The sequence below is a fragment of the Pelodiscus sinensis genome, chromosome 25 (genome assembly GCF_049634645.1).
Source record: "Pelodiscus sinensis isolate JC-2024 chromosome 25, ASM4963464v1, whole genome shotgun sequence".
NCBI lineage: Eukaryota > Metazoa > Chordata > Testudines > Trionychidae > Pelodiscus > Pelodiscus sinensis.
In genome coordinates this window covers 1,647,114-1,917,573 of record NC_134735.1, presented here as the reverse complement: position 1 = coordinate 1,917,573, position 270,460 = coordinate 1,647,114, and the positions used below count along the sequence as shown (strand labels likewise).

The 270,460-nt window shown below is 62.3% G+C and overlaps 13 protein-coding genes and 3 long non-coding RNA genes across 38 annotated transcripts in view; 8 read left to right on the top strand and 8 right to left on the bottom strand.

Annotated features, from left to right (window-relative positions):
• ZNF683 (zinc finger protein 683) overlaps positions 1–33,232 on the top strand; it is a 39,786-nt gene extending 6,554 nt beyond the window's left edge. Inside the window, 8 exon segments of the mRNA XM_075908790.1 lie at positions 4,453–4,541; positions 20,535–20,751; positions 25,827–26,052; positions 27,816–28,246; positions 28,248–28,478; positions 28,480–28,689; positions 31,321–31,449; positions 31,699–33,232. Coding sequence (XP_075764905.1) covers positions 20,581–20,751; positions 25,827–26,052; positions 27,816–28,246; positions 28,248–28,478; positions 28,480–28,689; positions 31,321–31,449; positions 31,699–32,181 — 1,881 coding nt within the window. The 5' untranslated portion in view covers positions 4,453–4,541; positions 20,535–20,580 and the 3' untranslated portion in view covers positions 32,182–33,232.
• A 2,914-nt stretch (positions 33,233–36,146) lies between these two features.
• CRYBG2 (crystallin beta-gamma domain containing 2) lies at positions 36,147–70,938 on the top strand. Of its 4 annotated transcripts, XM_075908534.1 has the most exons (23): positions 36,147–36,621; positions 38,064–39,208; positions 41,134–41,221; positions 45,415–46,463; positions 53,619–57,351; positions 58,527–58,574; positions 58,665–58,783; positions 59,983–60,139; positions 60,757–60,896; positions 61,026–61,152; positions 61,563–61,598; positions 62,478–62,602; positions 62,747–62,873; positions 63,222–63,364; positions 63,647–63,773; positions 64,222–64,254; positions 64,480–64,592; positions 64,894–65,023; positions 65,768–65,907; positions 66,937–67,060; positions 67,714–67,872; positions 68,353–68,512; positions 69,809–70,938. In XM_075908534.1, exons 2-23 carry the CDS (start codon positions 38,967–38,969, stop codon positions 69,895–69,897), a joined length of 7,209 nt encoding a protein of 2,402 aa, XP_075764649.1. In that variant the 5' UTR covers positions 36,147–36,621; positions 38,064–38,966; the 3' UTR covers positions 69,898–70,938. The 4 variants fall into 4 exon arrangements, with proteins under 4 accessions (XP_075764649.1, XP_075764650.1, XP_075764648.1 ...); XM_075908533.1 differs by lacking the exon at positions 36,147–36,621 and having other exon boundaries at positions 37,794–39,208; XM_075908536.1 differs by lacking the exons at positions 36,147–36,621; positions 45,415–46,463 and having other exon boundaries at positions 39,018–39,208.
• On the bottom strand, positions 68,365–69,541 carry LOC142819884 (uncharacterized). Its single transcript, XR_012897557.1, has 2 exons — positions 69,119–69,541; positions 68,365–68,699 (listed from the first exon to the last, which is right to left on the bottom strand). It is a non-coding gene; the product is annotated as an uncharacterized LOC142819884 (long non-coding RNA).
• Positions 70,939–74,494: 3,556 nt separating the features above from the next.
• Positions 74,495–78,700, bottom strand: LOC142819883 (uncharacterized). Its single transcript, XR_012897556.1, has 2 exons — positions 76,821–78,700; positions 74,495–75,460 (listed from the first exon to the last, which is right to left on the bottom strand). It is a non-coding gene; the product is annotated as an uncharacterized LOC142819883 (long non-coding RNA).
• A 2,684-nt stretch (positions 78,701–81,384) lies between these two features.
• Positions 81,385–104,910, top strand: UBXN11 (UBX domain protein 11). 6 transcript variants are annotated; one of them, XM_075909031.1, is made up of 15 exons: positions 81,388–81,454; positions 82,776–82,866; positions 83,578–83,615; positions 84,573–84,683; positions 85,087–85,187; positions 87,634–87,688; positions 88,875–88,951; positions 90,705–90,816; positions 95,022–95,239; positions 95,455–95,532; positions 96,721–96,841; positions 97,948–98,051; positions 99,206–99,276; positions 100,484–100,630; positions 102,361–104,910. In XM_075909031.1, the coding sequence occupies exons 2-15, from the start codon at positions 82,802–82,804 to the stop codon at positions 102,536–102,538; spliced, it is 1,476 nt and encodes a 491-aa protein (XP_075765146.1). In that variant the 5' UTR covers positions 81,388–81,454; positions 82,776–82,801; the 3' UTR covers positions 102,539–104,910. The 6 variants fall into 6 exon arrangements, with proteins under 6 accessions (XP_075765147.1, XP_075765146.1, XP_075765145.1 ...); XM_075909030.1 differs by having other exon boundaries at positions 90,702–90,816; XM_075909032.1 differs by lacking the exon at positions 82,776–82,866 and having other exon boundaries at positions 81,385–81,454; positions 90,702–90,816.
• Positions 104,191–107,251, bottom strand: SH3BGRL3 (SH3 domain binding glutamate rich protein like 3). The gene is made up of 3 exons (XM_075909036.1): positions 107,098–107,251; positions 105,888–106,055; positions 104,191–105,042 (listed from the first exon to the last, which is right to left on the bottom strand). Exons 1-3 carry the CDS (start codon positions 107,143–107,145, stop codon positions 104,977–104,979), a joined length of 282 nt encoding a protein of 93 aa, XP_075765151.1. The 5' UTR covers positions 107,146–107,251; the 3' UTR covers positions 104,191–104,976.
• A 4,719-nt stretch (positions 107,252–111,970) lies between these two features.
• CEP85 (centrosomal protein 85) lies at positions 111,971–126,147 on the bottom strand. 10 transcript variants are annotated; one of them, XM_075909021.1, is made up of 14 exons: positions 126,062–126,147; positions 124,908–124,980; positions 123,842–123,982; positions 121,576–122,303; positions 120,816–120,949; positions 119,904–120,018; positions 119,382–119,567; positions 118,073–118,225; positions 117,696–117,850; positions 117,082–117,217; positions 116,357–116,407; positions 116,167–116,274; positions 114,343–114,568; positions 111,971–114,251 (listed from the first exon to the last, which is right to left on the bottom strand). In XM_075909021.1, the coding sequence occupies exons 2-14, from the start codon at positions 124,960–124,962 to the stop codon at positions 114,088–114,090; spliced, it is 2,352 nt and encodes a 783-aa protein (XP_075765136.1). In that variant the 5' UTR covers positions 124,963–124,980; positions 126,062–126,147; the 3' UTR covers positions 111,971–114,087. The 10 variants fall into 10 exon arrangements, with proteins under 10 accessions (XP_075765136.1, XP_075765144.1, XP_075765134.1 ...); XM_075909029.1 differs by having other exon boundaries at positions 124,908–124,982; positions 126,072–126,104; XM_075909019.1 differs by lacking the exon at positions 126,062–126,147 and adding an exon at positions 125,354–125,703.
• Positions 126,148–126,630: 483 nt separating this feature from the next.
• On the top strand, positions 126,631–128,247 carry LOC142819910 (claudin-7-like). The gene is given in 2 exon segments (XM_075908784.1): positions 126,631–127,562; positions 127,564–128,247. Coding segments are annotated over 2 exon segments (867 nt in total). The 5' UTR covers positions 126,631–126,746; the 3' UTR covers positions 127,615–128,247.
• A 1,357-nt stretch (positions 128,248–129,604) lies between these two features.
• Positions 129,605–151,896, bottom strand: CNKSR1 (connector enhancer of kinase suppressor of Ras 1). Of its 3 annotated transcripts, none has more exons than XM_075908543.1 (21): positions 150,984–151,892; positions 150,001–150,158; positions 148,655–148,857; positions 147,949–148,033; positions 145,309–145,350; positions 144,786–144,905; positions 144,644–144,703; positions 143,704–143,772; positions 140,697–140,825; positions 139,794–139,876; positions 138,806–138,900; positions 137,776–137,954; positions 137,153–137,183; positions 136,352–136,524; positions 135,739–135,812; positions 135,185–135,256; positions 134,150–134,223; positions 132,283–132,347; positions 131,958–132,141; positions 131,544–131,725; positions 129,605–131,460 (listed from the first exon to the last, which is right to left on the bottom strand). In XM_075908543.1, exons 1-21 carry the CDS (start codon positions 151,033–151,035, stop codon positions 131,251–131,253), a joined length of 2,340 nt encoding a protein of 779 aa, XP_075764658.1. In that variant the 5' UTR covers positions 151,036–151,892; the 3' UTR covers positions 129,605–131,250. The 3 variants fall into 3 exon arrangements, with proteins under 3 accessions (XP_075764658.1, XP_075764659.1, XP_075764661.1); XM_075908544.1 differs by having other exon boundaries at positions 138,806–138,897; positions 150,984–151,885; XM_075908546.1 differs by lacking the exon at positions 143,704–143,772 and having other exon boundaries at positions 150,984–151,896.
• A 7,415-nt stretch (positions 151,897–159,311) lies between these two features.
• On the top strand, positions 159,312–161,522 carry LOC112545346 (uncharacterized). The gene is made up of 3 exons (XR_003088813.2): positions 159,312–159,387; positions 159,782–159,908; positions 161,151–161,522. It is a non-coding gene; the product is annotated as an uncharacterized LOC112545346 (long non-coding RNA).
• A 2,669-nt stretch (positions 161,523–164,191) lies between these two features.
• On the bottom strand, positions 164,192–166,454 carry LOC102454615 (zinc finger protein 593). The gene is made up of 3 exons (XM_075908665.1): positions 166,210–166,454; positions 165,455–165,517; positions 164,192–164,734 (listed from the first exon to the last, which is right to left on the bottom strand). The coding sequence occupies exons 1-3, from the start codon at positions 166,404–166,406 to the stop codon at positions 164,605–164,607; spliced, it is 390 nt and encodes a 129-aa protein (XP_075764780.1). The 5' UTR covers positions 166,407–166,454; the 3' UTR covers positions 164,192–164,604.
• A 3,917-nt stretch (positions 166,455–170,371) lies between these two features.
• Positions 170,372–185,491, top strand: C25H1orf232 (chromosome 25 C1orf232 homolog). The gene is made up of 4 exons (XM_075908787.1): positions 170,372–170,951; positions 180,724–180,810; positions 182,861–182,958; positions 183,430–185,491. Exons 1-4 carry the CDS (start codon positions 170,865–170,867, stop codon positions 183,701–183,703), a joined length of 546 nt encoding a protein of 181 aa, XP_075764902.1. The 5' UTR covers positions 170,372–170,864; the 3' UTR covers positions 183,704–185,491.
• A 4,406-nt stretch (positions 185,492–189,897) lies between these two features.
• On the bottom strand, positions 189,898–198,436 carry FAM110D (family with sequence similarity 110 member D). 2 transcript variants are annotated; one of them, XM_075908786.1, is made up of 3 exons: positions 198,322–198,436; positions 195,200–196,612; positions 189,898–191,760 (listed from the first exon to the last, which is right to left on the bottom strand). In XM_075908786.1, exon 3 carries the CDS (start codon positions 191,405–191,407, stop codon positions 190,475–190,477), a length of 933 nt encoding a protein of 310 aa, XP_075764901.1. In that variant the 5' UTR covers positions 191,408–191,760; positions 195,200–196,612; positions 198,322–198,436; the 3' UTR covers positions 189,898–190,474. The 2 variants fall into 2 exon arrangements, with proteins under 2 accessions (XP_075764901.1, XP_075764900.1); XM_075908785.1 differs by having other exon boundaries at positions 196,450–196,612.
• Positions 198,437–214,479: 16,043 nt separating this feature from the next.
• On the bottom strand, positions 214,480–224,028 carry PDIK1L (PDLIM1 interacting kinase 1 like). Of its 2 annotated transcripts, XM_075908617.1 has the most exons (4): positions 223,902–224,028; positions 222,770–222,843; positions 221,029–221,330; positions 214,480–218,211 (listed from the first exon to the last, which is right to left on the bottom strand). In XM_075908617.1, exons 3-4 carry the CDS (start codon positions 221,311–221,313, stop codon positions 217,471–217,473), a joined length of 1,026 nt encoding a protein of 341 aa, XP_075764732.1. In that variant the 5' UTR covers positions 221,314–221,330; positions 222,770–222,843; positions 223,902–224,028; the 3' UTR covers positions 214,480–217,470. The 2 variants fall into 2 exon arrangements, with proteins under 2 accessions (XP_075764732.1, XP_075764731.1); XM_075908616.1 differs by lacking the exon at positions 222,770–222,843 and having other exon boundaries at positions 223,902–224,025.
• Positions 224,029–250,022: 25,994 nt separating this feature from the next.
• TRIM63 (tripartite motif containing 63) lies at positions 250,023–261,181 on the top strand. 2 transcript variants are annotated; one of them, XM_025183240.2, is made up of 9 exons: positions 250,023–250,341; positions 252,221–252,387; positions 255,700–255,865; positions 256,946–257,041; positions 257,819–258,052; positions 258,359–258,381; positions 259,071–259,195; positions 259,894–259,968; positions 260,608–261,181. In XM_025183240.2, the coding sequence occupies exons 1-9, from the start codon at positions 250,183–250,185 to the stop codon at positions 260,616–260,618; spliced, it is 1,056 nt and encodes a 351-aa protein (XP_025039025.1). In that variant the 5' UTR covers positions 250,023–250,182; the 3' UTR covers positions 260,619–261,181. The 2 variants fall into 2 exon arrangements, with proteins under 2 accessions (XP_025039025.1, XP_006120443.1); XM_006120381.4 differs by having other exon boundaries at positions 255,697–255,865.
• Positions 261,182–263,335: 2,154 nt separating this feature from the next.
• The window catches only part of SLC30A2 (solute carrier family 30 member 2), an 8,776-nt gene continuing 1,651 nt past the window's right edge, over positions 263,336–270,460 (top strand). Inside the window, exons 1-6 of the mRNA XM_075908587.1 lie at positions 263,336–263,498; positions 264,168–264,376; positions 265,397–265,543; positions 268,454–268,607; positions 269,207–269,363; positions 270,413–270,460. The exon at positions 270,413–270,460 is cut by the window's right edge and continues 58 nt beyond it. Of these exons, the coding sequence (XP_075764702.1) occupies positions 263,440–263,498; positions 264,168–264,376; positions 265,397–265,543; positions 268,454–268,607; positions 269,207–269,363; positions 270,413–270,460 (774 nt within the window). The 5' untranslated portion in view covers positions 263,336–263,439. The remainder of the gene's footprint in view (positions 263,499–264,167; positions 264,377–265,396; positions 265,544–268,453; positions 268,608–269,206; positions 269,364–270,412) is intronic.

The following is a 270,460-nucleotide window of genomic DNA, read 5'->3' as shown; positions in this document are numbered from 1 at the left end:
ATTTCTGGGCAGAGTCGAGGGGCCATGTCCCCGCTGAGGGAGAATCGGACGTCGTGTGAAGTCGCTGACGACTCTGAGCGATGCACCTTGGGTAGCCACCCGACTGTGCCTGCGCCGCTGTGCAGTCTGGGTTATGCCCCGGTGCATGCTGGGACAAGACTGGGTTCGTGTCGGCAGCGTCCCGTAACGCGCTCGTCTGCTCCCGCCCCCGTTTCTAGGTCAACGGGCGACGGTCTTTTCATGCCCTTTTGGCCCCGGCCGCCCACACAGACGCCACGGCAGTGCCAGCATGGCCACCCCCGCGGCTCCCACTTGCATCAAACCCGTGGGCTGCCGATGGCCACTGGGGCGCACCTGGCGGGAGCGTGCGCACGTCGCTCCGCCGGGCCGAGGGCCGGGCTCGGGAACCCGCCGGCTGGCTGTTCAGGGGGCGCCGGTGCTGACGGACGCGCAGCCGGCGTGAGACTTTCTGGTGCGGGGGCGGCCGTGGGCCGGCGGGACCGCCGAGCGCTGCAGGGAAGGGACGCTCAGCTGGGCCTTAGGCCGTGCGTCTGAGGGGAAGGGGCCCGCCCTGGACTGGAACCCGCGGCTCAGAGGTGAAAGGTCCCAGGCCTGGGAACAGTCTGTGCCACAAGGCAAATGGGGAAGAACAAGCCCCACTGCCGGCCCGGCGGGGTCGAGGCGAGCAGGTTTCCACTGGGCTCCCGCCGGCCCCCTTCCTCTTTCGCGTGCTAGCAAACGTGGGAGAGTGTCTTCCACCGAGAGAGCCAGTGGGGGGGGCGGGGGCGGTCCATGAACATCATGGGGAGAGCTCTCCCCCGGGTTGAGAGCCGCACGCTGCCTGGTGCAGCCACGTTGGTGGGCAGCTGCTGTGAAGAAGCTTCATGCACTGGCCGAGTGGATTTTCTGGGCGGTGGGGGGGAGGAATGGTGTCAAAGGCTTTGTCCAAAGCGCTTCCCCCCACCCTGCGGGGCTGCCGGGAGCCGGGTGCCCCGTGGCTGCGTCGCCGTTCCCAGAGCCGTTACCCGCGGTCAGTGGTGCTGGGGGGATGCAGGTGGGGTCCGTGGGGTCTGTTGCGGGGCCGGTTCTGTTCAGTATCTTCAACCATTTACGTGATGGCCCGGAGAGTGTCCTTCGAACGGATCCCACGCGGGGGGGGCGGCAAGTGCCTTGGAGGGGAGGGGCAGAATTCAAACTGACCTGGAGAAATGGCCCGAGGCCAAGAGGAAGATCAGCAAGGACCGATGCAGAGTGCACCGCTCACGGGTGTCACACCACACAGTGGGAAGCGACTCCCTAGGAAGGGGTCCTGCAGGAGGGGAGCTGGGGGCAGAGTGGACCACGAGCTAAATACAAGTCACCCGTGCGACGCTGTGGCAAGAGAAGCAAACCTGCCTCTGGGCTGCACGAGCAGGAGCGCTGTGAGCAAGGCAGGAGGCGTCCTTCTCCCGCTCTGCTCTGCGCCGATCAGGCCTCAGCTGGAGTGCTGTGTCCAGTTCTGGGACCGGCACAGGGAGGGCTTGGCTCCCAGCGGCGCTGCCCACAGCCGGGGCCAGGGCCGGGGGCCGGAGCAGGAAGGGTGACGTGGAGGGGAGGCTCTCGGCTGTCTGTCGGCTCACTGAGACGGAACGGGGCCCTGGGGCCTGATCCGAAGCCCCGGGGGGTCCAACTGTCCCTGGCCAGGCCTGTGGGCGGCACTTCGGGACATTCTCTGCCCGCGCCCCAGCCGGGGGGCAGTACTGGCGATTGGGGGCCCTGCTGAGGCGATCCGGGTAAGGACACACGGAGCCCTGGGGGGTGGCCCGTGCCCAGCTCCTTGTGCCAAGCAGGGCCTGCCCCACCTGCCCTCTCTTCTCTCCCATAGCACCCCGCAGCCTGGCCTGGCAGAGCCGTTCCCCGCGGGGCAGGCCCCCCGCTTTGCGCTTCCCAGGCCCTGCGCGTGGCTGCCAGGGCGTCCAGGGCAGCCCTGCCTTGGGCGGCGGGCGGGTGGGATGGTTCTGGCACTAAAGTGGGTCATGAGACCTAGGTTCAGCTCTGGGCCTTTCCACTGGCTCCCTGTGACCGCAGGCCGCCCGCGTCCCCTCCTCCCGCCCCGGCCTGTGGCTAGCGATCCCGCCGTGGTGTGCGCGCGGAGGAGCGCCTGGAGCCAGGGAGCGGCTTTCGCTGGCCCGCGTGTCCCACGTGCCCACTTATAGCCCCGGGGGGCTTCCCTGGCTCCCGTGGGAGCGCTGGAGGCCCCGATTCGGGCCGTCACGTGTGTGCAGCTCCTAGCGCAGCAGGGCCTTTCCGCAGGAGGGGGGACTGGACGGTCGCTCGGGTCCCCAGGTGGCGTCTTTCCCCAAGGCAAGTTCGAGCCGGGGGCCGGGGGCCGGGCCGCGACGCTCGGGTGGGAGGACGGCGCGTGGCCCGTGCAGCCGCAGCCCCGCCCACGTTCAGGCAGGGGAGGAACCTTGTGGCCCCCTCACAAGGGGGGCGCTGTGACCCCAGCGTGCGACTGGCGCTCGGGAAGTTTGGATCCAGACGGGATTTCTGCTCTGGCTGCTGCTTGTGCGGTGGGCTGGAGCCCGTTGCCCGAGGATGGGGGGGGTCTGACGAGGGCCCGTTTCTAGTGCTTAAGCCCAAGGCGACGGTCCGCTCTGGCGTGTGCCCCTCCCCCGCGGAGGCTGCCCGGGCCGCGGCCTCGTCCTTTGGGGTATTTTGTTTTTCTCCTGTTTGCCTCTTACTGTAGGAGGCAGCAGGCGCTTTGCCGGCCTGGCTTTGCGGGGAGAGGAACCAGGGAGGGGCCCTGCCCTCCAGGGAGAGGCTGAGAGTGTCATGGGGAGGTTTTGTGGTAACCAGGCCCATGCCAGCCCGTCGAGCCCCTCCCCCTCGCTGCCTCCGCTCTGCGAGTTCAGCCCTCAGAGCGCCCGCCACAAGCCACGCCAGGCAGCGCTTGACTCCTGAAGGTGGAAATCAAGCGGCAGGTGGGGGCTTGGCCGGGTGGGGGGAGGCCAAGGCCTGGTCCAAGTGCCCCCCAGCACAAGCCCAGCAGTGCGGAGCCGGGGAGCCGTGTCTGAGCGGGCACAAGCAGCTGCGTGGAGATGGCCGGGAGGGAGGAGGTTGGAAAGTCGACCGCAGGGAGCATCTCTCCCGTGGGGGTCAGGGCCATGCGCTCCTGCTGGGAACAGACCCTGGTGCAGGCAGCCGGGCGTTCTGCCCACCCCCGCGGAAGGGACACCCACCCCCTGCCCTTTGGCATCTCTGGGCCGTCCCCGCCAGCGTGGCGCCGTCGCTGTACTTAAAAGTGCTGCGCAGGGTCTTTTCGGGGAAAAGGCAAAATGCCACATTTATTGGTAACACACACATAGCCGTCAACACGTGTCACATGCACATGGCACATCACACTCGCTCACACACACGCCCCATCTTGTTGCTACAAATATCGTTGCTCCCCCTAGTCCTGGTCCAAGCGCCCCCCAGCAAACTCCCAGGCCTTATTACCTTGGCTCCCAGGCCAGGTGAGTTAAGTGGGGGAGGGGTGGAGCTGGGCTTTTGCTGGTCTGGATCAGTCCTCCCATGATGAAAAGCTGGGGTCCTTCTGCAAGCTCCTTAGATGCATAGTGGCTCCCTCTCCTGCAGGTCTCCCCATGTTAGTTATGCATCATCCGGGAGAGTCGTCATATGCCTGTGCAGTCAGACATCTGTGGCTCCCTCTTCTGGGCCGCGTCTCAATGCTGCCACGTTCCCCTTCAAAGAGGGAGCTTCCCAAAGCAGGCCCTTGCTGCTGACTCCCAAGGCCTCCGAAGGTCCAGTCTTCTCTCAGTGAGCCCACTTCCCAGGTCCCATTGTTCTTCTCATTGTTCTTGGATCTGGCTTCCGCCCCTCTCCAACCATTGCCAGTGCCCAGAGGTGCTTGGCTTTCATTCCACGAGGAGTAACGGTAGTTCGAACTAGGAAGCCTAGTCCGAACTACCTAGTTCGTGCTGCGTGTAGCCGCGCTACACGGGGTTCGAACCAGCCGGGATTTAAAAATGGCGGCGCCGGCTTTATGCTAATGAAGCCCGGAAAATTCAAATCCCGGGCTTCATTTGCAAGTGCGGTATGCCTACATTACCCTCCTAGTTCCAACTAGCGGGGTAGTGTAGACAGACCCTGAGGTCTCTTCCAGCCCTGTGATTCTATGATACGATGCTAAAAGGACTTGATCCAAAGTTCAAATAAAAATGTCAATGAGAAAATGATTAATACAGAGACCGGTGAGCTGTTTCTACACCGTGACACCAAGCGGGTCTCCTGGGCACATGTCCTGGCCCCCGCTGCCCCCTTCTTTGGGAGAAGGGGGAAGGTGGGGGCAGGACGGGGGCGGGCAGGAGTTTGGGAGGTGGGGGCGGAGGGGATCGAGCCCCGCCCCCCCACGGCTGGAGGGGAAGTTGGCACCTATGACCCGGTGCCTCCCTATTTCCTTTTCCACAGCTGGGCCCCTGCGCACCGGGCAGATGGCTGCGCCGCCGTAGGCACTGGACCGGCCCGGGTCCGATAGCCGACCCCTCCAGGCGCTCCAGGTACTCGGGGCCCTGGCCTGGGTTCCCCCTGGCCGGCCTGTGGAATTCCCTGGGGCGCTGGGGCTGGGCCCCCCTCGCACTCTTCCCATGTGACATGCGGCCTCCTCTGGGGCGGCGCGAGCTCTGTCCAGCCGCCAATGCCGCTGTCGCACCCGGGCCAGACCCCCCCCGCCTTGGGACACTGGGGGAGCATCCTGTGCTCCTGGCTTGCGACCGGGCCGGCTCGTGAGCCCCGTGGCTGTTCCCCGGCGCTGGGCCGAGGGCGGGGGCAGGCTTGCGCGAGTTCCCGCCAGCCCCAGCCAGGTCACAGGCGAGGGGCCCCAGAGTGAAAGGGGCAGGGCGGGAGGGCTCCCTCCCAGCATCCTCGGGCCCCCAGCGCCTGCCCCAGAGAACCAGGGCAGCAGGCTGGCGGAGGGGGCTCTCCGGGGAGCCGGGGGGGGACGTTACTTGGCTCCCACAGGATCGAGCCGGCACACCCTGGCAGCCCCAGCCCCCCCAGAGGCTGTGTGTTCGGGGGAGCAGCTGTGCCTGCAGGGGTCTGGGGTCTTGCCTTTTAAGCCCCAGCCCCCTTTCCCGTGGCAAATACCTCACCCCCATGTGTGTACAGCCCCCAGGGCTGGGGGCCCAGCTGGAGGGGGGCTGTGACCATCAGCGACAGAGTAAAAGGTCACCTGGAGGAAGGGCTGAGCCTGCAGGAGCCCTGAGCACTGACGCGGCCCCTGCCTTTGTCCCTAAAGCCACCGGGCTTTCACCAGCCCCCTGCGGCTCTAGCCAAAGGGCCCCCCCGGGAAGGGCGGCCCCACGGATGCAGGGGCTGAAGGGAGGGTTCCACGGCCGTGCCGGGGGCCGTCCTGGGGCGTAGAAGAGGTGCCGGGGGAGGGCCTGATCCTTCCAGGCGCTGAGCACCTTCCGCACCCGTCCCAGTCAATGGGCGTTGTGGGGGAAACTGAGGCAAAGAGAGGCCGAATGGCTTGGCCACGCTGCCAGACAGGGAGTCAGCAGAGATGGGAATAGACCCCTGGAGACCACTCCCCTTCCCCCTCCCTCCTTCCGGCACACGGGCTCTGGGAGAAGTTGCTTGGGGGATGGAAAGGGAGCAGCGGGCTGCAGGGTGGGATAGGACAATCCGCTCTGCCCACTCCGTCCCCAGCCGCTTTCCCTGCCTCCTTGGCTCTTGCCTGGGTGTGGGCGCCCGGGGGCCTCTCCTCTGGGTCACCGCCAGGCCCTGGCACCGTCACGCGCTGGCTCAGGGGAGGATTGTGCTGGAGAAGCAGCCCAGCAGGGAGAGCGGCTCTGCAGGGTGCTCCAGGGGCTGGCTCTGGTCCGGCTGCCCGGGTCGAGTCTCTCCGGGGCCTGATGCGACGCGGCCAGTGGCTCTGCGTGTGGCGTGAGCGGAGATGCTGCATTCCCGGGAGCGGCCGCTGTGCTGAGCGCCAGAGCAGGGTCAGTGCCTGAGGGTGGCCGTGGAGGGTGATTACGGAGCCTCCGGGGTTAAGGTCAGTGGGGAGGTGAAAAGTCCAGGCTGCAGCTCCCCAGGAGCAGCAGGGGCAGAGGGGCCGGAGCAGAGCAGGGGGCAGGTGGGGAAAGGAGAAGGCTGGAGCGCAAGGCCAGCCCGGGGGTTGTCCCTTGCCCCAGAGTGGAGCCGTGGGCCCAGACGGAGCTAGGCAGGGCGGAGCCGGAAAGATCCCAGACTTCCTCCCCAAGGAAGACTAACTGGGGCTCCTCCACTCCTCCCAGGCCCCGCCGGCCACTGCCCTGCACCCAGGCCCGTGTGCTGTGGGGGTGCCATGTGCCTCCAGCTCTGTGATCCTGGCTCAGGCATGTCGGAGAATCCTAGAACTGGAAGGGACCTCAAGAGGGTGAGTCCCATCCCCGGCCCCCACGGCAGGACCCAGCACCATCTAGAGACCATCCCTGACAGCGTGTGGCCAACCTGCTCTTCAGTATCTCCGGGGACGGAGGTTCCACAACCCCCCGGCAATTTATTCACCACCCGGACAGGCCGGAAGTTTTTCCTAATGTCCAACCTAAACCTCCCCTGCTGCACTGCAAGCCCCTTGCTCCTGTCCTGTTGTCAGAGACCAAGGAGAACAATTTTCTCCCTCCTCCTTGTGACCCCCTTTTAGATACCTGAAAGCCGCTATCATGGCCCCCCTCAGTCTTCTCCTTTCCAAACGGAACAAGCCCAGTTCCTTCAGCCTCCCCTCCTAGCTCCTGTTCTCTCGACCTTTCCTCATTCTTGTTGCTCTTCTCTGGACCCTCTCCAATTTCTCCCCATCTTTCTTGCAATGTGGTGCCCAGAACTGGCCACAAGACTCCAGCTGAGGCCTGAGCAGCGCAGCGCCGAGCGGGAGAAGGGCTTCTGGTGTCTGACTCACCACACTCCTGTTCACGCGCCCAGAATCGTATTTGCTTGTTTTGCAACGTGTCCCCCTGCTGACTCGTATTCAGCTTGTGGCCGTCTCTGACCCCCGGCCCCCTCCCTAGACAGTCACTTCCCGTTCTGTGCGTGAAACGGATTGTTCCTCCGGGAGTTAAGGACTTTGCATTTGTCCTTGTTGAACTTCCTCTTCCTGACCTCTGCCCATTTCTCCCGTTTGCCCAGATCAGTTTGAATTCTGACCCTCTCCTCAAAGGCACTTGCCCCCCCCCCAGCCTGGTACCATCTGCAAACGTAACGAGCATGGTGTGACACACTCGCGGGCCGTGCCTCTCGCACGCCTGCGGCCCAGCCTGCCCGTCGCACAGCAGCTACGCTCCAAGCGAGCCGGAGACTTTGGGCTGCTGCTCCCTACTCCCCCGCCCCTGGGGCTCCTGGGAGCAGCAGCGAGGGGGGGTCAGTGCCCCAGCCGGGGGAGGGGGGAGGGAAGCAAGGCTGTTGTGGGGGGAGAGGGGACAGGAGCTATTGGAGAAGAAACATTTACAAATGGAAGTTGATGCTCTGGCACGTGGGGGCTCTCTCCGTCCCTGCAGACCTCGCCCAGTCCCAGGGCTCCAGGTGCTGGGGCCTAAGGCAAGCCCCAAACGTGGGAGACTGAGCAGCTCGTGAGGGTTGGCCGTGTGCTCTCTGGATCTGGCAGAGGGGCAGCCCCCGCTGCTGGCAGGGCACCTGTGGAGCTCCAGGGAGTTCTGCATGTTGCCAGGCTGGAAAGCAGAACCAGGCACTGATCCATGTGAGCAGCTGCCCAACTCTGCATTTCCCATCGGGACAGCTCCGGCACTGGAGGCCCGGAGACGGGAACACAGAAACCTCAGCTCCCTAGGCCAGGGCCCGGGGTGCAACAGCTCTGGAACAAATCAGAGTGTTTCTGTTCACTGCTGCGCACGAGGGGCGTGAGCATGTGCGTGCGAGGGGCGTGTGAGCACGTGCGGGTAAAGTGGGGGGGTGAGTGTGCGAGGGGGTGTGGACAAGCTGCGGCTTCACTCAGCTGGGAATTTCCTGCCAATCCCGGTGATCAGTGGTGACTCGTGGTACACCCGGGCGGTGCCCCGCCCCCCTGTGCCCCCTGCCAGCCCCATGGGTGGCCCTCCCTGCACCCCCTCCCCCGCAGGCACCCGCCGCCTGTGCTGGTGAGACTGGGCAGCGCAGGGCACAGCTGGGGCAGGGACTCCAGGGAGCACAGACCCCCCCACACTGCTCCCCTCCCCAGGGGCTCACATCCCTGCCCAGGCTGCTGGGCCCACCGCCCCCCCGCACGCTCGCCCTCCCCGCTCCCCGAGCCACCGGCGGGAAGGTCCCTCCACCGTCCTCCCGGGCCAGGGGGCTTGGTTCAGACAGGCCCTGGGAGCCGCCCTGGCCCCGGCTCCTCTCCTGCTTGGCTGGAGGCAGAGGGAGCAGCGCGAGGGAGTCGGGCGGGGAGGGAGAGGGGGACCGGCCGACAGCCTCACGGCCGGGGTCCAGGGCCAGTCTGCCCCCGGGCCTGGCCCTTTGTAACCCGGCCTAACCCCCCGCCTGGAAATACCCCCCCGGGCCTGGCCCTTTGTAACCCGGCCTAACCCCCCGCCTGGAAATACCCCCCCGGGCCTGGCCCTTTGTAACCCGGCCTAACCCCCCGCCTGGAAATACCCCCCCGGGCCTGGCCCTTTGTAACCCGGCCTAACCCCCCGCCTGGAAATACCACCCCGGGCCTGGCCCTTTGTAACCCGGCCTAACCCCCCGCCTGAAAATACCCCCCCCCCACGCCCTGGGGCTGTGGCATCAGAAGGCAGCCTGCCCTAGGAACACTGCCCCCAGCACTACCCACTGCAGAGCATCCACCCGCCGGGGCCGGGGCCAGCCCGTGGGGAGACGGGGGTGCCGGCCGGGTGCTGGGGGGTAACCCGGCCCACTCTCTGAAGTGCAGTCTCCTGAGTCCCATGGCTAAGAGCCCCACAGCGACCCATGGATGGGCAGGCACATTCTGAAGAGGGAAAGCGACTTTCCCAGACAGCCAACCAGCCCCATAAGTCCCTGCTGCCCAGAGCCGGCGGCACATCCTCCCTTCCCTGGAGGTCTCAGGACTTGTTTCCCTGAACCACACAGTATCCTCCCTTCCTGGGACCCAGCCCTCCGAGAATCAACCGCCCCCGCCCTGGTCCAGAGCCGCTGAGCTAGTCTCTGGTCACCGGGCCCGGGAACGGGGCCTCTTTCCCCCGCCCAGCGAGGGCTCCCCAGAGCGTGTGACTCCGGACAAGGCTGAGGCGTCTCCTGGGATAACAAAAGCCCAGGGCCAAGTTCTCCCTGTAAATCGGGCATTGCCCTCCGTGCTGACTTACACCAGCGTTTCTCAAGCAGCGGTCCGAGTTCCCTTGGGGCGCGCGAGAGACGTCCGGGGGGTCCGTCAACACAACGGAAATGCGGAGAAAACGGAATTTTTGTTGTAAGTTTCACAGCGCTTTATTATCTTTGTACTTTTTACACCCAAAAATGTCATCGCCCGCCCGGCTTCGATTAAGTTGCTTAAACAAATGTGTTGCAACAGGAGGGAAAAAATGGTGCGTCTGAAACCTGTAGAGACTGGGGGTACTTCTGATTTTTTTTTTTGAAAAAGGGGGTATTTTATAAAAAAAAGGTTGAGAAACAGTGATTTCCACCACTCGCGGCTCTGGTCCGTACTGCGGGGATGTAGAATCGTAGGCCTGGAAGGGACCGCGAGAGGTGAGTCTAGTCCGTGGGGCTCAAGGCAGGACTAAGAATTACACCATCCCTGACAGGAGCAGCCGTCTCTTATAAATCTTCCACGGCCTCCCTCCGCAATTCATCCCCCTGATGGGTCGGGCGTTTTTCCTAATGGCCAACCTAACCCACCCGCCAGGGGGCGACAGAATTGGCGGGGTCCATGCTCCTGGAAGGGGTGGGGCCTCAGGCAGAAGGGGCGGGGCTGGAGGTAGCCAGTCTCAGCCCTCCCTAGACTGCCCGGAGTGCACCACACTGCAGTAGTGGCGGTGGGGGCTGGGAGCCCCGGGCCCTTTGAATCCCCAGGCTCCGGGGCAGTCGCCCCCTTGGTCCCGCATTGGCAGCACTGCCTGCCCTCACCTCGGTCCGGCTGCGGGCTTCCAGTGAGGGAGGCCGGCGGGAGGAAGCAGCGTTAGGAATGGGATTGGACGTAGTTAGACCCTGGGGTCCCAGTCTCCCTTATGCTGTGACGGAGGGCTGGTGTCTCACGCCCTGTCACCTGCTTCTCCCGGTCCTTTGGCTTTACCCAGCCTGGCGCTCTGCCCTCTCCAGCGCTTCCCCGCCTGGGCTCTCACAGCGCCCGCCTCACTGGGCCCATTTTACAGACGGGGGTGTTGAAGCGCAGCCGGGGGAGGGGGGCCTGTGGTAGCTGGGTGTCAGTGAGAGATGCAGCCGGGATCCCGGGCACAAGGCCAGTGACAGAGGCAGGGCTGGCAGGTAGGAAGCAGACACCCAGCTATCACAGACTCCCCTCCCCAGGCAGTGGGGTGGGAGGGGTCCTCCGCAAGCCTCCCTGTCGTGCCTCGGTTTCTATCTATTTGAAACCCTAAAGCCAGGCCAGGCGAGGGGCCCCATGTGGAGCGGCCGAGGGAGGAGTAGATCCCGGCTGGCAGCCCTTCCCCCCGGGAGGAAGGGTCCCCACGGCCGTAGGAGAGCGACCCCTTTCCTGGGCTTCCTTTACCAGAGAACCCAGCCGCCGCCTCCTCTGCCCTTGCGGTGCAGCTCGCCTGGCTCTGACTCGCCTCTCCAAATTTAGCAAGAGCCCCTGAATGAGAAACGCTTCCTGTCAATGAACTGGCTTCAAGCCCGGCTGCTGAATCATTGCCTGCCAGAGGCCCCCGGAGGCTGGCGCGCGCCCCGCTCCGCCTCTGAAGCAGGGTTAAGGAGCAGCTGCCTGGGCCAGGTAGGCGATGCCATGTCCGGGGGCAGGGGCTCCGCTTGCTCTGTTCTCTGCCTCCTTTGCTTTCCTTCCGTCCCTCCCTGCCTGGCTCCTTTGCCAGACCCCTTCTTGTGGGGGCCGGGGGCTGCCCCCTGCCTGTGGGCCAAACTACGCCCCCCCCAGCAGCCTTTGGGCGCTCACCTGGTGCCTCAACGGCGCGGGGAGCAGAGCTCAGCCCCGGATCTGAGCGTCGGGAAGTTCGAGGGGGTTACCTGCCCTCTGCCTCTTCCTTCAGCCCCATCTCCAGGCAAAGCCCAAACACCCGGAAACCAGCCAAGGTTGCTAAGAGGCCTGGGTGCTGTCCTAGCACATCTTTTGAAAAAGGCTCCTCAAAGCAAGGAAACACACAGCTCAGGACCTGTCAGGCTTAGCCCTTGCCTCAGAGGAGCGGCAGCCAGGCTCACTGTTTCGTGGCTAGAGCCGTGTTTCCCTGCCAGTAGCGCCCGTGCCTCTGACCTGAGGATTGCTGGTGGGTGGTGGAAGCAGGGTTCTTGTTATGGAGAGCTCAGGAAATAAGGGTTTTCCTGTGAAAGCTACTGGTGCGTGGGAACTCTTGTCAGCTCCTAAGCTATCGGCTGAGAGGAGACCGGTTCGGCACATTCCATCTCACCGCTGCCGCCCGAGAGCAGGTCGCCAAGAGACGCTCTTAAAAACGTTCATTCCGGTTCTAGAGGCATTTCCCTTTCTGCCGTCAGGTGCCCCCCTGGCATGGGTGGACGGGAATAGGAACGCGCAGAACGTTACCCAGTCGTGGGCTTGCAGCTGGGGCTGCTCCACGTGTGTCATTAAAGCATCCCCGTCAGAATGTGTTTGAAAGGTGATAAAGTCATTGGGGAGAAGCTAAATGAATTCTTTGCTTCAGTCTTCATGGCTGAGGATACTGGGGAGATTCCCAAACCTGAGCTGTTCTTTGTAGGCGACAGATCTGAGGAATTGTCCCAGATTGAGGTGTCGTTAGAGGAGGTTTTGGAACAAATGTATAAACTTCACAGTAACGAGTCCCCGGGACCAACTGGCATTAACCCAAGAATTGTGAAAGAACTCAAATGGGAAATTGTGGAACTATTCCCTGTGGTTTGTAACCTACCCTTTAAATCAACTTCTGTACCTACTGACGGGAAGGTAGCTAACGTGACGCCAATATTTTAAAAGGGCTCTAGAGGCGATCCTGGCAATTACAGACCAGTGAGTCTAACGACAGTACCGAGCAAATTAGTTGAAACTATAGTAAAGAATAAAATTGTCAGACACATGAATGAGTATAATTTGTTGGGGGAAAGTCACCATGGTTTCTGTAAAGGGAAATCATGCCTCACTAATCTGCCAGAGTTCCTTGAGGGGGTCAACAAACATGCGGACAAGGGGGATCCAGTGGATGTGGGGTACTTAGATTTCCAGAAAGCCTTTGACAAGGTCCCTCATGAAAGGCTCTTAAGTAAAGTAAGTTGTCATGGGATAAGAGGGAAGGTCCTTTCATGGATCGATAACTGGTTAAAAAACAGGAAACAAAGGGTAGGAATAAATGGTCAGTTTTCAGAGTGGCGAGAGGTCACAAGTGGGGTCCCCCAAGGGTCTGTATTGGGACCAATCCTATTCAATTTACTTATAAGTGGCCTAGAGAAAGGGGTAAGCAGTGAGGTGGCAAAATTTGCAGATAACTATCTTGAGCAGTTTGGTAAGACCAAAGCAGACCATGAAGAGCTTCAAAAAGATCTCGCCAAACTAAGAGATTGGGTAACAAAATGGCAAATGAAATGTAATGTTGATAAATGGACAGTAATGCACATTGGGAAAAGAATCCCAACTATACGTACAATACGATGGGGACTAATTTAGCTACAAATACTCAAGAGAGAGATCTCGGAGTCACTGTGGATAGTTCTCTGAAAACATCCACTCAGTGTGCAGCGGCAGTCAAAAAAGCAAATAGAATATTAGGAACCATTAACAAAGGGATAGAGAATAAGACAGAGAATATCGTGTTGCCTCTGTGTAAAATCATGGTACGACCACATCTTCAATACTGCGTACAGATGTGGTTGCATCATCTCAAAAAAGATCTTTTGGCACTGGAAAAGGTTCAGAAAAGGGCAACAAAAATGATGAGGGTTTTGGAACGGGTCCCATAGAAGAGAGATTAAAAAGACTTGGACTTTTCAGCTTAGAAAAGGGAGACTAAGGGGGGATATGATAGAGCTCTATAAAATCATGACTGGTGTGGAAAAAGTGAATAAGGAAAAGTTATTTACTTGTTCCTACAATATAAGAACTAGGGGTCACCACATGAAATGAATAGGCAACAGGTTTAAAACAAACAAAAGGAAGTTTTTCTTCACTCAGTGCACAGTCAACGTGTGGAACTCCTCGCCAGAGGATACAGTGAAGGCCAGGACCTTAAAGCTATGTCTACACTGCAGAGTTTTTGCACGAAAACAGCCATTTTTGTGCAAAAACTCGCAGAGCGTCCATACCTCAAGCACGTTTTTGCGCAAGAAAATTTACAGTGAATGGACAGAGCAGAGGGGTTTTGCGGAATAGGTATTCCTTTCTACGAGGAACAACTCCTTTTTGAACAAGAATGATTTTGCAGAAAGGTGTGTGTGGATGGGCAGCAGGGGGTTTTGCACGAAAACAGTCTATCGAAAGAAGCACAGGTGCCCTGGTGGCCATTCTGTGAATGGACATTAGAGCTTTCTTGCAAGACAGCGTCCATGCAGCTGGACGCTCTCTTGAGCAAAAGTGCATCACTTTTCCGACGTGCTTTCACGGTGTGGACGCGCTCTTGGGCAAGAAGTTTTTGTGGAAGATCTCTTCTGCAAAAAGCTTCCTGCGCAAGAAGCTGGAGTGGAGACGTAGCCTAGCAGAGTTCAGAAAAGAGCCAGATCCCTGGAGGTTAGGTCCATCAATGGCTGTTTGCCAGGCTGGGCAGGGACGGTGTCTCTAGCCTCTGTTTGTCTGGGAATGGGTGACCGGGGAGGGGTCACGTGAGGATTCCCTGTTGTGTTCCCTCCCTCTGGGGCTCCGGGCACCGTCGGCCGACAGGACACCGGGCCGGATGGGCCTTTGCTCTCACCCAGCTGGGCCGTTCTGAGGTTCTTATGATGATGTTGCTGTTCTGCTTTGTTTCCAGAAATGTTTGGTGCCATGTGCTGCTCTTTGGGACGGCTTGTGAAAGAGCCGTTACGCTGGGCTGGCGCTGACACTTCGGGGGTGGTGGGGGCCTGGATTGCTTGCGAGTTCCTGGGGCTGTTTGTTACTTCGGGGGGGGGGGGGGGTTCTTATGGCCCTGCCTGTCCCGTTCCGTTCCCGGGCTGGGATTTTGCCTGTGGGCGCCGACATGAGCGGGGCGGTGACTTAGCCGCCTCCCCTGGATTTGGAAACAAAGGTTTTGCTTTGGGAATTTCTTAAGGTTTTTTTTTTTTAATTCCCCCCCAATTGTTTCCTGTCTGGTCGGGGGGGGAGGGGAGGGGAATGGAGCCGTGAGGTGAAACCTTTGCTCTTGATGCTTCGCCAGAGGGGAGTGGGGCCAAGAACGACCCTGCCTGGATCCCGCAGCACATCCCTGACATGAGCACGGGCCCCACCTCGCTGAGGCCCTAAGCCGGTGGGGAAAGCCAGGAAGGCAGGTCCCCGCCCCAGGCCCCACCCCAGGCTCCGGGGAACTTGCTGCAGGATCAGGCTCTAAATCGAGCCCGGGTACGCACTGAGCCCCACACTTGCCGGTGCAGCGGGAGCGGGGCGGGGGGGTTATGCTGGCAAAAGCCCCGGTGTCGACACCACTTCCCCCTCCGAGGGCTTGTGCCCGGACAAGCTGGTCTCCACTGGGAGGGGCAGAGCTGGGGCAGCAAACCCGTCCTCGTGCCGGCCAGGCCGCAGCGTGTGGTGTTCAGACCTGCAAATTCAGCTGCAACTTCCCCCGGGCTCCCCTGCCGGCTTCGCATGGAGGGGACGGTCAGCGGGGGCGCCCTGGCACGCAGCCAGCGCCAGCAGGGAGCCCGTGAAAGAACTGGCAGGGACCTGGCTGGGATGGGACAGGACCCGTGAGAAATTCAGGTTCCTTTCAGCGGCTTGGCAGCAGGGTGAGACGCGTGGCCGGGAAGGCTGCTTGCACGGCTCTGGTGCTTGCACGCTCTGTTGTGAGCAGCCAACGGGGCTCTGCGGCCTGGTCTGCCGCTCGCTCCATTTGTGACCCCCCACGGGAGCTGGGTGGCTAATCCGAGAGCAGGGATCATTTCCCCAGGCCCCAGCGTCTCCGTGCACTCGCGGGCAGGAGCCCTGTCCAGGCCGGACGCCCCTGCCTGACGCCTTCTCTGTCACAATGGCTCTGCCTCCTGCACCTTCTCGGCCTCAGCGTTGTGTCTAGGTTCCTGACAGCGACGTTCCTGGCCCTGCCCCCCAGCGCTGCTCGCCTGGCCCCTGCCGCCCGCCGCTCGAGTGTCGCAGGGCCCAGCGGCGGGCGGGCGGGCGGGGGAGGGACAAGGCTGCGCCTCGGCCACCGGCAATCCCGCCGCAAAGGGCCAGGCCGAGCCCCGCAGCCCTCAATCGACTAGTCCGATGAGTCAACCATTCCTGACCCCACGCACCTCGGCCCTCCCAAGTCTGGGAATTTCTGGGTCTGGGGAGCTACAGGGCTCCTGGCCTCTGTTCCTGGACCCCGCCTAGTCTGATCTGCAGACCAAGGAGGGCCTTTCTCTGCCCCTTCACCACAGTATCCCAAGGGTTCACCGTGCGGCCCTGGGTAGGTCACCTCACCGCTCCGTGCCTCAGTTTACTCCTCAGTCCAATGGCTCTCCTGACCCATTCCTAGCTTGCAGGGCTGGCATGGAGCCGAACCGACCCGTGTAGGTGATGTGCTCTGGGATGCTTAGAGGCAGCCCAGATCTCGTGGAGGGCCACTTTCCCGAGTGCATTTTCCACCTGCTCAGCGTCCGAGCGCCACGGCAGAGCTGCCACGTTCCTCTGCGTGGCCTGAACATCGGAGCACATGACCTCGCTCCTGGGCCTCCTCTGGGGCTGGTCCCTTTGCCCGTGGGATTGCCAGGGAGAGGCTTCCCGCCTGGCCCAGCAGGGACCGGGCCCACGCAGGTGTAACTGAAAACCAGCCCGCTCCACGGGCTCGGACCGAGGCCACGGCGCCTGCGGCCTCTTGCTCCAGCTGACAGCTCCGACAGCACTGCCCTGCCAAAGCAACACTGAACGGGAGCGGCCGCTTGCCCCGGGCCAAGGGAGTTTCCACAGCAGTGTCTGAGGGTGCAGGAGCGGGGTGGGGGTGCGAGGTCTGGGTGGGCGGGAGGGAGGGTGCAGGAGCGGGGTGGGGGTGCGAGGTCTGGGTGGGCGGGAGGGAGGGTGCAGGAGCGGGGTGGGGGTGCGAGGTCTGGGTGGGCGGGAGGGAGGGTGCAGGAGCGGGGTGGGGGTGTGAGGTCTGGGTGGGCGGGAGGGAGGGTGCAGGAGTGGGGTGGGGGTGCGAGGTCTGGGCGGGCGGGAGGGAGGGTGCAGGAGCGGGGTGGGGGTGCGAGGTCTGGGCGGGAGGGAGGGTGCAGGAGCGGGGTGGGGGTGCGAGGTCTGGGTGGGCGGGAGGGAGGGTGCAGGAGCGGGGTGGGGGTGCGAGGTCTGGGTGGGCGGGAGGGAGGGTGCAGGAGCGGGGTGGGGGTGCGAGGTCTGGGCGGGAGGGAGGGTGCAGGAGCGGGGTGGGGGTGCGAGGTCTGGGTGGGCGGGAGGGAGGGTGCAGGAGCGGGGTGGGGGTGCGAGGTCTGGGTGGGCGGGAGGGAGGGTGCAGGAGCGGGGTGGGGGTGCGAGGTCTGGGTGGGCGGGAGGGAGGGTGCAGGAGCGGGGTGGGGGTGCGAGGTCTGGGCGGGAGGGAGGGTGCAGGAGCGGGGTGGGGGTGCGAGGTCTGGGTGGGCGGGAGGGAGGGTGCAGGAGCGGGGTGGGGGTGCGAGGTCTGGGCGGGAGGGAGGGTGCAGGAGCGGGGTGGGGGTGCGAGGTCTGGGTGGGCGGGAGGGAGGGTGCAGGAGCGGGGTGGGGGTGCGAGGTCTGGGTGGGCGGGAGGGAGGGTGCAGGAGCGGGGTGGGGGTGCGAGGTCTGGGTGGGCGGGAGGGAGGGTGCAGGAGCGGGGTGGGGGTGCGAGGTCTGGGTGGGCGGGAGGGAGGGTGCAGGAGCGGGGTGGGGGTGTGAGGTCTGGGCGGGCGGGAGGGAGGGTGCAGGAGCGGGGTGGGGGTGCGAGGTCTGGGCGGGCGGGAGGGAGGGTGCAGGAGCGGGGTGGGGGTGTGAGGTCTGGGTGGGCGGGAGGGAGGGTGCAGGAGCGGGGTGGGGGTGCGAGGTCTGGGTGGGCGGGAGGGAGGGTGCAGGAGCGGGGTGGGGGTGCGAGGTCTGGGTGGGCGGGAGGGAGGGTGCAGGAGCGGGGTGGGGGTGCGAGGTCTGGGCGGGAGGGAGGGTGCAGGAGCGGGGTGGGGGTGCGAGGTCTGGGTGGGCGGGAGGGAGGGTGCAGGAGCGGGGTGGGGGTGCGAGGTCTGGGTGGGCGGGAGGGAGGGTGCAGGAGCGGGGTGGGGGTGCGAGGTCTGGGCGGGAGGGAGGGTGCAGGAGCGGGGTGGGGGTGTGAGGTCTGGGTGGGCGGGAGGGAGGGTGCAGGAGCGGGGTGGGGGTGCGAGGTCTGGGTGGGCGGGAGGGAGGGTGCAGGAGCGGGGTGGGGGTGCGAGGTCTGGGTGGGCGGGAGGGAGGGTGCAGGAGCGGGGTGGGGGTGCGAGGTCTGGGTGGGCGGGAGCGAGGGTGCAGGAGCGGGGTGGGGGTGCGAGGTCTGGGTGGGCGGGAGGGAGGGTGCAGGAGCGGGGTGGGGGTGCGAGGTCTGGGTGGGCGGGAGGGAGGGTGCAGGAGCGGGGTGGGGGTGCGAGGTCTGGGTGGGCGGGAGGGAGGGTGCAGGAGCGGGGAGGGGGTGCGAGGTCTGGGTGGGCGGGAGGGAGGGTGCAGGAGCGGGGTGGGGGTGCGAGGTCTGGGTGGGCGGGAGGGAGGGTGCAGGAGCGGGGTGGGGGTGCGAGGTCTGGGTGGGCGGGAGGGAGGGTGCAGGAGCGGGGTGGGGGTGCGAGGTCTGGGTGGGCGGGAGGGAGGGTGCAGGAGCGGGGTGGCAATTGGGGGTCTGGGCACGAGGAGGATGGCAGGGCGCTTACCTGGCTCCACGCCCCCCGTGCTCCCATTGGCTGGAATTCCGCAGTGGGAAGCCCAGGCTGGTGCTCCAGCCTTGCGAGGGGTCGGGGGGCGGAGCTGGAGCGCTGCGCTAAACCCCGCCAGCCCATCCCCTGCAGCGCCTCCTGCTGGCCTTGCGCCCTGGCAGCCCCCGCGGTGCAGAGCCGCGCACAGGTCGCTCTGCCCCCGCCCGGCCCGAGGTGTCGGTGTTTGTCACCGGCATGAAAACAAAGCGAGTCTCCCAGCAACAGGCGGCTCGGAATGACTCGGGCGCTGCGCGGCTGCTGGCCACATGAAGGGCGCGGGTTGCTGGCGGCTTGCGAGGCCCGGGGGGGAGGGGGGGCTCGCTCACCCACCCAGCGCTGCTGTTGTGTGTGTGGCCGGGAAGGCCCGGACGGGCCAGCTGCGGGAGTCGCCCGCCGGTTGCTCTGGAGGGGCACGGAGCCTTGTGGGCTCCAGCCTGCCCCAGGCGTGCCCCACTCCGGAGCTCTGCCACCGGGGAGGCGGGGTACCCTCGGTCTGCAGCCGACTAGCCGGCTCGCCGCTGGCCCCTGCCGCGGTCCCCGGCTGCACCCTGGAAGATGCTGCTGCGGAGCCAAGTCGAGGTCAAGGAGGGGCGGTTCCTGAATCCCCCAGGCACCCCACTGAGCCCGGCCCCGCGTGGAGCCTGGGTCCAAGTCCTGGAGCCGCTCTGGGGCTGGGCCTCCCGGGAGGCCCCTCTGCCTTCCTGCGGGATGTGGCGGCCCTGGGGCGCAGGGCGCGCTCGGAGGAAGGCCCTGCTAGGCAGGCCGCTTGGTCCCACAGAGGCGCTTTGCTGCTCCCCGCCCGGCTCATTGGGAGGGGCTGTTTGCGGCGGAGGGCGGGGGCCACGTTGTGCCGTGGGCCTGTTGTCCAGTGGGTTGGAGGCTGGCGACAGGCGCGTCCTCAAATGGGTGAAACCCGACTGCGGCCCGAGGGTTTCCCGGCGTCTCTGTCCATCCGCCTGTTTGCCCGCAGCCTGCTAGGGCCCACGCAGCCCAGCCCACGCCCCTCCACGAGGGCCCTGCCACGTGCCAGGCCTCACGGGCGTTCCCAGGCAGACGCGGGCGCTCGCTGGAAGTCAGAGCCACGCTCCGTGTGCGGCCACGATGGCCCCGGGAAACCCCCACGAGCCCCGTCCACGTGCCCTCGTGTCCCGAGTCAGCTACTTCAGAGCAACTTTCCGTGGGAATTCCCCCCAGTCCAGCCTCCCTTTTCCAGAACCTCCCCTTCGCCCCAGGCCCGGACACACTTCGCCTGGACTCGACGCGGCCCGAGGCGCCCTCCTTTGCAGTGACGTTGCCAGAACGGGGGTGAGACGCTTTTACCCGGCAGTGAGAGCGGCTGCTCCCAAACTCAGCCCCAAACCAGAACCCGCGTCCCCACCTGGGGTCGTTTCGAGGGCGGCGGCACCTGGCCGCTGGCACAAGGCAGGGCTCAGCCCCTCCCCCCCCGGTTAATTTCTGGTAATCTGTGAGCTCTGGGTGAGGACGTGGCCCCACTCCGGTGTTTCCCGTAAGCCGGGCGCTTGGGCGGCCGCTCACGAGAGATTCCGTGCTGCAGCAGCGCACCCACTGCTGGGGTTTGTGTTTCTACGGGTGGTGCACATCCCCACATGCCTGGGCGCACATGACAAAATGCATTCTGCACAGGGATGGCAAAGATTAGAGGGACTGTTGCTCCATGCCCCAGACTCCATGCAGAGCTGGGGGTGGGCCCTGGAGATGGCTGAGCCTGGCTCCTTGGAGCAGGCTGAGTCCCTGGCAGGTGAGGCTGGCTGATTGTAGGGCGGGGCAGGCTCAAAGGCATTAACACCAAGGCTATGTCTACACTCGCGGCTTCTTGCACAAGAACATCTTGCACAAGAAAACGTCCACACTGCCATGTGCGAGCTGTGCTTTTGTGCAAGAGCGCCCATGGGAGCGTGGACGCTCTCTTGCGCGAGAAAGTTCCGACGGCCATTTTAGCCATAGGGCTTTCTTGCACAAGAAATTCCTGCCGCGCGTCCACACTGCCTGCTTGCACAAGAGCTCCTGCACAAGAGGGCTTACACCAGTTAAAAAAGAGCGTAGCTCTTGTGCAAGAAGCCCTCACTTACCACACCCTACTGTAAATATCCTTGCACAAGAGCGGGCGGGCAGTGTGGACGCTCTGCGGATTCTTGCGCAAGAAGCCACGAGTGCAGACACAGCCCAAGTGCGTGATTCCCATGGAGAGTTTGACATATGCCGGATTGGCCCCAGTGTGACTCCATTGCTGCCGGGGGAGTTACGCCCGGAGATTCAGGCTCCTGGCATTCGGGTGCTGAGGAGGGCGTGAACCCATCACTTCTCAGTGAGTCTGGTCGCAGCCCTCGGGGACACTACCCCCTCTCCTGGGCAGGTCCCCGGAGCCTCAGTGAGCAGCTGGCTCTTGTCCCCTTGTGCAGACTCCCCCATGCTGGGCCGGACGGAGAAGGGGGCGAGCCAGCAGTGATGAGAGGGGAGCTTGGAGCCATGCTGCAGAGCCGGGAGGCGGATTTCCAGGAACAATGCGCCTACATCGTGCAGGACCAGCCGTGCGAAATGGCCCCGCGCCCCCAGTTCCCTCGTGCACAAGCCTCCCTCCCCCAAAACTTGGCCTTCCAGTGCAACAGCAGCAACCAGGTGAGTCGGGGGCGTGGCTCCTCGGGGACCTGTGGCCAAGGCAAGAGGCAGGAGGGCAAGAAGAGGGGCTTGAACGCACCTTTGGGCTCCCCCCCAGCCGGGGCGGAGGGGCTCAGATTTTTGCACTAGGCAGCTGAACTGCACATGGGCAAGACCCTCGTGCACATTCTCACACACACACCCCCTCCTGTCAATGTACACATGGACATGCTAGTGAACATGTTACCATGCACATGCTTGTGCTCATACATATGGATGTGAACATGCTACCATGTGCACTCCTCTGCACGTGCTAATGTGCAAACACTAGGGTGTGCACGCTCTCACACGCACATACCGGTACTCATGCATGTGCATTCCCGCACGGGCGTGCGCACACACACGCAGATACCCTCGCACAACCCTAGGAACTCACAGCCAAGTGTGTTCACCCCTGGGGCCCCCACCCAAATGCACGCGGCGTGTGCACGTCCCTGCCAGCCCACGCTGGTATCACACACAATCAGGCCTGCAGGCCCCACACATGCCATCTGGCACGCAGGCCTATCTCACCCCCGCGGGGGGGCACCCCGGCAGGCCTGCACAGACTGGCTGGTGCTTGTGCTCCTGCCTCGCTGCTTCCTGTGGGAGAGATAAAAGCAGCCGGGCTTGGCGGTGCGGTGAGAGCCAAGGCGCCCGCGCCTCCCGCTGTGACAGCAAGGGAGGAAGCTCGCCGGCGAGGCTGTATCTGCGCGTGGTGTTCACCAAGTGACAGCCTCTGGGCTCGGCTTCCTCCCATCAAAGCGAGAGAGCGAGACAGGCAGCAGCCACGAAAGCGTTAACTGGCCCTCCCTGCCTGCGGCCCGGCCTGCGTGGGGCAGGTGCCCAGCCGGTGGGGTGGGAGGGGAAGGCTCATTCCTCCTGATAGCGAGCCCTGGCCGTGGCCGGTGCTCAGAGCCCCAGGCCTGTAGCCGGTGGCCTGGCCGTGGCCGGTGCTCGGAGCCCCAGGCCTGTAGCCGGTGGCCTGGCCGTGGCCGGTGCTCGGAGCCCCAGGCCTGTAGCCGGTGGCCTGGCCGTGGCTGGTGCTCGGAGCCCCAGGCCTGTAGCCGGTGGCCTGGCCGTGGCCGGTGCTCGGAGCCTGAGGCCTGTAGCCGGTGGCCTGGCCGTGGCTGGTGCTCGGAGCCCGAGGCCTGTAGCCGGTGGCCTGGCCGTGGCCGGTGCTCGGAGCCCGAGGCCTGTAGCCGGTGGCCTGGCCGTGGCCGGTGCTCGGAGCCTGAGGCCTGTAGCCGGTGGCCTGGCCGTGGCCGGTGCTCGGAGCCTGAGGCCTGTAGCCGGTGGCCTGGCCGTGGCCGGTGCTCGGAGCCTGAGGCCTGTAGCCGGTGGCCTGGCCGTGGCCGGTGCTCGGAGCCTGAGGCCTGTAGCCGGTGGCCTGGCCGTGGCCGGTGCTCGGAGCCTGAGGCCTGTAGCCGGTGGCCTGGCCGTGGCTGGTGCTCGGAGCCTGAGGCCTGTGGCCGGTGGCCTGGCCGTGGCCGGTGCTCGGAGGGGGAAGAAGGGGCAACGGGCCATGGTGACTAGTGGGGCCGAGCTACTTGTCAGACCCTCGCTAGCCCCCACCCTGAGCCTGCCACAGCTCCTCTGCCCTCCCCCTGGCCGTGCTGCGGGCTCCTGCCCAGCCGTGGCCGGCAGCCAGGGGAGTGCCCGGTGAACACCCAGGCCTGCTCCTCTGCCCGGCCCCCGTGTTCTGGGGGGGCCGGAGTGGGCGAGACGGGGGCAGAAGCAGAGCAGACAAATGAGGGTACAGTCTCCCTCAAGCATGGAGGAACCCCCCCCCCCCCGCAGCCCAGGGGAGGGGCAGGGAGCCGGGCTGAGGGGGGTGCAGGAGAGAGCGAGGGAACGGCCCGGGGGGGGGGATCGGCTCCCCGGCGTATCGGGCGGGACGAGCTGCCTTTGCAGGATCAGCTGCCATGGGCACCGCGGGCGGCTGACGCCGAGGCCCCTCACCCAGCTATGAAACAGCCACGGGGGGCTGCCACCCCCTCGCCACGCGGGCCTGTCCGGAGCCGGGATTCCTCCTGCCTCCCTCGCCCTGAATGGAGGCTGGATCCGGCTTGTTCCTGCCCAGGCCCAGCTCGGGGCCCGCAGCCGTCTCCTCCCCTTCTGCCTGAGGGTGTCCCTGCACGGAGTGGGCTGGGAGGGCCGCGGGGTTCTTGGGGCTCCTCTGGCCCCCGAGGCTCCAGCCCCGGAAGGGGCAGCTGCAGCCCGTGGCTGAGCCTTGGATGGGCTTTTGTTTCCCGTCCAACCCGGCTCCTCCGTGCTGATCCCGCCTCGCCCCGCAAGGGAGCGTCTGCCGGTCCCGGTTGGGGGTCAGTGCAGCAGGGCCTGGGCTGATGAACGCTGCAGCAATCCTGTGCCGGACCGGGCCGGGTCTGGGCACCGCTCAGAGCGAATTGCTCAGAACCAGGGCTGCTTACAGCCCCAGACTGGAGACCTCCAAACAGGCCACACACCAGTCGCACCGAGCGCTTCAGCTGCCAGTCCGGCCGGCAGGAAGCCCCCGAGCAAAACCCCCAGCTCTCCCTGTGCCACAATCAGCCCCGGGCTGCACACAGGTGAGGGGCTATAGAACCCGATCTCACCCCCCGAACGGATCCTCCCGGTCCCAAAGAACCAGCCACCAACCCCGGTCAGTTTACACTCTGGATCTTCCCCACAAGAGCGTGCTGGGCCAGTCCTTTGCAATCTAAAATCTAAGGCTACGTCTACACTGGCGGGGTCTTGTGCCAGAAATATGCAAATGAGGCTAAGGGTGGAATATCGCTGCGCCTCATTTGCATAGCTAATGAGCCGCCATTTTTGCGGAAGAGGCTCCTGCACCAGAAGGAGCTGTCTACACGGCCCCCTCTTGCGCAAGAAAACCCTCTTGCGCAATGCTGCTACGCCGATTATTTTCAGGAATAGCGGCGTTGCGCAAGAGGGGTTTTCTTGCGCCAGAAGGGGCAGTGTAGCCGCTCCTTGCGCAAGAGCCTCTTCTGCAAAAATGGCGGCTAATTAGATATGCAAATGAGGCTCAGCGATATTCCACGCTTAGCCTCATTTGCATATTTGTGACGCAAGAACCGGCCACTGCAGACATAGCCTAAAGGTTTATTAACGAAAGGAAAAAGAGCCTGAGAGTGAGGTTGTTAAGGAGACTACGTCACATGCACCGAATCCCCGAGGTCTCGGTGCAGGCTCTCAGCAGAGGTGTTCTGGCTGCTGGCTTCCAAGTCTCTGGTGCCCATCCTATGTCAGGACGGGTCGGCGATCCTTCCCGGCTCGCTGTCCCTCGCAAGGCTGCACCTGGGACCAGGAGCAAGACTGGAGACAAGACGGAGTCCTCTGCTTGGCATCTCTGGTGTCTCCCAAACCGGAGCTGGTCTCCTGATGGCATGATTCACGTGCCCGCAGCCACGGAGACGGGCTGGTTTGCAGGTTCCAGAGGCATTTCTCAGGCGGGTCTTGGCCGCTCGGAGAGCCTTGTCCCTGCAGCCGTGCTAATTAGCATAGTCGCTGAGTGGACATTCCTTCGTTACAACAGGCAGCCCCGGCCCATCGCTCTGTCTCAGACAGAACGTTCCCAGTACAAGCCCGGAGTCCATATTCCTAACTCCACACACAGACATCACGCCGGTCCACGAGTAGCGCACGTAGACTCAGTAGGACATGAGCTTCCATTTGACACCTCACATGGCCCCCTTTGGACAGACTCCGGGGCACCCCCCGTGGGCGCAGCAGTGACCTGGCTGCTCCCCTTAAAATCTAATAACGTGACAGGTCCCTGGGGCCGCGCTGCCCACCAGGGCTCCAGCACCTGTTTGCTCATCGCACCAGCAGCTGGGGGGCTCGGCTGGGATGCACGGGAGGCAGCCCGGGGCGGGGGGGCAGGGCGGGGGGATAGGGCGTATCGCACGTGGGAAGGGCTGTTGGGGAGGTGTCGAGAGCGATCCCGGGAGGCTGCCGGGCTGTTCCCTGGAGCCCATTGCCAGGCCCCGGCGCCGACTCCGTGCTGCTGCCCCTGCCGGTGGTGGCAGTGCTGAGCCGAGAGCTCATCCCGCCAGGCCTGCGCCTCGGGCGGCTGCTCGGGGTGGTCTGCGCCAAGGAGAAGGTGCCCAGCCCAGCCGGCCGTGCTTGTGGTGCGTGTGTAGCGCCCTGTGGCTCGCTCGGCAGCCCCCCGGTGGTGCCTGCTCCGGGCGGGTTCCTGTGGGGGCAGGAGGCTGCGCTGGCAGCCGGCTGCCAAGGGTGCCCGGGGCGGAGACAGGCCGCACCTGCCCCAGAAGGCTCAGTCACCCTGCCCCGTGAGACTCCTGCTTCTGCCCTGGCGCCCCGCTCCTCCCGAGCCCCGCTCAGCCCCACTGGCCCCGCTCGCATCTTTTCAGAGCCAGGCAGAGCGTGGGGCCTCAGGGCACCTGCTGGCTCTCCCGGAGCACTCTGCCTCTGGCCCCAGTGCCGCGGCTGGGCCTCGCAGGGGCCTGGCTTCCCTTGTGTAGCCATGGAGTGGGGGTGGGATCTCCTGGCTGCCCGGGAAGAGCCCAGGGAATGGCCCGAGCAGCGTCTCTGAGGGCAGGGGCAGACGGCCCTAAGGGGAGAATGTGTCACATCTGGGGGCCGTGTGTCCTGCCCCGGCCCCCCAGGTGGCAGCTCCCCCCGGGCTGTTGTCACAGCCTGGGCCCCAGCTGCAACCTGCCCTTTCCTCACATCCCCCACAGAGCACTGGAGTCTCTCCATCCCCTCCGCAAGCCCCCGCCCCCTGCTCTGACCCGGGGGAAACCGAGGCACAGAGCAGGAAAGGGATGCCACTCCTCAGCGGCAGGCACAGCCCTGAGGAAAGCCCCTCCCCCTGCGCTGTCCTGTGTGCTCCCCGGGGAGCGGCACCGCAGTGGGGCCGGGACGCCGAGTGTGAAACCCAGGCCCCGCCGTGCGGGGTGATGGCACGGGGCTGGGATCGGACTCCTGTGCCGGGAGAGCCGGCCGCCACGGGCGGAGGCAGCGAGAGCTCGGGCAGGCGGCACCTGGGCGCTCGCTTACCCCGTGTGGTCTCTTCCCTTCTACCCCTCCAGCCTCACAGCCCGGGGAGCAAGCCCCACCCTTCCGGCGACGCCCGGGACCCGCGCCGCAGCCACCGGACGCGCTACCCTCGCCTGGCCTGGAGCCCGCCGGCCGGCCAGCGCAGCCGGGAGATTTACTTCTACACGCTGCAGCCCCTCGCGCCGGGCGCCGAGCTGCTGGTGTGCTGCGACTGGGACTGCGCCGAGCGCCGGCCGGGCCCGCGGCCAGGGGAGCCCGGTGAGGAGCGGCCGGGGGCGGGGTGTGGCGGGCTGCGCACAGACAGGGTGTGGCCCGCCGGGCAGTGTGCCCCGAAGGAGGGGCGGCGTGCGGGGTCGTGCCCCTGTGTGGCCTAGTCCCTGGGGCCCGGACATCTGCTCTCGGCGGGCAGCGGGAAACGAGGGGCCGGAGCCTCGGCTGAGGTTGGGAGCTGCTGTGGTGCCTGAAAGTGAATTTAGTGCATGGGGGGTCCCTGGCCCCACGAGCAGGGAAACCTCACCCGCAGCCCATGGGATCGCCATCCGGGACGGAGCTGTGTTCGGCAGGGCCCTGGGAGCTTGGCTCCATTTCAAGCAGGGGGCTCAAACAATGTTGCCTCTGATCTTTTCCATCCATGTGCGGAATAAATGTTTGTGCATGCACCAGGGCATGTGGGGATGTGCACCACCAGTAGGCGCACAACCCGAGCTGGGGGTGCCCTGCTAAGCAGCTGGGTGGCACTGGAATCTCTCCCAAGTGGCTGCCCAAGCGCCCCGCTGACAGGGACCCCTGGGGCCATTAGTGGCCAGAGCGCAACCCCAATGCAGGCGTGAAATATTTGGTGAAAGTTACTTACTCCGGCCTGTGTGGCTGCTGGCCTGGGGCGGGTGGGTGCCCCGCAGGGACTCACCCTCACACCAGCCTCCCAGCACCCCCAGCGCCCATGCAGGCCCAGCCACAAAGGGCGCCACTCGGTCCGGCAAGCCACTCTGGTTGCCTCTGCCGCGATGGCAGCTGCCCCAGCAGACGCGCTTCTGCAGCCAGAGGGGTGGGGCTGGTTGTGACGGCGCGTTGGGGTTTTCCCGTCTCCTGCACCCCCGAAATGGCACGAACAGACTCCCCCAGCTAGTAGAACAGAGGGGGTTTATTGGCTCCCCAGGGTACAGCCCAGCACAGATGTCACCAGGTTACAGGACAGGCCTAGGATGCCTCAGCCCCCCTTGATATGGGGGGGGTCTCGGCTTCTAACCCCCCCAGCCTGTTGCTGAGGCTGCTTCCTCCATGCTCCCAGACAGAAACTAACAAACTCTCCTCCAGCCCTGCCCCCCGGCCAGGGCAGCATCCCCCTTCCTTTGCTCCTCTCCTTGGGGGGTAGCTGGTCAGACAGGTTGAGACCCTCTTTGCATAGTGACTCATGGCCTGTCTTGCTGGGTGGTGCTACAGACAGTGGCCAGTGAGTTAGCAAGTCCCCCCCACTACCTCACACCAGTGGGCTTCGCTTTCTGTTACCCGGGCAGGGGGTCCCAGCGTGGGGAGGTGGGTGTGGGGGGGGCAGGCGGGATCCCAACGTGAGGACATGGATGTGGGGGCAGGCAGGGTCCCAGTGCGAGGACGTGGGTGTTAGTGGGGGGCATTGAAAACTCATGAATCAGCCCCAGATCCCCGATACGTTGACCCTTGGGGGGTTTTCTTGGGCATCGGGGGTGTGGGTCTTTGGCTGAGCTCGGCCCTTTCCTCGCTTCTCCCCACAACCCACGAGCCCAGAGCCTGCCGTGACACAGACAGGGAGGAAGCAAAGGCAGCGGCTGCTGGGGGAGTGTGCGGAGGCCTGCGGGAGGGGGGGTCCTTTGCGTCTGAGAGTCCAGGCTGGGATCTGAACCAGCCACGGCAGTAAATAGCCGCCCCTGCCCGCGGAGACGAGCCGGGGGGGCGAGGGGGGGAGCATCCTGCCAGCGACACTCCCTGGCGCGCGCCAGTGCTGGGAACACGCGGTAACACACGTGTGCTTGCTGCTTTCTCCCCAGAGCACGCCGGTGCCCGGAAATCCAGCGCAGAGCCCCGTGCCGCCCCGGGGCCTCAGCCCCACCAGCCCCTCCCCACCAGGCGCCCCCGGAGCGAGGAGGAGGACGGCGAAGGGCAGGGCCGGGCCGCGCCGCCGAGCCCAGCGGGAACCCGACGCGCGGCCTGGAGCACCCAGCCCCCCCGGGAAGTCCCGCCGTGGCTCGGGGGGCTTAGCCCTGCCCCCAACGCCCTGGGGAAGCCCAGCCCTCCCAGCCAAAGAGCCGCGAGCCCCCGGAACCAGCCAGGCCCCGGCGGCTGCCCGTCCGGCCCTGCCGCCTCGCTGTGCCAGGAGCTGCACCGCTGCCTCTGCAGCCTCTCCCCCTCCTGCCCTCTGTACCTGCCAGCCGGCCACCTGCCCCCGCCGTTCCTTTACGCCTGCGGCACCGGCCCTGCCCCCCCGCCCCCGGGGCAGGCTGCCCCCCCGCGCCTGGCCCTTCCTGCCCGCGCCAGCCCCGAGCAGCGGCGGGGAGGTGGCTTTCGCCTGCGCCCTGGGGGACGGGGCCCCTCCTTACTCCAGCCTCTGCGGGACGCTCTGGCCTCCAGCTCCGCCGCCTGCCAGCCCGGAAGCCCCCGGGCCCCGGAAGCCGCAGGACGTTCCGGTGCCCCTGCGCGGAGCCGCCTCGTTCCCCGGGGGGGGACCATGGACCCATGCAGCCTCCGGCCCCTGCCGGGCCCCGGGGCACCACCGCGCCGTCCTGGGATAGCGCCGCCCCGCCCCAGCCCCGCCGGCCGCCCGGCCCCGCGCCCCAGCCCTACGCGCTCAAGAGGCAGAACGGCAAGATCAAGTACGAGTGCCACGTCTGCGCCAAGAGCTTCGGGCAGCTCTCCAACCTCAAGGTACCACGGCCCCCCTCGGCCCGCAGCAGCCTGGCCCCTGCAGACCCCGCCGCGCGCTCTTGCCAGCCTCCTGGGCGGCAGCGTGGCCTAGGGGTGAGGGCGCTGGCCTGGCAGTCAGGGGAGCTGCAATATGTTCCTGCTGTCTGCTGAGTCATGGCCTTGCCCCATGCCTCAGTTTCCCCACCTGTCAGTGGGAGATAATGGCGCTGACTCACCCCGCTTTGCATTCTGTGGAGGGAAAGCGCCTCCTTGTTGGGGAAATACCCTCCCTGCCCCCCCCACCGGCCCGTAGCAACACGTCCCACCCACCTTCGAGGCCCCCGCTCCGGAATGGCTGCAGATGGTGCGGGAGCTGGGCTCCCTGGGACGGGCTGGGGGATCCCGGTGGCCGTGAGGGATCGGGGGGGGGGGTGTTCACCAGGACGTCACTGGAGCCCCCCAGGGACCTTTGCTCTTCCTCTGGGTTATCCCAGCAGCTCGGGGCTGGTCCCAGATCCAGCACCTGGATCTCATTGCAGAATTTTCTCAGGGCACCCCAGGCCAGCACAGCCCTGGGTGGAGCCAGGACCTCCCCATGGCGCCCCAAGGGCCCCTCCTGCTCAGCGAGGGAACTGCATGCTGCCCCACTGCCCTGTGCCCCCAGACAAGAGGAGCCCCGCCCCGCTCTGAGCTCCCCTAATGGAGATATCTCACGCCTCCCCTCCCACCCCCCTCTCCTCCACCCCGACCGCCTCCCCTCCCGCCCCCCTCTCCTCCACCCGGCCGCCTTCCCTCCCGCCCCCCTCTCCTCCACCTCGACCGCCTCCCCTCCCGCCCCCCTCTCCTCCACCCCGGCCGCCTCCCCTCCCGCCCCCTCTCCTCCACCCCGGCCGCCTTCCCTCCCGCCCCCCTCTCCTCCACCCCGGCCGCCTTCCCTCCCACCCCCTCTCCTCCACCCCCGGCCGCGCCTCCCCTCCCACCCCCTCTCCTCCACCCCGACCGCCTCCCCTCCCGCCCCCCCTCTCCTCCACCCCGGCCGCCTTCCCTCCCCGCCCCCCCTCTCCTCCACCTTGACCGCCTCCCCTCCCGCCCCCCTCTCCTCCACCTCGACCGCCTCCCCTCCCGCCCCCCCTCTCCTCCACCCCGGCCGCCTTCCCTCCCGCCCCCCTCTCCTCCACCTCGACCGCCTCCCCTCCCGCCCCCCCTCTCCTCCACCTCGACCGCCTCCCCTCCCGCCCCCCCTCTCCTCCACCCCGGCCGCCTTCCCTCCCGCCCCCCTCTCCTCCACCCCGGCCGCCTTCCTCCCGCCCCCCTCTCCTCCACCTCGACTGCCTCCCCTCCCGCCCCCCTCTCCTCCACCTCGACCGCCGCCCCTCCCGCCCCCCTCTCCTCCACCCCGGCCGCCTTCCCTCCCGCCCCCTCTCCTCCACCCCGGCCGCCTTCCCTCCCGCCCCCCTCTCCTCCACCCCCGGCCGCCTTCCCTCCCGCCCCCCCTCTCCTCCACCTCGACTGCCTCCCCTCCCGCCCCCCTCTCCTCCACCTCGACCGCCTCCCCTCCCGCCCCCTCTCCTCCACCCCGGCCGCCGCCCCTCCCGCCCCCCTCTCCTCCACCCCGGCCGCCTTCCCTCCCGCCCCCTCTCCTCCACCCCGGCCGCCTCCCCTCCCGCCCCCCTCTCCTCCACCTCGACCGCCTCCCCTCCCGCCCCCCTCTCCTCCACCCCGGCCGCCGCCCCTCCCGCCCCCCTCTCCTCCACCCCGGCCGCCTCCCCTCCCGCCCCCCTCTCCTCCACCTCGACCGCCTCCCCTCCCGCCCCCCTCTCCTCCACCCCGGCCGCCGCCCCTCCCGCCCCCCTCTCCTCCACCCCGGCCGCCTCCCCTCCCACCCCCTCTCCTCCACCCCGGCCGCCGCCCCTCCCGCCCCCCTCTACTCCACCCCGGCCGCCTTCCCTCCCGCCCCCCTCTCCTCCACCCCGGCTGCCTCCCCTCCCACCCCCCTCTCCTCCACCCCGGCCGCCGCCCCTCCCGCCCCCCTCTACTCCACCCCGGCCGCCTTCCCTCCCGCCCCCCTCTCCTCCACCCCGGCTGCCTCCCCTCCCGCCCCCCTCTCCTCCACCCCAACCGCCTCCCCTCCCGCCCCCCCTCTCCTCCACCCCAACCGCCTCCCCTCCCGCCCCCCTCTCCTCCACCCCGGCCGCCTTCCCTCCCGCTCCCTTCTCCTCCACCCCGGCCGCCTTCCCTCCCGCCCCCTTCTCCTCCACCCTGGCCGCCTTCCCTCCTGCCCCCTTCTCCTCCACCCTGGCCGCCTTCCCTCCCGCTCCCTTCTCCTCCCTCCCGCCCCCTTCTCCTCCACCCTGGCCGCCTTCCCTCCTGCCCCCTTCTCCTCCACCCCGGCCGCCTTCCCTCCCGCCCCCCCTCTCCTCCACCCCGGCCGCCTTCCCTCCCGCCCCCCTCTCCTCCACCCCGGCCGCCTTCCCTCCCGCCCCCCCTCTCCTCCACCCCGGCCGCCTTCCCTCCCGCCCCCTTCTCCTCCACCCCGGCCGCCTTCCCTCCCGCCCCCCCTCTCCTCCACCCCGGCCGCCTTCCCTCCCGCCCCCCTCTCCTCCACCCCGGCCGCCTTCCCTCACGTCCCCTCACCGCCGGCTGCTCCTGCAGGTCCACCTGAGGGTGCACAGCGGCGAGAGACCCTTCCAGTGCCACATCTGCCAGAAGCGCTTCACGCAGCTCGCCCACCTGCAGAAGCACCACCTGGTGCACACGGGCGAGAAGCCTCACCAGTGCCAGGTAGGTGACGCCCCCCCGGCGGCGGGAGGCCCTGTGCTGGGAAGGGCCCTGGGGTCTGGTGGGGCGATGGCCTGAGCGCGGGGACAGACAGGTGGCGGATGAGACTCTGCTGAGTGAGCCCAGCTCCACGGGCCTGCTGGAGTCACATCTCCCCACCCCCCCGGCTCATACTGGCAGCAGGTGGGGGGCTGTGCCGGGGCGGGGGCCAGGAAGGCTGCCAGCTGGGGTCTGACCCTCTTCCCCCCCCAGGTCTGCCTCAAGCGCTTCAGCAGCAGCAGCAACCTGAAGACCCACCTGCGGCTGCACTCAGGCGAGAGGCCCTACCAGTGCCGCCTCTGCCCCTGCCGCTTCACCCAGCTCGTCCACCTGCAGCTGCACCGCCGGCTGCACCAGCGCCTGCACCGCTGCCCCCGGGCCTGCCCCCGGGCCTGCCCCCGCCCCCTCAGCCTGGCCCTGCACCGGCGCGGCCTCCTCGGCGCCACGATCGACCCCGCCGGCTTCGGCCTGGACCTGGGGCGCCTGGTGGGGGAAGGGGCCGACCCCGCCTGGGCTGCCGGGCTCCTGGAGAGCCTCATCCTGCGGGAGCTGGAGTGTCTGGGGCCGGCACGGGCAGCTCCTCCGGGACAAGGGCAGCTCCTCCGGGACAAGGGCCCCCGCGCCCCCGGCCTCCTGCCCCTGCCCCGCCGCAGCGTCTCTGCCAAGCAGGAAGATTTCCCCCTGCAGCCGGCCTGACCCACCCCCTCCGCCAGGCCCGGCGCCCTCAGCTGCGGTCCCCTGTGGCTGCTGCCATGCCCCCAAGGGTGCCAGGAGCCGTGGGCTCGCCTCCCGCTCTGCCGGCAGTGCTGGGGCGGGGGGGCGGGTCTCAGCGCTGAGCAGGGGCTGACCCTGGGCCTCCAGCTGGGGGGCTCCTGCCCCATGGCTGGGGGTCGGCAGGGGGCCCGGTGGGGAGCCAGGGCCGCCCAGGCCGCGGGTACAGGGCAGCTGGAGCCTCGCCCGGACCCCCATCTCTGGGGCAAGCCCAGCCCCCTTTCCAGTGATGCCCCCGGCGCCCACCAGGAGGGGAGGCCAGGGCGGCCGGAACCACGGGCTGGCCACGAACCAGCCGCAACCTGCTCCGTGCGCCCGATGGGACCTGGCTCCCTTCGGCAGCTTCCCCGGCCCCCCGATCCCTGGGCTCCACCAGGCCCATCCCAGCCCCAGGGGGGCCCCGCCTGCCTGGCCTCCCGGGCCACAGCGAGGGGCGCCTTGGTGCTGTGCCAGCTCCTCCCGCCGGCCCAGGGAACGGGCTTTAACTCGCAGGTCCCCGCCCCACCGGGGGGAGGGACAAGGCTCTCCCCAGCCTGGAGAAAGAGCTTTAATCCCCCCAGTGCCCCCCGGGGGCAGGACGAGCCAGGGACCCCCTGGCCCGTGGAAAGAGCTTTACCTTCTCAGGTGCCCATCTCAGGCTGTGACTCGGGTCTCTCCCCTGGGGCTGCCGCCCTCCCCTTTGCTGCGGCCTGGTACCCACCGAGCTCCCGCCCCGCCCGCCAGCCAGCGCGAGCCGTGGGGTGCTCTGGGGCGGCACCCCCCTCCCCCCCCCCAGTGCTGCCGCAGGAACGTCTCAGCACTTACGGGCTTTGCTCTGCCCGCGGCAGGCGTCTGCGGGTCCTTCCTTTGGCCCTTTGGCCCGGCCGGGGCCAGGGGGCGAGTCAATAAAACCCTCTGCTTTTGTAGTTTGGCAAACTTCTCGGCGGGACAGACCTCTTTTCTGGGGCCTGTCAGCCTCCCTGCGTCCATGGAGAGGCGGCGGCTCTGGGGGCTGGATTTCAATGGGGCGCCTGAGCTCTCCCGGCCAGCGCCCCCCACCTCTGACGTCCCTGATCACTGACCCAGGGGTTCTTCCAAGGCCTGGCCACTGAGCAACCATGCAGCCCATCAGGCTGTGCGTGGTGCGTGGGCACCTGCTCCCCTCCAGTCCTGAGCCGTGGCCTGCTTGGATCCCCGCCAGCGTGGCAGGCTGGCAGCAAGCCCCGCCTGGGTGCCTGGTGCTGCAGGGGTCCAGGAGGAGCCCCGATAGCCAGGGGCGCTGCGGCTCGGGAGAAGGGGAGCGTGGCTGCGGCCGATGCTCTCACCTTTGCGGCAGGGGTGCCCGTGCTGGGGGTACAGGGAGTGGGGCCGGCTCCAGCTCGCAGGCTGAATGACCCTGAGCCAGTCGCGTTGCCTGGCGGGGCCTTGATTTCTCCACCCGTGAGCTGGGCAGAGGGCAATGGATTGGCTAGTGTCCCAGTGCACCGCTGCCCTCTGCTGGCTGGGATCATCTCTGCTCAACTGTGTGCCATGGACCCCATGCTGCTGACCACCCCTGGGGATTCTTCAGATCGAGTGCCGGGGGCCTGTGCGTACAGAGCGGGGGGCTCTGGGGGCTGACCTGGGGGCTGATGTGAGGCTCCTGATGGCCCAGGGACTGGTTATGCGGCTCACCTGTCTCAGAGGAGCGTGGGGGGGGGGATCTGTTTGTGAAGGGCTTTGGGGGGCTCAGAAGGGGAGCCCTGCGAGCAGCTCTCAGTGGTGGGCAAACCGAGTGGGGAGCGGAGCCTGGTGTGGGGTCACGTAACAGCTGCCGCTGAGGTCCAAGGGGCCATGCTCTGCTCACGTGGCCCCAGGACAGACGATCTTCCTGCCCCACTGGGACTAGACCGGCCCAGGAGCCAGCCCTGTGACTGGCTGCCCAGGGGTGCGCAGGGGGCAGGCTGGGAGCCCCAGCGATGGGCCTTGTGCCACCCCCAGGCGCTGCAACAAAGGTGCCACCGCGAAACGCGCTCCCACGAACTTGTCTAGTCCAGGGGCTCTGGAGGGAGCAGAGCAAAAGTTCCACTTGTGTGGGGGGGTCCCAGTTACTCCAGTTCCAGCCTCTCCCCGTAGGGGGCGTTGCAGGGAATGGGGCAGGAGCACTGGCGGGGGGGGGGACTCCCAGCTACTCCAGTCCCAGCCCCTCCCAGTAGGGGCGCTGCAGGAAACAGGGCAGGAACACTGGCGGGGGGGGACGGACTCCCAGCTACTATGGTCCCAGCCCCTCCCAGTAGGGGGTGCTGCAGGGAACGGGGCAGGAACACTGGCGGGGGGGGGGGACTCCCAGCTACTATGGTCCCACCCCTTCCCAGTAGGGGGCGCTGCAGGGAACGGAGCAGGAGCGCTGGCGGGGGGGGCTCTCAGTTACTACGGTCCCAGCCCCTCCCAGTAGGGGGCGCTGCAGGGAACGGGGCAGGAGCGCTGGCTGGCGGGGGGGGGGGGGCTCTCAGTTACTCCAGTCCCAGCCCCTCCCAGTAGGGGGCGCTGCAGGGAACGGGGCAGGAGCGCTGGCGGGGGGGGGGGGCTCTCAGTTACTCCAGTCCCAGCCCCTCCCAGTAGGGGGCGCTGCAGGGAACGGGGCAGGAGCGCTGGCTGGCGGGGGGGCCTCTCAGTTATTACGGTCCCAGCCCCTCCCAGTAGGGGGCGCTGCAGGGAACGGGGCAGGAGCGCTGGCTGGCGGGGGGGGGGGGCTCTCAGTTACTCCAGTCCCGGCCTCCCACCGAAGCAGGAGGTTCCTAGTGGGGGCTGAAACCTGTTTTCCGTGGCCCCCTGTGAGGTGGGGGCGCCTCTGGCTCAGGCTCCCTGTGCTGTACGCAGGCTGTGCCACCCCCCGCCCCCAGCACGCCCAAGGCGGCTCTCACCGTCTTGTGGGGCGTGACTCTGCCTCCCCGACCCGCGGCCGGGCCGAGGGGCAGACGCCGTGTGCGGGGCTGGGCGCTCGGCCCCTCTGCCTGTCTCTGCAACAGGAAGAGCCGCCCCGCGCTCCCTTCTCAGAAATCCCCGTGCTTACCAGCAGGCCTGCTGACGAATCCCCTCCCGAGCGGGGTGGGCGGGCGGCTCCGCTGCCCCAGGGCCCCAACGGGGCCTTCCTGGAACTCACCCCAGGCCGCTGGCTCGGGGGCGAATTAACCCTTCAGGCCCCAGCGACCCCACAGCCCTCGGGGGACAGAGTCACGATGGGCCGGATCCGGCTCTTCTGAAACCAGCAGGGACTTGGATAGGAGCAAGATCCGGGCCGGGGTCCCCTCCTGTGGGGGGCAGAGCCTCTCCCTGAAGGTGCTGAGGACCCCTCAGATTCCCTTGGGCGCTGAAGGTGCTCAGTGCTCAGGGGAAGGTGGTCTCGTGGGGAAGCTGGAAGCCTCCGAGCTAGGCCATCTGGACCCAGCTCCTGGCTCTGCCACTGGCTTCCAGTGCCACTTTGGGCAAGTCACGGTGCTGCTCTGTGCCTCAGTGTCCCCATCTCTAAAAGGGGGGATAAGGAGGGGCAGAGAAGCCATTTCTTTACCCTGGGTGTAGCCAGGGGCTGGTCTAGAGGGATTAGACCCATTTCACTGCCCAGCCTGAGAGCCCCACCCCAGGTCAGGGCAGGGCAGGGAGTGGGGGGTGCAGGAGTCAGGCAGGGAGTGGGGGGTGCAGGGTTGGAGCAGCCCTTTGACCACAATGGGCTGTCCTCGCTCTGGCCCTTTAAGGGCTAAACCCAGCCCTGGGGGAGGGCTGGGGCTGGGGCTGTGGAGTGGCAGGTCGCAGCCAGGGAGGGCCCAGCAGGGGCTGGATAAATAAAGGGCAGGAAGAACCCGGCTGCCAGGGGAGCAGGAGGCCTCTTGAGGCAGGGCAGGCAGGCAAGGCAGGCAGGCAAGGCAGGCGGGCTGGGCTGGGCTGGCTCGCTCGCTCGCTCGCTCGCTCCCAGGCTGAGGCAGGCTCTCAAGGCCTGAGCAGCAGGGCAGAAGGCAGCGGGTCCGCCCCCCTGGCCAATGCCGAGTGGCCATGGCAGGTTGCAGTTTGCCTGGGGCAGGGGCTAGCTGGCGTCTGGCCATGGGTCACTGAGGCAGGGCGGCATAGGGGGTGGGGTCTCCCTGAGGGGGAGGACCCCGGAGTGTGGGGCCCTGCGGCAGGGTGGTGCCCACCGAGGAGGGTGCCGCAGTCCGGGAGGGACGTGGGGCCTAAGGTGAGGTGGCAGAGCCACTCCCACACAAACAGGGAACAGGCGCAACACCAGCCAGAAGGGGGCGCTCTGGTGCTGGACTGAGCTAATTCCCAAGTGGCCAGCAGGAGGCGCTGCAGCGAGTTGTGCCCTGTTGCTGTGTAATGGTGACACTGTTCCCCAGTAGGGGTGATGCTCACCAGGTAACTGTTTAACTGGTTACCCATTGACATGACCAGAGGGCAGGAGGTGGGGGTGCAGGAGTCAGGGAAGGAGTTGGGGGGCTGGGAGGTTTGGGGGTGCAGGGTCTGGGAAGAGCAGGATTCAGGTCAGGGCTCAGGTCTGGGGGGGCTGACTGGCTTCAGTCCCAGCTGCATCTTGGCTGGAGTCCTTGAGAGGGTGAGGCCAGCCCCACAGCTCCTTGGTGAATGTGGGGGCAGGGCTGCGTGTGCTGGCCCTGGGTGCTCCATGGGGGGAGGCAGGGCTGTGCTGGTCAACCCCAGCAGGGCTCCTGAGGGAGGGGGCTGTGGCAGGGAGTTAGGGTGAGGGGCAGCAGTATGGAGACCCTGGCCCCAGCTGGCCGCTCTTCCCGGCGTGGCCTCTGATCACCCTGCAGCAGAACTGTCCCTGCTCCCAGCCCCCTCCCTTTCCCTGGGACGGGAACCAGTCCCATTCCCGGCACGGCCCCTTGTCCTGGCACAACCACACCCGCTAGGAGAGGAGGAAGCTGCCTAGCAAATGTGCTGGCCCCAGTTCTTCCGTCTGGGGGCAGCTCTTGACCAGACTCTCTGGAAGGGGCAGGCCGGCCGTGAGTCCAGCCCGCGAGGGGAGGGCAAAGGAGAACTCGGAGCTGAGACGCGTCTCACCGGTGGCTTCCCGGGGCTGCAGAGCGCCTGACCCAAGGGCTCCGAGGAGGCTGAGCTGCCCTGGTGCTACTACAGGACCCCCTGCTCCGGGCAGGGGGCTCTCGCTGCTGGCACCCCTGCAGGGTGCTGTTGGCAGGGCCCCGTATGCAGAGGCCTCTGCTCAGGTGGGCGACTGCCCTGCCCAGCAGCTGGGCCAATGGCTCCTGTGCAGGGTGTCCCCAGGGGCCCCCAGGCCAGGGCCCACGGTAACAGCCCTGTAGCTGGTCCCTCCGCCTGGGCTCCCAGCAGGGGCGGAGCTATGGCAAAGGGGCGGAGCTTAGGGTGCAGGGGTGGGGCCCCAGGGAGTCGGGTGGTCTTCACCTGGCCCTGTTTGCTTTCACTGGCTGGGGCTCCCGTGTGGCTGGTCCCCCCATTTCTGAGAGGCAGTGGTTGGATCCAGGGGGTGATCTGCACAGAGCAGCAGCCTGCAGGGAGCCGTGGGGGGGGGGGGGGGGCTCGCAGGTGCCATGTGCGAAGGAGGTTTGGGCTGGATGTTCAGCCTGGGTGGGAGACCCCCGGGCGGCAGAGGCTGGAGCAGAGTCTGTGCTGAGCCAGCGCCCCAGGCTCCAGCTGTCGGGGGAGCTGCAGAGCCCCGGGCGGGGCTGTCCGGTCAGGAAGGATCCTCGGGGCTCTTTGCCCACGGGGGGGGGACATGGGCTCTCCAGCCCAGGAAGCGCACTCTGCAGCCGAAATCCCCCTCGGGCGCAGCAGGGACACTGGGTTCCTCTCCCCCTCCTAAGCTCGTGCGCCGTGCTCCTGCGTTTTGCTGAGCAGCGGCTGTGCTCCACCCCAGAGGTGGCTGCATTCCGCCGTCCATGAAGAGATCCGTGGATAAGGGCTTGGGGCTCTCTCAGGTAAGGATAGAGATGTACGTTATTTTGATCATCAACAGCCCCCCAGGGCCCTTCCCCAGACTGTGTCCAGGGCACGGCCCCCGTCGGGTGGAGTGTGGCGAGGCCGCACGCTGAGGATTTGTTATAAAGCTCTGCCGCTTCTGAAGAGAGCCACTCGTGGGAAGACAGGCCTGTGGAAGGAGAGCGGGGCTGGAAGCCGGAGCTGGAGCCCGGTGACTCTACGGGCCAGGGCAGTCCCCCGGGCCCAGGCTCAGTCCCACGCGCTGGCCTGCCGCCTCCGGATGCCCCAGCCGTCTCTCCGCTTGTTGTCTGAGTCGCTGCCTGGGGGAGACCTTCCCCCGGGCCCAGGCGCTGAGATCCGGCTTGTTTGTTCTCTAAGCAAACAGGCAGCAGGTCGGATCCTTCCCCGGAGCCACCGCGTCTCCAATCCCGGCCCCACACCTGGCACCTCAGCCCGGCCTGGCCAGGCGCTCTCCCCTGGGCGGTGCCACCGCACACCTGTCGGGGCTGCGGTCACGCTCATGTGACAGGGCTCGAGTGCCAACGCCAGGTAACAGCCCCGGTAACCAGGCCTGGGCCCCACAGGCCTCCCAGGGCTCCCAGCCTGGCACCTGTCAGCGCGGGCTGCCCGCCCCCTTCCCCGTGCCCCCCGGATTCTCCCAGGCGGGGCAGCCCCCCCGCCAGCTCCCGGCTGCGGAAAGGGGGGGCGAGGGGAGCTTGTCTCCCTGCCGGCTGGGGGCGTGAGGAGCGGGGCTCTCGGCTCGCCTCGCCTCTGGCCTCCGGCTGCTCATGCCTCTCCGGGCCCGGGGCCAGGCTGGCTCCCCCCGGCAGGACCCCGCCCCTGCCAGGAAAGGGGGCCTCCGGGGGCGGCTCGCCCAGCTCTTCTCCAGGAGCGAGAGCAGCCTGACGGAGCTGCAGGCGGCGGGCGGCAGGGACGGCCCCAGCGTGCCAGGAGTGGCAGCCCGGCAGGATGGGCAAGCGCAGGGCAGGAGGAAAGAGAAGAGGAGCCGGGCGCAGGGGTCCTGGGAGAGGTGAGCGCCCGGAGGGGCAGCGGGCGACGGGGCTGCACGCTGGGGGGGTCTGCCTATCAGTGCGGGGGGGGCTGGGCTCGCAGGCGAGTGGGACAGGCAGGCGCGGGGGGGGGGGCTGTGTTCCCAGATGCATGGAGTGGGCACGTCAGTCCACGGGCATGCGGTGTGCACACGTGTGTGCGTGTGCGAGGCCACGTGTGCGCTCAGCTGGGACCGTTCATCCTCCTTGCACGTGTCCCGTCCGGGCTGGGCTGAGCTGTGGCCACACGGCCGCCTGCCCTGCGCTGTGTCCGAGAGCGCTCGGAACGGCCCCGTGGTGGGACCTGGATTTTGTGCCCCGCCCACCATGCAGCCGGGGCCAATGGGAGCTGCAGGACTGTGCTGGGGCGGGGCAGTGTACAAAGCCTCCCCCCACCCTGGGCTTGCGGCTCTGAGTGGCGGGAGGGGGCGGGGCAGCCAGGGGGCCTGTCTGAGGGGCTGCTGGGCTGCTGGCTGGGAACTGCTTAAGGTGCCCCAGCCTGCACTGGGCGCCCCAGTCCTTTCTCCCTCCAACACTATCCCCTCCCCCTCGGCCCCCACCCAGGTCCCAGCCCGAACCCCAGCCCCCCCCCGTCCCCGCCCCAGGTCCCAGCCTGAACCCCAGCCCCCCCTCCCGCCCCCGCCCCAGGTCCCAGCCCGAACCCCAGCCCCCCCTCCCGCCCCCGCCCCAGGTCCCACCCGAACCCCAGCCCCCCCTCCTGCCCCCGCCCCAGGTCCCACCCGAACCCCAGCCCCCCCCTCCTGCCCCCGCCCCAGGTTCCAGCCCGAACCCCAGCCCCCCCTCCTGCCCCCGCCCCAGGCCCCACCCGAACCCCAGCCCCCCCTCCCGCCCCCGCCCCAGGTCCCAGCCCGAACCCCAGCCCCCCCTCCTGCCCCCGCCCCAGGTCCCACCCGAACCCCAGCCCCCCCCTCCTGCCCCCGCCCCAGGTTCCAGCCCGAACCCCAGCCCCCCCTCCTGCCCCCACCCCAGGCCCCACCCGAACCCCAGCCCCCCCTCCCGCCCCAGGTCCCAGCCCGAACCCCAGCCCCCCCTCCTGCCCCCGCCCCAGGTCCCAGCCCGAACCCCAGCCCCCCCTCGTGCCCCCGCCCCAGGTCCCAGCCCGAACCCCAGCCCCCACTCCTGCCCCCGCCCCAGGTCCCAGCCCGAACCCCAGCCCCCCCTCCTGCCCCCGCCCCAGGCCCCACCCGAACCCCAGCCCCCCCTCCTGCCCCCGCCCCAGGCCCCACCCGAACCCCAGCCCCCCCTCCTCTCCCCGCCCCAGGCCCCACTCGAACCCCAGCCCCCCCTCCTGCCCCCGCCCCAGGCCCCACCCAAACCCCAGCCCCCCCCTCCTGCCCCCGCCTCAGGCCCCACCCGAACCCCAGCCCCCCCTCCTGCCCCCGCCTCAGGCCCCACCCGAACCCCAGCCCCCCCTCCTGCCCCCGCCTCAGGCCCCACCTGAACCCCAGCCCCCCCTCCTGCCCCCGCCCTAGGCCCCACCTGAACCCCAGCCCCCCCCTCCTGCCCCCGCCCCAGGTCCCGGCCTGAACCCCAGCCCCCCCTCCTGCCCCCGCCCTAGGCCCCACCTGAACCCCAGCCCCCCTCCTGCCCCCGCCCCAGGTCACAACCCAAACTCCGGCCCACCCTCCTGCCCCCCTGCCCCTGCGCGAGGCCCTGGAGCACTTACCAGATCCGTGGCGTGGCCCCCGTCAGATCTGAAGGCCGCCCCGTCCCTCGGCCGCGCCCTGGGGCTGAATTCTTGCCCCGGCTCCTTGTGTGAACACCCGGAAGACCCTTGTCCGGAGGGGGCTGAGCCAGGCCGTTTGGATTCCCGGTTTCTCCAGGGCCCGGCTCAGGGCCCGGCGCTCGCACCCACGTGTCCCCTGGGCTTTGTGCTTGGCTCCAGGATGGCCGAGGAGGACGAGGCCCCGGCCGGGGGAAGTCGCAGCGTGGAGCCCCCCCGCCCCAGCCGGCCCCAGAAGTCCTGGCGGAAGGTGAGGCCTCCCTGGCATGCTGGGGTGTCTGGCCGGGGCGGGGGGGAAGGGCCTAGCTCCGCTCCCGGGGCAGAAGGAACTGCGGAGGGGTCTGTGCGCTCCCCGTGCAGAGCAGGGGGTGGGCTGCGGCAGCACGGTCGTCCCTTTGCTCTCTGACACCGAGGCCTGCCTCGATTCTCCGCCTGGGGCTGCTCCACGCCTTGTGCTGCTGGCAGCAGGGAGCCCCCCAGGCCCGGGGCCTCTCAGAGCGCAAGGTCATGGCCAGTCTGCTCTACTGCCCCCGGCTGAGGCTGGCCCTGCTCTGGCGTACGTCAGGGTTAAGGAGACAGGCTCTCCTGCTGGACGGCAGTGTGGTCTAGTGGTTAAAGAGGGGATCTGGGTGTTCTTCCTGGTTCTCACCTGCTCGGTGATTACGAAGAAGTTGCCGAATCAATGTGTGCCTCAGTTTCCCCACCTGTCAATAATAAGTGACATCCCCATGGGACAGGACCCTGCTTTTAGAACTGCAGCCTCCCATGCCTCTCCCGTCACAGCCCCCCTCCGTCCAGGGGTTGGAGTATCCCAGAGGCTTAGGTGGCTGCTTTCCAGCAGGGCTGGGTGGGCGAGGGTCAGTGCCGGGCGCAGGGGTGCTTGTGGGTATGGGGCAACAGATGCTCCAGGCTCTCAGAGTGCATCACAAAGGTGAATGTGGGATGTCCCGGGCCTTACCCCAGGGAGGTGGGGCAGTCCTATTATCCCGGTTACCGGTGGGGAAACTGAGGCACGGGAGCAAACTGGTGACACCAGGCAGGGGAGAATCAGGGCCAGCGTCAGGAAAGAGCCCAGCAGCCAGGCTCCCCAGCCAGCCCTCACCCTAGTGACCAGGCCAGCCTGGGCATTTCCCTTGTGTTGCTCTCCTGCTTTCTTACACCCCCCCCTTGCTTCCGGCCTCCCCTCCCCCCGCTGATCTCAGAAGCTGCAGGCTCTGGGCCATTCCCACGGGGCGAGGGCGCCCTCTTCTGGGAGCTTGGCCACCCTGCATGACAATACCTGCAGCGCCTCGGGGTCTCACGGGTACATCCGTCTGCGCTCGACCCTGCCGGCATTTGAAAGCCGCAAACCGGGAGATCAGGGGAGAAATCCATGGGCCCCTCGCTACACCCCCTGGAAAGCCATAGGCTGCCCCAGCTTGGTGGAGGGACGAGCGCTGGTACCTGGAGAACGCTTAGGTGCATCTGTCTCCTCCTGCCCTCTGTGTGTCTCTCTCCCTCTGTCTCTCACCTGCCCTCTGTGTGTCTCTCTCCCTCTGTCTCTCACCTGCCCTCTGTGTGTCTCTCTCCCTCTGTCTCTTCCCCTGCCCTCTGTGTGTCTCTCTCCCTCTGTCTCTCACCTGCCCTCTGTGTGTCTCTCTCCCTCTGTCTCTCACCTGCCCTCTGTGTGTCTCTCTCCCTCTGTCTCTCACCTGCCCTCTGTGTGTCTCTCTCCCTCTGTCTCTCACCTGCCCTCTGTGTGTCTCTCTCCCTCTGTCTCTCACCTGCCCTCTGTGTGTCTCTCTCCCTCTGTCTCTCACCTGCCCTCGGTGTGTCTCTCTCCCTCTGTCTCTCACCTGCCTGCCTGCCGCCCATCATGGTGAGAGTATCGGCACCTCGCTTGGTGCTGTGGCAGGACCTGAGCATGTGTCCACAGTGTGGCATTGGTGCAAAAAGAGCAACCAGGAATCTGGGTGCATTAGCAGGAGCGTTGTGAGCGAGAAACAAGAAGCCCTTCTGCTCTACTCTGTGCTAATTAGGCCTCAGCTGGAGTCTTGTGTCCAGTTCTGGGCTCCACATTTCAGGAAAGATGTGGAGACACTGGGGAGGGTCCAGAGAAGAGCAGCAAGAATGAGGAAAGGTCGAGAGAACAGGAGCTAGGAGGGGAGGCTGAAGGAACTGGGCTTGTTCCGTTTGGAAAGGAGAAGACTGAGGGGGCATGAGAGCACTTTTCAAGTATCTAAAAGGGTGTCACAGGGAGGAAAACTTGTTCTCCTGGGCCTCTGAGGACAGGACAGGAGCAAGGGGCTTAAACTGCAGCCAGGGAGGTTTAGATTAGACATTAGGAAAAACTTCCTGCCTGGCCGGGTGGTGAGACACTGGAATGAGTTGCCTGGGGGGTTGTGGAGTCTCCATCCCTGGAGATAGTGAAGAGCAGGTTGGACAGACGCCTGCCAGGGATGGTCTAGATGGTGCTGGGTCCTGCCGTGAGGGCCGGGGCCGGGACTTGCTGGCCTCTGGCGGTCGCTCCTGGCTCTAGTGCTCTCTGCTTCTGTGCGCGAGCCGGGCTGTGCTCTGCCGGGACATGGATTTTTCACTGGCCCCCTCATTCTCCTCCACGGTCCTTCGGTGGGGTTGGCGAGGCCAGGGCAAGCCGCTGAGCAGGAGCGAGGGGGGGGCCTGAGCCGGTTTGGAGCGCCGTTAGAGCAGAGCCAATATTGGTAATTGCGCGTATCCACGAATCACGTCCCCTCCCCGCACTCATGAGCTGGCGCCAACCCTCCTGCGCGTCTCAGAGCCGCTGACCGGCGGGTTCTTTGCGTCCAAGCTCGCGGGCGTGTGTGGGGTCCCGCGGGCTGGGAACGCACTTCCGTCTGGATGGACGCCAGAGCCTGGTGTGAAAACCACCCACCAGCACCAGCTTTGGGGTCCAGGTGGTCCCCGGAGCCTGGCCTGGGGCCGAGGCCTCGGCTAGACACCGCCCCTCCCCCCGGGCGCCTGCCCGTCTCGCTCCTGCTCCCCGCAGCCCTCCCAGCAGGGCTCTGCGACTCCAGAGAGGAATTTGCTCCGGGGCGGGCGGGTTAGGAACAGAAGAGCGGCCGGGCTGGCTCAGCCCAAAGGCCCATCTCGCCCAGCGGCCTGGCTGCCCACAGCGGGAGGGAACCATCCAGTGAGCCCTCCCTGTCGCCCCTTCCCAGCCTCCGACAGACAAGAGGCCCGGGACAGCCTGGCGCAGCCACCGACGGACCCAGCCTCCGTCACCTCACCTAGCTCTTTCCGGAGCCCCTGAAAGGCCTGGGCTTCACAGCCTCCTCTGGCCTCCCACCTGGGTCCCCCGACCCCCGCAGGGGCTCCGCCGGGCCGGCTCCTTCCTCAGGCGTGGGCGCGGAGCTTGTGCGGAGCCTGGCTGGAGCCAATCAGCCCTGGGAGCTCCGAGGAATGTGCCAGGGCAGAGAGAAACCGGCCCCCGGCCCAGCTCCGGGCGGCGTGAGTCACTGCGGCGCTGGAGCCGCCCAGCGGGTGGGGCAGGGAGCCTGGGAAAGTGGCAGGGCTAATCTCCCCGGGCGGGCAGGGTGGGGACCTGTGCGCTCCGCTGGCCTGTGGCTGAGCGCCGGCGCCTTGCCCTGCGGGGAGCCGGAGCCAGGCTCTAGCCGGCTCAGCCGGTGCCAGGGGAGCCGCTGCTGCTCCAGGGCAGGGCCAGTGGGGCTCAGGCAGGGCTGCTGCCTGCACGTCCCCGCAGAGCGGCCCGATGCCAGGGGCAAGGGCCACCTCCCTCCCATCTGCCGCCAGGAGCCACAGGCCAGCTGGGATTCCTCGGCCAGCCACAGAGCCTGGGCCTGGCTGAGTCAGAGGTTGGGGCTTCCCGGGGGGGGGGGGGGGGGGCTCCTTCCACCACTAGGAGCTGGCACAGCCTGGAGGTGGGGGCAGGGCCAGGAGCCCCAGACTTAGCCCGGAGGTGGGGGCGGGGCCAGGAGCCCTAGGTCTGCCCTGGGGGGCAGCAGGGCCAGGAGCTCCGTACCTAGCGGGGGAGGGGAGCGGCAGGGCCAGGCCTTCGTGAGTGACAGAAGCGCGCGGGTCTCCCTGCGTGTGGGGTTCCCCCCCTCCCCAGCAACTGGGAGAGGGCGTTCCTCTCGTGCGGGGGTGGGGAACCTTTTCCAGGCCAGGGGCCACAGACCCCCCCGAAAAATCGCACACAAGTGAGAGGCAAAGGGAAACCCCCCCCCCCCCGCTTTCCCCTCCCACACCCGAGCCCGGGGCGCTGGATCCGGGCAAGCCGGGGGCCTGAGGTCCCCACCCCTGGAATCAGGCCCTCCCCCCGGCCAGCCGTGTGCAAGGACCCTGCCCCCTGAGCCATGGCGGGTCTGGCCGAGGTGCCGCTGTGTGGGGGGGCGCTCCCGCGGCCGCTTCCTCCCCTCCCCCCGCCTGCCCAGGCGCCCTCTCATGGCTCCCTCCTTCCCCCCACAGCCGCACGCCCTCAGCTACTCGGAGTCCGACCTGCGGCCCTTTGGGGCCCTGCCCTGGCGGAGGCGGCTGAGCAGCCCTCTGGGGGGCTCGGGCACCGGCGCTGGGGCCTCCCTGGGGCAGCTCGGGCCGTGCGGGCGGCTGCAGAGACCAGCGGTCGGCAGTGCTTTGGACATGGCAGGCCAGCTCGACCTGAGCTCCGCCGGGAACCTGGCCGGAGAGCAGGAGACGCCGGAGCCGTCGGTTCGGCCCCTGGCCATGGGGAGCTCGAGGCCAGCCGCCCCCAGCCAGGCAGAAATCGCCTCCTTTGGCTTGCGGCTGGACAGAGACGCTGGGCGCTCCGGGGGAGAGTCCGTCTCCATCAGCAGCCCCGCCAGGCCGGGGGAAGAGGGCACGTTTCCAGCTGCCCCAGAGGACCCCGGCAGAGCCCCGGAGGCTCTGGCAGAGTGGGCCGAAAGCCTGTTCCAAGAGTATTTCCCCGCAGGGCCCTTCCGCCCCAAGGCAGCAGGACAGCCAGGTGCCGGGAGCCACGGGGAATCCGCCGCTGACCTGGTGGGCAGTGGGAGCCGCGGGATGGAGGAGCCTAAGCCAGGCCGGGAGAGCCCTATTCCGGGACAACCTCTGGACACAGGCCGCCAGGTGGAATCGGCTCCTGCCAGGACGCCCGCGAAGATCCGCTGGGAGGTGGTGCTGACGCTGCGCCAGGAGGCGGGTGTGGCGAGCGGGCCCGGGCCGGGATCCCACGGAGCCGCCAAACCCGCCAGGGAGGCAGGCGTTTCTCTGGGGACTGCTGACTCGCAGGGAAGGGCTGAGCCGTGTCCCGGAGAACCGGCCCGACCGGCTCCCCAGCTGGCAGCGCACCAGGAATTCCAGCCCTGCACGCTGCAAGGGGGGGGCAGCACGGGGGTGAGCGGGCAGGTCCGCCCCGTCACGGGGCCCCAGGTGACAGCTCGGCACGGCCCTGGGCAGAGACGGGGCTGGCAGGAGCCGCGCCTGCCCCGCTCCAGGGAGCTCTCCGCAGCCGAGGGGCGAGCAGGAACGCCAGCCAGCAGGTACGCGCGGAAACGGGTTTCCGAAGGAACGCGCGGCAGGTGCGCTGGCCGGGCCAGCCCAGGCCGGTTGGCAAGGACCGGGGGGAGGTACGTCCCAGCACAGAGCGGGGCCAGAGCCCCTCTGATCCCCACCTGGGCCGTGGCAGAGCTGGCCTGTTCCTGGAGGGCCTGGGGCCCACAGGCGCCTGAGGAGGGTGGAGGGCTCAGCCCAGATCCAAGCCAGGGTCAGGGGCCCGGTCTTGCATAAATCCTGGCTGGGAGGCGGTGGCCGGATCTGGGGTCTCAGCCCCAAAAAGGCAGGGCCAGAGACCGCTCCCAGGGGGTCAATGTCCACCTGCCACGTGGGCCCCGGGGCCAACCCCTTCAGCTGGGTTCCCTCCTGTCCCAGGCTGCTCTGCTGGGGGCTTTGCCCAAGCTCGGAAGGCCCCCCCCCCCCGGGGTGCTGGAGGCGGTTGAGGTCCTGCCGCAGGAGGGGTCAGTCCAGAGGTCGGTTTGGGCCGTTTTACACATTGTGCCTGGGATGGGATCGAGCCGCGCTCCTGCCCGGCGGGGTGGGTGGGGGCATCAGAGCCAGCTATGGAGATGCTGAGCCCCGCCCCCAGGGCAGCAAGCCACACCCCCCAGGCAGGTGATGCCTCTCTAGAGAGGCTAGGGAAAAGCCCCCAGCTGCTGCAGACAGGGGTTCCATTGTGGGGAGCCAGGCCGCACCTGCGGGCGCTGCAGGAAACATGGCCCGGGGGTGCCAGCAGAGGCAAAGCCCAAGGGGGCGGAGGGCTCCTCTTCGCCGTCACTTCTGGAAGTGGTGGCTGGGACGTGTTTCTGGCGGCTGCCCGTCCACGGCCTGAGCCATTTGCCATTTTGTTTCCCATCACCTCGGGTGCGTCTGGCCTACACGGCTCTGTCGACGGAGCCATGGAAAGTAGTTTAGTCGATACAGTCAATGAAGCGGGGATTTACATAATCCCTGCTTCATTAAAATAAAAATGGCCACCGCGCTGTGCCGACAATCAGCTGATCCGGCCCAGCGCGGCACTCTAGACACGGCGCAGTCGACAAGGGAAGCCTTTGTCGACCGCTCCGGTATGAGGTTACCAGAGCGGTCGACAAAAGGCTTCCATTGTCGACCGTGCCACGTCTAGACTGCCACGCTGGGCCGGATCAGCTGATTGTCGGCACAGCGTGGTGGCCATTTTTATTTTAATGAAGCAGGGATTATGTAAATCCCCGCTTCATTGACTGTGTCGACTAAACTACTTTCCATGGCTCCGTCGACGGAGCCGTGTAGTCTAGACACACCCCTAGTTTTGTGAGATCCTCTTGAAGTTCTTCAGTCTATTTTGGTCTTAACTATCTTGAGCAGTTTGGAATCAGCTGCAAATGTTGCCACCTCCCTGTTTTTCCCTTTCTCCAGATCATTTATAAATAAATTGAATAGGATGGGTCCCAGGACGGACCTTTGGAGGACCCCACTAGTTACCTCTCCTTTCTGAGAACTGACCATTTATTCCTACCCTTTGTTTCCTGTCTTTTAACCAGTTACTGATCCATGAAAGGACCTTCCCTCTTATCCCATGATAACTTACTTTACTTAAGAGCCTTTGGTGAGGGACTTTGTTGAAGGCTTTCTGGAAATCTAAGTACCCCACATCCACTGGATCCCCCTTGTCTGCATGTTTGTTGACCCTCTCAAAGAATTCTAGCAGATTAGTGAGGCAGGATTTCCCTTTACAGAAACCATGGTGACTTTTCCCCACAAATTATGTTCATCCATGTGTTGTCAATTTGATTCTTTACTATAGTTTCAATTAATTTGCCTGGCACTGATGTTAGACTCACCGGTCTGTAATTGCCAGGATCACCTCTGAAGCCCTTTATAAATATTGGTGTCACGTTAGCCATCTTCTGGTCTTTAGGTATGGAAGCTTTTTTAAAGGCTAGGTTACAAATCACAGGTAAGAGTTCCCCAATTTCCCATTTGAGTTCTTTCAAGGCCATCTGGTCCGGGTGACTTGTTACTGGTAAGTGTATCAGTTTGTTTCAAAACCTCCTCAGTCTGGGACAATTCCTCAGATCTGTCACCCAAAAAGAATGTCTCGGGGTTGGGAATCAGCCATGAAGACCAAAGCAAAGAAGTCATTTCGTTTTCCCTCAATGGTCTTATCTTCGAATGCTGCTTTAGCATCTCAGTCGTCCAAGGGCCCCACTGGTTGTTTAGCAGCCTCCTGCTTCTGCTGTACTTAAAAAACAATTTGCTATTACTTTGAGTTTGGGGCTAGCTGCTCTTCAAGCTCCTTTCTGGCCTTCTTAGCTATATTCTTCCACTTCACTTGACCGAGTTCATGCCCCTTTCTGTTTCGCTCACTCGGATTTAACTGGCACATTTTAAACGATGCCTTTTTATCTCGCCCTGCTTCCTTCACTTGGTGACGTTTGGGGGTCTCTTTCTGTGGTTTTCATTTGTGTGTTTTACATTTCAGTTGGGCCTCTGTTCCAGTGTCTTTGAAAGTTTCCTTGCAGCTCGCAGGGATTTCACTTTTGGCCTGGAACCTATTCGTGTCTGTCACTAACCTCTTCTTTTTGTGCAGTTCCTCTTTCTGAAATTCAGTGCCCCGTGCTGGGCTGCAGGGCTGCTTTGCCCACCACGGGGATGTTACATTTTACTGTAGTATGGTCACTGTTCCCAAGCGGTTCAGCTCTATCCACCTCTTGGCCCAGAGCCCGCGCTCCACTTAGGACTAAATCAAGACTTGCCTCCCCCTCGTGGGTTCCAGAACCGGCTGCTCCGAGAAGCCGTTCTTGTGTTACGGGAACAAGTGAAGAACTTTTCCTTATTCACTTTCTCCACGGCCGCCATGGATTTGATTGGCCTCTAGCCTGGCCCTGAGGTGTCTCCTCTTTTCTAAGCGGACGCGTCCCAGCCTTTCAGCTTGGAGGGTGGTGCTGAGTCGCTGACCACGGATGTGCTGGAAACCCTTCCCACTGGGGGAGGGGGGCTGCCCCCGCTCCAGCCCCCATGTGTGTCTGTAGGGAGCATGGTCTCTGCCATGCAAAGGGCCCCACAGTGGGACCGGCGGGGGGGGGAGGGCTGCGTCCCAAAGGAGGGCAGGCCAGGCTTGACCGGCAGGCGGGGAGAGGGAACTGTCTGTGGCCGCTGCAGCTCCCTGGGTCTCCAGGAGCAGTGCAGAGGCTGGGAGCCACGTCCGCCCTAGCCTGGGAGCCGCCTGCAGTGCAGGGAGAGTCACCGGCTTAACCTGCCTCTCTGCTCGTCCTTTGCCAGCGCGCATCAGCTCCATTGGTGCGATTGCTTGGCCCCAGGGCAAACCAGGCAATCGGCGCCCCCCTCCAAACCCCGCAATGATATCGCGCCACCACTTGGTGCCCCATTTAACTTGGCACCCTAGGGAACCGCCTAGTTCGCCTAGATGGACGGGCCACCCCTCCCCCAGGCACCCACCCTGCCAGACACTGGGCGAGCAGAGCGCCCGCTCTGCCTGGGCCCGGGGAGATGGGCGCGCCAGCAGCACGGAGCTGGCTCTGGCCCATTCGGACTCGCGCTGGCCGCAAGCAGTTTCCTGGGGTCACGGTACAAAGACTGCAGGACTCCAGAGCCGGGGGTCCCCAGGAGCAGGGACGCTGTGGGACTTTTCACACGTCCAGTGCCTCCTCCGTGGGGGCTGGAAACGCCGACCCCCTGTACCCGTCTGTGCCAGCCAGCCCGTCCGCTTGCGTCTTTCAGAGCTCACTCGCCCTTGTGGGGGTGCCCTGCTTCGGGTCCCCGGTGCCCGGCGTGAGTGGGGGTATGTCTACACTACAAAGTTAGTTCGAACTAACGGACGTTAGTTCGAACTAACTTTAATAGGTGCTACACTAGCGCTCCGCTAGTTCGAATTTGAATCGAACTAGCGGAGCGCTTAGTTCGAACTAGGTAAACCTCATTTTACGAGGACTAACGCCTAGTTCGAACTAGCTAGTTCGAACTAAGGGCTGTGTAGCCCTTTAGTTCGAACTAGTGGGAGGCTAGCCCTCCCCAGGTTTCCCTGGTGGCCACTCTGGCCAACACCAGGGAAACTCTATGCCCCCCTCCCGGCCCCGGACGCCTTAAAGGGGCACGGGCTGGCTACGGTGCCCGTGCCAGGTGCAAGCCTGCCAGCACCCAGCTAGCAGACCCTGCACCTGGCACGGCACAGAGCCACCCACCCGATGCCCCCCAGCCCACCCCCTCTTGCCGGGACCAGGCTGGCGGCTCCCGGGAGTTTGCCCTGGACCGCAAGAGGCGGGCACCTTCCTGGGCTAGTGCGGACATCGTGGACCTCGTCCACGATCTCCGCACTAGGCACAGGAAAGTGGCCGTCTAGGGCAGGAGAGCTGCCAGCCTGGCCACCCAGGACCAGGTGTGCATGAAAATCAAGGGGGTCCACTGAGACCCCCGACACTGAGCCCTGAGCTTACAATGGCCGTCCTGGGTCAGACCAAAGGTCCATCTAGCCCAGTAGCCTGTCTGCCAACAGCGGCCAACCCTAGGGACCCTGGAGGGGATGGACCGAAGACAATGACCAAGCCATTTGTCTCGTGCCATCCCTCTCCAGCCTTCCACAAACTTTGGGCAGGGACACCACTCCTACCCTCTGGCTAATAGGACTCCATGGCCCCAACCTCCATGACTTTATCTCACTTCCCTTTAAACTCTGTTCTAGTTCTAGCCTTCACAGCCTCCTGCAGCAAGGAGTTCCACAGGTTAACTATTTGCTTTGTCAAGAAGAACAACTTTCTCTTACTAGTTTCAAGCCTGCTACCCATTCCTTTCCTTTGGTGTCCTCTAGTCCTTCTTTATGGGAACTCAGGAAGAACTTTTATGAATGCACCCTCTCCACCCAACCCCTTCTTTTAGAGACCTCTATCCTGTCCCCTCTCCGTCTCCTCTTTTCTAAGCTGAACAGTCCCAGTCTCTGTAGCCTTTCTTCATCTGGGACCTGTTCCCAACCCCTGATCATGTTAGTTGCCCTCCCCTCTCCCAGCCTTTCTCTTCCCCTCTCCCACCTCCTTTTCCCAGTCCCCCCCAGTTTTGTTCAATAAAGACAGAGTCAATGTTGGAAGAAACGTTATCTTTATTTTGTACATCAATAAGAAGGGGGGCTAGGGAAGGGTAAGTGGAGGGAGGAATGGGGTACGAGCCCCCGATGGGGAGGACTGGGCTGGCTCTGCGGGCTTCTGGGGGTGGAAGCTCTCCTGCAGCCCCCCAATTACTCCCTCTCCCCAGATGGCAGCCTGCGGCAAGTGCAGCCGGGCTGATGGCCGAGTGGTGTGATGTGCCCAGTGTGGGCACTCAGGGCACTCCAAGCCAGAACTTCTTTGCAAGCGGGGCACCCCTTAGAACTGTGTGTCCGGGGTGGGGGTCGGGACCCTTTAAGCGCAGCCCTCGGCTAGCCTGAGACAGCATCTCCATGCTCTAAGTCCTCCTTTTATGCCCTGCCGGCACTGCTTCCGGCCATCCTTAAGCCCTGTCCAGAGTCCACTCAATGTGGACTTACTAGTTCGAACTAGCAAAACGCTAGTTCGAACTAGTTTTTAGTTCTAGATGCGTTAGTTCGAACTAGCTTAGTTCGAATTAACTAATTCGAACTAAGTTAGTTCGAACTAGCGCTGTAGTGTAGACGTACCCTGGAACTGTCCGGGCCTTCCAGATCCCCAGAAGTGGAAGGCTGGTCTAGTGGTTAGGGCGGGGCTACTCAGCACGTGGTCTGAGGGCTGCGTTCGTTTGCGGCCCGCAGGCCGGTTTGGGTTTACACGGGGCTCAACACACGGCCCACGGGTGGGATCCTTTGGACGTGGCCTCCCCCGGGAACACGCCCCACAAGGGCGAGTGAGCTCTGAAAGACGCAAGCGGACGGGCTGGCTGGCACAGACGGGTACAGGGGGTCGGCGTTTCCAGCCCCCCAGGGAGGAGGCACCGGGAGCACCGGGCCACTGCGAGAATTGCTTTGTATTCGTGCCCATCAGTGTGAAAGAAGCAATTTGCATATATTTGCATATATATTTGCACGTATATGCAACCGCACTTAAGTTGCGGCCCTCGGCATGTGCTGTGAGTATCATTGTGGGCCCCGGGGCTTCCAAAGTTGAGTAGCCCTGGGTTAGGGCATTAGTGCAGTGCTTGGGAGAAGCAGTTCTCTGCCACACTCTTTCTGTATGGCCTTGGGCAAGTCACTTAGCCTCTGTGTGCCTCGGTTTCCCCCACTGTACAGGGGGGCCAGTAGTAGTGCCTGGCCTCACAGGGACGTGGGAGGATCAATACATTAAAGATGGTCAGTGGTTCAGACACTAGAGCAAGAGGGGCCATGCAGGTAACTTAGGCAGCATTAACAGCCCCTCAACGTGGCCAAAGGCCACGGCTCTACTGGCAGGAGCCAGGACACGGCATCTGCCCATTGCTCGAGGGGACCAGCCCCGGCCCCCTGCCTTAGTCTGGGCTGGAGCCGGATGGCCAGGGTCCAGAGCCGTTGCTGAGGGCAGGCTCAGCTGCCGGTGGTAGATGGAAACCTGTGCAGGGAACAGAGGTGTGTCTGGGGCCTGCTACCGGCAGCAGGGCCCAGGGGGTTGAAAAGCCTCCCCTCGCAGCTGGAGCTCTGCCTGGCGCCGACGAGGAGCCCCCTGAAGGCACCTGCCGACGGGGAGGCGCCGTGTCCTTGCGGGGCCACCAAACTGCACTGGGCCCCACGGGGACGCCCGACAGGCCTGTGACCCAGATCCCAGGGCGTGATCCATCCCTGCTAGGCACGGGGGGAGGAGCCACAGTCGCCTCTGGAAGGGCAGGCCCGTGCGCCCCCCGAGCTGGCTCTATGGGGCGCCCAGTCTGCCTGGCACCAGAGCCGCCTTCTCCCAGACGCCCAGGAAAGTAGCTGGGCCCCAAGTGGAGGCTGGGGCCGGAGACCGGGGTGTCTCAGACGGGCTCTGGCTGGAGCTGCCTGTAGCCCCGTGGGGCTGGGGGTGGGGGCTTGCGCCGAGAGGGGGCGCTCGCTCAGGCTGCGACCCAAGGGGCGGACTTGCCCGAGTGGAGGGGGACGGGCTGTCAGTGCCCGGGAGCCCAGGCAGAGCTCTCTTGGCCTTCCCCTCGCTGCCCACGCCCTGACGGCTTCTTGTGTCTCCTCCCCCCCGCAGTGCTGCTGGGCCGTGCCCAGGAGCCGCAGGCCAGGAGGCCGGATCGGAGAGAGCCCGTGAGGCCAGCACAGGGCCGGACCCCCGCCGGGGCGAGATGAAGAAGGCCGGCGATGCTTCCCATTGCTCTGCGCCAGGAGAGCCAGGCAGGCGCTCCTGGTTCAGCTGGAAGAAGGCGCCCGCGGAGCCCTCCCCCCCCCAGGCCTCCCTGCCCTCGCAGAGGTTAGACACCGATGCCAGCCTGCCGGGCGGCACCAACAACCCCTCCCGGGTGTCTGCGCTGCTGGAGGCCTGGGAGAAAGGGACCATCGGCAGGGACTCTGCAGACGCGCCCTGTCCGACAGCCGGCAGCTGCTCCCGGTCTGCCGGCCCACGGAAAGGGTTCTCGGCACATGCCCCCATCTTCTCCCAAATCTACGCCCCCGCTCCCAAGGAGACGAGGCCGCCGGGAAAGGGACAGCACGTGGCCGACAGCTCCCCCGTCACTGAACCCCCGAGCGAGATCCAGCCCCCCAGCACTGTCAGCATCGTGGCACCCACTGGCTCCCCAGGCGACAGCCACGTGCCCGGTCCCACTGGCATCACTGCACCCACCGGCTCCCCAGGAGACAGCCACGTGCCCGGTCCCACTGGCGTCACTGCGCCCACCGGCTCCCCAGGCGACAGCCACGTGCCCGGTCCCACTGGCGTCACTGCACCCACCGGCTCCCCAGGAGACAGCCACGTGCCCGGTCCCACTGGCGTCACTGCGCCCACCGGCTCCCCAGGCGACAGCCACGTGCCCGGTCCCACTGGCGTCACTGCACCCACCGACTCCCCAGGAGACAGCCACGTGCCCGGTCCCACTGGCATCACTGCACCCACTGGCTCCCCAGGCGACAGCCACGTGCCCGGTCCCACTAGCGTCACTGCGCCCACCGACTCCCCAGGAGACAGCCACGTGCCCGGTCCCACTGGCATCACTGCACCCACTGGCTCCCCAGGCGACAGCCACGTGCCCGGTCCCACTGGCATCACTGCACCCACCGGCTCCCCAGGCGACAGCCACGTGCCCGGTCCCACTGGCGTCACTGCACCCACCGGCTCCCCAGGCGACAGCCACGTGCCCGGTCCCACTGGCATCACTGCACCCACCGGCTCCCCAGGAGACAGCCACGTGCCCGGTCCCACTGGCATCACTGCACCCACCGACTCCCCAGGAGACAGCCATGTGCCCGGTCCAACTGGCATCACTGCGCCCACCGGCTCCCCAGGAGACAGCCACGTGCCCGGTCCCACTGGCGTCACTGCGCCCACCGGCTCCCCAGGCGACAGCCACGTGCCCGGTCCCACTGGCGTCACTGCACCCACCGACTCCCCAGGCGACAGCCACGTGCCCGGTCCCACTGGCGTCACTGCACCCACCGGCTCCCCAGGAGACAGCCACGTGCCCGGTCCCACTGGCGTCACTGCACCCACCGGCTCCCCAGGAGACAGCCACGTGCCCGGTCCCACTGGCATCACTGCGCCCACCGGCTCCCCAGGAGACAGCCACGTGCCCGGTCCCACTGGCGTCACTGCACCCACCGGCTCCCCAGGCGACAGCCACGTGCCCGGTCCCACTGGCGTCACTGCACCCACCAGCTCCCCAGGAGACAGCCACGTGCCCGGTCCCACTGGCGTCACTGCGCCCACCGACTCCCCAGGTGACAGCCACGTGCCCGGTCCCACTGGCGTCACTGCGCCCACCGGCTCCCCAGGCGACAGCCACGTGCCCGGTCCCACTGGCGTCACTGCGCCCACCGGCTCCCCAGGCGACAGCCACGTGCCCGGTCCCACTGGCGTCACTGCGCCCACCGACTCCCCAGGCGACAGCCACGTGCCCGGTCCCACTGGCGTCACTGCGCCCACTGACTTCCCAGGAGACAGCCACGTGCCCGGTCCCACTGGCGTCACTGCGCCCACTGACTTCCCAGGCGACAGCCACGTGCCCGGTGCTGTTGGCACCACCTCTGTGCCCAGTCCCCCAAGGCTGGGGCCCATTCCAGAGGCTGGCACCACTGTCCTGTGTCGATCGGACGGGGCGCTCCTCCTTCCCCAGGCCGGCAACGGGGCCCTGATTGGCTCTGCAGGAGAAGTCCTTGCACCTGAGGCCGAGGGCAGCCGGGGAAGCGAATGTGCCCGAGGGCAGCCCTGCCTGCCATGCCCGCTAAGCAGCACGTCCGCCGCTGGAGCCCTGAGCGAATGCTGCTGGCCCTGTGCTGGGGGGGCCCAGGTGGCGCCCGGTGAGCCCGCAGGCAGCTCGGCAGCTGCGTGGCAGGAGGAAAGCTGTGGGGCGCCAGGCGGCGGGGCTGCTGGCAGCAAATCCCTGGGGGACAGGGGCACGCCGGGTGCCTGGAGTAGCAGCTTCATTGCCTGCCCGTGGCAGACCAGTCCCTTGGCGGCGAGCAGCCCTGAAACCGGTGGCTGCCTGCCAGGGCCGGGCGGCGTGGCCCCCGCCAGCCCGGAAGTGGGAAGCTGCCTGCCGAGCACGGCCAGCATCCTTGGACCCGCTCCCAGGATACGGAGCACGTGGACTGGGAGCCTCTCGCACAGCGAAAGCAGCGAGGCCGGTCCTGCCGCGGGCGCACAGGCAGCGCCCACGGGCCTGGACACGGCCCCCCCGGCTGAGCTCGGGCAGGAACCAGCACAGAGCTCCACGGGAGCTGTCCACGAACCCGCCGTGTCCTCCGAAGAGCCCAAAGCCGCCCGTGCGGGGAGTCCCCAGGAGATGGCCGAGGAGGATCCCGAGCTGTGTGTGGACATGGAACTTCTGGTGGACACCCTCCGTAGCATGGACCCCTCCGAAATCCGAAACCCTCTCCTGCCCTTCCGGCCATCGCACGCCTCCTCCCGCGGGAAGTACGCCCCCCTGCCGCCCATCGACGAGCACCAGGTCGCTCCTGCTTCCCAGGTTGCCCTGCCGGAGTCCCTCGCCCAGCTCTTCGGCCTGGCGGGGTGGATGTGTCTGGAGGAGAACGGACCGAAAGGGCAGAACGTGGAGCCCGAGGAGGAGGAGGGGGAGGAAGAGGACGAGGAGGAGGAGGGGGGGGAGGAGGAGGAGGAGGAGATAGAAAACCCGTATCTCAGTAAGGATGAGATGCCACCAGCCAAAGAGGAGCCCAGGAAAGTTTACTCCTGGGAAAACAGGTCAGCTGGACTCGAGGAGAAGACGGTCTCCCTCCTGGGGATACTGAGGCAGCCTCCAGGGGACGAGAAGGCCGAGGGCTTTGCTGCTAGGAGCCCAAGTGGCCTTTTCAGTGCCAACCTCCTCCAAGGCACCGCTCTGGTGACGGATTTCCAGGAGCCCAAGGCAGGCCCCACGGAAGATCGGCCTTACTCCCGCTTGGACAGCAGCATCCTCTACGGAGGGTTCATCTCCTCCGTGCTGCCCCCGCTCAAAGCTCTGGAGAAGGACCGGGAAGGAAGGGGCTCGCCCACGCCGATTGACCTGGCTCTGCTGAATGCCAGCGGGCACTGGATGCCCCCCCTCGGACCCCAGTCGAAACCCTGCGCACCCCTGACCTCTGAGCCTGCCCCAGCTGGGGGCCCAGGGATGGGAGGAGCCATCTCTCTGGAGGATGGGAAGGCACCGGGCATAGACCAAAGCACAGGCCAGCGGCCCCTGCTCCTCGGGGAGGCAGAGCAGAAAACTCCATCTCTCCCGGCCTCCGTTCAGCCTGCAGCTGGGGAGAGGAAATCCGGGCCGCACTGTCGGGTGAGTCCGGGCCGCGCTGTCGGGTGAGTCCAATCCGGGCCGTGCTGTCGGGTGAGTCCAATCCGGGCCGTGCTGTCGGGTGAGTCTGGGCCGCGCTGTCGGGTGAGTCCAATCCGGGCCGCGCTGTCGGGTGAGTCTGGGCCGCGCTGTCGGGTGAGTCTGGGCCGCACTGTCGGGTGAGTCTGGGCCGCACTGTCGGGTGAGTCCGGGCCGCACTGTCGGGTGAGTCCGGGCCGCGCTGTCGGGTGAGTCCAGTCCGGGCCGCACTGTCGGGTGAGTCCGGGCCGCACTGTCGGGTGAGTCCGGGCCGCACTGTCGGGTGAGTCCAGTCCGGGCCGTGCTGTCAGGTGAGTCCAGTCCGGGCCACCAGGTGAGTCCAGTCCGGGCCGCGCTGTCGGGTGAGTCCAGTCCGGGCCGCGCTGTCGGGTGAGTCCAGTCCGGGCCGTGCTGTCAGGTGAGTCCAGTCCGGGCCACCAGGTGAGTCGAGTCTGGGCTGTGCTGTCGGGTGAGTCCAGTCCGGACCATCAGGTGAGTCCAGTCCGGGCCATCAGGTGAGTCCAGTTTGGGCCATGCTGTTGGGTGACTCCAGTCCGGACCATCAGGTGAGTCCAGTCCGGGCCGCGCCATCCGGCAACTCCGTGGGGTGGGGCTCGGAGGAGAAGCCGGCTCAGCTGGTCCTGGGGAGCTGAGCCAGCACAGCCTGGGTACGGGGGTCCTGCCCCAGAAACTCCTCCGCCCCACTGCGCTCCTCTGTCCCCGCTAGTGGGCTGGGCTGGGGTGTGCGGTCAGTCGGTCGGTCGGTGGGCGTCTGGGATTAGGGCGCTAGGTCAGGTCGCCGGCTGTGCCCAGGGAGCGGACAGGCGGGGGCTGGAGGGGTGAGTGGGGCTGTTGGGTAGGGGGCTGTAAGGGATAGGCAGCGTATGGGGCTGGCTGGCTAGAGGGCCGTGGCTGAGAGAGGCGCTAGCTAGTGGGGTGGATGTGGGTGAGGCTTGAGGCCACGTAGGACGGGCTGGTTGCTCGTGGAGGCAGGCGAGGTGATCGGAGCAGAGATGTTAGGATGCCGGGTGCGTGGCGGGGAGGCAGTTCAGGGCTGGCCACCTGGAGCGAGGGAGGCTCCTACACGGGCGGGGCCATTTCCTTCCACTTTCTACAGCTGTTTCCTCTTCTTTCTGCAGCCAGATGCACAAAGCCCCCCTGCGAAGCTGAACATGCGACCTGGGAAGGTACCGACATGGCGGGCTTGGCTGGGGGGCCTGGGCTGGGCGCGGGGACGGCAGACAGGGGAGGCTAACCACGCCGTCCTTCCTCGCCAGATCGTTCTGTTCGCCGAGCCGGGCTTTGCGGGCCAGGAGCGAGAGATCTGGGGCGACGTCGCCAACGCCACGGCCTGGGAGCTGTCCCACACCATCTCCGTGCGGGTGGTCCGAGGCGGGTAAGCGGCGCGGGCCCCGGGCTAAGGAGGGAGGCTGCAGGGGGAGGGAGGGCACCGAAAAGGGAGCAAAGCGCCGAAGGCGGCGTCACTGGAGTTTACAGAGGGGATGGGAGGACGAGGTTGCCTGTGATGGCACAGGGCCCATCGGTGACCAATACCTCTCATGGCCAGAGATGGGGCACTGGATGGGCGGCTCTGAGGGCCGCGGATGGGCGGGGGAGGGGGGCTCTGGAGTGTGGCGGGGCAGGCTCCAGCCAGCTCTCGGGGTTGCCGGCCTGGGGGGACTCTGAATGGTGGCACCGAGGGCTGGCTGCCCCCAGCCCCACCCCTTCTGGGCTGAGCCTGAGGAATTAGTGAGACTCCGTAACTTGGTCTGAGGACTCCAGTCGCCCCCGGAGGCCAGGGCCCCGCAGTAGGGCCGAGGGGGGGTCCCGTGACTGGCGAGGTGTAGGTCAGACAGAGGGTCCCGGCCTTGGCAGCGATGAGTCTGGGCCTCGCGGGAAGCTGCATGGCTCCGCTCACCCGCGAGCCCAGACGCCCACAAGCTGCTGCCTCTGAGCTGGAGAGGGAGGGGACGGCTCTCAGCTGGGGGGGCTCAGCTCCCTGCCCCGCCGCTGGCTCCCGGGGAGATCTCGGGCAGGGAATCCCTGTGCCTCACTGTCTCCTCCTTTCTCCTCCCGCTGGTGCCGGCGCCTCAGTGTAGATTGGAAGCTCCTTGGGGCAGGGAGCGCCCAGCGCCGGACACGACAGGGCCCTGATCCTGTGCAGGAGAACTCGTGCCCGGGCCCCTGGTGACGCGTCACAGCAGCCAGTCTGAATCCAGGGCTCTGAGGCCCCCCACTCCGCAGGACGGGCTGTAACAGGGGGCTCACTTGTGTCTCGCTGGCTGGGCTTGCTCACCTCCGAGTAGCCAGCTCTGCCGTTGCGCTGGGAATTAACCCAGGCACGTGGTTATCTGCCCCTGGCTTCCCGCTGGCTCTGTGCTGACCTCAGGTGACTGGCCCATGCCCCGATGCTGCAAAGCCATCCTCATGGGCAAGCCCCTTTATCCCGCCCAGCGTCCCGCCGACCCCCGGCAATGCCCCATGGGCATGAGGGTTCCCTGTGCCCAGTCGGGGTCCCCATGGGCAGACAAGCTGTGCTGGACTCCCCAGCTGGGCCCAGGGTCAGAGCCCCTCTCCTGTGCTTTGCTCCCCCAGCTGGGTGATGTACGAGAAGCCGCGGTACCATGGGCGGAAGTGCGTGCTGGCCGAGGGGGATGTGGAGATCAGCAATCCCTGGGCAGCCTATCAGAAAGACGGGGAGGCGCCCGAGAACACGCCCTTCCGCATCGGCTCCCTCAAGAGGGTGGTGAGGGTGAGTGCGGGACCCATTGAGGCTGGTGTCTGGGTGGGTTTGATCCTCTTAGAAAACTTGCTCTCCTCCAAAGCAACGGGAGCTTCAGCAAAGCTGAGTCCAAGCCAAAGTTCCTGCTCATCTTTTCCATCCATGTGCGGAATACATTTCTCATGTGCACCGAGGCATGTGGGAGCGCGCACCACTGCCTGGCCCTCCTCTGCCTTCCAGCAGCAGGGCAGGCGTGGCGGCTGGTGCAGGAGCAGAGTGGCGGACTCAAGGGAGGGGGGTGAGGAGAAGTTCACCCGCAGAAGTGCTGGTTGTAGCGGGAGAGGGAACAGCAAGGCCCAGGCTGAGTGTAAGGCCAGGGGCGCAGCAGGAGCTTTGTTTACAAGGCAGATTCTTGGGATCCCTCGGGCTTCTGGGTCCATTGGAAGAAGCGTCTAAAACTTCACGGACTCCTCCGCAACCTGGGCAAAAGCCCTGAGGGAAGTTGGGTTGAACTTGTCCTTGGGGATCTGAACCAGAGAGTGAAGCAGCTGGCACCTGCGTGGAAGCCGGGGCGGGTTTCCCTGGGTTGGTTCTGAGCACAGTGACGAAGGCGCCTCCTGGCTAGCAGCCGCTGTCCCCTCTTCCAGGATTACCGGCTCCCCGAGATCAGTTTGTTTAGCGCCGAGAATGGAGAAGGCACCAAAGTGCGGTTCACGGGCTCCTCGGAAGACACCCGGCTCTGTGCCAAGCCCTTGACGGCCTCGTCCATCATTGTCCACTCCGGCCTGTAAGCCTCGCGCAGCCTCAGGGCCCCTCCTTCTGCTTTGGCAGGGGAGCCGGCTCCAGTGCCCCCTGAGGTCGGTGGGAAGACTCGCCCGAGGCCTGCCCGTGTAACTGTCCGCTCCCTCTGCTCCAGGTGGCTGATTTACTCCAAGCCTTTCTTTGACGACGACCCCTACGTTTTGGAACCTGGCGGGTACCCCAGCTTAAAAGCCTGGGGTGCGAAGGACCCCGCAGTCTGCTCCCTGCATCCCATTACACTGGTGAGCGCCTGGCCCTGCCGTCTCCTGCCTCCCCACTGGGGGACGCTGCCTGCTGCTGTCCCTGCCCCGTGGAGGAGAGCAAGGGGCAGAAATAGCAACCGGCTTTTCCGCAAAGGACAGGCAGCCCTGGGCCAGGGCGAGGGCCCTGTGGACCGTTGGGGTTGGGCCCCTCCCTCGTGGAGATGCAGCTCCCAAGGGGGAGACCGGGAGCAGCAAAGCCAGGGCTGCACGGAGGCGTCTCCTCAGGCCAGCCGACCCTCACACACAGCCCCCTCCTGCCTGACAAGACCAAGCAGCCGCGTTTCCCTTCCACAGCGTTTGCGGCCCGAGCCCTCAGCCTCATGCGGGCCCTGCTTCACGCTCTCCCCGGCCGCTCTCTGAGCTCTCCTTTGGGTTTCCTCTCGTTTCAGGGCTGCCCGGTGGTAGAGAAACCTGGGGAGCCCAAGGTAAGAGAAGAAGGTGCTTGCCGAGCCTGGGCCCAAAAACTGGGGCCAGGGTCAGTCCCCAAAGGGTCAGTGTCCTGAATGCTCACAGCCGCTGCAGAGCTAGCCGCCCCGCCAGGAGGCGCTGTTGGGGGACACGCCAAGAGACGGGTGGGGGGCTGCTCCCAACCCACTCCCAGCTGTCGCTAGGAGGCATGACTATGGAAATGGCATCAGGACATTGGTGTGGCCGTGCTCCTGCTACTCCCACCTCTCCCAGCAGGGGGCGCTGTTGGGAACTGGGCAGGAGTGTGAGCTGTGGGGGTGCTCCTGCTACTCCCGCCTCTCCCAGCAGGGGGCGCTGTTGGAAATGGGGCAGGAGCGTGAGCTGTGGGGATGCTCCTGCTACTCCCGCCTCTCCCAGCAGGGGGCGCTGTTGGAAATGGGGCAGGAGCGTGAGCTGTGGGGATGCTCCTGCTACTCCCGCCTCTCCCAGCAGGGGGCGCTGTCAAGAACGGGGCAGGAGCAGGAGCTATGGGGATGCTCCTGCTACTCCCGCCTCTCCCAGCAGGGGGCGCTGTTGGAAATGGGGCAGGAGCGTGAGCTGTGGGGATGCTCCTGCTACTCCCGCCTCTCCCAGCAGGGGGCGCTATTGGAAATGGGTCAAGAGCGTGAGCTGTGGGGATGCTCCTGCTTCTCCTGCCTCTCCCAGCAGGGGGCGCTATTGGAAATGGGTCAAGAGCGTGAGCTGTGGGGATGCTCCTGCTTCTCCCGCCTCTCCCAGCAGGGGGCGCTGTTGGAAATGGGGCAGGAGCGCGAGCCGTAGGTCAGCTCCATCCCAGCCTCCATCCCTAGGTCTGCATCTGTGGGTCCTCAGTTGCCAGGTTCCCTGTCTCTCTCCAGGCCGTGATCTACGAGCTGGCGGGTTTCCAGGGCCACAGCTGTGAAGTGAACCAAGACATCTATGACCTGAACAGCCTGGGGCCTGGGATGCCCCCGGTGGGGTCTCTGCGCATCCTGGGGGGCTGGTGAGCGAGGGTCTCATTGCAAAGTGCCCTGAGCCCAGGAGATGGACTGGGGGAGGCGCCACGTGTGCCCAGAGGGGGAAGGTCCCCCCTCCCCCAGCAGTGGCCTGGGATGGCCTCACGCTTGTCTCTGTCTCCCTCCCCCAGCTGGGTCGGCTACGAGAAGGAGGGGTTCCGGGGCCACCAGTATCTGCTGGAGGAAGGCGAATACCCCGACTGGCAGCAGTGGGGAGGCTGCAGCGCCGCGCTGGGGTCCTTGCGGCTCATCCGGACGGTGAGACTCGCCAGCTGCGGGGCTTGGGACCGCGGGCAGCCGGGCTGCCGTCTCCCCCGAGTGGCGGGGGGGTGGGTGCCTTCCTCCAGCCGGCCCTCGTGCGCTCTAGTGGCGCTGCCCGGGAGGGTGCCGGGGCTCTGTGAGGGGGGCACTAGTCCCCCTGGGGCTCAGTCCACACGGTACACAGGGCTCTCCCTGGTAGCTGGGGGCTGGGTTCCAACCGGTGTCCTCGTGGCGGTCCCATTCCCTCCAGCAGCACGAGGGGCCCGGGGAGGGAGCCGCTGCCGAGCCAGGGCCCCCGGGGGAGGGAGCCAGCCGGTCTGAGGGAGGGTTCCCCTCTCCCCGCAGGACTTCTCAGACCCGGCCCTGGTGCTCTTCAAGGCCCTGGACTTCCAGGACGGGCCCAGCATGGAGCTGAGCGAAGCGCTGCCCGACGTGGAGCTGGCCGGCTATGGACCCACCACCCAGTCCATCCACGTGCTGCGTGGCGTGTGAGCGCCCGGGGGCGGGGACGGTGGGGAGGGGGCGGGGGCAGGGAGGGGGCCTCAGTCTAGGAGCAGAAAGGAGTTTAGGGGCTTGGCCGATCCTGTGCTGGGTAACTCAGGGACCCGGGGCTCCCTTGCGCTACGGCCCGGGGGGAGGAATCCTCAGGCTTCAGGGCTGCCGACCACAGGGGTCAGGAAGTAACGCTCCCCGTGTGCACGGCTGCCCGCTTGGCAGGGCGCTGGGAGCCGGACGGGAGCCTCAGTCACCCTGGTCCGTTTCTGTGGCAGGTGGGTGGCCTACGAGAACACACACTTCTCAGGCGAGCAGTATGTCCTGGAGAAAGGGATGTATCGCACCTGCGAGGACTGGGGAGCCAGTGACAGCCGGATCGCCTCGGTGCAGCCTGTCCTCCAGGTGAGAGCGCCTTGCCTCCCACACGCCCGCCCCCTAACGAGGGAGCCCGCAGTCACCCAGCCTGCCGCCCCTGGCCCTGCCCTGTGGCCCAGGAGCGTTCGAGGGAACCCGAAATCTGCATTCTCTGGGTGGGATTCTCGGCCGCATCCACCTTTGTGCCGCAGAGGGAGCAGCCAGCGCAGGAGACGCCCCAGTGCAGGGCGCACAAAGGCAGAGGGAGGCCCCCCTCGTCCCAGCCCCCGTCCCTGCGGGGGAGCGTGGGCTGGGAAGGGTCTTTGCGGGGCAAGGCCTGGTAGGCGGCCATGCCACTGAGGCAGAACAGTCGCCCTCCCGCGCGCAGTGCGGGGCCCGGGCTGCTCCGGATCGGGGCCCTTGGCCCTGGCGCATCCGAGGGAGGCCCTGGGACCCGGCGGGGAGACCGTAACGGCTGCGCCTTGTTTCCTTGCAGGTCGGGGGGCACAGTCTGCACTTTGTCAGCCGGGTAAGTGGGCTCCCGGGGGCAGGGGCTCGGTCCCTCTCCGCCTTGGCCTGCTGCTGGGCCCGCCCGCGGGGCTCCGGGAATGGGGGTCGGCGGGAGCTGGCTGGCAGGGGGGTGAGCGCACGGTGGCCTCTGCCAGCCGGGCGGACACACGGGCTGGACGGGTCCCCGGTCTCCCTCCCTGGGTCCCCGCCCGGGTCACTGAGCTTTGTGCCCTGGGCTCTCCAGATCCAGCTGTTCTCCGCTCCCGGCTACCTCGGGGATCACGTCTCCTTTGAGGAGGACCAGGGGTCCCTGCCGCCGGCCTTCGTCCCCCAGTCCTGCAGGGTCCACGGAGGCAGGTCAGGAGGTGCTCAGGGCTCTGGGGGGCGGGACGTGGGAGGTGCCTGCCAGGAGCCCCCGGGCGGCCAGGTCCGGATTTGGGGGCTGGAGGGATCGCGGGGGGCCGCCAGCCCCAAGGGGGGAAGCACCGGGGGCTGGGAGGCACAGGGCTGCTGGGGCCGGGAGGTGACAGGCGTGGCAGGGCGGTGTGCGGGGGGGCCTGTGTTTGGAGGGGCCACAGGGGCACATGAGGGTGGCACTGGAGGAAGAGCCCTGCCCCCCCCAGGGCAGAGTCGTCCCATGAGAGCATCTCCCCTCCAGCTGGATCCTCTGCGAGGAGCAGGACTTCCAGGGGGAGCAGCACGTTCTGCTGGACGGCGAGTACCCGACGCTCGGCGCCATGGGCTGCGCCCCCTCCGCTGCCGTCCGCTCGCTGCGCAGGGTCCCCATCGTAAGCGCGGCCGCTCCCCGGCCCCCCCCGGCACGGCCCAGGCCCCCGTGGCCACGGGCCTGAACAGGGACAGGGGCTGTTCCCCGCTCCAGCCGCTAACCACAGCGCCCCCTGCCCCACAGCGCCCCCCGCCCCACAGCGCCCCCCACCCCTCGCCCCACAGCGCCCCCCACCCCTCGCCCCACAGCGCCCCCCACCCCTCGCTCCACAGCGCCCCGCGCCCCACAGCGCCCCCTACCCCTCGCTCCACAGCGCCCCTACCCCTCGCTCCACAGCGCCCTCGCCCTGCTACCCACAGCGCCCCTCGCCCCACAGCGCCCCCTACCCCTCGCTCCACAGCGCCCCCGCCCCGCTACCCACAGCGCCCCTCGCCCCACAGTGCCCCCTACCCGTAGCTCCACAGCTCCCTCTGCCCCGTGCCCCTAAGCCCACAGCGCCCCCTGCCCTGCACCCCACACCCCACAGTGCCCCCTGCCCCACGCCCCTCGCCCCACAGCGCCTCCTACCCCTAGCTCCACAGCGCCCCCTACCCTGCGCCCCTCGCCCCATAGCGCCCCCTACTCTGCCCCTAGCTCCACAGCTCCCTCTGCCCCTCGCCCCACAGCACCCCCTGCCCCGCGCTCATAGCCCCACTGCGCCCCCTGCCCTGTGCCCCTGATCCCTCAGTGTCCCCTGCCCCGCACCCCTAGCCCCTCAGCTCCCCCTGCCCCTCGCCCCACAGCTCCCCCTGCCTCTCGCCCGCAGTTCTTCTCGGAGCCCTCGATCTCCCTGCACGGGCTGGAGTGCTTCGAGGGGAAGGAGGTGGAGCTGAGCGGCGCGGTGCGGAGCCTGGCGGCCGAGGGCTACAACACCCACGTGCTGTCGGTGCGCGTGAAAGGCGGGATGTAAGTGTGCGCACGGCCCCGGGCACGCCCCTCCCGGGGATAGTGAGCTGTGACCGCCCTCCCTGGGCCACGCCCGCCGCACGCTGCTCAGTCGTGACCCGCCCCGGAGCGCCCGCCTGTGGCAGTGCACGACAGAGATCCCCTTCGGGCCCGTGTCACACGGTGCACAGCCACCGAGGGAACCTCCCCGGTGCCCCCAACCTGCCCCAGTGTCCAGAGCCAGCCCCGTAGTGCCCAGGCCTGCCAGGCCCCTCCCGGCTCTCCCCTGCACCCTGGGCTGTGGGGACTGCGGGGCTCCTCCCCAGAGCCAGGCGCCGCCGGCACCTGGACAGACCCATTCTGTTCGCTTCTCCCCACCTGAGCCAGGGCCCCGCCCCACTGGGATGCCGGCCAATCAGACTGCCCGCTTCCCTGATGTGTTTGGCCCCGCCCCTGTGCTGGCAGGAAGCCAGGCTGTGCAGCTGAAAGACACGCGGCCAGAGAACCGGCCCTGCCCCAGTTGGGCAAGACCGTGAAACAGGCTCCTGGGAGCTCCCCCAACGACCCCCCTGGGGGCCAAACCAGAGCAGCCGGCCTCCAAGGCCGGGGGGAGGAAACTGTCTCGGAGACCCGGTTGCAGACAGGCCAGTGCCCGGGGCCGGGGGCAGATTTCACCGGCGTCCAGCCATGTATGGAATTAACCAAGAATAGGGAAGTTGAGCTCCTGATCCCGGCTCTCACGCTTGGTAACTGAACCGGGGGGGCTGGTTTCCAGTCCCCTCCTGTAGCCGCCAGGCCGCGCGCCGGAGAACGACCGGGAGCCCGCACGGGCCCGCAGGCGCTGTGTCTCCGTTGCCAGCCACGTAGCTGTTTCCCTCGAACCCCGGGGCGCCGGCGCAGCGAGCAGGCCTGCCCTCGCCCAGGAGCCTGGCGCGGTCCGACCACCTTGCGGCCAGCGAGACGCAGGAGGCCGCTCGCTAGCCTCTGCTGCTGAGGCCCAGCCAGGTCCCTGCCCGAGTGCAGACGGCTCTGCTCCCTCTCCCCTCCCAGCTGGGTGCTTTGTGAGCACAGCAACTTCCGTGGCCGGCAGTGGGTGCTGGACTGCATGGAGATCACCAACTGGCTGCTCTACAGCGGGCTGCAGCACGTGGGCAGCCTCTACCCCATCCGGCAGGTGAGCGCTGGGCGCACCGGCGGCAGAGATGGCCTGACGCACCATCCCTGGCTCCCTGGGGCAGTGACGGGAGGGAGGCCACCCGCCACCTGTCCCGGCACGACCTGCGCGGTGCCTCCAGCGCTGGCACTTGGACAGGGGCCACGCTGGGCCAGGCGCCAGGGCGGGAGGAACGTGCCGAGACTAGCAGGGCTGCCCTGGGATTTACGGGGACGCCGGAGCATTGGCTGTGGTGGGTGGAGCTGGTGCAGGAGGGCGGACAGAGGTGCACAAGTCTGGGGACGGAGGGTCCCTAGGCCACCTGGAGCTGCAAAAGGCCAGGACTGGGTAGCACGTGGCGGATGCCGTGGGCAGAATGTCAGCACCAGCAGGAAGAAAATTCAACTCCTGCTCCTGAGGCCCAGCACTGGGCCCCTTGAGCGAGAGGAGGCTCTCCAGCAGCTGCTCACAGTACAGAGTCTATGACCCCTCTCGGGGCGGTCCTGGTTCGGTTGCCGAAGAGCCGTGGTGCACTGGGGGCACTGGCAGCTTCTGGCTCTTTCGCCTCTTGTGAACAGGCCGGTGCCCGGTGGCGGCTGCTCCGTCGCTGGCAGCGGGGGCCGGCAAGGGCCCTGCCGCATGGGCCGCGGAGACCGACGTTTCTCTCTTTCCAGAGACGGATCCACTTCCGGATCGCAAACGTGGGGCTGCAGCTCCTGCTCTGCGTCCCGGAGGCCGTGGAGGACATGAGAGCCGGGCGCGTGGAGGTCTCGGCCCTGGCGCAGCAGAGCAGCCCGGTCTGGTACTACGAGGAGGGGCTCATCAAAAACCAGGTGAGGGCCGGCCCCTGCGCGGGGCGGGGGGCAGGCCTAGCAACTTGGAGGGGACGTGGGGGGGTGTCGCCAGCCCTCGATTGCCCGGTCGCAGGCTGCTTGAGATGGGCCCAAAGCAGAACCCAGCTCCCCACCCCTCGTCGTGGGTTCGGTCCCTGCTGACGGCCAGGAGGTATTTCCTTTCTCTCCCCCACCCCTGGGAGCAGGAGGGATGTCTGGGGGTGGGCCCCCTGGATCACTGCTCCCCAGGGGAGTGTGTTGGCTCTGGCCAGGCAGGGCTCAGTTTTGGGGGTTACTCCCTGGCCTGTGACACTGGGGGCAGAGAGCAGCTTGTGCCACCAGCCACAGGCTCCCCCAGCACCCATATCCCTCTGCATCCCCCCCCCCCGGCAGTTGGTACTGGCCATTGCCGGCCCCTGCCTGGGCCGGGGGCACGGGAGGCAGGACAGGGGCTGACGCTTTGGCGGTGGCTGGTTTCAGGCTGCCCCCACCATGAGCCTGCAGGTGATTGGGCAGGCCGGGAAAGGCGCCAAGGTGGTGCTGTGGGCAGAGAGCCGAGTTCCCCGCCAGGCCTGGAGAATCGATTCGTTCGGGCGGATCTGGAGCCAGATGTTCGAGGGCATGATCCTGGATGTGAAAGGTGAGCCCGGGGCCTGCCCACCCCTGATCTCACAGGTTCAGCGGCCCTGTCGTGATCATGAGGTTTAGCCAGCAGTCTGGGAACTAAGGGGTTAACCTTACCTAAGTCAGGTAGAGTCAGCCAATAGGAATGTAGGTAGGAATTTCAAACGGGGACAAAGGAATGTTGGGTTTCTCCCTCCTTTGTCCTGAGCGGGTTTTTTTTTTTTTTTTAAGGAAAAGAGAAAGAACCTTTATTATCACCACAATATTCCTGTTGCAAGCGCAATGGAAACGTCACAAAGGAATATACCATGGAGGGACACCCACCATGGGCCGGGAGCGTAGTTAGAGAGGAGAGCAGGGCGGCCCTAGACTAGCTGCCAGCAACTGGCGCCCGAGGCGACCCATGAAATCGGCGCCCCCGCCTCTGAACCCCTCAATGATACTGCGCCACCATTTGGCGCCACATTGAACTTGGTGCCCTAAGCGACCGTCTAGTTCGCCTGTATGGACGGGCCCCCCGATGCAGAGCAAACCCCTTTGAAATGCACAGACACCCGATCCCCTTTCCCAACCCAGAAAACAATAAAACCGAACGGATTGATCTCAACTTTGCCCTACTTACAGCTAGTGAAGAGTCTGTTCTTGGAGGGAGACATTGTGTCTGACTCCCTGAGTAGCTGGAGAGAAAAACCGCTGGGACAAAGGAGGAGAAACCCAACACCCCTTTGTCCCAGTTTGAAATTCCTATTGGCTGAATGTACCTGACTTAGGTAAGGTTAACCCCTTAGTTCCCAGGCTGCTGGCTAACCCTCTTGATCATGACAGGTCCCCTCAGACCAAACCCCAAAACCTCCGGGCTTTGGCCGTGCCTGCCGAGGCTGCAGCTGGGGGAAGGGAGGGGAGGGGAGGCAGGGCAGAGACCGCCCTGCCCAGACGGTACATGAGTCCCTCTCTTCTCCGGATCCCCTCCCACTGGGGAGAGATCATTTGACTGCTGTGAAAGCTTTTGTGAAATGGTTTCTCCAAAGGGGAGAGCAGGGGAGGGTGTGAACAGGGGAAAGCCCTGGGCTTTTAACCCCCCCCCCCCCGGAGACTGGTCAGAGAGGAGGCTGCACGGCCTAGCGGCAGAACCCAGGGGGCAAAACAAGGGTCCTGAGCTACGGGAGGGGCAGCCTCCCCGCTCTGTAAATAGGGACCAGATGCACGGAGGCGGAGCTGGGAGACTGGCAGGTCGGTGGGGGACAGGGGCAGGGGAGAGGGAGGGGAAAGACTGGAGGGATTTTCTCTATCAGACTGTCCCCTCTCTGTGCAGGGGGCCGATCGTACGACCGAGACCACGCCGTCCTCTGGGACGTGGCCGAGGAACGGCCCACGCAGATCTGGGACATACAAGTGCTCTAAGTGCCTGTGGGCACTGCCCCCAGCTCCCTCCGTGGCCTTCCTGGCCAGGGGCTCCTCAGGGCCCCCCGCCCGCCCGCCAAGGGGGCCAAGGGCCTTTCCGAGTCCCCCCGTGGGAACGAGAGCCAATCGCCCGGACGTGCCATGCGGTGCCCCGGGGCCCGTGGGCCGTGCAATAGGGCGCCCTCTGGTGTCCAGAGTGGCAATTTCAGGCTGGCTTCTGGGGCTGAGGCTCCCGAAGAACTCTATGAACATGAATGAATTCAGTGTCCCCCCCTCCCCCCCGCCGTATGGGGTTGGTATCTCCCGGGTTGCATTGGGGCAGCTGACTTGTGCTGCGGTGAAATGTCCCCCCCACCCCCGTCCGGGCTGTGCGTCCCGCCGCCTGCCTTCGCTCTCCCCCCAGCAGGGGTGTGCGCCCGGAGAGGAGCTCCCCCGTCAAAGGGGGCTGGGGGCCCAGGAAGCACCGTGCTGGCCCCGTTCAGTCGTCCCGGCCGCCCCTTGAATGGCTCTGCTGTGGGGAGGGACGAGGCTGCTGCCCTGCGCTTGCCTAGCTGCTGTCTCTGAGGGCGCCTCCCCTCGGGTGCGTCACGCCGCAGAACCCCGCAGCAAAGCTCCCTTCACCCCCCCCCCACGGAGAAGCAGCTTCCAGCAGCTGCTCTGCCATCGGCACCTAAACCTGCACCTTGCACCTGAGCGCCGGCCCCTCCCTGGCCACCGCCAGGCTCTCCGGCCGCTGTGACGCCCGTACGGACTGGGCCAGCCTGGCTGCGGCGCCGCTTGCGCCCTGCAAACGCCCCCTCTCGCCTCCACGCACCTTGTCCAGGCCACACAAAGGCCTAGGAGAGACCAGCGGGGTACAGCCCCGCAGGGACAGCAGAGAGCCGGGCTGCGGCGCGGCGGCGGGGGAGGGACTTTTCCACCTTCGATTCCGATGAGCATGTAAAGTTTCACTCGCTCTCTAACAGTGATGCCGGTACCTAGCCGTGTCGGGTGCTCTTCGTCAGTAGAACGCAAAGCACTTTATAAAGGAGGTAAAAGCGGCTTTATTCCCATTTTCCTTTCCGATCGGAAACAGAGCGAACACGGGGGAGGTGAAAACAGCCCCGCAGGCCCAGGGGGAAGTGGGCCCAGCCTCCGTGGAGAGGGGCCGGTTTCTTCCGAGCGCAGTGCATGCTTGTTGAGCTAATACACAAATGCTCCTCCTTGGATCAGAGCACTGAACGAAAGCAGCAGCTTTTAAGACAGTTTGGGGTAGACAAACCCTCGCCTGCCCTGTGTGATGGTACGAATGCAGGATTCTCTCCGGCCCCAGCCCACCCCACCGGAGAGCCAGACCCACTGTTGGCGCTGGCGCTCCGGGCTGCTCCGCCTTTGCACCCAGATCTGAATTTGGAGGCTGAGTTCTGCTCTGCCTAGCGCACTTTTCCTGAGCACCCCCCAGCTAAGCTCTTGCAGGGCAGGTCTGAGTTCCGCCTCGCGCCCGCCTAACTCAGCCGTGTGCGATTTTTAAACCGACTCCGTGCGAAGCCGGAGCGACACTCGTTTCATTTTAACCAGGCTTTTTCCGGCCGTTTCTAATCCCAGCTGGAGGTGAGGCACAGGGCTCGTGGCTGCTGCTCTCCCTCTGGGCCCCTAGAGGCCACTCTCGGCTCACTGCGCATCTTGTGCAGTGATAGAGATGGAGCCGTGTTAGTCTGGAGCAGCTGAAACAAAAACCAGGACTAGGCAGCACTTTGAAGACTAACAAGATGGTTTATTAGGTGATGAGCTTTCGAGGGCCAGACCCACTTGCCCACCAAAGCTCATCACCTAATAAACCATCTTGTTAGGGTTATGTAGCACTTTAAAGACTGGTTTTTGTTTCATCTTGTGCAGGGTTGCTGTGGGGCTGGAGGGGGCTGGTTCACAGCCCAGGGCGCCCCGTGGAGCCGGGAGTTTCCGTTCTTAGCGGTGACTTTGCCCCCGCTGGAGGCCATAGAGCCAAGCACCCAAAGGGGCTGGATAATTTGGTGGCCAGTGTTAGCACCTCAGCTGCGTGAGTTTGGCAAGATGCAAGCAAACCTCATGGTCCAGGGCAGGTGTTGGGGTCAGGAAGGAATCTCCCCCAGCCAGGGTACCTGGCTTGGCGCATTGTCCCTGTTCAGTCCCTGCATGGAGCCGGATCAAGAGGCCAATGACCTTGTCTGATGTGCAGCTGGCCCCTCCGCTGGTGTAAATCCACATCGCCCAGTGCCGTGGATTCACACCCGTGGAAGCCTGGCCCTAAGTCTGAGGCCCGTGACTGGCCATGAGCCCAGCGCCACGCTGAACCCCAGACGCCCTTCACATCCCTGGGATGAGGCGCTAAACGCCCACGTCCCTGCAGACGGGTGGCCCCATTTTGCAGGAGCTGAGACTCTCGGCTGCCTAATATGCTACACCGGGGGTGGGGGGGGCCACACACAAGTGAGAAGCAAAATGAGACGCCCCTGCCTGAGAAGGGGGGAGACCCTCCCCACCTTCCCCTCGCGCACCAGAGCCGGGGGGGGGGGGGGGCAGGCTGGTAGCTTGTGTGCTCCAGCCCTGTGGCTGGGGGGCTGCAGCGCCGACGCAGGCTCCCCAGTGCTGAGCCTCGGGGGCCGGATCCAGGCAGGCCGAGGCTGCATCCACCCCCAGGCCTGAGGTCCCCGCCCTGTGCTACCGGCTCGGCTCTAAGGAGCATGGGCCAAGGTTTCGCTGAGCCTGGTGGCTTAGCCCGGGGCTAACGCTGGAGCTGGAGCGAGCTGCGACTGAGTCTAGTGGGTGGGAACTCGGCAGCTGGTGTGAGGGGCCCGGCCCGTCCTCTGCACCCAGCTGCCGGGTGCGTGAGGGGGCCTCTAGTAACGACTCGCCGTCCGCAGACCCCGGAGGCCTCAGCCTGACAGGAGGACCCGGCAGCTCGAGAGCAGCTTGCGGGGCCTTAGGGGCGGGGATCCTGGCCTCCTTGCGCCCCCAGACTCTCTGCCGCGCCACGGGGCGGGGGGGTGACTTGACACGTCCGTGGTCGGGGTGAGATAAAGTTGCCTGTGGTGAAAGCATCGCCCCGCCCTGCCCCCGCCGCCCACCCTGGGACCAGAGCACCGTTGTCGCCCTTTGTCACAAGGAAACCCAGCCTAGGCTTGCGGCCTGCGGCCAGCGCCCCGTGCGGCATCTGTTCCCCCTGCCCCCGCGCGCACTCGCTGCATAGGAAGTGGCATGTTTAGGCGGGCCGGGGCTGCCTGCGCAAACGCACGAGGAGCCCCCTGCGCCCCACGGCTGCTGGAAAGCCAGCTCTGACCCGTCCTCCCAGGCGGGGGCTTGGAGCTGGGTTTGTTCCTGGCCCGCCCGGAGCAGGCAGTGCCCCAGTCCACGGCTCTGCAATCCAGGCCGGGATTTAGGGCTGGTTTACGCACGACCCTACTGCTTCACCTAAACCAGTGGGGCTCAACCTTTTTTGTAAAGTGCCCCTTTAAAAAAAAGCACAAGGACCCCTTTTTCAAACAAACAAAAAGTCCCCCCAGTACCTCCAGTTTTCAGACAGAAGATTTTTTTCTACCATTGCAACACATTTGTTTAAACAACTTACTCATAGGTGGGCGGGCGATGACATTTTTGGGTGTAAAAAGTACAAAAATAATAAAACGCTGTAAAATTCAAACAAAAATTCAGTTTTCTCCAAATTTCAGCTGTGTTGACGGACCCCCCAGACTCCTCAAGGAGTCGTACTGGTTGAGAAACACTGATCTAAACCCCTTGAAAAGCTCCCTTTTGGCTACAGGAGACGGGGCGGGGCGCTGGTTCCCAAAAGCTTTGTGTTTCACCTGGGTGGCTGAACTCGGACCGTGTGCACTCGGGGGGGGGGCCTCACTCTGGCTTAGCGCACACCGATTAGGCAGCCATTGGCCGTTAAACCGAAGCAAGCCACTCCTAAGCCGCTTTAACAGGTACACATGGCTGTGGATGGGAGCTGCTGGACTAACCATTAGGCAGGGTTGCCTCACAGATTAAAGCCCGGGCCTTGGACGTAAGCGCTGGGGAGCGTCCGTGGGGTGCAAGTTGTGCATAAACCCGCTTTGTGTGTTTCCTTAGCCCACTGGCCTAACGGCCCGTCCCCCTCCCAGCTGCGCTGCTCTCGAAAAGTTCCTTTTGCCATGTTCTCTTGCGAGGGGCGCCAGCGTGTGCGCCCAGGCCCGTTCACAGGCGCGATTCGTAGCCCTGTCTAGTGGAATGAGCACAGGCCCGGTGCAGATCATGGAGCCCTGGTGTGGATCAGCGAAGGGCCAGGTGTAAGGAACCTGCTGCGCTCAGCTCCATGCTGGTGTGTGGGGCCGTAGCAGGGCCGTCTGGGTTTAACTAGCTCGGGTTTTACACCGATTTGAATCGGACAGGCGCCAGGTTACGGGTGGATACGGCTTAGCCTGGCTGGCTCTGCACGGTCCAGAGGGGACTGATGTGAGGCCACACCTGTCCCTGCTGGAACGTCACTGAGCCCAGAGCGCGCTCGGGGGCATCTCTGGCCCCGGGGCCCTAGAGCGACGCTTTTCAGACTTACCCCGGCTACACACGCTCCTGTCGGGGGCAGGCGAGGCAAATGCTCCAATGCAGGCGAGATCGTTTATTTGGTAAGATCTGGCAATGGAAGCCCAGGAAGGCGACGACTCTCTGAGGGATGGGAGAGGCTACGCTATTTGGAAAGGGGAGCGAGACCCGCTGGCCTAGGGGAACTGGGCTCCGCTACACCCAAGGGAGGCGCACACGGGCAGTAAGGAAGCTTGGCTCCCGGTTTATTAGGTCGAGCCGGCTACCCGGGAGCAGGGAGCCGGAAGCCGCCAAAGCATCAGAAATGGTTTTACAGGCCAGGGCTCACTGCCCGCTGCAGATTAGCGCCACACACGCAAGCGCGGGCGAACCCCCCTCGCTGCGTCTCATCTCTGCTCCGCGGGCAGGTCCAGGCCACACAGAGCCGGTTAGTCATTCAGCGGCCAGACAGGGTCCAACCAGAGGTTCATCCAGCCCGGTGCCCCGGAGGGAGGGAACAGAGCAGGGAATCATCACGGGATCCGTCATCCCTTGTCGCCCACTCCCAGCTTGTGGCAAACGCAGCCTAGGACGTCCTGGCCCACCTGGCTAATAGCCCCTGATGGACGCGTCCTGCATGGATCCCGCTCTTCCGTGAGCCGGGCAGGCTGCTCCGCAGGAGGCTGTGCCTGCCGGGATCCCCTTGCTGCTGGAGGCGGAACGGCCCTGGTGGGAACCCAGGGGAGGAGCCGGGGGCTGAGGAGAGACGGGTGCAGTGGGTGTGTTGTGGGAACACTTCAGCTGGTGCAGGTTACAGTGGCTGGGCTCTGTGGATTGGCAGGCAGCGGCAGGGCTCCCGGGAGGAGAGGCTGAGATGGTGGCAGAATTGGCATCTCCCCGGGGAGCCGGGCGGGGGGGCTCATTTTGCTCGGAGGAAGTAAATTGCTGCCAGGGCCAGCGCCAGCAGGAGAGACGCGGGGACACAGCAAGGCGTGCCCAGGCTCACGGTTTGCTTGGTTATGGGCGTCGACTGCACAGTAGTTGTATCCTGGAAGAGCAACCGGAAAGGTTATTGGAAGGGGGTGGCGCTGCGCGATTCCCAGGCAGCCGCATCCTGAGGAGCTGCCAGGACCTTCCCCCTTCGCGCCAAGGTGGGAGCCGGCATTGGCCGCAATGGCCCCTGTGAGCCCGTATCTGCCCCTCCAGCGCCTGGCGCGTCACAGGAAGGGACAAAGGACCTGAATGAGCCTGAGCAGTAGCGCGATGCCGCCAGGGCTGGGGGAGCGCTCCTTCCTGACCCACCGGGCCAGCAGCTTCCGCCCTGAAGCATGAGGACTGTTTATCCTCAGCCGGCATCTCTTGTCCATGGTCAGAGCAGCATCCGTCCCATTTCAAACGCCAAACCCCACGGGAGGGCAAAGCATCTGGCCCCGCCGAGAGGGACGGGAGTTTTAAATGGCAGGTGTTAGGAGCAGGCGGTGCCCCTGGGGGTGGCAGGCGGCAAAATGGGGAGGGGGGGTAGGATGGCAAGTGACTCAGGCAACACTGGCCCAACCTGGGGACTCACAGGGCCCCTGGCCAAGCTCTGGCAGATGAAATTCAGCACAGACTGATGGGAGTCAGCGCGCTTTGAAAGGGACAGCTTCAGACGCGGGGCTCTCCCTAACCGTGCAGGACAAAACCCTGGAGCCTCGCTGGGCCAGCCCCAGAGACAGCTGCAAGTCCCACGAAGCCACCCAAAAACCCCAGACCGCCCCCAGAAGGGCAAAGAATGAAACAGCCGACAATAGTACGAGACCAGGCCTGACGGGGTCAGCGGAGCACCCGCGGCCGGAGCGTGCCAGGTGGCTCACCTGGGGACAGAGCAGGTCCCGAGTCCGGAGGCACAAGCCACTGAGACGGCCGGAGAGCCTCCCTTCCCGGGAGGGGAGGTGGAACTTGGGACTGTTTTGTTCACAGATGCAGGGCACCGGCAAAGGGGATCAATGTGGGGTAGCAGGGGTCCCCTCCCTCGCAGGGCGCTGTCAGATAACCCAGGTCCGAGGCCTCGCACAGACAAATGGTTATTTGCACCCGGCCTAGCGCAAGGGGCAGAGCATTTAGCAGGACAGGTAACAAATCCCATCGAAGTGTGAGGGCGGAGGGAGAGAAATTCGGCTGTAAATAAAACGTCTTTTTAAAACGCCTGGGGGGAGAGGGGCAGGGAGAGCCTGGTGTGAAAACCGGACTGAATTAGATGACAGCCAAAGCTAGATTAGAAAGAGGCAATAAAATGGGATGACAGAGGCAGAGAGAGCCAGGTCAGTTGCCCCAGAACCCAGTCCCATGTAGCTGATTTGGGCTCAGCTGCCCCAGCCGTGGGGCCAGTGGAATCTGGTCTCCACCCAGACCGTTAGGGCTGGTCCTACCTTTTTCTGTGCGGTGACAGCTGCCAGACTCATCAGGAGAAGAGCGGTGAAAAGCAGGACAGTCTTCATGGTAAAGCTCAGTGACTGAGATGCTACTTGTGCAAGGAAGCGTCGTCTTCTGCCTGCCCTAGCACACAAGCAGAAGCTCTAAGTGTGCCTGTAGCAGAGCATCTGCCAATCAAACCTTGCAAGCTCCCTGCCACGCCTAGACACTGCTAGCACTTGGGCGGCTGTTCAGCATGGCTTTGCTGACACTATGCTCATCATACCACTGATCACCCCCTCCCCCCCCATCCAGCCCCTACCCCAACACAACAGCAAACCAGACAGCTGCACTGGTAAAACCACAGCCTCTCTGTATGGGCAATTCTCCAACCCCGACCGAAACGAGCCAGGGGTTTTGATGCCAGGGGGCTGAGGCGGACAGATTGTAAACTGCACATCTGGACTGGCGGTTAATGGAGTTGGTTCCTGGGGAGGTGGTGATGCTGTGTATGGGGGGGAGGATTGTGAGGGGTTGTGGCATCACAACGGGCTTGGGTTGACTCTCTTGAAGCTGCCGGAAGGGGTTGCAGGAGAGTTTGGCAGCTGGGGTGGGAGTTCTGCAAGGACCCCCGATCACAGGCCAGCTTGTCAGTCTTCTCGTCTCCCTCCATTCCAGGAAGTGCTTGGTCCCCAAAGCACAGGGCCACCTGGGGCTCACACCCTGGAGAGGACGGGGTGGATCTGTACTTTGCCTTGGTTCCCCCGCTCCCGTGCTCAAGTTTTTCTAGAAACCTCCAAACAATCGTAATCGGAGTTTTCACCGAAAGCCATAAAGCAGCCTGGGCTCACTGGGATGTGTGCAAACTTGAGCCAAACTTTCTGCTCTCTTGGCCTGCATGCTGGGTTTGGTAACAAGCCCTCTTCTTCTGCAACAGAAAACTAGAAATAGATTCAACTGCAAAATTCCGATCTAGCTGGCAAGTCCACAACGCTCAGAGGTTCTTTGATCAGGGCCGAGGCCCCTCTCTCTTCAAAACTTTTACAGCTCTACTTTGAAGCCAGCTGATGGTGACAAGCATTTCCTAACTCCCGAATGTGGACAGTTGTACTGAGAAACGGATGCTAGCAAGATGCTAGATTAGATTAGATATCGCACAGTAACATTTCCTTGTAACCTTCAGCGGCAACTACGCAAATCCAGTGAGCTTCCCTGGAGTTTTCACCCGTTTTATACTCCCTTGACTTCAGTGAAGTTACTCCCGATTCACACCGGTGTCAGTAGAATTAGGCCAGCCTCTTCTGTGCCTTTTTAAGGCAGCTTGAAAAAAGCAATTGGCCAAAATATTCCAGACGCAGGGATAAAATAGGCCCATTTATGTGGGATTTCTTTGTGCGTATGAAACATATCAGTGTCTGGAAAGAGAAAGGAGTAAAAGGCAACATCTGAAAGAAACAGAAATGGGAGACTTTGCTGTAGCTATTTTAGATCTCCTTTTTTGGCTAATTTCAGTAAGCAGAAGTGTAGAGATGAAAGTCTGTTGGGGACAGTTCTCAGCCCATGAGAGGCGCGAGTGTGGTAATCTAAAGCTCTTAGCACAAAATCAGCAGGTCAAGTAGGTAAGATTCCTAGCTATTGTCAATCGGCATGGCACCATCGACAGAGCTTGGCCCAATAAAAGATGGGCGAGAAGGGTTCCCCAGAAACAGCATGATGACGACCCAACAGCCACCTTGGATATTTAAAAATCTTTTGTTGATAGAGTTTTTGTAAATGGTACAGCGGATCCGAGAAAACAGGAAGAAAGAAGTGGTCAGAAAAACAAAGTGAGAGAAGGGAAGGAACCATGAAATGACAACTAGAAAGTCTGTTTGCAGCTGAGCGTGGGAGTGCAAAAGTGTTGACAACACCCGGCATAATCAGTTCACAAAGCTGAACACAGCCGTGGGATTTTAAGTTCATCTGTTCTCCACAGGCACGAGTCTGGCGACGCTGCTTACTGGAATGCAGAGCGCCTCATGGAGCAATGTGACTCCAGGTGCTGAGGCTTTAAAATCCCAAAACCATGAGCCTCCCAAGTACACTGCAAGGGCGAGCCAGCCTGAACCCTGCGGTTCGAGTACAGGCCTAGCCCAGAGGGGAGCTGGGCTCTGCCGTGTGCCATTTCCTGGGGCAAGTCGCTTCCCCTCTCAGTGCCCGACTATAGAGGGGGGACTGTTGTTTCCCTGCCACTGTGTGTCGGGATGGGGACACACTGGCCCCATTAACAAGGGGGTTATGCCTCATCCATCCTCTTATATCCCATCGGGGGATCCCTCAGGGACTGCTCCTTTAATGGGAGGCGGGGTTAAGGCCTCCTAGCACTTGATCTGTCCCCAGAGGCCAGGGATTCCCTCAGGCTTCATCCCTTTAGGCAGATATAATAATATGTAGTGGGGGGAGGGGCAGTGGATGGGTAGGTGCAATGGGCTCTTTGGGGAAGGCAGCTAGTGGGACACATGCAGTGGGGGGGCAGTAATATGGGGGGGCAGTTGGAGGGAGAAGTGATCCCAGTGGAGGTGAATGTGGAGATCGGGGGGGCAGTGGTGGGAAGAAGGGGTGCCAGAGCTGGGGGCTGCACGCATGGGGTCCTTGCTTCAGGGACTGTCACCGTCTGTTCAGTAACTCACACCCCCTTTGCATTTTATACAGAGCCAGTAGCAAGGCAGGTGGATGGTTTTCCGCTGATGTGCAGCACTGGTTTTGCATGGGAAGTTGCGCCTAGTTGTAACCAGGGCAACCGCTGCAGACAAGATGGTGGAGCATAGAGCCCAAGAGACCCTTCCAAACGTGGGGATATGTCTGGGGCTGAGAGAGAGGAGGAATCGCTCTTTTGTTGGTCTGGAAGTATGTGCATTAGGGAAATGCACAACAGAGGGACTCCTCTCCTGGGGAACAAGGCAACACAAGCTGGAGCAGTGGAAGAACCTTCTCTCGTCTTGCATGCCTCCCCTCTGCGCAGGCTTGGCAGAATTTGATTTGTATTTTTTGTATAATTTGGACAAATATCAAATTTATTTGAAAGTATCTTTCCATATTAGCCTCATTAGCACCGGCACTACAATTGACAGGTACTCCCCCCTTTTTCTGTTATACATTTTGAGAGTCCTCCCTTTTCTCTCCACTCGGCAACCCCCGAGACTTTGACTCTATTTCAGTGTTCATGGTTGTGGAAAATGGTTGGGGGCTGTTCAGACCAAGAATTTAATTACTGTTGACATTGAGTAGAACAGTCATTAAAACTCACATTGTCCACATCATGCCAGACTATTCAAAGTCAACCTTCCGAAGGCAAAGAATAAGTTCTCGGGCAGTAGGGGGACAGAGTTATCCTTCTTGCCAGGCATGTCTGTGGAGCAGTTACTGATGTCTGTTACTGATGATGTTTACCAATGATGCTTACCGATGGCAGTTACCAATGGAGGTTACCGATGGCGGTTACTGATGATAGTTACCATTGTCGATTACCAATGGCAGTTACCAATGACGGTTACCAATGTCGGTTACCAATGGCAGTTACCAATGTCGGTTACCAATGGCAGTTACTGGTGGCAGTTACCAATGTCGGTTACCGATGACAATTACCGATGTCGGTTACTGATGTCGGTTACCAATGACAGTTACCGATGGCGGTTACCGATGACGGTTACCGATGTTGGTTACCGATGACAGTTACTGATGGCAGTTACCGATGTCGGTTACCGATGACAGTTACCGATGGTGGTTACCGATGACAGTTACCGATGACGGTTACCGATGACAGTTACCGATGGCGGTTACCGATGGCGGTTACCGATGGCGGTTACTGATGGCAGTTACCGATGTCTGTTACCAATGACAGTTACCGATGTCGGTTACCGATGGCAGTTACCAATGTTGGTTACTGATGACAGTTACGATGGCAGTTACCGATGTCGGTTACCGATGGCGGTTACCGATGGCAGTTACTGATGGCAGTTACCGATGTCTGTTACCGATGACAGTTACCGATGTCGGTTACCGATGGCGGTTACCGATGGCGGTTACCGATGACAGTTACCGATGGCAGTTACCGATGTCGGTTACCGATGGCGGTTACCGATGACGGTTACCGATGGCGGTTACCGATGGCGGTTACCGATGGCGGTTACCGATGTCGGTTACCGATGGCAGTTACCGATGTCGGTTACCGATGTCGGTTACCGATGGCAGTTACCGATGATTTGGGGCTCTGGGACGGCAGGAAGACCCCTGTGCAGAGCAGGCAGTGGCGCCTCGGGGCTATCGGCCGTGCCTGCCCTGCGAGTGCTGGGGGGGAGGGCTGAGCTGGGGGGGTTACCCCTCCCTCCCCCTTGGGGGTCCCCACAGCTACTGCCCGTTAGGGGGAGCCCCGAGCCCCGCCTTGTCCCACCAAGGGCCCGGGAAGGTCGGGGGGGCGGATGGGGAAAGGTCAGAGAGAGAGAGAGAGAGAGAGAGAGAGAAAACCGAGCGCGTTGCATGCTGGGACTGGTAGTCTTTTCAGAAGGGGTCGAGCCACGTGACCTTAAACGAGCCAATCAGCTCGCCCGGCCGTCACCGGGGCAACCGCGGCAAACAAAATGGCGTCGCCTGGGTCGAGCCCGCCGGGGGGAGGGTGAGTCCGTTACTAGCCCGAGGCGGGCTGCGGCGCGTCCCTCCCGCCCGTGGGGGCAGCGAGCCACAGACCCCCCCGGCCGGGCCCGTCGGCTTGCGCCGTGAGGCCTTGTGACGTCACTGCGGGGTGCCGGGGGGTCACCGCTGTGCCTGGGGAGTACCTGGGGGGGGTCACTGCCTTGCATGGGGGTGCCTGGGGGGGTCACCACTGTGCTGGGGAGTACCTGGGGGGGTCACTGCCTTGCATGGGGAGTACCTGGGGGGGTCACCACTGTGCTGGGGAGTACCTGGGGGGGGTCACTGCCTTGCATGGGGGTACCTGGGGGGGGGGTCACTGCCTTGCATGGGGGGTACCTGAGGGGGTCACTGCCTTGCATGGGGGTACCTGGGGGGTCACTGCCTTGCATGGGGGTACCTGGGGGGGTCACTGCCTTGCATGGGGGTGCCTGGGGGGTCACTGCCTTGCATGGGGGTACCTGGGGGGGTCACTGCCTTGCATGGGGGGTACCTGAGGGGGTCACTGCCTTGCATGGGGGGCATTGTGGGGGTCACTGCTGTGCCTGGGGTGCTTTTGGCTGTCGCTGTGTTTCCAGGCTGGGGCGGGGATGTCAGCGCAGGGCGGCGGGAGGCCTCCTGTCGCACTGTGGGCGTTTGCGATGTCATTGCGCTTGCGTGCCGGAGTGGGGTGATGTCGTAGGGTGATGGCAGAAGGTCGTGAGTTTGTCCCGCCAGAGCAGCCCGAGGGAAGCGGCAGACTTTGTCTGAGGGCCGTGGGACCCGTCCTCGTTTTCTGTATTTTCAGTGACAGACTAACCCCCTGAGACTTTCTGGCATGAAATGGTGCAGACTGTGGTCACCCTCCTTTTTCCCCTGGAGGCTGCCGCCTGTGTGGAGACCACAGGGCCCAGAATGAAATACCTGAGCGTTGTTTCTATGGGCCTGTCTACTCAGCAGAGACAAACCTGCTGCTAGCCCATGCCATCTGACTTGGGCTCCTGGGGCTCGGGCTGTGGGGCTGTTTCATGGCTGAGAAGATTTCTGGGCTTGGGCTGCAGGACCCTGCATGGTGGGAGGATCCCAGAGCTTTGGCTCCAGCCTCAGCTCCGAAGTCTACCCAGCCAAGCCTCATGAGCTCTGTATGACATGCTAAACTCCTTGGTCTGCTCAACCACCCTGCTCTGAAGGAAACCGCTAAGTGTGTGGTGATAAAATACACCCTGGAGCCGTCTGCTTTTCAACGTGCCCCTCAGTCTTCTCTCCCAAGGCACTTCACTCTGTGTCATCCCGCCGCCTGGCATTGTAACACTGTCTTTGTTCCCTAGGATCTAGAGCTGTCTAAGGTATAACCATGAGTTCTCCTCTTTCCTCCCTGGGAAAGCACCGCAGAGTCCCACTGCAGCTACAGAGTCCAGGGTAAATGAGACATGAGGGCTCTTTCTGCTTTAAGATTTGTGGCCACCCTTGCTTAGTTGTGCAGTTTTGATCCCAGCTGCTTTTGTCCTCACGCTATACGAGGGTTCTTCTTTGGTCTTGATCTTTCAATATTCTGGGTCCCATTGAAGTAAGTACAAGGTAACGACAGTCAGTACCACTCTGGAGTCACTCCGCACCTTGCAGAATTGAGCCCTAAAATCCAGAATTGTGCCATCCTGATTCCAGCTGTGAGCCCTGATTCCACGGTGAGGCCCTAAGTGATCCAGAGCAGTCTCTGCAGTTACGATAGCAAGAATTACCCGGGGCTCTTGGTTCTATGGCCTTGAGGCACAAGCTGGTCCCCAGTTGAGGCCAGAAAGACTATTGCACAATTCTGCGTAGCAACAGTTGGCCGAGTTTGTTGTTTGTCTTCTTTTCACTTTTTCCTTATATGAAGTAGCTTCCAGTGATCTTAATTACTGTTAAGCAACTCCAAATATGTTGTTTGTGTGTGAGCTCACTCATCACAGACAGCAAAGTGGGGGCTTGTTTGATTTATCTGTGTGGTGAACTGGGGAGAAAGTAGAGGTGGATGTATTTCAAGATTATTTTTTATGTAATTTACAAGTCTCTGATACCTAAAACCAATTATGCAGCAGCTAATTAATCGGTCTGCTGTTTGTTTTCTGTATTCCCTATTCTTACATGCAGGAAAAGGACTCTCTCGTTTAAACTGAGTGCCCACAATGGTAAGTAAGGCCTCTCTCTTTCCTTTATGTGTTTTGCATTTAAGTGTTATGTGCTTAGTTCTTTTCTTGTCCTTGATTTCTCTCTCCTTCCCGCATGTGTCAGAAATCAGCTTAGTAAGAGCTAGTTTTCCCAATCCCAGGATTTGTTAGAACATGCAGACTCTCTCAAATGCTTTACAATTCCAAAGCTAGCTGCTTCCCTCATTCTTCCCACACTTGGCACACCAATCCCTCTCATTAACGTTAACAAAATTACAAGTAACATAAATAAGATTTTTAAAATCAATATGATATGAGAGAGAACTAGAACAGTTTTGTCTTTGAAAAACATTAAGCTTTCTAGTTCTCTCTTTTTGCACCGCTGTCTTGTGGCTTTGCTACATGGACTCTGGATGGGTTTGCAAGGCCACAAACACTAATCCTGGCTGCCGTCTCTTTTTTTCTGAAACAAATTCAGTTCCACTGCTCTCCCCTCTCACCCCCAGCAAAAGCTGCTGGAACCTAGCGCCATGGTCTCTGTCTCCCAGTACAGTTTTGTGTTTGATCTTTGTCTGTTTAGAGTGGACCCTCCTCACAGCGTGGACTGTATTATCTTTTGAGTACTGTACTCTCTCTCTATGCTTCGTAATCATCGCTTTGGAAGTCTTTGGGTGGACGAATGGGACCATGTCACACTTCGTACCCCACCCTCTCCTTCCCTAAAGATACATCCCTGCCAATGTTCTCTCTAATCTTTTCCACCCCTGTGCGGGATACTTTTTATGTGAACCAAGGCCTAGGAGTGGGCACTCTGCTACTCAGCTGTGCAGCACTGGAATCGCCCTTGAGCAGCTGCACAAACACACTGCCCCGGGAACACTGACCCCAGCATGCTCTTCAGAAGAGCTTGGTGAGGCTTCATCTAGCAAGTGACCCCGGCCCTGCCTCTCATGCTTTCTTTGCCTCTTGGATTCACAGAGGATGAAGCTATGCTGCTGAATGACATCCTGTCTCCTCGAACACAGATTCCGGCGCAAGCCGTTTCCCCTTCCTGCTCAAAGGGAACGGCAACAAAAGCAAGTACCCAGGGTAACGTCTCTGACAGGCCGTTGGCCAGATACAGCGCTTGCCTCAGGGACACCCCTGCCTCTGCTAGCCATCTAGACTCAGCCCCCAGGCCTGGAACTTTCGTGGTCCACAGCGGGCGCTTCATTAGTGAATCCAGCCACAGAGTCTGGTGCTCGTCTTGCATCCCTGAACGCTTACACAGCGTGCCCGTTAGTAATCCAGGGATGCATCCGCAATCTCTGCAGCAAGGTCCCTGTCTGCCTAGCATCCAGTTATGCTGTGCGATGACCAGGCCAGGGTTCCTGCACCGTGCCTCAGCCCAGCTCATATTGTACTGGATGATCAAAAGGGTTCCCCTTGGTCAAATGAAGCCTGTAATTCTGTAAGTGCTTTTTTGGATGATGTGTTGCACTTGTGCTTGCAGGGGCAGCTCCGACTGACATGGAGCTCATGTCCTCCATGATGCAAAAAATTGCTTTGTTGGAACAAAAAGTAAAGAGCCAAGCACAAGAACTCCAGCTGAAGGTAAAAATGCCCGTCTCTGTGGAGCCTCATTTGAGAGCCATGAGAGCAGTTCCGGCTCTGCTAGCCAGAGCCATGATCACACTGAGTCTGGAATTAAACAAGTATCAGAGGGGTCGCCGTGTTAGTCTGGATCTGCAAAAGCAACAAGGAGTCCTGTAGCACCGTATAGACTAACCGATGTATTGGATTTGCATAAGCTTTTGTGGGCAAAGACCCACTTCATCAGATGCATGCAGTGGAAATTTCCAGAGGCAGGTATAAATATGCAGGCCAGAATCTGGCTAGAGATAATGAGACAAACCTTGGTGCCAGCTCTGCCCACATATCTACACCAGTGACACCATCACAGGACCTAACCAATCAGCCACACCATCACTGGCTCATTCACCTGCACATCTACCAATGTAATATACGCCATCATGTGCCAGCAATGCCCCTCTGCTATATACATCGGCCAAACTGGACAGTCCCTACGCAAAAGAATAAATGGACACAAATCAGGTATTAGGAATGGCAATATACAAAAACCTGTAGGAGAACACTTCAGTCTTCCTGGACACACAATAGCAAATTAAAAGGTAGCCATCCTGCAGCAAAAAAACTTCAGGACCAGACTTCAGAGAGAAACTGCTGATCTGCAAAAGCGACGAGGAGTCCTGTGGCACCTTATAGACTAACTGAAGTGTAGGAGCATAAGCTTTCATGGGCAAAGACCCACTTCGTCAGATGCATGTAGACTGCATGTAGAACTGCTGATCTGCAAATTTGACTCCATCAGCTCAGGATTAAACAAAGACTGTGAATGGCTAGCCAATTACAAAAGCACTTTCTCCTCTCTTGGTGTTCACACCTTCAGATCAGCTGCTAGAAGTGGGCCTCATCCTCTCTGATTGAATTAACCTCCTTATCTCTAGCCTGATTCTTGCCTGCATATTTATACCTGCCTCTGGATATTTCCACTACATGCATCTGACGAAGTGGGTCTTTGCCCACGAAAGCTTATGCTCCAATACATCAGTTAGTCTATAAGGTGCCACCGGACTCCTCGCCGCTTTTGGAATTAAACAGTGTCACTGGTCTGGAGACAAGGCTTGGATCTTACTAATGACAGAACCTGCTCACTAGACAGGCCCAGCTGCTGGCACCACATGGCTGTTAGGGGTGGTGTGGCTGGGGACAGTCCCTGCAGTGCTGAGGCTGCAATGAGACTAGTTACAAATGAGCCCCAACCAATGTTCCCCCTAATCTTTTCCATCCACGTGCAGAATAATTGTTGTCTGTGCACTGAGGCATGTGCAAATGTGCACCACCAACAGAAACAAAACCTAGCTGTGGGTGCTCTGCTAATCAGCTGGGCAGCATGTGAACCTCTCCTGAGCGGCTGCACAAGCACCCAGCTTCCAGGAAGCACTGGCCCTAACACCTAGGGTGTGTCTAGACTACATGCCTCCTTCGACGGAGGCATGTAAATTAGCCAGATCGGAAGAGGGAAATGAAGCCGCGATTAAAATAATCGCGGCTTCATTTAAATTTAAATGGCTGCCCCGATCTGCCGATCAGCTGTTTGTCGGCAGATCGGGGGAGTCTGGACGCGATGCCCCGACAAAGAAGCCTTTCTTCATCGACACAGGTAAACCTGGTTTCACGAGGCTTACCTGTGTCGATGAAGAAAGGCTTTGTCGGGGCATCGCGTCCAGACTCCCCCGATCTGCCGACAAACAGCTGATCGGCAGATCGGGGCAGCCATTTAAATTTAAATGAAGCCGCGATTATTTTAATCGCGGCTTCATTTCCCTCTTCCGATCTGGCTAATCTACATGCCTCCGTCGAAGGAGGCATGTAGTCTAGACACACCCCTAGTGTCATTGGGTCGTCTACTTTGGATCTTTTTCTTCCTTCCGTTTCACATGTTCGAGTTCAGAAGGCCAGAGTCTCCCTGATGCAGACACGTCTGATGGAAACGGGGACGGCTAGGACCCTCTAAATGTTTAGGGCAAGTCATGTTTCCAGTAGCTAGACAATCAGGGCTCTCTCCAGATTTGCCAGGCGCTCGTTACCGGCTTCGCTTTTAGCTGCTCCCGGGAGGGTGGGGACTGGCAAGAGAGCACGGGCACAAGCTGCATAACTGGACAGTGGGTGAAATGGGAGAGAGGAGCTATCCTGGATCGCTGCTCCCCAGCTCAAGCAGGTAGAGAGGTGACTTGGTCCCTAGCCTGCTCCTGGGACTGTGCAGGTTGGTGCTGTCCCCTTACTCAGGGCTTGTGGTAACTGCACAGTTCAGCCTGGTGTGAGTCTGGGCCAGGTCAAACCCTTTCTAGACTTTATCTGGGTATAGTTAATCGGCCTGGCTTCTGGAGCAGGGTGGCTACGTCAGTCGGGCTGTGAGATCCTCCGTGGAAAGGCACCAAGTGGATTCATGACTTTGCCTTTGTTCTTGGGCCTGCAGACTAGAAAGGCTGCTGAACTTGAGAAGCAGGTGAAGGCCCTTCAGAAAAGGAATGGTACGTTGTTCTGGCCACCTCGTCCTGGGTGTGGCTTCCGTGCCCTGATCCTGCTGCTGGGGACCTCAGCACAGCCCTTTCCTGTGGGAAGCCCAGTTCCAGGAGCTGTGAATGATGCAATCTCTCGCTGCTTCACTTGGCAGCAGGTTTCAGTTCATGCACACGTCTACCTGCTGCAGAGGTTGAGGCAGCTGCTCTCTTTCACTGTGGTAATGCTTTCCCACAAGTCAGAGCCCAAGCAGAAGTTGGTCACAGAACCGTGTGGTGTTCAGAAGAAATGAAACCAGGGTTCAGATTTGAAGTGACTGAAGAAAGGAACGGGCCTTTCCCTGGGTTAAAAAATCAAAAAGGGCCCCTCTTGGCGATGGTTTACTGAGGGTCTCCACGGGCTCCCACGGCCAAGTTTTTTCCTTGCCCCACATGTGATCTAATGCCAAATGTGATCCAGCCTGGAGTGAATCTCTTCCTAGAGTTGACTCCCCTCATGACGATCCCTGGGAATTCAGTGGTTCCCTCGCGCTGAGCCCAGACACGGTGGGTGGGGTAGGTGCCTAAACTCCAGCTGTGGGTACCTGCATTTGGGAGTTAGGCGCCCAGATCCCTGTTTTAGTTCCATTGTGATTCACAACAGCCCTGCTGAACCTGCAGGTACCTAAACTCACTAGGCACCTACATTTTTCTGAGTCAAATTTCCCGAAGCATCTGTGTTCCTGCCTCTGGGCATGTGCACTGCTGCCTCCGGGAGTAGGGAACATCCCCCTTGCCTCCCACAGGCAGGGTTTATCTCGCCCATCATGTGTTCAGTCTCTCCTGCACAGCAGAGTGGATCCAATTCACCGGCTGCTGTCTTCTGAGGAGGTTCCTAGCTCCACGCTGGGCCGGGCGAGTCACTCCTGCAGCATCTCTGCAAACAGCGCCATTTACATGTCAGCTCATTCTGTGCAGCGCATTGCCCAGAAATACCAGCCAAATGTTTTTCATCCGTCCCCGTCATTTGGGAGGTGATCCCGGCTGACCTGTCAGCGGGCAAAGAGTTCTGGCCCACTTCTGTGCCTGGCGACTCCTGGTGCAGTTCTTCTGCACAGGGTGCCGAGAGTCCCTGCGCTGCCTGACCCTGCCTAGCTCAGCTCTTGTCTGAAGCTTTTTATAGCAAAAATCAAACCCCTCCGGTCTCTTTCTTCTGCAGATTCCCCCGAGTCAAGCAGGACTGAGGAACTGGAAGCGATGTGTCGTCAGCTGCAGAGTCGGGTTTGGGAAATGGAGGTGAGCTCTTCTTTCTGTGCGTACCTGTTCAGTTCTTCCTAAGCTTCCAGAAGGGCCTAGTGTCCGTGTATCTTGTCAGCCATTCCATGGCACCCAGAGCAGGGGTTTTCAAACGACGGGGCGCGACCAGGACCGGGGGGTGGGATGTCGGGCGCTGGGGCTCGGTGCTGCAGGGGAATCAGGTGAGCAGTGGGGGGTTCTAAGGCAGCACCCTGCTGTCCTGACACCACAAACTGTGCTGTGCCCTAGAAGCAGCTGGCAACAGGCCCGGCTCCTAGGTGTGGGGAGGAGAGCACAGAGGGCTCCATGCACTGCCCCTGCCCTTAGCAGTGGCTCCACACTCCTGTGGGCTGGGAACCTGCTGCCAGCTGCTTCTGGGGGCAGCGTGGTCTGCAGTGCCAGGAGAGGCAAGAAGCTGCCTTAGCCTCCCCGTTGCACCATTGCCCGGGAGCCGCTCACTATAAGCCCCCCGCCTCAAAGCTGCAGCTTCCTCCTACCCCCCAAAGCTCTCATCCTCAGCCCTGCTCTAGAGCAGCCCACACTCTAGTCAAATCATGGTGGGTCGTGGGAATCAACTAATTTCTTCAACGGGGTCACGAGAAAAAAAAGTTTGAAAATTGCTGGGCTAGAGCATGTCTTCCAGAACGGCCTCTAGTCTGGCGCTGAGGACTTCAGGAAGCGGAGAATCCCTCGTGCTGGTGAGCTGTGCTCACGTGTGATAGGCCCTCGTCAGTAGCCTGTGACCAGGACTGCGGTGCGGGGAGTGAAGAGCTGGGTATCCAGATGGCAGCGCGGGGAACATGATTGACGCTGCTGCTGCTTTGCGTTTTACCCCAAGGCTGCTCTGCTGTTATCCCCATTTTAAAGAGTGGAAAGCTGGGTCCCGGAGAGGTTAAGCTGCTGCCCAAGCCCAGAGTCAGTGGCTCTTGATAATGTTCAGCTGTTTGATATGGAACCTCGACAATTGATCATTGTCTTCGGTCACCTGGTGCTGGCCACTGTGGGCAGACAGGCTACTGGGCTAGATGGACCTTTGGTCTGACCCAGTACGGCCGTTCTTATGTTCTTATGACACTTTCCACTATCGTGCAAAATTGGTATCTGACCGACCCGGCCTGGTGATTGGAGCAGGGAACTGGGAGTCAGGACTTCTGGGTTCTCCCCGCAGTGCTGCCACTGACTTCACTGGGTGGCCCAGAACAAGTTTCCTAACCTCTCTGTTGTTGTTTTCCAGGGTGTAAAATACGAGTAGCTGTCCTTAACTTAATTGATTTGGGGGCTTAATAAATGAATCTTTGCGATGTACTCTGAGGCCCTTGGGAGAAAGGGGCTAAGTAAATATAGCTCGTTGCTGACACCTGGCTAGATTGCTTGCGTTTTTAATAGCTCTTCTACACAGACACTTAGCTGCCCCCTTTTGATCTGAAGAGCTCTGTTTCTGTTTCAATTCCTCCTTTTGCTATTCCAAGTTAACTGGCTGACTCGGTAGAAGTGAAGTCTTTGCAGTGATCGGTATCGTGATAGACTGAGTACTGAACGATGGATCATTGTGAATCAATTCAGGCAATTTTTGGATTCCAGGAAATGCTGCTCTTCCTGCTCAGTGTGTTTTCTCCCCTCCCCCACCCCCCATCCTGTGACAGGGTCAAACCTGTTCAAGGCGACACACATTTTACAGCTCCCATTCCTAGCCTTTTAGAGTTCCATAGTCCCCCAGGCTAGTTCATCCTCTTCTCCCCTTCCCATGCAGCAGTTTCTGAATGATTATGGATTGATTTGGGTTGGAGAGAGGCATGAACAGCTGGAAGAGTTGAAATCATTGACGAAGCAGGAAAATCAATCATCAAGGAGCCTCTGGAAACCAGGTAAAGCAGAAATGCCCTTTGCTGAGGCACACAGCCTGCCCCTCATGGGGTGTTTAAAAGGCCTAATATTCTCCAGATTGGAAAATCAGTCGTTCATGGCATGATAGGCCTCGGTAGCTCCTCTTGAACTGCTCCATTGGGGCCAGCCTTGTGCCGAGATCTTAGCCTGAGGGGACTCATGCAGTTCATAGAATCCTAGGGCTGGAAGAGACCTCAGGAGTCATCAAGTCCAGTCCCCTGCCCAAGGCAGGACCAACAAAACTCAATCAAGCCAGCCAGGGCTTTGTCACGCCGAGACTTAAACACCTCGAGGGATGGAGATTCCACCCCTCCCTAGGAACCTGTCCCAGCGCTTCGCCACCCTCGCAGTTCTTGCTGTTGACATGGCATCGTAGATGGGGCTGACCCGGGAAGAGGCACCGTTCCACCTCAAGTGCCTGGTCCAAAAGCCGGTTTAAGTCACGTGTTTGACTTGTTAGTTTGTTTTTACAGGTACACGTACGTGACCTTTCCATTCCCTTTAGTCATGTCTCTGGACATAAGGGAGGAGACTGTTCAAAGGCCCGAATGGGAGATAAGCCCCCAAGCCCCTTTGGAAGCCTCCTCTCTGTTCTCTGTAGATCAGGCTTTCCCTGTATTGCCCTCCCAGTGTGCTTCAGCTCAGACCCGCAGAGCCCTCTTCTAGGCTCAGGGCTGAGGGGACCTTGGTGTCAGTGGTGTCCCCCGGGCTCTCTGTTGGGAAGGGGCCTGTTAGGAATGACAGCTTGTGAGCACTGAACCCCCAAATCAACCTCCTGGCCTTTAGGGAAAGACAAACAGCTGTAGGGTGGAATTTCCCAAAGCTCGTGAGTGCCGGGCAGGCACAGGTACCTTGCAAATTGGCAGGCCTGGAAAATCCTATCTGTAAATGACAAGCCATGGACCCTGGGGGAGGATTTTGTGTGGTCAGAGCCCAGGTTGGAAGCAGTTTATTGTAAGGGTAAAGATACCCAGTACAAATCCGAACAGCTTGGTGTGGGGATGAAAGGGCCGACAGCCCAGGGTGCAGGTTAGAACCCTGCACGTTTACATCCAGGGGTATCCGCATCTGTGAATATCTGCAGTTCTTTTTTGCGGATGTGGATACAAAATGTTGTATCTGTGCAGGATAAGTCCTGCAGATTGTCAGTTGCGAACATCCTTCCCTGTTATGATTTCCTCATGGTGATCCTGGGGCCCACACCCTGGAAACCAGGTAAAGCAGAAGTGCCCTTTGCTGAGGCACACAGCCTGCCCCTCATGGGGTGTTTAAAAGGCCTAACGTTCTCCAGATTGGAAAATCAGATCGTAGGGATTTATTAACCCGTCGAGTTCATGGCATGATAGGCCTCGGTAACTCCTCTTGAACTGCTCCATTGGGGCCAGCCTTGTGCCGAGGTCTTAGCCTGGAGGGGACTAACCCCAGCCCATTTCAGCAGAAAGGAGACTTGCAGCTCCAGGAACATGTTAGTAACTGCATATATTTCATAAATCCCATTTCTTCTGGGCCAGCTGTCGGGAGGGAAATCTGCAGAAGCAGCCTCCATACCTTGAGTGACTGGAGCCTAATTCCTGTCTCAGCTAACACAGGCATAAAAATCAGGCCCTCTCCGTATGTATTCATTGCATTGCATTGCTTTGCCCTAGTGCCCGACCTCATCAAAATGCAGGACAATGTAGCACTTTAAAGACTAACAAGATGGTCTATTAGGTGATGAGCTTTCGTGGGCCAGACCCACTTCCTCAGATCAAATAGTGGAAGAAAATAGTCACAACCATATATACCAAAGGATACAATTAAAAAATGGAACACATATGAAAAGGACAAATCACATTTCAGAATCCCCATCCTCCTCCTGTTCTGAAATGTGATTTGTCCTTTTCATATGTGTTCCATTTTTTAATTGTATCCTTTGGTATATATGGCTGTGACTATTTTCTTCCACTATTTGATCTGAGGAAGTGGGTCTGGCCCACGAAAGCTCATCACCTAATAAACCATCTTGTTAGTCTTTAAAGTGCTACATTGTCCTGGTTTTGTTTCAGCTGCACTAGACTAACACGGCTCCATTTCTATCACTATTCTGACCTCATCAAAACACACTCCTGTTCCATTCCTCCACCAGCCGCATGAGCAGGTTTGCTGAGAGCCCGTTACCCTGTGGTGAATGCTGTCGTGTTTAGGTGGCCTCCTGAGAAAGGGTTGGAGAGCATGAGAATATACTTGCGACTTGCAGCAGCCGTCACCTTCAAAGAGCTATGAAAAACACCAGCTAATTAATGTTTGCAACCCTTTGGAGGAGGCAAGGGTGCCGGGCTCTGCCTAGCCGTGGGTGTCCAGCACAAAGCATTGTGCTCAGCTGCGTGTCGGTTCCCTTGGCTGTTTCTGACTGATTCATTTACAAAGTTTGTTTCCTCTTGTTACTTTTTGATAGATCCTCTAAAGGGGGGGGGGAGGGAATAGCAGAACTGGAAGTATCAAAGGCCTCTCCTGGCCGATATCTCTGCACTGACTTCCTCTCGTGCTCGACTGTTGCTGCTCACCTCTCCCGCTCCGTCCCCTCAAGCACCCAAATGATCTCCTCGCCAGTAATTCGCCAGCAGGAGTCCTTGAGCAATACTGGTACTGCCTGGCGCCACCTTGCGCTTTCGATTGAGCAGGTCTTAACTGGGGAGGGAAGTGACTAGTTGACTATCCAGTAAGCAAAAGCTTATCAGATAGTTGACACACTAGTCGACTTGTTGCTCCCCCCCCCCCCTTGCTGCCTCTATCAGAAAGAGGCAGCAAGGGGGGGAGAAGGAGGGAGTGCTGGGCGGAACTGGCTTAAAAGCCAGTTCCCCCCAGCTCCAGGTCTGTGGAGGGGGCAGGGCGCAGCAGCGGGGCCAGGGGGCCAGGGCGCAGCAGCGGGGCCAGGGCGCAGCAGCGGGGCCAGGGGGCCAGGGCGCAGCAGCGGGGCCACGGGGCCAGGGCACAGCAGCGGGGCCAGGGCGCAGCAGCGGGGCCAGGGGGCCAGGGCGCAGCAGCGGGGCCAGGGGGCCAGGGCGCAGCAGTGGTGTTCCACATTTGAAAAGTACAGGAGTCCCTGCTGGGGCTCTTGAACGTTTCAAAGCGGAAAGGCAGCATGGAGCCTGGGGCCAGTTTCAATCTTTGAAATACACAAGAGCCCCTGCTGGAGCCCTGCGGGCCCTTGCTACATTTCAAAGGGGAAGCGCCCTTATCGATTAATCGAATAGTCGAGGGAAATTCCCTCGCCTATTCGATTAGTTGATTAATTTTAACACCCTGGCTACGTCTACACTGGCATGAATTTCCGAAAATGCTTTCATCAGAAAAGCGCGTCTAGATTGGCAGGATGCTTTTCCGCAAAAGCACATTTTGCGGAAAAGCGTCCATGGCCAATCTAGACGCAGTTTTCCACAAAAAAGCCCAGATCGCCTTTTTCCACGGTCGGGGCTTTTTTGCGGAAAACAGTACTGTGCTGTCTACACTGGCCATTTTGCGCAAAAGTCTTTCGGAAAAAGACTTTTGCCCAAATGGGAGCAGCATAGTTTTTCCGGAAAAGCACTGATGATTTTACATGAGATCGTCAGTGCTTTTTCGGAAATTCAAGCGGCCAGTGTAGACAGCTGGCACGTTTTTCCGGAAAAGCAGATGATTTTCTGGAAAAACTTGCCAGTCTAGACACAGCCCCTGGGTCTTAACTAGACCTGCTAAATCGAACGCCAGAAGATTGATCTCTGGCTTGGCAAGTGGAGAGGTGGCCATCAGCTGGTATCCCATCTGCTCACTCCTGGGGCCTATGCCGAAGTTACTTGCTAGCCTAACCTAGGTTGCAAGCTCTTTGGGCCAGGTGCCACTCCTCCCGGTTTGTATTGTACAGAGCCAAGCACACAATAACCATAAAAACGACCAGGGCCCCAAGGAGTGTGAGCTGTGGTGCTGGCAAGCTGAGGCAGCTGCCTAAGTTGGTAACAAGGGGCCTGAGTGTTGGCTCTGGCGCGCTGTGTGCCTGGCAGCGCGGATGCAAACACTGCCAGTCTGAGGTTCACTCCCCAAGACGGAACTGCAAAGTGGAGGCAGATGGGAGCCAGGCCCGAAGTGGTAGGGTGGAGCAGGGAAACACGTGGGTTCAAAACTCCTGTCTGCAGGCGCCTCCCTCTCAAGAACTCTGCTTTCCCGGCTGCAGGCAACGCAACCGTGCCCAAGTACCGGATCGATCTGGATTTAATTTTGGAAAACCTGAAGGAGTTAAATGTGCTGGCTGGGGAAGGCGTGTCTCGGATCGAGTATACTGCGGGGGGTGCCAGACTGAGGCAGCCAGAAGCGGTGTCCCTCACTTTTTATCAGAATGGGATAGTCATGTTCAATGGACCCTTCCGGGCGTATGAGGAGCCGTCCACGCAGGTATGGACCAATTCATGGAGGCTGTCGGGTGGCTGCCCTCCGATAGCTGCCTCTGCAAAGGCTGAGGCTTGTGGGGGCTCCCCTGTGGGTTGGTGAGGAACGAAGGCTGCAAGTCTCTTTGTAGGTCTCCTGGTCTGATGCAGGTGGAATGTATCGGCCGCGAGGGAACTATGGAGTCTGGGGCCTGGGTTTTAAGCGTTCGTGCTTTGTTTCAGCAATGCCTTCAGGATCTCATGGACGGCTATTTTCCCTCCGAGCTACAGGCACGCTACCCGGAGGGCGTTCCTTTTCAGGTACGCAATGCAAAGCCCCTGCTGTCTTCCTGTGAGGAGACTATGCAACTGCGGCGCTGTCACTGTTTGCAGTTTCTCAACAGGAAATGAAGTTGGGTGTGTATGTGCCTAGCCCACATGCAGCTAGACTTTGGAGGTGCAGCATGGGAATGCACCTGCTCTAGCCGTTGCCGGAAACGTGGGGGCTTCTGTGTAACAGCTGAGCAGGTTGTCTGCTTCAGTGAACCTTGCCTCAGAGACATCTAGGGCAAAACTGCAGAGCTGTAAAAAGCAGCCAAAGGGAGGCAGCTGTGGGGGACAGTAGACTCCAGATCTTCGACTAGATTAGGCACCCAAATCCCATGGAGCTACGTGTGCCTGGCCCCTCTTGAAAATCTGGCCACTTCCATGTAGGTGCCTAGCTTTAGGCATGCAAGTTTGACACTGTCAGGCTGTGGCTGCGGGGCTAGAGCCTCATGGAGGAATGGGAGACACCCAGGGAGGACGTAGGGTACATCTACACAGGACTCGAACACCTGCAGCTGCTCTGCATCCACTCCCTTGGCTGACAGCAGGGCTCTGGGCCATCCCCCTCGCAAGGTCTTAGAGCCTGGGCCCAGGCCAAGCCCAGCCGTCGGATAGCCTGCAGCTTGAGGCTCATGAGCCACAGGGGGCTCTTGCAGTGTGGGCGGTCTCAGAGTGGCCGTGTGCGTCTTGACAGCCGTGTTCGGCTGAACGGGCGGGGACATCTACTGTCCCCCACAGCTGCCTCCCTTTGGCTGCCTTTGCTTCATTGGGTCCAACGGTCCTGGCTGCGGGTACGTCCCTTCTGTTAGCACAGGGCAAGGCCACGCCTCGGAGCTATTGCAATTTCACATCACCCAGCATCTGAGGGCCAGTTTTCATAGCTGGGAAACCGAGTCAGGGTCCAAGCAGTGCGCTCGTGTGCACGGCTGGAGCGGTGTGATCACTGGATGTGTCATTGAGTGGCTGACTAGGAGGGTCTTAGGCTAGAAGGGACACGGGGGGAGGGGGGCTAAAGGATCCGTAGACAAGTTCCTTCATAGGGGTTTCCATGGTAAAACCGCCCTCGGGGAACTAGCTTATCTCTGTGTTGCTTGTTCTTGTTTTGCTCTTACTGCTTCCCTTCCGTGTGCGCGGTGCAGGGAGAGCTGGGCTCTCTAATGGCAGCTGGCATTCATTGAACAGGTCACTGACAGGAGAGACGTTTTCTTTCGGGAGAGGCAGCTATCTGAGAACTTTCCTGGCCAGGGGCAGGTAGTTGGTCATTCGAGGTCGAGTGAGGTAAAGGAAACCAGTGAGATCCCAGGTGAGTCCTTTGCCATTCCCGCGAATCCCCGGAGAGCCTCTGCTTACCCCACGGGAGAGGGTGACTAAAGCCCATCCGGCTCCTAGCGAGTTGGTCGAGATCTCTGAGTGCCTGGTGACGTGTCTGAGCGAGGGGTGTGTACGTGCGGCGTGCAGCAGCAGCACCATGCCCCTCAGTGTCACGGTGGCCACGGAAGCACGCGGGCCTGAGACTTCAGCCATTCGTCAATTACCATCCCCCAGGCAGTTTTCCCAGACTGTGCATGAAACCCGCCCACGTCCCGCACGAAACCCAGCGCTCACTGTGACAGAGCTCTTGCCAGCATCGCCCACGGGAGGCCTTGATGAGAGCGGTGGGGGCTTTCCAACACCCCTTGTTCCATTGCAGTGGACCTTCCCCGCCCCCCCAGATGCCAGCCTCCTCTTTTCCATCCCTGCTATGTAACAGCACCCCTCCAAGCGGGGGGGAGACACGTGATCTAGGACCAGCCCAGCTTCTGAATTCCAGAAATCTCATGCCAAAAATCCCTCTCGTAGACTGAGAATAACCCTGCTCTGGCTAGAGCTTGCAAGCTCTGGTCCCTCGTGGCGTTGTAGAGTGGCAGTAATACCTGACGATCCAGGCATGTGCATTTCCCATCAGCTGTTGAATCGTATCCTATTATTTATTAGCTCTGAAGAGCAGCCTCTCTGCTGTGGAATTTGGATCACATGCCTTAATGGTGATTTCTAACAGCCCTTTCCCAAAAGTAGGGGTGTGGCAGTGGACACGGTTAAACGTCACACACAAGGCCCCGCCCAGAAGCAGCAGCATGAGGGGGGAAAGCAGGCAGGAGCAGCAGGCTTTTAAGTCAGCTCCCCACATGCACCGGCTCCCATGGAGCCGCCCTCTCCCCCCTGTGTAAATGTGTAACTGTTGAAAATGTCAGCAGCGCCACGTGGACCAAGACCCAGAGTCCTGTACGTCCCGACCGGTCCATAGTATAATTCTGATGAGCCCCAAAAGTGGAAAATTCTAGTATTAGTACAAGTGCTTGGTTTGATGCGATACAGACGGGGACCCTCCCCCCCCCAACCCTGTAACTCTCCCCTCCTCTCTCGGGGCAGGTCCCAAGCTCTCACTGGAGCAGTTTCTGAACAAACTTCCTAAATGCTTGGTCCAGAAGGGACACGTGATTGACGTCCGAGGGCCAATCAAAGAAACGCTGCAGGTATGACAGAGCCTTGCACACGCTGAGCCATTGCTGGGTGAGACTCACATTTAGGTCAATCTAGCAACACCTCTAAGGGTATGAAAAGCACCTCTGAGCTCATGCAGATCTAACACCCACGACCGTGCTGAACTTCAACATTTACTCCCCATTTTGCTGCAAGGGGAGCAAGTACTTTCCTTTGAGAAGTTAAATGATGAGAATTAAACTCTTTGTGCCCATACTGAACATTAGAAGGATGTAGACCAATCTAGTTGTATTGGGCCTGTCTTCTTGGATTAAAATGGCTACTAATTGATTAGTTTATACTTTAAAGTGCTACCAGACTATTTGTTGTTTTTTAAAACCAACAAAACATGTAGATGGTATTCTGGGCTGTGCCCACGAAAGCTCATGATACCATCTACATGGTTTGTTATTCTCTAAAGTGTTACCAGACTGTTTTGTTGGTTTTTTAAGTTTATCCCAAGTAATTACAGACCGACTTGGCTACCCCCCAAAGCTTTTGATTAGTTTATGTAGGAGTTGTTAGATTAGAAGAAGCCCCAGTCCAGATCAGGACCAATCCAGGCAGATTTTTTAAAATAAAAATTGTGTAATTTGGTACAGAGTTTGAAAGCTGTGTTTGTTATCCACTGGAGAAACCTGCCTGCTGCGGTGCAAGGTTTTGTGATGCTAGTTGAGGCTGAAGAAGGGGGCTGATCCAATGGTTTGGGGGTAGCCTGCTACATGGAAGCCTGGCTTCAGGTTCCTGCATACAGACTTCCTGTGCGAGCTTGGACAACTCACTCAGGGCCCGATATTTAAAGGTGTTCAGACACCTGAGGATGTGGCGAAGGGCTGAGGCCCTCCTGGAAATCCTGATACATTCCCGCCTGCATCTTTAGGTGCCTAAATTCCTTTAAAATCATCCCATAGTCTCTCCGTGCCTCAGTTCTCCATCTGGACTAGCCCTGCCCTCCCTCACAGGGCTCGGAGGATACATGAGGGGCTCAGAGCCTACAGCAGTGGAGTCTTGGAGAGGATGAACAAGCCAGTGGCCTCTGGAGGACGGGCCGTTCTCCGCCTGTGGCCAGAAAACAGGGGGACCGTCCCCCAGGGATTAATCCAGGAAAGCTGGGCAGATTGTAGCCGATGGTTCCGTTTGGTTTCAGGGCTCTGCTGGGGCACGCAGCAATGAAGTGATCCTGGTGGAGACGCCCATCCTGGGAGCACTGAAGGAGAGGTAACGAGCAGTGGCCCCTTGGTCTCTCCTCTCGGGCCACCAGCCACAGTTCAAGGCAACCGATTGCCCATTTCTGCTGCTTTGTGATGGGCACGGGGCCTGCCAAGGGAAGGAGCGTGCGTGGGTGTAAAACCAAAGCCGCTTCCCTTTCACTGCTTGGTTTCTTGTTGGGAGCTAGCAGGGAGGCCCGGTTTGGTCTCTCCTAGTTTTGGGAGCCCGCTGAGATGTCCATGGTGAACCTGCCATCTTCCTTTGACTCTTTAGCAGGCTTCCCTTCTCCTAGCTAGCCTTGGTGTGAAAGGGGTGTCCACAAGCCAAGCCCCAGGAGTTCGACCCAGCCTGGCTATAAATCCCCCTTGGAATGGGGCAGTGTCCCCAGGGAAGAACTGAGCAGAGGGGGTCGCCATGTCCCCCGTTTTCCAGGCTAGACGAGACCCGAATGTCACCTGGAACCAAGCAGGATTGTGTATTTAGAAAAGCAAAGAGCCCCGCCAGGCAGCCTTGGTCCCTGGCGAAGGCCTGAGAAAGGGCCCCAGCTGGTCTCAGCAAGGGAAAGCAGCCGTGCTGGACCCGCTGGGCGCAGGGCTGTCTTTCCACGGGCAACCCTGGCAACGGTAAGTAGCCACTGTAGGATGTTTTGGCCCACAATCAGTCAGGGTTCAGGGCCCCGCTAAGGGCACGTCTCCACTACAGGGGCAGACCTGTACCGCTGAAGCTGTGCGGCTGTAAGAGTCCTGGGGAGCCACTCCCGTTGGTATAACTAAACCACCCCCGGGAGTGTCCCCAGCCAGGGCTGTTCACCCCAGTGCTTGGCTCTGTGAAGCGCAGGCTCGGCGGGGGTGTTTTTCACACCCCACCCACAATCGCTTTACCAGCAAAGTGCCCCCCTGCCTCTCTTCCCCCACCCTGCACAACAAGCAAGGGGCTCCCAGGGGGCAGCTCTGAGGCTCTGGGCAGGAGCAGCAGGGCAGTGGGGGGAGGAGAAGCTGTAGCGCTGGCACTTGACAACTTCCCAGCCAAACCAGTGAGGACCCCCTGCCCGAGGCTCCGAGATCGACCGGTAGATCCCGATCGACGGGTTGCTGACCACTGCCTTAACTTGTGAAGCTGCGCTCCTCTGCTAGCGCCCCTTTCCCAGGGTGTCTCCTGGTGCTCTGGCCAGCCCAGCCCACTTGGCCCGGCTGCTCAGTCCGTGTCTGTCCGGCAGGTTGAAGGCAGGCAAACAGGCTCCGCCTCCAGCCACCAACATTTCCACTCTCCGGATCAAATCTGAGAGCGGGGAGCAGACCTACATTGTGACAATGCTCTTCACAGAGACCATCGGGGACCTGCGCCAGCACCTCGCCCAGGCTCGGTGGGTACAGCGCTAGGCCGGCGCAGGAGGGAGGGCTGCTGCAAGCCAGCTGAACGCCTCCACCCCCTTGGGCAGGCCACAGTGAAAACTGGGCCAGTGGCGTTTCCAGATCCCTCCTGATCCCTGGACGCAGGGGGCTGGGAGAACTCTGCAGTGTAAGTCCAGCAGGCGCAGGCTCTAGGGATGGGAATAGTTAACGGTGCCTCGCCCTTACCATTCAGGCTTACTGATTGCGACAAGCCAGTGTGGGTTGGAGTATCCCCCCCACAGGGCCCTCTGAGGGCAGGCGCACTCCAGCCTGGCCAGAGCAGCCCTTGTCCTCAGCAAGCCCGGCCAGGTGTGGGCTCCCGCTCGCCCCCTTTAACCGGTGAAACAACATTTAACCAGTTAACTAGTTCAATGGGATGTCACATCCCTAGCAGGATCCCAGGGTCTACGCCTGCTGGGCCCCTCAGCAGCCATTGAGGCTGGTGGGGCTGACGGTGCTCGTCCCCTCCCTGGGGTGCTGAATGTAGCGGGCTCAGGCCAATGGTTTGGGAAATAGGAGATTTGACATGCCAACTCCCGCTGGCCTGCCCGCCCGCTCCCCGCTCCTCCCGCTGGCCTGCCCGCCCGCTCCCCGCTCCTCCCGCTGGCCTGCCCGCCCGCTCCCCGCTCCTCCTGCTGGCCTGCCCGCCCGCTCCCCGCTCCTCCCGCTGGCCTGCCCGCCCGCTCCCCGCTCCTCCCGCTGGCCTGCCCGCCCGCTCCCCGCTCCTCCCGCTGGCCTGCCCGCCCGCTCCCCGCTCCTCCCGCTGGCCTGCCCGCCCACTCCCCGCTCCTCCCGCTGGCCTGCCCGCCCGCTCCCCGCTCCTCCCGCTGGCCTGCCCGCCCGCTCCCCGCTCCTCCCCCTGGCCTGCCCGCCCGCTCCCCGCTCCTCCCGCTGGCCTGCCCGCCCGCTCCCCTCTCCGCCTGCTGGCCTGCCCGCCCGCTCCCCGCTCCTCCCGCTGGCCTGCCCGCCCGCTCCCCGCTCCTCCCGCTGGCCTGCCCGCCCGCTCCCCTCTCCGCCCGCTGGCCTGCCCGCCCGCTCCCCTCTCCGCCCGCTGGCCTGCCTGCCCGCTCCCCGCTCCTCCCGCTGGCCTGCCTGCCCGCTCCCCGCTCCTCCCGCTGGCCTGCCCGCCCGCTCCCTGCTCCCCGCTCCTCTCGCTGGCCTGCCCACCCGCTCCCCGCTCCCCCTGCTCTCCTGCCTGCCCGTTCCCCTCTCCAACCCCTCCCCCCATTGGCCTGCATGGCTGCTCCCCTCTCTCCCTGCTGGGCTGCCCAGCCTATTCCCCTCTTCTCCCGTTGGCCTGCCCACCTGCTCCTCTCTCCGCCTGCATCCAGCAGTAGTACCTGGCGTGTCATGGTTGCTCTGCTCCCCAGGCTCACTCTCCACCACCTTCCCTGGACTATTGTCATGCCCAGCTCCCACTCCCCTTCCCAACTGTCCTTGTTCTCAAGATCCTGGAACCAGGTCTGGCCTATCCAAGGCACCTTTCCCCTCATCCCGGCTCCCTGCCTGGCCTCTGCTCCCTGTGCCTGCTCCTCCCTGCGCTCTCCCCTCTGTAGCTGCTACTCTCTGGACCAGCCTTCTGCGGGCTGGGCTTCGTCTGCGCTGGCTCCAGCCCCAGCCCTCCCAAGTGCTCCATCCTGCTGCCGCTGGCTTATTTGCAGCCTCGCTGTGGAACCCGGCCCACATGTCCTTCTCTTCCTAGGGGTGGGGACGTCCGGCCGTACGAGATCCTCAGCACCTTTCCGCAGCGGGTGTATGCGGACAGCTCCAGGACCCTGCAGCAGTGTGGGCTGGTTCCCAATGCCTCCCTTCTGCTGCGCGAAAAGCTCCCGGCAGCCACCGAGGAAGCGGGCCACCAAGCCGCTCCCAGCCTCAGCTGAGCTCCTGGGCCCGACACACCAAGCAGTTTGCTTTCCTTTCATCAGGGGCGCTGTGCACAGGCCGGGGGGTGCAGCCTCGCCCTTACTGAGAGGGAAGGAGGGTGGGGGCTGTGTTACCTGGCCTGCCACCCCCTGCAGGCAGAGCCAAGGGAGAACCAGCTCCGGAGGGCTGACTCCTCCCTCCACTAGCACTGAGAGGACTCGCCAGGCCTGGATCCACTTGCCCCTGGGGGCCGCCTTGAGAGGCCTCCGCGGGGAGCAGCCAGCCTGTGTAAATGCCAGCCCAGGGCCTTACACCCGGCTGGGTTTCTCTCCGCTTGGGCCGCGGCTGCAGCGAGTTGGGCAGGGGAGTACCTGTGCCCTCCCTGCAAACCCTGGCACCAAGCTCCACGCCCACATCAGGGGGAGCAGAGCTGATCATGATCACGCTGGAGCCTGGGTCCTGAGACCCGCCCCCCTTTGTGGGCTTTCCAAGCAGACTCTAGCCCAGGAGCCTGCTGCAGGCCTGGTCCAGCCCTGGGGCTTTTATCGCAGCGCAGACAGAGCCTTAGAGGAGGGAGTTTACAGGCAAGGCCCAGCCCGGCTGGGTGCCGGTCCCGTTCCCACAGGCCTGGGCTCCCCGTGCTGGGGCTGGAGTCACATCTCGCACTGTGTGCAAACAGGCTCACTATTAAAGTCCATGGGGCTAAACCTGACTGCGTGGAACCCGCCTTGGAATCATTTGCAGCTGAGCCGCTGCAGCAGCCTGAGTGCCACGTTCTGGCTTCCCCACCCTCCTCCGCCCTGCTGCAAGGAAACAAGCGCCAGCTGCTTTCCCGCGGCACGCTCCCCCCCTGCGAGCCCGCGCCGGGGCCCTGTGCCTTGAGTCACTTCGCCGCCGGGCACAGCGGTTCCAGCGCCGAGCAGGGCTCCCGGGGACCACCTGGGACTGGTGTGCACAGGCCCCTGGGGGAAGGGCGGGCCCCAGCGTTAAAGGGCAGAGTCTCTGGGACCGGCTCACACGTAGACCTTTCCCGCCATAACCCGGCTCAATCTCCCACCCGTCCCTGAAAGCCGCCTGCACCGTTCACCGCTCTTTCTGCTGGGCCAGGACGAAGCAGCAGCTGGTTGTTGGCGGAAGGCGCCTTTCCCTCTGTGCACTGCAGCGAGCCTCTAGCAACTTCCCCTTTCCCCTGCTCCCTGTGCGGTTAGTTAGCTCTGCACGGCCTCCTCTAGCCACTTCCCATGGGGTGCTTAGTAAAGCGCCAGCCCTGGGCCAGGCAGGGAAAAGGCAGAAGGATGGCGTCAGCTCATCCCACAGCCAAACCCCCACTGCAGCTCGCCCGGTGCCATCTTGCATACTCCTGCCACCTTGCCCAGCTAGGAAGGGTCCCACGTAACTTTCGCAGCCCAGGCTCACCTAGTGAGGTAGGCGTTTTCCCCCCAGCCGTGCTCCCTGCCACGGGCGTTTGGAGGGGGACTGGGAAAGGCACTCATGGAAGTTTGTTACGCCAGTGCTGGCGTTCTGGATGCCAAGGTCTGTGCGTCAGGCTGCAGCGGGGAGCACAAGGAGCTAAGCTCTGAGCCGGGAAGTCACTGGGAATCGGTAAGTAGGATGCCCAGTCTACCCTCCCAAGGACTAAGCCCCTTAAAAACCCACTCGGGAGACAGCGTGGAAGGCCAGTCACATTTAATAGCATCGCAGAAGACAACAGTGGTCAGAAAGTTGCTTTTTGGCAAGAAAACAAAATGCACTTGGTCCAGGTTGCAAACAGCCGCGCGGAAAGGAAAGAGGAAGGTGGGAGCGTCAGACGTTTGGGAGCAGCCCTGAGAGCTCCGGGGGGAGCTTTCACATCATGTCAGTACAGGAATGTGCTAATGGAACCGGGGGAGCAGACATGCCCTCACCCCCCAGCCTCTCTCGCGGAGTGCTGTGTGCGGAAGGGGTTCAGTTGTGTTGCTCGCCCTACCTCACACTGGCCCATGAGGGTCTCTGTTCCCCATCTTTGTGCAGTGCTTCTGCATTGAGGGTAGACAACTAGCTGCCCGTAGCTGTTTGGTCGGCCTGAAAGAGGAAGTGCAGGCTGCTGTGTTTACAGGGCCCTGGAACTGGTGACCAAATGCAGGCGGGTGCACCCAGCGCCACACCCTTCCCTGCTACAGCCCCAGACGCTCAGGAGAGGGGCCTGTGCTTTCCAACAGCCTCATTTCAGGTGACTTCACGGAGGCATTGGGAGCAAGGCCCGGCCATGTTCCCAGGCCTGGGCAGAGGTATCGGCCGCTTTGGAGCCCTGGGGTGAGGCAGGAAGAATCGCAGGCAGCTGCAAAGAAGAGGGCTTGGTCAGGGGCTGCCCTGCGGCAGGAGCTAGCTCGGCATGGCAGGGACAGCCTAGGAGGAAGGTGATCAGAGGCAGTCGGTTGGGAATGCAGCCATGAAGTCCAGGGTGGGAAAGGAGCGGTCAGGCTAGCTTGAGGAACTCCTGCAGGGTGTTCTGTTCCACAGCCTCCACGAACAGCTCATAGTCCTGCCGGGAGAAAAGGCAACAAGCCGAGCTCAGAGCAGGGCGCAGCCTGGCCCACCCAGCTCAGCGGCACGAACACGAGCGCCGGGAGCAAGACAGTCCCAGCCCCGTTGCCTTTCCCTGCACTCGGGGCGGGTTCCACTCAGCGCGCAGCGGGATCGCTTTCACCCACAGGCCCCGCACACGGGGGCGCGCAGCAGCCAATGCGCTAGGGGCGCTAAACATCGGTCGACTGGACAGTCGAGTCACCTCAGGAATTCGTATCGGTGACTCGACTGTCCTATAGTCCTCGGGGGCAGGGCCGGCAGCCAGTGCGCTCCAGCCCCACTCCCAAGGAGCCCCTGCATCAGAGGCAGCAGCGGGGGGTGCCAGGCAGGAGCTGGTCCACCAGACGCGCCAGTTTAAAACCCAGCTGCCTGACTCCCTGTGCTGCTGCCACTGATACAGGGCGCGGTCTGAGCTCCTGGACCCAGCGTGAGCGGGAAGCGAGCCGGGCTGCCTGCCCACCTACCTCCTAACACCACTTTAAATGCGGAGCCGCAGCGGGGGTAGGTCCTGACTTGTGGCAAGCCAGGGCTGCTGGCCAGCCTGCTAAAACATTTCCTGGGGATGTGCATCGTGCGTAGCAGTACCCTATGCGCTGTGCTCCTCGGTTAATCGAGGGCCCTCTTACGGCCCTACAACGCCCTGGGCTTTGGGGGAGGCGCCAGGCCGGAGCGGCACGCAGAGGGCTCGGTGCTGTTCCCGTGCGCACCAAGCGTCACTGGCCAGGCACCTCGTCCCAGGGCCCCCGCGTGGGAGACGATTTCAGGGCGCTCAGTCAGCGGGTCCTAGCCCATCCCCCGTACCCCGCAGTAGTGGTCTCCGTTGAAGATCTGGGGAGGAATGGCTTTGGGGTTGCCGGAGCGGGTCCTCATCTCCTCCCGCAGCGCGTTGTCCTGGGAGATGTCCACCAGCTCGTACTTGATGTTCTTCCCATCCAGGACCCTGGTCACTTCACTCTGCTGAGACTTAATCTGAAACAGATGGAGAAGGCAGGTCCCTCTGCTCCCTGCGGGGAACTGGCCGCAGCCCGGCTACAGGGTGAGGCGTTTCCGTTGGCAGAGGCACGTTCACGAAGCAGGTGTGTGCAAAATGGCCCGAGGGGCAGGACGTGCCAGGCAGACTGAGTCACGGCCGGCCGGCTCCGACCGACGCCCCGCAGGGAGCAGGATGAGGGGAAGAAACCAGTCACCGCTGGCTAGGAACGCCTGACTCCCAGCCCCGCCCTTGGCAAATTAGTGCAGGGGCTTGGGAGAGGGAGACGCAGCTGAACTGGGGAGAAGTACCCAGCCCCGTGGGGAATCAGTGTGGATAATGGGGGGGAGATCACAGCTGGATGTAGTAGAAGGACCCAGCCCCACAGGGAATCACAGCAGAATATGGGAGAGAGACTCAGCCCCACAGCAAGCTAGAGCGAGCGTACTGTGGGGTGGGATGCATAGTGGGGGGGGAGTAGCGAATAGAGTGGGTTATAGGAAAAGGTTAGGGTATATCCCAGGAGGGTGGGGGGCAGGGTTAGGGGCTGCAGATCACAGGGGGATGTGGGGATTAGGGTAATTTGGGGGGCAGAGGTTGGGTGCAGGATGGAGGGGTCAGGGTAGATCCTGAAGGTGCAGATGGGGGAGGTCAGGGCAGGCCCTGAGGTTGCAGGATTGGGGGGGGGGGGCGGGCAGGCAGATGGGAGTGGGGGCAGGGCAGGTCGGTGCAGACCCTGAGGTTGCAGGATGGGGGGGGGGGAACGGTGCAGGCCCTGGGGGGTACACCTGGGTGTGGGGGTGGGGCAGGTCGGTGCAGGCCCTGGAGGGTGCAGCAGGAGGGTCGGTGCAGGTGCAGGCCCTGGGGGGTGCAGATGGGAGTGGGGGTGGGGCAGGTCGGTGCAGGCCCTGGGGGTCAGGATGGGGGGGCGGGGCAGGTCCTGGGGGTGCAGGATGGGGGGGCGGGGCAGGCCCTGGGGGTCAGGATGGGGGGCGGGGCAGGAGCGCGGGGCCGGCTGCGGGGCAGGGGGGGGGCGCTCACCTCCCGCGAGCCGGTGACCGAGGTGCTGTAGACCCGCAGGCCGGCCATGGTGCTGCGCTCGGGCCCCGCTCGCCGCGCCTGGGAGCGGCCGCCCCGCCCCGCATGTGACTGCGGGGACCAATGGGGCCTGCGGGGGAGGCGGCGGCTGGTTCCCTCCCCCCGCCCCTCCCGCTGCAGGGCTGAGACAAACCGGGGGGGGGGGCTCATCTACCCCCCCGGGCCGGACCCGCCTTGGGAGAGGCCGGGCTCGGACTTACCGGCCGCCCCGGGGGGAGCGGGGCTTGTGCGTCCAGGCTGAGCCCTCCCCGCAACAGCCCCGCGGCCTTAGAGGACCCAGCGCCGGGGGCAGGGCCTCGAACCCTGGGTCCCTTGTCTGGCTCACCCCCCCCCGCCCACGCACCCCGGAGCAGCCTTCGCCTTTTGTAACCCTGGCCCATTGGGTGACTCGACCAGTCACTGCTCTCACCCCCGGCCCGCCAGGCCCTCCCCTTGTCTAGCTGCACAGCCGGTTCTTCCCTTTACAACTCAAGGGCTTTGCACTGGTCCCGATTGGGGGCGTCTAGACTTGCCAGCTGCCTACACCGGCCGCGAGAATGTGCCAAGAACAGGGACGATCTCATGTAAGATCCTCAGGGTTCTCGCGCTAGAACGCTGATGCTCCCGCGCGGGGAAAGCCCTCTCGGGCCAGTGTAGACAGGGACAGGAATTTTTTGTGTAAGAAAACCCTGCTGGTGAAAATGGCCCCCGGAGCTTTCTTACGCAAAACCGCGTCTTGCCAGTCTAGACCCAGCCATTGAGTTTTATCTTCTGGGAGCCAGGCCAGGGCTCCAGTCTCGTTTTGGACCCTCCGCCCCCAGCGTGCTTGCAACCCCTCCATTTGGCATCAGCTGCCAATGCCCTGTGCTCTGCACAGCCTTCATGAAACAGACATGAGCTCCCCTAGGGCACTGCTGCTGCCACAAGGGCTGAGGTGACATGAGGCCAAGGTGGATCCATTACTAAAAGGGAGACAATTTTGCTTGTTTACACCCCCCGCGAGGGCGATACCAGACGCTGCATCTACTTCTGGGAGCCATGTTTTAAAAGGACGTTGAACCATTGGAGTCAAGGGCTGACAAACGCCTTCTACGTGGAACACTGAAGCTGTTTCGCTTCTCCAAACGAACCTTGTAATAAGACTTGATTGTGGGGTGCAGATACCTTCAAAGGGAGAAGACGGCAGGTACCAAAGGGCTTGTTAATTTAGCTGAGAAAGGCAGACCAAGAACCTGACACATTCAAATAAAAACGGTGCCTAACTTTTTGAACAAGTCGGTTAGCCATTGGCGCAAACCCACAGGTGGACTTCTCTTGCTCTTTTCAAATCACCAGGGGACACTATTCTAAAAGCTGGTTAGTACCGGGCTTGGTACTCAGGTAAGTGATGGAACATTTCCTCCAGCGTGTTTTAGACTGAGCTAGTGGTTCCCTCCAAGTCTCCGAAAGTCTTTGACCGGCCCTTCTAATCGACACACAAACCTCGAGCAGGGCTTCCTCCTTCACGTAGGAAACTGGCACAGTCGTTGTTTACAGCAAGATTACAGACATCAAAAGCTGCTCAGGGTGAGGCAGACATGCAGCAAATCCACAGAAATTCATGAAGAAACTTCCCTTCTGTGCAAAAACCACACAAGCCCGTGGGGCTGTTTCAATGTGGGGCTCACCAGCATTCAGCACTCTGCACAGCAGCAGGAAATGTGAGTTAGAATAGCAACTTATCTTACAGTTTCAGAGCCCAAGTGCAGTAGTGAAATGATTGCCTAATAAATATACATCACTGCATTCATGGTGACTTCTCACACTTGGGATTAAGTCTGAGCACAGAAAGATTAAAAAATAAGACCAGCAGCTATTTCTGTGCACAATGTGTAATTGTACAGAAACCGAGGCATTTTGGTGGATGCATATCAAAGTGGTGGCCTGCATCTCTTCAAATACAGAACAGCCAGGCAGGTCCATCTAGCCCAAAGTCCTGCTGACAGTAGCCTATGCCAGGTGCCCCCAGCAGGAATGAACAGAATCAACGGATCCATCCTCTGTCCCCCATTCCCAGACTCTGACAGAGGCTAAGGACAACCTTCCCACCCACCCTGGCTAACAGCCATTGATGGACCTAACCTCCATTGATTTATCTAGCTCTTTTTTAATCCTATTAAATTCCTGGCCTTCACCACGTCCTCTGGCAAGGAGTTCCACAGGTTGACTGCGTTGTGTGAAGTAGTACTTCCTTTTGTTTTAATCCTATCACTGACTACTCAGACAACCATGAAATTCCCCTACCTCAGAAAAATGTTTTCGCTGCCCTCTCTATAGCATTTTTCCATGTAACTTCAGTCTAGCATTAATATCGAAAGTGTTTCTCATATTGATGAGTTCAGTAGAAGTCATCAACATTATTTGCAAGACCCGAAGGCTACGTCTAGACTGGCATGATTGTCCGCAAATGCTTTTAACAGAAAAAAGTTTTCCGTTAAAGCATTTGCGGAAAAGAGCGTCTAGATTGGCACGGATGCTTTTTGCGGAAAAGCGTCCGTGCCAATCTAGACGCGCTTTTGCACAGAAAAGCCCCGATCGCCATTTTCGCAATCGGGGCTTTTTTGTGCAAAACAAATTTGAGCTGTCTACACTGGCGCTTTTGCGCAAAAGGGACTTTTGCCCGAACGGGAACAGCATAGTATTTCCACAAGAAGCACTGATTTCTTACATGAGATCGTCAGTGCTCTTGCAGAAATTCAAGCGGCCAGTGTAGACAGCTGGCAAGTGTTTCCACAAAAGCAGTTGCTTTTGCAGAAACACTTGCCAGTCTAGACACAGCCAAAGAGTTTATGAAAGCAAATGTGTTGTCAGTCTAGATACAAGGCTGTTGGGATAACACACAGCCCTGGGGCCCGTTTTATAGGTGTCTATAAACTTGGTCCCAGTCAGTGATGGATGGTTGGAATTAGACGACTAAGTTACTCCAACAGAGCCACCCTGCTGCTACAGGAACATCCCAGCAGCACTGCGGCCACTAGCTCGCTTAACCTCACTCTGCAAAGCAGACCAAGCCTCTGTCGGACATGGAGAGCGCTGTGCCAACCGACACGGGCAGTGCTATGCCAACGTGGGATGCATCCAGCTAACTCACTCAAAAGCGACGAGGAGTCCTGGAGCACCTTATAGACTAACAGATGTATTGGAGCAAACATTGGAATAAATTGCCCAGGGAGGTTGTGGAATCCCCATCTGTGGAGATATTGAAGAGCAGGTTGGATAAATGTCTCTCAGGGATGGTCTAGACAGTACTGGGTCCTGCGATGAGGGCAGAGGACTGGACTCGATGACTCTCGAGGTCCCTTCCAGTCCTAGTGTTCTATGATAAGATTTCATGGGCAAAGACCCACTTTGTCAGATCATACATCTGATGAAGTGGGTCTTTGCCCACGTAAGCTTACGCTCCAATAATACATCGGTTAGTCTATACGGTGCTACAGGACTCCTTGTCGCTTTTGCAGATCCAGACTACACGGCGACGCCTCTGATACCTAACTCACTCAGTTACTTCGGAGCCAGCTGTGCCCATGTGGGTTGTGTTGTGCAAGGAGTACAGGCCACATCTCCCATACCTGCTGATCGCTAATGAATCGGATCAGCTGCAGCTTCTCTCTTCCTGTTTTTAATTCATCGACAGTCCTAGCTTTGTGCCACTGTTTTACCTGCACTACGGGAACACTGCAGCTGGACTTGGCTGATTTTGACAGGCCTATTGTGTGTTTACTAGCCAGGAAAATAAAGTTAAAATTGGGGTACATGGTGTCAGCCCAGAAATACAGCCCCCACCCGTCTGGGAGTGACACCTTTTAATCTCAAAACAGTAGCAGGGATGTGTCATTTGGGGCAAACCAACATTTTGACACATGCAGTGAGCCACAACCCAGGTCTTTATCAGAGCTGACAGCACCGTGCACCGAAAGGAAGTGTTGGGGGAGGAAGGGGCAGGTCTTAGTACTTGCCAAACCATTGGGGCCTTGCAGAGATGGGGTACGCCGTGATCCAACCTTATTTGGCCAGAGCCAGGCACAGCCCAGCTTCTAGATTAACGACCAGATTCCATTTGCAATCACGTCAGAACAGGCCCCGGAAGCCCCCTCGGGCCTTGTGCTCAGATCACTAAGCTTAGTGGGCACCCCCTCCCCAGATCCCTGTACCCAGTCAAGGAGCAGCACGCGGCAGAGCAACGGGGCCCGGCCTAGTGGGAGGCAGAGGCCGCAAGGCTCAGCATCCTGCTGTAATCACGCGACCATGCTCCCTTCCGGCGGGCCAGCATTCTGGCCTCTTGCCTCACCCCACCTGCGAAGCTCCTGCACACGCGTCTGAGCGCTCAGCGCGCCGGGGGCGGGGCCTGCAGGACGTGAAGAAAACCGCCAGCAGCTGCAGTCAAACTCGGCCCGGCGGGAGGCGCCCTTCCCTGCCCACTTGGAGCTACTTCACGGGCAGCTGGCACGGCCCGACAGACAGTGGGACCCTCTGAATAGCTTTCTGCAACTCCAGCCACAGTGGACGCCTTGTATTAAGTTACCAAGGAGACTTGTTCTGCCCTCGTCTTCCTTCAGAGCCCCACAACCAAGCCTTCAGGGTGAGCCACAGCTTGGATTGGGAACCGCGGCGTGAAGAGTCCCAGGGCTGGCTCCCTCGCTGCACGGCAATGGAACACCCCTGGACTTCAGCAGGGCGCTCTCGCTGCAGGGGGAATGACCCAGGGGAAGCAGCGTACGGGGCCTGATCCCCAAGGCCCAGCGTGGGATGTGGGCTGTTTGCCAAATCCCCCCTCGGCGCCAGCCAGCCAGCCACGGAATTGCTCTGCCCAACAGGACCAAAGCAGCTTTATTTTATAATCAAAACACTCGGAACAAACAACCGCGCAAGACAAACAGTCGTACAAATAGGCCTGCGGGAACGGTACGAGCAGCCACCCGCCGGGGCCAGCTAGTCAAACGCGCCCTGCGCTCGCGGCGAGACTTGCGGGCTCTGGCTGCCCGTCTCTGGGGTGCGCTGTGCAGAGCCCCTGGAGCAGGTGACAACAAGGTGCGCAGAGAACTTCTAAAACAACCGCACGGCTCCCGCAGGCCGGCAACGTGCTACCCGAGCGCCCAGCCGCAGGAAGGAGCCGATGGCCGCTCTCCGCGAGGACAGCGCCCTGCCCGCAAGCCACCCAAATACCGAAGGGGCGGAGTTCAAGGCCGAGACAGTTTGGTACCCGGGACGCTGTGGGGGCAGCTGAGGAGGCGCCATCCCCTCTGCCTGCCTGGTCCCTGTGGGCATCAGTGGAAAGGGGGTCGCTCTGCTGTCAGTCGGGTGCTGAGTGCAGGCTCACAGCGTCTGTCAAACCACGTGGTCAAACAAGCTTTCCAGTCACCCAGCAACGTCCCCCCCAGGGCCTGTCGTGCCCATGGGGTTCCCCACTCGTCTAGGCGACTGGCTTCTCGGCCCCTGTAACGCAGCAAGGGAGCTGGCGGAGGCGGGAAGAGAGAAGCAACGGCCCTCGTCACCCCTCCAGCCATCGCCCCGGGTGCTCCGGGAAGGAGTCACTGCGGCAGGGAGCGCGGCGGCTAACAAGCCACCCGGCGGCAGCATGGGAGCCAGGTGCTTTCCAGAAGCACCACTGTCATGGCCAGATCCCAAAGCCCTGGTGTGGGTTATAGAATGTGAGGAAAGGGCTCCAGGACCAGCATCTCCCCCCCGGGGATCAGCCCCAAAAGGAGGATGCAAACGCTGCCGGTTCAGCAGCTTTTCCTGCTACCCCATGGACTTGGGAGCCTCTGCAGCAGAGTCAACGGGCAGCCAGCGGGGTCCCCATGTGCTCTCCCAGCCAGCTGAAAACACCCAAGTGGAAAAGCATTTCCATTGCGCACTGAGCTCAGAGGGAGCATGTGCCTTCGCTGTGCTCCCAGGGCAGCGGCTCACGCACAGGCCCAAGCAAGCTGGGCTCTAGGCAGCTCCGGAAGTGGAGCGGCGAAGCTGTAAAAGTGCATCGAGAATCCTGAGTAATTACGTGCAGCCCTAGCGCCCCCTGCTGCAGCCTCGCTGCTCCTGTACTGACTCCTGGCTCCCGCAGGCCTGTGCCCGAGCAGCAGCTGCTCCCTGGGGCCGCACTGCAGACCAAGGCGGCTGCAGGGCTGGTGCCTGGCCAGGAAGGGAGCGAAGAGAAAGGACCAGCTCCCCCATCCACCGGGTTGGCAGGAAATTCTCTAGAGGAGCAAGGCACTTCAGCAGCAAGCCCCGTGCTGCTCCGGGGTCTGAACCGCAGCCCACGATCAGATCACCCGGAAGGGGATAAAACCCTAAGGCCTCACCAACAGAAGGGTTTTTACAACCCAGTTAGCACCATCGGTTTCTGGGCTGCTGGCTAATGAGACTTCAGCTGCTCCACCTGCGCGAGGCAGACCTGGCTACCTGAGCGATCGCGCTATTCATCCAGGCCAGGACACACGCAGGCGTCGCGGATGAGCCTGGGATGCTCGGAGTCGGGGGCAATCAGACAAGCGCTACGCCAGTAGCACCGCGTAGGAGCCCACACACACAACTTGTGCGAGCAGGAAGGGCAGAGTAGTTGGCAGGAGCCGGTCTGGATTGCGCCTCACCAGAAAGGCCAGAGGTCATGGCACCCAGGCCAGCTGGAACCCGGGGGTTTCCGTGCTCAGAAGGTGACTGGTAACTCACCCAGCAGACACCTGCCGAAGGCGGCAAAAGCTGATGAACACCAAAGACTGAATAGTTCCAGTTAGCCAATCAGCACTGACTGGTCACGGCACAGGGGTCCCCGATTTCCTGCGGGGGCGGATAGCCTGCATCTCGGAGCCCCGCCGGCGGTGCTAAGGTGCAGGTTAGCTTGTCCCGTGCCGGAGGCGCTAGTTTCAGGGGGTCGGTGGTCGTTTCCAGCGGTTCCGACGCAGGCTGGGGAGCGCGGCTCCATCACTGTGCGATGCAGTTGTCCCCCATATCCTGCGCGTACCTGTCGGATATCGCAGTCCGCAAGTCCTCAACCTCTCGGCGAAGCTGCTTCACCTCCAGCAGTTTCCTCGCGAGCCCGTCTGGGGTCAGCGAGTCGGCCGGCTCCGTAGCGGAAAGCTGCACAGCTGGATGGGGAACGAGCGCACATCAGACACGCTCTGAACACGACACTCCCCCCGCCTCCCCGATGCCGTGACTCTTGCCCCGCGCACTTACAGTGAATGCCCAGGAGCAGGGAGAGGTTGGGATCCTTGCCCTGCGCTCGCTGAGTTACGATGCTGTAGACAGACTGCAAGTCCTGCAGGCAGCCGGCCAGCTCCCCGTGTAGCTCGTGGGCAAGATGGGCCGTCCCAGCGCGCGGCGGCTGGCTCAGCTCCACCTGCCGGAGGCGCTCCTGGAGCGTCAGGTTCTTCTCAATCAGATCCTGGTTCTGCACCGAGAGCTGCACACAGAGGAACACGAGCTACGGCCAGCGAAGTGGCCCGGCTCAGCCGAGAAGCGCCCTGCCTAGAGGCCCCTCGGCCCGGGGCAGGCCCGACGGCCTTTTGCTGCCTTTGCATCGGCGTCCTGGACAGCCGCTGCTCTCCGAGTGCGTGTTCCCAGCCCCGGCGGGAGGGTCCACGGCGCTGGCAGCGCAGATACTTGGCGGTGGCCACATGAACGGGCTCCGGACACCAGCCCAGCTAGACCAGTTTAAACGTCACCGGGCGGGGGGGGGGGGGGGGGGGGGCGTTCGATTTCGCTCAGTTCAATAACCACGTAACTGCACAAAATCTTAGTGTCTACACGATTATTCTACAGTCCCCAGGGCCGGGGCCAGCAGCCAGTGCGCTCCCGGACCCACCCCGTGGTGCTGCCTCTGCGGGGTCCCCTGCGGACGGGGACCGGCAGCAGCGCGGGGGACGTCGGTCTGCCAGAGGCGCCAGTTTAAGAACCAGCTCCCTGCCAGACCGACTCCCACCTGCCGCTGCTGTCTGGTACAGAGGGGCCCAAGTACCCCAGACAGGCGGTGCCGGCATCCCACGGAGCAGCCTCCGTCCACAGCAAGCCCAGACCTGCCATGGACAGAGGCTGCTCCACAGCGGCCGTCCCCGTCCACGGGGCAGCAACGTGGGGGGCGGGGAGGTGGCTCCGTGAAACTGGTGCTCATGGGGAGCTGGCTTTTAAGCCAACTCTCACCTGCCCCCCTCACCCACAGCCAGCAGTGCCGGGGTGGGACAGGCGGCTCCATGGGATCTGGTTCTCAGGGGGAGTTGGCTTAAAAGCCAGTTCCCCATGAACACCGGCTTCAGGGAGCCACCTCCCCGCCCCCCCATGTTGCTGCCTCTCTATCAGAGGCAGCCTCTGTCTGCAGGGAGCTCGGGTCCCCTGCGGACGGGGCCGGCCACTGCAGAGCAGCCTCTGTCCATGGCAGGTCTGGGCAGCCAGTTCCCGCTGCCTCTGACACGGGGGGAGGGGAGGGAGTGCACAGTCGATCGAATTAACCGATAAGGCAGGCCTCTCGGGTAATCGTTTAGACGACTGTGCCCTAACGTCTGTTTTGGGCCTGGCCAGGGTAACACCAGGGCTTTCAAAACAGGCGTCCGCTCCGCTCACAAGGGAAGAAACTAAAACCCAACAGGACAGGAAGCACCTTGTCCCGCTCTCCCTGGCGGCCTCACGCTTAATAGTGTGGAGGCTTCCTCGGGAGGCCTGGGATCCTCCCACAGCCGGACACACCGAGAACGGGGGTCACTGAAGACAGGTGGAAAGAGACAACCCTGTCCCTGGGCTTCCCGGCCGGACTAGGACCCTGCGCTGCGCCTGGGGGCCAAGTCAGTCGCTAGGCCCAGTTAGGGAGAGGAGGCGCCTGGGCAGCCCACAGCGCCAGGGAGCGGAGAGCTGGCCGAGAGGGCGACATTAGGGCTCTCGAATGGAGACAGGCGCCCGCCCAGGGCACGGCCGGGGCCGCTGCGGGCTGACACGGGGCAGCGACTGCACAGTCAGTCCCCACTACCAAGTGGCTCATGGCTCGTTCAGCCGTCGTGTTCACGCCCTGACCTCTTTCACGGCAGCACGCAGCTGCTGCAGGGCGCTCTCCCTTCGCACGGCCTCCTCCTTCAGAGCCTGGCTTGTCCCCTCCTCCTGAGACACCTGCTCTCCCAGGCTCTGGAACAGACAACAGGGGAGAGGTTTGTCCGACAGGCCCCATGAGCGACGCTCTAGAGTCCCCAGCGATCTCACTTCTCACCTTCACTTGTGACGACAACTGCTCCATCTTCTTCTGCTGCTTGTCCACAATCTGAAACCAAAAGCACAGGCCCCTGAGCGCACAGCCACCCCGCGTGGGAATCCTCCTTCGAGCCAGCAGCTGCAGATCTGGTTGTAAGCGCTTTAGATTACAGCCTGGCTTGCAAAGGGCTCAGACTGCCTGCCGGAAGGTGCCAGCAGGAAGCACAATTAGGCACTAGGGGGGTGTCTAAACGACATGGCTCCGTCGATGGAGACACATAGATGAGGCTGATCGGCAAAGGGAAATGAAGCTGCGATTTAAATAATCGCGGCTTCATTTACATTTAAATGGCTGCCGTGCTGAGCCAACAAACAGCTCAGCGCAGCAGCCATTATTTAAATCGCAGCTTCATTTCCCTTTGCCGAACAAACAAATCTACATGGCGCCATGCAGTCCCGACGTACCCTAGGAGTGGCGAGACAGCCGTTTGTGGCCTCCCCCTCCCTACCTGCTTTCACTTTCCTGTCACGTTGATGTTTACGTGAGCGCTACAGCAGTGTCTAGTTATCGCACCGAGAATGGCTACCAGCCCCTCCGGCGTGGCGCGCTCACACTGTGAGCGCAGGGCCCATGGGCCGGTACAGGATGCAGGGTAGGGGCTCAGTTCACATTTCATTTCAGTGCCTGGGAGGAGCAGCGGAGGGAAGGCGACAGGAACGGGCGTTAGCGAGGGGCAGGCTCACCCTGTGGAGAGTTACCTTCCGGAGGCGATCACAGTCTCTCTGCAGAGAAGCATTTTCTGGTTTCTGTTTCTCCACTTCCAGGACAGGGGACCCTCCGCCTGAGCGCTTCACACACTGCTTCAGCCTCTCCTGCAAGCTAAGATCCCCAGTGCATCAAACGGGCTGGCAAGGAGGAGCAATGTCCTGGAATCTGGGGGTCGGTCGGTCGGTCTGTCTCACTCACCCCCCCCTTTTCCCTCGGCCCTGTCAATATCCCCCATGCAGTGATTTAGGTCTAAGGAACAGAGGGGGCAAATCAGCCCACGACCAGGCAGCCACAGCGGGAAGCCCTACGGAAGCCCGGGTGATACAGACCCGTGTCCAATGGAGACGGCTCCGAGCCCAGAGCCAGTTTCACAGCGCCCTGCGTGGAGCAGAAAGCCACAAGCGACGGCAATTCCGTGTTCTCTAGACTTTCCATTCCCCGCACCCAGAGCCTCGCTTCAATCCCAGCTCGTACCAGCGCTGCCCTGCAGAGGCGCTCTAGCCTGGCCCACCGCTCAGTGCCGGACATCCCGGAGCTCTCAGCCCCCGCCGGGCAGAGCTCAGACTCCCTCCCCCTCCCCGAGCGTTACCTGTGCACAGTGGAGAGCAACTCCAGTTCTTTGCGGTTCTGGGTTTCTAGCTGCGCCTCCTGCTCTCTGCAGGCAGCACGCACATCTCCCAGCTCCCTGCGCAGGGCCGCCACCGCCTCCTGCAGCACCGAACTCGTCTGCTCCGACTCCTTTAACTGGGGCAGAGAACACTGCTCAGCGCTCAGACGTCTGAGCGCCGCTGCCACGGGCCACAGGAGGCCACACTAGTGCCCACGGGGATTTTTACCATCGGGGCACTTTACAGCCATCGCTGGGAAGGACAGACTGCAGCGCTGCCGGCAGGGGTGGATACACACTGGCAGCAGGAAACTGCCCAATGCCTCAGACTCAGCAGTACACGCAGGGCGCCCTTTTACCTGCTGACTCTGTTTCTGATGGTCTTCTAGTGTTGGCAAGTCAGCCAGGTAGCGCTCCAGCGTCTCAATTCTCTGCTGTCTCTCCTGGCTTTGCTCCGACTCCTTTTGGCATTTCTTTTTCAGGCTGTTAATGTGTCTGTCTCGTCCCTTTATCTGCACGAAGAGACAGTCAAAGGGTCGACTGGCTTAGAATCGCCGCGTGCGTGTCCCTCTCCAGCCTGCCTGGCTAAGCATTTAGGCAGCCCCCACGGCGGCAGCTCTTCCGTTCACTGCTACCTGAAAGCGAACCCCGTCCATCTGAAGGTGTGTGCCAGGTGTCTGCGCCGCACTGAGACCGACCCACCCTCCGAGCTCACGTGCGGAGCAGGCCCTGTACTCAAACACTGGCTGAGCGAATACTTCTGGAATTCGTTAGCAAGTGCTTCCCCTCTCCGCACCTTACGATGCTGCACTTAATTAAACAGTTAAAAATATGAAACATAAGAAGAACTGAAGCCAGGCGTAGTGTTGTCATTAAATACACACACACTGGTTAACACAGCACTAAGATTCTGCGGCGTGCCTACACATTGCAACGCTGGTTTCCACCTGCCTCTGGGCTCTCCTCAAATAACCAGCGAGCTTTGAGAAAATGCCACTTTACCGAACAAAGCCTCTAATGTGGCAACCTAAGCCACATCTCCACTTGCCGCACTGGAGATCTATCTTCTGGCATTCGATTTAATGGGTCTACTTAAGACCCACTAAATCAAACGCTGAGGGCAGCTCCAGTCGGGCCGATACTCCTCAGTCACAAGGAGTAAGGGAAGCTGCTCCAAGCTCGGCTAAAGGAAAGCCAACTCCAGCTACATCTTTTACACAGCTGGAGTCGTGTTCCTTCCCTGACCCTCCAGGTCTAGGGCAGACCTGGCCTTAGGAAAGCTTCCTCCTTTAGGCCAGCCCAAGAGTTTTCCAGAAGCCACTCACCACAAACTGCAGTCACAGGTCAGTACTGCAAAGACATTTACCGGGAACGAGGGCTGGGAGGACCAGGAGCAGCTCCCCCCCCCCCACACAGGCAGTTCAGCACTAAGACAAGTAGGTGACTGTTTAGCCTCAAGACCTTCCATTAAGCCAAGAATCACTGCTCTTGACTAAACCCTCTGGGCATGTGCCAGGAGTGAGCCGTGCGATCCCGCCGCACAACTACAGCCCCGGTGGCTCGCGGGCCGCAAGAGAAGAGCAGCCCCAAGCCAGTCCCACACAACAGATGGTGGCCCCAGGAACGACTCCCGGGGCCAAGGCCGAGGCCTGCGGCAGCCAGCCATACCCGCTCTTCCTGCTTCTTCAGCTCCTCCGCGTGCTTCTGCGCCGTCTCCTTCAGCGCCTCCCGAATCACCTTCGCATCCACCTCGGCCGCAGCCAGCTTCTTCTCCAGCTCCAGCTTCTCCCTGCCGAGGGATTCCGTCTTCTCCGTAAACTGCGCTCGCAAGAACGAGTTCTCCCGCTGCAGCTCCTGCCAACAGACCCCAGCAAGCAGCGTAAGGCTCCCATCGGCACGCAGCCCGCCTGCCACACAGGCCCGACGGGGCTGGTTCCAGCACAGAGGTGCCACCCACCTTGCACAGCTCCCAGGCGCTTCAGCACAGCTCTGACGCACCTGCAAGCGGCGCCGGCACTCCGCTCGGCCACTGCCGCTGGTTCAGGAAGCCAAGGCTCCAACCGTCCAGAGCCACAGCAAACCCAGATGTGCCAGAGGAACTGCACCAGCAGCCACACCAGGAAGGGACTTTCCCCTCGCCCCCCGCCGGCACAGAGAGCCTGCTAGACCAAGCGCCATCTCTCCACTTACCTGCACTCGCAACATGCAGATGTCTCCATAAGGGGCAGCGTAGCTAAGAGCACTGTGGACCTGCAGCTCGCTCTCCCGCGCCTTCTGCTCCAGCTGGGTGATGTGCTGCCTTTGCCTGCAAGGAGCCAGATGGGGCAGCTTACCCTTTGCAGACAAAGCCCATAGCCGCTGCGCTAGCCAAGCATCCGCCGCTATGGAAACTCAGCCCGGGGAAAACCCAGCCCCCCCGGGAAGGCCCAAACCACGCCAAGACCCACAACTACGCATCTTACAAACAGCCTGCAATGGAACAGCAAGTGGGCCTGGGCCTGCGTTTGCTTTTTAAAAGACCGGCCAGTGTGTCAAAAGCACACTTGGTTTTCGCACTAAACATTCAAGTCTTGGCTGCCCTAGAAGCCACGAGAGTCACTGGAGAATTTCCTGCTGAAGTTGCAGATGTCAGAGGAATCAAGCTGAGCAAATGACGGGAGAGATAAGGCCACCTTTACAACTTCAGTAACGTGAATGCCTGACAGCACCAGCCAACAAGCACCCTGGCGAAAGGAGAGATTTGATAAAGTCTTGCCGGCCCAAAATCCTCCAGCAAAACGAGGAGAAGCAGACCCGGCATTCCAAGAGGTTCTTGTGTAAGCAAACAGGCACACATTTTACACGCTTGTAGCTCTGCTTCCTCGCTCACAAAGCAGGAAAAAAGCACAACCCGTTTTGAAAAAGCCTTTTGGGTCCTCTGAAGTTAGAGGGATCCCGTCTCCCTGCCTGCTTCAATGGAAATCACTCTTAAATCTCAGGGGAGAAAAGGGCGTTTCTTCAAATACTTCCTTACAATCCCTGGGCCCTTCGCTGGAATAAAACCCCGCAGAGCAGAACATGCTCCCGTTGGGTTTGACTGCTCTCCCCTGAAGTGCCTCCTACCTGTCAATGAGGATCTCTTTTTCCTTGAGCAGAGACTCGCTGGCGCTGAGGACACCGACCCACTGGGCTGGGTCAGCCGAGAGCAGCGAGGCAGCACACATGGAAGGCTGGTGGCAAACGGCTCCGTTTTGTAACTGGAAAGGGAGGGGGAGAGGGAGAGGCTTGGCTTTCACGGAGGGTAAGTGCAACGTTGCCGGGGCTATTTTGTGCAGTGTGCGCTCATCTGGCATGCAAGCACGCGCAAGGTTAATCTAGTGCAGAACCATTGCAGCCTGTGGCTGGGCTCTGGGAACAAGTCATTTGGCTCAGCTTGGGCAATGAATTTGCTGAATAACTTTAGACGGCTGAGCTGTGTCACTGGGAGCCAGGAGTTTCTGATAGCGCTTCCCACTAAACAAATCGTTCCCTCCCATGGAAGATTGAGATTCCATTAAAACCCTCCCTGACACTGTTCCCCCTAAGCCTAGATCCAGAGCGAGGCTGGTCCGCTCGCCGAAACACCTGCACACACTCCCCTGCACTCTGTTGGACGGGGTCACCACCACCTGGCACACGTGTGTAGCATTGCTGGCTACAGTGCACGGCTGCTGCGTTTCAGCGATGAAAGGATTCGCCCGGCATACGTGGTGTAGGGAGAGCTTGGGGACCAGGTGCGACAGAGGCACACAACGTGAGCCAGGAATCGCAGTTCCGTTACACACAGCCCCAAGAGACAGGCCAAGGGAAGGAGAAAGTGGATTCTAATTGGTTCGCTTTCTACCTGCATCTGCTCCACTTGCAATCGCATGGAGTCCAGCTGCTGCCTCCACGCACTGAGCTCGCAGCCCCGCGGATGTGGATGCGAAGTGCAAGGCTCCTGCCTCCACCCCCGAGACGGAGGAGCCATCGGTTTAGAAAAAACGTTACTGGGCTGAAATCCTAATGGCACCGGTCTGCTCCCAGGGGGCCAAGTCCCGTTTCGTGGCTCGCAAGCGTCACTGGCCCCTGCTGCTGGCTTAGACTCGGGCAGCACTTTGTAAAGCTCCTTTCCTTTGGAACTGGGAACCCAGTCTGGATCCTGGAAGCGGCGGTGAGGCTCAGCGTAGAGAGTGTCCAGCAAAGCAGACTGATTGAGGGTCGGCTCGATGGCAGGAATGTCAAATTTTCGCGTGTCTTCTGCTCTCATGTGATCAGACACAGGGAACCAGGACTGCTCCAGGCCAGTCTCCCCACAAGTCCCGTAACGCTGCAAGAGATCTAGGGGCAGCACCTGAGAGGGTCTCTCAGCAGTTGGCTCTCCGCTCCTGGCCAGCCCAGCGCTTTCAGTGGGAGAGCCGGGTACAGCTGCTTTGGATGAAACTGGTGCATTCTGCAAAGAGCTTGGCTCACCTGTTGAGCGGCGCTTGGAGGGTGAAGTACCCGCTGTAGAGGGCATGACATGGGCTGTAGGGATGGTCTCTTGGGTTTTGATGGGGCGAAACGAGGAACTGCTACTGGAACTGCAGAATTCTAGGGAAAGAATTTCAAAGAGTTCGAATTAAAGCGACTCCGTCCAGTTACAAGACAATCACATTTCCACACACTACGAAGAACATTTCCCACGGGCAAGGAGCTGCAGAAGACCAGAGTACAAGTACGAGAGCACATTTGCTTTTTCCTCTATTAAAAGTTCCAGGAGTCCCCTGATATTTACCTGCCAGAGTAAACAGCAGAAGGGAAACAGCCACTGTCGGTCATCCCATATCATCAACTTTCAGTTTTGGAGCTAAAATTCTTTAATCAAAACTTACTGATAAACTTTTCTGTCTAGTCACTTACAGGTAAATCCTGAAACTTACGCATAAGCTTGACAACTCGGACCTGGATTACATGCTGCTCATCCCACCACACAGTGACTCTGCACTCTAACAAAAGCAACCAGAGCCTTAGCTAAGCCCACGATAAGCTGAAAGCACAGCTGAACACCCCACACGGCACCTGACCTTCCAACTCCCCTGGGACATGGCAAGAAACTAGATTTTCCTACAGCTGAAACAAACAGCTCTGTCCCGCAGTCACAGGAAACGAGTGCGCAGCTCTGTCCTGTCACACGGCTACCAAACCTACATGGAAGTCCCAAGTTATTCTTAGTAACTCTCCGGTTTCAACAGAGCAACACCACAATCTCAGCAGGGCAAACACCGAAGAGCCTTTTCCAATGTGTTGATTCTCCCTCTTCCCTGTCCTTTCAGGCTCCAATTTCACGGTTCCTCAGCCTAGCCTGTTTCCTCAACACACTGGCTTAGGGCTCATCCCTGGGCACTATTTCTTCAGCTCAGTTATGGGACAGTGCGTTTGCATTCCCAAATTGCTATGAGAAAGAATGAAGGTCACAATGTTAACGTAACTGGAGTGAGGAGCTCGCAGGGCCTGTCAAACATCCCAAGCGACACAGAAAGCTGTTACATCCCCTCGCAACTGAACAAATTGGGGGGAGGGGGGGGGATCTCTGCAGACCACAGCTCAGCCTAGGTCTCCCTCAAAGAGGAAACAGCCCTCCAAATAGACAAGACTGCCCTTTGCAAACAGACTGAGGGGAGTCCAGGCTGACGTCTTCTCTCGAGTCTCAACGTCACGATCGGGAGTTACCGAGTTCTATCCAGTAGCAACTAAATCCACTGGGAACGTATCAGTCCCTTAAAGCGTGAGAACAGCCAGCAGAGCCAGTGACATTTATAACAAGTTCACAGATTTTCGAAGTCAAATGTGGGACCACCACTGACCTTAGAAATTGTCACGTGCTTTGGCCAATCACCTTTGAAGCTTTAGATAAGACCATGCGTCTCTCAGCCACCGTGTATCGGTTTACATTTTAGGTTATAAACGAATGGCCAAGGGTGAAAGTGTTCACTAGTCCCATGATACGCTACAGACTCTGTCCTGTTCCCCACAGTTTCATGCGCTAGGGCTGTTTCTGTACAGGGGCAGGTCCCGACATTTGGTTTGTGTGACAGGAACTAGACAAACATTCTGCAATTCTACAGCAAGGATCCGACATTCAGACTCACCCTCTGTGCTGTCTGAGCAGGAGGTAACCCCGCTGCCCGCCACACTGGAACAGTCACCAAAGCGACTCTGGAACCTCACAGACAGCGTTGGGGTTTTCCAGTCGGTCTCCAAAGAACAACGCGTTTGGCCTGCACCGGAGTCTGGAAAAGAGCCACACATGGGTATGTCCGTCCTTCGGAGCAATGCCCATCAATGTTACAGAGAGCACTCCCCCAAAGATCAACCTGGAGAACCTACGCCAAGCAAACAACAGCCCAGCCTTTCCCACCTGCTCAGAGATATTAGCCAGCAAAGGAAGGAGACGGAAAGGCAAGAAAGGACTTCGCACTGTTTGCAGCTCATTTAAAAGAAATAACCTTTCAGATTTACCTATAGGAAACCATGAATGGTACAGACTTATTAACCCATCCTTGCCCTGCTGGGGTGAAAGGAAGGATTGGAAATGCATTTTATCTAGATCAACAGCCAATTTAATTTTTCAAGTGGGATTTGAAGTTCAGGTTACAAACACATTTTTCCAGTTTGATTCAAACTCATTTTAAAAACATGATTCTCTGCAGAATGATTAGCAAGCCAATTGTCGAGACTCAGCACTAAGCTGTAGTCACACATTCCCATACTATGTGGGTAGGAATTGTTTTGCTGGATTCCTCTGAGCTACTGCTGCTCGAGAGAGCTCTTTCCTCATGGGTCTGTTCTAGCAGCAGGCCAGGGCTATGGAAGATAAGAGTGCAATGCACATTTCTCTGCTATCGCTAAGCGAGAGGGACACTGAAGAAGTGACAGTGTTTGCACGCAGAAGTACAGAGATAACAATGAAGATAGTAAAGATGCATTGGAATGTTATCCTGGATTTCAAGTGAAGTTGGCATATGATCCACCCCGGACACTCATGCAATTGTTCTGCGGGCACAGGATATTAACAGCAAACATACAAACGTTTTAAGATTTTATTTTTCATTAAAACCTTTTGGTAAATAGGAAACCCAGGAAGTGGCTTAAGGACTCTCCTAGCAGGATAGAGCAGGAACAGGACTTTTACGGAAAACAATTCATAAGTCAAACCTGTTGGGCTGGTCTGCTGGAACCTCAAGTCTGGGCATTTCTCAAGAGTAGCCATCACAGCTGTTCCAGTCAACTATAAGAAACAGAACCATCATGGAAATCAGCACACACCAATCCACTTTCGCCAGCAGCCAAGCAAAAGGCACTGACAAATATTTTGCAACTCTTCATGAAAGGAAAGTTTACTCTTTAATCCACATTCCATTAGCATCTCTCATCCACACTTTTCCATTACAGAGCAGCAGTTAACACTTCAAGAAGTGCAGTAATTCTGGATTATCCTCACTTCTCACTCTGAAAGTGGGACGGCTTCTCCCACGCTTCAGGTGCCCATGATCAAACCTAGCTACAGGAGATGCCATCTCAGTTACTTATAGGCTAGCGTGGGGGCCGATGCCCAAGTGTTAGTGTTTATCTGTAACGATTCAAAAGTTTCTGTTACAAACCCGAGCGCTTGGCCGGTTCATTTTTGCCCTCTGAAGATTTATTCAGCCACACCCAAGCATCCAGCCAGTCATAAGTTATTTTACACCCCCAGCCAGGCCCGTGGGGCTACCCGGAGCTTTGGCTGACTTGACCGTATATAAAACCGCCTCCAGCACATGGATTTCCCACCCCCGAGCCTGTCTAGAATATCCAGCCCTGGAACTCCTCTGCGCTGGCCCATCCACGCTCCGCCGGCCACAGGCCTCCTGCAAAATATTTCTGTTTTGAAAACGAAAAGCTAATGACTTGGAGACGGTCCCCCCCCCCATGTCCGGGCCCCTCCCCAGCCGGGGGGGGGGGGGAGCAGCTGCTCACACCCGCCCGCACAGGCCAGGATCCCCCGGGCAGGGGAGGAGTCACCGCAGGGCCCCAGTGACCGGAGCGGGGGGTGGACCCGGGGGGGGCAGGAGCAGAGCGGGGGGGGGTGGACCCAGGGGGGGCAGGAGCAGAGTGGGGGGGCAGACCCGGGGGGGTATTGGAGCGGGGGGTGGACCGGGGGGGGCAGGAGCAGAGTGGGGGGGTGGACCCGGGGGGGGGGGCAGGAGCAGAGCGGGGGGGTGGACCCGGGGGGGCAGAGGGGCGGGGGGGGCAGAGCGGGGATGCCCCGTATGCGGGCTGGGACCCGAGCGCACGTGCGGGGGGGGGGGGGGGGGGGGAGCCGCACCCACCCCCTCTCCTGGCTCCAGTCCGGCTCGCGCCCCCCTCGCCGACCGTTACCGCCGCGCCGGAGGAGGGGCCAGCGAGCCACGCCCCCCACGCCGCGCCGCGCCTATCCGGAGCGCCGGCCCCGCCCCTGCCCCTCCGCCATTGGCCCGCTCGCCGCCCGGGCTCCGCCTTCCGCCTGGGGGAGCCTCTCGGCAGCGCAGCTAGAGCGTCTGCCGGCGCCACCCGTCCGCCGAGGAGGCGGGGCCTAAGGCTGCCACTCCATGGCCCCGCCCCCTCCGGCCGGCGCTTAGCCCCGCCCTAGAACGCCTGGGGCCGCTGCCTTGCACTTAGCCCCCCTCCCTTGCGCCCAAACCCCCTGGGTCGCTGCCCCATCGTCCCCCTCCTGCACTCCTGCAGCCAGCCCCCCCCCCCTCCCGTCCCATCCACCCCCCCTCGCTCATCCCACACTCCGCCCAGATACCCCCCCGCAAAGCACGAGTGCTGATCGCTCAGCCCCCCCCCCCCCACTCTGCCCTTCACCAAGCTCTTGGACCACGTCCCTGCCTGGTGCAACCAAGCAGAGCGAACCGTGTCCCCGCAGGGAGTCACTAGGCCATTGCTCACAGGGGCCCAGTCCTGCTGCATCGTAACAATCAGGGGCCTCGTTATGCCTGAGCGCGCGCTGAGCCCAGCACAGAGCCAGGGGCCATGTTAATGGGTAACCACGTGGGGGGAGGGGGCAGGAATCACGGAACATTTAATCGACAGGCTGGAAACGTGTTGGGGCCAGAGGATGCGGAACGTCCAGGTGCCGCAGACAGTACAACTGCAACGGCCAGCTCCAGCCGCCTCCAGCCCGGCCCACGAGCACCCGAGAGCGCCGCCGTCCCCCTTCCGCTCCAGGCTGGGCGCCTTCCAGAACTCGCCGCCTGCCTCCTTGCAGAAGCAGAGACCTGGCTCCCGTCTCAGCCCATGGCGACGGGCTCCATGGCGCGTGGGCTGCTGGTGGCCCCCATGGGATGGGTCTTGCTGCTGGCAGCCACGGTGACGCCGCAGTGGAGAGAGTTCCCCAGGCGGCCTGGCTTCCCCCCGGACGTTTCCTTCAGCGAGGGGCTGTGGGAAAGCTGCGTGGAGCTGGCCGGTGTGCTGGGCCAGGTGTGCTGGGCCCTCCCGCCAGGAACCGCCAGCTCCTGGCCCACGCAGATGCTGAGAGCACTCACGGTCATCTCAGTGCTGACCGGGGCCCTGGGCTACGCGCTAGCCCACCTGGGGGCGTGGTGGTGGACGGACCACCCCCGCCCCAAGCTTGCGGGCACCGCTGGACTGCTGCTGGTTGGCGCTGGAGCCGCCTATCTATGCGCCGCGTCCTACGTGGCTTACAGCGTCCTGGAGACCATGGCCAGCCCTCAGACCCCTGCCGGGGACAAGTTCCAGATGGGGACCTGCCTCTACCTGGGCTGGAGCGGTGGCGCCGCCGAGAGCGTGGCTGGGGTGGCTCTGGCCAGCAGCTGGCACCGGGAGGGGGGAGGCCGGCCGGCCGGGGGAGGCAGCTGCTCCTTACGAGGTGGATTATTGAGGCGAGCAGGCCAGTGCTGGCCAGGCTAAGGGAGTGGGGGGAGGCTGAGCTCTGGGGCAGGGCACCCTTCGATTTCCTTGGGCACCGAGTCCACGAGGGGGAGGGGGAGGGGGAGGGGGCGAATCCGCAGGAGCAGGGCTCCAGTGTCCTCACCCAGCTGGGCTGGGGCCGAGCGGCACAACCAGTTCCAGGCCTGGAAGGGCCTGCCCAGGGAAGGGAACTATTGGAGGGGAAATCGCCCCCCCCCCCCTCAAAGTAGGAATAAAAGATTCTCCGGAAAAGGGCTTTATTCCGGAGGATCGGGCCAGTCTAGGCGCTTTTTACTGGCTTTTCCCCAAGCCGGAAAAAAGCGGCGGCCATCTTTATTTAAATCCCGCGGGGGATATTTAAATCCGCCGCGGATTTCCCTATTCCGAAGTTTAAAATTAGCATGTCCCTTTCGGAAAAGGGGCCAGTGGAGACGTAGCCACAGAGAGAGTAAGGAAGGGCTGATCATCTCCCTACTGCCGTGTCATGGCCCCTGCCAGCTTGGGGGGGGGGGTTACCGGTATGGGGGCTTGTCTCCCTGATACTGCTTGAAGAAACCCCCATACAGGGTGCAGCAGCAGGAAGTGGCACAGCTGAAAGGGGCAGGCCGGGGCTAGTGATGGGGGGGGGGGGAGCAGCGACAGCTGAAAGGGGCAGGCCGGGGGTAGTGATGGGGGGGGGAGCAGTGACACAGCTGAAAGGGGCAGGCCGGGGGTAGTGATGGGGGGGGGGAGCTGTGACACAGCTGAAAGGGGCAGGCCGGGGGTAGTGATGGGGGGGAAGCAGTGACACAGCTGTAAGGGGCAGGCCGGGGGTAGTGATGGGGGGGGAGCAGTGACACAGCTGTAAGGGGCAGCCCGGGGGTAGTGATGGGGGGGGGAGCAGTGAGACAGCTGTAAGGGGCAGGCCGGGGGTAGTGATGGGGGGGGAGCAGCGACACAGCTGTAAGGGGCAGGCCGGGGGTAGTGATGGGGGGGGAGCAGCGGCACAGCTGAAAGGGGCAGGCCTGGGGAAGTGATGGGGGGGGAGCAGCGGCACAGCTTAAAGGGGCAGGCCGGGGGTAGTGATGGGGGGGGGAGCAGCGGCACAGCTGAAAGGGGCAGGCCGGGGGTAGTGATGAGGGGGGAGCAGCGACACAGCTGAAAGGGGCAGGCCGGGGGTAGTGATGGGGGGGGGAAGCAGTGGCACAGCTGAAAGGGGCAGGCCGGGGGTAGTGATGGGGGGGAGCAGCGACAGCTGAAAGGGGCAGGCCGCGGGTAGTGATGGGGGGGAGCAGTGGCACAGCTGTAAGGGGCAGGCCGGGGGTAGTGATGGGGGGGGAGCAGTGACACAGCTGTAAGGGGCAGGCCGGGGGTAGTGATGGGGGGGGGAGCAGTGACACAGCTGTAAGGGGCAGGCCGGGGGTAGTGATGGGGGGGGGAGCAGTGACACAGCTGAAAGGGGCAGGCCGGGGGTAGTGATGGGGGGGGGAGCAGTGACACAGCTGAAAGGGGCAGGCCGGGGGTAGTGATGGGGGGGGAGCAGTGACACAGCTGAAAGGGGCAGGCCGGGGGTAGTGATGGGGGGGGAGCAGTGACACAGCTGAAAGGGGCAGGCCGGGGGTAGTGATGGGGGGGGAGCAGTGACACAGCTGAAAGGAAGAAGCTCAGCTGGCCGCAGAGAAGGGCTCAAGCGCAGCTGTGATGGGGCAGGATGGTACCTGCTGCTTTTGGGGGAGGGGCCACACACCCCAGGGGCCCTCAGGCTGCTGGCCCTGGGCTCCGCCCCACTCAGGTAATGCTCACCTGGGCTCGCTCCCTCCTGGAGCAGATGCCTGATGCTCAGCAAGGAAAGAGGGACGGAGAAAGACAAGTGCCCAGAGGGGTTTGGCGAGACAAGGCCAGGAGGGGAGTCCTGCCTCATGGGAGACAGCAGGGCCCTGGATACTGCAGCCAGGCCCCCCTCCAAGCACAAGAGGCAAAGCTGGACTTGTCAGCAACGGTTTTATTCCTGGCCCAAGAACGTCAGCCGTGCCTGGCTCAGCTGCAGGCGCCAGAGGCAGCAGCTGGCCAGAGCAGGCTCGGGTCTGCGGAGCAGCGAACGCCCGGGGTTCACGAAACGCCCGGGGCGCGGCCAATAAACCAGCTTTGCCAACGGAAAGAGCAGGGAAGGCGAGTTGAGTGTCCAGGCCCCGCCCCCGCGGCCCGGGAAGGTCTGAATGAGTGGGGGCGGGGGGAGGGGAATTGCTGAGCCGGTCCGGCTCCTCCGTGGCTGCCGCAGAACAACACCGCAGGGCTGGTGCCGTCGGACATCGCAGGCCAGGTCCTGCGCCCGAGCCCCCTGCAAGCAAAGGGCAGGCTCCCACTCAGCTCCCAGCTCCCCGCCGGCTGCCCCAAGCAGCCCAGGAAAGGTCCTGCTGACCCCGGCAGCCCAGGGGACAGGGCCGGTGCACGGCCCTCGAGCGCCCCTTGGCGCCCGTAAGAGCTGAGGCCCGCTGGGACCAGCCCTGAACTGAAGGGGCCGGGCTCCAGACCCTGGTCTAAACAAAATATAAAAGAGCGAGTTAAAGGGCTAGGGAACAGCTGGACTTCACCCTTAGAATCACTGGGCGGGAGCAAGCTGCTGTGAGCCCGTTGCCACGGCCCTAAGAACAGCCGTGCAGACCCCGCAGCGCGGGCGGGGGCCTGGGCTCCGGCCCCTGGGGGCAAAGGGAGGAGATGGGGGCAGGCGGGCCCAGGGCAGAACCGTGGCGGACGCTGATTGCGCATGGTGAGAGCTGGGCCCTGCTAGTGCCCGGCTGGTGTCCCTGCCCCAGGGCCAGGCCCCGGCCGTTTAAATGGGGGGGGGGCTCACATGGCCGCGTGGGGGGGTGGGTCACAGCTTCTGTCCAGCAAAACCACCCACCAGCCTGCGGCGGTGCCAGGGCCACAGCCCAGGGTCCCAAAGAGCTTTGGCCAGGAGCCCGTGGGACCACGTAGCAGCTTTGGGAGGCAGCTCAGGCCTCTCCCCATTTACATACAGGTGAATTAAGGCAACTGCCCAAGGTGAGGCAGAGGCCCCAGGGCTACCTGTGCATCTCAACCCAGCCTCTGCCCTTCTCCACTGAGCGCTTAGGGCCCCCAGGCAGCAGCCGGGGGACCAGGCAGCTCCTCTCGACCCGTCTGTCCGTCAGCGTTTCCAGCCCGCCGGCTCCTGGTTCCAATGGGGCTGGCGCGGGGCGGCGAGAAACGCGCAGGCATCCACGGGCGGGAAAGCCCATCTCAGAGCAAGCCAGAGGGACGGTGCCGGTGCCGGTGCTGGTTCTGGTGCTGGCAGTGCTTGTGGGGGGGCTGAGGACACACACTGGGAACCAGGCAGCCGCTCTTAAAACCGGCGACAGGACGTACTCGGCCGAGCAGCCTGAGAACCCCCCGTCCTCGGGACGACAGGAGCCTCCGTCCTCGGGGACCCGCAACTGGGCCTTTGAAACACGTCCCACGTGCCCGCCAAATGGGCGCCCAGCGTGGCGCGAGTGGGCCACGCGTTTCCTCGGGGCTCAGACTGCAGCGAGCTCCAGCCAGAATGGGGGGAGGGGCGGGGGCAGCCTTCCCCGCGCCGAGGAATACGCAGGGCACGGCCGGGTCCCATGTGTCAGGGCGTGGCCGCGGCTGCTCCTGGTGAGCTGGACTCGGCCCCGTGTTCTGCAGCTGCCCCGGCCGCCTGGTCCGGCGCCTGCACCCACCACTGGTGGATTTCCTGGTGCAGCTCCTGGTGCTCTTCCTTCCAGCGCCGGAACTTCTCCGCTGTCAGCTCCGGGTCACCCAGGAGCTGGTCGAGGACCTGGAGCTCGGCCACCTTGGCCTGCCGAGAGAAAAGCACATGCCCCGCTGCTCAGTGCCGGGCCGGGGCCGTGCCGGGGCCGGGGGCTTGAGCGGGACACCTACTTTGAGCGTGCTCTGCAGGGCCCGCACCAGGTGGACCTGCGCGTTGATGCGGGGGTTCTTGTTGCGCTTGATGAAGGATTTGCGGTACTGCTCGTGCGTCTGGAGCTGGCACCGGCCGATGAGCGACACCCCCCCTTGCTTCAGGCACTTGATGAGGGACTCGAGCTCTTCGCCGGGGGAGTCTGCGGGGGAGTCAGAGGCTGGAGCCTTGTGGCACGAACGGCGTTGGGAGCGAGCGGACAGGAACCCCGGGGCAGGGGGTCCTAGGAGGAGCAGCCCCGACACGACCCCTCCTCCGCCCGCCGAGCACGCCCCGCGCCAGCGCCGGGTGGGTCCCTTCCCTGCTCCGCCGGGGGCACTAAGGGGGCACCCAGCGGCCCCGAATCCAGGGCTGACAGCGGTGCCGGCACTTACCTAGGGGCGAGCAGGGCCTGCCGCTGCCAGGGCTCCCCAGGGGGCTGCCATGGGGACCCCCCAGGGGGCTGCTCAGGGGGCTCCCCAGGGGGCTGCTCAGGGGGCCCACGGAGTCGGGGCTCCTCATGGCAGCACCGGGCGGGGCTCTCTCCAGGGCAGGTGGCGGCTCCCTTCTCGCTGGCGGCTGGGGAGGAAGATCAGCACTGAGATCCGAGCGCGGGAATCCGAGGGGGCCGGAGAGCCCCTCTCCGCCTGGGCGACAGCAGCGCCCCCCTGCATCCTCCAAGCCCCCCGCCCCGCCCGTCCCCTCCCCCACGACACCCACCAGGTCAGAGCTAGGCCGGGGAGCGTCTTCGTCGGGGTCCTCGGCTTCCGTCTCGCTGTAGCAATCTGGCAGGACAGGGAAGAGCCGTCAGGGGGAGAGCCCGGCCTGGCCCCTCGCGCCTGCAGAGAACACGCTGCCCTTCTCCGGCGCCTTCCAGCCAGGGGCTCCCAGCCTGCCAGAATGGGAGGTGGGGCAGGCCCCTGGGTTCCTGCGCTTGTCTCTAACCACTAGTCCTAACTGCTCCCACGGTGCTCCTGCTGCGGCCTGCTGACCGAGGGTTCACGGCTCAGCAACAGGATCCTCGTCTTCCCCCCTCCCCATCGCCCTGTCCGGCAGGCTGCTGCTGGAACCAGGCCTGGCTCCTGGGATTCTGGGCTGGGGGGGGAGGGGGAGGCCTCCTTCCTGCCCCCTCTGCCCCACGCTCCTGGTAAACCGACCTCCGGGGGTGCCCCCCTTGGTCCCCAAGGGCCCAGGCCACACACGAGTGGGGTGACGGACGTCACGCGGGTGACTGACTCGTCGTGTACTCGACAAGCTGCGCTCTGCGTTTAAGCGGGTATCCCAGCTCCTGCCTTTAAAGTGCAGCCCAGCGGGGTACGTCCGGGACCCGGCTCGCGCCAGGACTCCGCGATCCCGGCTCCTGCTGTTCCCGCACTGTGGCTCTGCCTCCCCCGCCCCACCCTGCCCACCGCGGAGACAGCGCTGGGGGGGAACTGGCTTTTAAGCCGGCTCCCCGCAGCCAGGGCCGGACGGAGGCATGGGCGAGCTGGGCAGCTGGCCAGGGCGCCAACCCATGGGGGGCAGCTGTAAGGGGTGCGCGGCGTCGCTTGCAGCTGCCATCAGGAGCCGCACGCCCGGCTCCCACAGCACCGGCCCCACGGTGCCGGCCAGCAGCGCCCTTCCCCCCACGGCTGCGGGGTCGTGCTTGGCCTGGCGCGTGCGCTAGCAGCGTTGGCCAGGCTGGGTTGGGCAGCGCATGCGCCGTGTGCCCCGGGGGCAGGCCTATGCACCCTGGGGGGGGGATGGGCCTGTGCACCTGGGGGGGGGGATGGGCCTGTGCACCCGGGGGGGGGGGGTGGGCCTACGCCCCACGGGTGGGCCTGCGCATGTGCCCTGCGCCCAGGGGTGGCGCCGCACGCCAGGGCCCAGGGCGGCAAAAGGACTCGGGCCAGCCCTGCCCCCAGCACTAGCTCCTGCTCCCCCCTCGCTGCCTCTGATACAGAAGCAGCGGGGGCTAGGGGGTGGGGGGGAGAGCGAGTAGTTGCAAGTCAGGGTCCCCTCGCTTGGGGGGGGGGACCAGAAGGCCCATGCACCACCACACCGGGGTCACACGAGTCCCAACACCGGCAGGACGGGGTCTGCCCCATTCCAGGTCTCCCGGGGCTCGCTGGCGGGTGCCCCTCCTTTCGGATCTCGCCCCGGGCATTCGGGCCACGCCAGGCCGAGCGCCGTTACTGCCGGGCCCTGGGGAAGAGACGCTCCGGGCCGCAGAGCCGCCCCTCGGCCCCCCAAGTCAGAGGCCGCGACTTTCCTCTCCCCCCTCCCACCGTGAGGCTGGTCTCCAGGATCCAGGTCTCTGCCACCAGCGCGTGGGGGAGAACCGGGGCTCACAGACCAGGCCTGTGCAGAGCAGCAGCCTGAGGGGGGTACGTTAATTAGGGTCTCCTCAAAGCGGCTGCTCCCAGATTAACCCCCCCACACACACACACACACACACACTCTGCAGCCCCCTAGCTCAGGGGAGGCGGGAGTCTGCTCTTCGCCCATTTCCACACGCTCTGGAGCAGCGGCCCCCCAGCTCCTGTGGCTACGGGGTGGAGCCGGCCGGGCTCGCGGGAGCGGGTTCAGGCAGGCGCCTGGCTCCTACCTTCCTCTCTGTGCGGGAGCGACTCCTGGGCCAGCCGGCACTTGGTTTTCGCCGTGATCAAACTGCTCACCCACCTGGGGAGACCAACCAGTGCAGGCGTCAGGCCCTCGGGGGCTTAGTGCAGGAGCCTCTACGGCTCGCCGAGGTCCCTCGCTTCTCGCGCGCTGGCCGTGGCCTACGTGGCCGTGTGGGTCAGCCACCCGCCCTAGGGGCTCGGTTCCACGTGCGCCTCCAGCAGCCCCAGCCGGGTCCCCCACAGCGTCCGTTCAGTGGCCTCCAACGAGCTCAGCTCTGGCGGCCAAGGAATCGTTGGGGGAGGGGAGGGACGGGGACCAGAACCCGGCTCCGCGGGGCCGAGCGAGGGGCTCAAGCTGCAGTGGAGGGTGGGGGGGTAGGAAGGGGGATTTCGCTGGGGAGGCGGGGGGGGTGCTGGGATGGGTCCGGGGGGAGGAGGGGCTCAAGGTGCAGTGGGGGGTGGGGGGGTAGGAAGGGGGATTTCGCTGGGGAGCCGTGGGGGGTGCAGGGATGGGTCCGGGGGGCAGGGGGGGCTCAAGGTGCAGTGGAGGGTGGGGGGGTAGGAAGGGGGATTTCGCTGGGGAGGCGTGGGGGGTGCTGGGATGGGTCCGGGGGGAGGGAGGGGCTCAAGGTGCAGTGGAGGGTGGGGGGGTAGGAAGGGGGATTTCGCTGGGGAGCCGTGGGGGGTGCTGGGATGGGTCCGGGGGGGGAGGGAGGGGCTCAAGCTGCAGTGGAGGGTGGGGGGGGTAGGAAGGGGGATTTCGCTGGGGAGGCGCAGGGGGTGCTGGGATGGGTCCGGGGGGAGGGAGGGCCTGGCATCTCCACCCCTGGCGGTGGCTAGGTCTGGCCGGACTCAGCCTGGCTAGATGCTGGCGCCGGGGGTCCCGCTGTGGGCCGGGCTGGACTCGACGCCCCGAGGGCTCCGCCCCGGGACGCTGTGGGGCTGCCGAGTCAGGCTGGGTCAACCCCCGCCCGGGTTCGACCCGGCTCGTTAGCGGGGGGGGGGGGGGGGGCGCTCACCTGCTCAGGTCGGCCAGCGTGTCGGCCGCGAAGACGAAGGGCTTGTACCGCTCGTGGCAGAGCTGGAAGACGCTGAGAGAAGAACGAGGCCGGGGCTGCGTTTCCCACCATCCCGCCGGCAATAGCGGGCAGCGGGCCCCGCCCCCGGCTCGGCGTGGGGCTGGGGCCCGTCCGTGGCCCATTTCCAGGCTGCCGTGGGGCAGGCGGGGTTCTGATCACCCCGGGGGGAGCGCGGCCCCGGAACGGAGCCTGTGGGTTGGGATTCGGACATGCGCTCCCCCTCCCCCGCCACTCACCAGGGCAGCCTGGCCTGCGAGGCATCTCCCCCCCCCCGCCGGACAGCTTCCCCCCCCCAGGGTCCCCCCTGCCCACCGCTCCAGCTGGAACCTCTCCCCACGCACAGGCCCGCTTGGTGGGGGTGCTCGGTGCCAAGGGCGCTGCCCCATGGAGGGGGCCCACAGCTGGCAGCTGCTGGCTACGGGGCGGGGGTGGGGCGGGGCCGGGGCTGGAGGCAGGGCTGGGGGCGCGCGCGCCCCCCCCCCCCCCCCACTCACTATTTCTTCTTGTGCTCCCGGGTGCTCTCCAGGCTGTAGGTCGCCACGTTGATCATGCCGGCGGCTTTCTCGTCCTGGGCGGGGACACGAGCGGCGCGTCACGCGGGGCGTCGAGAGGCTTTGGGGCAGGGCTCCGAGCCGCTGTCCCGGGAGGGGAGGGGAGGGGAGGGGAGGGGCAGCCGACTGGCCCAGGGTCCCCCGGGGCGGGGGCAGGGTGAGGCTGGGGAGAAAGCCCCACCATCGCTGCCAGCTCTGGCCGTGGGGCTGGACACCCGCCGCTCTCATCTCAGCCCGGCACAGGGGGGCCCCGTTGGGGGATGGGCACCGCTGGGCCACGGCTCCCGGGAGGGCGAGGCCGAGACCCCTCCCCCCGCCCCGGGCTTCTCCCGCCGACTCGGGCTCCGGGGCGCCCAGAGAGACGCCTCCCCCGGCAGCCGGCTCGGAGCAGGGCCAAGTAACTCGCCCCGGCCCACCCCCGCCCTGTGCCCCAGGATCTCTGGGGGCAGCAGCAACACCCCAGCACCTCTCCTTCCCCCCCGCCCGCCCCTTCTCTCTGCTCCCCCCCTCGTCCGCCCCTTCCCTCCGCTCTCCCCCAGCCGGGGGCCGCACTCACGCTGGGCTGGTGGTACCAGTAGAGGACGTGGCCTTTCAGCACAAACCAGCAGCGCTTCCACCGCTGCGCCATGAACCCCGCGTGGTCCTTCTTCTTCAGGAGCCAGCCATCGCAGTCCACCCTGCCCAGCTCCCGGCAGGAGACCCGCCGGCGGCTCAGCCTGGTAGCCACCCCTGCAGGAGGCGCGGTGAGGGGGGCGCAGCTCGTCTGCCAGGCTCCCCCACCCTCCGTGCCCACCGGCCGTGTAACCGCGCGTGGCCGGGGCACTAGCCAGTCGCCCGTCTGCCTCTGGCCACAAGATGGGGGGTCTCAGCCTCGGCCTGGGGGCTGGGTCCGGGCCCCCAAGCTGCTGCAGGCTGCCGCGAGGGAAGGGGGGCGGGACCAGCACGGCCTGGACTCGGTCCAGCCCGGAGCGGAGCCCCTCGCCGAGGCAGAAGAGGGAGGGAGGGTGGGCAGGGGACAGGGCCAGCGAGCTCCATCCCCCCCGCTGCTGCAGGCCTCAGCTGTTCCCCCCGCCCCCCACCATCCGCAGGCAAACCCGGCTCCTGCCATGCAGCCAAGAGACGCAGCCACGCGCTGCTCCCCGGCACGCGCACCCCACTCCTGCGGACACCCCCGCCCGGTCCGAGGGGGGACCCCTCCTCTGTCCTGCCCGCGTGGCCAAGCAATCAGGCAGCTACGGACGCGCCTGGGGCAGAGCTTCAAACCCGAACCTCCCCCTTCCGGAGAACTCGCCGATCCCCGGGCTCATCTGCAGCCCACGACTGTCAAGTGCACAGGGGCCGGGAGGCGGCCACTCACCTTTCTGCCCGGAGCGACTCTTGGTGCTGCTCTGAAAGGCAGGAGGGCAGAGACGCGGTTAGAAAGACCGTGGCCACGCAGGCCGCTCAAGGCTTTTGGGAGGCAGACGCCGGCCTCTCTGGCCCCGGCCTCTCAGCGGGGCACGGACAGCGCCCTGGCTGGCTGTGCAGGGAGTAGGGGGGCGATCCGAGCACCCCAGGACGACAGCTAGTCCAGCGGGCACCTGCCCACCTCGCCAGCTGAAGCTCACTGCAGGGTGGGCATACGCCCGATGATCCAGCACTGGGAGCAGTGGAAGAGCCCAGTCATTTCAGGATTAACGTGAGGGTCTTAAGTTATTTGCCTCGCATCCTGCAGCAGCGAGTCCCACTGATTAACGATGCCCCGTGTTAAGAGAGGTTTCCCTCATCTCTGTTCTGTATTGGCTGCCTTGCGCATTTCGAATCCAGCTCCTCCCGGCCTCACAGGGCAGGGGCCTGAAGAGCCCAGGTGGCCTCTGCACCCTTCCACGTTTCTCCGAGTTGTGTGCCACGCTGGCGCCGAGAGGCCTCGGGGGGGAGGGGCGGGGGGGCGTCAGGCTACAGACACAGGAAGAGACCAGCCGAGGCTCAGTCTCGTCTCACCTTCCTTGGCAACGCGGGAGATTGTCCCTGGCTCCGGCGCCCGGCCCCGCTCTCTGGGGAGCCCTCTGAGCCGAGCTGCAAGGTGCTGGGCCTGGCTGGAGCGGCAGCGGCGGGCGAGCTGACCCCTTCCAATCCTGCCCCAGGAGCTGGGCTCTCCAACGCAGGGGAGGCCAAAGCACCTGCAAAGATCAAACCCTCAGGGGGATCCGGCACCCGCCAGCCACGTCCCGACTGGGGCTCCCCTCGCAGCGGGGCCCGGGGCTCCCCTCGCAGCGGGGCCCGGGGCTCCCACGGAGCCTTTGCTCCGGAACTGGAGCGTCAGGCCTTGTCCACGTCCATGCAAACCCCACTAGCTCAGGGGAAGCTGGCCCTGCGTGGCCATGCTCTGCACGGGCCCGGCCTGGAGCGCTTGGCACATCTCGCGCCGTGGACACTCCCCCTGGGGACCCGCTGGCGCGTCGAGATGGGCTCCATCACCACCCGTTTACACAGGGGAAACTGAGGCACAGGGTTGCGAAGGGCCCAGTGAGTCAGCCGCCAAGCCAGGAAGATGCCAATACCCAGCCTCCGCTCTAAGCAGTAGGCAGCGCTCCCTCGACCCGCCCCGACTCCCTGCCGGCTTGGCCCCTTTCTCCACTCGCTTCTATTACAGCAGGACCAGACTGAGCTCCGGCGTGCACGGTGCTGTACGGGAGGCAAGGGCCACTGACAGTAGGAGTCCCAGGCTCCGGCATGGAGAGCTCTTCCTGATGGGAGCCCCAGCCCCTCCCCGCTTGGCTGGTACCCCTGCGGCCCTGCTGAAAGGGGGGGCTGGCAGGAGGGCTCAGCGCCGCCGGGTGGAGCCCAGCGCGACCACCTTGGTACCCGCCCTGCGGCCAGGCTTTGCGGAGCCTTGGGGCATCTGCAGGGCTCCCGGGCACAGGCTCTCCCCTGAGCCCCGGCCCCGGGGCAGTCCCACGAGCCGGCAACCAGCCGAGCTCGCCCCAGCCCGAGGCCTGGCCGCTTTCGGCAGGGCACCGGCGTCTCCTACCTGCCCCGGGGAGCTCCCGGGTCTCGTCTCCGGGCTGGCTGGAGTCACTCCCCTCCTCTTCGCCAGTGGCCCAGTCCAGCCCGGCGGGCACGCTGCTGGGGAGAAGCCTTGAACTAGCGGGGGTCAGCACCGCAGCCCTGGGGCACGTCTGCCGCTCCGCAGAGCCCGCAGCACGGAGCCGGCCGTGGGCGGGAGCCCCGGTCAGCCAAGCAGCGCCTGCCCGGGCTGGCCACGTGGGCCCCACCACCTTTGGCACCACACGTGCCCCCCGGGGCCGAGTCAGCAGCGCGCCCTCTCCCACCGCAGGGGTGACTCAGTGGAACCGTCAGCGGCTCAAAACAAGCGTGAGGCTCCAGATAAATAAATATCCTGCCAGGGTGGCTGTTCTGCTGCCTAGGTCCTCTCTGGTGCGAGTCAGCCACAGAGCTCAAAGCCTCAGAAGTGATCCCCATGTGCCAGCTGGGGAAACTGAGGCACACTGACTTTTGGGGGGGGGGGGGAAAGAGGAGATTTGTCTACAGTCGCCCTGCAGGCCAGTGGCCAAGCCAGGAATAGAAAACACTCGAGTCTGCAGAGGGGAAGCCCTGGGCTCTATTTAAGAGCCAAACCCTGCCTAGCAAGGCCACATCCTCACTTTTCCAGATGGAGAAACCGAGGCACGGAGGTGCTGAGACTTGCCCAGGGTCACACGGCACACGTATGGCAGAACTGGGAACGGGACCCAGCGCCCGAACTCCTGGGCTCTGACCAGTCTCCCGGCAGGCTGAAAACAAGCCCCTTGCTCTGGGACGCTGACGCGAGCAAAGTCCAGGCGCCAGGGTTGGACGCGCAGGGCCTGCGAGCCGGGCAGCACAGGGCCGGACCAGCTGACCTGCGTCCCTGCCCACCCCCGTCTGGCGCCCAGGCCCCGGCTGGCCAGCCCCACCCGGTGAGCTGCAGGCGGGCGCTGGAGGCCCAGGGAAGCAGCAGGCAGCCCCACGGCGCTTACCCACACGGCTGGGGCACTGAGCTCAGCGGAGAATCCTGGTTTTCCAGCCCAGATTCCGCAACATCCGACGAGCTTCCAGGCGCCTGCAACAGAGTCAGCGAGTTTCCAGCCGGGCTCGCCCAGCGCTCAGCCCCCCGGCCGAGTAGGGGGCCCCCCAGCGCTCAGCCCCCCCGGCCGAGTAGGGCCGCCCCGCCCCCCCCCAGCGCTCAGCCCCCCCGGCCGAGTAGGGCCGCCCCGCCCCCCCCAGCGCTCAGCCCCCCCGGCCGAGTAGGGGGCCCCGCCCCCCCAGCGCTCAGCCCCCCCGGCCGAGTAGGGGGCCCCGCCCCCCCAGCGCTCAGCCCCCCCCGGCCGAGTAGGGGGCCCCGCCCCCCCCAGCGCTCAGCCCCCCCCGGCCGAGTAGGGGGCCCCGCCCCCCCAGCGCTCAGCCCCCCCGGCCGAGTAGGGGCCCCCCCCCAGCACTCAGCCCCCCCCGGCCGAGTAGGGGCCCCCCCCAGCGCTCAGCCCCCCCGGCCGAGTAGGGGCCCCCCCCCAGCACTCAGCCCCCCCGGCCGAGTAGGGGCCCCCCCCAGCACTCAGCCCCCCCGGCCGAGTAGGGCCCGCCCCCCCCAGCGCTCTCCCGGGAGGCTCCGATGCTGCCTCAGCGGCAAGACCAACCAGGTGCGGACACGTCCCGGAAGCGCAGCCATGAAACATGGAAGCGGCGGAGCTGCTACGCCCCGGGGCGGCCTGCAGGCAGCACAAGGATTTGGGGGCCCACTGGGCGGGGAGGGGGCCGAGGCCTCCCCAGGAGACACCCACACGCCGAGTGAGCCCGGGCGCCGGGCGCTTGGAGCCGGCTCCTGGCCAGACCCTGCCTGCTCGGCACGGGAGGGGGCAGTTCTGCTGGGGCCAGGCCCCCCTTACCAGAGGGCCCGGAGAGCCGGGCCAGCCCAGGGGCCCCACAGACGTCAGTGGGATCTTCTTCAGCACCAGCGTCACCAGGGTCGGCTTCTCCAGGATTTTCTTCACCAGGTTCACTCGCGTCCAGCCCACCTGCGCACGGATCGGGGACCGCGCTCGTCACCCGCTCGGCCCGCGCCCGGAAACGGGCAGCCCCGTGGGTCAGTCTGCCTGGGCCGGGGGCTCTTTCAGGCCTTCGCCCCGGCCAGCCGCCTCGTGCCCCGTGACTACTCCTCCCGCCCGTGTGGCCGTGGGGAACGGGCTGGTACAGCCAACGGTCGCTCACAGCCCCATGGCGCTCAAGGGAGTCTACAGTCGCCAGAGCCACGTGAGTCAGCCGCCAGCCACAGGCCCGCCCCAGCCCGGAACCAGGGACTCCCCGCTCCACCGCAAGCCAGTTAAGACACCCGGCCGGCAAGCAGCTGTGTCAGCCAGTCCTCCATGGCCGGCTCCTTTCACAGCCACTTCTCCAGTGCCCCAGCTGGCCGGCCCTTCGGCTCGGCACCGGGCCCTCCCCGGCACAGGGCCGCAGGAGGCTGCCCGAAAAGTCTCCCTGAAAATGGTCTGAGGGGAACAACTCTTGCCCCACTTGGTAGCAGATTGCTGTGGAAATGGATTTTATTGGTGCAGCAAACCCGACGGCCCGCAAAGACGGCAGGTCTTCCCCACATACCGACGGAGGGTGGGGGTGCTGAGAGCCACTGAACCGAACTGTCACCCCTTCAAGCCAGGGGGTGCTGCAGCTCCCCCCCTCCCCCAATTCCAGCACCTATTGAAATACAGGCAGCCCCCGGGTTACGTACAAGATAGGGACTGTAGGTTTGTTCTTAAGTTGAATTTGTATGTAAGTCGGAACTGGCGTCCAGATTCAGCCGCTGTTGAAACTGATCAGCAGCGGCTGAATCGGACACGCCTGGGGCAGAGCAGCTGGGGGGCTGCTGGGTTGGTCCAGTCGTGCCGCACCTCGGCGCTGTGGGATCAACCCGGCAGCCCCCCAGCTGCTCTACCTCAGGCGTCAGCGAGAAAAGCCTGGTCTGCTGGGGGGGGGGGGGGGGGGAGCGCACTAGCTGCACCCCCCCCAGCAGACCAGGGAGACGCGGATCGGCTTTTCTCGCCACGGAGGACGCGGGCAGCAGGACCGCTGAGACACGCCGAGGTCCCGTCGCCCGTGTCCTCCACGGCGAGAAAAGCCGCTCCGCGTCTCCCTGGTCTGCTTGGGGGGGGGGGGGTGCTAGCTCCGCGTCTCCCTGGTCTGCTGGGGGGGGGGTGCTAGCTCCGCGTCTCCCTGGTCTGCTGGGGGGGGGGTGCTAGCTCCGCGTCTCCCTGGTCTGCTGGGGGGGGGGGGTGCTAGCTCCGCGTCTCCCTGGTCTGCTGGGGGGGGGGGGGTGCTAGCTCCGCGTCTCCCTGGTCTGCTGGGGGGGGGGGTGCTAGCTCCGCGTCTCCCTGGTCTGCTGGGGGGGGGGGTGCTAGCTCCGCGTCTCCCTGGTCTGCTGGGGGGGGGGGTGCTAGCTCCGCGTCTCCCTGGTCTGCTGGGGGGGGGGGTGCTAGCTCCGCGTCTCCCTGGTCTGCTGGGGGGGGGGGGTGCTAGCTCCGCGTCTCCCTGGTCTGCTGGGGGGGGGGGGGTGCTAGCTCCGCGTCTCCCTGGTCTGCTGGGGGGGGGGGGTGCTAGCTCCGCGTCTCCCTGGTCTGCTGGGGGGGGGGGGGGTGCTAGCTCCGCGTCTCCCTGGTCTGCTGGGGGGGGGGGGTGCTAGCTCCGCGTCTCCCTGGTCTGCTGGGGGAGAAGTGCCCCTCACGCCACTGGAGGCAGCGACAGTGAGGGAGGCACCCCGCACTAGCGCCCCCCCCCCGGTTCGTAACTAGGGGTCTGACTTAAGTCGGACCCACGTAACCCGGGGACTGCCTGTACTTCAGTTTGGCTGGACCTTTGCAATGGCTCATGGGAGCTGTAGTCCAGCTGCTTCATGGCCTCATTTTCCTCTAAGCCAGACTCCGTATCCCACGCTGCCTCACAGCCCGTCACGCGCAGCCGCCACCTGCTCCCGCCAAAGGCGAGACCGGTGCATCATGGGGAGACAGTCCGACCAGGGACCCCAGTTACCACGGAGAGGCGCACGGGCACCCAAACTACAGCGCCAGGCGCACGCCGGGGATCGCTCCCATTGGTTGCTGAAGAGCCCCCGTTGCAAGACCCTTTTCCTGCCCATCCCGCCAGGCGCTTCCCCGCAAACGGCGACAACGCCCCGACCTCGCTCCGGAGGGGGGGCGGGGGGGGTTGGAGGCTGAATTAAGTGCGGCACGTCAGTGCGTGGAGGCTCAGCCAAGTGCCAGGCTTGCGCCTCCCGAAGACCCTCCCTTCCGCCCCCCCTCGCGGGCTGCTGCCTGCTGAGCGCGTGGGGAGGCCGAGGCTCGGGGCGGGAACGCCCGGCCCCCTCCCAGCGGTTCTACCCGCCTCCCCGGGAGCCAGGCCCGGGCGGGTTCGCGTCTCTGCAGCAGGAGTCTCCAAGCAAAGCGGGGGCACAGCCCCCTGGCTCGCTAAGCAAGGACCGGCTGCCTAGCCCAGGCACCTGCTCACACTCCTCCAGCAAGAGGGTCCAGAGCCAATCAATGGGAACCAGCCGGGTTTTGGGGACCCTCCGTAGGGACCTGCTGCATCCAGCCAAACAACGCCGAGCCCTGTCGGGGGGGGCAGCGTTTCCCCAGCGAGGGCAGGGCTGTGAATGGAGCGAGTCTTCGCCTGATCCCCTGGGGGCTGGAACCCCGCGGCGAGTCCCCCGGCCCCGAGAGAAAGGAAGTGACACAGGACGAGAGCCGGCCACCCCCTCCGCCGCCGCCGCAACGCTTCACCACGTTTACAGGGACAAGGATCTGCCGGGGGACCCCTCACACCCGCCACGATGGCAGCTGCACTCGGCCCCTTCCCGTGGAACCGGGCCGTCCCAGGAGCCCGGCGCGCCGACGGGGCCGCACTTACCACCACCTGCCCGTTGACCTGCACGATCTCGTCCCCCGGCAGGACCTGGCTGCAGTGCTCAGCTGGAGACTGGCAGGAGGAGCAAGGAGAAGTCTGAGCCGTGGCCGCGGCAGGAACACGCTAGCGGGGCGGCCGAGAAAGGCTCTCGAGCCACTTGCCTGGCTGACACAGTGCGGGGCTCAGGCCGGGGATTAACCATTAACTCTCAGGCCTGATCTTTGGCTCCCTGCTCCGGCCCAGGAACCGACCGAAGCAAGACGCTGGCCAAGGCAGCGTGACGCCCGGCCACGAACCAGCAGAGCTGGAAGGACTCAGCCAAGTCCCGTGTGATGCAGCCCACGCAGAGCAGGCTGGCCCAGGAGGGGGGTTAGCGCACATGGGCCCCCTGCGACCCCCTGGGGCTCCACGCATGGCCCCGCGCGGGGCTGCCCGATTCCCCTGGTTCCAGCCCTGGAGGTTTTTCCCACCGGTGTCAGCAACGTGGCCCGCACAGAGCCAGGGCACGGGACGGGAGGTGGGTGCAGATTGGACCCAGCACTGACTGGGAGAGCCGCACGCTCCCGCCCGGCACCCCCGGGAACTCGAGGGATGTGGGCAGCAAAGCGACCTGTCCCGCGAGGCCGGCTGGGGTCCGACCGGCTCGCAGCCCCCGAGACGAAGGAGGCCGCTCCGGGGGCCCACTCCCTGGCCCCGGCCGCCGAGGGGAGCTGGGCTGGGGCGGCCCGTCCATACAGGAGAACTAGGCAGTCGCCTAGGGTGCCAGGTTAAATGGGGCGCCAAACGGTGGCGCAATATCGAGGGGTTCAGAGGTGGGGGCGCCGATCGCCTGGCAGCTCGTCTAGGGCCGCCCCGGGACGTTGCTCGTGACGGGCCCGCGTCGGGGCTCGGCTGGGGGCGGGCTCTGAGCCTGGAGAGCCTGAAGCCGCCTCCCCCGGCTCACCTCCGGGGCGGTTCCCGCGATGAAGTGCAGGCAGGAGCTGGTGGACTGGATCTCGATGCCCTGCGGAGAGGAGCGGACGGGGGTTGGCAGCGGCCGTGGAGCCGCAGCGCGAGCAGAGGCCGGGGCCGGGGGGCAGACTCACCAGCTGGTCGTCCGGCTCGGTGGGCACAAGGTCCACGGTCTCCAGGACGGCCGTCTGGGCCAGCAGGGCTGCCGGGCTGCAGCTCAGGACGTCCTCGCAGATCCCGGCCAGCTGCCTGCACTGAAGGGCAGCGGGAGAAGTTGTAGAGGAGCCCCGCCCGCATGGCCCCCCCAGCCAGCCCCCGCCCGCATGGCCCCCCTAGCTCCCGCCCACCCGGCCCCCCCAGCCAACCCCCGCCCGGGCCCCCCCCGGCCCCTGCCCAGGACCTGCCCCCTGCCCAGCACCCGCCCGCATGGCCCCCCTAGCCCCCGCCCGCCCAGGCCCCCCCCCAGCCAGCCCCCGCCCGGCCCCCCCAGCCCCCACCCGGCTCCCCCCAGCCCCCGCCCAGGACCTGCCCCCTGCCCAGCCCCCGCCCGCCCAGCCCCCCCCAACCCCTGCCCGCCCAGCCCCCCCATCCCCCGCCCGCCCGCCTGGCTCCCCCCAGCCCCCGCCCACGCTCCCGAGGCGGCACGGGGACACTTACGATCGGCAGGATGCGCTCCTCTCTCTCCAGCACTCCGCAGTCCTGGCGGAGCAAGAGACGCGGTGAGAGACGGATCCAACTTTGCGAGCCGGGACTCCCCAAAGGGCTTCCCAGACGGGCAGGGGAGAAATGGTGCTGGGGCTCCTCTCCCATCCCCCCCCCAGACTAGAGGGGGCCCTGCTGCCCTTCCCCCCACAGGTGAGACGACACCAAGGCCGGGTGGCCACAGCAGCCTGGCGGCAGCAGGAGGAACTGGCGACCTGGCCACGTTCCACCAGCTCCGGCGCGCCAGCTGTGTCCAGAGGCCACTGGCCCCTCACTCCCGCCAGGCAGTTGCCCGGGGCAGAGGAGCCCGTGTTTGGGGGAGGGGAGGGCCTGACCGAGAGATCCCGGGGGCTCCCGCTCCCAGACATGCGCTCTGCCGGGAGCTCACCAGAGCCGCACCCGAGGTGCTGCGCACGAGGGGGGGGGGCGCTGCGCACGAGGGGGGGGGCGCTGCGCACGAGGGGGGGGGCGCTGGTGAATCTTGACTCTACTTTTACGTTCCTGGTTGGGCCCGTTTCTTCCCCCCCCCCCCCACCATCTTGCCCCGCTTCCTCCAGACCCCGTCCCCTCACCCCCACCCTCCGTTTACAAGCCCCTACGGGTTCCCCGAGTCTCCTTTTCCATCACCCCACAGCACAACCCGCTGCCGTCCCCTGCTCCCGAGCCTATTCCCAAGCCGGAGAAGCCTCCCCCGAGCCCCTCCAGACCCGCGCTGCTGGCATCTGCCCCCCGCCCCCCACCCTGCGCACGCCGGGCTCCTCGGAGCCGGTCACACCCAGTACCTGCCGAGCCCAGAGCAGCCGGCTCTCCCCCCGCCAGCCGCCGAGCGCCTGCGACCCGAGCTCCCCAGCCCCGGCCCAGCCCGGAACCCGATCCCACGGGTGACTCACCAGGTTATATAAAGCCGAGGGTGTTTAGCACCTGGCCCCTTCCCCCCGGCTCCCCTCCCCTCCCCTCCCGACTGAGCCGCGCCAAGCCCAGGGTCCGATCGCAGCTACGCCCCCGGCTCCACCGCCCCCTGCAGCCACCGGCCCTGCCCAGGCGGCTCAGAGACATGGGCCCCGGCACCGGGCAAGGCAGGGCCCTTCTCCAGACAGGGCTCCGCTGCCAGCCCGTGTGCCAGCAAGCCCTCCAAGCTAGGCTGAGCCTGCCCGCCCCCACAGCCCTGCCCCTGAACCGGGCACTGGGAGCACATGGGAGGGACTGAATGGCGGCGCGGCTGCCCCTTGCTGGGGATCTTCTGCCCTGCAGGGGCCTGGGCGCCCTGGGGCTGCCCCCGGCCTTTTAAATCACCGCTGGAGCCCCGCCCCGCGAGCTCCGTGCGGCCCAGCCCCGCCCCGCCCCCCAATGCCCCGCCCCTTCCTGGAGCTCAGGACCGCCCCCCTGCCTATCCTGGGGGCCCATGAAGGTTGTCAGCTCCCCTGAAGCCACTGCACTGCCGTGCCTCAGTTTCCCCAATGTACACGTGGAAGATCCTAGCCTAGTTAATAGGGGTCTAATGAGGCTTCATTTGCGTTTGTAAAGCACTTTGTAGGAAAGCAGAGTTATTGAAACGCAGGGGAGCGATCCCGGCCCCTTGCTCCACATTCATCATCTGAAGAAGTGGCTTGCGCCCACGAGCGCTCAGGCGGCTCTCTCTAGAGTTTTGCTAATCTCTAAGGTGCTACAGGACCCCTGCTGTTCCCGTGTTCCCTCGTTGGTTAGAGGAAGGAACCTACCCCCACCCTTCCACCACTCCCCGCTGTTACCGCAGACCCGTCGCGGGGGACAGGGCCCCGCAGCCGAGAAAAGCACCGCGGCAGGACACACCGCTTGCTTTGCAGTGACCCGGACTGTCCTGCGCTCGGCGCACGGGTCGCGATGCAGGAGGATACAGCCGGGTTCCTCTAGAAGCGACACGGGGCTCGTCCATCCCTCCCTCTGCGTTATCCCACTAACCAGCGCAACAGGCTCCCCTCGGCTCCGGGGCGGCCCAGCGGCGAGCAGGACTCCCGGCTGGACTTAGATCGCCAGGGAAAGGCTCCTACACAAATGCCTGAAGCATTCGTAACCCAAACAGCTGACAGCCCAGAAGCGAAACTGACCTCAGCAGTTTTCACTCTCCGAGCCGAGAGGCACCAAGAGCCGGGAGGGGGGCGAATCCGAGCCTGGGAAAGGAAGGCCCGAAATCCGCAGGGCTAGCAGCACGGCACTGGCTGGCCACCAAGGGCTACCGAGCCAAGAGAAAACGGTCTCAGTTGAGACGAGAAGAAAAAAATAGATTCCCAGGCTCCGCTCTGCTGGGCCGGGGCCTCCCCGCCAGCCGAGGAGGAACGGCCCCAATGAAGTTTGAGAAACAGCTCGCTGGTCACTGGCCAGGGAGAAAAGCGAGTGTGTTGGGTGGGGGCGTCCGTCCTCGCATTGTGCCTGTCACCGTGGTATCGGGACTCCCTCCTCTCCTGTCCTAGGTCCCGGGAAACCCCAGCATGACGACAGCCCCGAAGGGACACGGGCTGCGCTTCTCCACGTGCCCCTGCGCATCCCGGCGGGAACACACACGCCAACCCCGCCCGCCTGCTCTTGGCTTATTGGGCTCTTTAAACCCTCCGTCCTGACCTCCTGCACGGCCTCGGCCAGCTGCCCGCAGAGCGCCACGATGTCCCGGCTGGCTGAGTCGTCGCTCGGGTGACAGACGAGATACCTGGGAGGGGCGACGGGCCGGTCAGGTCACAGGCAGGCAGGAAAGGAGGGGGCCCGACAGGCCTGCCGTTAGCAGAGGCGCTGCCCCTCGGGCCCGGGGCTGAGCACAAGCGGGGGACCTGCCGGGGTTTTACGGGGCTCCCTGAAGGGTCCTGAGCAGCTGGAGCCGCCGGCGACAGAGCTCAAGGCTCCTCGCCTGTCCGGGCAGCTGCTGGGTGCTCCGTGGCCCACGTGGAACAAGTTGGGCGTCTCAGTCCCATTTCTGCCACGGAAGTGTCCACCTCCCACCGAGCCACGTCCCTGGGGAGGCCCAGCAAAGCAGTGAGCAGGCCTCTGGCCTCAAGAGGGGCCCCTGGGCAGAGGACCCCAGCCCTCCACTGCCCAGGCTATGCCCGTCCTCTCCCCGGGCTGGCACCGTCACAAAGACGAACGTGGCCATGGCACCACCCTCCCTGGCCGCTGTCTGAAGCCTCCGCACTGGCTGCCGGGCACCCAGGTGGCAACGCAGCCCAGCAAACAGAGAGTGTGTACGCCAGCCCCACAGATGCCCTGCAGCGCAGGCCCGGTGCCCCACCCCCGCCCCGCGGGATCCCCCCGGCACACGGCCCTCGCCTCCCGTTACCTGTGGAGCCAGGTGAGAAGCCCCTTGGCCGCTGTGATCAGCTCGGCCACGCAGGCCAGCAGGTCTGGGGAGGGCGACGCGACAGCCTCTCCGTCCTGCGCCGGCACCTTCCTGCGGCTCAGGATGAGGCTCTGGGTGGTCTGAGCCACTCGCTGCAGCTTCTCCACCAGCGTCCCCAGGCTGGTGGTCTCCAGCGCGTAGCTCTGGGAACGAGCCCAAGGCGCTCAGCAGAGGGGAGAGGGGCCAGGCCTGGGGCAGCTCGGAGCAACGGCCGAGGAGGCGGCCACAACGCCGCACTGCCCCCCAAAGCGGCTGCAACCCCCCAGCCCCGCAGCGCTCAGCCTCGGGAGCGAGACTGCGGGAGGGACCCAGGGATGCAAAATCCCATTTAGTCCATTGAACCCGTTAGCCAATTCAGGGGGGTCCCACGGGGGAGGGGGCTGCTCCAGCCTGGCCACCGGTTACCCTCCCGTACCCCCGCAGGGAACCCAGCCCCTCACCCACGCTGGGCGGGGCCAGAGATGGGGAGGGGGCTGCCAGTTACCTGCTCCCACCCCCGCAGGGAACCCAGCCCCTCACCCACCCTGGGCGGGGCCAGAGATGGGGAGGGGGCTGCCAGTTACCTGCTCCCACCCCTGCAGGGAACCCAGCCCCTCACCAACGCTGGGCGGGGCCAGAGATGGGGAGGGGGCTGCCAGTTACCTGCTCCCACCCCCGCAGGGAACCCAGCCCCTCACCCACCCTGGGCGGGGCCAGAGATGGGGAGGGGGCTGCCAGTTACCTGCTCCCACCCCCGCAGGGAACCCAGCCCCTCACCCACCCTGGGCGGGGCCAGAGATGGGGAGGGGGCTGCCAGTTACCTGCTCCCACCCCCGCAGGGAACACAGCCCCTCACCAACGCTGGGCGGGGCCAGAGATGGGGAGGGGGCTGCCAGTTACCTGCTCCCACCCCCGCAGGGAACCCAGCCCCTCACCCACCCTGGGCGGGGCCAGAGATGGGGAGGGGGCTGCCAGTTCCCTGCTCCCACCCCTGCAGGGAACACAGCCCCTCACCCACGCTGGGCGGGGCCAGAGATGGGGAGGGGGCTGCCAGTTACCTGCTCCCACCCCCGCAGGGAACCCAGCCCCTCACCCACACTGGGCGGGGCCAGAGATGGGGAGGGGGCTGCCAGTTACCTGCTCCCACCCCTGCAGGGAACCCAGCCCCTCACCCACCCCGGGCGGGGCCAGAGATGGGGAGGGGGCTGCCAGTTACCTGCTCCCACCCCTGCAGGGAACACAGCCCCTCACCCACTCCGGGCGGGGCCAGAGACGGGCCTGGCTCCAGCCTGGCCAGAGCGACTCACCAGTGCACAGAGCTGCTCCACCGCTTCCAGGAGCAGCTCCTGGTGGCCGAGGCAGGGCAGGCCCAGCTCCTCCAGGCGCCCATAGGACAGCTGCAGCAAATCCTCCCCGCTCAGGGCCCAGGCCTCGAAGGGATACTGCTGCAGCGCCGGGTCCAGGCCTAAAGCGACAAGCACACTCAGCCCGGCTGCTCCCGGGAGGCCCCGCACTGGGCAGCTGCAGCTGGATCCGTTCTCTGAGCCCGGCTGGACGAGGCGGAGCAGCCCTTGGCATTAACTCTTCTCACGCTGGCCGGCCACTCGCTCCCTGGCTAGTGCAGCCAAGCCCCTGTGGCGGCGCGCGGCGCCTTCGCCCTCAGACCCGGCCAGTGGCAGGGAGTTCCACAGGCTACCTGCGCGCAGCGGGACAAAGTGCTGCCTCATCTCGGCTCTGAGTTTGTCCCTGTCCCGGGACACCGATCAGCCCCGAGGCGTCATGGCAGGAGACCGGGGAAGGGAAGCTCCCAGGGCTCCAGAACAATTTTTGGGGGTGGCAGGCTGAGTCCCCCCCCCCCGTTTAGGCCTGTTCATGCCCGGCTGATGGCCACCAGCCCCCCCAGACCCACCGGACCACATGCCCAGCAATGGTGCACTGTGCATACGACCCAGGAGAGCCGGCACCCCCAGGCTGGGCAACAGCGGAGCCCTGAGCCGTGGCTGGATCCCGGGGGCCACGGAGCCCCCAAGGCCGGTGGCCTAGAATCCAGGGCTGCAGAGGCCGAGGGCCAGGCCAGCAGGATGCTGGGGGCCGCCTGGTAGCTGGGAGCCGGCTCTCGGGCACGGGGAATCCGGGGGTGCCACGGAGCCCCCGCCCCATGGACGCCCCGGGCTGTTTTCTCCCGCATCCCCCCGCCTGTCTGACACCGGCCCTGCCCATTGGGCCGCACTGCCCCCCGGAGCGTGTCCCGCCGGCACAGACTGGGGGGCCGCGCCCCGGCCCCGCTCACCTCTCAGCCACTGCGCCACCCGCGCAGGGCTCCAGGCGCGCACGGGCTCCATGCGCTGCGCTCCCGGCTGGCCCCGCCGCCCCGTTCCGGGAAAGGCCCCTCGGGGGCGGGGCCGAGCTCACCTGCGCTGCGCCGCCCCGCCCCCCGCCCGCCAGGTAACTCGCAGGCGGCGCTGCGGTTGGGGCAGCCGCCCGTCGCTCAGCGGGCAGGGCCCGCCCCCTCTGGAGCCCCAGCCTGGGGCCCAGCATCGCCCCGCGCCCCTCCCCTCGGGGCATTGCAGACCCTGGGCACCCCGAGCTCTGCCCCCCCCACTGGTTCCAGCGTGACCCCCAGGGCTGTGAAAGGCCCCGAGCCCCGTGGGGCGCTCACCTCAGCCCTGGCTAGGAAGGGAGTGTGACCTAGTGGGTAGAGCGCAGGACTGGGTGGTGGGCAAGGCCCGTGTGCGACTCCCCCGCCCCCATCTCCGCTGAGCTGCCTGCAACCCAAGTGGGGACTTGGGGGGCTGAACGCGCGTCCGGGCCCCCAGCACCGTAACAGACAGCCCCGTGCCCCGTGCGCCCGATGAGTGCGACTGGCGCCCCCCAGGGGGACCCCGCCTGCCAACCGCCCTGCATGGAACAGGCCGTCCAAGGACAAAGGCCTGTTACTGCGAGCGCCCGGCTAAACAGCACCCTAACTCACAGAGGGTCCTACTTATGCAGCAATTGGCCTGCCACTGTCTCAATGCGTGACCGAGGCAAGTCACTTAGCCTCAACTTCCCCCTCTGGAAAATGGATTCACCTTGGTAACTGTGTTGAGCTCGCAGAATCTTAGATGTGTAGGCCAGGAAGGGGCCTCAATGGGTCATCTAGGCCAACCGCCCCCCGCCCTGACAGCTGCTGTCTCAGCCAATGATAGACTGACATTTGCATGTGTCTCCTGCCGCTCTGTGCAGCACGTGATATTAAAACACCCTGTGATTTAATTGTTAACCAATGAATTGATTAACCAATCAGGATGCTTTATTATGTTATTAACTAATTGTAGTGGATGAAGCAATAATATTTGGTCGATCATTTTGCTGTGAGAATGTTTATACTAGAGAGACAGAGTAAGTACGAAACAACGAATTCGTCATTATCCTAGAGCTTTTGGATAATGCTGAGCTCTAATTTGGCTCCTGAGGTCTGAAGTATCCCTGGTCTGACTTGTTCTTAGAAACCTCCAGCGAGGGAGACCGCAAAGCCTCCCTAGGTACTTTGTCCCCGTGCTTAACAACTGGCTTTTCCTAATGTCCTTGCTGTAATTTGAGCCCCTGGCATCTTGTCCAGCCCTCAGTGAATAAGGAGAAAAACGTAAGCACCCTGCTCTTTATAACAATCCTTTACATCCATGGCGGCTGCCCCTGCCCCACTCAGTCTTCTCATCTCCAATAGTGATAGAAATGGAGCCGGGTTAGTCTGGTGCAGCTGATGCAAAATGCAGGACAGTGTAGCACTTTAAAGACTAACAAGATGGTTTATTAGGTGATGAGCTTTCGTGGGCCAGACCCACTTCCTCAGATCAAATAGTGGAAGAAAATAGTCACAACCATATATACCAAAGGATACAATTAAAAAAAATGAACAAATATGAAAAGGACAAATCACATTTCAGAACAGAGACTGAACAAAGTTTTCAGGTTTTCATCGAGAACGGGCTTTTTAGACCTTGATTTTTTCCCCTCTTCTCTGGACTGTCTCCAATTTGTTCTCTCAGTGGAGTGCCCAGAACTGGGTGCTGCACCCTGGCTGAGGCGCTGAGCAGAGCGGAAGAACGACGTCTGCTATCTTGCCGATAACACTCCCGCTAATCCAGCCCAGGAGGTTTTCGTTCTTACGCTGCGGACTCCGATTTCGTTTGCGATTCACTGTACTCTCCGGACCCGCTTCTGGAGCCCTCCCCCCTTGACAGTCGGTTCCCATTTTGTGTCTGTGCCCTTGGCTATTCCTTCCCAAGCAGGGGACTTTGCATTTGTCCTGGTTGAATTTCCTTCCTGTTTATTTCAGCCCATTTCTCCAGTTAGTCAAGATCAGGAGGACACATCCCAGGGTGAGCAGTGCCCAGAGCAGCCCCCAGCAGAGCCAGCGGCCCCGTGTTCAGATCCTGCTGCGTTACTGCGCTTCAGGGGGTGTTGTGTTGCTAACAGACAGTTCCTGGACATGAGTCAGTCCCAGTGACGGCTTGTTTACCTTAGGCCTTGCTACTGCGGCTCATCCCCATCAGAGCTGAGTTTCCTCCACGTGCCATCAATAGCAAGAGTCAAGTTCATGGAGTCACTGGCATTTCCCCCTCTTTGGGGGCAAACTCTGCCTGGGTTAGTGTTTGGTGGGGGGGTTGGTAACTGACCAGGAACAAAAGGGGTGTCTGATCGGTGCCGCTTATCTTGGAACGAGAGCAAAGCTTCACAACCCTTCCTCGGTATGTCCCGGGGGACGGCCGGATTCTGGGTTCAGCCGACCCCTGGCAGCTGGACCCACCCGGCTCCCCGCTCGCTAACAACGCCAGGAATGGCTGAGCAGCACCCGCAGCGTTGCACCGCCCCCCCAGCCCGGAGCCTCTGGAGCTGTTGAGGTTTCCAGAAAAACTGCCCTTGGTCTGTGCTCAGACTCCCCAGCGTTGTGGAGCCTGGTGAGTGGGGCTGGCACCCAAGTGGCGCATGCAGCTTCCGGGTTACGGCGGCCGGCGCGGCCCTGCTCTCCGGGATCCCTGGAGGGGAAGCAAACAAACAGGCAATTCCCAGGGGAGCCTCGGCGGTCTGGTAGAGGACCCCCTGCAGCCCGGGGCATGGCCCCCGAGGAGCCGGGCCCGGCAAACGCTCCCAGGGCCGCGCCAGCCCAAGCCCACGTCGCCCCGATGCTGCACGTCTGCACCAGGGGCGCGTTTTACTCGTTCTACTCGTTCTCCCAACGAGCCAGCCCACGCGCCGCTCCAGGGTCGGCTCCCTGGGAGCTCGTGGCCTTTGCCGGTGCGTTGCGAAAGGGGCCCAGACCTGCCCCATCCGCACAGTCCTGCGCCCGGGAAGCTGCTGTCACCTCCTGCCTGCACTACAGCCCCCCTGCAACTGGCTTCCCCTTCCCTACCTGGGCGGAGCTACCCCCTGCTCTTCCCAGTGCCCCCCCGCCCCTGCACTACAGTCAGCTGCGATAAAGCATTTCCTCATGTGGATCTGCCTCCTCCACACCTGCTCAGGGCTGTCATCCAGGCCCCAGCCTCTGCTGGAGTCACTCCTGACCACTGTGCCCTCGAATTGTGTCCATGTGTGGAATAAATGTTGCGACATGCACCAAGGCATGTGCAGACGTGCACCACCAGTAGACACACAGGCTGCTGGCTGTGGGCGCTCTGCTAATCAGCCAGGCGGTATCTGACTCTTTCCTGGGTGGCCGCCCACACGCTCAGCTTCCAGGGAACCCGGCTCCTGATGTCCCCTTCTCCCAAGAGCCAGCCAGCAGGCAACAGGTTCTATTTCCCCTCCCAGGGCCGCGCCCAGCCCGCCCACCCTCGCTGCTGCGAGCCAGGCTGCACAAGGCAATGGGAACACGTCTCACGTTGTCGGGCATCCAAAATCAGAGGCCACTTCAGAGAACTTAGGCCCAGATCTTCCCGGCCCAAAAGAAACGTATCGCTCAATGGACACGAGCCCCAGGAAATTCCTCCTCAGACCCAGAGCTGCAGGGGGGGGGGGCTCCGGGGAGAGGAGCAGGCTTGGGCTGGACAATCCGGAGGACGGCCCGCCCCCAGTCAGAGGAGAACGCCCGTTCCGGATTCCCCGTGCAGCTGCTCGTGCCCTGGCTCGCAGACTCTGCTCCCACTTCCAGACCGCACCCTTGATCCCAAAGGAAACAAATTCAGGCTGCTGCCTGGTATTCCCCGCCCCGGCCGGAGCACCAGGGAGCCACTGGGAGGCTCCGGAGCCTGGAGCATTTTAAGGTATAAGGGTGTCAAAGAGCAAAAAACACCAAGAAAAGGGACAAACTGGACAGTCCCTACGGGAAAGTATTAATGGGCACAAATCAGGTATCAGTAAAGGGAACATACCAAAGCCTGCAGGGGGGGGGGGCACTGTAATCCCCCCCCCCCCCCCCCCGCAAGCGTTAACAGATCTTCAAGTGGCTGTTTTCTTACAAACCAATTGCAGGAGCCAAATACACAGGGCAGGACTGGAGCTTCAGCTCATTGGCAAGATCCATTCTCACCCCTCTGGAGGAAACAAAGATACTGGCTGGTTCGGTTACCTGCCTACCTGGGGCTTTGGCTTTGAAGAATCTCAGGACACCATCCAGGATGTTTCATCTTGACCTGTTTCCTGACTCTTTGTTGTTTGCTAATTGACGGTGCTTGGCTGCCCCCTTTGACTAGCCAGTAAAAACAACACGTGGTCTGGTAGCACTTTATAGACTCACAAAACACGTGGATGGGATCACGGAGCTTTCGTGGGCGCGGCCCACCTCTTCAGATGGCCGGAGTTCTGAGTAGGGGGTATGAAAACTCGAAATAAATAGGAGAGAGGAGGGAAAGGGGATAGAGGAAGATGCTCTGTCTCTCCCCCCTGCCCCGCCTGCCCCTTACTGCCTTAGCAATCTATCTACTGACTTGGATTTGTATCTGCTTCGGCCTATCACTCATTCTCCAGTAAACAAGAAGGGGGGTGGGAGACAGAGCATCTCCCCCTCCCTTCTCCTATTTATTTCACGTGTTCATATCCCCTACTCGTAACTCTGATTATCTGGAGAGGTGGGCCGCGCCCACGAAAGCCCCCGATCCCATCGACATGCTTTGTGAGTCTATAAAGTGCTACCAGACCATTTGTTGGTTTTTTCCTGTAACAGACTCGGCTACCCCGAAGCTCCTAGTCTTTAGTTACTCATAGACTAGGCTGTCCCTTAATATATTTTTTACCCTCTGCCTTTTCTTGTCCCCCCCTCCCAATTTTCCCTTCTTCCACCCTCCCCCCATCTCCCCTATTTATTTTGGTCCTAGACATCCAACACTCCGGCTATCTGAAGAAGTGAGCCGTGCTCACGAAAGCCCCCGATCCCACCGACATGTGTTGTTAGTCTATAAAGTGCTACCAGACTATTTGTTGTTTTTTCAGTTTACCTGTACAGACTAACTCCACTACCCCCCGAAGCAAGAAAAGGGAGGCAGCCTGGTTTAGTGGTTAGGGTGCTAGGACTGGGCAGTCAGGACACCTGGATTCTGTTCCTAGCACCAATATGAATCTGGCCAAATCACCATGCCATGCCTCAGTTTCCCCATCGATGTGTCAGGGATCATGATCCTTGCCCGCCCCCCACGGCGTCGTGAGGAAACGCCAGGACCTGCTTGGAAAGGGCTTTGCAGACCCAGCGAAGTCTGACAGCGCGGGGCAAAGCAAAACGTCCAACCCCGTCTCCCTCTCGGAGTTCTGGGGGCTGCCCCCTGGCGTCCAGGTCTCCCAGTTGCAGGGGCGTTTCCCACTGAAGGGGCGAGGTCTCCCCTGCGCTAGGGAGCTGAGCAGTGACCCTGAGGCTTCCCTCCTGGCTGCAGCCCCAGCTTGGAGGGCTGGTGTATTACCCTGTACGCTGTGCACCCCCCGGCCCCTCCTCGGCAGCTCCTCGCCCCGCCCAGCCCCTTGCTCACTGGGATCTTTCTTCTCCAGCCCCCTCCGAGGCAGGATCTCCACCCGGGAAAGAGGCAAGCCAGGCGCTCGACTCCCTCTGCCAATGAGCTCCTCTTCAGCCTTGGGAAAATCACTCACCCGCTCCGTGCCTCAGTTTCCCTGTGTGTGAAATGGGGGTAACGCTTGTCACCTTTGATGGGCTTCATTCACGTTAGGCCTGGCGGTGCCAGCCAGTGGCCGTCCCTAGGGAATGGCTGCAACATCCTCCCCTCGGGTCTCCAGCGCCGCCCCTGCCCCCATGTTACTCCCTCCCCCGCCACTCTACATCCAGGGCGTGTCATGAGCATTCGTGGGCCCAGCCGCGCGGGGCAAGAGGCGCAGAACCCCCAAAGCAGAACGGGAAGGGGTTTAAACGCTGCCCAGTCTAGCGCCAAGTCACTTCGGGAAGCAAGGGGCCCGAGAGGCGGCGGGACTGGCCTTCCCGTGCCAGCTGGACACCTCCAGCCAGGGCTTGCACGAAGACGTGAACGGGGCGGGCCCTTCTCTTCCACAGCCAGCTGACAGCAACGGCCACGCAGGGCCACTTCCAGCCCCCTCTGCTGCCCTCCTTCAGCACGGACACTTTAATCGGTGGGGGAAGTTCCCCCTCCCCTCTTTTTCGGCTTGAAATGCTGGGGGTTCTGTGCCCTTGCCCTCTCCTGGGAGGACGTGGGCTGTGCCCTCGAGGGCTCCTGGCAGGGTCTGTGGATTCCGTCTCTCGGACCATTCCGCGGTTCTTAGGTTTTTTAAGATACAGACTCACGTGGCTCCCCTGAGCTCCCCTCCCCCCGCGGGCCCAGCCCCCACGCGCTCACTCTGCTGGGTGCCTGGGCTAGGGCTCCAGATCTCTGCCATACGCGGCTGGGGGTCCCGGTAGCAGCCCCGCTGCCCCGTGCAGGCCGGCCCAGGAGTCCAACCGAGGCAGGCGGAGTTGCACCCGTTCCCTCCGGAAGATGCGGCTGCCCTGCTGAGAGGGGCCAGTCAGCCCGCCCAGCGGAGATGCACCTGACCCTGGAGAGCCTGCCCCAGGTGGGTGGACCCTCCTCACCTCAGCCGGCCCCCCAAAGGCTCTGCGGGACCAGGCTGTGGCCGCTCCAGTCGCTCCCTGGCTCCAAGCTGGAAGAGCCACCCGGCTCCTCGAAGGAGTGGACAGGCTCCTGGAGCCGAGTGCCGGTTCTAGGGGGGCAGGCCCGGCAGCACTGACCCGGCAGCATCTTCGCTCCACCCAGGTGCCTGGCAGCACCTCCCAGCCCCCTGCAGGGCAGAGCATGGGCGCTTGGGGCACTTGGCAGCCGTGGCGGGGGGGTGTTTGTAGTTGGGCATGGAAGGGGGGAGGGTGAAATCACTATAAATGCCCCCTGGGCCAGGGGTTCCTCCTGGCTAGTGTTCCCCAGAACAGAAGGGAGGTGGCACAGGCGGGATTTGGGGTCTCAGCTCTGCTACCGACTCCCCTGCACGTCCCTGGTCACCTCATCCCTCCGAGCTTTGGGTCCCGCCTGTCAAACGGGCCTCGCAGCCCTCCCGTCTGCCCTTTGTCTATTTCAGCAGCAAACTTCCCCACAGGATGGGCTGTGCCTCCGGGTGGCAGCACAAAGCTGCCCGATCTGCTCGCGGCCTCTCGGCTCAGCTAGGACAAGCAACAGCAAAGGGCCCCGACCCCAGAGGCTTTAGAACTGCTGCTCTTAGTCCCGTGGGGCCAGATCTCTATGTGCCTCAGCACCTCTCAGCCTAGTCCCAGGCCAGACAACCCCAAGACAGCCCCTCGTGACAGGGTGTCGCCCGTAGGTGCCTGGTGGCTGTGGGGGAAGGGGGAGGGGTGCAGTGCAGGGAGGCCCACCCAGAGGAAGCCTCCCCCCGTTGGGAGGGCCCAGCTGCCATGGGATGGAGGCGGAATTCAGTCTTCAGCTGCCTCCCCCCCCCCCGCCAAACGCTGACTCCCCTCTCCCCTCCCCATTCCCCAAGCTCACCCAGTCGTGGACACGCCGCTCCCAGCCGACCTGCCCCCTCACCTTCAGGGGAGATGGGCCTCTCCGCCTGCCGCCAGCCGGCCCAGCCCCTCCTGTCCTGCGGCCAGGGCCTGCCCTCCTCCCCGGCCGGATTAGCAGCATCTGCCGCTGGGTTTCCCGCGCTGGCCGGATTAAGGCGGCCGCTGGCGTGACTAGGACCCCGGGTATCGCTGGGGCTGTTCTCCGCGCGGAGCCTGATTGGAAGCAGCCGGGGGTTGGGGCAGGGGGGTTCAGCCTGGGAGGTCCCCACGACTTCGGGCCTGGCTGGACCCGTCCCATCCCAACGCCGGCGCCCCGGCAGGTTTCCACTCCGGGCTCCCCCAGCCCCGCCACATCACACCCCAGCCGGGCGCTCCCCCGGCCCCGCGTCGGCTCCTGCCCCACAGTGCGGCTGGCCCCCCGGCCGGCACCCCCTTGGCATGTGTCAGATGTTTCCACCCTCCAAGCGAGGCCCCGGAGCGACTCTGCTTCCCTCCTGCCGGCCACCTCGGGGGGCCCAGACAGACGCCCCCAGCACGAGACGCTTCCCTGCCCGGCCCCCCAGCCTCTCTCGCACGCGCTCGGCGGAGCATCGAGTCCTGATCTCTTGTGACAGCTGCTCCCGGGGCTGGCTGGGATTGGGATCATCAGCAGGGCGGAGAGCGGGGGGGGGGGGGGGGGGGATATTTAAAGCTCCATCGCACAGCTGCCCAGCAGTCCTGCTGCCTGGCACTCAGGGACCGGAGCCCAGCCCAGGTAAGCGATCGACAATTAAACCCACCCCCACCGCACTGAGGAAATTGCTTCGTGGGGGGGAGGCTGGGATCCAGGGAGGAAGGGGAATTTAGATCGGGACGCCCATCAGAGAGCGGGGGGGACATGGTCCCCTCACCCCCCTCCTGGGAAAAGGCCCTTCGCTGCAGCAGGGGATGAATCCCAGCGGGGGGACGTGACCTGCAGGGCTCTGCCCCGGGCCTGCCCACGGAGCGCTCTGCCGGGGCTGGGCTGGGTTTGCAGCAGGCAGGGGAGGGGGATGGCGAAGGGCCGGCTGGTTCCCCACCCAAGAACCCGTCTCCAGCGGTTAATCTGGGGGCAGACTCTCCTCTGCCACCCCGGGTCCTGCTCTCCAGCTCTGCCCGTCCACCCACAGCCGGAGGCAGCCGCGGGAAGCAGCCTGACTTCCAGCCGAAGGCGGCACCTGCCACCCCCTCGTCCTCCTGGGAGCGATGATCCTCCGCCTGAGGCACCTAACCCCGGGGTACTTCCGCCTGCTGCAGGTACAGCCCCCGTCTGGCAGGGCTGTGGGGTCGCCGGGGAGCCCAGCCAGCCCTGGATCCTTTACCAATGCTGGTTCCCCCGTCCCCACTTCCCTTCCTGGGATCCCGCTCCAGGGCCCGAACCCTCAGCCCAGTGAGCAGAGCGGCCCCTTGGGGCCTGCGGCTCAGACGGGGTCGATCCCTCCCTTTGCTTCTCCCCTCCCGTCGGTCACGGTGCCTTAGACACCAAGCCCAGAATCAGCTCCCACTGCCAGAGCCCTGCAAATCCGCGGGTGTCCGAGTGCAGATGCCCCCGACTCATTTCGGCAGCTGCCAATTTTGTACCCTACTGAGCACCCCCCGGCCTGTGCAGGATCCGTAGCTGCTCTTCCCATTGCGCCCTCCAGCCCTTGTGCTTAGGATCCCTGGAGCCTCTTTGGGGGCAGGGGGGAGCCCAAAGCCAGCCCACAGCCGAGAGCAGAAATTCCAACCTGGGACATTGGAGCAACTCGCCCCTCTTGCGAGCAGAGCCCGGGGAGTGGGAACGTCTCTGCAGAACAGCCAGGACCCGCTGGGTGCCACCCGCTCACCTGCCTTCAGCTCAGCCCTGGGCTAGCGCGGGGGCCACACGCTCGCTTAGCCAAGAGTCTCCCTGGACAGAGGGGGCCGGCTGCACCGTCGCAGGGCTGGGGTGGGACGCAGAGGGAGCGCCCGGCTCTCAGCCTCAGTCCCGGGGCCTGGCTTCCCATGCGGGCTGCTTTAGTAACAGCGACAGAAAGAAACCCCCAGAACCCTGCGCCTGGGCAGCGCTAACAAAGCGTCTCGTGGCCACACCCCGAACCCGAGCCCCACGCAGGCCGGGGGTGCAAGCTGCCCTGCGTTGAGCTGAGCCTGCTGGGATCGGACGTGTGGGTCCCAGGCGTTGTGCACCTCAGCCCGGCTCTCAGGCCACCACGCCGTGCCCTGCCCCCGCTCTGCTCCTGCAGCCTGAGCCCAGGGAGCCAGGCCGGGAGAAGCGCCCAAGGTTTCCACAAGTGGCACTAGCAGGAAGGAACAGCTGGTGCGGCTCTAACTTCAGCCATTTCTCCGGGTGCAGATCTCTGGCCAGACTTCTGCCACCCCCCAGGGGGTGATGGGATCCAGGGCTCCCTTGATCCTCTCAGCACTTGGAGGACGAGTCCCTCTCCCCTCGGTCTGCACCCCCTGGCCGGCCGGGCTCCTGTGCCTCCGCGGTTCTCAGGAGCTGCCTTTTCTCCTCTCTAGATGCAGCTGGCTGGGGGGCTGGAGTCTGAGCCCAAAGACCGCCTGCTGAACCACCTGGCGCTCTCCCTGGCCATCCTGGGGCTCAGTCTGTCCTACTACAGTGTCCGCCAAATGACCCACCCGCTTAAAACCCCCCGCGAGAAGTGAGGCTCAGCCACATGGGTGGAGGTTCCAGAGCACAGGAGGGTCCACCTGCTGAGGGGGGACCGGGTCTTGAACTCTGGCATCCTCTGCGGCCCACGGAGCACCCCTAGGTACCAGCAGCGTTGTGCTCCAGCCCTGTGCTCTCAGGCTAGGGTCCGCCCCGCCTCGGTGTGTCGACTATCAGATAAGCATTTGCTTATGGGCTAGTCTTTTGACTGGCTGATATCCCCCTGCGGATCAGCTGTGCGGTGGCTGCCCCTTTAAAACACCACCTCTGCGCATTTCAAAGGGGCAGCTGCCGTGGAGCCCAGGTGCAGCTGGGGACTCCCAGATGATCCCGGGCTCTGCTGGATCCCCGGTCTGAGGGCGGCTAGAAGCGTCTCCCACGTTTGCTTTGTGCCGGCTTGTAAGGGATTGCTTGGCCCACTCTGGCCTGGCTCCCTCGGCCGAGCCTCTCCGCTGCTCACAGGGACCCTGCGTGGGCAGTGAAGCAAACAGCCCCCCCCGCCCCCCCCCGGGAGCGTCTCAGGGGTTACACCAGTTTGGGCTAATGGATTTTAACTGGAAAGTCCTGCCCTGCCTGCCTGCCGACCTCCCCGGCGCCTGCCCATGCTCCACCCTTCTGCTACCTGTATCCAAGCTGCTAAGTCAGGGCCGGGAAACCTTTTTTGGGTCGGGGCTACTGACGCACAGAAAAATCCGCCAGGGGCCAAGGGCACGCAGCAAGGTGCCAGCGCGGGTTCCCCAAAGACTGGGGGGCCAGCTCCAGGCAACCCAGGGGCCACAGACAGTCCCTAGGCCTTAGGCTCTCGCTGGTCCATCTCCCTGCAGCTCCGCTGGAATCCATGGCAGAGGGGCAGGGATCCTACTTGCACCCGGTGGGCAGATACCAAACCTCGGTGGGAGGACTCCCCCTTTGCACCGAAGCGAGACCCATTCCCACAGGTCGGACAGAGGCATATAGCGTAGGAGCCGCCGGCACCGGCGCCGAAAGGCTCAAAGGGCCCCCCCAGACCAGGGTAGAAGCCACCTCGGCAGTTCACTAGCTGCCCTGGCTCGGGAGATTTCCAAGGAGTTTCCCAGGCAGCGGTTTCCACCTGGCTGGGCGCGCGGCGCATCCCTCGTGAAACCAGCGCGATGGGCTGACAGGCGGAATGCACCGCTCCGACAGCCAGAGAGACTTACACACGGCTGGCCGAGTCCTTTCACCGCCCGGCGCAGGAGAGCAAAACAAGCCGGAGCAAGGCCACTGTCAATTGCGCTTACGTAACCGTGCGCACCACCCGCTGCCTGGGGGCTCGCTCAGGCTGTTCAGCTGCAGATTAAGGCGGATTTTCAGGAAGCCCAGACTGGCCAATGTTTACTGCTTCCTTGCAGTAACTGCATGAGAACGCTGTCAGGAGAGGAGCTCACGTCCTCCCCCACAGACAGGCACACTCCCCACCTCCCTACCCGGGACAGGCACACTCCCCACCACCCTACCCGGGACAGGCACACTCCCCACCACCCTACCCGGGACAGGCACACTCCCCACCACCCTACCCGGGACAGGCACACTCCCCACCACCCTACCCGGGACAGGCACACTCCCCACCACCCTACCCGGGACAGGCACACTCCCCACCACCCTACCCAGGACAGGCACACTCCCCAGCTACACCCCCCGGACACACTCCCCAGCACCCTACCGGGGACAGGCACACTCCCCACTAGGGACAGGCACACTTCAGTACCCTAATCTCCAAACCCATCACCTCTCGATTCCACAGCTACGGCCACCTACTACATTGAAGCTGCTAAGAGGGAAGGTCAGATGTCAACACGAGACATTTCTAGATTTTGATCAGCCCTCTCACCCTCCCTGCTCTGTGCCAAATAAATCCCTTCCCAGGAAGTGACCTGCCTTGTCTCCCCCTTTTGTCCCAGCTGCCATGGACTGCCGGGCCCTGGAACCATTACAAATGGGGGGGGGGGGAGGGCGGGGAAGGGATGGGCTCCCAGAGAGGACGGAAGGTATTAATCTCCACCGAGGCACTGCAGCGGCCAGCGGTAGCGGAACTTGCTTTGCAGGGTTTTGCAGGAGGCAGTGGCGTTCCCCACAGTGCACCCTGCAGAGGCAGAGACGATGCCAACGTGGGCTACGGGCGTTCTAGCGAGCACCCCCTGCAGCCCTGACACTCCGGCCAAGGAGCCGACTACCCTGCGCAGCAGCTTGGCAGGTCCCAGGCCAGAGCTCTCCGAGTAGCAGGGGAAGCAGCAGACATGTGACCACCCTACACCTGGGCTCAGCTCCTTAGTGCCCCCCACTCGCAAAGTGGTGAGTGCGGACTCTCCCCCCTCTGTGCGAGCAGCGTGTCCCTCTTAGGCACCTGATCTCAGTGGAAACGGCTCCCTGGCTGGCTGACCTCCCGCAAGCAGAGGGCCGGCAACAGGATTCACACCCGTGTCATATGCAATTTGTGCTCATCCCTACCATGTGATGGGGCTGCGATCAGCTGGGCTGGGGCGCACTCTCAGCAGACTCCCCTTGACAGAAGGAAGGGAAGGAGCTGGAGTCAAGCTCCCCTAGCAGGGAAGAGTTAACGAGACACACGAAGAGGACAGGAAGAAAACTGCTGGAGATGCCAGAAGAGCTGCCAAGGGAAACACATGGATAAATATGAATATAGAGGGAGCCTGGCAGGGATCTTCACAGACCCGGCTCCTGGCGCCACACAAGCGAGGCTCGGACACTTGAAATCAAAGCGCCAGAACGAGAGCGAAAGCGAAAGCTGGAGGGATCAGCCCCAGCCCAGGTAGCGAGATGGCGAAAGGGCCGCTTTTGCTGATTCAGCTCGTTTTCCCACCACGTCCCTACAGCCCCGCCTGGATCAAAGTGGCAAGGAACATTCTACAGCTCATTCAACAGCTGCCGCCCGTTTATTACAATAAGTAATTACAGGGGTCGCGCGCGGAACCAAGAGCAGCGTCCACTGCTCGAAATACCAGCGCACATGGAGAGAAGATTGGAGCCATCAGCTCATTAGCACAGCAGGACAGGGCTCCTCTCCTCCCTCGGCCTCTGGCTGCACTGTATGCCCATGCTGCCGAAGAGCTATCTACCAAACACAAGGGGCCCAAGGTTTCCACCGGTCAGCGCACGACCCCTTGCTGAAGGATTAACGAGAACAGCTGAGTTAGTTATGCTGGTGGCAGGGTGGAGGGGTGTTTGTGGAGACACCTGCCGAACTCAGAAAAGAACCTGCCACAAGGTGAAGTGGTGAAGTCAAGGCCACTTTCTAACCAGAGGACAGTCTCAAAGCCTCCCCATTTAGCCAGATTCCTCCACCTCCAGTGGTTGAGTCTGTACTTCTATCTTCTTTGGGGGAATGTAGGAGCCCATGCCAGCTGCTCTCTCTGCTTCCTCCTGGGTGTAAGGCTCCTCACTCAGCTGCTTCAGCCTAAAAGAAAAGGAAGAAACCCAAGAGAAGCACATGGGCTGTGATCTGTGATGGTCTCCCCGCGAGCTGAGCGCTTAGAACCATCCCAAACCCGTTAACGCCACACATGACATTGCTGGAGTTCACCCAAACTAAACCTCAGGTGCTCAAATTTCACAGCAGGATTGAAAAACAGCAGCGGTAAAGTTATCACTGGGGCACCTGGTTTAGTTCTGTGACTAAACCAGGGGTGGGCACACACTGGGGTGCAGAAGTTCTATGAAGAGTAGGGAAGGCTGGGGGAAGACGGTATCTCCCCAAATAGCCAGGTGTAGCCCAGCCCCCAGTCCAAATCCCACCCCAGAACTGGGAGTTGGGCTGGCTCCTCCCGACAAGGCCATTCCAACCCGGCTCCCCCATGGGAGCTTAGGGCCAGACTGAAGGGTTGGACTGGCTGGATGTGGCCTGGGGGGTAGTAGTTTGTCGTCTCCCCCCCCCCCCCCCACCCGCCAGACTCGACAGACATTTCCGCCACCAGCAAAGTTAAATTAACTTGACTCGAGAAGCCACAAAGACTGGTAGGGTGGGGAGAAGAGGTGGGCAAATAGATTTTTTTCATGTAACTTTTCGAAGGGAAAAGTGTGGGGGAATTTCTTATTCATAAGAACCCCAAATCAGATTTTACCTCATGCTAACAGGTTTCCAAGAAAAACACACCGTATGTGTGTGAACACACATTACCTTCTTTTGTGAACTTTAGATTTGAAATGCTCCTTCATGCTATTCAAATCTACAAAGTATCGCCTGTCGGGAAGAAAAAAAAACCCTCAGAAAACAATCCTGCCCTTCCCATGCAAGAGTCAAGTGAGGAACTGCCGACACAGCCGTGGCGCTAGGCCAGCGGGTGCGAACGCTCTTTATCAGTACTTTTGCCAACAAAGTACACGCACCCCCACCCGAACAAGTGGGTTTCATTTGGGCAGGAGAGCACTTGCCAGGGCAAAACTCTGGTGTTCATGGGGGACGGGGGAGGGAAGTTTTGTGGCTCAAGGGCAAGTGCGGACAGAGCCTCAGACTGAGGAGAACTGAAGGCTCGAGATGCCGAATGTCATTCCGGACCAAACATCGTTTCCATCGGAAGGGGCCCGGCGCAGGCCGGTCCTAATGAAAGGGGCTCACTAGGGAGGCTAAAGGTGAACTGGCAAGTACCGACCGGGGGGGGGGGGGATGCTCACCAGTTACCAGGTAACCCACGGTGGCCCAGATGGGCTGGAGCAGCCCCCCTGCCCTCCCCAGCCCCGCCCCCAACGGGGTCCCCCAGCCCCCCGCGGGGTCCCCCAGCCCCCCGCGGGGTCCCCCCCAGAACCCCCCCCAGCCCCGCCCCCCCGCGGGGTCCCCCCCAGAGCCCCGCCCCCCCGCGGGGTCCCCCCCAGAGCCCCGCCCCCCCGCGGGGTCCCCCCCAGAGCCCCGCCCCCCCGCGGGGTCCCCCCACGCACGCGCAGTGCAGGCAGTAGTGCTGCGCGCTGCCGGGCAGGTCGGGGTCGGGCTCCTGGCGCAGCAGCCGGGCCGCCCGCTCGGGCCGCAGGTCCCCGTGGATCTGGTCCAGGTCCCGGCGCCGCCGCTTCGCTTTCCACTGGCGGGCCAGGGAGCGCGCCGCGTGCGAGCCCGTGTGGCGCGAGCGTCCCGGCGCCATGGCGAGCCCGCCTCCCTACTTCCGCTTCCGGCCGGCGCCGGTTGTGACCTCATCGCCGAGCGCCCGCCTGCGAGGAGCGGAGCGCTGGGAGGGCGGGGGCGGGGCGAGGCTGGGCCACGCCTCCCTGGGCTCCCTGCAGTGGATCCCCTGGGTCCTTGCGCCTGTAACTTCCCTCCCTCCTGGGGGAGGTGCCTATCTAAGTCCTGTCTGTCATGGGGGAACCTCCTCTGATTGGCTGCTGTCTGCCCCGCCCCTCAGCAGGCCCCCTGGAGGAGACCGTCCCCTGGAGGTGCAGGGGGCCCGCCCCCTCCCCGCCCCCCATTCTCCCTGGCCAGCCCGAGGGGACTGCGGGAGGCACCAAGGTTGTCCCACCTCTGGCCCTTGTGTATTAACCCACCCGCCACGCAAAGGGGCGTGGCCAATGGCAGCCCCCCAGGCCCACCCCAGCCACAGCCCCATGGGCCCCACCCCTCTGTTTTAACTGGTTGAGAGCCGGCGGGTGGTGGGAAGTGGGGGCGTCAAACGGCCCCCCAGAAGGAAGCCCGTGGACTGTGACACAGACCCCCACCCGGCTCCCCTTGGAGATCAGACAAGGCCGCTTGGTGTCGTTTCAGAGCACAAATATTATTGCAAAGTCTGTTTGTGGTCAGGGAAAGACACCTGGAGCTCCTGGGGGGGGGGGGATGGCCAAACAAGAGACACTTGTTCCCAATGTGGCTGTTATACACCTAGCCCATAGAACTGGGAGGGACCTTGCGAGATCATTGAGTCCAGTCCCCTGCTCTCACAGCAGGACCAAGCACCATCCCTGACAGATTTGCCCTAGATGCTCCCTCAAGGATTGAGCTCACAAGCCTGGGTTTAGTAAGCCAGCACTCAAACCGCTGAACTATCTCTCCCAGATTATTACTTACCTTCCTTCCTTCCCCCCTCCCTGCATCCCCCTTCTGTTCTGAAATGTGATTTGTCCTTTTCATATGTGTTCATTTTTTTAAATTGTATCCTTTGGTATATATGGTTGTGACAATTTTCTTCCACTATTTGATCTGAGGAAGTGGGTCTGGCCCACGAAAGCTCATCACCTAATAAACCATCTTGTTAGTCTTTAAAGTGCTACATAGTCCTGTATTTTGCTCCAGATTATTAAGCACTGCAAAACCTGAAACCCTTTTAGTGGAGAAGAAAGACATTATTAACACCTTCAGGCCACGCTCAGACACAACGGCCTGGAGGCACACAGAGATGGTGGCACCAAATATTTTCAAGCAGTTGTGTGAGAAACTGAAAATGGGAACATTTCCCATGGCAACAGATGGATTTTGTAGTATAGAGGATATAGCACAGGTGTTAGCTACACCTCATTAATCTCTGTATTAATCATTTTCTCGTTGAAATTTGTATTTTAACTTTGTATCAAGTCCTTTTAGCATTGTAATAAGTCTTTAGCTTTGTTGCATTAAGTCTTTTTATAAACTTTCATATAGACCATAGAAACTTCGTATGAAGTCTTTTTACATAGAAACCTTGTAGAATCAGTGGTCCCTAACCTCTTTGTGGCCACGTGCCTGGGGCGGGGGCCGTGCATGTGCCGGGCCCCCGGGGGCAGCAGTGCACATGCTCCGCACACCTGGAGCGGGAGCCGCGTGGGCGCCATGTTGTACCCTCTTTTGCTTAAGTGATTGCCCTGTAATAAGGTGTGAATGGATAAGGCATGAAAGCCAAGCATCTCTGGGCACTTGCAAAGGTTGGAGAGGGGTGGAAACCAGATCCAAGAACAATGAGAAGAACAATGGGACCTGTGAAGTGGGCTCATTGAAAGAAGACTGGACCTATGGAGGCCTTGGGAGTCAGCAGCAAGGGCCTGCTTTGGGAAGCTCCCTCTTTGAAGGAGAATGTGGCAGCACAGAAGAGGGAGCCACAGATGTCTTACTGCATCTGCATATGATGACTCTCACAGACGATGCATCTGCATGTGAAGACTAGCTGGTGGAGATCTGCAGGAGAGGGAGACACTATACATCTCTAAGGCATCTTGCAGGGGGACGCCGGGTTTTCGTCCTGTCAACATGGGAGCATCAATCCAGATTGGCAGAAGCCCGGCTCCACCCTGCCCCCACCTAACTCACCTGGCTAATGCAGTTAGGGGGAGCAACTATTAGTAACAACAACAAGAGGGTGTGTGTGTGAGTGTAATATATCATATGCATATGATAAGTGTTGCCTGCTATATGTGTGTATTACCAATAAATGTGGCATTTTGCCTTTTCCCCCTGAAAAGATCCCATGCCGTACTTTTAAGTACAACACAGGTAGCGCTTGAAGTCCATTATTTTTTATGCAGAGAAATGTGTGGAGGATGTGTCATCCCTTATACCACATAACTGGCTCATGACAGGTGAAAGTCTGTTTAATTCTGTTAAAGCTGTTTTGTTTAACGAAGATCTTGATCTGTGACTCAGATTGTGTCAATTACAACAGATGGCGCTCCTGCCAAGATAGCTGCTCACAGAGTGTTTGTGAAAGGCCTGCAAGATCTGAACCCCAATTTGATTTCCTATCACTGTGTAATCCACCAAACTGCACTGTGTGCAAAGCTCAGCAGTGAATATGCTAATGTAATGTCCATGTGACTACGCTTCTCGACTTCCTTTAGTTCAAGTCATCGCCACAACACAGTCCAAAAGCTTTCTGCTGATTACGAAGGCCTGTTGGTTCATAATGACATCTGCCAGCAGAGGGCCAGTTCTAAGGCGGCGGTGGGAAATCTGAGTTCACATGGAAGAATATTTACATCATATCCTAGGGCAAAAGCTAATCAAGGGTATGTCTACACCACCACCCTAGTTCGAACTAGGGTGGTTAATGTAGTCAATCGAAGTTGCAAATGAAGCCGGGCGCCGTCATTTTTAAATCCCCGCTAGTTCGGACTCCGTGCCCGCGGCTACACGCGGCACGGAGTAGGTAGTTTGAATTAGGCTTTCTCATTCGAACTACCGTTACTGACCAGTCATCACTGGGGTTTGTCTGGTGAGTTTAAGGCGTGTGGCAGGAAATAACCGACCCAGAAAGGCAGTTGTGGGCCTTGATTTTCGTAGGCAACAGGGTTTATTGGGTGCGTCAGTTCCCCTACAGCGTCTGCAACCCAGCGTGCAGCCCTCTGCGTCTGCGGCCCAGGGAGCATCTGATACCGACCAAGAAGCTGGCGCCCCAGCGGGCTGTGCTGTCCCTGCCCGAGCAGAGGGAGGGTCAACAGGTCAATGGCACAAATGAAGAGCATGTCTGGAGCACCGGGTGACCTCTGGACCAGCCAGGTGCACGGGCCAGGCGATTGCTGCACCGAGCCGGGGGGTGCCCAGCACAATTAAGGGGAGTGTCTGGCTGGCGCGGAGGCAGCAACCCCAGAGCTAGGCATTTGGGATACACCTGCCAGTCGCAGCGGCCACCTGCGATCACATTACCCCTCTGCCTAGGAATCACTAGTGCCCGGAGCTGCATTGCACAAGCAGACCAGCCTCCGTCGTGAGCACGGCGCGGCTCACACAGGGCAGCAGGACACGAGACACCCCCATACTGGCCATCAGGGGCTCTCCACGCTGGAACGCCAGTGGCCTCCTGACCCCAGGTGTCCCTTGGCCCAGGCGCGGCCGGCAAACAGCCCACGCCCCTCGCACTCTCCTCCGCCCTCGCGGCGCGATCTCCGCTCCCGTTTGCTGGTGCAGAGCCCCAGCGCCAGGCAGCTCGGTCGCGGGGTGGAAACTCGACTCTGGGCGCGAGGGGATGGGCGTGCAGAGCTGGCGGCTCCTAAGCAATAATTTAGCGGCCGGATGCTATTTTCAGCGGGTTGCTGAGAGACTGTGTCCCGCTTGGAGGGATCGGTTACCAGCCCCGAACAATGGGGTGTAACGCTAGAGCTCGGCCACGCTGGGAGGAGCCACGCCGGGAGGAGGGGGCTGAGCAGGCACCGACCCTTGGGGGCCGGAGGCTGGACGGGCGGGGGCAGAGAGCGGGCGAGGGACAGAGCCTTGCTCCAAAGGGCCCAGCTGGCCTCTGGCAGAGGGATGGAGAAGGTCGCTGGGGCCCAGGAGGGAACAAGTCAGAGGGGCTGGGGGCCTTTCCTGGGGCAGAGCAGGGGGCAGCCCCTTTCTCAGGCCCACCGGCCCGGAGCCCGCTGCCATTCGGGCCTGTCCCGGATCAGGTTCCCCTTTGTAGCCTGAGCTGCCTGTCACCGGAGGCCGCTGCAATTTTAATGAAGACACCAGATCCCGGGCAGCTCTCACCTGGGCCGGGGGCCGGTTGGCCCCTTCCAGCCTCCCGCCCAGCCCACAGCCGGCAGAGCCCTGGGCGCAGCGGCTGTGCCGTGGAATGGCCCCCCGCCCCGGCGCGGGGCACAGGGGCTGAGCCAGCGGCTGCAGGAACCGAGCTGCCCCTGGGCTGCGGGACCAGCCTCCCGCCACCACCATGACGCAGGGACTCTGGAAGGGCTACAAGGCCAAAGTGCTGCAGAGTCTGGGCGCGGAGGGGCAGGAGGAGCAGTTACAAGAGGAGGTAGGCGGGCCCGAGCAGGGGCCCCTTCCTCTGTCACTGGCTACGGGGCAGGCACGGGGGGTCCCCGGCAGTTCTTCCCTGCACCCCCGGATCCCTGCCCAGCTCCCGGCTCCTCCCCACTGGTACCCTGCACCCCCGGATCCCTGCCCAGCTCCCGGCTCCTCCCCGCTGGTACCCTGCACCCCCGGATCCCTGCCCAGCTCCCGGCTCCTCCCCGCTGGTACCCTGCACCCCCGGATCCCTGCCCAGCTCCCGGCTCCTCCCCGCTGGTACCCTGCACCCCCGGATCCCTGCTCAGCTCCCGGCTCCTTCCCGCTGGTACCCTGCCCCCCCGGATCCCTGCCCAGCTCCCGGCTCCTCCCCGCTGGTACCCTGCATCCCCGGATCCCTGCCCAGCTCCCGGCTCCTCCCCGCTGGTACCCTGCACCCCCGGATCCCTGCCCAGCTCCCGGCTCCTCCCCGCTGGTACCCTGCACCCCCGGATCCCTGCCCAGCTCCCGGCTCCTCCCCGCTGGTACCCTGCCCCCCCGGATCCCCGCCCAGCTCCCGGCTCCTCCCCGCTGGTACCCTGCACCCCCGGATCCCTGCCCAGCTCCCGGCTCCTCCCCGCTGGTACCCTGCACCCCCGGATCCCTGCCCAGCTCCCGGCTCCTCCCCGCTGGTACCCTGCACCCCCGGATCCCTGCCCAGCTCCCGGCTCCTCCCCGCTGGTACCCTGCACCCCCGGATCCCTGCTCAGCTCCCGGCTCCTCCCCGCTGGTACCCTGCACCCCCGGATCCCTGCCCAGCTCCCGGCTCCTCCCCGCTGGTACCCTGCACCCCCGGATCCCTGCCCAGCTCCCGGCTCCTCCCCGCTGGTACCCTGCACCCCCGGATCCCCGCTCAGCTCCCGGCTCCTTCCCGCTGGTACCCTGCACCCCCGGATCCCCGCCCAGCTCCCGGCTCCTCCCCGCTGGTACCCTGCACCCCCGGATCCCCGCCCAGCTCCCGGCTCCTCCCCGCTGGTACCCTGCACCCCCGGATCCCCGCCCAGCTCCCGGCTCCTCCCCGCTGGTACCCTGCACCCCCGGATCCCTGCCCAGCTCCCGGCTCCTCCCCGCTGGTACCCTGCACCCCCGGATCCCTGCCCAGCTCCCGGCTCCACCCCGCTGGTACCCTGCACCCCCGGATCCCTGCCCAGCTCCCGGCTCCTCCCCGCTGGTACCCTGCACCCCCGGATCCCTGCCCAGCTCCCGGCTCCTCTCCGCTGGTACCCTGCACCCCCGGATCCCTGCCCAGCTCCCGGCTCCTCCCCGCTGGTACCCTGCATCCCCGGATCCCTGCCCAGCTCCCGGCTCCTCCCCGCTGGTACCCTGCACCCCCGGATCCCCGCCCAGCTCCCGGCTCCTCCCCGCTGGTACCCTGCACCCCCGGATCCCCGCCCAGCTCCCGGCTCCCCCCGCTGGTACCCTGCACCCCCGGATCCCTGCCCAGCTCCCGGCTCCTCCCGCTGGTACCCTGCACCCCCGGATCCCTGCCCAGCTCCCGGCTCCTCCCCGCTGGTACCCTGCACCCCCGGATCCCTGCCCAGCTCCCGGCTCCTCCCCGCTGGTACCCTGCACCCCCGGATCCCCGCCCAGCTCCCGGCTCCCCCCGCTGGTACCCTGCACCCCCGGATCCCTGCCCAGCTCCCGGCTCCACCCCGCTGGTACCCTGCACCCCCGGATCCCTGCCCAGCTCCCGGCTCCTCCCCGCTGGTACCCTGCATCCCCGGATCCCTGCCCAGCTCCCGGCTCCTCCCTGCTGGTACTCTGCACCCCCGGATCCCTGCCCAGCTCCCGGCTCCTCCCCGCTGGTACCCTGCACCCCCGGATCCCTGCCCAGCTCCCGGCTCCTCCCCGCTGGTACCCTGCACCCCCGGATCCCTGCCCAGCTCCCGACTCCTCCCCGCTGGTACCCTGCACCCCCGGATCCCTGCCCAGCTCCCGGCTCCTCCCCGCTGGTACCCTGCACCCCCGGATCCCTGCCCAGCTCCCGGCTCCTCCCCGCTGGTACCCTGCACCCCCGGATCCCTGCCCAGCTCCCGGCTCCTCCCCGCTGGTACCCTGCACCCCCGGATCCCTGCCCAGCTCCCGGCTCCTCCCCGCTGGTACCCTGCCCCCCCGGATCCCTGCCCAGCTCCCGGCTCCTCCCCTCTGGTACCCTGCCCCCCCGGATCCCTGCCCAGCTCCCGGCTCCTCCCCGCTGGTACCCTGCCCCCCCGGATCCCTGCCCAGCTCCCGGCTCCTCCCCGCTGGTACCCTGCCCCCCCGGATCCCTGCCCAGCTCCCGGCTCCTCCCCGCTGGTACCCTGCCCCCCCGGATCCCTGCCCAGCTCCCGGCTCCTCCCCGCTGGTACCCTGCCCCCCCGGATCCCTGCCCAGCTCCCGGCTCCTCCCCGCTGGTACCCTGCCCCCCCGGATCCCTGCCCAGCTCCCGGCTCCTCCCCGCTGGTACCCTGCCCCCCCGGATCCCTGCCCAGCTCCCGGCTCCTCCCCGCTGGTACCCTGCCCCCCCGGATCCCTGCCCAGCTCCCGGCTCCTCCCCGCTGGTACCCTGCACCCCCGGATCCCTGCTCAGCTCCCGGCTCCTTCCCGCTGGTACCCTGCCCCCCCGGATCCCTGCCCAGCTCCCGGCTCCTCCCCGCTGGTACCCTGCATCCCCGGATCCCTGCCCAGCTCCCGGCTCCTCCCCGCTGGTACCCTGCACCCCCGGATCCCTGCCCAGCTCCCGGCTCCTCCCCGCTGGTACCCTGCACCCCCGGATCCCCGCCCAGCTCCCGGCTCCTCCCCGCTGGTACCCTGCACCCCCGGATCCCCGCCCAGCTCCCGGCTCCTCCCCGCTGGTACCCTGCACCCCCGGATCCCCGCCCAGCTCCCGGCTCCTCCCCGCTGGTACCCTGCACCCCCGGATCCCCGCCCAGCTCCCGGCTCCTCCCCGCTGGTACCCTGCACCCCCGGATCCCCGCCCAGCTCCCGGCTCCTCCCCTCTGGTACCCTGCACCCCCGGATCCCTGCCCAGCTCCCGGCTCCTCCCCGCTGGTACCCTGCACCCCCGGATCCCTGCCCAGCTCCCGGCTCCTCCCCGCTGGTACCCTGCATCCCCGGATCCCTGCCCAGCTCCCGGCTCCTCCCCGCTGGTACCCTGCACCCCCGGATCCCCGCCCAGCTCCCGGCTCCTCCCCGCTGGTACCCTGCACCCCCGGATCCCCGCCCAGCTCCCGGCTCCTCCCCGCTGGTACCCTGCACCCCCGGATCCCCGCCCAGCTCTCGGCTCCACCCCGCTGGTACCCTGCACCCCCGGATCCCCGCCCAGCTCCCGGCTCCTCCCCGCTGGTACCCTGCACCCCCGGATCCCCGCCCAGCTCCCGGCTCCTCCCCGCTGGTACCCTGCCCCCCCGGATCCCCGCCCAGCTCCCGGCTCCTCCCCGCTGGTACCCTGTGTGACGTAGTGGGGGTACCTGGCTGGTTTCTATGCTGCTGGCTCTGGGGGAACCCCCACTGGCTGCTGTGGGTACCACGACCCAGCAAAACAGGATGAGTCACTATGCAAACCAGTGGCCAGACACCCCCCATGGAGAGGAACAAAGGAAGGTGGAATGCTGCCTTGGCTGGGGGGCAGGGCTGGAAGTGAGTGAGTTGGTTGCTGGCTGTCGGAGGGATGGATGAGACAGCCTAGGGAGAGGAGCTGGAGTTTAGGGGCCCAGTCTCCCCCATCTCAAGGGGGCCTGAGGCATCCTAGCCCAGTTCCTGTGACCAGATTACATCTGTGCTGCGCTGTGCTGGAGGAGCAGTAAACCACCCTCAATTCCACTGGCTGGTGCAGTCTGTTTGCGCCATTTCGGGGTGCAGGAGACGGGGGACCCCAACGCGCCGTCACACTGGTGCCAGGAGTGGGATGCACTGCACCCCGTGGATGGAGCTTCCAGCGGCAAGCGACAAGGCGCAGTAGAAGCAAGAGCCCTGGAGCCAGGCATGCTGGAGACAGAGCGAAGCGGTTCCTGGGAATCGTGGGGCGCTGCAGCACTAGACTGGTGAGTCTGCACCGAGGGGCCCAGCGGGCAGATGGCCTACGCCCGACTCTTGAAGGCAGAGCTGGTGGGGCTGTGCAGAGAGAGGGGCTTGCCTGTGCGGAAAGCAGCCAAGGCCCAGCTGATTACCCAGCTGGAAGAGAATGACCAGCCACAGGGCCAGGATCTTGTCCCCAGGGGAAGCAGCCAGACCCCCCCTGAGAGTGTGTCAGGCTCAGAGAGGGGGAGGAGCGCTGGAACCCAACGGAGAGATGAGACAGCGTCTCCCGGGAGGCCTGCAAGCCGTAGCCCATCTAGGGCAGGGGCCAGCCCAGCGGAGCTGCGGCAGCTGGAGATCCAGCTGCGGATGAAGGAATTGGAAGTACAGGACCGAGAGAAGGAGCGCCAAGACCGAGAGAAGGACCGCCAGGATCGAGAGAAGGAGCGCCAGGACCGAGAGAGGCAGCGACAGCATGAGCTGGCCATGGCAGAGCGGAGAACCGGCGGGGCACCGGCTGCGCCAAGTGCGGATGGGCCCCAAGGTCCCAGGGCTGCCAGCCACTTGGAGAGGCTCGTGGTGGCCCAATTGAAGGACATGGGTGACATAGACGGGTTCCTCAGCTCCTTTGAGAGGGCCTGTGGACTGCAACGGGTTCCCCCAGCTGACTGGCTGCAGGAGCTCATCCCCGCACTGAGCCAGGAGGCGGCCGGAGTGCTCAGTCAGCTGGAGGACCTACAGCCAGGGGATTACAACCGAGTCAAGGAGGCCCTGCTGCACAAGTTCGGGCTGACCCCCGAGATATACAGGAAGAAGTTCCGGGGGGTACAGAAAGGGCCACGGGAGACCTATGTGGACCTGGCCTCCCGCCTGGCGCAATACTGCCGCAAGTGGGTGTCTGGAGTTGGAGCCCAGACCGCAGAGGAGCTGCTCAAGCTGGTCATGATGGAGCAGTTCTATGAAGCGTGCCCACCCAAACTGAGGCTGTGGCTCAAGGACCGGAGACCAGAGAACCCCCAGGAGGCCGGGAGACTGGCGGATGAGTTCACGGAGAGCCGGTCCGGGTGTGAACGGGAGTCCCGGAGAGAAAGGGAACCGCGCAGAGACCGGATCTCGGCTGAGCGACGGAGGGAGTCAACTACGGGGCGAGACCAAGGAACAGGTCGTCTGCGCCCCAGAGAACCAGCCAGGGCCTGGACAGAGACAGCCCAAAGCCTAACTTGCCAGCGCTGTGGGCAAAAAGGCCACAAGAGGGCTCAGTGCACCAGGTCCCAGGACCGGGGACTTTCCAGGGTTAACTGGCTGGGGCGGGAGGAAGGGCAGGCTGCCCCAGAGGCAGGGGCTGGCAGGCAAACCTCAGCTCAGAGAGAGGGGAAGGATGCTCAGTGCACCTCCCCTGGGAGGTCTGATTCTCAGGAGGCGGATTCCTCCGTGTACCGGGTGGGGGCAGGACGGCCCCTGCGGAGCGAGTGCCTCATACCCCTGGAGGTGGATGGTAGGAAGGTGACGGGCTTCTGGGACACGGGGGCGGAGGTGACTCTGGCCCGATCTGACATAGTGGCCCAGGAGCGGATACTACCCCACGCGCAGCTGACCCTGAAGGGCATAGACGGGTCCCCGTTTAAGGTGCCTGTAGCCAGGGTGCATCTGAAATGGGGGGCGAAGGAAGGCCTCAAGGAAGTGGGGGTGCACCCGCACTTGCCCACCGAGGTGCTGATGGGGAACGACCTAGAGGAGTGGCCCCATGAATCCCAGCGGGCTCTAGTCACTACCCGGAGCCAGAGCCAGCGGGGGGCTGACAACGTGGGTCCAGGGAAGGACTCCTGGCAGCGTCCTCAGGGTCCCATCCCAGTGGACACGGGGTCCAGCCAGGCTGGGACTCCGGACCTAGGCAGAGGTGGGGGACAGGTCCCGATCCCTGCCTCAGCAGCTGAATTCCAGGCTGAGGTGCAGGCAGACCCCTCCTTGCAGAGGCTGAGGGACCAGGCTGGCCTCCGTGCAGCTCAGCCCCGGGGGAGAGGTGGCCAGGAGAGATTCCTGCGGGAGCGTGGGCTCCTGTTCCGTGAGTGGCTCCTCCCCAGGAAGGCGAGGGCATGGAGGGTAGAGCGGCAGCTGGTCGTCCCCCGAAAGTATCGCCTCAAGCTGCTGTATTTGGCCCACGATGTCCCCGTTGGGGGCCACCGGGGGATCCGGAGCACCCGGCTGAGGCTGCTCCAGCACTTCTATTGGCCGGGAATCTTTACAGCCGTGCAGCGGTACTGCCGGTCCTGTGACTCCTGCCAGAGGGGCGGGAAGGCCCAAGACAGTAGGAAAGCGGCTTGGGGGTCTCTACCCCAGATAGACCCTCTGGGCTTGCTGAGAGAGTTATGGGAGGGGAAGTCCTCCCTGGATGGAGCATCGGGGGTGGAAGCCGCCCTGGCTGTCCAGAGAAGGCTCGCTGGGCTCATGGCCCTGGCCCGAGAGACCCCGGCCAGAGATCAAGGCCAGCGGAAGGGTGGGTGTGACCCCCGAGGACAGGCCTGGGCCAGTCACCCTGGAGCGGGGCGGCGAGTGGACAGAGGGAAGCCAATTCATGTGGGGCCTCGCCACGGCCGGCCCGAGTCAAGGGGAGCACCCATGTCCCCGGGGCGGGTTCCCACGCAGAGGACCCGAACTTCCCTAGGTCACGAGCGGAGTGACCCTGCTCAGTTCGCTCTCGGAGGGGGGAGAACTGTGACGTAGTGGGGGTACCTGGCTGGTTTCTATGCTGCTGGCTCTGGGGGAACCCCCACTGGCTGCTGTGGGTACCACGACCCAGCAAAACAGGATGAGTCACTATGCAAACCAGTGGCCAGACACCCCCCATGGAGAGGAACAAAGGAAGGTGGAATGCTGCCTTGGCTGGGGGGCAGGGCTGGAAGTGAGTGAGTTGGTTGCTGGCTGTCGGAGGGATGGATGAGACAGCCTAGGGAGAGGAGCTGGAGTTTAGGGGCCCAGTCTCCCCCATCTCAAGGGGGCCTGAGGCATCCTAGCCCAGTTCCTGTGACCAGATTACATCTGTGCTGCGCTGTGCTGGAGGAGCAGTAAACCACCCTCAATTCCACTGGCTGGTGCAGTCTGTTTGCGCCATTTCGGGGTGCAGGAGACGGGGGACCCCAATGCGCCGTCACACCCTGCACCCCCGGATCCCCGCCCAGCTCCCGGCTCCTCCCCGCTGGTACCCTGCACCCCCGGATCCCCGCCCAGCTCCCGGCTCCTCCCCGCTGGTACCCTGCACCCCCGGATCCCCGCCCAGCTCCCGGCTCCTCCCCGCTGGTACCCTGCACCCCCGGATCCCCGCCCAGCTCCCGACTCCTCCCCGCTGGTACCCTGCACCCCCGGATCCCCGCCCAGCTCCCGACTCCTCCCCGCTGGTACCCTGCACCCCCGGATCCCTGCCCAGCTCCCGGCTCCTCCCCGCTGGTACCCTGCACCCCCGGATCCCTGCCCAGCTCCCGGCTCCTCCCCGCTGGTACCCTGCACCCCCGGATCCCTGCCCAGCTCCCGGCTCCTCCCCGCTGGTACCCTGCACCCCCGGATCCCTGCCCAGCTCCCGGCTCCTCCCCGCTGGTACCCTGCACCCCCGGATCCCTGCCCAGCTCCCGGCTCCTCCCCGCTGGTACCCTGCACCCCCGGATCCCTGCCCAGCTCCCGGTTCCTCCCCGCTGGTACCCTGCACCCCCGGATCCCTGCCCAGCTCCCGGCTCCTCCCCGCTGGTACCCTGCACCCCCGGATCCCTGCCCAGCTCCCGGCTCCTCCCCGCTGGTACCCTGCACCCCCGGATCCCTGCCCAGCTCCCGGCTCCTCCCCGCTGGTACCCTGCACCCCCGGATCCCTGCCCAGCTCCCGACTCCACCCCGCTGGTACCCTGCACCCCCGGATCCCTGCCCAGCTCCCGGCTCCTCCCCGCTGGTACCCTGCACCCCCGGATCCCTGCCCAGCTCCCGGCTCCTCCCCGCTGGTACCCTGCACCCCCGGATCCCTGCCCAGCTCCCGGCTCCACCCCGCTGGTACCCTGCACCCCCGGATCCCTGCCCAGCTCCCGGCTCCTCCCCGCTGGTACCCTGCACCCCCGGATCCCTGCCCAGCTCCCGGCTCCTCCCCGCTGGTACCCTGCATCCCCGGATCCCTGCCCAGCTCCCGGCTCCTCCCCGCTGGTACCCTGCACCCCCGGATCCCTGCTCAGCTCCCGGCTCCTCCCCACTGGTACCCTGCACCCCCGGATCCCTGCCCAGCTCCCGGCTCCTCCCCGCTGGTACCCTGCACCCCCGGATCCCTGCCCAGCTCCCGGCTCCTCCCCACTGGTACCCTGCACCCCCGGATCCCTGCCCAGCTCCCGGCTCCTCCCCTCTGGTACCCTGCACCCCCGGATCCCCGCACAGCCCCACTTCCACCCCCAGTACCCTGCACCCCCAGATCCCCACCCAGCTCCACTTCCACCCCCCGATACCCTGCACCGCCGGATCCCTGCCCAGCTCCTGGCTCCACCCCCGGTACCCTCATCCCCGGATCCCCGCCCAGCCCCACTTCCACCCCCAGTACCCTGCACCCCCAGATCCCCACCCAGCTCCACTTCCACCCCCCGATACCCTGCACCGCCGGATCCCTGCCCAGCTCCTGGCTCCACCCCCGGTACCCTCATCCCCGGATCCCCGCCCAGCCCCACTTCCACCCCACTGGGTTCCTGTGCCCCAGCCCAGCTCCAGCCTCTCCGAAGCCACGTTGGGTTTATTCATCGATTCCCAGAATGGCGGAGTCACTGTTCAGAGCCCGGCCAAACTCCCGGCCACCGCAGCCCCCGCGGCACCTGCTGCTGCTCCCTCCGCTGCTGCCGCCGCTGGCGGCTCTGAGGGCACCGGCCCCTCCCTGGCGCCCGGTGTTTGTGCCGGGCTGCGTCTCCGGCACCAACCCGCCAGGCAGGGCAGAGCCCTGTGGAGAGTCCCAGGGTGGGGGGCGGAGATGGGGCTTGTGCCCTCCAGTGCAGAGTCCTGCGACCTCGCGGGCAGCGCTGGGGCAGCCCCGGCCCTGGGGACGCCGCCTTGCGGAGCTCGGCCGGGGAGGGGCGCGACGCCAGAGCTGAGCAGGGAAACGAGGGACCATTGCCAGGCGCCAGGGCTTTTAGCTCCCGCCCCGCGTCACAGGCTCCCGCTGCCCCCGCCCGTCACGTGCTCCCGCCACCCCCGCCACGCGCTCCCACCCATGTCTGCTCCCGCCACGTGCTCCCACCCCCCTCCCCACGTGCTCCCAGCACCCCCCGCCACGTGCTTCCACCCCCCCTCACCACATGCTCCCAGCACCCCCCGCCACGCGCTCCCACCCCCCCTCCCCACGTGCTCCCACCCATGTCTGCTCCCGCCACGTGCTCCCACCCCCCTCCCCACGTGCTCCCAGCACCCCCCACCACGTGCTCCCACCCCCCTCCCCACGTGCTCCCAGCACCCCCCGCCACACGCTCCCACCCTTGTCTGCTCCCGCCACGTGCTCCCACCCCCCCTCACCACGTGCTCCCAGCACCCCCTGCCACGCGCTCCCACCCATGTCTGCTCCCGCCACGTGCTCCCACCACCCCCTCACCACGCGCTCCCACCCCTCCTTGCCATGTGCTCCACCCCCCGTCCACACGTGCTCCCACCCCCCTCGCCATGCGCTCCCACCCCCCCTCCACACGTGCTCCCACCCCCCTCGCCATGCGCTCCCACCCCCGGCTGATGCGGTGAGTTTGTTCCAGAGGGAGAACCCCGAGCTGGTGGAAACCACGGACGCCCCGGCTCTGCTGGAGGAGGGGTCGAACCCCATCTCCCAGCTGGCACGCAGGGTAAGGCCTGCGACCGGAGACTCTCAGCCCCGGGCCCCTGGACCCGCCCCTGCCCAGCTGGCCCGGAGTCTCTGCGGGTGGAACATGGGGCTCTACCCGCCTGTCGCCCCTCGGGGCCGCTGAAGGAGGGTAGCGGGGCAGCAGGGATCTGGGAGAGGGGCTGCTGGTGATCTCAGCCCCTGTGGGCAAGGGGGCCGGGAGGAGAGCAGTCTGGGCATGGGGGTCTGGGCACGGGCCGAGGCTGCTCGCGGCTGGGGTTTCACAGCGGAAACTCCATGCGGCCGACAGCGGCCAAGCAGCAGAAGGCAGGAGTGAGCCCCAATAACACGCTGGGGGGGTCCCGCCAGGCTGCTAAAGGAGCCGCCAGCCTCTGGCCTACCCGCAGGCTCCCCGCCGCAGGGTCTGTGATGCACGTGTCTGGTTTGGCCTCGCCAGCCTGCTCGCCGTGCACGGGCCCCCGAAGGCAGGCGGCGAAGCCCGGGGCCAGGGCAGAGCCGCCCGCCGGTACGAGGAAGGGAGACCGATCTGCAGCCGCTTGGTTGCCCAGGCCCCCCGGGGCACTGAGCCTGGCTGCTGGAGGCCCTGGCGCCCCGGCCTGGGGGCTGCCTCCCTGCAGAGCCTCGGCGAGCCGGGATCGCGCCCCAGCTGGGGGCCTGTGCCCAGCTGCCTACGGGCATCCGGGGCCCCGTGTACCACGGCGCCTCCTGCTGGCCACTCGGGAAGTAGCAGCACTCGGCCCTGGAGCGCCCCCTTCTGGGGGGCCTCGCCTGCAGCACCTGTCACTGCTCTGCCACCTGTGCTAGGACCATGTCCCTCCCTGACCGCGGCCCCCTCCCCTCTGGGTACTGCCCTGCCCAGGCCCCCCCTCAAGGAACCCCAACCCCTATGCCCCCCTAGCCTCAGTGACCCACGGCCAGGTCGCCAGCCAGCCCCTGCCCCGGGGGCAAAGTGCATCCTGCCATGGCTGCTCCCCACCCTGGTGCCCCCTCCTGCCTTGCGTCAGGCCCTGCAGCCTGGGAACCACCTGGCCAGAGCCCCCAGCCCCGCCAGCCCGGCTCTGGGTCAGGAGGCCCCCAGCTTCCCTGGCAGCCGGGTCCCACCTGCTCCCCAGCTGGAGCGAGAGCGACTCGGAGACTTTCCTCCCCTCCAGGAGCCCTTATTTAGCCAGCCCCCTGGGCCCCCGCTGGCTGCTACCTGCCCCGGCTGCCTCCACAGCCCCAGCCCTCCCCCTGGGCTGGGTTCAACCCTTGACGGGCCGCACGCTGGCTGCACCTTCCCTCCTCCTCCCGGGCCCAGCCAGCCTGGCCTGAGCTGAGACCGTCCCTCCTTTGCCACCCTGCGGGCAGAACCGGGCGCCAGGCCTCCCCCGCACTAACAGGCTCCTAGCTGCGGCGGAGGCCGGTGCCCGGGGCGGGTGGATGGGGGACAGGCAGGGTGAGTGTGGGGCCGGGTGCACGCAGGCGGGGGGCTGTGCTCTCATTCTAGCTCCCGGCAGCCCAGCCTTGGAGCCGGGCCCCGTGGCGCCAGGTGCTGTACAAACACACGGTGCCTGCCCTGCCGAGCCTAGATCCAGGCTAAGCAGGACGAAGGGCTAAGGCATCCCCCCCCCCGCGGGCGCCTTGTCCCCGGGCCCTCCCCCGCACAAGGGCCAGGGAGTCGCTCGAAGGGGACCCGGAGCAGAAGGGGCCGTGGTGGTGCCCGGGCGGAGCAGGGGGGAGAGGCCTGGCTGGCGTGGAGACACGCTGCTCGTTCGGGGGGGGATGCTGAGTGACGGGGGGGGGGTTGTGTAGGGGGAGAGGCCTGGCTGGCGGGGAGACACGCTGCTCGTTCGGGGGGGGATGCTGAGTGACGGGGGGGGGTTGTGTAGGGGGAGAGGCCTGGCTGGCGTGGAGACGCGCTGCTCGTTCGGGGGGGGGGGATGCTGAGTGATGGGGGGGGTTGTGTAGGGGGAGAGGCGGCGGCGGCGGAGGAAATAAGTTCCTGGGGCGCAGGTGAGCTCGGCCGGGCCCGGGCAGCGCCACTGACCAGCGGCTCCCCCTCGGCTCGGCAGGTGCAGGGGGCTGGCGCCAGAGGCTGGCGGACCATGTCGTCTCTCTTCAGCCGGGAGGACGAGCACCAGCTGCTGAGCCCCGAGCCCTGCGCGGACCAGTAAGCCTGGCGCTCGCGGGCGGGGTGGGGCGAGACTCTGCCCCAGGCCTGGGGCCAGGAGGAGGGGCGGCGCGGGGCTGAGCCTGGCTCTGTGGCCAGCCAGGGACGTCCTCGTCTAAGGCCAAAACGCAGCCCTGTCCCTGTGGTCCCCACTGGCCCCGTACCAGTGCCCCCATGCAGCCTGCCCCCCGCACCCCACAGCCAGCTGCTCCCCTCATCGCTCACAGGGCTGCAGGGGGCCCCCCGAACCCTTCCCGCCAGTCCCGGCCAGTCGCGGCTGGGGCAGGGAAGCCCGGAGTCGGGGACTCTCACTCGGGGACAGTCCCGTGCGCTCGCCGGCGGCCTGCGGGACACCAGGGCTCCCTGCCACTCGGCCCCTCCCCGAACCTTCCCGCCGGTGCCGGCTCCCTCCCCCGCAGCGCGCCGCCTCCGGAGCCCTCTCCAGGATCCTTCACCCCCTCTCGCCTCCAGCCCCCTGGCCCCGAAGGCTGCGGAGCCGCCCGCTGCGGAGAAGACCCCGGCTGGGCTCTGGGACGTGTTCGCCGCCCGCTGGCAGCAGGCCTCCGCGCTGGACCAGAGGACGGCCCCGCCCGGGCCCGCGGCCCAGCTCAGCGGGGACCCCCCGGGAGAGGAGCCCCCCTACTCCAGTGACCTCCGGGAGCCAGAGGAGGGAGCCTTCAAGTGGGGCTTCCTGGCCAGCAAGCTGGCGGAGATCCGGAGCAGAAATGCCCCCAAGAGTAACTAGCGCGGAGGAAGCGTCCCCGCCGGCCCCAGCAGGAGGCCTGGCCCGCTCGAGGGGGGGACCCCCGGTGATGGACCCTTCCGGCCGCTGCCCCCTCGCCCCAGAACACCTGCAGCACCCCCCCTCCGGGCCGGGGGCTGGGCTGCTCAGTGTCTGTTCCCTGGTCCCACGGGGCCCCAGCGCGGCTCCAAGCTCCATGGGCCTGAGCACGTGGCTGGGCAGGGGGGAGCCGGCCCCGGGGCGCAGCAGGAGGGCCCTGCAGGGTTAGCCTGCCCGGGCACCTTGCTCCCCTCACCTCGGGCGGTGCAGAGCCCGGGGGGGCTTGTCTCATGGGGACCCCGGGGAGCAGGAAAGCGTCTGACGCGGCTGGTCCCCGGCGCAGGGCTCCTTGCGTGGGCCGGACGAGCTCCCTGCGGGGCAGCAGAGCGCGGGGGAACCCTTCCGGGCGTGGCTCCCCGGGCGCCCTGTGTGTGCGGGGGCAGGGCGAGAGTCTGGGGCCGCTCCCGGGTGTGAGGGCGCGTCGGGGACCCCCCGGCCCTGCACCCCCGTCCGCAGCCAGAGGGGACCCCGCCAGCCAGTAGCGCAGAGCGGGTTTGGTGCTGCTCCGAGATCCAGCCCGGCACAGGACGGATGCAGGCGCGAGAGGACAGGCCAACAGCCTCGTGCCCTTGGGGGGAGGGGTCACAGGCCCCTGAACCCCCTACACTGGATAGTCTGCTTCCTCCAGGTCCCCCCCTCCCCAAGCCACACCCTTCCCTTGTTCCAACCCCTTCCCTGGTCGGGTGAGAACCGGTTGGGCCATTGTCTAGGTGACATGAGGGCCTCAGGGTGACCCCGCTGGGCCGTGCTTACAGACAGAGGCCAGTAGGGGTCACTCACAGCCCAAGCCTAGCGACCAGTGAACGCCCGACCAGAGTGGGCCTAGGACCACTAGAGTAGGCAGCCCCAGCTACGTCACACCAGGCCTACGCATTCCCTGCCCATGTTGTACAACATGCTCACAGCCTAGTGGTTAGAGCAGGGAATTGGGATGCCAGAGTTTCAGCCCCGCTCTGCTATTGGCTTGAATTGGGTGATGCCCCGTAGTCTCTTTGCGCCTCATTTGAAAACTCAGCAGGGCCCGTTTGGCTGAAAGCAAAGCACGCTGCTCAGAAAGGCAGCCCCCGCCTACTGGTGTGTGCGGTGGGATACCCTGAAAATGGGGACGCAAAGCTTAATGGGGCGTTAAAACGCTTGGCCATGGTGGCTTCCGTAACCACAGACGTATCCATGGCAGCGGGGCTCCCGGGCAGGTTCTTTGGGCTGGATACGGAGCGGGCCCTTCCTGGAGTGCCCTCTGGGTCAGAGCTCGGCTGAGGGGCGCTAGGCACTCCCCCTCCTGCTGGAGCCGGGCTGGAGTTAGACGGTCGTGCCACACCCCCAGTGACCGAACCACAGACTCTAGTGGGCCTGGGTCACCCAGGCGCAGGGAACACGCCCCGCCAGGCTTCCCTGCCGGCCCTGGCTCTGCCGCCCAGACCCCTGATCGCACCCCGACGGGGGCTGCCCTGTGACAGGCCGGGGCACTTGCAGCGTGCGCGAGGGAGGCGCTTTCCTGCCGCTCGGCTTGCGAATATCGACGGGCACCTGCCGTGTTTCCGCGGATCTTTGTCGCAGTAGCTGTGTATAAAGTAGAGACGTGAGCCTGGCCCTCCGCCCCTTTTTCACACCCGCGGGTGCGGCACGGCCTGGACCCCGTCCTCGTTCCTCGCTCCGGAGCCCCGAGTCTGGCGAGGGCCGGGCCAGCTGCAGCTTTGCCACTAGGGAGCTCTCAGGCGCTGCGATTCCTGCCTCTCCTGGTGTGGGCAGCACATCCCAGCCTCAGGGGCAGAACGGAGCAGCTGGGCCACACGGCTCCTCGCTCTGCCCCACGGGCCAGTGACACACACGGCCTGGGAGCCCAGACGGCCGGGCCCAGACGGTCCTCGCTCTGCCCCGTGGGCCAGTGACACACACGGCCTGGGAGCCCAGACGGCCGGGCCCAGACGGTCCTCGCTCTGCCCCGTGGGCCAGTGACACACACGGCCTGGGAGCCCAGACGGCCGGGCCCAGACGGTCCTCGCTCTGCCCCGTGGGCCAGTGACACACACGGCCTGGGAGCCCAGACGGCCGGGCCCAGACGGTCCTCGCTCTGCCCCGTGGGCCAGTGACACACACGGCCTGGGAGCCCAGACGGCCGGGCCCAGACGGTCCTCGCTCTGCCCCACGGGCCAGTGACACACACGGCCTGGGAGCCCAGACGGCCGGGCCCAGAGGGTCCTCGCTCTGCCCCACGGGCCAGTGACACACACGGCCTGGGAGCCCAGACGGCCGGGCCCAGACGGTCCTCGCTCTGCCCCACGGGCCAGTGACACACACGGCCTGGGAGCCCAGACGGCCGGGCCCAGAGGGTCCTCGCGGCTGTGCTGTCCGTGGGGCGGTGGCTATGTCCGCCCCGCAGGGCCCCCGAGGCCAGCGCCCATCAGCTCTGCTCCATGGGGCAACACGGCTTCAACAGAAGCTCCATGCAGCTTGGCAGAGCCAGAGGGGCCCCGGGCCCCGTCAGTCACCGCGCCCGGGGCTGCACAGCCTGGGGATCCCGCGGGGCCGTGCACGGACAGCACAGACCCGCCCATCTCAGCACTGAGACAAGAGCCGCCCACTCAGCTGGGGACTGGCACCCTGAGGCTCCTTCTCCCCTCCCCCCGCCCCCCAGCAGCTACCCCCAGAGAGACCCGCGCAGCGAGCCGATCCCCTGCCAGCCCCTCGGCCGCCCAGCTCCCTCGCTCTCTGCTCCGCTGCCCAGGGAGCCTGATGGCGGATTCGGTTCCTTTCCCGCGTCTCCGCCCAGAGCCCTGCGCCGCTCCCTGCAGCCACAGCGGATCCGCCACCGCGGACGGGGTGGGGGGAGCACGACGGAAAGGCCCCGGTGCCTGTCCGGGGGTTCGGCGCATGCAAGGCCCAGCAGAAATGGGGGCAGGCCCCTTCCCCCACACACACCCCAGACGCGGGGAGCCAGGCTGCAGAGCTCACACGTGCCCAAGGACACGGCCTCTCCCCTCCAGCTTGTGCTTCCCTGGCCAGGGAGAAAGGCCGTGCGAAGCGGGGAGCCCTGGGGCCAGGGCAGACTGGGGTGACGGTCGCGTTGGCTTGGCCTCGGGCTCCATCTTGGCTCCTGTCCCTTTCCCCGGCTCTGCGAAGGAGCCAGCCTGTCTCGCCACCAGTGTTCCCACTACATTGTCCCATCCATGTGCGGAATACATTTTGTGACATGCACCAAGTGTAACACTTCTGCCAGGTAGGACCAGCAGCAGCCAGGGCTGGGCTCAATTTCAAGGGGTCTCCTTTTCATCCATCTCGCACAGAACCGGCTCGAGCCCCCACCCCGTAGCCTGGGAAATTCACACACCCCTGGGCGCCTTCCCCGCGCGCACGCACAGAGTCTGAGGCTCCGTCTACACCGCAGGCTTCTTGCGCAAGAACTCTTTTGCACAACAGTTCTGTGTAAAAGTTCTTGTGTAAGAGTGCGTCCACATGGCCATGTGCTTTTGCACAAGAGTGTCCATGGCAGTGTGGATGCTGTCTCGTGCAAGAAAGCTCTGATGGCCATTTTAGCCATAGGGGTTTCTGTTGACCATCCACACTGCCCTCTTGTGCAAGAGCTCTTGTGCAAGCGGGCTTATTCCTCATGGGGAGAGGAATAACTCTTGCACAAGAAGCCCTCTCTTCCGACGCTTTACTGGTGCAAGAACACGCGTGCAGTGTAGACCCTCCGCAAGATTTTGCACATGAACAGCCATTCTTGTGCAAAAAGCCTGCCGTGTAGACACAGCCTGAGCGTGGAAAAGAAACTTTGAATGAAAGAGGGAGAGAGGTCACATGGCGTTAGCTTGGGGAACTACCACGAACAGAGTCCATAGCCCCCCCCCCCCCCGAGTAACCGTCCCAGCTCCAAGGGACTGAGCAATGTCTGTTGCCTCTCGGGCTCACCAGTCCATACCCCCCCCCCCCCCCCCGAGTAACCGTCCCAGCTCCAAGGAACTGAGCAATGTCTGTTGCCTCTCGGGCTCACCAGTCCATACCCCCCCCCCCCGAGTAACCGTCCCAGCTCCAAGGGACTGAGCAATGTCCGTTGCCTCTCGGGCTCACCAGTCCATACCCCCCCCCCCCCGAGTAACCGTCCCAGCTCCAAGGGACTGAGCAATGTCTGTTGCCTCTCGGGCTCACCAGTCCATACCCCCCCCCCCCCCGAGTAACCGTCCCAGCTCCAAGGGACTGAGCAATGTCCGTTGCCTCTCGGGCTCACCAGTCCAACAGTGCCAGGGTTCCATTCACCTACCCAAACTTTCTCCGTACCCCACTCCAAAGGCCCCACTTACAGCTCTGTCCACTCAGCGCAGACCCAGACACCTCATCCTGAGGACTCCACTCGTTGCGCCTGAGGCCATGCCACCTTTGAGCTGCTCCTGTGGTCCGCTTGCTCCACCAGACGTTCCCGCCAGCCGCCCTGCTGACCACCTGCCACTGCTCCCACCAGCCGCCCTGCTGACCACCTGCCACTGCTCCCGCCAGCCGCCCTGCTGACCACCTGCCACTGCTCCCACCAGCCGCCCTGCTGACCACCTGCCACTGCTCCCACCAGCCGCCCTGCTGACCACCTGCCGCTGCTCCCGCCAGCCGCCCTGCTGACCACCTGCCACTGCTCCCACCAGCTGCTCACAATGGCTCTGCCTCCGGCCAAACCAGTGACTTCAGCATTTAGTGATTTCAACTCCTTAGCCACTACCTAGGCTGGGAAAAGGTTCCCGCTGGAGTCTACTTTAGGGGAAAGGAAAAAGGCAGGCTGAACCAGTCTTACCGCTCACACCTGGCCAACATGAAGCAGGCTGGCTCAAGCCCTTTCCCCCCACGCTGTTCACTCAACTCTGGACGGGGGAGGCTTGTTCTCTGAGACCCCTTGCAGTGATGGTGTCTCTCCTGCAAGCACTTGGGTCATATTTGACAGTTCCCACATATAGGGGTAGCATGGATTGTGATGCCACAACAGCCCAAATTAGTTCCAATACAGCACATTCCATTCTAACACCCGCTCCTCCGTCAGCCCTGGCTGAATTGGATTTACACGACCACACCCCGGATTCCTTCCCCAGCCCAGCACGAGCTGTATTTCCATATCAACAGTTAATTATCTTGCAGGGCTAAACAACTTCAGCTGGCTGCATCGGCATGTGCACATGTGCACCACCCGTCCAAACACGCTGCCGGCTGTGGGCGCTCTGCTAATCGGCCGGGTGGCAGCTGAATCTCTCCTGGGCGGCCGCCAGGTGTACGGTTTACAGGGAACTCTGCTCTCGACAGCCCTCCCTCTGCATGGCCCACGAGAGCCCCTCTCGCCCGTTAGCCTTTGCTCGGCAGCATGACAGGCCCTGCCACGGCGGGAGCCAGCCCGGGGGAGGGGATCTGTCCTGCAGGCATGGCCCCCCCCCCCCCCCGAGGCAGGGAGAGACATGACACGAACAGTCGGCGGGCTCAGCGCTGCACTGAGAGAACCCGACTCCTCTCCCCCTGCATGCTGAAGGCCAAGAGGAAAGGAACCATCCATCACAGCTGAGCTCCTGAGCCGGCAGGCGCCAGAGACTCCCTGTCCCCGGAGGGGGAGGCCCAGATCAGGGGGCCTGGGACTCCGGGAAAGAGGAGGAATTCATCCCTGGGGCACAGGTGGGGGTGCCTGTTCAGCTGCCCAGGCTGGGAGAGGGAAGCGGGGCAGGGTGGGTGTTTCAGGAAGGGGGTGTCGGGGGGCAGAGCCTGCTGGTAGCTCCCTGCAGGCCCCTGGAGGGAGCTGGCCCACCAGCCCCGAGCAAGCAGATCTTGCTGTACTCTGCTAGTGTGTGTGTGGGGGGGGGTCGCATGTTCCCTGTACGCTGAGCGCTTGGCCCCCCGCAAGAGAGATTCAGGTGCCGCTCAGCTGATTGGCAGAGTGCCCGCAGCCGGCTGCAGTGTTTGTTGGTGGTGCACATCCACACATGCCTTGGTGCACACCACAAAAATGATTCCACACATGGATGGAAAACGTTAGAGGGAACATCGGCCAGGCACCTCCCCGTCCAACCTCCTGCTCGGCTCTCGCAATGACTCCGAGCCCCCGCCCCGCCGCCCCCCCGGGGGAGGGGGACAGAGTCCAGAGAAAGGCCAGTGGGTCCTCGCCTGCGGGGCCCCTCTCCGGGCAGGGATCACCCACGGCAGGGTTTTAACTGCAGCTTTATTCACGACTTTGCAGAACCAGCCACAAGGAAACAATTTCTCGTGGCACAGACGCGGCGTGGGGGGCCCGGGGCCAGGCCAGCCAGGTGCCACGGCTGCCCACGGCGCTGCTGGGTAGAGCCGGAGCCCCACTTGCAGGGAGCAGCCCAACCCCGCCACATCGACCCCCCGCCCGACCTCCCCCGGGAGGAAGGCTCCGCTGAGCGTGCTGGCCTCAGAGGTGTTCCCTGCACTCTCACTCTGCAGGGTTAGGCCATGCAGGGAGGGGGGGGAAGCACCCGCCCCCCCCCCCGTCTACACTGCAGGCCCCCTATTGGCAGCCCCGGGAACTGCACACACAGGCAGTGGGAGGAGCCCGAGGGGGCCTGTTTCTCCCCAGGGCTGAAGGATCTGCCCCGTGGGTGCCCGGGCTCCTCCGGCCCCCCGCCCTGGAGAGGGGATCCTGCCCCGGGCCTGGAGCCGGGAGGTCGCTGGAGGCCAGGCCAGGGCTGCCCGTCAGACCGTGGACTCGCGAGCCGCGGCCCCGGCTCTCTGGCAGCCATAGAGCCAGCGGATGACCCGGGCGTTGCGCTCGACGATGGAGACGCTGGCGCAGAGCCGTGGGCCCGGCTCCTCGGGCCCCGCTTCGCCGCCGCTGGAAGGGGCCGTCCCGCTGCGCTCCGAGCTAGCCCAGCCCACGCTGCCCCGCAGCACGTGGGCCCCCGCGTCCCAGCGGGCCGGCCCGAACCCCTCCCTGCCCAGCCCCTCCACCAGCTCCCGGTCCAGGCCGCAGTAGCTGAAAAAGCGCTCCTTCTCCGAGAGGGGCAGGGAGAAGCCCCGGCTCAGCTCCCGCTTGGCCTCCCTCGGGGGGCTGGGCTGCTGGGCCTGGCTGCCCGGGGGGGGCGGCTCCGTGGGGCTGGTGCTCATGCTGACGGGGCGGCCCCCCCGGCTCTGCATCCCAGCAGCCTCCTTCTCCCCCGGCAGCCAGGCCCTGGGGGGCTGGTCTCCCTCCGGGCCCCGCTGCCTGTCTGCAGGGCCCCTGGCGGCGGGGGAGTCGGGGTGTTTGTCTCTCCCGGGGCCCTGGAAGAGGCGCCGGACCAGGCCGTGGCCCTGGGCGGTCTCCTCGGGCAGGGCCGCACAGTCCCGTTTCTGCCGGTAGATGATGAGCGAGTCGGGCCTCAGCAGGCGCTTGCTGCTGCCCCGGCGCGGCACGGGGGGCTGGGGGGCAGGCGGGGGGCTGTCGCGGCCCCGCTCCGAGCCCTGACACATCTCGTGGCACTGCTGGAGCGTCAGGCGCCTCCAGCCACGAGGGGACGGCTGCGGGGGGCCGCTGCGCAGCACCGGCTCCTGCCGGCTGTTGATCACCCGCTGGGTTTTCACGTACTTGGCCTTGTCGGCTTCCAGCCTCTCCACGGCACTGGGGGTGCGGCCCCCGCCCCCCACCTCCATCTGCCTGCAGAGAGACACTGGGCCCCGCCTGAGCAGCCCGGCGGGCAAGGGGCCGCTCCGGGGGACACAGGCCTCCTCGGCCGCCACTCAGCCTCAGGGACGGGGCCGAGCCGCCAGCCAGGGGAAGCCCCGCGGGGGACGCTGGCACGGACGCCCTGACAGGCCCAGGCTGTCCAATGGGTTCTTGCGTGTGCTCCGCCGGCCCCGAGACACGGCCGTGGCTCTGCGCCCTGACGCCGGAGCCGGTATCCAGACGGGACAGCCAGAGGGGCTCAGCTCCCGGCTCTGTGCCCACCGCAGGGGCCGCCCTCCGGGGCCGCGGGGAAGGTGCGCCCGGCTCGGCCCGGCTCCCCCTGCAAGGAGAGGAGGGAAGGGTTAGTGATGGGAACGTGGCAGTGGCCACCACCCTGCGGGACAACGGGCAGCAGCCACCCACCCGTCCCCAGGTTGGGGGGAGGGGACAGGGATAAACCCAACCCCCCCCCAGCTCCCAGAGAAGGAGCATTTCGAACAGGCAGCATCTAGGGTGCCCGGTGTCCGGTTTGGAGCCAGACAGTCCGGTATTTGCGGGTTCTGTCCGGGAAACAAATTAAGAAACCACCAGCCAGGTGAAATGTCGGGGATTGGCTAATTAGGTCAGGTTCTTGTTGTTAGGAGTATCGGTGCCTCGGTACGAACTGCCTGGCTGGTCCATACGCTCACACTGCACCAGTGTGTCTACCAGCCAGGCAGAGCGCAACTCTGTGGGGAGGGCAGGGGGGCGGGATGGAATCCCTGGGGCCGGACTCGGTAGAGCCTCACCGGGACGGGCAGCGCCCCAGGATCTGTGTGCACCCGGGTCAGTCCCGCTCCCGCCGGCCGCTTCTCTCCCCCACTGCCCTCCCGGCCGGTCTCCCCTGGCCAGCCCCACTGCCCCGACCAGCCCTGCTTCCCGCTGGCTGGGTCTCTGCCCCTCCTCCTACTGATTTCCCCGGCCAGCCCTGCTGCACCCCACCTCCCACCCCAGCCCTGCTTCCCACCCGCCGGCCCCCTCCCCTCCCTGCGCCCCACCCTGCTAGTGTAACGTGGCCTCGGCTACAGCCCCCCCGGCCCCACTCCGCCCGTGCCCGGATGCCCTCAGGGCTGGGAGGAGGCAGAGTCCAGGCCCCGCAGCCAGAACAAAGCCAGGCCCATGGGACCAGGCCCCACAGCAGGTGAGGGGCAGCCCAGTGGAGTGGCTGGGAGGGAGACACGAGTCTGTGGCGGGTGGGGGGGGTTAATCTCTTCAGGCCACACCTCCCCCACAGCGGGGGCTTGGGGCACCCCACGTGTTGGGACTAGATGAGGGCTCTGGTGTGAGCCTCCTCCGGAGCCGGGCACCCGGACAGCCCCGAGGAGGGGACGGGAAAGGAGGGGAATGCTGCCCTCGACCCGAGCCCCGCACCCGCCACGCTGCAAGGGAGCCACCGGCGAGAGGGCGGGGGGCACAGATGCTGCGTGGCAGGAGGGGGCACCCGGGAGGGTGGAGGCTGCAGTTTCAGGGAGGTTGGTGCCAGCTCTAGAGTGAGCGCTGCAGATGGCACGAGGTTTGGGGGGCACAAGTCGGGCGCGGGGTGCGGGGGAGCGAGTCGGGCGCGGGGTTCGAGGGAGCGAGTCGAGTGTGGGGCTCAGGGGGAGCGAGTCGGGCGCGGGGTGCGGGGGAGCGAGTCGGGCGCGGGGCTCGGGGGAGCGAGTCGGGCGCGGGGCTCGGGGGGAGCGAGTCGGGCGCGGGGCTCGGGGGAGCGAGTCGGGCGCGGGGCTCGGGGGGAGCGAGTCGGGCGCGGGGGAGCGAGTCGGGCGCGGGGCTCAGGGGGAGCGAGTTGGGCGCGGGGTGCGGGGGAGCGAGTCGGGCGCGGGGCTCAGGGGGAGCGAGTTGGGCGCGGGGTGCGGGGGAGCGAGTCGGGCGCGGGGTGCGGGGGAGCGAGTCGGGCGCGGGGGGAGCGAGTCGGGCGCGGGGCTCAGGGGGAGCGAGTTGGGCGCGGGGTGCGGGGGAGCGAGTCGGGCGCGGGGTGCGGGGGAGCGAGTCGGGCGCGGGGCTCGGGGGGAGCGAGTCGGGCGCGGGGCTCGGGGGGAGCGAGTCGGGCGCGGGGCTCGGGGGAGCGAGTCGGGCGCGGGGCTCGGGGGGAGCGAGTCGGGCGCGGGGGAGCGAGTCGGGCGCGGGGCTCAGGGGGAGCGAGTTGGGCGCGGGGTGCGGGGGAGCGAGTCGGGCGCGGGGCTCAGGGGGAGCGAGTTGGGCGCGGGGTGCGGGGGAGCGAGTCGGGCGCGGGGTGCGGGGGAGCGAGTCGGGCGCGGGGGAGCGAGTCGGGCGCGGGGCTCAGGGGGAGCGAGTTGGGCGCGGGGTGCGGGGGAGCGAGTCGGGCGCGGGGCTCAGGGGGAGCGAGTTGGGCGCGGGGCTCAGGGGGAGCGAGTTGGGCGCGGGGTGCGGGGGAGCGAGTCGGGCGCGGGGTGCGGGGGAGCGAGTCGGGCGCGGGGGAGCGAGTCGGGCGCGGGGGAGCGAGTCGGGCGCGGGGCTCGGGGGGCGCACGTCGGGCGCGGGGATTTTGCGGATGGGCGCGAGGTTCCCGCTCCCTCTGCTGGCTGCCCCCACGCTCCCAGCGGCACGAGGGCTTGTGGCCCAGTGGCACGGCCGCCCTGCTCCCAGCTGCCTGGCCGGCTCTCACGCACACAGGGGGCAGGGGCAGGGGCAGGGGCAGGAGCGGGGCCTGTGCCTGGGGGGCCGCAGGCTGCTCGCGGGGCCGGAGCCTGCAGGAAGGGGAGAACGCTCGGCCTGACACGCTGGCTGGGTTATTGCAGAGCTTCCAAGAGGAACCAGCCGCCTCCCCTCCCTGCCCCAAGGGGCACAGAACAAGGACCACCCAGCAGCAAAAGCCGCAGACCCCCCCAGGCTTCCCAGCACCCCGGCCCGGCCAGCGCCACCTCCCGGAGCAGCAGCGGAGCCGGGGGGAGGAACCAGAAGCAGGAGGTGGAAAAGCCACAAGGGCGTTTCTGGCTCCACTCGCCTTCCCGTGCGGCCGGGACTAATGGCAGCGTCTCGGCCCGGGCGGGGACGGGCTCCCTTCGGAAAGGAAACCAGAAGGGCTGTTTTTAGCCCCTCCAAGGCTCAGCCAACTGGCGTGGTGACTCCACAGTGGCTGGTGGGGCTGGCGTCCCCAGGGAGGTAGCATGGCCCAGTGGTTACAGTACTGCATCAAGGGGCATGGGTTCTACTCCCAGCTCTCACCTGCTGGGTGACCTTAGGCAAGTCACTCCCTTGTGCCTCAGTTTCCCCATTTGCATTGTCTATTTAGAGCAGTGGGCCAGTCCCAACACCACTGCTGATTGGAGGCTCAGCCCCCAGCCCCCTCCATCCGCATGGAACAAGCCTGCGGCCAGACTGGCGAAGGGCAAAATCTGCCCTGGCTTTGCTCCATGGCTCATTCCTGGAGCTTTCACTGGCCACGGCCTGCGGGACCCTCCCCGCGGGGCAGGACGAGGACGCAGCCAGGTCTGAGCCGAAGGCGCAGGGCAGTAAGTCTGGTGCTGAAGCTGATGCCGGGGGCCTGGAGCAGACGCAGACGCTGCAAATGCTCCAGGCAGCTGGTTTCCTTTAGCACAAATGGCTCTGGAGAGTCCCTGGGAGGGAGCGGAGGGTTAACCAGCCTGCCCACCCTACGAGTGGCAGCCCAAGGCAGACGCCAGGCTGGGCCCATTGCTGGAGAAAAGCTGGTCTGTGCTCTGAGCTGCACCCACTCCCCCGGCTCCCCTCCAGCCAGGGGTCCCGGGACACCCCGCTACCTTGTCAGGCGGGCGCCCGGCCCGGCTCAGCTCCGGATCTCTGCGCACACGACAAACGGGCCCCCCCGAGGCGCGTCGGCCTCGGTCCCATTGTGCGGGGGAGCAGTTAAGCAAGTTGCCCGAGATCTCGCAGGGAGTCGACGGCAGAGCCAGGCCCCCTGGAACCAAACTCACAGAGACCCTGAGACAAGAAGCTGGAGTCTGGGCTGGCCCGGGGCAGCAGCTGGAGTCTGATTCTGTGGGGTTAGGAAGGGATCCGTGTCCCCCGAGATGCTGAACCCAGCACCCCACCCTCCACCAGCTGAGCGCCACGCCCTGCCCTGCCCTTTCATCCCACCCCACGCCTCGGGGGAGACCATGGCACCCACGGAGAGGCTGGCAGTTCCCAGGTCAGAGTGATACAAGGGCACAGATTCCCCGCCGCCTTCCCCAGGGCACTGCTGGTGAAAAGGTTCCCGGCCCTGATCCGTGCCGAGTGCGGGAATTTCAGCTCCAGTTCTCGGGGCAGGGATCACATCAGCGGGGAGCGAATGGCCCAGCTCCGACACTGTGGTTAAACCACCAGGAAAGGGGAATTTCCAGCCTTCGGGGAAAAAAAGCCTCCCATGCCACCTCTGCTTCCCTCCCGAAGGAGACGGAGGCGTCCAAACGGTGAGAATTTTCATGAAGCAGAAAGTTGGAAAGTTGAGAAACGGGGAGAGGAAACGGTCTGTTCTATCTAAACGCAACAGTCGCTCAACCCTTTCCTTTCGCCTTTCCCAGCTTAAAAAAAAGTCCAAAACATCAGCAAGTTTGGTTCCCTCCTGCCACCCTGCCCTGCCTGCGCCTGTTGCTGTCTCTGGGCTTCTGCGCAATGGGGACGCTTGGAGGGTTTTGTCGACAGAACATGCCGGTGTAGAGATTGTCTTTTAGACTGTCACATGTTGCAGATGGGGACTGTCTCTGTTCTACGTACAGCCCCTCGTGCACTCGCCTCTGCTATGCTCTCGCAATGCAAATAAATAGTCCAGGGGGTTTCCCTACGGGATATTTTATTTCAGCACAACTGCATATTTTGTCAGGAAAATGTTCTACCAGCTCTCCCCTGTGTACTCTAGACAGACGCTGCTCCGAGTCAAAACACACTTGTTCCTACCATGACTGCAACGTTTTGCTTGGCTACAGCACCTTTGGCTCCTTAAAGCATGTTATGCACATTAATCCGCACAACCATCCACCTGGTAAAGAGCGGTAAGGCTCACTGCACCCACCTCTGGGGTGGAGCACAGCCGGTCTCGAACAGCACACAGGAACAGCACTCCAGGGTGGGAGAGGAAGGACGCTGCGCCAGGGGCACTGCCCGGGCAGAGAGGCAGTTCGGAGCGAGGGTGGGTCCGGATACCAGAGGCCAGCGAGCTCGGCTTGGTGATGAACCTGCCATGAACAGGAGACGAGCTCTTGAAAATCTGGCCTGGAGCGCTGCACCTTGAATCCAGCCCCGAGACAAGAGACTTGGGGGGGGGGGGGGAGTCACCCAGACCCACAGGCCCCTCCGCTGGGACAGCAGCGCCCAGCAGCCAGGGCTGAGACGCTCCCTTGCGGTAGCACCAGGCCCTGGGGATCCCCGCCGGCTGCTCACCAAGGGGGGCTGCTGCCGGGGATTTCCCCTCTGGGTCGGACCCAGCCCTGAGCCTGAACCAGCGTTTCTCCGCCTGGGAGCTGAGCTCCCCCGGGCCGGGCCAGGCGAGGCAAACGAGCCAGCAGCAGCCTGGCTGTGAAAAGCCCCCGGAGCTGAACTCGCCTCCCAAACATGGTGCCAGAAATAAGCAGTTCCAGGGCAGACACCCCCCGCCCCCCGGCACGTGCCCCGCAGAGACACCCCCGCCCCCCGCCCCGTGTCCCGCAGAGACACCCCCGCCCCCCGGCACGTGCCCCGCAGAGACACCCCCGCCCCCCGCCCCGTGCCCCGCAGAGACACCCCCCCGCCCCCCCGGCACGTGCCCCGCAGAGACACCCCCCGCCCCCCGGCACGTGTCCCGCAGAGACACCCCCCCGCCCTCCGGCACGTGTCCCGCAGAGACACCCCCCGCCCCCCGGCACGTGCCCCGCAGAGACACCCCCCCGCCCCCCGGCACGTGCCCCGCAGAGACACCCCCCGCCCCGTGTCCCGCAGAGACACCCCCCGCCCCCCGCCCCGTGTCCCGCAGAGACACCCCCCGCCCCCCCGGCACGTGTCCCGCAGAGACACCCCCCCGCCCTCCGGCACGTGTCCCGCAGAGACACCCCCCGCCCCCCGGCACGTGCCCCGCAGAGACACCCCCCGCCCCGTGTCCCGCAGAGACACCCCCCGCCCCCCGGCACGTGCCCCGCAGAGACACCCCCCGCCCCCCGCCCCGTGCCCCGCAGAGACACCACCGCCCCCCGGCACGTGCCCCGCAGAGACACCCCCCCGCCCCCCGCCCCGTGCCCCGCAGAGACACCCCCCCCGCCCCCCGCCCCGTGTCCCGCAGAGACACCCCCCGCCCCCCGGCACGTGCCCCGCAGAGACACCCCCCGCCCCCCGGCACGTGCCCCGCAGAGACACCCCCCCGCCCCCCCGCACGTGCCCCGCAGAGACACCCCCCGCCCCCTGGCACGTGCCCCGCAGAGACACCCCCCGCCCCCGACACATGTCCCACAGAGAGAGCCCCTAAACCCCAGGCAGCCCAGCTCAGCCCCCCAAGCAGGCAGAACTGGCCTCCCTGGGGAAAGTTGCTGGGCCCAGAGCCGGACATCGGGGGCAGCACCCACATGCCAGGGCTGCCCATCCCGGGCTCCCAGAGGAGCGCACAGCAGGGCCGGCCTGTCCCCAGGCACGGGACCCCAGAGCCTGGCCCTGCTCAAGCACCCAGGGCTGGCACCAGAGCAGGGTCCGGGGCAGGAACCAGAAGCCCGAGCCCCATTGCCGGGGGCTGAACCAAAGCCCAGCAAGTTCGCTCCATGGGGTCTGGGCAACAGCCCAGCTCGTTCCCCCGCCCGGCCCGGGACACCCCAACGCCGCGCCTTGACCCTTCCCTCCCGCCCACCCCAACGCCGCGCTGCTGAGCTGAGAGGGGCGGGGGCAGGCAGCCTGGACAGACACAGCCCAGGGCACAGACACTTACCCGGCTGGTCCTGCCTTGCCAAGAGCCGCCAGGCCACTGAGCTGGACCTGCCCTGTCAGGGGAGAGCCACCCGCCCGCCCCTTAACCCCTTCCCTCCCGCCCAGCCCGCCCCGCCCCTTAACCCCTTCCCTCCCGGCCAGCCCGCCCGCCCCTTAACCCCTTCCCTCCCGGCCAGCCCGCCCCGCCCCTTAACCCCTTCCCTCCCGGCCAGCCCGCCCCGCCCCTTAACCCCTTCCCTCCCGCCCAGCCCGCCCCGCCCCTTAACCCCTTCCCTCCCGGCCAGCCCGCCCGCCCCTTAACCCCTTCCCTCCCGCCCACCCCAACTCCCTTCCCTCCCGCCCCACCCCGCCCCTTAACCCCTTCCCTCCCGCCCACCCCAACTCCCTTCCCTCCCGCCCAGCCCGCCTTGCCCCTTAACCCCTTCCCTCCCGCCCACCCCAACTCCCTTCCCTCCCGCCCAGCCCGCCCGCCCCTTAACCCCTTCCCTCCCGCCCACCCCAACTCCCTTCCCTCCCGCCCAGCCCGCCCGCCCCTTAACCCCTTCCCTCCCGCCCACCCCAACTCCCTTCCCTCCCGCCCCACCCCGCCCCTTAACCCCTTCCCTCCCGCCCACCCCAACTCCCTTCCCTCCCGCCCAGCCCGCCTTGCCCCTTAACCCCTTCCCTCCCGCCCACCCCAACTCCCTTCCCTCCCGCCCAGCCTGCCCTTTAACCCCTTCCCTCCCGCCCACCCCAACTCCCTTCCCTCCCGCCCCACCCCGCCCCTTAACCCCTTCCCTCCCGCCCACCCCACCTCCCTTCCCTCCCGCCCAGCCCGCCTTGCCCCTTAACCCCTTCCCTCCCGCCCACCCCAACTCTCTTCCCTCCCGCCCCACCCCGCCCCTTAACCCCTTCCCTCCCGCCCACCCCAACTCTCTTCCCTCCCGCCCCACCCCGCCCCTTAACCCCTTCCCTCCCGCCCACCCCAACTCCCTTCCCTCCCGCCCAGCCCGCCTTGCCCCTTAACCCCTTCCCTCCCGCCCACCCCAACTCCCTTCCCTCCCGCCCAGCCCGCCCGCCCCTTAACCCCTTCCCTCCCGCCCACCCCAACTCCCTTCCCTCCCGCCCACCCCTCCCCTTAACCCCTTCCCTCCCGCCCACCCCAACTCCCTTCCCTCCCGCCCACCCCACCCCTCCCCTCCCCTTAACCCCTTCCCTTCCGCCCACCCCAACTCCCTTCCCTCCCGCCCAGCCCGCCCCTCCCCTTAACCCCTTCCCTCCCGCCCACCCCACCCCTCCCCTCAACCCCTTCCCTCCCGCCCACCGCAACTCCCTTCCCTCCCGCCCAGCCCGCCCTTTAACCCCTTCCCTCCCGCCCACCCCAACTCCCTTCCCTCCCGCCCAGCCCGCCCCTCCCCTTAACCCCTTCCCTCCCGCCCACCCCAACTCCCTTCCCTCCCGCCCAGCCCGCCCTTTAACCCCTTCCCTCCCGCCCACCCCAACTCCCTTCCCTCCCGCCCACCCCCTCCCCTTAACCCCTTCCCTCCCGCCCACCCCAGCTCCCTTCCCTCCCGCCCAGCCCGCCCCTTAACCCCTTCCCTCCCGCCCACCCCAACTCCCTTCCCGCCCACCCCACCCCTCCCCTTAACCTCTTCCCTCCCGCCCACCCCAACTCCCTTCCCTCCCACCGAGCCCGCCCCTTAACCCCTTCCCTCCCGCCCACCCCAATTCCCTTCCCTCCCACCCAGCCCACCCCGCCCCTTAACCCCTTCCCTCCCGCCCACCCCAACTCCCTTCCCTCCCGCCCAGCCCGCCCCGCCCCTTAACCCCTTCCCTCCCGCCCACCCCAACTCCCTTCCCTCCCGCCCAGCCCGCCCCGCCCCTTAACCCCTTCCCTCCCGCCCACCCCAACTCCCTTCCCTCCCGCCCAGCCCGCCCCGCCCCTTAACCCCTTCCCTCCCGCCCACCCCAACTCCCTTCCCTCCCGCCCACCCCGCCCCTCCCCTTAACCCCTTCCCTCCCGCCCACCCCAACTCCCTTCCCTCCCGCCCAGCCCGCCCCGCCCCTTAACCCCTTCCCTCCCGCCCACCCCAACTCCCTTCCCTCCCGCCCACCCCACCCCTCCCCTTAACCCCTTCCCTCCCGCCCACCCCAACTCCCTTCCCTCCCGCCCACCCCGCCCCTTAACCCCTTCCCTCCCACCCACCCCAACTCCCTTTCCTCCCGCCCCGCCCCTTAACCCCTTCCCTCCCACCCACCCCTCCCCTTAACCCCTTCCCTCCCACCCAGCCCGCCCCGTCCCGCGCCTTAATCCCTTCCCTCCTGCCTACCCCAACTCCCTTCTTTCCTCCCACCCACCCTGCACCGCGCCTTAACCCCTTCCCTCCCACCCACCCCAACTCCCTTCTCTCCCGCCCACCCCACCCCTCCCCTTAACCCCTTCCCTCCCGCCCACCCTAACTCCCTTCTGTCCCGCCCACCCCACCCAGCCCGCCCCCTGCCTTAACCCCTTCCCTCCTGCCCACCCCAACTCCCTTCTCTCCCACCCACCCTGCCCCATGTCTCAACCCCTTCCCTCCCGCCCAGCCCGCCCCCTGCCTTAACTCCTCCCCTCCCGCCCAGCCCGCCCCGTGCCTTAACCCCTTCCCTCCTACCCACCCTGCCCCGCGCCTTAACCCCTTCCCTCCTCTCACGCAGTGCGACTCTCGCAGCGTGAGCCTGTCGACCGGCCAGGCAGTAGCAACTAAGTCCTGATACTCATGATACTAAAACTAACTTAATTAGAAAATACCCAAGATTTCTATGTCTGGTATTTTCTCAATTTGTTTCCCAGACAGAAAGCTCAAATACCGGACTGCCCGGTTCAAACCGGACACCTGGCCACCCTCCCCACTTCCGACATTTCTGAAGTGGCCCCGGGTTTCCTGGAAGGGGCGGGGCCTTGGCCGAAGGGGCGGGCCTGGACACTTCTGTGCTTCCCCACCCACAGACCCTGATTGGTCTGGGGGGGCGACGTCTTTGCCCCCACCCCTCTGAGGGTACGTCTACACTACAGCGCTAGTTCGAACTAACTTAGTTCGAATTAGTTAATTCGAACTAAGCTAGTTCGAACTAACGCATCTAGAACTAAAAACTAGTTCGAACTAGCGTTTTGCTAGTTCGAACTAGTAAGTCCACATTGAGTGGACTCTGAACAGGGCTTAAGGATGGCCGGAAGCAGTGCCGGCAGGGCATAAAAGGAGGACTTAGAGCATGGAGATACTGTCTCAGGCTAGCCGAGGGCTGCGCTTAAAGGGTCCCGACCCCCACCCCGGACACACAGTTCTAAGGGGTGCCCCGCTTGCAAAGAAGTTCTGGCTTGGAGTGCCCTGAGTGCCCACACTGGGCACATCACACCACTCGGCCATCAGCCCGGCTGCACTTGCCGCAGGCTGCCATCTGGGGAGAGGGAGTAATTGGGGGGCTGCAGGAGATCTTCCACCCCCAGAAGCCCGCAGAGCCAGCCCAGTCCTCCCCATCAGGGGCTCGTACCCCATTCCTCCCTCACCTCCTTCCACTTGCCCTTCCCTAGCCCCCCTTCTTATTGATGTACAAAATAAAGATAACGTTTCTTCCAACATTGACTCTGTCTTTATTGAAAAAAACTGGGGGAGACTGGGAAAAGGAGGTGGGAGAGGGGAAGAGAAAGGCTGGGAGAGGGGAGGGCAACTAACATGATCAGGGGTTGGGAACAGGTCCCAGATGAAGAGAGGCTACAGAGACTGGGACTGTTCAGCTTAGAAAAGAGGAGACGGAGGGGGGACAGGATAGAGGTCTCTAAAAGCAGGGGTTGGGTGGAGAGGGTGCATTCAGAAAAGTTCTTCCTGAGTTCCCATAAAGAAGGACTAGAGGACACCAAAGGAAAGGAATGGGTAGCAGGCTTGAAACTAGTAAGAGAAAGTTGTTGTTCTTGACAAAGCAAATAGTTAACCTGTGGAACTCCTTGCTGCAGGAGGCTGTGAAGGCTACAACTAGAACAGAGTTTAAAGGGAAGTGAGATCAAGTCATGGAGGTTGGGTCCATGGAGTCCTATTAGCCAGAGGGTAGGAGTGGTGTCCCTGCCCAAAGTTTGTGGAAGGCTGGAGAGGGATGGCACGAGACAAATGGCTTGGTCATTGTCTTCGGTCCATCCCCTCCAGGGTCCCTAGGGTTGGCCGCTGTCGGCAGACAGGCTACTGGGCTAGATGGACCTTTGGTCTGACCCAGGACGGCCATTGTAAGCTCAGGGCTCAGTGTCGGGGGTCTCAGTGGACCCCCTTGATTTTCATGCACACCTGGTCCTGGGTGGCCAGGCTGGCAGCTCTCCTGCCCTAGACGGCCACTTTCCTGTGCCTAGTGCGGAGATCGTGGACGAGGTCCACGATGTCCGCACTAGCCCAGGAAGGTGCCCGCCTCTTGCGGTCCAGGGCAAGCTCCCGGGAGCCGCCAGCCTGGTCCCGGCAAGAGGGGGTGGGCTGGGGGGCATCGGGTGGGTGGCTCTGTGCCGTGCCAGGTGCAGGGTCTGCTAGCTGGGTGCTGGCAGGCTTGCACCTGGCACGGGCACCGTAGCCAGCCCGTGCCCCTTTAAGGGGTCCGGGGCCGGGAGGGGGGCATAGAGTTTCCCTGGTGTTGGCCAGAGTGGCCACCAGGGAAACCTGGGGAGGGCTAGCCTCCCACTAGTTCGAACTAAAGGGCTACACAGCCCTTAGTTCGAACTAGCTAGTTCGAACTAGGCGTTAGTCCTCGTAAAATGAGGTTTACCTAGTTCGAACTAAGCGCTCCGCTAGTTCGATTCAAATTCGAACTAGCGGAGCGCTAGTGTAGCACCTATTAAAGTTAGTTCGAACTAACGTCCGTTAGTTCGAACTAACTTTGTAGTGTAGACATACCCTGAGAGAGTACTGCCAGCTGTTCAGAACCGCTGGTGGTTCCCCCTAGGTACTCCTGCCCCTGGCAGTGGGAGGAGACTTTGTGTGCTCCTCCCACCCCCCACCCCCAGGCCAATCAGGGCTTGGGGGCGGGAGGAAGCATGCAAAGTCTCCTCCCGCCCTGCCAAGGGCACGGCGCTCTGATTGGCCTGGGGGTGGGGGGAGCGGCAGGCCCCCTGTGGGCGGGATCAAGCCGCTTGGTGGGCGGGATCTGGCCCTTTTGCCCTCCCTGAACTAACCCGACGTTTCTCCATTCATCTGAGGAAGTGGGTTTGCCCACGAACGCGCAGGATCCCCTCTGACCGCGGGTTGGTCGCGGAGGGCACGTCTACACTAGCCCCCAGTTCGAACGACCTGTTATTCCTCCTTTAAGGCAGTTCCAATTAGGGGCTTTCATTCGAACTACCGGGACCCTGCCGCGTGTACTAGTGAAATTTCAAAATGGCGCCCGGACGGGAAGATGCAAATGAAGCCCGGGATATTTAAATGCCTCCATTAGCCTCCCTCGTTCGAACTAGGGGCTAGTGTAGACAGACCCCCCAGGCGCTGCAGGGCCCCTCGCTGTTCTCTGAGTTACAGACTAACAGGACGACCCCTCTGAGTCGACTGGACACTGAGGCCAAGGACAGAGACACCCACCCCCCCCAGCTCGCCCGCCCTCCCAGGCGCAGCTGCTTGTCACACTCCAGTCCTACCGACGCCAGCGAGACCCAGCCTCGCGGCTCCACAGGCCGGCGTCCCCCCGCCGTGCCCCACGCCCACCCGCCCGGCTCCCCGTCGGGCTGCACTGACATCCAGGGCTGGTCTCCAACCAAAGTCGCGAGCGGGTTTCCCTACCCCACCCCCGTGTCCCTAGGAGCGCAGCGCAGAGCAGGCTCCGGCAGGCGGGGCGTGACGCCAGCCGAGCGACGGACACGCTGCCGCCAAGAGGAAAGGCGACTCGACGGAGGGTGGGAAGGGAAATCCAGCCGGGGCTGCAGCCCAGCCTGGCTTGTTTATGCCCCAGGAGAACCGGAGTCTGGAGCTCGGCAAACAACTTTCTCCGGCAGCGTCAGTTCCTTCCTGCCTCAGCAGCAGCCCACACTGCCCATGCCAGCAACGAGGGCCAGCCCATGCCCCAGCTCCCGCCTGACTGGAGGCAACACCGGGAGGGCCCAGGGCCCTCGCATCGGCCTGTTACCATGAGCTCCCCCTTGCTGCACGTCCCGGCGGCACCGCTCCGGGGGGCACAGGAGTGAGAAACCTGCCCCGGAGACAGAGCTGTGCCCACTCCGCCCCACTGCCCGTGCAGGCGGGCCAGAAGAGGACTCCCTCCACACAGCTAACGCCCTGCTGGGAGGGGGGGTCCCGACAGTGACACACGCTCGCTTGCTGCCCCCCCGCGTAGGGCGATGCCGGCAAGGCGCGTAGCTGCAGTGCAGACGCAGACGGGGAGCGTGAGATCAGCGGGGGCCGCCCAGGGCCATTCCGGTGCAAATCGCCAGCAGCCACGGCACCGGCCATGCGTTTCAGGCTCCCTGGTCACTTCCACGACCCGCCGTGGCACATCGTATCACCCTCGCGCTCTGCTCTCACTGCCCCATGGTTTGGTTTAAATTCATGGCTGAGGTGGAGCAAGTGAATAAGGGAAAGTTATTTACTGGTTCCCATAACACAAGAACTAAAACTCGCCAAATGAAATTAGCAGGCAGCAGGTTTAAAACAAACAAAAGGAAGTTTTTTGTCACTCGGCGCACTGTCAACCTGTGGAACTCCTCGCCAGAGGATGTGGTGAAGACTAGAACTTTAACAGGGTTCAAAAAAGAGCTAGATAAATACCTGCAGGTTAGGTCCATCGATGGCTTGAGCCGGGCTGGGCAGGCATGGTGTCCTGAGCCTCCGTTTGTCTAGAAATGGGTGACGGGAGGGATCCCGTGAGGATTCCCTGTTGTGTTCCCTCCCTCTGGCACTGGCCGCCGTGGGCAGACAGGACACCGGGCTGGATAAACCTTTGCTCTGACCCCATCTGGCTGCTCTTTTGTTCTTATGACCCACGTCCGCTAGCTCAGGCTTCCTTGCCAGGCTGCCTCCAACCCTCCCCACGCCAGCAGAACGGAGCTACGGCTGGCGGGACCTTCCTGCCAATCCATGCCGGGGGTGCGAGCAGAGCTCGGTCTGGCGAGGGAGGGCAGGGGGATCTTTTGAGACCGTCCTCACCTGGCGCGCAGCTGCCCGAGGGAAGGTGCTAGAACTCGGCTCGTTCCAGCCCTGCTCGTACATCCGCAGAGCGATGCTCACTTTGTTCTCAACCCGCACAAGGCGTTAACAGGCCTGGAGATGGTTCAAACGCTCGGCGCCAGGGATCAGACACCCTCCCACGGCCACAGGCGACCCCGACACGGTCCTGCTGGCGTACCGGGCCCCGATTCAGCCAGAGACGAGCCTGGCTTTAAGGACAGGGTTAGCCCCACTGCTGCTGAATGCCACATGCTCTGGAGCCAGGCTGAATCGGGGCCCTAGCATGCTAAGGGGACACGTTTCACGCCGGCTGGCCCAGACTGCGCGAGCCCAGCGACCCCCCTGAGCTACGAGAGTAGCAATGGGGGGGAAAATCCATTTGCAGCCCGGCCAGGGAAGCGACCGAGGCTGCTGCCCGCACGGCCGCAGCCCCGCAGCTCGCAGGGAGGGGCAGAGATCCGGGCCCCGGGGTGGACAGTGACCAGCAGCGGCTGAGCTGCGCCATTGCCTGTCCTGCCATCGCCGCCGCCCCGTGAGGATGGTGGGCGCCTTCTGGGCTGTGAAAATGCAGCAGGCACGGTCCTGCTAATTGCTCAGGCAGCAACGGGAGACCAAGGGCGACTGTCTGCCCTGCCTTGGTGCCTTTCAGCAAAGGGGTACGTCGCATTGGAAACCAGCAGGAATGGAGCCGAACCCGGCCCCTGGGGGAGCAGCCCTGGCCCAGGGCCATCGGGAAATCAGTGGCAGGAGTGGCTGTGATTTTCAGCCCCCTCCCCCCGATCTAACCGCTAGACTGTGCTGCCATGAGTGGACCAAGCTAATACTAGCCCCTGACATGAGTGGGTCTCCAGCCCCAGACACCTGCGTGGAGGAGCCAAACCCAGGAGGCAGGAGCCAGGAGGCCGCAGGCCTGTTCCTTCTGCTCTGCCACACAGGCCCTGCGCCTGGCTCGCGGGAGCCCCACACGGGCGGAGTGTCAAAGGGGTGGGGCCCCCACGCTCCTCGTGGCTGCGGTAGGAGCCGAGGGCTCCTCGGAAAATGATCAGGCTGCTGAACGCTCTGGGCTTCAGGTGTGGTATTTACCCCCACCCCACCCCCACTGCGGGGAGTCTCAGCTGGCCCACGTGTGTGTGTCCACAGCTGAGTGTGTGCGCGGCTGTGTGTGTGTATAGCGTGTGTGTGTATAGGCCTCCAGACTGGGGGAGGGGGGTGCTTACCAAGGACAAAGCGTGCCCCCCCCAGGCGGCGCGCAGGGCAGCGCCAGGCCCTGCTGGTCCCAGCACTCGTGGCCGTGCCTAGGGCCGAGACGCGAGGAGCCAGCGAGCCCGTTCACCCCTGAGCGCCAGGCCCGCGCGCTTGGTCCTTCTCTGCTTTGCATCCACCGGCCAACAGGTGCATGGAGAATGGGGGGGGGGGCAGTCACCCAGAGCAGGGGCGGGAGAGGAATCCCCCCGCAAACCCTCCAGTCACGGCTCCTGGGCTGGGCGAGAACAGCCAGCCTGAAAAACATCCTCTCGCTTATTTTTAGCGCCACGGCTCCCCCCCGCCCCATGAGTCAGTGTTTACTACGGGCAGGTTGCTTGGTGCTGGAATCAAGCAGCTCTTCTGGTAAAGACAGAGGTGAGTAATAGCAGCGGGATTGTTCCTGCTAAGGCCCTTTCACCAGCCCTTTGATGGCAGCCAGCACCTTCCCGGCACAACACACGCACACAGTCCCCAGCGGCTCCCAGCACGCACACAGCAGAGCTGGGTCATGCCCCGGTCACAACCCAGCAGCCAGCACGTGGGTGCTGCTGGATGAACCATCATTCCGCTCCAGGGGCAACAGCCAAGGCTCCTGAGGGCGCATGTGGCCCACCGGCTTCGGCTTCTCTGGGCAGACTGGAAAGGAAGGTGCAGCTCTGGGAACCGGAGTCTAAAGTAAACCCCTAAGCGCCGCCTCCCGGCACAGCTCAGCTGAGTCCCACGGAACTAGAAGCTCTTTTCCCCGGGCCCAAGAAGCAGTGTTTCGGGCTCACCGCCTCTCTCCTCCCCCCGCTTTCCTGTGGCTCAGGTGTCGCAGGCATGATGCACCGGGGCTGTCTTTGGCTGGGACACTTCGTGAAAGGCACCTCCGCCTCCATGTGTCCTCCCCCTCTGTTCAGAGGGGACCAACGCAGGGGGCGTTCCCAGGGAGAAACCCAGCAATTCCTTGGGTCAATGCAGTCACCTGCGTAGCACTGCCTGCCTTATGGTGCTTGGCCATCACCCTCCTCCGCTTGCTCGGGGCCTTAATTTCCCCCAAAAAAACTTGGCACCCCTGTGACGGACCAGGCCGTGTCTGGGCACAGCTGAGTGCGTCCGCTCAGGGCGAATTGCTCAAATCCGGGGCTCCTTACAGCCCCCGACTGGCAACCTCTCCACACAGGCCAAAAACCAGTCTCACAGAGCGCTTCAGCAACCTGCCTGAAGCCTCCCGAGCAAAACCCCTCAGACACCCCAGCAATATCCGTGCCCCAGATGGCCCCGGGCCTCATACACAGGTGGGGGGTCCTAGCACCCAATCCCACCTACCCCGAACAAGTCCTGTCCGGTTCCAAGAAACCAGCCACAGATCCCTGGTCAATTTACCCTCTGGATCTTACCCACAAATCACGCTGGGCCAATCCTTTAGAATCTATATCTAAAGGTTTATTAACACAAGAAAGAAAAGCATGAGAGTAAGGTTATTAAAGTACAGTACGTTACATGCACCGAATCTCCCAGTCCTCGATGCAGGCTCTAGCAGAGATGTTGCAGCTGCTGGTTTAAAAGTTCTTATTGCACATCCTGCGATCAGGATGGGTTCACAGGTCTTCCGGGCTCTTCAATCCCTGCAGTGCTGCCTCTGGGATGAAGTGCTGAGCTGAGAACAAAATGGCATCGACCACATGGCCTCTTTATACTCCTTCCTGGCCTCTTCTAGTATGTAGCAGGTCACCTAGTCCTCAGCCTCTCTGTGTTCCCTGCTGGCTGCTCTCAGGACAGCCCCCATTCTTTGGGTGTGTCTTTGGCCCATTGAGAACCATTGTTCCACAGGTAATTAGCATGTCCACAGGCTCCACAGGCTTGGCCCTGTCCAATGCTTAACCACATGCAGGGAAATCTTCAGTTTCCACACAGATTACAGATCTACACACACAGACATTATATACTCACATAAACAGTGTACACAGGATCAGAAAACAACAAGCTCCCATTCAATACCCCACATGGCTCCCTTTCATACAGATTTCTGGGGCCAGCACCCCCACCTAGGGGTGCAGCAGCGATCTGGCTGCTTCCCTCCAATTCGGTAATGTGACAACCCCACATCTCTCTGGCTGCAGAGACTCGGGGCTGCGAAGTCGGCTGCGCTCCACGGACGAGAGCGGCCTTAGCTGGGATACATCAATGAAAGGAGCCAGGCCACTGGGAAACATTTTCAGAAGCCCCAACGCCCCTGGCTTCTGGCTGACGTCCCTGCAGCACTTTGGGAAACGTCCGCTGGGCTCAGCTCAAATTCCACCTGCAGTTTCAGCTGGATCCCAAGTTCCTCTTCAGTTCCTGTCCTACGCAGCGGGGAGGCGCTGCGGGTTTGCACTGTGGGACAGACCCCTCCCTTCTTGCAGAGCTGGCTTCTCTCGTGAGTGAAGGAATCCCTGTTTCCATGTAAGCAGTTGCAAAACCTGCCCAAGAGGTCACCTAGGGGCAGCAAGCTACCTCCACAGTCCATCCCAAAGTATCCTCTAATGCTTGGTCTTGCCAACTCCTGCAGTTTTATCCTGTGGCTTCTGCTATTTTGGGGTTTTCCTTAAAGTTCCAGCTCTAGGAGTCAGGTGATCTTGTGAGACTCTCAGGTGGCTGGATAGTTAATAGGCAGCAGGTTTAAAACAAACCAAAGGAAGTTTTACTTCACCCAGCACACAGTCAACCTGTGGAACTCCTCGCCAGAGGATGTGGTGAAGAAAAGAGCCAGTGTGAGTAGGCTGACGAGTGCTGTAGTCACATGTCAGATAACAGGGCTGACGTACCCAAAGGGACATACATCCCAGCTCCCCAGGAAAACAGCCTTTGACTCAACAGAATTTTCCAATTTCCCAGTTCCGTTCAGGTTCCCACAGATGGGTCCTCTGGTGCTATATTGATGAAAACGAACACGACTTTCCTTCCCGTGTCTTAGTTAACATTTTATACATGGAGTAAAAGCTGCCTTCTGTCTCTAGCCCCGCCAGACAGCTGGCATTTACAGTGCGTGGAAGGTTTTGCCCTAGAGATCAGGAGAGGACACACTTATATTGGGGTGGAACACGGGGCCATTTTACAGCATGTACCCTTCTAGCACACGCGTGTCGTTTGTGTTCAGAGCAGCCTCCTACAAGGGGCAGGGGGAGGCCACCTTTCAGGGCTGCATCTCTTGTGGCAAACTGCAGGCCTGTAATTGTCCAACAGCAGGAGAAAAGTGCCACCACCGTTGGTTCTCAGTCTTTCCAGACGACGGTCTCCTTTCAGCTGGGGTGCGCGAGACTCATCCGACTGGATTCACCTCCCCTGAAACTCGCTTACAAAACCGGCCACAGAGCCACCACCGTGGCCCAGCGCCCTGGGGCTGAGTGGGGCCGACTCTCTCGTTTTGCCACTGAATTATAAAATAACCCAACAGGAAAGGAGCCCCTGCCCTGGTGGCCCAGGATGCTGCTTCAGCCTGGTTTTCATTCGAGAGCCTCATGCGCCGAGTGAGCCTCAGGGTTGACGCACGCGACTTCGCTGGGGGGACCACAGCAACTATCTTGTTTGCCTAACACAGACCCTGCCCTCGCAATCCCCCAACCCTGTCCTATGGCCGCCCCAAGTCCTGGGGCTTCACTCCGGGCCCCAGGCTGGCAGTTCGGGAAGGCAATGCCCTCCCGCACCTAAAACACCCACCGCTGCTGCTGTTGGTTTTAATCTGTGAAAGCCCTTTAGCTTGGCTGGCAGTAGGGCCTTCACTGTGCGATCAGCTGATCCCCCAGCGTGGGGTCAGTCTAGGTTTCTATGCCTGGTGTGGGGGTGTCTCGGCTGTTCAGTCTAGGTAGAAGACTCTCAGCATGCACCTGGAGCATTGGGGGGGGGGGGGGGGTTGAGAGATGGGGCAGGGGCTGGATCGGTCTCTCAATGAAAACAAGAATCCAGGCAGCCCTCCAGGTTTGAGACCCAAGGTTTCTAATCCGCGGATGTGACCTACAGCTTCTCAGCCACACGGTGAGGAAGGGGGTGGGAGAGAGAGACTGGGGGACCAGGAATAGCTGGCAGAGAGTCATAGAGGAAAGCAGCCGAGTTTCCTGCTTGCAAAGGGTGAGGCTCCACTGCCCAGCTTTCGGCGACAAGGCTGCCTGGGCAGTGAGTGCACACAGGGCCCCGTGGCGCTTCTGCTGACATACGTCTCCCTTCTTCCCCCGCAGCCGGTTTCCGCTCCGTGGCCAGAGGCAGCATTCCCACTCACTGGGCGGGTAAGGGGAGTTAAGCACCCAGGAGCCACCAAAACCCATGGAAAGGGAAACGGCCTCAAGTAGCAATGGGCTGAATCTGCAGCAAGGGAGAATCCCCGCTAGGACTCCACAGCCAGGCACTTCACTGGGATGGGTCTCACGAGCGTTTCGACTTCCGTCAGCCACCACCAGGGGGAACATCCTGGCAGAAACAGCAGAGGCTGAATGGGCCAGCTTGGCCCCCCAGAAGGGGTCTTTCCATGCCACAGAGGGACAGGAGTGGAGTGGCCTAGGGAAAAGCTTGCCCTGCTGTACAGAATCCGTTGGCAGGACTCTCCGTCAAAAACAAAAGCGTGAGAGTTCTCAGCCAGCCTCCACAGGCTCCACCTTTGTAAAGTCAGTTAAAAAAATCCCTCCCTTGGAGTAGCTAAGGAACAGACGTTATCTGACAAAAGTGCAACGGGGCTGGATATCACCGGCACCAGCCCTGAACAGAGATAATTCCAAACCCAGGCTGCCTCTGGCAAAAGTCATGGTGCTAACGTGCCACCTGGTGGTCATGCTCCGTATCACTCAGTGGGACATTGGAAAGTGCCAAGTTACAGCCAACAGAACCTGTGAGTTGAACGGGATAAATGTTAGGGTTGGCACCAATAAGTGTCATGGAGAATCTTCCTTACACAGAGTCAGCCGCTTGCTAGCCATTCAGAGGCAGTGCAGTCTAACGCACCAACTCTGGAGATCCATGTTCTAACTCCTGTCTCTGCCACTGGCCAGCTGGACCACCATGGACAAGTCACTTCACCTCTGTACCTCCATTTACCCATCTCTAAAATGGGGACAAAGATATTGATCTCCTCCATAAAGCACTGGGAGACCTACGGCCGGGAGACTTTGGAAGAGGTGGGTATGAATATTCTAATGTATTTCTTCGACAAATATTCACACTGAGGCATTTTGTGATATCCAGTCCAAGAAACCCCACTTTACAGGTGGGACTGTACTTATCAGACTCAGCAGCACTTTGCATCAGCTGCTCACCCCATGACTGAAAAGGAAATGAAACCGCATGCTCCTTGCAGCTTGTCCTGCGAGCTTTGGAGCCCTAGTAATAAATGGTTTGTGTTTAAACAGTGTTGGCTAGTTTACATTGAAGCAGTGCTCTTTGGATTCAAGCAGAAGTTCATTACCCTCTTACTTCTCTTCAGTAGAAAGCATAAAAACCAAGAACAGCAACACTTGGAAGGGAAGAAAAAACCCAGTGCAAAAGTCAAGTCTCCCACACTCATTAGGCAACTGCACAAGCTCAAACAGACCTTGTACTAACAAACAGTCAATGTTAAGGGGGGGGGAAGCGCAGCACTTAAAGAGGGCAATGTTCCAAGGGGCGGGTTCCGCGGTTTCCTCAGCCCGGATTTTATCTAAACCACAAGAGAACCGTCCAGCGTTACGCTGCAATTCAGACGAGTGCCCCAATTGGCTGGGACGCGGAGAAAAGCATTATTTAAATGAACACAGAATGCCAAACCAAAAGCAAGCAAAGCTCAGCACCGCAGCACGGAAAGGCAGCGCTCTGACAAGGCGCACAGCATGAGCAAACGAGACCGACACACATGAAGTAGTCGTGTGAACTTGTGGAAAATGCGGCCTTCCTTGCATCTAAGTGCTGGGCCAGAGTTCCATCTCTCACATTGATTTCAATTGTAACTACATTAGCCTGTAATATGTATTTGGAATTTATGGAATTTTAACATTGTATTTCATTTGTGGCATGAGAATTTAGTTTAAAAAAAATCACCACTTGGATATTATTTTCAAAGTGTCAGAGGGGCAGCTGTGCTGGTCTGTAACTGAAAACACTTCAGAGCGAGTAGTCCTGAAGCACCACACACGCCAACCAAACACGTAGATGGTATCATGAGCTGTTGTGGGCAGATGAAAAGTGGGCTGTGCCCACAAAAGCTCATGATCCCATCGACATGTTTTGCTAGTCTAAGGTGCTAGAGGACCATTCGTTATTTAAGTTACTTGTACATTGGTGACCCCTTTCATATTTAACACTATTGTGAAGCTGGAGCTGAAGCAGGGCTGGAGGGTGGAGGCTGACAACTTGCAATCCCCACGCAATAACTGCACTGCCCCCCAAGGCATTATGACCCACAGTTTGAGAACCCCCCTTTTAAGGAGATATGTCAGTGACCCAAAAGGGACAAGCTCCAAAGCCGAACAGGATTGGTAATGAGCGTGTGTCTTTCAGAGATTCAAAAAAGACACCCCAGCGTGGCAGGCACTGAAAATTGTTGACATTTACAGCCTTCAGCAGTAGTGGTGAGCTCACGTCACTTACTGCTAAGAAAACATGTACACAAGACCACCTTTAACTGAGACCAGGGTTACTCAACTTTGGCCACACTGATACTCACAGCACTCACTGAGGGCCGCAACTCACATGCAAATCTATATGTGAATAGCTTTTCACACTGACAGGCATGAATACAAAGATTAAGGCAAGACTACACAACACGCAGGCCCCATTTAAGTCAGTTCTACTGATATTAATAAAATTCCATATTTACCCAATTTCCACCAATAGGACAGCACTTTTAGTGAGCAATGACAGTCCAGGAATTTAACTACTAAAATGCATCGCAACAGAAGACCATTCTATGGACTAGTTTGTTTCGGCTGCGTGTTGAGCCTCGCGTAAACCCAAACCATACCGTAGGCTGCGAACAAATGGGCTGCAGGCCATATGTGGCCCGTGGGCTGCGTGTTGAGTAGTCCTGACAGACCTTCATGAACAGCCTCAAGCAGAGACTGAACAGACATGGCCCATTTCCATTGGTAAGAAAATTAGCTCTTGATCTTCAGTCTCAATCTCTGCTGCCAGATTTGTGGCACACTGAGGGGAACCAAAAGAAAATGTGTATTGTTACTACTGCTAATATTCTTCCAAGAAGAGAGATGGGTTGGAAGGATTAGCTTTTTAATTTGTACAGGTCAGTAGACATCAATTTCATTATATACACATAAGCCCACGAAAAAGCGTTTTCTTCAGTAAAAAATTAACAGATAGGCAAAAAAAGAAATGCTGCTTGAGAAGTTACCAGCCTTTGATTGAAGGCTATTTACTTGGTACAGTACTCTGACACAGGATCACCACCATTTGTGTTTTAACAGTTCTAAGGCTTTAGCTTTTTAAATCTCAATGTCTATAGTCTGACCTCCCCGTAATTTCCCACAGCTCTGAAAAACGTAAAGTCCACCAAAAATGTTAAGTGTTTTAAACATTGATATTATCTGTTAGCTATAAAAAAGAATTCTGCAAACCTAAATACAGAAGACACTCCAGGGTTCAAAAGACATCAGTCTAGCACTCTTCATAAGCACTAAATTCATTTAAGAAAATGATATACTAAGGAACAGATACCATTCAGTAGCCCTTTCCCAGCTAGCAAGCGACTGAAAATGCAAAGTAGTGAGTAGTTTCGGTGATGATTAAATATATAGCCCAACACAGACCAGGAAGAAACTCTCTCGAGTCTCCAAAAGTTTCATTTCAATTCAGATTTTATTTCAAAACATTCATGAACTTAATAAATTACACAATTTTTTCCCTTTATAAATTCTTCATAAAATATATTTTACAATTTTAAAGAAAGATTAGAAAGCTTTTTCTTTCTGAAGTGCTGATGAATATCTTGACCTTTGTGTCATGCTGGTGAATTATTTTGTAGCTGCTACAATAGTTCAATTTATCAAAGGTTTTACAACAAAGAGCCAAAAAAAAGACCCAGACGAACAAAATCACAGACCTCAAGAACTATCATTCAGTGTTAACCAATGAAACAGCTTCACCACCACCACAAGGCTAAGCACCATATGAGGGTCTTATAGGGACCCCCAGCCTTTAAAGTGGCCATCAGTGCAAAGAAGCTTTGTGAAATCAACAGTTCTACTATATGAGCTATTAACTATTGCTTTAAATTAATTTCTCAACTGAAGTTAAGAAGCAGGTTGACTGTTGTCCTCTGAAGACTTTCAAAGGGTATTAACTTGATTCACAAAGAAGGTAAGTGCTAAATATTACTCCAAGACAAACTAACATGTTAGGGTACATATTAGTGGATAGAGTAGTATCCCTGCATTGGCATGCTGATATTTTTTAAGTCTCAGTTTGTAGTTGTAGCAGGGAATGATCTTTTGCCTTGCATAACCATCAAAAATGGATCAGCTTTTCAAAGTTGGAATGCTATTACTACTTTGTACAGTACGGTGTCACAGTTTTATCTTCAAAGGCAAGCTGGGCTTTTGGTGTACTGATTCACCTCACAAAACATTGACAAAATGAACAGATGACTTTCAATAAGTTCCATATATTAATAGTTTAAACTCCAACTTTATCTTTATAGACAAAGTCAAATGCAAGACAGTGACATCACTATACCATCAAGATGACCAGGGGCAATTTTCGGCCAGTGTAAGTCAGAAAAGCACCCTTAAAATGTATGCAATTTTTTTTTAAACCAGCCAAGGTTCTGGCGCAACATGATACACCAACATCAACACAACAGTACATCTTTTCCTGAAATCTACTGCCACCTTGCACTTCTATAGCATCTCCAGGGATTTCCAAATACTTTAGAATCAATAAGCCACACAATACACCTTTGAGACATGGAAATGTACTCATAGTAACTCAAGTAACTTGCATACGGTGACAAAACAAGTCCAAAATAAAATCCAGGGTTCCTTGTTGCCTGCTAATCCACTACACCATGAGAGGACAGAAGAGAGTTAGCTCTTACAAATCTAGTAAAGTGACCAATAACCCTATTATATGGTCCGTTCAGTTGTTTTAGGAAGGACAAACTACATTTCTCTTATGTGGTAAGTGTTTACTTTCTTCATTCATAGGGACAATAAACACCGAATGGTCAGTTTCACTTTCTGAGGTTCCCATAGCAGTACTAGGGTGCAGTGTTTGGATTGCAAACACTCCAGGGGAATGTTCAAACCCAAACAAGAAGCATTTTTCATTTTGAAAGTTTTATGAACTTGGTTTTGTAAAATCATTGTTTAAGAGCCCAATGAAACTAAGATTTTACTCACTCATTAGACAGGGCATTTGTATGAGGAAATTTAGTCTCAGGTCTCATCCCCCCAGTTATGATCAACTTAAAGGGTAAGCAAGTAAGATCATGCACCTGAGGTAGAGAGTGTTCGGAACACTACTGCAAAGTTGTTTCAGAATGGACTCTTTGTGAAGTTCTCCATTAACATATGAATCATTTTTGTGGTGACAGATAAAACGCCTTGTACTATTTCAAAATGCCTTGTACTATTTCAAAACTTTGAAATTTACCATCCAGGACTAAAGATGAAATCAATTTAAAAAATTAAAAACAATTTAATATGTAGCAAAACAATCCAAGGATTGGTTAAAGTTTTCCCACAATAAAAGTTCAACTGAAGGGGTGATAGTTCATTCACACTGATTTTATGAGTTCCCTCCTACATTTGAAAATGAAAATGCTCAACATTTAATATAACCATCCCTTAATTACCACAGCACTAAACAGATCTGGGTAACAAAGGGCAAGAGAAACACATTGTTTGAGAAGAGTCTTAGAGTATTTTGTTATCTATGTTTTCATAAACCAACTTCATAAAATAACCATCCTGAAAGTGCTCTAGCTGCTACTGGATTATAGATGCACAAGTGCAGGCATGCTATTGTGAAACTGTAGCCTAATAGATAATATTTGGTTACCTAAATAATGGTAAATTGAATAATTAATGATCTAACCAACAAGCTGGCACATGATTGCATAAATCCATAGTTGAGGGAGTCCAATTACAAGCTTACTAGATGAGTGCTCAGCTTAGAAACACTTTAGCACCTTTGAATCCTCTGATCCCTTTGCATTACATTTTTGCCTACAAAGCTACGTTTTAGATGTTTTTGTTTAAGTGTACAGGATATAAACATAAAAAACAATCTGGGAGTGGGGAGGGAAGTATGTTTTTCAGTTGTTTTCTTCACAGATCCCAATCATCCAGATTCACACCAAATAATTTAAACAAAAAAAGCAGCACTCACTCTGTACGGAATGCCCACGCACATGCTCAGTCACCCACATATACATAAATATATACACATAGATTTACTTTAGAAAGCACAAGGATTTGCATTACCAGCATGCAAGCCTCTTCTACGTGAGTTCCTAATACCGTGATAGGAAACTGGAATGTCTGCAATGCTCCATAACATATTTCTGGAAAGCAAGAACATCTCAACTCATGAATTGAGATGTAAAGAATGGCAGTCTTTACATCCACACAAGTATAACACCTTGGTAATGTACATATTTGTAATAAAAAGGCCAACTCAAGTTTAATTTATGAAAAATCAAAAGAAATCCAGCTGTTAGAAATTAAAGTCCGAAATTCTCAGTTCAGGTTTGTTTCCGTGGACACAAAAGCTGCTCCTTTGTTAAAAGATAGAAACAATTCTGTTGAGAGGTCTAGGAGTATTCGAGGTCACGTGTCCCAGTTGCTGTCTTTAAAGGCAATTTTGACTAATCTGAGTTCTAGTTCAAAAGCATCAGGACGGTCTTGTGGGTTGGCAGCCAGCATCTCCTTAATCAGCTGCTTCATATGGGCATTCATCGATTTTTTCTTTACAGGGATGAGAAGTTCCATTTTGGGGTTTTCTAGAAGTGCCTCCCCAACTGGCACAATCTCTGTGCCTTGTTTCACATAGCTCCCCAAAAGTTCTTTCTTCGTCTCAGTGTCTATGAAGGTGATCCTTTCCAACATTGCCCAGATTATAATCCCTAATGCAAAAATGTCTGCTTTTGCAGTGTAATGGCCTTCCCAGACTTCAGGTGCCATGTAGAAGTCAGTCCCACAAGCTGTTGAAAGGAAACATTTATTTACATTGACAGGCTCTTCAGGGTTTTGTCCCAAAGCTGAACATACCTTACTTAACCCAAAATCAGCTACTTTCAGAGTGGGTTCCAAGTCACTAGCATCCACTCTGCTTTGTGAGATCAGAATGTTGTCAGGTTTGAGATCACGATGAATAATCTGATTTTTGTGAAGGAAAGCCAGGGCACTGCTGAGTTGAAGCATGAAACTAGTGTTGGTCTTGCGACTGGGCTTTCGGGACAGCAGGTATTCATTCATATCTCCTCCATCACAGAAATCCATCACAAACCAAAGGTAATAGGCGCTTCTGGGATCAAAGGCTATTTCTCCTTTTAATGAGGTCTCTACAAGCTGTAACAAGGAAGAGAGATTTCACATACCTGTTCAGAAAGCATAATTCATAGAAACAAAGAACTATGAACTGAAAGAGAAAAAAGAAATTAACAGTGTGAAAAGTTACAGGAAAATTAATTTTTAAATGTTGATTTAGTTAACAATCCTACTTATTCTCTGCCTGACAAAGGTCAAATGCCAATTAAGAACTTAGGGCTATGGGGCAAATAACAGTATTTTGAAAGATACTCAAGTGGCCATCACCTTCCCATCTGTTTCAGCTGGGCAGTGTCCTAACCACAGAGTTAGATTCACCCACTACATTTTCATGAAAATACAGTGTTGCAGCAAGTAGTGCAGTGTCAGTTATTTGTCCTCTGCTGATGAAAGATTATGTAATGGTACTCTGATGTTTACTTTTCACTCCATCACCATGAATAAATTCTAGCATGACTATCTATTAACCCAGAAAAACAATCAATACACATAGCTAAACAGCAATAAAAACAAAGGGGTTCCTGCTTGTTTAGGGATGTTAAATTGTGATTAATCAGCTAACCAAATAGTCGATGGAATTTCCATCAACCACTCGATTAGTTGGTAAGGCAGGTGGGGTGCTCGCTATTCCTGCTGCGCCTCTGCCTTTTAAATGTAGGAAGAACTGCCCATGGAGCTCTTACTACATTTAAAAGGCAGAGGTGCAGTAATCAGGACCTAGCGTGAGCAGGGACTGCTTGAGTCCCCACTTGCACCATTTCTCCTGCTATGCTTCTGTTTCCCCTGCCCCCCAAGGAGACAGTGCTCAAGGAAACCAGCTTTTAAACCAGCTCCCCCCAGCACCAGCTCCTGCTCCCCCCCCACCTTGCTGTATCTGATATAGAGGCAGCAAGGGGACAAGCAGCAACTAGTCAAGTAGTGACTCGACTATCCGATAAGCCTAGGCTTATTGGCTAGTCGATTAGTTGCTTACATCCCTACTTTTGTTGAGATTATCTTAAAGTAACCTCATTAACTAGCTATTTTTCCAGATGCATGGAATATATTTGAGTGCAATTTCCAGTTACTGCTTTACATGAAAACTAAATGAAACAACTAATCAGCTTTGTTCTAGTTACACAGCTGTATATGTGCTTCTTCAGCTTAGGTGAGGTAGCCATCAACAGCACATTCTAGAAATTAAGTATTTCAAGCCATCTGTGCTAACATACACCATATACTGGACTAAGAACACTTTGAAAGAATTTAAAAAAATCAAAGCAGTTTCTAATATAGCTTTCTGGGAAACACTTTCTGAATTAACAGCAAGGTGGTTCTTCTGAAAAAAGTGAGTGCAAGCCATACGGCAGCTTGAAAGCATTGTTAATATAGCTGTGCTCATAAGGTTGCAAGGTTGATCAGACTGATCAAGGAATACAAATAATATTGTTCAATCTTCATTTTCATGTTTTACCCACTTCTTGTGGACAGTGAAAGTGATGCACCCTGTCATTGGTGAGGAATTTTTCTAGAGCAATGTGTCATAAGAGTACTTTTTTTTTTCCTTCCAGAGAGCCCTACTGAGTCTTCATGGTCTGAACAAAGGTGCCAAATACTATTTGTCCTTCAACATACTCCCTCTGACGGTGGCACAACACCAACAGATAGATCCTCAATTAGTTTCAACAGGCCGTTTCATTGACTTCCGTTTATACCAGAGTATCTGCCCTTGATGCTTCATAATAAGGCAGGCTTCCTTCACTATTTGTGTACTGTATCTGGCTAATTCCGTAGTATTCTATTTTTTGGGTGGGGAGAGAGCATGAGATCTGACGGCTCCCATCTTGACATTTATCACTGTACATGCTATAATAAAGTTACCCAAGCCTCTTTGAAAGTCTAGTTGCAACAGACAATCAACTCCAGCAGTACTCTGTAGATCATCCTTTTTCATCAAACCAAAACAAAGTTTCTTTAGCTCACCTAATTTAAATGTCAACACCATTTGGCATAGCACCAAGTGGCATAGCACTTTCACAATTTTATTCATCAGTCATATCTAGCATTGTCCAATGACTGAATCAAGGTCAACAAAAAGACTGTTAAATTGTGAAGGGCCTTCTTACGTTTGTAGAGCACGATGGGGCCTAAGTCGCTACTGAGCTCTACTATAATATTTAATAAAAAGGACCTGTCCTGGATTTAAAAACAGGAATGGGTGTTTTACATATTTGATCAGCTCTATACAGATTCTGATCTTTAAAAGCAATTGATCTTTAAAGTGATAACATATGACACACACACACACACACACACACACAGAGTAATAATTTGCTGTGTATTCACTGGATGTGCTAGTCACTCAGCAAAGAGTGACATGTATACAGAGAGAACTCCCACCAGTCACAGTGGATACATTCCTGGCACCACTGCAAATGGCGAAATCTGTGAATACCAGGGGCACTGGCTGCTACAGGGAATTCCCCAATACGAGTTTCCTGCAGCTCCTGGCCACTGCTGTGAGTTCAGGAGCCTTGGACTACTCACTGCTTAATACATCAGAAATCGATCAGAGCCAATGTAAAGACTTTTGCCCAGAACATGCAACAGTGTAAATTTTTCATTTCCTTAAATTGTCAGTGTTATATAATTTTACTGGTGTGACTTTATTAAGTCTGCTAGAGTTGCATGTCTATGAATCCGAAAATCCAGGGAATTCTGTTTAGCAGATGGTATTCAAACATCTAGAGACCTCATACCATCATTTACACTGTATGAAGAAAGAAGCAGGCCAAATCTTCCCCCTTTTCCTGTTCAGCTACAGATCCCATAAAATTATTCCCATCCTCCTTCGCATACCTGTAAATAGAGGGAAGAACTAGAACCATGTGACATCTTCTGTACCATACCATCTTTCTGCAAGATGCACTCCTCCAGATGGATAACATTTGGATGCTGGCTCTTGATACTACTAAGTGCCCAGAACTCACGTAACGCTAGTTCCACATTCTCTGGAGCATGGCACCGAATTTTTTTCACTGCAACCCGTGCAGAGGTCTTCCTGACAAGTGCTTCATACACCACACCGTAACTACCACGTCCAACCTCCCGTATTAGATCGTACTTTGGCTGGCTACTCACCATCTTCAAGGCCAAGGGTTCTGGGGAGGGGGGAAAAAAACATCACATGACAAAAAATCCTATGAATAATGACTGATCTGCTTTTCCTCTCTGAATCAGTTAATTAAGTATCATTTGGGCTAATCACTGTGCTTAAAATCAGGATTCCATTCAATAAACTTAAATAAGATTGTAATGAGCCATTATTTTCAGATGTTACCAATATGAAGAAGCATTAAACTTGTTCAGTAAAGCCACAATTAACGCCAAGAAGGATTTTCAAGTGTTACACTTTAGGCTAGTGATATAATGTTAGCCAGCATTTATCATAACATGTTCACAGTTCAAGCCCACAACATTTCTAGCTTTCACTTGCATTAGGTCAGGCTAAAACTGTTACATCTCACAGCATCTTTTACTTTAACATTTTGTTCAGTATCAGTGGAGTACAGTGCTTCCTTTCCCCACATTTTATAGCATTTTCCAGTAAAGGTACTAGCAGAAGCACATACTTAGTGGATCTTACGCACTGTTTCAAACTACATTAAGTGGAAAGTCACAGACAGCATGGGTAAATGTTTTATGGTGTAGTTTATTAAATGGTTTTCTAGTACCAAGGTAAAGGAGTATTTAAAAAATGTTTTTAATTTATAAAAATTAAATACAATCTGAACAGTCAGTTTAAACTGGGCAAGATATTTAAAAACATTCTACATTGTTTACATTCAAATTCTAGTTTCATTATGAAAGGAAGGAGGAAGGACTAAAACTAGTATGTTCATATTTTAAAAAATGGGAACATACCCAAGATCTTCTTTGCAAGGTTACATACCAGAAAATACAACATTACTCACTAATGCAACCAAGCCAGAAAGGAACACTAAATAGACAGAAAATAAACTTTGGCTATCATCACTGGCCAAGTGGAATGACTTGCAAAAAAACAAAGGACTAAATAGAAAACGAGCAAGTCAGGGTATTAGAATGAAAATGATTTTAGAAGTTAGTATCGCAGGCAAGTTGTATTTACCACAGGAAACCATTCACTAAACACTACTTCGCTGAAGCAAAACTATCAATCAACTTTCAAGTACCTACAAAGCGTGCACCATAAAAGAAATAATGGATATCCGTCTCATGACACCATTAGTGCAGATATATGGAGATGTGGCAGCAACATCTTTTATGTGAGTTTACAATTCTGAATGCATTTAAATATAAATTCCCCACAGAAATGCCAGTACAACGTGAGATTCAGATAGTAATATTTATTCAACCTGCTCCTATATTGTGATATAAGCATATGGAGAACAGTGCAGACTAAATGCTAAGGTAAATTAACAAGAACATACAAAAACAAAGGCACTCGCACACAAAAGAGGCATTAAGTATGGATAGTCAAAAAACTACATACAATTAGTGTAGTTGTGAAAGAAAGCTATGGTCATTGCAGGCTCAAACAGTAGGGAGCACAATTTACCTTTGAAACATCAGTTTACACAGAAGCAGGTCTATAGGTAAATAAAAGGCTGCCACCTGTCCTTCCCCATTGTCCTAAAGAGTTGGGGGGGGGGGGGGGGGAAGAGATTTCCAAATTCAACAAGCCCCTCCTCTCACAAGGCATCAGAGCCTATACAATAATCTAATCTAAGCAAACCTCACATCCCAGAAGACAGACTGTGAAGAGGGGTAACTGTTAGTCTGTTTCAGCAAACACAAGGAAGTCCTGTCGCACCTTAAAGACTAACCCATTTATTTGGGCATAAGCTTTCCATGCGCTTAAGCCCACTCTGTCAGATTCCTAAATAAGCAGTAACCCAGTTAACCATCAGCGGTGAGGTTAACAGAAATGATGGTGAAAACTGACCCACACAGGAAACCCCAAAACGTGCCCGTTCCATGGTTCTGGTTCTTTAGGCTATAGGAGCAGGGCCTGGACATTGATTGGCTTTGGGGGGGGTAGAAGGCTCCCCCTGTATATTTTGTAGTGGCACATTTCACAGTTTCTACCCCGCTCCTCCAGGAGGGCTCTCGGCACAGAGCAGCAGACCCCTAAAGGAAGGGGGTGCTGAGGGACTGGTGGCTTAAATGACTTTTACTGAGGTGTCTCCAGCCCATGGGCTGCCCCAACATTTAAATCAAGTCCTGGAAAAAATAGGGGGGGGGGGGAGAGTGGCGCGTTATACTGCACCCCCCCCCATGAGCAGGGTTCCAGGCCAGGCCTCCAGTCCTCCCTGGAGGCCAGAGCTGCCCCCCCCTCCGGGACAAGGGGGGAGCATCAGGAAAATCCCCCCCCCAGCAGGCGAGGCCCCACAAACCAGGCACCAGCAGGTGAGGCCTCCCCCCCCAACCCCCCTTTTCTCCTCAGCACAGCCCCGCCCCATCCTCTCTCCTCAGCCCCGCCCCCCCAGCCCACCCCCCTTCTCCTCAGCCCAGCCCCGCCCCCACCCCATCCGTCCCCCTCAGCCCCGCCCCCCCAGTCCCCTCCCTCAGCTTGACAGCGGGGGACGCAGCTTCCCCTCCCGCCAGGGTTTCCCTCGCGCCAGGGGCCCCTCCCCTCAGGCCGCGCTGCAGCCCCGGGCCCGCGGGGCTCCCGGCCGCCTCCGCGTTACCTCAGCAGCGCCGCGCGCGCTCCTCCCGGCCGCCATTATAGGGTTCTCTTCCCCCCCTCCCCCACTCCGGGCGCCGACACACCCCCCTCCGCGCGCCCCCGCCGCCGCCGGGGCTCCCCTCCCGCGCGCGCGCCGCCCTGGCCGCTTCCCCATTGGCTGAAAGGGCGGGCGAGCCCCCGCGCCTGCTTTGTGGCGCGCGCCGCCGCTTCTGATTGGCCGGGGCCGGATGCGCACGGGGCGGGACTTTCCCGGGGAGCTCGCGCCTCTGTTTGCCGCGTGGGATGCTCCCCCTCGGTTCCATGCGTGGGAGGGGGGAGGGGAAGGATGCACCATGGGTGCAGCTCCCAGAGTGGCCCGGCAATGAGGCTGCCCCATTTAAAGCAGCTGGAATGGGGGGAGGCGGGTTCGTGTAGCCCCCGGTAGGATGCAGTGGGGGGTGCTGCGCCATGGATGCAGCTCAAATGGGGGGGGGGGGCACCTCGCGCAGCTGGGAGAGGGGGGCGGGGGCTGTGCGGCCACGCAGCTCGTATCAACACCCCAGGTGCAAACCCAACGTGCAGCCCTCTTCGGTCGTAATGGGTTGAATTGCACAGGACTGGCCCGAGCCCTCCCCCACCCACTTCCCCCAGGGGACGCTGCTGCCTCCTGCTTGCTGCAGCCCCCCTGTGCAAACACCTACCGTGCCTGTCCCTCCTAGCTGCTGAGTGTCCTGCTGAATTTTAAGGCATTTCTCATTTTTTTATCGTCCGCAATTAGATCTTTGTCATTACAAAATCATAATTTCGCTTTTTTTAAAAAAAACAAAGCAGCCCCCATTAGACTGTCGCTTATTGGTTGCCACCCAGGGAGGAGGACTGCACCTTTTGTTATCCCTTGTCACTGTGTGATGGGGACATGCCTTTTAGGGAACTGCAAGCACGTTGAAGGATGCAAGCATTTGGTAAGATCCTTCCCCCCCTCTTGTCTAGAGGATGGAGGGCTATTGGTATCTTCCCTTAAAGGGACATGTCTGCATTTTTTCCCTGCTGGGAAGTGTGTGGACACACTCCCTGACTATGTGGTGTCTCTCTCATACTAGCCACTGCAAGACATGCAGTTCAGAAGCTATGGCAGCCACCTGAGGCCCCATCTTCTTGATCCCAAATCAATGTGGGAGCAAAGGCACCACTTGCACATACATGTTTAGTGCCCCTGGACTTCATAGCACAAGACGGTCAGGTGTCAATCTTCCTATAACACTCTCACATGGACTGGGCCAGGGATCAGTGTTCATTGCACACACCCACAACTCACACCCATTAACATTCAGACACACTCACACCCATTAACATTCTCAAGCACCTGCCTAGGAAAAACAGTGGAAGGGCCCTGCACCGAGGTCCCAGTATGGACAGTCTAGTACAGAGTACAGGGTGCCCACTTTTATTGTGTGGAAGTAACATCTTACTCTTTAGATTTTTTTTTAACTTTTTTTTTGCCGTAAGATGAAGCCTGTCTGATTAACTCAGTCAGCATTTATTTTGTGTGGTATGTTAATTTGGCCGTTAGGCTCGCAATAGTAGCTATCAGACAGTATCAGTGCATTGATGGCATTAAGGGAGGCAGAAAGAGTGTACAATAGAGATCGGATAATTCCCTAATCTAGTTAAGCCACACTCTGTCCCTCCACATTTGCCACTGTACTGTTCGAGTCTATTGATGGGGAGAGTTAGGTAGCCAATGCTGAAAAGGGGTTCATGTTGCAGCAGTCACTTCATAATCTATCTGTATGCAGGTGTTTAAGAGATCACACTCGATGAAGAGAGATTAAAAAGACTGGGATTTTCAGTTTAGAAAAGGGGAGACTAAGGGGGGATAGGACAGAGGTCTATACAATCATGACAGATATGGAGAAACAAATAAGGAAAAGTTATTTTCTTGTTCCCATAACATAAGAACTAGGGGTCACCAAAAGAAATCAATAGGCAGCAGGTTTAAAACAAACAAAAGGAAGTTTTTCTTCACTCAGCGCACAGTCAACCTGTGGAACTCCTCGCCAGAAGATGTGGTGAAGACTAGGACTTTAACAGGGTTAAAAAAAGAATTAGATAAATTCATGGAGGTTAGGCCCATTGGTGGCTGTTAGCCAGGACGGGTAGGGATGGTGCCCCTGGCCTGTTTGTCAAAGGCTGGGAATGGGTGATGGGAGAGGGATCACTTCATGGTTCTCTGTTCTGTTCCCTCCCTCTGGGGCCCCTGGCACTGGCTACTGTTGGCTGCCAGGACACTGAGCTGGATGGACCTTTAATCTGAGCCAGTCTGGGCATTTTTATCTTCTTACGTTATTTTAAGGGTACATTTATAAATGGTTTGTACAATTGCACCTACCACCAATGAACTCAGCAGCCATCCACCTACTCATCACATTGACATATTTGCAGCATCTATCAGTAAAGTATTGACCCGATATAAACGATAACGACACCCTTGCCATAAAGTATAAGCAAGCATTCTGAGCTTTAACTTCAATGGGACAGAGGGCTGGGCGGGAGTTTGCAACTGTAAGTTAGTCTACTGGTACCAGTAATAAGGAAATACTGTAAATCTTCAGCTAGTGCCCTTTTCAGCACTGCAGGTTCCCAGAGTGAGACTGTATTGACATCTAGTGGCCAAGTGGATTACAGGCAGGCCCTTCAATTGCAAAAGGGGAAGATCTTAAATTGCCAATCTCCTAGAACTGGAAGGGACCTTGAAAGGTCATCGAGTCCAGTCCCCTGCCCTCACAGCAGGACCAAGTACCACCCTGATGAATTTTTGCCCCAAATGGCCTCCACAAGGATTAAACTCACCACCCTGGGTTTAGCAGGCCAATGCTCAAACCACTGAGCTATCCCTCCCTTAAGTCAACTCTTTGTGTTTAATTGTAGCTGTTTGTGGATATTTAAAGTCTTTCAGACTAGCTACTGGGATGGGAGGAGGGATCAAAGCTCATGTGACTAACCCAGGCCAGAAGGGCTTGAGTGGGAGCCGGTGACACCAGGAGGAAGCCTGGGGAACTGTAGCTGGCTCAAAGAAGCAGCTGCAGGTGAGTGAACGGTGCATGGAGCGAGACTGGCTCTTGCAGGGACGGGCTGTGGGGTTACAACCCCCTCTGGGAAGGAAAATTGAGGGCTCCTGAGTCAAATGAGTCATTGCTCTGTGAATTGAACACATGGTTCTGCTCCTCCCGGTACCTGGCGTCTGTCTCTTGGCCACCCTGCAAGTCTTGCTGCCGTGGCTGCATGGCCTTCTCCGTCTCCCCGTGAAGTTCCACCAGCTTCACTGTTGGAGCGGAACTAGTGCAACGCGTGAATGGAGTCCATATCCACCCCCCAGCTCGCTGATGCTGGGTGTATCCGCCCTGCTCAGAGCATCAGCTAACAGCAGGAACTGGCCTGGACTATCTGATCTCTGCCTGCTCTCCCTGGAGCACATCGCTCTGTGCTGCAGTCCCTTTGGCTCACGAAGGGGCTCGTGGGGTCTGTGGTCGTACGGCGCTGTGACTTGGTGCCCGAGGCATGCGGATGGAGCAGCTTCCCCCCAGAGTCGTAGGCAGAAGCTCTTTCTCTGTGTGTGCATGACCCTCTTCATCTCTGCCACGGTTCTGCTGGCGCCAGGGATCCTGCAGAAGAGCCCCGCCCTGCCCGGGAATACCGTGGAATGATCAAAACCCGGATATTTGGATTGACCCAAACACTTTTTCATCTTTTCACTTCGGGACCATTTTTGTGATATTGACGTTTTGTTGCAATTCAGAACTTTAAAGCCACTTTTCCGTGCAGCTGGGACGGGGGCAACTGCTTATTGGTGGGTCTCAGCACAAACTCGTTTCACGTAGGCCACCAAAAAGCCACCCAAGGCGACGACTGTTAATTGCTAACTGCTCGGGCTGGATTAGACTGGGCAAACCCCGGGTGACCAGTTCCCTCTCTCATTACCATTCCCCTGTGACGTCCAGCCCCCTCCCCACCCCAGTCAAATTACTCTGGATGCTTCCTGATCTCAGAAACAGACACCTCTCAGCTTTGCACTCTTCATTCCTGTTGCATTACGCCCAGGCTCGGAGGCCACATGCGGCCCCTGGCTTTCCTGGATCCAGCTCCTGAGGCTAGGGCCTCCCCCCAGCATTGGGGATTCCACGCTGGTGAGGGGTGGATTTGTTTGTTTCTCACTTGTGTGCAGCCCCTGACTGATATTTCTGAGCGTCAGTGGCCCTCGACCCAAAAACGGTTCCCCACCCTGCAGGAATATCATTCTAGCCTGTTACCCTGTGAGTTGACCCTAGCTTTGTCAGCATAGGAGAACTTTAAAGAAGGGACTCGCAGTGTTGGAAGGGGCCGGTGCCCAGTTTAATCCTGGCCATGCTGTCACCAGGAGCTTTTTCCAAAGTCTGCAAATCCTCTGGTAAGGAGGCAGGACTGAGAATAGCCACAGCAGCTGTCAATGGGCACATGTGAAAAATAAAACCCTGGCTTTTGTGGCGCTAGGTGGCACTTTGTGATTTCAGATAAAGGGTCTCGTCTGACCAGGCTCCACAGATGGGGACAAACTCCGCTGCTGAGGTTCCCCCAGGAACAGGCCAACGCGAAAACGTTCCATTGGTGACGAGGTTCAGGCTGCCGGGAGAGAGGCTTCTTCCTAATGACTCATTTAGAAAGTGATAGACAATAAGGCAGAGACTATCTTACTGCCTCTGTAACATCCACGGGCTGCCCACAGCTGGAATACTGCCTGCAGATGTGGTCGCCTCATCTCAAAAAAGATACCTTGGCTTTGGAAAAAGTTCTGAAAAGGGCAACAAAAGTGATTAGGGGGTTGGAACGGCTGCCATATGGCAAGAGATTAAAAAGACTGGGACTTTTCATTTTAGAAAAGAGGAGAGTAGGTTGGGGGGGCGGGGATATGATAGACGTCTATAAAATCATGGCTAGTGTGGAAAAAGTGAATAAGAAAAAGTTATTCACTTGTTCCCATAACGTTAGAATTAGGGATCACCAAATGAAATTAGCAGGTAGCAGGTTTGAAACAAACAAAACAAAGTTCTTCTTCACACAGCGCTCAGTCAACCTGTGGAACTCCTTGCCAGAGGAGGTGGTGAAGGCCAGGAGTTTAACAGGGTTCAAAAAAGAACTAGATACATTCACGGAGGATAGGTCCATCAGTGGCTATTAGCCAGGATGGTTAGGGACGGTGTCCCTAGCCTCTGTCAGAAGCTGGGAATGGGGGACAGGGGATGCATTGCTTGATGATTCCCTGTTCTGTTCACTCCCTCTGGGGCACCGGGCGTTGGCCACTGTCGGCCGACAGGACACTGGGCTAGGTGGCCCTTTGGTCTGACCCAGTAAAATACAGCGTGAATGTAGGGCTGATGGAGCGATTCTGGATACACAGCTCCTGAGACCGAAACCCTCTGTTGACCCACAAAGCAGCTAGAGGATGGGCCATAGCCGTGCCGGCTTCCCCACGCTGCTCTGCAAACATGCCTCGTCCCTGCCGCAGGGCCAAGCCTTGGTTCCCATGGCTGCTAGTTGGCACGGATTGCGGGGATGTGCGTGATGGGATGCTAAACTGCGCTACCCTGCCCAGCCAGTAGGTGGTGCTGCGTGTGCCGACCTCATGGAAGCTAACCGTGGCCCTACGGAGCGGAGCGCTGAATGATTTTATCCTGAGCACGTGGCAGTCTCTGAGAAGCCAGCCTGTCGTCAGTCTGTCCATCCGATCCAGAAGCCGCTTCACAACCTACCATGTACGTGGCCATGGCAAAGCGAACAGCTCACCCTTGGGAACCGCCAAGAGAACCACACTGCTACTCCGCCAGTTAGAGCTGCGGGGCACTTCTGAGCCAGGCTCAGTTTAAGCAACAGCAGAGATGAATAGTTAGTCCCCTACCCCCTGGAGGCGCTGGATCCGCCCCCAGCCTGTGATCAGCCCTTCTCCGCTGTGTGGAAATAAGAAGGAAACCCGTCCTCTGAAAATCGGGAGAGGGCTGCCATTTGGGGAGCTCCAGTCAGCAAGTGGCGAGGACGGGATTGTCAGGGTAAAGCAGGGCTGTTTCAGCTCCGTGACAGTCCTAAAGCCTCCAGCTGGAGCAGAGTAACGTTGGGCCTAGCCCAAATCATTTAGTTCACTTTAGATTTCCCTGGCTGAAGGAAGGTTGCTTAGTTAATTTCAGACTGGATTAATCAGCGGTACCCTGCATCAGCCTGAGACCTGTAGGGCTCTACCTGGTGCTGATTAGTGCATCTCACTTAACGACCTAGAGTCAATTAGAGGCAGGACAAGACTCTTCCAGGCTTGCAGCCGTTCTCAAGCTGATTAGCGCCTTAGGAGCCTGACTAGTCTAGCCAACCTCCTTAATCAATTTCAGACACAAATAGTTAATCAATTTCACACTAGACTTGGTCAGTTCAGAATCATTTCACTTCAGAGGCAGCCAGTTGGCATAAAGTTAATCTACTCAGGCCTAAACTATCTGATCTAGAACTAATGAGTTTGGCTACCCACATGATACACAGATTAGGATTCTGCTCTACTTGATTAGTCACTTCCTCGGGCTGGTTGTTAAATCTGATTTGAGCCTAATTGTAACTATTAACCTTACATTGGTTCCAGGAGCTAGGCTCTCTGATTAAATAGCCACAAGGAAATGCTGAGGGATGGAATTTGTGAGCTTCTGAGAGGTGTGTCCTTTTCTTCTTCACTAGCATTAACCCTTCCCCGCCTGCAGTCCAGTTCTTCCCACTACTCAGTGTAGGGGAAGAATAGGGGTTTTTTCCTCAGCACTTTCTCTGTTGGTTGCCTGGTGGGTGTACATCAGGAGACTTAGTGATTATAAATATCAGCTGAATGGCAAGGCAGGATGGGCTGACTCCTGGTTTCTTCAGGCCATGAGCTGTACATTCATTGCTGGAAAAACTTAACAAAAATAACGAATAGTCTAGCAGCACCTTAGAGCCCAACAGAGCCTGTAGATGCGATCATGAGCTTTTGTGGGCACAACCTACTTCTTCTGATGACTGGAGTTTAAGGGGTCCAAGTTCCAAACAGCAAAGAGAGGGGATGGGGGAGGGAAAGGAGAGGAGGAAAAAATGGGAAAAGAACAGTCAATTAGAGTTTCCATGCTAAATGAAGCTGATAGAGCGGTTCTAAGCTTTCTTCGTGTTAATTAAGCACACTTAATTAATTGCTGGGTTTAAATGCTCTCAGTGGAAAGGGGACATTTTCTCCACAAGCGCTCTGGCCTGAGAAGAGGGTGCTGAGGACGTGCCGCTGGGCTGTGCATGTTAGCAATTCTGGCTCATCCTCCCTGCGGTGGGTGGGGCTGCCAGACTCCGGGAGGAAGCCAGGAGACCTGCTGTGTGGGGTAAGGGAGGGCCCTGACCAGGGTCTCTCCCAACTGTAGCTGGTGCCTTTTGTCTGAGAGAATCCCCCGCAATCCCAGTGCAGATGGGGCTTAGAACCCAGATTCCCAAAGGCGTCTACGTGCCTAACTCCCATAGGGATTCTGGGGGGAGTTAGATGCCTGCCCACGTTCGAGGAGCGGGGCCTAACTCATGCGGGAAATACCATACTGTGTGGAGGGGGAGCAGCGGCTGGATGGACAGCGGTGTGGGGTAGGGGGGATCCTGGCCAGGGACCCTGGGGAGAAACCCCTGCTCTCCCTAGAAGGAACACGGAGGCTTTACCCAGGCAGAACCTCATTTAAAAGCTCCTCAGAAGGCTTCTGTGCACTTAAATGCCGGGGGCTTTATTGACCAGGGACTCTAGGTACCTCCAACCTGCTCCCTGGGTCACCGCCCACCCCTTGGACAAAGCAGCTGAGTTGGAATTCAGTTACCACTGTTTCAGTTTGGCCTGCCCCTTTCCCCCGCCCTGGCCTTGTTGTAGTAAAGCGACCTGCAGAACGTAAGGGAAGCCGGTTTCTACGGGGCCGGCCAGTTCAAGTCCTTGTTCAAGCCACGGGAGATGGAGTCAGACGTGCCCGTGAAGGTCAGGCCCTCGCTCTGGCTCTAGCCGGCTCGTGTCGTTCCTCGGCGGAAGGATGGCTACTTTGAAATCCAGCGGCGAGTGCCCAGGCAGGTACAACGGTCCCCCCAGGTTTCTGTGCCTCACCGTTCCTGAGGTCTGGGTCGTGCCCGTCCATCCTTTGGCGCAGACACTGCCCGGTCTGGCCATGTCCGTGGCCGAGGGGCATTGCTGGCACTCGACGGCACAGGTCACACTAGTGGGTGCGCAGGGGTGTGAGCCCCTGATGTGGGGGCTGATGCGGTTAGCTCCTGGGATGGCGTCGCTTGTGTAGCTGCGTGGGCAGAGGGGGCGGGGGCCGGTGTCTGGGGGAGTGTGTTTGTGGTGTGGTGTGTGGCTGCTGGCGAGGATTTGTTTCAGGCTGGGGGGTGTCTGTAGGCGAGAACTGGCCTGCTCTAGCTTCCCTTACAGTCCACACCCCACTGACACCAATAGCCAAGTAGGGGCCACCCCCGCCCACTTGTTAGCACCAGCTCTGCAATTGACAGGTGCTTCTATTCCTTCCACTCTGTACTCTGAGGGCCCCTTTTCTCTCCACTCTGCTCAGCTGGGGAAGCGGGTTTTGCCACCAAACCTCGTGATCCTCGATCTATTGTCCTTAGCCTCTAAGGGCCACCTACACGGCAGGGCTTACCTGGATGGAGCGACGTCAATTGTGTAGCTTATTTCAAAATTGGGAGCTTCTACCCAGGACTTCTTTGGAAGTAGAGCTGCTACCTCCGGCTTCCCTTGCTCCGCGCACGATGAGGGTACAGGAGTCGGAGTGAGACGTCCTCCCGCGTGCCAGCGTGTGGACACTACTTTGAAATAGCTGCCGGCTGTGTAGACACGGACTAAGTTATTTCGGAATAGTGTTGCTGTGTAGACATAAGGTGCCACAGGACTCCTCGTTGTTTTTAAAGTTACAGGCTAACACGGCGACCCCTCGGAGACCGGCCAACGGACATGAGCTCGTTGTAGCCAGGCCTAAGCCTTCACCGGCAGCTTTGCTTCCAAGGACAATCGTCTAAGGCCAGCCGTGAGCCCAGAGCCAAGACCTTGGCATCCGCCAGCCTGTGTTGCAAGCTGGGTTTGGAGAGGGGAGGGGGGAGCCACGACCTGCAGGTCCCGGCTCATCCGCTGGCCTGAGGGATGAGTCAGTCGCATGGTGCCAGTGCTCTAAACAACAGCTGTGCTTTCCCTGACCGCGGCACATGCTCCTCTTACGTAACACTGCTGCCGCGAAGGGCAACAAGCCGAACGGCTCGTGTCCCGGCTCTTCCCCAGGGCCGCTGGGGAGATAGGGTGACACTTGCGGTGCCTCCTTAGCCCACAAGGTCGCCCCTGTGCCAACAGGCTGCAGCCGCCCACCAGGTCTTGTCCCTGGAAGCTCTAGCCAGGCCAGAGTGCCACTGTCTCTGGGGTCAGACGCAAACGGCACCAGGCAGCGTGACCCTGTGCCGAACGCCGGGACCGGGAGCCTGGATTCCTGGCTCTGCCACTGACTTGCTGAATGGTGCGGGGTCACTTCCCCACTCTGCGCTTTATTTCTCTCTCTCTCTCGGAGAGTTTGTGCGTCTGTCTGCGAGTCCGTCTGGCCGAGACTCTGCCTAACCGGTAGGAGCCAGGGCCATCAGATTTGCTAGGCAGCTTCCTCGTCTCCCCATTTAAAGCAAGGCCAGGGTCTGGGGGTGCCTGGGAAATGGGCGGTGCCTGGAATGGGACTGTTTCCCACAACTTGGAAAGGGAGGGGCTGACCGGAGGAGAGCTGTGCTGCGGAGAGACCACGGGGAGCAGCTGCACCAGCAGGAGAGGGGCCAGTCGGGGACTTACCCAGTCCAGTGGCCTGTCATGTGACGTGGCCCCCCTGTCCCGAACAGTGACGGACTGGGACCTCCCCGGGGCCGGGCAGCCCAGGCCTCACCCAGGAGATACCCTCCCAGAAAAAAGAGGCCATCTGGGAACCATGGCCTGGCCCATCCCTAAGGAGAGGTGGGGGGAGCTGCAGGCCAGGACCACACGCTGCAGGGGAGAGGGGGCACCTGGAGGCCAGAGCCAGCCCCTGGAGGGCCCCCCAGAAAGGCTGCAGGCTGGGGAGCAGCTGGAGGCTGAAGCCCCCCCCCCAACCAGCTGGAGGGCAGGAGGGGCAGTTGCCGGCCAGGGCCAGTTGTCAGAGCCCCGACTAGCCGGAAAGAGCCGCTGCCAGAGTAGCACCAGTCTCAGTGAGGCCCCGGTAAGCTCCCCCACACCTCCCAGCCCCACCCGGCAGCCCCCTGCCCTGGTTTCTGCACCCCCACCCTCTTTCCTGAGCCCCCTCCACACACAACCCTGGGCCCTGATGCCTTCACTCCAGCATCCTCCACCCCCTGCCCTGAGCCCACCCAACCCCCCAGCCCCTGCCCTCATTCCTATACCCCGTCCCCTACCTTGACCCCCACCCCCTGCCCTCACCCCTGCACCCCCAGACGCGTTTCGTTCTAGCAAAAGGCAGAAATGCTGCGACTCTTACCGACCCACCAGCTCTCGGCTGGACTGGCCCCTTTCAGTGCCACGGGACACGCTTTTCCTTCGGCTGTGTGAAGAGCAACCATTGAACCGAACCCTGGGCAGCACCGCCCCGTGGCTCACCCCGCCCCGCCCGGCACCGCCCCGTGGCTCACCCCGCCCCGCCCGGCACCGCCCCGTGGCTCACCCCGCCCGGCACCGCCCCGTGGCTCACCCCGCCCGGCACCGCCCCGTGGCTCACCCCGCCCCGCCCGGCACCGCCCCGTGGCTCACCCCGCCCGGCACCGCCCCGTGGCTCACCCCGCCCCGCCCGGCACCGCCCCGTGGCTCACCCCGCCCCGCCCGGCACCGCCCCGTGGCTCACCCCGCCCCGCCCGGCACCGCCCCGTGGCCCACCCCGCCCGGCACCGCCCCGTGGCTCACCCCGCCCGGCACCGCCCCGTGGCTCACCCCGCATGGCACCGCCCCGTGGCCCACCCCGCCCGGCACCGCCCCGTGGCTCACCCCGCCCGGCACCGCCCCGTGGCTCACCCCGCCCCGCCCGGCACCGCCCCGTGGCCCACCCCGCCCGGCACCGACCCACCCAGCCGGCCAGGTCCCTCTGCTCATCTGGCTGCAGGAGATGACAGAGCGTCGTCATTTGCATGATGGGAGCCCCTGGGCCCGGGGCGTAGAACAGGCCCCGTGTGAACGGTCCTGCCCCAGGGAGCTCCCGGGAAGGGCTGGTGCGGGGCTGTGGCCTGCGTAGGCCTGTTCTTTGCTGGTGCCAGTAGATGTGTTGGCGGGCACAGCCCTGGCTCCCTGCAGCCTAGTTTGTTGGGGGGGGGGAATTCCTTCCCTTGTGCTCAGCCCCTTCCTCCCCCCCAGTGAGCAGCATTTCTCAGAGGGTGGCAGATCACAGAATCCTAGACCCCAAAGGGACTCGCGTCCTGTCCCATCCCCGGCCCTCGCGCCAGGACCCAGCACCGGCTGAGCATCCCTGACAGGCGTCTCTCCAACCTGCTCTGAAAAGTCTCCAGATGCAGGTGCTGGGGAAGCCGCTGCCCCCCGTGGCTCTGATTTCCCTCCTATGGGGGGGAGGGGCAGGCCAGTGGCGGCCCGCTGGGGTTTCTGTGCTGCCCACGAGAGGTGCAGTTCTCTGTTGGCCGGGGCTGCCAGATTCCCCTGGTTCTGTCCGGGTGTTTTTCCTAGTGCTGTTACTGAAGTGACCTGCCCGTGGGCTGGGCCGGCGCAGGGAGGCGGGTGCTGATGCGCCCCGCGCTGACGGTGAGCGTCGCGCGCTCCCTCTGCCGCCAGAGTGCTGCTCCAGGGCCCCCTGCAAGCCCCAGGGACGCTGGCGCGGGCAGCAGAGCAACCGGCCCCGGGAGGCCGGCTGGGTCCGACGGTCCCGCGGCCCCTGAGACCAAGGAGCCGGCTCGGGCGGCCCACCCCGCCTCGGGTCCCAGCGCTGCTGGGCAGGGTTGGGTCAGCGTCCCTCCGTCTCCTGTCCACGTTGCTCTTGCGCCCGGGGATGGGTGAAAAGGGGGCGGAGGCCGAACCCGGGCAGGACGGGAGGCACGGACACAGGGCTTCTCCCAGCAGCTGGCAGGGGGTCAAACAGGGGCACGTTCCCCTCCCCCGCTAGCATTTCTCACCCGGCCAGTGCTAGCCGCCTTGGGAAGGTGGCCCCCTCGGCCTCCACGGGGCTTTGCGGTGGATCCAGGCCCGCCAGGCCGGTCTGCCAGGGGACTGAACTCAAAGGCAGTTGGGCACCGCTAGCCCTGCCCTGATGCGGCCAAAGGAGGCAGGGGGCATGTAACCAGAGCCCCGGGGCCCGACGTGGCGCCCGCTGGCGTGGGAGCTGAGCCCAGGCCTGTCTGTGGTGTCGGCCTTGGCAGGTGCTGCTCTCTGCCGGGTCTTCTTCCCCGGCGGGCTGGCCCCATGCACGGCCTGCCTGGGGCTGCGCTGTGCCCGGGGGGACCCGCCCTCCAAAGGGCTCGCGAAGGGCGGGAAAGGGAAGTCCTCGCGTGGCCCTTCCCTGGCCCGGCTTCCACGGCTGCCATGTGCGGAGCCACGGCGGGCCACGCCTGCAGCGGGACGTAAGCCCCGAGGGGCTGAGACGTGCCGGGAAGCCGCACTGCCCGCCTGGATGCCAGAGGGGCCAGGACCCCTTTGCAAGCTGAGCTTCCGGCCGCTCGGATCGGTCCTGCCTGCCAGCATCCAGCGCATGGCCAGTCCTGCAAGGGAGGGACGGCGGAGGCTGTAGGGCCGGATGGCTCGGGGCACCAAGCCTTCCCTATGAGAACATAAGAACGGCCGGACGGGGTCAGACCAAAGGCCCATCTCGCCCAGTGGCCTGTCTGCCCACAGTGCCCAATGCCAGGTGCCCCAGAGGGAGGGAACAGAACAGGGAATCCTCCCGTGATCCCTCCCGTTACCCATCCCAGACAAACAGAGGCTGGCGACACCATTCCTGCCCAGCCTGGCGAACAGCCATTGATGGACCTAACCCCCATGAATCTATCTAGCTCTTTTCTGAACCCTGTTAAAGTTCTAGTCTTCATCACATCCTCTGGCGAGGAGTTCCACAGGTTGACTGTGCACTGAGTGAAGAAAAACTTTCTTTGGTTTGTTTTAAACCTGCTGCCTATGAATTGCACCTGGTGATGAGGTCAGATCTCGCCCCAGGGACGAGGGTGTCCAGGCTTGGATGCAGGAATTTCAGGGGGGTCCTTTTTTTGTAAATGACGACTGCAAGGATGTGATGCACCCCCTCTATGGTCCCCCAAGTAAGCGGGGAAATCAGTGACAGGCTTTCCCCGGCCGGCTGGAGCATGCGTACTTGGGGAACCGGGCAGGGGGGCCTGGTGTCGTTGCTGTGAGGCAGTGGGGCTGGGTGACCTGCATGCGATGCGCTGGGATGGCTCTGCCCCACTCCCCGGCTGGCGAGTGGGGCCCTGACGTCTCTACAGATCGAAGCGCGTCCCACGGAACCAGGCTGGCAGCAGAGGAGCTGCCCAGCTCTTCCTGCCCCCCCCCCCCCCCCCGACACGCTGAGCTGACCTGCCCTCCCCCGCGCGCTGCACGGCCATGTTTGTACTGGTGCCGTCTGGGGGAATCCGGCTCCTGCCCGGCCTCCTGGAGGGCCCAGGTGAGGGGCGTTCAGTGGCCGGGGGGATCGTCTCACTGCCCTAGGGCCGCCCGGGGGAGGGGCCGTGGGAGAACTGGCAACGCCCTCGCTGCACGTGCCCCCCGCCCCGTCGTGGCACCCCGTGGCCTTGCCACTGGCGCGAGCAGTTCCACCCCCGTGCAGGCAGCGTGGCACGAGGGGGGGAGATGCAGCAGGTCTCCGGCCCCCGCAGGGCAGACGCGCTTCCAGGATGCCTGCTCGGGGAGTTGCCTGCCTGATAAACAGGAGGCCAGCTGTCCTCCTGAGTCAGGGGCTATAATTAACCTGCCCTCCCCTTGCCCCCTGCAGGCGGGTCCGGGCTCGGCAGGGCCGGGGGCTGGAATAATAACCTGTTTGTCACTTGAGTTCCCACATGAAGCTGGACGCGGCCCCCGGATCATGTGAGCCAGGTGTTTGGCTGCCTCGAAACCGGCCTGAACTAAACCCGCGCGGCCTGTGCTCCCTGCAATACGCCCCCTGCCCCCACCAGAAGCCTGGGAAACAAACCACAGGGAGCCCGGCCAGTTCCCTGCGGCTCGGGAGAGACACCGGAGCTTCTGGGCGCTCGGATGGACCCTGGCAAGTTCCAGGGAGGTTTTCGTGCCTGTGAATTGGATGGCTATGGGGCCTGGCCCGCTCCACGCTGCAGAGCAGCATCTGCCCGGCTGGGGACAGCACACCCAGCTGCAAGTCAGGAGACCTGGATCCTATTTCTGGCTGGGTGACCTTGGGCAAGTGACTTGCCCACTGCAAGCCTCAGTTTCCCCATCACTAGACCCCACCTTTTGTGAAGCAGGTTAGGTGGCGTCAGAGACCCCTGGAGTGAGACCCCCTTGGCAACCCCCAGTTCGCTATCTAGGGATGGAGCGGGCCAGGCCCGGGTGAATTGGTGGTTCAATTCTGCTAAAGTATCTCCTGCCGGGGGGCTGTAATGGATCGGTGGTGCAGACTCTGTGAGGCGGGGGGAGTTTTGGGGGTTCGGGGGGGGTTGCATACGGGGGGGCTCAGTGCCCGGAAGTTACTGGTTTAACGTGATAAAGGGGGGAGTTTTGGGGGTTCGGGGGGGTTGCATACGGGGGGGCTCAGTGCCCGGAAGTTACTGGTTTAACGTGACAAAGGGGGGAGTTTTGGGGGTTCGGGGGGGGTTGCATACGGGGGGGCTCAGTGCCCGGAAGTTACTGGTTTAACGTGACAAAGGGGGGAGTTTTGGGGGTTCGGGGGGGTTGCATACGGGGGGGCTCAGTGCCCGGAAGTTACTGGTTTAACGTGACAAAGGGGGAGCTTGTGGTTTCAGAGAACAGCCCGGAATTGGAGCCGTGGGATCTGGGACCCTGGTGACCCCGGCCCTGCTGAGAGGAAGCCGGTTCTGGCCAGAGACAGACACTGGGAGGCAGAGGGGAGACCCCAGAGAAAGGCCCAGCGGACCCCAGCGAGGGGGGAACATTGGGCGGGGGGGAGGCGGAGAAGAGGGGCCCGGGGCAACCCTGTTACCTGGGGAGAAGACGATGGACGGGGGAGGGGCTGTTGCTGGGGGTGTTGGAGGCTCTGCTGGGAGACGGGGGCTGTTTTTGGGGGGCCGAGCAGGCAGGACTCAGCCGGCTGCGTGGAGACTGACGTGGGGGCTGGGGGGAGGGATCCTTAGCTGTAAGCTCAATCAACCCTCCTGTTTGGTGCTGGCTGGTAGTTGCTCTGGTCTAGAGAACGGGGGGGGGGGGGGTGCTGTTCCCCCTGGGAGGGGAGGCCCGGGGGCCAGAGGGAGGGGACCCCCCCCGGCGGGCTCACGGCAGAGGCTGGAGGCCCTGAGAGGCACCGTCCCGGAGACGGAGGGGCAGACCCCCCAGGTGTGAGGGGGCCCCACATGAGAGGGTCCCCACACTGGAGTGGCCCCCTGAGAAAGGGCTGCCCACTCCATGGGGCCGCTGGGCTGGAGTGGGCACCCGAGAGGGGGCTGCCGCTGGAGGGGGAGGGCCTGCCCAAGCCCAGGGGGCAGGTGTCCTGGGGTGGAAGTTGCTCCCCTGGAGAGAGGAAAGGGAGTTTCCTTCCAGAGCACAAGCCAGGCAGCCTAGAATCTCCCCTCGGGGCCATGGACAAGTGGGGTGCAGCCTAAGTCACTCCATGTTCTCCTGGCATGGAGAGAGCAAATGGGGACCCGTCTGTTCTGCTGCCCTGCGTCAAAGTCCAGGAGCTCAGAGCAGGGGCCGGCAGGCTAAGAGCCGTGTTCCCTCTCATTTTTCCCACCCAGTGTGTGGAATAACTTTTATTGTGCGCACCCAGGCATGTGCAGATGTGCACCACAGCAGAAACACATGCTGCCAGCGGTGGGTGCTCTGCTAAGCAGCAGGGTGGCACCTGACTCGCTCCAGGGAACCCTGGCTAAGGGGAGAGGGACAAAGGGTCAAGAAAGCCTCCCCCAGTTTTCATTCCCAGGGAGGCAAACAAGTGGGAAACTCCTCAGAACAGGCACCTCTTCCTCCCGGGTAGAGCTTCCTGCCGACTGTCTCCAGGGGCCAATGCAGAGAGAGCTGCAGCGCCCGGCTGGTTGGCACATGCGGGCAGAGACCTTTGCCCTGCAGCTGAGGGTTTCATCCCGGCGTCCTTGCCAGGGGCGACAGGCAGTGTCTGGCGGGGACCCTCCACCCCAGCAGTGGCTGCATTTCGGGAAGCAGAGTGTTCCTGTGGACAGTGTGCATAGTGCTCTGGGAATTGTTACCTGGCTCAGGGGGCCTGAGATGCCTGGCAGGGAGGACGGGGTATTTATTGCTGCACTGTCTGTCCAGAGGGGCCTTCCATGAAGAGCCCCTGCCCTGGTGCCTAGGGAGGGATGCTGCAGCCACTGGCCTTTTCATTCCCACCGGGCTATTTTTGCTTCCCTCTTTTCCCGGCTCCGTTCCAGCCAAGCAGCGGGGCTGAAATTAGCGCTCGGCGTGCCTGGCTCGCCCTGCCCCGGGAGCGGTCACTGGGCGGAGCGTCTTTTATTAACACTTCTGCCCTGGAGACCGGCAGCCAGTGGGATCTGCGCTTCAAAAAAGGAAGTGGCGGGGTGGAGGCAGGTTGAGCGGAACCAAAGTGTCACTCAGGCGGCTGGGTTTATAAGGGAGGGAGTAGCCCCCCCCATCCAGATGTAGGCAACTCTGAAGGGGGGGCCCGTGGCAGCTTGCTCCCCCCCACATTATTCCTGCAACATCAGAGCCTAATGCAGAGTCTGAACCCAGCCACGCGGCCACCAAGAAATTCCCTCGCGCCTGCGGATCTCAAAGCACGTCCCCGGGAGACGTCTCAGAGCCGTGTCGGGCTGTGACCTCAGCACGTCCCGTGGCACCTTAGAGACCACCAAATACATAGAGAGCCCTGAGCCCTGGTGGGCACAACCCACAACCCGCTGAGCCAGTGGAGAGGAAAGGCGGGACCCTCTGTGACGTAGTGGGGGGGAACTTGCTGGTTTCTATGGGTCTGTGGTAACCCCACTGGCTGCCGCCGGTACCACAGCCCAGAAGGACAGGGATGGGTCGTTATGCAAAGGGATCTCTCAACCTGTCTGACCAGCTACCCCCCATGGAGAGGAACAAAGGAAGGTGGATGCTGCCCTGGCTGGGGGCAGGGCTGGAGGAGAGTTAGTTAGTTTCTGTCTGGGAGCATGGAGGAAGTAGCCTCAGCAACAGGCTGGGGGGTTTAGAAGCCGAGACCCCCCCCATATCAAGGGGGGCTGAGGCATCCTAGGCCTGTCCTGTAACCTGATGACATCTGTGCTGTGCTGTATCCTGGAGAGGCAATAAACCCCCTCTGTTCTACTGGCTGGCAGAGTCTGTTCGTGCCATTTCGGGGGTGCAGGAAACGGGGTTGTGGCAGGGGTGGGTGTCTGGGGGAGTGTGTTTGTGGTGTGGTGTGTGGCTGCTGGCGAGGATTTGTTTCAGGCTGGGGGGTGTCTGTAGGCGAGGCCTGGGCCTGGAGAGGGAGGGGTCAGTTTCCAGGGGAGGCTGTAGATTGCCAGGGATGCATGGAGGGGGCGAGTGGGGCTCTGTTATTTTCCTTGCTGGGCTTGTCTGGAAGAAGCAGATTCCTGGGGACTCGTCTGGCTCTGGTGAGCCTTCGCGGTGCCGTCTGTGTCTCGGGAGCAGCCGGATTCTTGCCCAGGCCTTGGGTAGGCCGGCAGGTGACTCGTGTTCTCTTTGCAGGACCATCCCCAACCTGCTGGGTGACCCCGAGCAAGTCCCTTCCCCTCTCTTGCCCCTCCCAGCGACTGGCTGCCTTGTCTGTTTGCCTGCCAGCCGTGGGGCCGGGGCTGTGCTCTGTGACAAGCCCGTACCGTCAGGCCAGGAAGGGGACCCAAGCGCCCCTCACAGGATATGGGGCCAGCGGGACGGAGCAAGGGCAGGGAAAGTAGGGAACTGCAGTGAGCTGGGGGCGTCCCAGCAAGCTGCCCCACTGCCCATCGACTGCCTCCCTGCTGCGCTTTGCTCTTGGGAAACGCAGAAATGAGCAAAGAACAACGTTCAACTCAGGGCCCCGTCCAGGCCCTTTGGGTCCCTCCTGCAGGAGAGCTCAGCCCACCCCCTCAGTCCTCTGCCCGGGCAGCCCCTGCGGCCTCCTCTCTAGCTGGGCGGGGTAAGAAATCACGTGACTCAGGACGTCCCTCGTGCCCACTCAACACTGGCCGCTAGCCGGCCTCAGTGGACACTAAGGGTGAGCTGCAAAAAGTAACCATAGGAACGCTAACTCAGGAACCAATCCCTGCAACACACCTCGGTGCCAGCTCTGCCCACATCGCTACACCAGCACAGGACCTAACCAATCAGCCACACCGTCCCTGGCTCAGTCACCTGCACATCTAGCAATGGAACACGCCATCGTGTGCCGGCAATGCCCCTCTGCTATATACATCGGCCTAACTGGACAGTCCTATCAGATATTAGGAATGGCAATATACAAAAACCTGTAGGAGAACACTTCAGTCTCCCTGGACACACAATAGCAAATTTAAAGGTAGCCATCCTGCAGCAAAAAAGTCAAGACCAGACTCCAAAGAGAAACTGCTGATCTGCAGTTCATCTGCAAATTTGACACCATCAGCTCAGGATTAAACAAAGACTGTGAATGGCTAGCCAATTACAAAAGCACTTTCTCCTCTCTTGGTGTTCACACCTTCAGATCAGCTGCTAGAAGTGGGCCTCATCCTCCCTGATTGAATGAACCTCCTTATCTCTAGCCTGATTCTGGCCTGCATATTTATACCTGCCTCTGGATATTTCCACTACATGCATCTGACGAAGTGGGTCTTTGCCCATGAAAGCTTATGCTCCAATACATCTGTTAAACTATAAGGTGCCACAGGATTCCTTGTCACTTTTGCAGATCCAGACTAACACGGCTACCCCCTGATACCTGCAAAAAGAGAATAATTCATATGCTGAAAGGCCTCTCTTGTTGGCGTGTGGATTGAAGAGCAGTTCGGGGCTTGGCTGCCTCAGAAGACATGACGGAGACCAGAGAACTTGTGAAATAACACCAGACAGTCAGGAGGGGAAGCTGAATGGCGGTGGGGAAATGAGTTTTTTAGCTTTGGAGGCTGTACAGTTTATTTACACCAATGTCATTTCAAGGCCCAAAGAACACTTTGGAGAAAGGCAGTCTGTGGTAAAGATTCAACAGCCCTGCAATTAAAACAGGAGCACAGTCAGACTTCTACGCGCTGCTCCTCCCACAAAACCAAGAAAGGACCTGGCATTTATAGGGCTAACAGTGAGAACCTTTCAGCCCTGAGTTATCCATCACAAAGAACCGGGGGGGGGGGGGTGGCAACATCTCTCGAGTTTCAGCCCCTCTCCCAGGCCAGTGAAAGCACAGCACTGGGCGTTGGACTTTGTTCCTCTGTGACCGAGGGCAAGTCATGGTGCCTCAGTTTCCCTGTGTGTTAAATAGGGCTCATCCGTACATCACTAAGTGTCATCAGATCCGCTAATGGCTCCGGGAGCGTCTCCTGTAGCTCACAGCACAAACGGTCTGGACCTTGGGAGGAACTTGCTCCGGGTCCTGGATGGCTGAGCGCCGCCGGGTGCCTCAGGTGCCCATGTCGGTACGGTAGCCTGTAAGGAACCAGGCAGGAAGCCTCCCTAAGTCTTGTCCAGAAGCACAGGGCTTACGTGCTAATCTTCCCCCGCCCTGTCTCCTGCCGCGCTCCCAGCACCTCTCGGCTGCTGTCAGCAGCTTTGCTCAGCGCTGGACAAGTCCCAGGCGGCGGATGGTTTGTCCCTGAGTCAGGGGAAGCAGCCGACTGGCTCTAGGGTGCCTGGCGAGGCTGGAACAAGCCAGTCCCCGAGTTCAGCCTGATGCCCAGTGCCTGGAGGATGTGGGGTGCGGGGGCACCAGCCCATCGGGTCAGCTGCTGGCTGGGTCCCACGGCCCACCTGGCAGCAGGTGCTCAGGGCGATCCGTGGGCAGCGTCTGCCGGTCACAGTGGCAGAGCTTGGCGCAAAGGCCACGGGCGGGCAGGGACGCTGGCCAGGAGAGAAGCCAAGAACAGAGCGCAGCCTTTTGGCTTGTCCTGGCGCCATGCTGCCAGGTGCTTTCCCCGGCTCCTCATGCTGGTATCGGAGCAGCGCCCACTGGGCATGCGGCTGGGGAGCCAGGCGGGCGCGGGAGGGGCATGTCTGGTGGGGCACTGATAAGGAGCAATGTGTTAGGCTCCCCCTGGGTTTTCTTAGAGGACCTGAGAGCACCTTGTAACCCCCCCTCCCCCCAGCGCCCTGTAGCTAGCCAAGAGAGGTAAACCGAGGCCCAGAAACTCGCCAGAGGTCGCGTGCAGAGTGAGTGGCAGGGCGGGGAACAGACCTCAGGTGTCCTGGCTCCCACCTGCCTGGCTGTGACCGCTGGACACGCTGGCCCTGATCCTCTGTTGCCCGCACCCTGGGCCGCCCCTTGTACCTCTCCTCAGGGCAGGCCCGAGCCCCACCGCCCCGCTGAGGGGGTGTCCGACTCACCGTTTGCACTGGCGTGAAGGGTGGTGCACGGTGCGGGCTGGGGGTCGCGGGTCGCACTGCCCGCTGGACACAGGACCCCGCGGTTGCTCCCCTGCGCGGGCCAGCCCGGCCTTCCGGCGGAGGCTGTTCTGTGCCCGCAGAGCCCAGCCCCACGCCCCCGGCCCCAGGCTGCTCCCCGCCGGGCATCCCCGGCTTTGGCCAAGCTAGTTCTAAGCCAGGGCACCCCCACCTCCCTATTCGGGGAGACTCTGCTGCCACCAGCCCGGCCCCCGGGCAGGACGTGGTTCCTGAAATTCCTGGAACGTTGCCCTGGGTGACTGCAGGCCCCGGGCCCGATCCCTGCACCACACCCAGCAACCCCCTTGGTCCTCCAAGGGAGCCTCCCGCAGCTCCAGCCGGCTGCCGGCTCGTCCCGTCTCGGCCCCGCTGCACCGCGCTCCCCGGACTCAGCGCTTTGCAGCTCTCCTCCTACGCCTGCTCCTTTGGCTCCACGGGCTTCCCTCCTGGCGGACTCTTCCCCCTGAAGCCGTGGCCCTGCGTGCTGAAGCCGTGGCCCTGTATTCCAAAGCTGTGGCCCTGCGTGCTGAAGCCGTGGCCCTGTATTCCAAAGCCGTGGCCCTGTATTCCAAAGCCATGGCCCTGAGTGCCAAAGCCGTGGCCCTGTATTCCAAAGCCGTGGCCCTGAGTGCTGAAGCCGTGACCCTGTATTCCAAAGCCGTGGCCCTGAGTGCTGAAGCCGTGGCCCTGTATTCCAAAGCCATGGCCCTGTATTCCAAAGCTGTGGCTCTGCGTGCTGAAGCCGTGACCCTGTATTCCAAAGCCGTGGCCCTGAGTGCTGAAGCTGTGGCCCTGTATTCCAAAGCCGTGGCCCTGTATTCCAAAGCTGTGGCCCTGAGTGCTGAAGCTGTGGCCCTGTATTCCAAAGCCGTGGCCCTGTATTCCAAAGCCGTGGCCCTGTATTCCAAAGCTGTGGCCCTGTATTCCAAAGCCGTGGCCCTGAGTGCCAAAGCCGTGGCCCTGTATTCCAAAGCCATGGCCCTGAGTGCCAAAGCCGTGGCCCTGTATTCCAAAGCCGTGGCCCTGAGTGCTGAAGCCGTGACCCTGTATTCCAAAGCCGTGGCCCTGAGTGCTGAAGCCGTGGCCCTGTATTCCAAAGCCATGGCCCTGTATTCCAAAGCTGTGGCTCTGCGTGCTGAAGCTGTGACCCTGTATTCCAAAGCCGTGGCCCTGAGTGCTGAAGCTGTGGCCCTGTATTCCAAAGCTGTGGCCCTGAGTGCTGAAGCTGTGGCCCTGTATTCCAAAGCCGTGGCCCTGTATTCCAAAGCCGTGGCCCTGTATTCCAAAGCTGTGGCCCTGTATTCCAAAGCCGTGGCCCTGTGTGCTGAAGCCGTGACCCTGTATTCCAAAGCTGTGACCCTGTATTCCAAAGCCGTGGCCCTGCGTGCTGAAGCCGTGGCCCTGTATTCCAAAGCCGTGGCCCTGCATGCTGAAGCCGTGGCCCGCAGCCACAGGGATTTATTCTTGCAGCTCCGTGCAGGGCCCTGCAGCAGGAGCTAACGACTGGCTGGGTTCCCGGCAGTGCCGGCCAGCACACGGCTCGCCATGACAGCCAGCAGGGCCACTGCACCAGCGAGAGGCGTCCCGGTGCTGACTGTGCCCTGGCGTGGCTGGGCTGCTAGCCCTGCGGCTCCAGGCCAGTGTTTCTCCAGCAGGCTCCCTGGGGGGCCGTGAGCAGGTTCCAGGGGGGCTTCCACAGCTGGCCACCGTCCCGCGGAGCAGACACGCGCGTCGGGTCCCATTCCAGCAGCGCTGGGCCACGTGGGGAGTGCGCGAGGAGGCAGGTACCTGGGCAGTGAGCCAGCAGGAGCAGGCGGTTTTCTACCTGCCCGTGGCTATTCCTGGCCCACGAGCCGCCAGTCCCAATTCCAGCTGGTCTGTTTTGACCGTGGGGCCCCTGCCCCGGGGACGTTTGGATTCCTGGGGCTGGGGGCCCCCGGCAGCTGGCCTGGCTTGTTCTCCCGGCGGGGGGAGCAGACCGGATGGTTTTCACTCCCGAGCGGGAGTGAATCACCTGCCGCGCACGAGCCCTTCTGCTAAGGAGCTGGGGACAGGCCCAGCCGCCCGCCTGCCCTTGTCAGGGGTTCCTGGGAGTCCCTGAGCGGCACGGGCAGAGCTGCCGCTATTTACCCAGAGGGCGCGGACGGCGGCGCTACCCAGGCACCTTGCGGATGCCGGGACGAGAGAGCGGCTGACACCCTGTACGCACACCCCCGGGTGTCGAAAATAGGACCCTAGGCCTGCCGAGGGGAGTGACGGCGCGTCGGGGTCCCCCCTGAGCCTGCACCCCCGCAGCAGCAAGAACAGACTCTGCAGCCAGTAGAACAGGGGGGTTTCTTGCTTCTCCGGGGTACAGCCCAGCACAGACGGGATGTGGCTACAGGAGTCAGGGCCAGGCTGCCTCAGCCCCCTCGGGTTAGGGGGTCCATCGCCCCCCAACCCTCTGCACCCAGCTTAGTCTGTTCCCTTCCCAGGAACTGCCTCCCTCCCAGCCCTGCCCCCCAGCCCGGTGACTGTCTCCGCCTCCCTCCCGTTGTCTCTCCCCCTGGGAAGAGCCCTGTTACCTGCCCAGGCTGGGACTAGGTGTCTGGGCCAATCCACGTGTGGGTGAGTCCGTGGGAATCGCACAGCGCAAGGGGACCCCGGGTTGCAGAGCAGACACCCCCCCACTACGTCACAAGGTTGCGTCTGTTCTGTACACCGAGAGAACCTGACTGAGGACTGCGTGAGCATGCTCGTAGGGGTGGCCGTTGATCCGGGGGTACCGCACTGGGGAGCCGGGAGAGCTCGGAGGAGCTGTACGGCTGCCGTTAATAGGGGTTCCCATCAGGTTCCTTCGAATGGTTCCCATGCGCGTGCGGGATGGACTCTGTTAGGTGTGTCAATGTGGAGGTGATGTGTGAGCGTCTCCTGCTCCGAGGAGTCCCGGGGCACCGGAAAGGTTCTGGGCCCCAAGCGTGGGATGGACCCGTCGGTCTGGCAGGGCTACCTGCGCCTGCCCGGAGGGGAGCGATCCGTTACTTTGCGGAGGGCCCGTGCTAACGAGGCCCGGTCCCCCAGCTGATGAGAAGGCGGGGACGCCGAAGCAGCCCCTCCCGGTCCGACGGGGAGAGTTCGCGAGCGACTCCCACGCGGCGCTTTCGCGCTGGGGTCTGGCTGGGGGGTCGTTTTGCTGATGTCTGGCTTCTTCCAACGCTGTTACTGAGCATCCAGGGAGCCCGAAGCCTCCTGCAGTTTGCATGTGACCCAGCCTGGTGCCTGGCTTGTGCCCGTTCCGGCTGCTGCGTGGAGAATGGCGGGTGTGGCCGGCATGCCAGGTGGGGAAGGCAGCCTGGCCCCGCCCACACTCCGCAGGCCTACCTGCTGCGGGGGCCACATGCTGCCTGAGGGGGGAGGCAATTTGGCTCCCGTGGGGGCGGGGCCTGGGCAGAAGGGGCGGGGCTAGGGGCAGGCTGGGGACTTTCCTCGGCCCGCCCTACGCTCACCCACTGCCCATGCCGAGGGGCATTGCTGGCCCGCGGGGCGGACGGCCTGCTCGTGGCTGTGCAGGCGGCCGAGCCCCCGATGGCCTGGCTGCTTGGCTGGGCCTGGGACGGGGTCACCGCCATAGCGGGGCACATAACAAAATCCATGTGTCGGGGGTGGGGCCGAGTGGTTTGGAGGGCGGCAGGGCTCTGGCTGGGGCCGGGGTGAAGGGTGTGGGGGTCAGGCTGCCCTAGGGCGGCAGCTGCAGGGAGAGAGTGGACTCCCCCAGGCCTCTTTCCCTGCAGCAGCCCCTGGGCGTGGGGGAGAGGCCCTCCCTGAGCACGCGCCTGGCCCGGCAGCTCCTGTGCTGCACAACGGGGATGAGCCCTGGGCGGGGACGTGTCGCATTGACCGCAGGGGGAAGGGCCGGCCAGGTTCACGGGCACGAGGAGGGTTAAACCCTGGGGGGTGGTGGAGGGTCCCTCACTGGACACGCGCCTGCCCGGGATGCTCAGACGGTGCCTGGCCCTGCCGAGAGGCTCGAGGTCCCTTCCCATCCTACGACTCTGGGGTTCGATGATTTTAACACAATGGAGGATCCCCGAGTCCCAGGCCTGGGAGGTGCCCTCGGGCGGCTCCCCACCCCTGGCACTGGGGGTGTCTGGTGCTACCTGCAGGACCCATGGCCGGGCTGGGGGCTGTGACGGTCTGAGGAGCAGCCAGCAGAGTCTGGGGGAGTTGTGGGGCTTGGGTGGAAATCTGTGATGCCCAGCAGGGACCTCGGGCCGAGGCTGAACAGGGCGGGTGCTGGAGCAACCAATCCCAGCTGCATGGACAATACGGTGGGGGCTAATTTAGCTCCAACCACTCGAGAGATCTTGGAGTCCCAGTGGGTCGTTCTCTGAAAACATCCCCGCAGTGCAGCAGCCGTCACAAAGGCAAACGGGACGTTAGGAGTCATTAGCAAAGGGACAGAGCGTAAGACAGAGAATATCTCGTTGCCTCTATAAAACCATGGTGCACCCACAGCTTGAATACCGTGTACAGACGCGGTCGCCTCATCTCAAAAAAGATCTCTTGGCATTGGAAAGGGGTCAGGAAAGGGCAGCAAAAGTGATCAGGGGTTTGGAACGGGTCCCATCTGAAGAGAGATTAAAAAGTCGGGGACTTTTCTGCTTACAAAAGAGGAGACTAAGGGGGGATAGGACAGAGGTCTATAAAATCATGACGGGTGTGGAAAAAGTGAATAAGGAAAAGTTATTGACTTTTTCCCACAATATAAGAACTAGGGGTCACCACATGAAATTAGCAGGCAGCAGGTTTAAAACAAACAAAAGGAAGGTTTTCGTCACTCAGTGCACAGTCAACCCGTGGAACTCCTCGCCAGAGGATGTGGTGAAGACTAGGACTTTAACAGGGTTCAGAAAAGAGCTAGCTAGATTCCTGGAAGTTAGGTCCATCAATGGCTGTTCGCCAGGCTGGGCAGGGATGGTGTCGCCAGCCTCTGTTTGTCTGGACATGGGTGACGGGAGGGATCACATGAGGATTCCCTGTTGTGTTCCCTCCCTCTGGGGGATCTGGCACTGGCCGCTGTGGGCAGACAGGCCACTGGGCTGGATGGGCCTTTGCTCTGACCCCGCCTGGCCGCTCTGATGTTCTTAAGGGGGTCACTTAACCCTTTGCGATAGGGACGCGGAGGCCGGGTGGGGGTCACAAGGGGGATGACTCTGTTTACAGCTGCGTCTCCAGTGTCTTTGTTTGGAAAGACACTGCAAAATCCCAGGAACTGTGGCTGGGCCAGCCCCGGACAGGCCGTCCCCTGCCCTGTTTACAGCCCGCTCCCCCCAGGGGCACCGATTGCTCATTCTCCCATGTGACAGGCAGGCCGCTGGAAACTCGAGCCCCTCTCCAGCACATGTGACTCTGCCCTAAATTATAAATAGGCAGGGAGAGGGGCAAAGGCAGGAGCCCAGGCTGAGCCGCAGGGAAGGAGCCAGAAGCTTGAGCTCAGAACTTGGTGCAGCTGAAGAAGGCAGGCGGAGCCGGGAGAGTTCCCTGAGGAGCTGTCGACACCGGCGTTGGGATATACCTGGGGAGGCCGCCCAGCGCCATGGATTACCAGCCCAGCATCATCCGAGACCCCAGCCCCATGGAGAACCTGGAGAAGCAGCTGATCTGCCCCATCTGCCTGGAGATGTTCAACAAGCCCGTGGTCATCCTGCCCTGCCAGCACAACCTGTGTCGGAAGTGCGCCAGCGACGTCTTCCAGGTGAGTGCCTGGCCCGTGGCTGGGCCACTTCCTGTGCCTGGCTGCAGGCGGGGGGGAGGCTGCCGTGAGCTCCCGGGGACCGAACCGGAGGCTGCTCGCGGGGTGGCTGAGGGCTGGAAGGGCCAGGCTTCCCTGGGCGCTCCCCTGTCAGGAGCCGGGCAGGGCGGGGTAGACTCCGGGCTTGTGTAACCCAGAGGCCACTGACAAGGAAAGTTCGCTCCAGGCCGCAGCTGGGAGCTGGTGGGTTTTCAGATCATGCCATAGAGTGTTGTGGCTTTAGCCCCGAAGGTCGCAGGTTCAATCCCGCCTGTCGGCTTTCCAAGATTCTGGCTCCAAGTGCTCTAGCTTGTGCCCTTCCAGGCTGTGCTTGTCTGTCAGAGCGGAGGGGGCAGCGTCTCGCTCTGCGTTTATCTAGGACGCTGGTGAAAAAATCCCCGTGACTTCAACGGCCTGGGAATGAGCCGGCTTGGCACCTGGTTCTAGAAAGGACCCATCCCCCTGGTCTCCTCTCTTGGCTGAGCCGGGCTAGGAGCCAGCTGATAAACCCGATGGCTGGGCCCCCTCTCGCTGAGCTGTGCTGCTCACGTCCAGCGTTCCCAGCAATAGAGGAAGGAGGAGAAGACCAGGCAGGAAGGGAGCGATGGGACCCGCTGCAGGGCCGGCTGCAGGCTGTGCCGGCGGGGGTGTAATTGACCGTGGGTTCCTGGCACTTCCCCCATGTGCAGACCCCCTTGACTCCTGGCAATGGGCAGAATGTCGAGGTCCCTGCAGCTCAGATTCCTCCCTGGGAATTTTGCCAAAAAGTCGGCTTCTCCATCCCCCCGCCCCGTGTGCTTGGCCACTTCTCATAGGATCACGGAGCCCTGGGGCGGGCGGAGCCCTCAGGAGGCACCGAGTCCAGCCCCCTGCCCAAAGCAGGACCCATCCCAATGAAATCTCCCCATCGCCAAGAATGGAGACGCCAGCCCCTCCCTAGGGAACCCAGCCCAGCGTCCCCCACCCGCCTGGGGAAGTCGCTTTTCCTAATCTCCCCCCTAGACCCCCCCGGCAGTGCAGGGTCAATGCTGCAGGCGCCCGCTGGGCAAGAGGGAAATTCTAACTGGGCGACGTTTCTTGGCTGCCCCAGAAGTGGTGGAGCGGTGGGGCCGTGGGCCCTGGGCCAGGCCCTGGAGGTCTGGTCCCTTCCGAGCCCGTTGTACACTCCCGGAGCCCGCGCGCTCGGAGGCGTTTCTAACCCGTGAACGACGGACGCCTCTCAGCACCCCCATGCCCTGTGCCCAGCTCAGGAGCAGGAGGGGGTGGCTGCGGCAGGGGGCTGCGACTCAGGACTCCTGGCTCCATTCCCAGATCTGCCCCTTGGCCACATTGCCTCAGGGGTTTTGCTTTGCCTCGGGCGCCCAGCTGTGCCCGGGAGACATTTGCCTCCTTCCTGGGGTTTTGTGAGCCGTAATTCCTCGCTCACCGGGTGCAAAGCATTATGGGATCTGCGCCCCGCGGGCGATGGGCGGGGCTGGGATGCAGGCTCTGTCCCTGGGGGATGCCGAGGGGCGGGGTTCACACGAGTCCACGTGACTGTCTCGACTGCGCAGTGGTGAGCGTTAGGCGTGGGCGGCGGGTACTGTAGGCAAGGGAAGGCGTCGCCGTCTGCCGCCACCCCACAGCTGCTGGGGAAAGGTGGGGCCATGGCGCAGCAGCCCCAGCCCTCCAGGTGGCCAGGAAGGATGGAGCTGGGGGTGGGCGGGGCTCGGCTCCACAGGGGTGTGGGGAAGGGGCGGGGCTGGGACTTGCCTTCCCCAGCTGGGCCTCCACCCGTCCATAGTTTTGGGCCTGTGGCAGGTGACTGGGGTGACCTTTGCCCTTGTGCTGCCGGCACTCACAGGCGGCGAATCCGTACTGGCAGAGCCGGGGAACCACCCTCTCTGGGGGGCGCTTCCGGTGCCCCTCCTGCCGCCACGAGGTGATCCTGGACCGGCACGGCGTCTACGGGCTGCAGCGGAACCTGCTGGTGGAGAACATCATCGACATCTACAAGCAGGAGTGCTCCAGGTGAGCCCCGCGCCCGCCCGCGCCAGCAGCCCCGCCAGTTCCCGGGTGCGGACAACAGGCAGGCAGGGGAATAGGAGGCAGGGAGTGTTCACACAGCAGCAGGTGCAGATCTGGATTCCGAGGTCTGAAAGGAGTTAACCGATGAATTTCCTGAATCGCTGGCATGGAGGCAGAGACAGGTGCTCTATGGGGCAAATATGGTACCAGGCTTTGAAAGGGGGGGGCCGGGGAGGTCTGCAGAATCAGCAAATACCATCTCCCAAGTGGAGTTCCGAAGGCGCGATAAGAGCAGCAGCTGGTCTACACGGTTCCACTCTCACGTGCCTAGAATCAGTAACATGTCCCATCCCCCTCCCCAGCCTGTTGCAAACGGGGAACTGACCCTGGGCTCATGGGTTAATGGTCACAGTTACCTGCAGTCTCCCGGTGCATGGAGAGCTGGGTTAAAAGCCAGCTCCGGGGTGCACCGGCTCCCAGGGAGTCCACTTTTGCCCCACCTGTAACCATGTGACCACTGACATATTTTATTGGTTGCACGGTTCCTTCGTTCCACACATTTTAACTTCCCGACTGATAAAAACAAACTGTGCCCAGAGCAGCACGGCCGCGGCTTTGAGAGTCATGTTGCAGGGAGGAGGGAGCGAACACAGTAGCTGTTCCCAAGGTTCCCTCTAATCTTTTCCATCCAAGTGCAGATTTTTTCTATCCACGTGTGGAAGAAATCTGTTGATGTGCACCAAGGCATGTGCATTTGTGCACCACCAGCGGCATGGCTGTCTGCTCTGACACGGATACAAACCGGCCAAAGGAGCATACATGCAGCCCCTCGTAGCAGCATCAGGCCCACGCCCACAGCCACAGACTGTGGGTTGTTGATACTTAAGAACATAAGCCTGCGATAGTGGGTCAGACCAGCCAGCCTGGTCTCTTGTGGCCAGTTTCACAGCTTCAGGGAGAACAGGGTAATTGTGAAACGATCCACCCATCTGTCGCCCCTGCCTTCTGGCAGCCAGAAATTTAGGGTCATTCAAGTAGGGAGTCACACCCCTGATCCTTTTGGCTACTCGCCACTGATGGCATGAACCTCCATGAACTGATCTTGTCCCTTTTTGAAACCCAGCTGTACTCTCGGCCAGCCCAACATCCCTGGTCAAGGAGTTCCAAGGGTTAACTGTGTATAGCACAGGAAAAGTACTCCTTGGTTGTATGAAACCTGCAGCCTGTTCATTTCATCAGGTGGCCCCTGGTTTCCATATTGTGGAAAGGGGTAAATAACACGTCTCTCCTCCAGTTGTCCACATTTGTGATTGTATAGACCTCTCCCGTACCCACCCCGATCGCTGTAGCACTTCGTACATAGTCGCAGCAGCCTCGGGTGGCATGTGGCTGGCTCAGGTCTGTTGGTTGGATCGGTAGCTTCCCCGGCTCAGGCCAGGGACTGATGGGCCGTGCAACGTCCTCAGCCCCCCACTTGCGGCTGAGTTCCCATTGGGCTGGGAGCGGCAAATGGAGGGAACGGGAATAGACCCAGAGAAGGAAAGGGACTTGTCCAGCTGCAGAGCTCGTGGTTTATCCCGGGGAGGGACCTTGTTGGGCTGGGGGCCACTGACCCACAGAACAATCAGTCGGGGGCCACACTCAAGTGAGAAGCAAAATCAAAAGTCACTGACGTGGCCCCTGACAGAGAAGCAGAAAGACCCTCCCCACGTGCCCCTCCCCCCCAGAGCCTGGGGGGCCCAGGCGAGGAGATTTTGTGGCTCCCCTGGGCTCTGGGGTGGGCTAAGAAAGGAGGCGTCCAGTGTGCGGGAGGGGGCTGCTAGGAAAAGGGATTGGGGTGCAGGTCTGGGCGGGAGGGAGGGTGCAGGCGCTTTGGGGGCCGGATCCAGCCCCCAGGCCGTATGTTCCCCACCCTGGTTTTATCCCAAGTCTCACATCATTCCGGGTTTCTCTGCGAACCCCAGCCCTGGGGCAAGGGGAGGAGCGGAGACTTGCCGCTTCCTTTGTCTTTAAAGCAAGTTTTTCACCTTCCTGGTTTTGGAGACAAGTTTAAACATGAGACCCCCCCCCCCCCCCAGTGCTCAAAACCCAGACAGGCCAGGGAGGCAGCCTGCGCTGTAGGCGAGGGATTGGAAGCCAGGACCTTTGGCACCTGCCTGATGGGTGATGTGGGGCTGCTCTGGGCTCTCCTCCCTGGAGCTGGCCTGAGCCACTTTGCTGAACTTCTCTTGTAAAGATCTCTCAGCGGCAGCCTCCTAGCGGAGCAGGCTCCTGTCGGTGGTTCCTGGCCAGCCACCGGTGTTTAAATGCCCGGTAGCTTTCTGCAGAAGGCAACAAGGAGCCTGCGGCACCAGAGGCTGTGCCCTAAAGGGAGCGGTGTGGCTCCTGGCATCGTGTGTCTGCAATCAGAGCATCCCGCCTCGTCCCTGGACCGTGGCTCTCGCCATCGGTGGCTCCGTAACCCGGCGGCCTCCTGGCGTCAGTGCTCACAGCTGATGGGGGGAGGGAAAATGAAGCCGGGTCCCCAAGCTGGAAGGGCAAAGCGGTGTGGTGTCTGGGCAGAGGGACAGTCAGCGGGGGCGCCCTGGCGCGCGGCTCCGGCAGGAGCTGGCTGAGCTGCAGCAAACGCCAGCAGGGAGCTAGGGGAAGGGCTGGCAGGGACCCGGGTACTGGTAAGAAGTTTTAAGTCACGTTTGCTGCTGTGTCTGTAGGGAGAAGGTGACAGAGGAGGGGTCGGGGCCCAGCAAATATGCTGCCCTGGGCCTCCAATTTCCTCCTAGCGGGTGCGTCCGGGGTCCCTCCTGGCGCGAGGCGGAAGAGAGGGGTGTGAGCAGAGATGTATCCGATCGCCATAGAAACAGAGGCGCCGGGGATTGTCCCTGGGAGCAGTAACCTCCCCCCCGGGACTGGGCCGTTGGGGCAGGCCTGGCGGGTTTGCGCGCGACGGGCAGATCGGAGCCCCCGGCACATACAAGCACTGGCTCTAAACGTGCCCTCCCTGGGAAGGTAACACCTGGCCCGGCTGGAGTTGATCCAGACTCCACGGTCCAAAGCCAAGGCCAGGCCGGTCTCAATTACCCCGTTAATCCAGATTCACTCCCCGAGCCCCGTGGTGCCCGGAAGTGGGTCTGGCTTTGAAATCAGGACTGCCCCGAAGGCCGGCGCTGGTCTGTCTGCAGACGTCTGGCCCCCGCCTGGGCTCTGCCTCGGGTCACGGCCCGGGGGTGTTTCAGCCCGTATCCGCCACGGGCCGCGCTGGCGCCGGCGTCGCTCTGGGCCGTCTGACCCTCTCCGGCGTCTCACTGTCTCCAGCAGGCCCCTGAAGAAGGGAAACCACCCCATGTGCAAGGAGCACGAGGACGAAAAGATCAACATCTACTGCCTGACGTGCGAGGTCCCCACCTGCTCCATGTGCAAGGTCTTCGGCACGCACAAGGACTGCGAAGTCGCCCCCCTCCAGAGCATCTTCCAGGGGCAAAAGGTACCGGCAGGGTCACCACCCCGCCCCGCCCAGGGCTAACCCTCGGCCTGGACGCCCCGCCAGCCCCTGCGTTCCCCCGGCGTGGCGCTGACCTCTCCAGGGGTGGGTGCTCCAGCATGGCAGCCAGGACGTGCTGAGCCGGCCGTTTCAGGAATAGCTTCCGAGGCAGAGCACCGGGCTATTAATAGGCAGGGGCGGCAGCCGGAACAGTCAGCCTCTGTAGCTAGGGCTGCCGGGGAGCAGGGCCTACGGCTGGGCGCAGACCCGTGAGAGCTGAGCTCTTTCCCTGGCTCTCTTGGGGGGATCCACGGACGGCAGGCCCCAGGGCACCCTCCCCGAATCTGGAGCCCTAAGCAGACAGGTGTCCATTTCTCACCAGCATCCACCCCTGTGGGTCCCAAAGTCCCACAGCCAAACCTCCTCCCCCACCCGGTGCCCTTCCATGGCCCACCCTTCCCTGCCAGTCAGGATTCCCTCCCAGCACCACCGCCAGGCATCCAGCGCCGTTACCTGCCCACCGCCCACCCACCTGTCCTGGGGGTGCCCGGCAGTGCTCCCCGGAGCTGGGCACTTGGGCGGCCATCCAGGAGAGTTTCCAAGGCTGCCCAGCTGATTAGCAGCGCGCCCCCAGCTGGCTTTGTGTTCCTCCTGGTGGTGCACATTCCCACGTGCCTCGGTGCACATAACATTTATTCCACATCTGAATGGAAAAAAATTGGCACAGGGATGGCACAGAGTAGAGGGAACATTGGTGCCCAGCACAGCCCAGGCTGCTGTCTGGCTGTGTCCCCACCTCTTGGGGACAGTTTTGAGGGTCTTGCTTTGCACGGACCCCTCAGCACCGAGGCTGTGTTCCTCCTCTCTCGTCCCAGCCTGCAGACAGGGCCAAGGCCTTTCCTCTCCTCTGTCTGAAGGAGGATCAGCCTTCCCTGGAGCGGGTTAAACCAGAAATCTGAACCTACTCTGGCCCTCTCTCCCATCTGCCCACCAGCTCCCCTCGCCCCCTGAGACAGCACGGCTAGCCGTCACCCCTCCTGGCGGTGCAAGGGTTAAATCTATTTCTGTCCCTCTCTCCCGCAGATGGAGCTGAGCAACTGCGTCTCCATGCTGGTGGCAGGGAACGACAGAATCCAGACGATCATCAGCCAGCTGGAGGAGACTTGCAAAACCACTGAGGTGAGGAACGGGGAACATGACCGAGCCCTTTGAAATCGGAGTGGCAGAGACGAAATCCGACCCCCCGCCAAGTCCTGGCATGGCCAACGCAGGGGCGGGAGCAGCTTCCCGCTTAGTCCGTGGGACTGAGAACCCTGCTGAATTCAGTGGGAGGCTTTTGCAACCTTTGAGCTAACAAAGCCGCTGATCAGTGTAACGGGTCTCGGCTCTCAGCGCACGGAGCAGGGAGCCGGCCTCGCGCGGGTCATTGCCTGGGGTTTGGGGCTGGCTGGAGTAGCGCCACCCGGCCCCGGGGAGAGGGGGCCCCTGACGGTCACGGTAACACTTGGAATTCTGCCCCCATTGCCCGTCCCGGCAGGGAAGCAGCGTCACCGCCCCGCCCCGACTGGCTAGTCCTTGCGTAACGGCAGCCCCACGGAGGGCTGTGCTGCCACAGGACACACAGATCATCTCTCCCCCTCACAGGTGTGGGGCAGCGCCAGCGCTGGGGGGAGAAACCCCACGTCCTGGCCTCCAGTGCCCTGCTCTGGGAACCGGGTTTCCATTCCCCCTCTCGCTAGTGCCAGTAGATCTGCACAGGGCCAGCAGCATCGAAGGGACTGGCCAAGTGTTGGGCACCTCCAGCCCGGGCTGTGCCCCGAGGGAGGGTGCGATCGGAGCTCTCCAGGATCGGGGCTCTGGGTTTTGCATCGCTGGGCGGCTGCGGTGCCTCTGGGGGGACGGGGAGGGGGCTGCCCCCTGCGCTGGGAGATGCTCACGCCCTTGGCCGGCCGGCAGGACAACAGCCGGCGGGTGAAGCAGGAGTTGTGCGAGAAGATTAACGCCCTGGTGGCCACCCTGGAGGAGAAGAAGAGCGAGTTGCTGCAGAAGGTCACCAAGGAGCAGGAAGACAAGAGCAGCTTTGTGCAGGCCCTGATCCAGCAGTACCGAGAGCAGCTGGACGAGTCCACCCGGCTGGTGCAGACGGCCTTCCAGTCCCTGGAGGAGACCGGAGGGGCCGCTTTTCTCATGGTGAGCGGCCAGTGCAGGGAGGGAGCCTGGATCTAGCAGTGTGGGGCCCCACGAGTCAGCTTCAGCCTCCCATCCCCCCACATCCCTCCCCCCACCTTGGCCCCCCGTTGGCCTCACCAAGGACCCTGCCTCTGTGTGTCGTGGGGCGGGCCAGGCAGACCTGGGCTTGTCAACAGCGAGAGGGAATAACTTGGGGGGGGGCGGCAGCTTGCTATTCACCCCCACACACAGCCCCCCCCATCCCGGGACGGCTGCTTTGCTCCCAGCCCGGCTCACCGGGGTCTCCCCTCTCTGCTCTCTCCACAGAACTCCAAGCAGCTCCTGACCACGTAAGTCCCCGGGGTTGCAGTTTGAATCGGGGCGTTGGGGCCGCGGTCTCAGACTCTGCCGCGATGCTGAACCCCACGTAGGGAATGGCCCCAGAAATGCTGGGGGGAGTGGGCAGTAGGAGCCCAGTTCCACTTTCATGCTTAAATACGAGGATCCTTTAAAAAGAATCCAGGAGCCTGGCAGATCCTTGGACTACTGAGCGCCTGCTGGGCCGGCCTGACTCGGGCACTCAGACCCCACGTGAGGACCGGCAGTGACTCTGGAGTCACCACCGGGGTGGCTCGTGCGCATTCCCCGGGACGTAGACGGGCTCTAGGGAGGCTCTGGGAACCGGGCTTCGTTTAAGCTGAGCTCGCTGACCGGGCGCGAAAGGCCACCTGGACACTCACTTCACTGCAGCTTGATCCGCTTCCCAACTGGAGCCGCTGAACCCAAAGACACCGCGTTGTCAGGGCGTCCGCACGGTGCCACTGAGGCGGGTTCACACCGTCAGTGTCGGGAAACAGGCGACCGGTCTCCTGGAGCCGAGTCCTGGGGCCGGTGGAGTCTGGATGGGGAGGGGCTGCAGGGAACCGCAGGAACCGCGATGGGCCAGGGCTTGGTGCTGCTCAGCCAGTGACCAGTCAAGCCGGAGGTCCCCTCGGGACGCCCGGGGGTAGGAAACGGACCCTTTGCCTTTCTCCCCCAGAATAGTGGAAGCGTCGAAGGGCAGCCATTTGGGGAAGATCGAGCCGGGCTTTGAGAACATGGATTGCTTCTCCCTCGACCTGGAGCACATAGCAGAAGCCCTGAGAGCCATCGACTTTGGAACAGGTAGAATAACGCCATGCCCTTCCCCGGCCCCTTCCCCTCCAGCACCCGGAAACACTTTCCAAGCGCTAGGGAGTGAAGCCTCACAACCCCCAGGGAAACTGAGGCGCCGCGAGTGGGCGTGGCTTGCCTCAGACCACACAGCAAGTCAGAGCCAGGGATAAGAAACCAGATTTCTCATTTTCCAGCGCTGTGCTTTACCACTAGACATCACTGCCTCTCTCTGACAGAGGGGACTGCTGTCACGCTACAGCACTAAGGCTTTCAGCTCGTTCCAGTTAGTTAGCTGGGGAGATTTGAGGACCGTTGTTCATTTGGGACTTGATCCAACAAGACCCACTCAAGTCAGTATATTCCTAGCATCAATGGACACCGCGCTGGGCCCATGGTTTATAGCAACTGGGAATGGCCAGTCTTAGCGCCATGCCCATTTTACAGTCAGGAAAACTGAGGCTCAGAGAGGCAAAGTGATGCCCCCTAGGCTAGATCATAAGCTATTAGTAAAACGGGGCATCCCCCCCAGAGTGCTGGCTCCCTCGCGTGTGTACCCAGCCCTGGATCGACCTTTCTCTCCTGGCCCTTCAGTGCCCAGACACTATTTTGCAGAGAGGGGAGGATGCCTTTCCTAAGTGGCGCTGGGTTGAAAAGCCAGGTCTGAGGTTGGGGCTTTGCCTTGTTCAGTCAGTTACTTTGGCCGGCAGGTGAGGAAGAGGAGGAGCTAAATGAGGAGGAAGAAGAAACAGAAGAGGAGGAGTCTCAAGAAAGGAGAGGGGATGGTAAGGGGGAAACGCAGCAGATTTGTGATGGGCAGGGGCCCTGGAAATCCATGTGCCACTGGACTGCAGCTGGGGAAACGAAGTTCAGCGTTTCATCCTAGTCACGGAAAGCCACCGATTTTTACTGGGGGGAGGTGTTTAAAATCAGAGAATTTTTGTGATCCCATAAAACCAGGCACCAGCGGAGGGAAGGGAGGCTAAGGCAGCCACAAGGGGTGGGGTGGGCTGGGCTCTTCGGCTGCCTAAGGGATAAGGCACCAGCCTCCAAAGCCTGGGGCTGCAGGTTTGAGCACAACTGTAACCTCCCTGCCTGTTCTCTCTCTGACAGCCTGGCTGGGCTGGTATTTCGGAGCCAGGCTGCCTGGCCACCGCGGCTCACCCTCCGGCTGCATGTGGCTCTGCCAGCAATATTGGGCAGGCATCCAGGAGCACGTGGTTAGGGGCGATCTCCAGGAACAAGGGTTCAAACAAAGGCAGCGCGATTCTATTTCACTCCCCCAGGGCGGGGGAGAGGGAGGAAGCCGCAAAGTGTTTAAGGGGGCCAGGCCTCCATGCCCAGGGAGGAATTTCCCCTTGGTCCAAATCCCCCAATCTCCTTCTCCCTCCGCATCACAGACTTTCCTCTCCCCCCTCTTGCAGCACCTCAGTAGCAGAGCAGAAGCGATCCCCGAGCTGGAGCAAAGTCCCCACGTTCGGCAGGGATGAGTGACTGGGAGAAGGGGGGGAAACGCACTGACTTCGCGGGAGCTGCGGGAGAAGCGGGCTGGGGTCCCAGCTGAAGACGCTCAGGCCCGCCAGGCCGGCCGACGGCATTGCTAACTCAGGATGAAAACTTGACCGAAGCGCACACACGCTCACTTTTATACACGGGTGCCGCCTAGACTATTTCCTACGTTTTATATCGCTCTCTTATTTTGTATATAATCGGAACGGGTCTTTGACTTTTGTGTATTTTGTAAAGACGCCTCTTTTGCTTCCCAGCTCGCCGTGCACGGAAGATGTTGACTCTGGGAATGAAAGTTCCTTTGCGACCTGTAGGGATTACGCGGAGGGCAGGGCCTGACCTTGACAGACATGCGTAACTTTAGTAGCAAGACAGGGTTTGGGGGACGGGAAAGAGGCAGCTGAAGAGTACGTTCTGCCCAGTCCTAGCGTCCAAGAAGTGTATTGAGTTGATGTTGCACGTTGTCACAATAAAGTAGATTTGGTCCTATCCGTGGCTTGTTGTGGGAAGTTCTTGTGCCGTGGCAGAGTGACTGTGAGGCACAGCATGCGTTGACTCCCCCCGAATGAATTTTGCTCTTTAATGCAAGCTGAGTCAATCGGCCACCATTAGCAGAAGGAAAATGGCCGATTGACTCAAGACACAGGATCAGCGTTCTCTGGAACGCCCAGGAGCAAGTCACATGCCGCCCAGCTGATCAGCAGAGCACCCACGGCTGGCGGTGAGTGTTTGTAGGGGTGGTGCACATCTGCACATACACCAGTGCACATAACAACATTTATTCTGCACACAAATGGAAAACAATTAAATGGAACACTGCTCAGAATTCAGCTTTCTGTCCTGGGCCCCAATGACTCTAATGCTGGCTGGCCCTGTGTGCCAGTTTGTTCTGGTGGACCCCTTGAAAACTACTCCCAGCCCGCAGGGAGTGCCAGCCCCCTGGTTGAGAACTGCTGGTCTAAATGACGTGATTTTAAAACAACCAGGCCCTTTTATGCATGAGCTCCCAATCTTGCTACCACTAGTGCGTGGTGTTGCTTTTGCATCCCTGCCCATCCCGGCTAATAGCCATTGATGGATCTCTCCTCCACGGACAAATCCGGCGCTTTTTTGAACCCTGTTATAGTCTTGGTCTTCACAATGTCCTCTGGCAGGGAGTTCCACAGGTGAACTGCGTTGTGTGAGAAATCCTTACACCACGTTCCTACTGTACACTGAGTTGAAGAGACTGACATAGAGGGAGGTTACAAAAGTCTCTTTGGTTCCTGGTGGCTCCTCAGGTTACAGGAGAGGAGATCGCTTATTTGTTGAACGGCAGCTGAACAGACCAGCGTGGAGAGATGATCTGGGCTCCAGGGCCCAATCCTGCAAAGCTTGTAGACACAAGTCAGTTTGTGCAGGGCAGCTGGTCCCATTGAACTCAACAGAGGTTACTCACCTGCCTCAGTCTGGCGGGAGCAGAACCCCCCTGTACGTCCAAACCCGCTGCCTTGGGTGCCTATGGGCGGCCTCGGCCCCACCACTGCTCCTGAGAGGCCTGTCCCTCTCCCAAGGGCCACAGCTCGAGCCACCGTCATTTAAGACAGTTTCAGCTCCAACCCCCCTAATGTGAAAGGCCTGTACATTACAAGCAAGCCCCCTTGATCTGTACGGGCACACCAAGCAACCAGGCTGAAACCCCCTTTAAAAGGGTCCACACGGGGCTTTGCCCTGGTTCAACTAAATCAGTGTAAAAGCAGCCAGGCCTTACACGGCTCCCTGCCCCGCCCCCGCCAGGCTTCCCTCCCGGCAGCCAGATCTCTGGGGGGCCGGGGCAGCCAAGCCCCTGGGTTCTGTGCAGTGCGAGGCGCCAGGGGTTGGATCAGGGCCAGACAGAGCCAGGACCGGCTGGCTTCTTGTTCCTGCCTGGATCCAGCACACTGGGCCAGGGGCTGCTGGGGACCGGGGGTGGGGGGGCTGCACCTCCCCAGCTCTGTAGGAGTGGACAAGGCTGGGCATGAAGGTGCATGGCCAGACCCCTCCCTTCCGCAGAGCTGGGACATGGCCAGACCCTCCCCCCCAGGGCTAGTGCATGGCCAGACACCCGCCCCCCCCAGGGCTAGTGCATGGCCAGACCCCCCCCCCCCCAGGGCTAGTGCATGGCCAGACCCCCCCCCCCCCCCCAGGGCTAGTGCATGGCCAGACACCCGCCCCCCACCAGGCTGGTGCATGACCAGACCCCTCCCCCCACCAGGCTGGTGCATGACCAGACACCCGCCCCCCACCAGGGCTAGTGCATGACCAGACCCCGCCCCCCCCCCAGGGCTAGTGCATGACCAGACCCCTCCCCCCACCAGGCTGGTGCATGACCAGACCCCGCCCCCCCCCCAGGGCTAGTGCATGACCAGACCCCTCCCCCCCCCCAGGGCTAGTGCATGACCAGACCCCTCCCCCCACCAGGCTGGTGCATGGCCAGACCCCTCCCCCCACCAGGCTGGTGCATGGCCAGACAGCCCCCCCCCGTGGGGTGACCCCGCGCTGGCCCGGGACAGGCGCACAGCGCAGCATCTCCAGGGGCGCGGGAGGGGGCCCGGCCGGGGCGGGGGGGGGAGTTTGCAGCCGGCCTGGCCCAAGCCCGGGCCCCGCCGCTTTTTGCACACGAGCCCCCGGCGCTTCGCACGGGCCGCGGCCGGGGCCGGATAAAGAGGCGGGGGCGGGCGGGGGCCGGACCCTGGGAGCGGAGCGGAGCCGGGCGCCCGCGGGTGGGGATGGAGCCGGGGGACGGGGACGGGGAGAAGCGGCACCTGCTGGAGGAGCCGGGAGCCAGGTGAGCCGCGAGCTCCCCCCCCCTTAACGCCCCCAGTCCCGGGATCTGCCCCCCCGCCCCAAACACGCCCAAGTGACCCCGGTGCTTAGCCCAGCTGGGCAGCCCCCGGCCCGGCCCCCTTGCTCTGTGCGGCCGGTCTGCCCCGCTCCAGGCAGCCGTGCCCAGACCCGCCGGTAGCGAGGCGAGGCGCTCCGCTCCCATTCGTGCCAATGGGCGTTAGGCGCCTCCAGAGCCCCGAGGCGCCGCTCCCAGGCACCTGGCCCTGCTGCCCCCCTGCTCTGGGCCCTCTGCCCTTCGGGGGGCCTGGCACAGGAGCGCTCCAGGCCGTTGGTCTGGGGGCAGCTTGGCAAGGGGGTTCCGGTGCGTGGTGGGTGGGCTCCCTGCTGCTGCGCGTCCCCCTGCCCGGGGCGAGGGGCGTTTTCCCGCGGGGGAGGGGCGCACGGCTCTGGCTGGGGCTTGGGGAGGGCCGGGTGCTTGGGGGGCAGCCTGACCGCCAGCCGGCGCATCTCCAGCTCCCTTTGGGGGGCGGGCACCCCGCACCCCTCGCGCCTCCTGTTCCCTCAGCGGGCAGCAGAGGCAGGGCCCTGGGCACAACCGGGGGGGGTGGTGTCCGTCCCCCCGGGGCCCCTCTCAGCCAGCGGCCGGCGAAGGGGACACTCTGTCGTTCAGGCCCTACCTGAGCGTCTCCGAGAACTTCCACGGCCCCGGGCTCACGTATGTCCCGGCCACGGCCTCCATCGAGCTGGGCACCCAGGGGAGCCAGCACTGCCATTCCAACCGGGCTGGCAGCCCCTACCACGCCGAAAACCACTGGGCTCGAAGGAAGCTCTACGTCGCCTCCGTCATCTGCCTCCTCTTCATGAGCGGAGAAGTCGTTGGTAAGAGGCTCGGGAGCGTCCTGGCTCCCCTGCGTTGTAAGGCCCCGTGCGGGAAACAAGGCGCTGGAACAGCCCAGACACTTCCCCGCCACCTCCCTAACCTGTTCTGTGTGGCTGTTCCAGCTGCCGTGTTCTGCCCTGGAAGTGGCTGCATTTCATTGTTCAGAGAGCTGGTCCTAGAACTTTCAGAGGGGGTGGGTAGCTGGGTTAGTCTCCCCCTTGAGTTGTGGGACCCTCCCCTTCCCGGGCGGGAGGGAGCCCAGCCCATCTCCCCCTTGTGCTGTGGGACCCTTTGCCTGCCCGCCTCCCCTCCAGGGAGAGAGAGCCGGGGGAGGGAGACTTCCCAGCAGGAGTGGGGAGCCGTGTTAGTCTGTTTCAGCAAAACCAATGAGGAGTCCTGGGGCTTTCAGACCCACAGATTTATTTGGGCATCAGCTTTTGTGGGCTGGAATCCGCTTGGGTCCCAGCCCACGGGCACATCTGCCCCAATACATCTGTTGGCCTTGAATGTGCCCCAGGACCCCTCCTTGGGTTTGGCCCTACAGATGGACCGGCAGGGGCTGGCTCCTGCCAGAGGGGCACTTGGTAGGGTGGGACCTTAAGGTCCTCGTTGAAATCCGCAGCAAAGCTGCCGTGAGGCAGGGTCGGGCCCTGGGTGGAAGGGGGGGGGGGGCTGGCTCGTTACCTGGGACTGTGGCTGGCGCGCTGCCCTTGGCGTGGGCCGGGGGGGACAGTCAGACCCGCGCGAGCCCAGGGGATGGCTCCCTGCAGGCACCGGGCTGGGGGCCGCGGGAACAGCCACAATCGACGCCCAGGGGAGTGTTTTTGTAGCCGGCTGGGGCTACATGTGGCCTCAGGAGCCTGGCTCTGCCTGGCCGCTGGGCTCCCGGGGGCCCGGCCGTCAGAGGCTGCTCTGCACCGGTCCCGCGTCCCGTCGGCGAAGGGCACGAGGGCAGCGCTGGGGCTGTTGGGGGTTTCTCCAGCCTTTCGCTGGCCCATTCTCCCCCCTCCCCCTGCCAGGGGGCTACCTGGCCCGCAGCCTGGCCATCATGACGGACGCGGCCCACCTGCTGACCGACTTCGCCAGCATGATGATCAGCCTGTTCTCCCTGTGGATGGCCTCGCGCCCGGCCACCAAGACCATGAACTTCGGCTGGCACCGAGCAGGTACCGTGCGCCGGGCATCCGCCGGCAGGGCAGGGCGCGACACCCGGGAAGAGCAGTGCCGGGTGGGGGCTGGGGCCCATCCCACAGGGCTCCTGGGCCTGGCAGCTCCCTGGGAGTGCGGTTTGCAAAGGCTCTGGGTGGAGCTGGGAGGCGCGATGCTGGCAGAGCCGTGGGGAGGAGGGGCTGTTGGGAGCCCACAAATCCACCCAGCCAATGCAGGGGTCCCGGGGCCGTTTTCCCTCCTTGTCCTGCCGGGGCGGGGGACGGAGGAATCCCCCCTCTCCTGCAGGCCACTTTGCTCCCGTCCGGCCGAGGACAAGACGGCTGGAGCCTGGCAGGTGGCCGCAGTTCTAGCCTGGGGAGCGGCTCTCAGCTCTGGACCCAGGCCCGGCCTCCGGGTGCGGCACTTCCTAGGGCCCTGCGCTGTGCCCAGCCCAAGTACAGGGGCTGCGGCTGGCACTGGGCAAGCCAGTCGCCTGCGTCGCCCTGGGGCTGCTGGTCACGTCCCTGGCCTTCGCGCAGCAGAGCGCCCCAGGCACCCGCCCGGCCGGCCCCGCAGCTGCCCCTGCCAGGTCCTCTGGGGTCCAGCCCGGCTGCACTGGCCAGGCCGCGTGTGTTGGGGCTCTAGGCTGCCTTTGGCCCTAGGGACCCGGGGTGCAGCCCCGAGCTCCCGGGCGGCCGCAGATGGGTGCGGCGGGGGCGTCCCGCGGGGCAGCAGAGCTGGGGGGAAAGCCGGCGAGCGCCTGGGCTGCCTAGGCTGGGCTCGCTGACCTCTCAGCTGGGTCTGCTGGCAGCGCCCCGCCTTGGCCCCCCCTCATCTCCCGGGCCGGGCCTGCCCCTGCAGCAGCTGAAAGGCCCCCACCCAGCCCCCAGGGACTTTCGGCCCCACTGTCGGCCCGAGGGCGGGGACCTCCAGGTGCCTTTGTTCTCTAAAACCTGGGAAAAGCCCTTTTGTGTTCCCACCCTCAGTCTCCTTTGTCCGCCTGGCATCTGGGAGGCACCCGGTCCCCCTGCCCCCGCCAAGGCCTTGCTCAGTGCCCTCCTCCTCGCGTCCCTCCCCTCTCCCCGTTCAGTGCGTGCGAGTGCCTGGGAAGGGCGCTGGCCCCCCGCACCTGCTCTGCACACAGGTGCTGCCCTGCTGCCAGTATCCCAGCTGGGGGGAGGGAGGGACTAACTGGATGTGCACCGCTCCTCGCACGTCTGCACCGCTCCTCGCACGTCTGCACCGCTCCTCGCACGTCTGCACCGCTCCTCGCACGTCTGCAGCCCCCTTGGCATAAAGGTCCGGTCGGGTTTGGCTGCCGTACCTCTCCCGGGATCGTTGGAGTAGCCCCCGCTCAGTGCAGGGGCAGCTTTCCCAAGAAAAGGGGCTTCTAGTTAATAAACTGCTCATGTTGGGGGGGGGGGGGGGGGGGGTTAATTGCACTCACGGCCGTGGCTGCGCCAGCCTCACCCCAGCTGGAACCTCTCTAGTCCAGCACTCTCAGGGCCTGACCGGGGCCGAGCCAGAGAATTTGCCGGACCAGAGAGGCCGATGTCCTGCAGCACGGCCCCTGCTCCCAGGGCTCTGAGGAGACGGCTGGGGTAGATCAGGGCTAACTAACCGCGCAGAACGCTGGGAGCCTGGACCGGGGGCTGTAAACCAACTTTATGGCCCCGGGGGAAACGTGGCCACCCCCCCACTAAGAGGGCATCCCGCTCGCTGCAGCCCTGCTGGGCCGGCTGGAGGGGTTTGACCTGTAGGTTAAAAACGACCCGTCTGCACGCGGTGAACCAGCGCAAAGTCTGCGGGATGGGTCTTGTTGGGGCCTGGCGTGTGCCCCTTCCCTGGCGGGTCGAGCGGCCACGGGGGCGGGGCGGGCTCTTCGCGCCAGCGTCGCTGCGTCCATGCGAGCTGGCGTGTGGCTTGAACGCTGCTGGGGGAGGAGCGGGATCCGAGCTGGGCCAGGGAGCTGAATCCGGACGGCTGCGTTTCGGCAGCGTTCCCGTCGGGGGCTACGGGGACGAGGGGCAGGACCAGGCACAATGAACAGGCGGGTGTGATGTAGAATTGCTCCCCACTCCCGACTGGGACTAGTCCGCCCCAGGAAATGGACCAAGGGAGCCGGAGGGGGGATGTTGTTCTGCTAGAGCTATGCCAGATATTTTTGCCATGTAGACAGACCCTGAGGGGTCCCCTGTGACGGTGCGTTGGGGTTTTCCCGTCTCCTGCACCCCCGAAAGGGCACGAACAGACTCCCCCAGCCAGTAGAACAGAGGTGGTTTATTGCTTCTCCAGGATACAGCTCAGCACAGATGTCATCAGGTTACAGGGCAGGCCTAGGATGCCTCAGCCCCCCTTGATATGGGGGGGGTCTCGGCTTCTAACCCCCCCAGCCTGTTGCTGAGGCTGCTTCCTCCATGCTCCCAGACAGAAACTAACAAACTCTCCTCCAGCCCTGCCCCCGGCCAGGGCAGCATCCCCCTTCCTTTGTTCCTCTCCATGGGGGGTAGCTGGTCAGACAGGTTGAGACCCTCTTTGCATAGTGACTCACTCCCTGTCCTTCTGGGCCGTGGTACCGGCAGCAGCCAGTGGGGTTACCACAGAGCCAGCATAGAAAGCCGCCCAGTACCCCCTTACGGCACATCCCCTCTGCACAGTCCCCCTCGGCTCCAGCCCCGATCTGCTGCTCCGGTGGGATATCCGGACCCTAACAGCTGCCGTTTCCCCGGATGGGAGCAGCGCAAGGGAAGGGAAGCAGCTTGCACAGACCCCGCTCTGAGGCCTCGGCACTGGGGGACTCAGGGCAGGCGGCCGTAAACCCAAGAAGCCCTCGCGGGGGGGCGGGGGGCTGCTGTCCCCGGTGTCGGGAGGGGGACTTGCTGGGTGTCTCACTCTCTAACCCTGCCGGGGCTGGGCTGTCCCTGCAGAGATCCTGGGGGCCCTGCTCTCCGTGCTGTCCATCTGGGTGGTGACCGGCGTCTTGGTGTACCTGGCTGTGGAGCGTCTGCTCTCCAGCAACTACGAGATCGAGGGGGACGTCATGCTCATCACCTCCGCCTGCGCCGTGGCTGTGAACCTCGTGTGCGTCCGGCGGGCGGGGTGGGGCGGGCCCTGCCCGGAGAGACGGGGGGCTGGTGCCGGGCCCCTCCCAGAAGTCCCCGGGCGGGAGGGCTTAGCAATTGCTGGTCAGGTTGCAAAGGTTAATCCCTGGTGCTGGAATGTTGCCCCTGGCCAATCCGAAAGGCCCGCCAGGCCAAACAGCTGGTTAATCCCGGGATTAGAGGCTCCCGGGGCCCGATCCTGCTGTGCCCGGAGCCTGGCCGTAGCTCCTGGGTGCAGCAAGGCAAAATGCCTGAAGGGGTTGTGCAAGCCAGCTGGAAGGGGCTGGCCAGGCCGTGGGGCTCCTCTCCCCCCGGCACTAGTGTCTTCCGTGCACGGCTCGCACCAGTCCTGGGTTCTCCAGGGTCTCCCCTGCCTCTCCAGGAGGGACCGGCCGGTGCAGTGAAACAAGCGGAGGGAGGAGCTGAGCCTCCTTGGGTTGCGGAGTTCCAGGCCCTCCGGCCAGGGCATTGGTGGGTCGTGCTGTGAGCGGGCCCTGCCCGGAGAGAAGGGGGGCGGGTGGCTTTGTCCCGCTGTGGGCGGGGCCGGTCTCCACGTCCTCGCTGCTCCTCGCCCTGCAGAATGGGAGTCGCCCTCCACCAGGCGGGCCACGGCCACAGCCACCACGGGCACAGCAAGCAGCAGAACCCCAGCGTCCGGGCCGCCTTCATCCACGTGCTCGGGGACCTGCTGCAGAGCCTCGGCGTCCTGCTCGCCGCGTACATCATCTACTTCAAGGTACGGGCTCGGGCGCAGGGAACTGGCTGGGAACGCCGCCAGGAGAGCGGGCTCCTCTGCTCTGCTGCTGATTCCTCCCCTGTCCTTGAGAGAGTCACTTCATCTCCCTGCCGCGCTTTCCGGGGGCCTCGCCCAGCTGGCCGGGGGCGTGAGCGGTGGAACTCAGCTGATATTTGGATTTTTTGAAAAAGAAAATTGCGTTTCGCGTGCTGGCCACGCTGGAGCGGAGCGGAAGGCAGCAGCTGCCCGGCGGCGTGGCAGAGGGCGGCGCGTAGGGAGAGGGATTCTGTGCGATCGTGACGGGCGGGGCCCAGCTCTCCCAGCGCGAGCTCAGCTGAGACGCTGACACTGGTGCCTCAGCGCGGTACGAGCCGTCCCGGGCTCTGCTCCCCCTCCGAGCGGAAGCGCAAGGCCCAGTGATGCGGGGCTGGGGCATCGGCGCCGCGCTCTGGCCAGGCCTGCGTGGGCCCCACTGGCCGGCCCAGCAGTGCTGCGGCTCCATCGGTAGTGTCCACAAGCGCGTGCTGCACTCGGGGCAGGCCTGCCCACCGGGGAGGGGGACAAAGGGGGCAGTTCCCTGGGGCCCAGAGCTCCCGGCTGCTGATGCAGCAATTGCAGCAGCTGGAGCCCTGCACGCTCCATGTGGCTCTGGGGGCTGGGGGCCCTCTAGGTAGTGCAGCGGGCTGAGCCCCTCCCCCCTTCACCCCTTGCCCAGGGGCCCACAGATGCTGTCAGCTCCCCTCACTCAGGGAATGAGTCCTCCCTAGGCGGATTCACTGGCATAGCTACCCTGGCCAGCCCAGCTGGGGCAGGCTGGCCCTTTCTGCGGGGCAAGAGCGCGACCTGGTGAATTCGGCACCCGGATGCTCCCGGGAGGTCTCCCCTCCAAGCGGTGGCTGAGCGGAACGTCTGCTTAGCTTGTGGTCTGTGCCACCGCGAGAGGGAACACGGCGGCTCGGCTTGGGGGGGGGCCAGGCGATCGCGGGGCGCCTGGGCGTGAGGCCTTTGTGAGAGCTGAATGAAACATACGAGTAACAGCTGCCCCCCAGCCAGAGTACAAATACATAGACCCCGTCTGCACCTTCCTGTTCTCCGTC

Excerpts from the sequence above, each read along its gene's own strand:
- CRYBG2 (XM_075908534.1), top strand. The coding sequence starts at position 38,967 with ATGCCTCTCCGGGCCCGGGGCCAGGCTGGCTCCCCCCGGCAGGACCCC. Across the intron at positions 58,575-58,664 it reads TGAACATGCGACCTGGGAAG|ATCGTTCTGTTCGCCGAGCC; the intron begins GTACCGACATGG and ends CTTCCTCGCCAG. Across the intron at positions 63,365-63,646 it reads ATCCACGTGCTGCGTGGCGT|GTGGGTGGCCTACGAGAACA; the intron begins GTGAGCGCCCGG and ends TTTCTGTGGCAG.
- UBXN11 (XM_075909030.1), top strand. The coding sequence starts at position 82,802 with ATGAGTTCTCCTCTTTCCTCCCTGGGAAAGCACCGCAGAGTCCCACTG. Across the intron at positions 87,689-88,874 it reads GGCCCTTCAGAAAAGGAATG|ATTCCCCCGAGTCAAGCAGG; the intron begins GTACGTTGTTCT and ends TTTCTTCTGCAG. Across the intron at positions 96,842-97,947 it reads GGAAACCAGTGAGATCCCAG|GTCCCAAGCTCTCACTGGAG; the intron begins GTGAGTCCTTTG and ends CTCTCGGGGCAG.
- SH3BGRL3 (XM_075909036.1), bottom strand. The coding sequence starts at position 107,145 with ATGGCCGGCCTGCGGGTCTACAGCACCTCGGTCACCGGCTCGCGGGAG. Across the intron at positions 106,056-107,097 it reads CGGTCACCGGCTCGCGGGAG|ATTAAGTCTCAGCAGAGTGA; the intron begins GTGAGCGCCCCC and ends CATCTGTTTCAG. Across the intron at positions 105,043-105,887 it reads ACGGAGACCACTACTGCGGG|GACTATGAGCTGTTCGTGGA; the intron begins GTACGGGGGATG and ends TTCTCCCGGCAG.
- CEP85 (XM_075909019.1), bottom strand. The coding sequence starts at position 125,374 with ATGAACCGGCCAAGCGCTCGG. Across the intron at positions 117,851-118,072 it reads ATCAGAAACAGAGTCAGCAG|TTAAAGGAGTCGGAGCAGAC; the intron begins GTAAAAGGGCGC and ends TCTCTGCCCCAG. Across the intron at positions 116,408-117,081 it reads GGAAGGTAACTCTCCACAGG|ATTGTGGACAAGCAGCAGAA; the intron begins GTGAGCCTGCCC and ends TTTTGGTTTCAG.
- CNKSR1 (XM_075908543.1), bottom strand. The coding sequence starts at position 151,035 with ATGGAGCCCGTGCGCGCCTGGAGCCCTGCGCGGGTGGCGCAGTGGCTG. Across the intron at positions 150,159-150,983 it reads GGTGGCGCAGTGGCTGAGAG|GCCTGGACCCGGCGCTGCAG; the intron begins GTGAGCGGGGCC and ends TTGTCGCTTTAG. Across the intron at positions 131,461-131,543 it reads CCCTGCAGAGCACGCTCAAA|GCCAAGGTGGCCGAGCTCCA; the intron begins GTAGGTGTCCCG and ends TTCTCTCGGCAG.
- LOC102454615 (XM_075908665.1), bottom strand. The coding sequence starts at position 166,406 with ATGGCGCCGGGACGCTCGCGCCACACGGGCTCGCACGCGGCGCGCTCC. Across the intron at positions 165,518-166,209 it reads CACTACTGCCTGCACTGCGC|GCGATACTTTGTAGATTTGA; the intron begins GTGCGTGGGGGG and ends TCTTCCCGACAG. Across the intron at positions 164,735-165,454 it reads TCTAAAGTTCACAAAAGAAG|GCTGAAGCAGCTGAGTGAGG; the intron begins GTAATGTGTGTT and ends CTTTTCTTTTAG.
- C25H1orf232 (XM_075908787.1), top strand. The coding sequence starts at position 170,865 with ATGACGCAGGGACTCTGGAAGGGCTACAAGGCCAAAGTGCTGCAGAGT. Across the intron at positions 170,952-180,723 it reads AGGAGCAGTTACAAGAGGAG|AGGGAGAACCCCGAGCTGGT; the intron begins GTAGGCGGGCCC and ends AGTTTGTTCCAG. Across the intron at positions 182,959-183,429 it reads CCCGAGCCCTGCGCGGACCA|CCCCCTGGCCCCGAAGGCTG; the intron begins GTAAGCCTGGCG and ends TCTCGCCTCCAG.
- FAM110D (XM_075908786.1), bottom strand. The coding sequence starts at position 191,407 with ATGGAGGTGGGGGGCGGGGGCCGCACCCCCAGTGCCGTGGAGAGGCTG.
- PDIK1L (XM_075908617.1), bottom strand. The coding sequence starts at position 221,313 with ATGGTGAGTAGCCAGCCAAAGTACGATCTAATACGGGAGGTTGGACGT. Across the intron at positions 218,212-221,028 it reads GTTCTTCCCTCTATTTACAG|CTTGTAGAGACCTCATTAAA; the intron begins GTATGCGAAGGA and ends TCCTTGTTACAG.
- TRIM63 (XM_006120381.4), top strand. The coding sequence starts at position 250,183 with ATGGATTACCAGCCCAGCATCATCCGAGACCCCAGCCCCATGGAGAAC. Across the intron at positions 255,866-256,945 it reads GCATCTTCCAGGGGCAAAAG|ATGGAGCTGAGCAACTGCGT; the intron begins GTACCGGCAGGG and ends TCTCTCCCGCAG. Across the intron at positions 258,053-258,358 it reads GAGGGGCCGCTTTTCTCATG|AACTCCAAGCAGCTCCTGAC; the intron begins GTGAGCGGCCAG and ends CTCTCTCCACAG.